General features: G+C 45.9%; 3 protein-coding genes and 1 long non-coding RNA gene across 4 annotated transcripts; 2 read left to right on the top strand and 2 right to left on the bottom strand.

The window, feature by feature from the left end:
* Positions 1-1,074: 1,074 nt before the first annotated feature.
* On the bottom strand, positions 1,075-51,300 carry TEX10 (testis expressed 10). Its single transcript, XM_066584855.1, has 14 exons — positions 51,003-51,300; positions 43,523-44,235; positions 37,559-37,805; positions 29,143-29,252; positions 28,137-28,375; positions 26,182-26,320; positions 23,990-24,165; positions 18,921-19,098; positions 13,510-13,598; positions 11,865-11,998; positions 9,810-9,890; positions 7,695-7,873; positions 6,317-6,527; positions 1,075-2,510 (listed from the first exon to the last, which is right to left on the bottom strand). Exons 1-14 carry the CDS (start codon positions 51,180-51,182, stop codon positions 2,421-2,423), a joined length of 2,766 nt encoding a protein of 921 aa, XP_066440952.1. The 5' UTR covers positions 51,183-51,300; the 3' UTR covers positions 1,075-2,420.
* A 5-nt stretch (positions 51,301-51,305) lies between these two features.
* LOC136586689 (uncharacterized) lies at positions 51,306-60,819 on the top strand. Its single transcript, XR_010787323.1, has 3 exons — positions 51,306-51,386; positions 54,903-54,959; positions 58,686-60,819. It is a non-coding gene; the product is annotated as an uncharacterized lncRNA (long non-coding RNA).
* Positions 60,820-72,215: 11,396 nt separating this feature from the next.
* DAP (death associated protein) lies at positions 72,216-85,560 on the top strand. Its single transcript, XM_066585683.1, has 4 exons — positions 72,216-72,403; positions 79,116-79,221; positions 82,953-82,995; positions 85,187-85,560. The coding sequence occupies exons 1-4, from the start codon at positions 72,355-72,357 to the stop codon at positions 85,304-85,306; spliced, it is 318 nt and encodes a 105-aa protein (XP_066441780.1). The 5' UTR covers positions 72,216-72,354; the 3' UTR covers positions 85,307-85,560.
* Positions 85,561-96,981: 11,421 nt separating this feature from the next.
* On the bottom strand, positions 96,982-244,394 carry ANKRD33B (ankyrin repeat domain 33B). The gene is made up of 4 exons (XM_066584599.1): positions 243,825-244,394; positions 152,823-152,952; positions 108,133-108,273; positions 96,982-97,911 (listed from the first exon to the last, which is right to left on the bottom strand). Exons 1-4 carry the CDS (start codon positions 244,392-244,394, stop codon positions 97,067-97,069), a joined length of 1,686 nt encoding a protein of 561 aa, XP_066440696.1. The 3' UTR covers positions 96,982-97,066.
* Positions 244,395-288,358: the final 43,964 nt, after the last annotated feature.

The following is a 288,358-nucleotide window of genomic DNA, read 5'->3' as shown; positions in this document are numbered from 1 at the left end:
GGGGGGAGGGGGGGTCATTTTTACAGTCTTTACTATGCAGTAAAAATAAGGTCATCTTATTTCGGGGGTCAAACTATATAAAATTTGCCATCATTGCATGTTTTACTACCTCTAAAAAGTAAAGAAATCTTTTGATTTGGAGGCACGCTTTCTGCTGCCGCATTCTGAAACTCAGACCATTTCTTATATAAATAAGTCCTCCGTGCGATCCCCTACAGAGCCAGTGACTATGCGGAACACCTCTAACCTTCCTGGATCAGACCGCTCAGGACTGGTGAAATGACACTGATGGAATTCTGCAGCAGCAGGACGGCTGGAGGCAGAAGACACATTTTTGGTGTTTTGTTTTGGAAAATTGCAAACACACATTTGAAATTTTTTTTTTAATACACACTAAATCTCGCTGCCTCGCGCGCCACCTCCCTGCCTCGCGCGCCACCTCCCTGCCTCGCGCGCCACCTCCCTGCCTCGCGCGCCACCTCCCTGCCTCGCGCGCCACCTCCCTGCCTCGCGCGCCACCTCCCTGCCTCGCGCTCCATTACTACTCATGTTCAGAAATGAAGCAGCTAGTTTGTAATGAAGACGGATTTATTTCGACTTCCTGTGATCAACGGTAATGGGGAATTCTTTGAGAGAAAAGTGTAAAGGGAATCTGTCAACATCTCTGAGAGCAGCACAAGATAATGGCGGACGCGGGGACTACCAATATGTCTGCTGTGTGTAGCTGTGCAGCAGTTGGGGACAAAGTAGCAGAATACGTCTTGCTATTAATATTGATACAAATGAGTTGGCAGCGAGCCTCGCCCGCCCCGCCCTGCTGTCACCGGTTGGCAACCATCTCTGTGTACAGTCATAGGGAGTCAGTGACTGGAGGGTGCGGTGAGTGAACCCTGCAGCTCATAAATATCCAGGACTACTTCCTGTAGTGCTCAATGCTTGGCTGCTACTAATGAAATGCAAGTCCCCCCCCCCCCCCCCAACTACTGCACAGATCCATGAATACCTGATGCCGACATCAGAGGGGACTGTGAAAAGAGGGTGACATCAAGGCACGATTCACTGGTAAACAAGGTGTTCGAGTACAAAGCGGGTTTATTTACCTCAATTGCAGTTTTCAATAAAATATACTTAAATAACATTAAAATGCAAGTTTTATTTAAGCACTTGAGACAAGCTTTCTGTACATTAGAGGCCATTTTCACTGAAACCTTTGAATTTGTATCTACAGTAAGTTGTATTTTTGCCAAAAGGCAAAACATTTGGAGTTCAAAACGGACAAATCGGTCAAAACGATGAGAAAAAAACATTTCATTGTCCCGAAGGAAGAACACATTTACCGTGTAGTCTGTGACTAGAAGAAAAAAGTAATGCAGATTCAGCAAAGTAAAGGAGTGGCACGCTTCACGGGTCCCAACCTACAGAACCAACACCGTGCCGCAGTCTGCCAGCGCTCTTACAGACGCCGTTTGCACAACGGCTGTTGGTCCTGGGGGGTTGATGCTCATATATACCTACATATAGGCAACCTTAGAGAAGTGATATGTACAGCTAAATCACAATCAAGGTGCGAAAGATCAAGACTCAATTACAAAACTCTAAGTGTTTATATTAGAAGGTTCCGGCACTCCGTGTTGTTGGCTCTTTAGGGTAATTCAATGTGGAAGCTTTACATGAAAGCAAGCACAAGGACTGCTACCGTTGTCGGAGCGAAGACCTGTGCAACCACTTTTTATTCCACTAATAGATCTACAATAAAGGAAGAACCCCTTTGTGTCTGCGGCTCCTGTGCGTTTCCATAGACCGACTAGTAACAAGCCCTGTATAGACTAGTCCTGCATTCTGCTTTCCAATTGCTTACTGAATGTTGGTGAGAAGCAAAGGCCAAACACAAGGGAGGGATACGACCGCTGCATCACTCCGTACCCATGCAGGCATAAAGATACAAATCCTAAGAGACAGAAGGATAGATTTTTAATCAAGTCCACTTGCAAAGTTACTTGGTTTTTTATTCTATCCAGTAAATCCATAAGAGCGATAAACATTTGTCACAAAGACAAATCAAGGAGATCTTTACTGAAGAAGAAGTCTGCCAATCTAGATTTTGGCCTATTTCACAACTAAAGGATCGTTCTAAATATTAGATTTATGGGCATCAGACTCCTCATGATGCGGCAAGTGAGAATGTGGATGTAGCTGTAAGATGTTGTGACGGAAAGCAGAAGAGCGCGGCAAGAACAAAACAAAGGAGAACTCTATGAACAGACACAAGTCGGCAACAACAGGCGATCCTCGGCCAGCATTGGTCAAACGTGTTCAGTTCCGTAATTCACAGCATGTTTTATTTCAGACCGTTCATCACATTGTGAAGAAAGAATCCAGCTTCCAAAAATAATAGTAAGCCCCTCTAAGCGGGCTCCGGACTATTCTTGGATCTGTTTGGTAAGGTAAACGTTGAAGCAATACTGCAGGTCTATCAGCCACTGCTCTTGGATCTCACAGCTCTTCATATTCTGGGACAGAAAGGAAAGAAGAAAATTAATGTCTTTCTAAGTACAGAAAACAAGCATTTCCCAAAATATCTCTTCAAAGTGCTAACTACTACTTGTCCGTGAGTCCGTGTGTGACTGTGAGTTACATGCTCCGCCCCTAACCACGGCGGTGAGGTCATAAAGCATAAAACATGCAGAGCCCAACAGCCGTGTGCTGACAGCACCTGTGATGATGTCACAGTCTTGTAATCAGTTACTGGCTCTTAGCTCCGCCCCTGACCACGACTGTGATGTCATCGCAGGTCGTAAAGCATAAAACATGCAGAGCCCGACAACAGCTGTGTGCTGACAGCACCTGTGATGATGTCACAGTCTTGTAATAAGTTACTGGCTCTTAGCTCCGCCCCTGACCACGACTGTGATGTCATCGCAGGTCGTAAAGCATAAAACATGCAGAGCCCGACAACAGGCTGTGCTGATAGCACCTGTGATGATGTCAGTGTCTTGTAATCAGTTACTGGCTCTTAGCTCCGCCCCTGATCACATGACAATGATTTAATCACACGTGCTGCTTCACTTTAGTAACAAAAAAACGCAGAATCGGACAGCAGTCATGTGCTGACAGGACCTATGATGGTGTCATATAATAGGGTCTAATCTTATAACACTATATGCATAGATGTGCCAAAGTCTACTTTGAGGTTGAACCCGTTAACTTCCTGTGGCAGGAGGAGAGAACAATATCAGTGAAGCTACATTGTTCTTTTCTATAATATACATTCTACAAGGACAGCCGTCTGTATGTTCAGAGCTGTAGAGACCTGCCCCCATGTTCTGCGCACCACATGTATAAGTAGGGGAAGAGATTTACAAAGTTACGTAACATTTCATACAGATTTAACACATGAAATGTTCATAAGTAACATAGTATGTAAGGCCGAATGAAGACAATGTCCATCTAGTCCAGCCTGTCTATCCTCCTGTGTTGTAGATCCAAAGGAAGGCAAAAAACCCCATGAGGCAGGAGCCAAATAGCCCCATAGGGGGAAAAATTCCTTCCCGACTCCCTAATGGCAATCAGACTGTTCCCTGGATCAACCCCTAATAGTTCCTACCTGCCTGTATACCCGGATTAACAATTAACCTAAGATTTATATCCTGTAATATCCTTCCGCTCTAGAAAGACATGAAGTCTCCTTTTAAACTCCTCTATGGATCTTGCCATCACCACGTCCTCAGGCAGAGAGTTCCACAGTCTCACTGCTCTTACAGTAAAGAATCCCCTTCTGTGTTGGTGATGAAACCTGCTTTCTTCTAAACGTAGCGGATACCCTCTTGTTACAGTCGCAGTCCTGGGTATAAACAGATCATGGGAGAGATCCTTGTATCGTCCCCTCATGGATTTATACATAGTTATTTGATCGCCCCATAGCCACCATTTTCCAGGGTAAATAATCCCAGTTTTGGTGCCTCTCTGGGTATTCCAGTCCCGTCATTCCATTTATTAGTTTAGTTGTCGTCCTTTGAACCCCCTCCAGCACTGTAACATCCTTCCTGAGCACCGGTGACCAGAACTGTACGCAGTATTCCATGTGAGGCCTGACAAGTGCCTTATATAGTGGGAGGATAATGTTCTCACCCCTCGCCCCTATACCTCTCTTAATGCACCCCAAGACTTTATTAGCCTTTGCAGCTGCTGACTGGCATTGGTCACTCCAGTTTAGTCTACAGTCCACTAGTACCCCCAGGTCTTTTTCCATATCACTTTTCCCTAGCAGTACCCCATTTAGTGTATATTGGTGACATCCGTTTCTCCTGCCCATGTGCATAATCTTACATTTATCAACACTGAACTTCATTTGCCATTTCTCTCCCCAAGCCCCCGGCTTATCTAGGTCCGTTTGTAGCCACACATTGTCCTCCGTTGCATTGATTATATTGTATAATTTTGTATCATCTGCAAATATTGATATTTTACTGTGCAGTCCCTCTATGAGGTCGTTGATAAATATATTGAACAGAATGGGGCCTAATACTGAACCCTGTCCCCCCCCACTAGCAACGGTGGCCCATTTAAAGGGTATTCCAGGTCTTAAAAGCTGATGCCTTAGCAATAGCTATCAGTAAATAGGTTTGCTGCCCGGGACCCCAGCTGATCACTAGGCCAGCTGTTGTCTTGTATGGAGCAGGAAACAGACAGCTACATACATTGTCCAGTGGCCATGTATGGTATTGCAGTCATAGGCCCATGCAGGCCCCTGTCGATAGGTCAGCAATTTTTAAAAGACCGGGGCTCATTCACTCTAGTGTGTTTTTATCGTTCAGGCTTCAGGCTCTCGGTTCAGCTTTTGGAGCAGAGACACAGAATTCATAGGATCTGTTTTCTCCCCATTGATTTCAAAGGGGGTTTTAAAAAATGGAAAGCAAAAGGAAAAAAAGGTTTTCAGCTTTATTCTGTTCCTTTAGGCCACCTGCAGACAGGCGGGTCGGATCCGGCGGCGAGAATTCTCGCCGCGGGACCCGACCCGAGCGCCTGCAGGGACCAGCGCGTACTCACCCGCGCCCGCAGGCTCCGGCTGTTTGATGTGCCGGCTTGCCAGGCAGCCGGCGCATGCGCAGACCAGAGCCGGCGGCGGGCGAGTGACAATTCTGTGCAGGGCTCGCAAAGCCCCGCACAGAAAGAGAGTATGCCACGATTTGTTTGCCGCACGATATTTCGCGCGGCCGTCTGCATAGGATTGCGTTTGTTAATCCCGCCGCGGAATTTCCGCTCGTGTGCACGGGGCCTTAAGCAGAAAAAAAAAAAAAGGGCTGACAGGGCTTCAAACTGCACGATTTGTTCCATTCAAAAGACAGAAGCCAAATAAAAGGAAGCAAACTGAGGTTTCTTTTATTTTAAAACCGCATTGAAATCAATAGGATTAAAACTGAATCAAGTCAATTTTCCCCCCATTTCTGTGCTACAAAAACGAAAAAGATGGAAAGCGCTAGTATGAACGAGCCCTTATGCTGTGTCAACAATCCTGTAATATTACTTGTATTACTTTTTTTTTGTTTTACCACCGAAAATCAAATTTGAAGTGACCACTACTAGGGGTCTCCCTTCCAGCAGCTTTGCAATCCACTGCTTGTCGTTAGGCATTTGGCTTCTCCAGTAACAGGGATGTTCAGACACGGCCAGTTCCCACATGCTACAAAGAGGCAGCAATTCAGATATTGCATTGCAGCCGATTGTCGTAGGGCTACACAAGGCAGCATGGGAAGCAGCAGTCTTGGCCGGATGCCTAGACAACACCCTCCACCCGTATGTGATTGCATACAGCAGGGCAGCAGAACTGGAAAATCAACATGGAAAGCTGAGCTGAAACCGCATGCAAACAGCAACCACTGAGGATCCGAGGTCATGGGGAATGTTATGAGAACTGAGATGTGTGTCAACATTCAGAAAGAACCCTTTAGGCTAATGAATCATCCTCTAGCTAAACACATAAGTCAGCCTCTAATATTGTGTTGTATGGCCACGGTTGTAAAGTAATGAAAACCAATTGTATAACATTCTCAAATAAAACAGTGACCCCAAACGCTAGAAGGGAACAGGACAACTGGGAGAATCAGTGTACCTTTTTTTTTATCAGCTATTGTATTTGTCCCAGCATTCTGGGTAAGCTGATGCGATTCCCTGGGTCATGCATCGCTCGCTCGGGCCCTGAACTAGGCCTAATATAGCTTATACCTCCTGACTTGAGCTCCTAGTAATGGATGAACATATTTCTCACTAGCAATTAACACGGTAATCATCCCACTCAGTAAATCTTAAGTTCTCATACCATGACGTCTTGAAGGGTCTGCTGCACTAGAAAGGCATGGGTCATCATGTGACTTCTCAGCTGGGTGTTCTGGAGCAGCAGGCGGAGCAGCTGGGCGATGACTGGCAGCTCCTCCTGGCACGCTCGACTAACCTGAAGATTCTGCAACATCAGCTTCAGAACGCTTGGCAGCAAGGAGAGCAAGGAGATGCACTCTCCCCACAGAGAATCCCTGAAAGGGAAGCATGGAGGGAATTCAGGGACATTTACTGAAAAGACTTCCTAATAAGAACTGGGCAAAGATCAAACTTAAGTTTTAAATGTATCCGACAGTTTTAACCCCTTAAGGACCAGGCATTTTTTAGGGATTTTACCCACGTGGTGTTCTAACTGCCCTACTTTTTTTCCTTTAGCTACCAAAATAATTTTTGCTGAGATTTTTTTTCCGTGACATACAGGGCGATTTTTAAAATATCTTTCTCACTGACTTATTTTTCCGTTTTATTGGGGTAAAAAGCTAAAAAATGATTTATGCCTTTATAAAAATTAGTATATTTATGCTAAAATAAAAGTATGGGACGTGTTCCTCTATCTGTTTCGGACGCTTTGATATATATCATGTATGGTTTTGGACTACGTTTTTGAGTTTTCTTTCTTATGTATATATTGTTGCTTTAGTCTGTAATTTTGTTTTACTTATGTATGCAACCATGTTTTTTACTATCTATGTCCCCCATGACGTCATATAAGACCTCTGGGGGACATTCACGTTTGTTTTTATTTTCACTTAACACTTTTGCATTCTAGCTGGGGTATCCATAGGAGCCCCAGTTACAGGGGAAAACATCCCCTGTGGTGATAATAGTCACTGGCAGAGCTGGTCAGGGTCTAGTATGACCCTGTAGTTCTGCTGTAGCAGGGGCTCCCAGCAGTCACATGACCGCCGGCTCGTGTAGTGGAAGTTGCACTTTCACTTTTCAGTACACAGTGCTCACTGAGTAGACAGAAAGGGTTAAAAACCCCTCCTGCCTTCTCCTCCGGGTTATCAGCTGTTACAAACAGCTGATAACTCATCCTTCCTCTGATTGATTGCAGAGCAGGAGGCTTAAAGCCCTGCCATAATTTTACTATCGGTGGGGCTTTAATCCCAGGACCAAGCGCCGTATATTTCCTGCGCTTGGCCCATAATGAGTTAAAGGGGTTCTCCAATTTTTATAACTACTTGTTAAAGAGCTTGACAATAAGTTGTTCGCCAAGTGTCGCCTACTGGAACCCCCAGTGATCAGCTGTAATCTGTGGTAAGTGTTCCCTGCAGTGCCAGTAAGTACGCTAGTACACAGACTGCCGCTGGATCCGCAGAGGACAGAAGGGATGGGTTAGTAGTGTTTAATTCCTTTACCTTTTCTGTACATGTGCAACATCCTTCTCAATCGTCAGCAAGAAATGAAACACACTGTAACAGCTGGAAGCCAAGAAGACGTGAAAACTCTCCGTTGGGTGGCAGCTTTGATCAAGAAGATTATTTACAGCATGCAAAACCGATCCGATTGTACTGTCAGGAACTACCGCCAAGCCGCCCTACGGAAGAGTAGAAGCAATTAAGACAAACCTGGATATCATTCATACTAAGAAGTACAAAAATTATATAGAAACTATAACTATTTTTCTACTAGAAAAAAAAAAACTGAAGCGAGTTTCTGTGGCAAATAAGTAAATTCCTGTCAGCCCTGAAACAGTAATATTAAGGCAGTTGCGCCACTTTCGCAGTGGCTGCTCACACCATTTAGCGGCAGGCTTTGAAGCTGGGTTGTGGCCGCAGCTTTGTGTTGTCTTTGGGATCAGAGGCATCAGAGCTACGGGCAAACTGTGCGTTGGGGGCGCAGAGTATTACCCATGGCACGATGGAGTGATACCGGCTGCTTTTGGATCAGTTATGTTGTAGGGTGCATTAGATGAATTACGTCTCAAATACTTATTTTTAATATGACTCCATTCACTAATTTATGCATTTTAACCCCTTCCCGCTCCAGGACGTACATTTACGTCCTGGAGCGTCGGGGTATGTATGCAGAGAGGTCGCAGGTCGACCTCTCTGCATACAGCGCGGGCGCCAGCTGTTTACTACAGCTGACACCCACGGGCAATAACCGCAATCGGCAGTTCGCGGCTATTAACCCTTTAAATGCAGCTGTCAATCCTGACAGCGGCATTTAAACCCCCTGAACAATGTTCGGGGGTTCTGCACGGCCCCCCCACACGGTGAGATCGGGGGAGCCGTGCAGGTATCATGGCAGCCAGGAGCCTTTAGAAAAGGTCCCAGGGCTGCTTTAGCAGACTGCCTATCAAGCCACCCTCGTGGGGGGGCTTGATAGACTGCCTGTCAAATGTCAGTATGACGTAATGCTATAGCATTACGTCATACTGCAGGAGCGATCAAAGCATCGCTGGTTGTAGCTGGGGGACTTAAAAGTAAAGTAAAAAAAAAAAAAAAAATCAATAGAGTTTTTTTAATTGTGAAAAAAAAGTTATAAAAGTTTGAATCATATTGATTATTAAAAAAATCTAAATCATAAAATAAAAATACATATTTGGTATCGCCGCGTCCGTAAAAGTCCGATCTATCAAAGTAGCGCATTATTTTTCCCGCACATTGAACGTCGTCCGAAAAAAAAAAAATAAAGAACACCAGAAATGCAATTTTTCAGTCACCCCGTCTCCCAGAAGAAACGCAATAAAAAGGGATTAAAAAGTCGTATGTACTCCAAATTGGTAATATCAGAAATTACAGGACATCCCGCAAAAAATGAGCCCTCGCTCAACTACGTCAACGGAAAAATAAAAAAGTTATTGCGCGCAGAAGATGCAGCAGAAAAGAATTGAAAAAAATTAAATGTCTTTGGGGAGAAAAAAAAAAAAGTGTAGTATAGTAAAAAAAAAACCTATACAAGTTTGGTATCGTAGTAATCGCACTGACCCATAGAATAAAGTTATCAGGTCGCTTTTGTTTTAATTTGTGCGCCGTAAAAACAAGACGCACTGAAAGATGGCAGAATGTCGTTTTTTTCTTCATGTTACTCCACTTATAATTTTTTTTTACATTCTTCGGTACATTAAATAGCTCCATTAAAAACTACAACTCGTCCCGCAAAGAACAAGGCCTCATACAGCGACGTCGATGAAGTTATGATTTTTTTAAAGGGGAGAGGAAAAAACGAAAATGGGGGGGGGGGGGGGGGCAGCGTCATGAAGAGGTTAAAGAGGTGTTACAGTCCCAACAAGTGATTCCCTTATCCTCGGGATAGATAGCTTTTTGGTGGGGAGGGGGGAAACGCTGTGCTTTTTAGGGTTTTTTCTTCATCTTTTGTGTCTTTCAGTGATTTCATAAATATAGCTATTTTGTGTTCTATACATTTGGTGTTGCAGGATCTTTGCAGCCGAGGTTTCCATCACCCATCGGCTACTCTGGTATTGTCACTACATAAGGGAGATAATACAGGATTTCAGAAGAGCTTACCAAATGTTTAATGACCGCATTCTGCAAGATATCAAAACACTGGTGTCTTGGTCTCACCGAAGAGAAACTGTTACACACGACCTGTAAACATACAAAGGGTTACAAAACAAAATCAGCAGACCAAACTAATATGCAAATATGTGATGTTGAAGGTTGTTGTGTGACCAGCGGGCAGCATACATCACTGTTTGACTACAGAGTGGCATAGGTCAAGGTATAGGTTGGAAACATGTTAGAGCCCTAGCAGTACTGGCAAGCGGCAAACTTAAAAGGATTCTCCAGTAAAGTACTATTGATGACCTATTCTCAGTATAGGGCATCAATAGTTGATCGGCTGGGGTCAGTCATTCAGGACCCCCGATCGATCAAATGAGCGGGCACATGCTGTCGGCTCCGCAATAACACAAAGGTCGGAGGGGAAGCCTCCGTGCTGACCTGTGTGTTACTGTGGCACCGACAGCCCTACTTCAGGTCCAGGTCAAGAAGGATTTTTTGAGAATATGACCATTTGTGGGGAGGAGATTGCTTTATCTGCAGTGAATAGAAAACGATGGAGCATTGATTTTATCGCACAAGAGTCTCCTGTCCGCCATCAAATCTAGGGGGAATGCTACAGAGGGGGGTCCGGGCATATTACAGCGGGATGTCAGCTAAGAGCCATCGACTTGCACACCTGCTCCCACACCTTTGGGCTGCACTCTCACGTGTTCACAGAAGGCTGCGTCGGAAACCGCCACATTTTACTGCAATTTGCGCGGCATTTTCAAACACATTACAGCCTTTGACAGCTTTTTTTAACACACCCCATCATGGTGATGGGTGATGAGGTGCGCTACGTGCTATAACGCCTGAAAATAGTGCATACAGTCCAATTGAAATCAATGGAGGTCTTGTACCATGGCTAGCATGGCGTTCGGTGGGGTGAAATGAATTGAATCTCTCATGGAATTTTATTAGTTCCTGTTCAGTGTTGGTCCAGATGATTACAATGTCCTCAATGTAGAGGAAGTAGGCCCATCAGGAAGGGGACCAACGATTGACAGTTTGTTCAGTAGGTCCGCGGTGTTCTGGAAGTAGCTGGTTGTATTCCTCATCAGTGGTTTGAGGACACCTTCCACCCATCCTGAGTGTTTTTCAGTGAGGGTTCCCACACCTGAGATTATTGGCTTCCCTGGGTTGCCAGCTTTGTCTTCCGGTATCAAGTCCAAAAGTTTTGTGGAGCCCCCAGACCGGCTTCTGATGACCCTTCTTAATTCCCTCACATATTTCTGAGTCGGGTCTTGATCCAGTTTGGAGTAGTATCTGGTGTCCATCAGCTGTCTGTCTGCTTCTTTCGTGTAGTCTGACGTATTCATGAGGACTATAGCACCACCCTTATACGCAGGTTTAACCCTTTCTAATCCACTGTCTGACCTCTGAAGACATTATGATTTAAGGCTGTAAAGCTCCGATAATGGCAGAAAAAGAGTAAGCCCCCTAGGAAAACCAGGATACAAATTGGATTGGAAAGGGTTAATGGTGATCTCCTTGTTTTTGAGAGAATAGATGGCCCTTCTTTCCTGATTATTAAATGCTTCCTATTTCTGCTTGTCCAGTATATTAGACTGCACCACATGTCTAAAGGAGTCTAAATATTTGTCCCAAGTGGGGTTGTGGCCAGGAGGGGGCGTTCAACCAGACTTCTTCTTGGCCCCAAGTTTCTCCTGTGTTTGGGAGCTTGAAAGTCCTTTCTCCTCTTTGTCATGGAAGAACTCTTTCAGTCTGAAAGTCAGGATTAGATTGTATCGCCCACAATTACACCATTCCGTTGGTTCCAGGTGCAGCTTTTGGGTGGCCAAGATGACAGTCACGACCATTAGACTCCTTACACACCATGTATCGGTAGTCTTGGGACTACTAATGCACTATATCTGCTACGTTTATCAGCTAGAACTGGTAGAACAGAGGGATGGCAGAGAAGATCTAGAGGCAATATAATCCCCTCCAGTCCAGGGATAGAATTTTGTCTCGAATTAGAGGGTCACTTTAAGCAATTATATTTTTGCAATGAAATACCTGCATGATTGTCCAATGATGGGCAAAATACGGCTGATCAGTCAGGTAGAGAGTGATCGGGGAGACTCTGGTACTGCTCACCCTAGAAGCCATTTTATTACTTTGCATCCAGGAAAACTGTTCTGCAGAAAACCCTAAAAAACAAACAAAATAAGAGCGAATTTGTAATTACATAAAATATTAACGGATACAGTAGAATAAATTGTGAGGACTTCTGTTCTCTTACAGAGATGATATGGGCCGAACAGTAATGGGGTCCCTCAAACACACAAACACTTCTCTTGTTGATGTGCGGATCACAGATTTGCAAAAACGCCAAGAAAATGAAGAAATCAGTGCGAAAACAACATGACGGGAATCAAGCAGGACAAGCGCAGGATCTCCGTAGTCATCAGTGCTCATGTTATATACAGTACCTAGGATTAACCTACGGGTGGTCAGCACATAACAGAAAGTCTAGTAACAAACCAGGTAACTGTTAATCCACATGACCATTCACCAAAGAGCACAAAGAACGTGCGCTGAAACCCGATTACCCCTTCAAGTGACCCCAGAGCGGTAATACATGCACTCCTGTTAACGTGCGACGCCTCCTAACCCATCTGAGCACTTCATTGGGAAGAAGATAAAACATACATACATGGGCATCTCCGTCCGGGGTTCATGCTGCCCGCTTCACTCTAAAACTTGCAGCTTACAGACTAGCGGAACAGATTCCCAACATGTAACAACACTATAAACGTTTCCACATTGTGACTGAGTGCATAAAACATTCCATGCTAGTTTCACATATGAGTAGGCCCACACAGCAAAACAGGGTACAAGTATGGTGCTCATCAGCCTGCTTGGTGTCCGCCTCCTAATGGCAGCAACTATACCACACGGTCCAAGCTGAGACCCCCAACGATACGGGCGGGAAACCATGTCCAAGGTCCATTCTTACCCCATCTCTGTGATCCCCAAGCTCATCATCCACCGTTCGTTGCTACCAGCAAGTTGTTTTCAGCTCAAGGAATGTGAAAGTTGGATTCGATCTGAGGTCTGGGGTGATCCCCGCTGTGCATCCCCCAAGGCTTAATCACATGCGTAGCGCCGAGTACACGGTGAGACCGTCATTAGTGGTCACAGCAGGGGCTTCTGTACTAAGGGGGCAGGCTTATACTGAAAAGTCCAAATTGGCTCCTCAGCTATGGGCGCTCCGAGGGGTGGGAAGTGAGGGCACACAAGCACTGATGAGTAATGACAGGCATACCCGCCCCTTCAGACTGATCTCTGATTGGAGCGCATGGGAAGGGGATAAAAAGAACAAGTGCTAGAGGTTTGAACAGCAAGCATTGCTGAGGCTAAGGAGTCAGCATTCATAACGACCTGCAGGCTTTGGTAAGATTGGTATGTAAGCAGAGTTACTCTTTAATTCTACACTGGGTCACACGGGGAGGAGTGATGGCAAGTGACTGGCTGCCCCTAGGATGGGTTTGTTTTATCTTAAATGCACCTGTAGGGGCAGAAATAGGCAGCTGCCCTTGGCAGAAGTTGGCGAAATTCCTTGATGTGTCACCCGATAATCCAGCACTTCTCTTCTACACACAATGTCACATTAACAATATACCAAACAGCAACTAAACAACATTAAAATATACTTTACCCATCAGTATGGAGAACAAAAAACTGAAGTAGTCCACATCAATTAATGTAGTTTCAAGGGTGGAACACATCCAATTGCCGAATGAAGACCTGGAATAAAGGATTATGCTTTCAGAAAACGGTTTGTAAGACTCAAAAATTACAGCTGTGCTGGGGAAAAGATGTCTGGAAGGCTGGAGGAGGGTTTATAACAACTTTTGACACTTTCAACAGAGGGCTAAATGATTCACAAGGATTTATACGTGAATGGGAAGTATGAGAAATCTATGGCACAGATGGGACTGCTGGCCTGGTGACCCCCTAACATTAAGCCTGCCTGTCCACGGACGTTTTTGCATTGCTCTCCCTGCTGCGATAATCTGGCCGTGGGGAACGCAGTGCAGACTTTCCATAGTATTGCTATGGAAAGCGCAGTTCCCCTGTCAACAAGCGGACAATCATAGCGATTCTCCGCTTGTGGCCGGCAAATTGCAGCATGCTGCGAATTGCTGTGATTCTCCGCGGTCAGCCTGTCAGATAGGCTCACAGCGGAGATCTGTCCTCTGGCTCCTGTTTCCCGGCGGAGATCCACCGTGGGGATACCGCAATGCCCATGGACAGGCAGCCTAATACAGGGACCATAAAACATTCACTCCCTTATCAGTGACTTTTTAAATATGTTTGTATTTCTGTTGGAGTATTCTTTTAAGTGCAAATTACTCACATCCATGCCTGTGCCTTGTCATAAGTATGTGTATAATTATGAATGCCACTTCGAATCCATTTCATGCCTTGATGAAGGACTCAGAGGTCCGAAAGCTCGCTGTAACTTCATGTATTTATGTTAGCCATTAAAAGGTCCCGTATCTACAAGATTACCTGGCCTCTCTTACTGACAACAATCACACGGTCCTCTTTACAAGTCACTGGTCAGACCACACATGGAATATTGGGGACAGTTTTGGGCACCGGGACTCAAGAGGGACACATCAGGCGGGCAACCAAAGTAATAAATGGAAAGGGCGGACTACAATACCCAGAGAGGCATCAAAACTGGGGTTATTCAGTTTAGAAAAAAAAGACGTCTGAGGGCGATCTAATAACTATGTATAGATATATCAGGGGTCAGTAAAGACATCTCATCTATTATACCGAGGACTGTAACAAGGGGGCGCTCTAATATCCATGTATAGATATATCAGAGGTCAGTACAGAGATCTCTCCCATCATCTATTATACCCAGGACTGTAACAAGGGGGCGCTCTAATAACTATGTATAATATATCAGGGGTCAGTACAGAGATCTCTCCCATCATCTATTATACCCAGGACTGTAACAAGGGGGCGCTCTAATAACTATGTATAATATATCAGGGGTCAGTACAGAGATCTCTCCCATCATCTATTATACCCAGGACTGTAACAAGGGGGCGCTCTAATAACTATGTATAATATATCAGGGGACAGTACAGAGATCTCTCCTATCATCTATTATACCCAGGACTGTAACAAGGGGGCGCTCTAATAACTATGTATAGATATATCAGGGGTCAGTACAGAGATCTCTCCCATCATCTATTATACCCAGGACTGTAACAAGGGGGCGCTCTAATAACTATGTATAGATATATCAGGGGTCAGTACAGAGTTCTCTCCCATCATCTATTATACCCAGGACTGTAACAAGGGGGCGCTCTAATAACTATGTATAATATATCAGAGGTCAGTACAGAGCTCTCTCCCATCATCTATTATACCCAGGACTGTAACAAGGGGGCGCTCTAATAACTATGTATAATATATCAGGGGTCAGTACAGAGTTCTCTCCCATCATCTATTATACCCAGGACTGTAACAAGGGGGCGCTCTGATAACTATGTATAATATATCAGAGGTCAGTACAGAGATCTCTCTCATCATCTATTATACCCAGGACTGTAACACGGGGGCGCTCTAATAACTATGTATAGATATATCAGGGGCCAGTACAGAGTTCTCTCCCATCATCTATTATACCCAGGACTGTAACAAGGGGGCGCTCTAATAACTATTTATAATATATCAGGGGTCAGTAGAGACATCTCTCTCATCTATTATACCCAGGACTGTAACAAGGGGGCGCTCTTTACGTTTAGAGAAGTGTTTCGCAAACACCAGTCCTCGCGGACCCTCAACAGGTCATGTTTTCAGGATCTCCTATAGTAACAACACCTGTGGCAATGTCTGAGGCCCCGACAATAATTACATCACCTGTGCAATACTGAGGAAATCCTGAAAACATGACCTGTGGGTGAAGGGGGGGGGGTCCATGAGGACTGGAGTTTGAGAAACACTAGTCTAGAGGAAAGAAAGTTCCTACACCACATAGAAGGGGGTTGTTTATTGTAAAAGCAGTGAGACTATGAGAAGCTCTGCCTGAGGACGCGGTGATGGTGAATTCGATATAAGAGGGGCCTGGACACCTTTCCTGAGTGTTACATGTTATATCACTAATTACGGGGATTATCCCAATTCCCAGATTGGAGTCAGGAAGGAATTTTTTTCCCTTAAATTGGGAAGATCTACTTCTACCTCATTGGGGTTTTTTGCCTTCCTTTGGCTCAACACTAAAGGTAACCAGCTAAACTGGATGGACAGGTCTTTTTTTGGCCTAAATGTGATTGTTCCCAGCAAGAGAAGCCAAGTAATCCTGTAGATCTGAGACCTTCTAATGGCTGTCAGAACCAACACCTTGTTTTAGCCTTCCATACTACGTTGCCGTTCGGTGATGGGGCTCGCTGGCTGCTGCAGGGCTGGAGGAGCAGTCGTGGGGGCCATGAAGAGGGAACGCAGACCGCTACCCAATCAATGGGATTTGTGCGGTTCTTTTTAAGCGCGTAAAAAGGCTGCCAATAGGCAAAAAAAACTGAAGGCGACAGCTTATATTGGCCCCTGAATATGCTGCATATTGTACAGTAGTGTGGAGCAATCTTCAAAGGATTGTTCAGCTTGTACGTTTATACTTCAACCACACCTCCGGTCTCGGGGTGGGAGGGGATAGATTAGCCGTAAATAATCATCTCCATCTCCATTCTGCCAGTTCCAGGTGGCTAGGATGCAGAACTCTCCAATCACACTACCAATGCACTGTGTGTGATTAGGTGGTCTAGAGGAACGGAGACACCAACGACATCGACAGGTAACGTACCCCTCCACCCTCCAGTCCCAGGACAGAATTGTGTTCCAAAAGCAAATAACTATGTATAAACACATTAGGGGACAATACAGGGATCTCTCCCATGATCTGTTTATACCCAGGACTGCGACGGTAAGAAGAGGGCATCCGCTACATCTAGAGGAACAAAGGTTCTATCACCAACACAGAAGGGGGTTCTTTACTGTAAGAGCAGTGAGACTGTGGAACTCTCTGCCTGAGGATGTGGTGATGGCAAAATCCATAGAGGAGTTTAAGAGGGAACTAGATGTCTTTGTAGAGCGGAAGGATATTACAGGATATAGACATTAGGCGACCAGCGGGTTGTTGATACGGGTCTTTGAGTTGGTAAGAACTTTCAAAACGTTGATCCAGGGATTATTCTGACTGCCATTATGGAGTCTGGAATGAATGCTCCCCCCCCCCAAATGGGCTAAATTGGCTTCTGCCTCACTGGGTTTTTTTTTTGTCTTCCTCTGGAACAAAGCAGGGGTTGAAACAGCCTGAACTGGATGGACATTGTCTTCATTCTGCCTAAAGGCCCATTTACATCAGCTGATGATCGCTTAAAGATCGCTCAAATGACATTTTGAATGACAGCTGTGAGTTATCATTTTGCATGAACTTTTAAGTAGCTACTCAGCTACTTAAGAGCAATTATGTGTGCAAATGAAGTCTTTAGCTGAAAGCGGATAATAGCCCGAGGGCTCTTATCTGCATTCAGCTCCTTTGTTCTCAGTCAGGAAACAATGCTCTCAGCACTACCTGCGGAGAACTTAGCGTGCGGTCCTGATAAGACTGCACAACGATTTCTAGGTTGAAATCAATTTAACGATCAGTTAGCAGTTTGATGCAACGATTATCGCTCAAACGATCACTTTTTAGCGATTTATGAGCGATCATCACTGCGTGTAAATGGGCCTTAACTATGTCACTATGTGGATAAACCTATGGAGTTGTCTAAAACAACTAAATTGCCACAAACTGAATAATTACTATTAGTGTTATAGCTAATTACTATTAGTGTTATAGCTTATAGTTTATAGCTTTAATCAATCATACAATTTTTGTAGGAAAAATATATTAAATTTAAAAGAAAAAAATACAGCTTTTCAAAATCACTGTAAAAAGGCATTTGCAGAGCCGACACACATAAAGACTTCTGTCTGACAGTAAAGACGCTCAGGTAGTCTTTTAGATTGTTAGTTTTCATGGACTATTGAAAGGTGTTATCTGGGTTGTAGAAAGTGATGGCTTCTGCACAAGATAGGTGGTCCGCAGCTCAGAAGCCCTCCTCAATCAGCTGACTGAAGGGGCCGCACCGTGTACATCGAACACTCCAAAGCATCATCCTGAGTGTGCCAGGGGGTCATGCCAATGCTTGATGTGGTTCCCACGTTGGGTGATCACAAGCTAATTTGTCCCATTGACTGAGGCTAAAATGCTGATGCACATGCAGATCTTCAGTGGAGGTCCTAGACTCAGTTCAGGAGTTCCGCCGCAGATTAAGGGCTCATTCCCACCCACGGATTTAGTTTCGGTCTGGGAAATACACAGCGTTTCTCAGACAAATTCTCCATATTACCTATGTATTGTTATTTGCACGTGTTCATCATAGAATGGTGGAGTTGGAAGGGACCCCCGGGGTCATCTGGACCGACCCCCTGCTCAGTGCAGGATCACTAAATCATCCCAGACTGATGTCTGTCCAGCCTTTGTTTGAACACTTCCATTGAAGGAGAACTCAATGTGTTTCACGCATGCAAAAAACATGCAAGGCCCCTACATGGATGTATCATGCACATTTACTGCATATTTACTCGCTACCATTGACTTTAATGGCTTATTTTGGTTCGTAATGCAGACCAACATAGGAGACGCCGTGATTTTTTATTCACATGTATGTATACCGCATTACAAATCAATGGGGTTTTCGTACCCAGAAGTACGTGTGTGTAATACAGAGTGTACTGCAGAGCCGGCACCGGGCCGGACGCTTCGTAGCAGCTGTCCCCGGGAGAGAAGCTGAAGCCCACAAAATTAGATTGCATCGCGTTACCAATGAATGATGTCACTGGCCTGCCAAGAGGCTGCAGTCAGCTGATCGGATGGGGTCCCGAGCAGCAGACCCCTAGTGAAAGGTCACCAGTATCTTAGCAACTAAGCAGCATAATACGATGATCTGGGAAGTACAAAATAAAAACATCCAAATTAATATACATAATATTCAGATGACTCACCGAGCGTGGAATATACCGATGAGCTTGGAAATGAGGTTAGGTGGAAACCTTTCGGAGATACAGAATTGGCTCAAACGGGCCAGCAGATCACTGGACAGAAACGGGATGAAGTACAGCAGCTGCACCAACTTCAGCTGCAGATCCTCCGGCAGATGTACAAAAAAACCATCTTCAGAATCTAAACAGAAAAACACCACAAATGTATTAAACTCCACCAAAGACTACGGTTGGCCACATAATACAGCGACACACTGCGATTGTAGGGCAAAAAAGGAAACCCATCCGGTTCAGCCCAATATCCTGCAACGTCCGCAGAAGGAAAGTCCCCTATGAGGCAAAACTCCTCTAGACTCCACATACAGAAAACAGAATGAGTACATTACACTCAGGCAGAGCGCGCCATAGTGGCAGTGCTCTTACAGTAGAGAATCCCCCAATGCTGATGTGAAAACCTTCCTTTCCTCTAGACCAGTATTCCCCAACTCCAGTCCTCAGGGACCGCCAACAGGTCATGTTTTCAGGATTTCCTTAGTATTGCACAGGTGATGTAATTATTGTCAGTCCTCAGACATTGCCACAGGTGTTCTTACCATAGGATATCCTGAAAACATGAGCTGTTGGTGGTCCCTGAGGACTGGAGTTGGGGACCCCTGCTCTAGACGAACCTTTGCTTTAAGAAGCGTCTTCAGATATCTAGTACAGTATTCATACCCAACCAACAAACGTCTCCCCCCGAACCCCACCCGCGGTTTTCTTCAGGGTTGGCAGGACTATTCGATACATTGTATAAGACGGCTGGAAAGCATCCGATGCCCGACTAATGACGTCCAACCTTCCCATGTTAGATACAACGTATGCATTTGCTAGTTCGCTTGATGTGCGACTTCCCTGGCCCTGAGTATTAGACCCCCGACAGGTTTTTGTGGGAGGACTTGTATTCTTATATCATGTAAATGTACTAGATTGAAACATTAACAACTTCTGAGTGCAGTGAAATGAAAAAACACAAATGCACCATTTCTTGTGGGTCTTGTTCTTCTGACGTGGGCGGCGCAGTAAGTTATTCTGTGGGTCAGTGCGATTATGGTAATACCAAATTTACACCGTTTTTATTACGCTTTACTACTTTTAACATATAAATCCTAAAATACAAATGAGCTTTTTGTTCCCATATTCTGAACCCTGTAACTTATCAGGCCGCAGTCATCGCAGCGAGACGGACGTCACTATAGACGGTCATTCCCACTGAAATCAGTCGGAGCGCTGCCTCCAATCACACTAGACGTTCGCCCCGGACCGCAATGAGGGGCCGGATGTGTAATAGGAGGCAGACGGTTATTACACTTCCTCCCCTGACCACCTGAGGCAGGCTTCCATTGATCAACTACTGATCTCCTGAGGATAGGTCATTTAGTAGTTAAAGGAAACCAGTCCCCTCCACACAGGACCATAAACTACGTTATGGTGCAGCTAGGCGAGGTGGCAAGGAGTCGGGTGATGTATTTTTATACTCGCCCGCTCCCTAGTTCCTGTGCCGTCACCCACTGAGGGCTATGCGCTCTCCCATAGACTTGTTTGGGAGAGGCCTCACAAGACAGTCTGGAAAGAGTCAGTTTTTCGTTTGGCGCATGGACTTCCGTGGGTGACAGCACAGAAACCAGGAAGCGTCCGAGTACAACAATACATCACCCGGCTCCCCGTCACCTTCCCCACCACCACAAGTTAGTTTATGGTGTTAGCGCAGCAAAGCGAACCTGTCCTCCTACAAGGCTCTAGGACATACAGTTACGTCACGGGGGTTTGTACAGAGCCGCTCCACACAACGCGGGTGCTGGCAACAACCACAATCAGTGTGAACGCTGATTGCGGCTGTTAACCCTTCACATTCTCCGGGCCCAATGTCTGTGCAAACAGAGCCAGAAGCAGACAATGGTTTACTTAATTGAGAACAAAATGACATATCAGAAAGGCCAATGGAAGCCAAAATCATCAACCAGGATTCTAAATGACCATAAAAAAAAAATCAATTTGTCTTGCGAATACCAATCAAGCTGCATGGTGCGGGACGGTGAGAACAGGAACCACTAGCGGGCATCAGACCCTCCTGCCACCCCTGGGGGTCTGTGTATAACAGTTTGGTCAGAAACACATAGACCAACAGGTGGTCACTTTGTAGGGCTCTGGCAGTCGTCCTCCCGCAGAGGAGTAGATATCCGGTCCCGATGCTGGGATGGCGCTCTATCCACCTCTTCTCATTTAACCCCTTAAAGACGCAGCCCTTTTATCCTCCATTAAATTTCAGTTTTTTCTCCCCACTTATAAAAGAAATCATAAGCCTTATCTATCCATCAAAGTCGCTGTCTGAGGACTGGTTTTTGACGGACGAGTTGTATTCTTGGTATTATTTAACGTACCAAATAATGTACTGAAAAACATAGGAAAAAAAACAAAGTGGAGTGAAATGGAAGAAAAACCTGAAATACTGCCATCTTGGGAGAATGGGGGCAGGGATCTTGTTTCTACGGTGTACGCACTGCAGCAAAAATGACCTGATACACGTGTCGGTACGATTACTGCAATACCAATTTTATATCGTTTTTTTTTTTTTTTGCTTACTACTTTTAAAATATAAAATTTCTTTGGAAAATGAATTAAATTCTATCTGCCGCCATCTTCTGACCGACAGAAGTTTATTTTCCGTCGACATAGTTGTGGCTCATTTTCTGCGTGACGTCCTGTAGTTTCTATTGGTATTTTGGAGAACATTAAGACTTTTTGATTTATTTTTTATTACATTTTTTCTTGGAGACGGGGTGACCAAAAAGGCAGTTCTGGCGTTTAGATTTTTTTGACGACGTTACCAGTGCGGGGTACATAATGCGCTAATATGGTAGATTGGACATTTATAGATGCTGCAAAACCAAATGTTCTGGGTTCTTTTTATATTATAAACATGACAAAAGGGGTTTTTCACTAAAACTTTTAGTACCTTTTATTTAAATTAATAAGACTTTTTAAAATTACATTTTTACATTTTTTGTTTTAGTCTCCGTGGGCAACAAGAACTTGCAATAGTTTTGATCGCTCCTGCAGTATGATATAAAACCATAGCATTACATTATACCTCGATCTGACAGGCACTTAAGAGGTTAACAGCCGGCACCCACATTGCATGGAGGGAGATCGGCACTTGATCCATCTCCCTGCAAACCTCATACCTCCAGGACTTACCGTATATACCGGCGTATAAGGCGACGGGGCGTATAAGACGACCCCCCAACTGTCACCTTATACGCCGGTATTCAGTGGAGAAAAAAAAAAAATTTTTATTACTCACCTCCCACGGCGCTCTGTCGCGCTCTGGCAGGATGTCGCTCGCTCCGGCAGGCTGTCGCTCGCTCCTCGTCCCCGCCGCAGCATAGCTTTCTGAATGTGGGGCTTGAAATCCCCGCTTCCAGAAAGCTAATACACACGCCGGCAGCCATGACATCATTGAATGGCTGTGATTGGCTAAAGCACACGTGGCTTCAGCCAATCACACTATTCAATGACATCATTGAATGGGTGTGATTGCTAACACGTGCGCCTTCAGCCAATCACAGCCATTCAATGATGTCATTGAATAGTGTGATTGGCTGAAGCCACGTGTGCTTTAGCCAATCACAGCCATTCAATGCTGTCATGGCTGCCGGCGTGTGTATTAGCTTTCTGGAAGCGGGGATTTCAAGCCCCGCATTCAGAAAGCTATGCTGCGGCGGGGACGAGGAGCGAGCGACAGCCTGCCGGAGCGAGCGACATCCTGCCGGAGCGCGACAGGACGCCGTGGGAGGTGAGTAATAAAATTTTTTTTTTTTACACTTTTTTTTTTTGTATTACCGGCGCATAAGACGACCCCCGACTGCAGAGCAGATTTTTCGGGGTTCAAAAGTCGTCTTATACGCCGGTATATACGGTAATTGTGTACACCCTGGAGCGTTAAGGGGTTAAAGGCCTGTATCCTGGTATCTGTTCAGAATGTGCTGCAGGACACAGCAAACCTCCTTGCAACAACATGTAAGGATGTGCCAACCTGCAGGAGCGAGAGCACCCGTGCAACCCGACTGTGCTGCAGATATTGCGCCACACTACCAGGAAGTGCAGAACTAGAGAAGAGTCAGGCAAACAGAAGAGTCCTTGTAGACAAGACGATTATCGTCTAGACAGCAGATCGATGGCTCATTCCTACGAGAATCGTTCATTCCCATTCGCTGTATAAGCGTCTGTGAGGGACGACACGACTGATGCTTACACTAAGCGAGCCAACGATGGGGTTTATGTCTGCATAAACTGGACGGAGAGAGAATTATCGTTAGTCGTTGGTTCGCGATTCTTGTTCCCTTTCACTCGTTGGAATTTTTTTGGAACTATAAATCACGTTCCATTCAAAACCCCCTTAAGTTGAGTAATTGTCTGTGGCCACCACATGCAAAACCATTCCCTCTGTGGACCGTCCTGCTGTGACCCCTCCAGCGCACCTCTTGCCCCCAAAGCAGGAGAAATGGAGTCCCAACTGCTTATGATTCCGTAGGGCTCATTCACACGGGCGTACGATGCTGCGAGTCTCCCGCTGCGGTGGACACATTACAGCCCACAGGCTCTGCCGGCACAGACCGCGCATGGGCTGTGTGTGGCACTGTGCATGCCGGGAATGTCATTTTTTTTCTAAATTCCCTGCTCTGAACGCAATATTTGCGCATGGACAGCGTTTGATATGCAGAGAAAGCGAGCATGCTGCGATTTATTTCTTCTGTGCATCGACATGCAGTGTCTACACCAGGGTGTGAATGAAATGCCACTGCATTGCCTCCATTCACTGCGTTTTATGCACAGGATATCGGCGTGTGTAATATGTGGAGACAATACACTTGTGTGAATGAGCCCTCAGGCTGCGCTCTCAAACCAGACAGAGCATTTGGGATGTTAACTGGAAAATCAAACACACAGTTAGGAAACCCCCATCAACGCTGCAACATGCAAAATTATCTTTAAAAGTTAAATTTATGTTTTTTTAATAAAACCCATTAAATCACCGTATATTTGGCACGCGGCGGTCTGAAGGTTCTGAAGCAGTTCTTTGTTTGACCGAGATGCGGCAATATAAATAGTATCAATAATAAGGGCAGAAAGTTGATGGTTTCTTGCGCCGAGATGCAGGAGTTGCACTGGGAGACTTACGAGCCAGCGGGATAACACTTTGCTTCGACTTCTGGAAAAGGTGAAAAAAAAATATATAAAAACAAATATTCAATCAAATCTACAAACATACATACTTTAGAGGCAGTCGCACAGTAAAACAGCTTAAAACGGGTTATCTGGGCTTTTAAAGTTGCTTAGTACAGTCCATCAGCATCGTGTTTGTTGGTGGTGGAGGGGGGGGGGGGGTGTAATGCTGTAGCATTACATCATACCGCATTCTAACAGGCTATCTATTAAGCCATGCCTTGATAGGCAGCATTCAGTAAAGACAGCCCTGGGGCCTTTTAGAAGGCGGCCACCTGCCACGACACTCGCACGGCACCACAGAATATTGGTCGGGGGATTTAAATGCAGCTGTCGGAATTGGCAACAGCATTTAAAGGGTTAACAACTCCGATGAGCTGCGCACCCGCATTAGATCTCCCTCTATACACACCCCGAATTTGCAGAACATACACACGCTGGGCTCTGCAAACAGCTCCCGGAGGTCCTTTTACATGCAAATTAAGATAAAGTGTAAGGGCACCCACACACTGGCGTGTTTTTTGTTAACGCGATTGTCAATGGGACTTTCTAATGTTAAAAACTAGAGATGAGCGAACGTACTCGGTAAAGCACTACTCGTCCGAGTAATGTGCTTTATCCGAGTACCTCCCGGCTCGTCCTGAAAGATTCGGGGAGCGCCGCTGCTGATAGGTGAGTTGCGGCGGGGAGCAGGGGAGAGCGGGCGGGAGAGAAGGAGAGAGAGATCTCCCCTCCGTTCCTCCCGCTCTCCCCTGCAGCTCCCCGCTCCGCGGCGCTCCCCGAATCTTTCAGGACGAGCGGGGAGGTACTCGGATAAGGCACATTACTCGGACGAGTAGTGCTTTACCGAGTACGTTCGCTCATCTCTATTAAAAAGGCAAGTTGCGTTGCGTCTTTTACATTAGAAAGTCCCATTGACAATCGCGTTAACAAAAAACGCAAAGGCAAGTGTGTGGGAGCCCTTAATGGCCATTTAACACTTTATGCACATAGATTGCTAAAGGTCCATTCAGACAGGACGAATGGATGCCTGATACTCGTCCCCGCATGTCCTCGCTCCGCTGCAGTGCTGTCACACAGGAGCTAGTATCGCTGCCTCGCTCAGAGAGCGGCCAGCAGGGGGGTGGTGAGGCTGCAGGAGATTTCTCTCCTCGCTCTCCCCTCCAAAAGGGTTTGACCATCAATGCAACATATTACGGTTCATTATTGACAAAGCTGAGGCAAAATATTAAGGAAAACTGTAGAGGAAAGCTCTCCAAAGGTGTCATCCTGCTGCATGACAACGCCACATCATACACTACGGTGCCAGAATGGCAAAAATGACCCCCTTGGAATTTCCACTGATGCCCCATCCACCCCATTTGCCCAGCCTGGCTCCGTCTGACTACCATCTGTTCCCCAATCTAAAAAAAAACTCCTAAAGGGACAACGGTTTGGGAGTGTTTTGGAGGCAACTAGTGCTGCATATGATTGGTTTGACCAGCAGTCGGAAAAATTCTACTTGCAGGGCCTTATAAAGCTGCAGGAGAGACGTCACAAGTGCATCCTGGGGAATATGTAGAACAGTGGGGCAGGTTCAGCTTCCTAGCTCAATACTTATCACCCCCTCGTACGTCCATCAGACACTTATCGGCTCGGCAATGGATGGAAATAAACCTTTTTAAAAGAGAAGCACTTTTTTTTCTCAATGATGCCTAATGATACATAGTATCTGACTTCTAGGACTACGATGGAACTATTTAGCTTTAACTACGGACTTCTTTTACTGCAGACTCTGCTTTCAGGGGGCTTTATTTTCTTTTCAAACAGGTGAAATGTGTTTTTAATGCGTTTCACCTGTAAAAACTGCATCACAAAAATGTGTGTCTTGGATGCGTATTCTTCAAGCGTGCGGCATAAAGCCGTTATGTACTTGTCTGCTACAATGGCCAATTTAAACAAGTGGCAAACAAATGGGGGGGGAAAATTGAAAAAAACAATAGCAGCGGGCCAATCGCCTTACCTGCCCAGGTTGAGACACACGTCTTCTTCTTTCAAGTAAACCTTGTTGAAGAACGTTAGGAGCATGGAGCGCACCGACAGCTGGAGGTCTCTCTGCTGGTACGTCATGTACACCGCCTGGATCAACTTCTCCGTATCCACTACAATATACAAGTCAGAAGATGATTTTGTACATCGCTTCCATATTTTGAGATAGAACACTCATTTATCATCACACATAACACCACTGAAAACTGCAACACAAATCATGGTTGGAAACGGCCCATTTTGGAGGATGCAGCCATTTCTCCTGCCAAAGCTCTGGCTCGGCAGAGAACACCAGAATCCCCCCCCGCCCCCAAATGAATATGAGCTCGTCTTCATGACAACTTCTTACTGAGCATTTGTTCTTTTCACACGCAGAGATATTAGCCATGGGCACCAGCAATATAACCTTCCTGGTGGGCACCCGGGCACCGTCACCCCGCTGGTATTGCTATGAACAGAAGAATTCTTGCAGCCAATATCATTGGTAATAGTAAGCCAGACTAAGAAGTCCAAAAAAAAATTCCAAAATGGGGACATTTTGCTCTGATGTAAGCACTGCCAGTAAAGAAGGGGTCAATAAAATGAGTACATATATAGACCAGCTTCACACGGGCGACAAAGATCGGACAAGATTTGCAAGTTTCGAGGTGCATAAATACGAACCCCAATATTTTGAATGGAGTCATACACACGAGCGATGTGTTCCCTCATGGCACCGCGATGCAGGAAACAAATCACAGCATGTTCTATCTTCCTGCGCGCTCTTGCATCGCACCGCCATGGCGGAGGATCCCTGCACCCCTGCAGTGATGCAAGGCTGTTTAGCCATAAAACCACCTTACATCCCCGGGGTATTCACATGGTGGGGAGCGCGATATAGGGTCAGGATTTACGGCCTCGTGTGAAGTTAGCCTTACTACTGTGTTTCCCCATGAAAATAACACCCTGTCTTATCTTACTTTTTGCCCTAAAAGAAGCGCTAGGTCTTATTTTCGGGGATGTCTTATTATACTTACCTAGCAGGCGCCAGCCAAATCCCTCCTGCTGCTCTCCAGAGCTCCGTCGCGGCCGCCTACAGGAGATCACTTCCTGGTTACAGGATTCAGAAATCCCGCCTCCACGAAGCGATGGCTCAGATTGGTTCTTCGAGCGCTGCTCAGTAAATCAATGCAGCGCTCGATGAAGCAATGTGATGGCTGTGATCGGTTCATCGAGCGCTGCATTGATTGACTGGCTAAGCAGCGCTAGAAGAACCACCGCCATCGTGTTGTAGAGGCGGGAAGGCTTACTACCGGGCGTCAGTCACTCTTCTGCTGAGGTAGTGATGTTTTTTAATGGCAAGCAAAGTTCTATAAGCTCTGTTACTTTGACAGTATTACCTGCGGGGGTCCAACTGCTGGGACCCTTACAAATCACACAGGGAACTTGGAATCCTCATTCTCTTGAATGGAGTGGTGACCACTTTAGTACACAAGCCCTCCATTCACGGTCCATGGAGCTGGCACAGATAAGAGTACAGCGCTCAGCTCTCTCCCACAGTAAGTGGAGCAGTATGGTGCATCTGTGACCACAGGACCCCCGTGCTTAGTGGGGGTCCCAACAGTGACATCTTTAACAATCATACATTTGAGCCAAATGTTGCAATTTTTTATAAGGGACACCAATTGATGGCCCTTTTACACGGACCGACAGTCATTTAAACAACTGCATGAGTCCCAACGTCACTGATGAGGTCATCGGCGCTGAGTAGGGATCGTTTACACGGAACAGAAGCCAGCGATCCAGCACTAGATTTTTCGCAACGGCAAAGGATTTTTTCGCATTTACACCGAATGATTATCACTCAAATCAGTGTGAACGGGCCAGAAGCCGAGGCATTCTACAACATGGTCACAGAGGGAACGTTCCATTCAGTAACTCTTGTCTCACCTCTGTTCTTCTGAATGTACAGCAGTCTGTTGGTAACTTCTAGAAGCCTCTTTAACTGTTTACTGTTCAGCTTCCAGCCGCTCACCAACTTTTCAGTCACAAATAGTCTTATCATAGTCAGCCATCCCGAATCCTCATGAAGGGTTGTGGGGTTTGCCAGGGACACCATTATGTCACATAATGTTAGATTTAGTAAGAGATGATCCAGACCGTTATGGGGAAGAAATCCATCTTTGGTACTAAAAAAAATTAGACAAAATGTCTGATAGAAAAGATGATCTAAAATAATTACACCAAAAAAGTTCTAATGGAAGAACAGAGAATAACGAGCGCGGAGCAAGCAAAGCTGCTAATGCACAAATGAATAGCTGCGGGCCCTTTTACACGCCACAACTGTCCCAGCGACTTCTCACAGGAGCGACAGTCATTCAGCAGATGGAGGCGGAGCCTGCCAAGATCTCTTCATTCACTGCAGGCAATGGCTGTTTACAAAACAAGTTAACATCATAAAGGACTCTGACAACTCATGTGCCGGCTGCCAGGCAAGCCAGAGACAAGCAGCAGAATCGTGTGTAAACAAACAAAATCTCATAATACACTGCAATAACATGCCACCCTACGGCAGGGTTCACACGGGGCAGAATTCTTGCGGAATTTCCCTGCGGACTTTCTGCATGGCAATTCCGCCCGCGGCTTTTTAACCCAGGATATGCCAGCAAAGTGGGCGAGATTTTCAAAAAATCTCGTTAAATCGTTGTGGCCATGCCACACAAAAACTGACATGCGGCGTGGGATTCAAAGCCGCGGCACGTCAATTATTTCCTCGTTTCCACAGCGGCCTCTCTCCTCTCTACGGCCGCGGGTTTTGAAGCTGTGCTTATCCCACGTTTTTCAGTGCGGTCATTCCACTACATTTCCGTCCCGTGTGACCCCGGGCTTATACTGGAACTTCCATAAAATAGGTAAACATCACCGATGGCTTTAAAAATCTGTAGTTAATAATTACCCTTTCTTTACTTTTCTCCTGTGTTGTAAAGAATCGTGTATGTTGTATGGAAAATGCTTCATAAAGTGATGCTTGAAATCCTTAAGATAACATTTCCTCAGCCAACCATCCTGCAGACAAGAGACATGATTGTAAGAAACCAAGACATGATTCACAAGAGCGGCACAAGAATCCACGTGTGTCCGATGCAAGAGGTCCAGGCTCGGGTCTCCTCACATTTGGTTTTACAAGGGCGGAGTGTTTGAGTTACTGAACTTTTAATTAAACATGCTTCCCATGTGCAAAGCTAATAAACCAGCTAATCCTCCCATCTCCCCAGTGTGTCCAGCAGCACAGCTCCAGTCTGCTCTCCTACTGTTTACAGGCAGCAGCAGTCCGCCTATGGGATGCCACAGGCTGTGCTCCCGCTCATTGGCTGCAGCAGCCCGTCAATGGGATGCCACAGGCTGTGCTCCCGCTCATTGGCTGCAACAGCCCATCTATGGGATGCCACAGGCTGTGCTCTCCCCCATTGGCTGCAGCAGTCCGTCTGTGGGATGCCACAGGCTGTATTCTCCCTCATTGGCTGCAGCAGTCCGTCTGTGGGATGCCACAAGCTGTGCTCCCGCTCATTGGCTGCAGCAGCCCGTCTGTGGGATGCCACAAGCTGTGCTCCCGCTCATTGGCTGCAGCAGCCCGTCTGTGGGATGCCACAAGCTGTGCTCCCGCTCATTGGCTGCAGCAGCCCGTCAATGGGATGCCACAGGCTGTGCTCCCGCTCATTGGCTGCAACAGTCCATCTATGGGATGCCACAGGCTGTGCTCTCGCTCATTGGCTGCAGCAGTCCGTCTGTGGGATGCCACAGGCTGTGCTCTCCCTCATTGGCTGCAGCAGTCCGTCTATGGGATGCCACAGGCTGTGCTTTCCCTCATTGGCTGCAGCAGTCCGTCTATGGGATGCCACAGGCTGTGCTCTCCCTCATTGGCTGCAGCAGTCCGTCTATGGGATGCCACAGGCTGTGCTCCCGCTCATTGGCTGCAGCAGTCCGTCTATGGGATGCCACAGGCTGTGCTCTCCCTCATTGGCTGCAGCAGTCCGTCTGTGGGATGCCACAAGCTGTGCTCCCGCTCATTGGCTGCAGCAGCCCGTCTGTGGGATGCCACAAGCTGTGCTCCCGCTCATTGGCTGCAGCAGCCCGTCTGTGGGATGCCACAAGCTGTGCTCCCGCTCATTGGCTGCAGCAGCCCGTCAATGGGATGCCACAGGCTGTGCTCCCGCTCATTGGCTGCAACAGTCCATCTATGGGATGCCACAGGCTGTGCTCTCGCTCATTGGCTGCAGCAGTCCGTCTGTGGGATGCCACAGGCTGTGCTCTCCCTCATTGGCTGCAGCAGTCCGTCTATGGGATGCCACAGGCTGTGCTTTCCCTCATTGGCTGCAGCAGTCCGTCTATGGGATGCCACAGGCTGTGCTCTCCCTCATTGGCTGCAGCAGTCCGTCTATGGGATGCCACAGGCTGTGCTCCCGCTCATTGGCTGCAGCAGTCCGTCTATGGGATGCCACAGGCTGTGCTCTCCCTCATTGGCTGCAGCAGTCCGTCTATGGGATGCCACAGGCTGTGCTTTCCCTCATTGGCTGCAGCAGTCCGTCTATGGGATGCCACAGGCTGTGCTTTCCCTCATTGGCTGCAGCAGTCCGTCTATGGGATGCCACAGGCTGTGCTCTCCCTCATTGGCTGCAGCAGTCCGTCTATGGGATGCCACAGGCTGTGCTCTCCCTCATTGGCTGCAGCAGTCCGTCTATGGGATGCCACAGGCTGTGCTCTCCCTCATTGGCTGCAGCAGTCCGTCTATGGGATGCCACAGGCTGTGCTCCCGCTCATTGGCTGCAGCAGTCCGTCTATGGGATGCCACAGGCTGTGCTCTCCCTCATTGGCTGCAGCAGTCCGTCTATGGGATGCCACAGGCTGTGCTTTCCCTCATTGGCTGCAGCAGTCCGTCTATGGGATGCCACAGGCTGTGCTTTCCCTCATTGGCTGCAGCAGTCCGTCTATGGGATGCCACAGGCTGTGCTTTCCCTCATTGGCTGCAGCAGTCCGTCTATGGGATGCCACAGGCTGTGCTCTCCCTCATTGGCTGCAGCAGCCATAAACAACATTCAGAGAGGAGAGACATAGCTGCGGTGCTGTACATAGCGGGGAGCCAGAAAAAGTGAGAAGTAGACGCTTTATTATTTGTACACATGAACTTTTAATTAAACATGCTGGCCATGTGCAAAACTAATAAACTAGCTAATCCGCCCATCTCCCCAGTGTGTCCAGCAGCACAGCTTCCGTCTGCTCTCCTACTGTTGCAAAAAAGGTGGCAGCATATAATGATGCAAGATGAACTGCTTGTCTAAAGGAATATGCTTTATTGTTTCATAGTTTAAAATTTAGGCGACGTTTCGACCTACAAAAGGTATTTTTCAAGCCAAAAAAACTGATGAAACACGGTGTGGAATCCATGTTCCGTAGGATTCCACACAGTAGTATCAGCTGTATCCCACTGTGAATCCCTGATAAGGCTCATCGTCGTGCTGAAAGACAGCGATGAGCGATGGCATAACGAAAACTGCACGATGTCAGTGCAGTTACAAACAGCAATTATCGCTTAAAAGACGGCTTTTGAGCGAACTTTGAGCAATAATTGTTGTGTCTAAATGGCCCTTAAGGCAACGCAGGACAAGGACCCCAGCTGCATGGAGGTTGCCCTCTGATGGAGGATAGATTGCCCCCATAAAGCAAATATAACTATAGCGACTGAACTCACAGCGTTTTGGAAAAACCCAAGAAAATAGAGACTGTAAAACTGTGATAATGAATTTCTCTTCTCCATGGCTTGCAAGACTACATACCTGTCTTTGTCAGCACTTAAGGAACTGTGTCAGTAGCGGTCTCAGGAAGGAGGCCCAGCATGGGAGGCCACATTGTTACCCGGTAAGCTCTCTCAACGTTGTAGGCTCTAGAGAAAGTAGGCTTCGGAAACAGGTCACATAGCCATCGTTTGACAAAGTCCTCCAGCCTCTACCCCTCTGTCCGCCCAAGGAATCCAATGATGCAGAGTTGGTTCTCCAAGTCATCCACTTTCTGCCTCCAAGTCTCTGCTTTTTGGAGTAGATTGTGCAACGTGGCCATGAGTGGGGTAGACTGTCCTCCACATGCGTTACATGGCCTCTCAGGTATTGAAGATGCTGTCACAGGAGGCCAACATCCCCTTTACCTTCCTCTATTTTTTGCCTGTGAGTGCAGCAGTGAAGGGATGGATAGTACAGGGGAGCTGGTCAGACATTTGTCTCAGCATTAGATTTGGTTCAGAGAGGCCAAGGCCTCGAAGCTAGTATATGCACAGGGTAAGGCAGAGTAGTCAGAGGCACTCCAGGGTTCTTCTCTAGCAAATTCTTTAAGTCTATCAAAAGGAGGAAGACTGCCATGTAGGACCAATAGGGCTTGTATCAATCCAGCTCATGCCTTCAAAATCTGTTCAAATCTAAAAGGCAGTTATGCAGGCCCTCCAAGAGGCCTGAGGACAAACAATGAAAGTGCAGGGTGTGGCCCCTGGAGCCCAGTCAAGGAACAATGGCAACACAAGAGCTGTAAATGGAGTTTACAAGTGCAGCTAGCTCCGTCACAGCAGAATAGGAGTTATCCTTCAATCCAGGGGGCTCAATGGTGGTCAGAGATCAGTCTTGGACATCGGTCACCACAAAAGCTACCAGTGAGGTACAGGATAAAGTCAGGAGAACTATTTCTGGCAGTCTGGCGCAGGAGTTCTCACATCATGCAACCGTCCATGTTGGGCAGTATCCACATCATCGGGTTCATTGGGTCCAACCCCCTGCTCAATGCAGGTGTTCATGCTATACAAACAGCATAAACAGGCCATGGCGCAGAACAAACGTTTATTTGGCATTTGTAAGATCTGTAGGTTGGGGTCGGCAGGGTATACATTATAAGCTTGATTCAAACATTTAAACTTGATGAGATACTTTGTCCAATGCTTTACTAAAGCCAAAATATACTATATCCACCGCATTTCCCTGATCAAACCAGTCGGTGATTTTGTCATAGAAGGGAATTAGATTCATCTGGCATTACTTGTTTGTTACAAACCCATGCTGGCTCTGGTTAATTACTCCATTTTCATCCAAGCTCTTGCATACATGCTGTTTAATAATTTGTTCAAAGATCTTTCCCGGTATAGAAGTCAGGCTCACAGGCCTGTAGCTACCTGGATCCAACTTCTCCCCTTTATTAAAGATAGGGACAACATTTGCCTTTTTCCAATCTTCTGGGACTTCTCCTGTTCTCCAGGAATTTTCAAAGATTATGTCAAGTGGTTCAACAATTACCTCCACTGCTTCCTTTAGTATCCTAGGATGTAATTCATCTGGACCCGGAGACTTGAATTCATGTAAGTTAGCTAAGTGTTCCCTCACCATCTCTCTGCTTATAGATAGCCTGTATTCTTTTATCCCCCCAATAGCACAGGGAAGATCAGTTGATGTTCCATCTACTTTGAGAGAAAACAGATACAAAATAGGAATTTAAAAGTTCGGCCTTCTCAAAATCACTCTTAACCAATTCAGCATTTTCATCCTGTAAGCATCCAATAACATCTTTGACTTTTCTTTTGCTTTTGACACGCTCACAAAATTCTGTTTTATTGCTTTTGGCCTCTGTTGCAAGGCTTAATTCATTATTAGCTTTAGCTTTCCTGACACTTCCCCTACAGTTTCTGCAGACCACTTTATATTCTTCTTTAGATATTCCCCCTCCTTCCATTTGACACACATTTCTTCCTCTTTAACATGTGTGCAAGTTCTGTGTTCATCCATCCTGGTCTCTTTAAATGCTTCCCATTCTTCCTTCTTTTAGGGATGGTTAATGATTGTGCTTTGAGAATTTCATTTCACAATATTTCTCAACCTTCTTGGACATTTCTGTGCTTTCTCAACATCCAGCCATTGGATCCTTTTTACCCTCTTTCTGAGTTTTTTCAAATCTGCCTTTCTGAAATCCAACCTTAATGTCTGAGTTCTCTCAGGTCTTCCTCCTCTTTTTATCCAACATCCAAGGATATCATGATCGCTGCCTCCTAAGGTCCCAGCCAGCCTTACTTCCTCAACCATTGCCTCCCTGTTGGTAAGAATTTGGTCCAAGATAGCAGATCCCCTTGTTTTCTCTTCGACCTTTAGGAAGATAAAGTTGTCAGCAAGAGCGGATAAGAATTTGTTGGATCCATTACTTTTACCCGAGAGAGATTCCCAACAAATGTCTGGATAGGTAAAATCTCCCATGATTACTATGCATGCTTTTGAGAGGTTGGCCATCTGATGTAGAAAGAGTTCCTCCATATCTTCTGCTTGTCCAGGCGGCCTATAGTAAATGTCTACAATGGTGTCCTTTCTGTTGTTCTCTCCTTGTATTCTTACCCCAACAGTTTCTACAGAACTCCCAGCCCTGAAGCTTGAATCTCTGTGGAGATGATGATTTCCTAACATACAACACAACTGCTTCTCCCCTTTTATTAAGTCTGTTTCTTATAAATAAGTTGTATTCTTCAAGCCTTGTATTCCAATCATGTATATGCTTACCCGTTTTTGTAAGGTGCAAGCAGTCAGTCGTATAGGTAATTTACTCTATGGTCTGGAAATCCAAATCTTTGCTGACGGCACCATCGACGTAGCCAGTAGTTCACCATCTATCTTCCTATTCCATGGCCATCCACTGGGAGGATGGATGAGAAGACCACTGGTGCTCCTAGTTCCTTCACCTTCTTTCCGAGGTCTTCACAGTCTCTGCTGATAGTTGCAATGTCCTTTCTTGCAGTGTCATTTGTCCCTACATGTATTAGTAGGAATGGGTGGTGTTCTGTAGGACTGAAGAGTCTTGACAGCTTAAAAGACACATCTTTGATTTGTGCACCTGGAAGACAGCACACTTCTGGTGAGGTGTCACGTCTACAGACAGCGGCCTCTGTTCCTCTCAGTAGGGAATCCCCCACAACCACCACTCTCCTTTTCTTCTTCACAACAGCACCCTTTTCTCCATTCAAGAGGACTCTGTGTGCTTACTACACAGTTTTCTGTGGGTAGAGTCATTTCTTGCTGTACCTCTTTCTCATCTGCTCTGTTCTTTGTGGGTAGAGTCATTTCTTGCTGTACACCTCTTTCTGCTTCTGCTCAGGAATCAGTACCAGACCCCCCCTGGGTGAGAACCTGGTACTGGTTCCCGGCAGCATGGGTGCTGCTGGCTGACTCCTGATCCTCCGGCTTCTTTGGGTCACATGCTTCCATTCCTTGGCTTCTGAAGGAACACTGCACATTTCCTTTCCTCCAATGTTTTGAAGACTTTCTTCTACTCTGTCAAGGAAATCCTCACCTTCCTTAAAACATTTCAATGTAGCTATTCTCTCCTGAAGACGTTGCTCCAGTAGAGACACAATCTTGCATTTCTGGCCGGTGAAATTTGGCTTTTCCTCTGGTCGGTCTGTAAACATATAGCATACACTGCAGCTCACCATATGATTCCTCTCCTCTTCCATGTTGTCAAATGATGTCCACTTCCAAACTTCTAAAAGTCAAGAATTGTAGTGAAGATATATAACCTATAAGATAATAAGTGTACAACTTCTCTGAACTGGCGATGTCCTCCGAGCACCTACAGCCAGCAATCTTCCCTTGCTCTTCCCAGAATGCACAGGGAATATGCAAATTATCTTCTTGCAGCTGCAATCTCTGGTTTCGCAATGTCCTCCGAGCAGCTAGAACTGGCTAATCCCGACAATCTTCCCGCTTGCAGTGATCCTTTGCGCTTCCCAGAATGCACAAGGAATATGCAAATTATCTTGTTGCAGCTCCAATCTTCTCGATATTGAAGTTGGGAACTCGCTCGCAAGTGGGTTTAAATTTCAATAATGATTTGCTGTATATTAAAGTTAAGGAAAGGAGAAGAGAAAATTTTTTTTTCTCCTTTTTTGGGCGTCGCTATTAAGTTTGTGGAAATGTGCACATATGATTAAAATGTGTATTGATTGGTGTCTAATTGTTTTTAAGGGGAAGTAACATGTCAGTCTGCTAGCTGTGAACATAAAGCAGTCGCTTTCGAAACGTGTCTGGAAACTGACATGGCATCACGCAGTAACGATTGATTATTTTATGAATTTTTTGTAATTGAAGAAGAATAAAAGTGTTTAAGGAGCCGGCTTTTCTCCTTTTGCTATCCTCTAGATAGGTCATCAGTAGTTGATGGACAGGGGTCTGCTGCTCAGGATCCCCATCAGCTGATCATCCGGGTCCGCTGTCAGTGCAGCGGGCCATTGTAATCTGTGATCACCACAAGAAGTGGGAGTGCTAGCTTCATTCCTATTCAAATCAATGGGAATGCCATGCTTCTCTTACATGTCCTGCTTCTCTTATGATCCAGTCCTTCCTGCGGTGACCGCTGAGAATGATGTCCAGGCCTGCTGCACTGACAGTGGTCCTGGAGGATCAGCTGTTGGATGGGGCTCCCGATTGGCAGGCCCACATCCATCAACTATTGATTACCTATCCTATTATCCGTTCAAAAAGCACGGAATGCGCCTTTAAACATTCAACAATTCTCATCATATGCTAATTATCTAACCGCCAGCAATAAGTTGGTAAGAACCTGCATGCACTTGCAAAGTTAAGGTTTATATGGTGCCCTTTCAAAATAATGAATGACTATTTAATAAATGGACGCAAACAAAAAGTGTCCCGTTTCTGTGACCTCTCCATACTTAGATCACTATTATGCCTTAAAGAGGTTCGGTTATGAAGAAAAAAAATAAATTCTATACTCACCTATTCCTCCACAGGCAGACTCCTCACTGCATCTTCTGCTCGCTGAGCTCTTGCAGTGCCCCGGGTCACCTTACCTCCATCCGGGCCAGCTTGTTATGAAGCCTGCATTCCTTCCGGCAGGTCAGTGAAGGTCATGTCCCTGTAACCGAATGCTGATCTATTGCAGAGACAGCAGGCATGCGCAGTCTGTGCAATAACTCAGCACTCCCCCTGCTGGGCTGTGATGCAACCGGCAGGAAGGAGACTACCTGTGAACGTATGTAACCTCACAGGAAGCAGAAGAATCAGCCGGCTGGAGGCGAAATAACCCCCCGGGACATCAGAAGCCAGGACAAGATCAGTGAGGAGAAGATCTGGTAAGTAAACTGACAGGGTAGAAATAGGTAAGTATAGAGTTTCTTTTTTTTTTTTTAAGACAGAACTGCTTTAATATTACATGTGGAAAGGGGTTGTCCTAATTGGTCTTTGAAGCTGAGAATTATTTCCACCTCTTGTGTGGACACCAGAACCCACCAATATTCAATATAAAAGCGGTCATATAATGTGCGTAAATAAAAAAATTAAAATTACCAGTTTTTGCGGTTCATCTTCAAGTTCACTTAGCTTCCAAAGAAGAGAAATTATGGTCAGCACCTGCTGCAGAAGTTGGTGTGCTATGGGCTCTAGCAATCGTTCACAGTCATCCCCTATGGTCTCTTCAGGTGCCTCCTCAACCCAACATTCAATCAAGATTGGAATTACTGCTTCAATGAACGTTTTCAAATTATAGGATGAAGAAAAGCATTCCTCTGTGACGGCCGATACATCTGTCAACATCCTTTAAGAATTAAAAAGAAAAGAAGAAAATTTACCATAATTCTAGCCAAAAATATACTTTAAAAACAAAATATGGAATTACCTGCATTTCCTCAATCCCAAAACAGATTTTAAATTAAAAAATTTTAACATTTAAAAACTATAAGCCGTGCTCATTCATCATCTAGCCCAGCATGAGAAGGCTTGCTGGTTGGCTGCATCCTCCCAGTGTGATACCAGTATGATCGCTCACCCCCAGGGTCACACGGACAAGAATCTCACACGTTTTCCGTGATGCGAGACTCCCAAGACTCAAGCCAATACGATCTCCATTTTTCTGAAAGTGGTGCTATACATGAACACACGAGGAACGATGTTTACCCGCACAGCGATGCAGCAAGAGGAAGAAGAAAAAATAAAGTTTTTAAAAATTGCTGTATGTCCTATTTTTTTGTGGGATCTTAAATACATTTCATGGCTCTCACATGCTGTGCGATGTGAGGGTTTCCATTGAAATCACTGGGAAACACTTACGGCCCACTATAACGCCAGAGGATTGGAAGGTCACAGAAGGGATGCATCTACGGGAGACATGCAGGTTGACATGCGTGATATCGGGCTGAATTTCTCGATCCAGCGCTCCCCACGTGTAGCTAGCCTAAAACAAATCTGTGTGTGCGAAACAAGTGAAAGCCGACCAGCATATTATGTCTCAGCAGATCTACCGTGTAAACACATCTTTGTACTCCGGCCTGGAGGGTTTCATGGTTTTGGCTGTGACACATTACGTGTGAGCGATCACCAGACTGCCGACGGGCTCTCACTCACCGCCATCGTACAATTAGCCTGTTAGTGGCTGTGATACATTACCAGTGAGCACTCACCGGACTGTCTCTCACCACCATCGTACAATCAGCCTGTTATTGGCGATGACACGTTACCAGTGAGCGATCACCGGACTGCGGACGGGCTCTCACTCACCGCCATCATACAATCAGTCCGTTATTGGCTGTGATACATTACCAGTGAGCGCTCATTGGACTGTTGACGGGCTCTCACTCACCGCCATCATACAATCAGTCCGTTATTGGCTGTGATACATTACCAGTGAGCGCTCATTGGACTGTTGATGGGCTCTCACTCACCGCCATCATACAATCAGCTTGTTATTGGCTGCGATACATTACCAGTGAGCACTCATCGGACTGTTGACGGGCTCTCACCTCACCGCCATCGTACAATCAGCTTGAAGACAAATGACCAGATCACCCGAAGACACTTGTGTGCTTTTTAAACAATTAACTTTATTAATAACCTGAAGACAGGGGTGTGTGAGTGTTTATGTTATGTTAATAAAGTTAACTGGAAAAAAAACAAACAGAGGAGACAGGGAAAATCTATCAATCCACACACACACACCTTGGCTTGCGAGCTTCTTGACTTGCAAGGGGGGAGTCTAATGCTCACCTACTGCCGGTGTTCCAGTCCTAGCGATTGTCTGCAGCGCTACCGCATCCTCCTCCACGGCGACAGCATTACTTCCTGAAAGCGGGGCTTGAATACCCTGCCTCCAGTAAACTAATGCTCTGATTGGCTGAAGCGGTGCTGAATGAACTAATCAGAGCATTAGCCTGCTGGAGGCGGGGTATTTAAGCCCCGCTTTCAAGAAGAAATGCTCTGTCAGCATGGAGGACGACACGGCAGGCTGCAGCAGCGTCGCAGACATAGTAACATAGTATGTAAGGCCAAATGAAGACAATGTCCATCTAGTTCAGCCTGTTTATCCTCATATGTTGTTGAACTAGAGGAAGGCAAAAAACTCCAAGAGCAGAAGCCAATTAGCCCTTTTGGGGAAAAATTCCTTCCTGACTCCCTAATGGCAATCAGACTGTTCCCTGGATCAACCCCTAATAGTTCCTACCTGCCTGTATACCCGGATTAACAATTAACCTAAGATTTATATCCTTCCTCCCCAAAAAGACATCAAGTCCCCTTTTAAACTCCTCTATGGATTTTGCCATCACCCCATCCTCAGGCAGAGAGTTCCACAGTCTCACTGCTCTTACAGTAAAGAACCCCTTTCTATGTTGGTGATGAAACCTGCTTTCTTCTAGACGTAGAAGATGCCCATTTGTTAACGTTGCAGTCCTGGGTGTAAACAGATCATGGGAGAGATCCTTGTATTGTCCCCTCATGTATTTATACATACTTATTTGGTCGCCCCTTAGCCGTTTTTTTCCAGAGTGAATAATCCCAGTTTTGGTGCCTCTCTGGGTATTCCAGTCCAGTCATTCCATTTATTAGTTTAGTTGTCGTCCTTTGAACCCCCTCCAGCACTGTAACATCCTTCCTGAGCACCGGTGACCAGAACTGTACACAGTATTCCAGGTGAGGCCTGAGAAGTGCCTTATATAGTGGGAGGATAATGTTCTCTTCCTTCGCCCCTATACCTCTTTTAATGCACCCCAAGACTTTATTAGCCGTTGCAGCAGCTGACTGGCATTGATTGCTCCAGTTAAGTCTACCGTCCACTAGTACCCGCAGGTCTTTTTCCATATCACTTTTCCCTAGCAGTACCCCATTTAGTGTATATTGGTGACATCCGTTTCTCCTGCCCATGTGCAGAACCTTACATTTATCAACATTGAACTTCATTTGCCATTTTTCTACCCAAGCCCCCAGCTTATCCAGGTCCGTTTGTAGCCGCACATTGTCCTTCGTTGTATTAATTATATTGTATAATTTTGTATCATCTGCAAATACTGATATTTACTGTGCAGTCCCTCTATCCGGTCATTGATAAATATATTGAACAGAATGGGGCCTAGTACTGAACCCTGTGGCCCCCACTAGCGACTGTGGTCCAATCAGAGTATGATCCATTTATTACCCCCCTCTGCTTTCTATCTCTGAGCCAGTTCTTTACCCAGATACACACGTTTTCACCCAATCCGCGCTGTCTCATTTTATATATCAGCCTATTATGCGGCACGGTGTCAAATGCTTTAGAGAAGTCCAGATACATGAGATCAATAGACTCTCCCAGGTCCAGCCTAGAACTTACTTCATTGTAGAAGCTGATCAGATTGGTCTGACATGATCGACCCTTCATGAACCCATGCTGGTGAGGGGTTATACTGTTGTTCTCCTTGAGGTATTCTTCGATGGCGTCTATCAAACCATCGTAAGGACCCGAACGCCAGCGGTAGGTGAGCATTGATGTTTGTTTTTTTACATGTAGTGTAATTAGTTTCCCCATTGAAATGAATTGAAACGCCAGTAATCCAGAGCGCAGTCAATTCATTTCAATGGGGAAAAGTGATTTGACATATGAGTGTTTTGGGTTAAGAGCTCCGCCACGGAACGAATTACACTTGTATGCCAAGGCACCACTGTATATAAAAGGCTAAATCTGTTTGCGTCATATACAAATCCACAATCCTGGTCCAATTTGATTGAACTCTTGCTCATCAGCACCAGATGATGAATACTGGTATAGTTAAAAATTGAAAACTCACTGAATTCTCCTGTAATTTTTGTCAACAATAGCAACCAATCACAGCTCAGCTTTCATTTCTTGAAAGCTGCGCTGTGATTGGTTGCTATGGGCAACAGATTTTCTTTTGGACAGCTTTCATAAGAGTGTGGTGCGGGGCTCATTTTTGTGGCCCACCTTGTATATCCCAGGACTGTCAATTTTTATTAACCAATCGCTGTACTTATAGCGCTGTGCACTAGACGGGAATATCACCCAGTATATAATAAAAGCTCCTTACAGACGCTGCTGTATAATACGAGTTCTGAACCTGGATAATCCACATATTAGATGCCTGACATCCACTACTATGAACAGACTAGCCCATGGGCCATACCATTCTACTGTGCAGGTAGGGGCACCGATACAAGAAAGCTATGTGAGCCGCATCATTAAGACACGTATATTAGGAGAGAGTATGAATTTCTATTCTAAAATAAAAACAGTGAAGATTGGCCCAGCCCTTACCGCCACAGGACAGAAGTTCACGACCTGGCTGCGGGTAACTTTACATCCTGTGGATAGAGCGAGCTCCGAAGCCGCACCTGCACCATTCTGCAACGGTGGTCAGCTGTGGCCGATAGTCAACCTTCTGCTGCAACAGCGGGGATCGATAAGAACATTGTTCCCTGCTGTTAATTCCATACATGCTGCCATCTTCGTAGATTGCCACATTTAAAAGGGTTCACAGAGAGCGCGCTCCGTGACGTCATCAGCCCTCAGTGATGTTCTTGCTGAGGGCTGATGGGTTGCCATGGCAACCAGATGCAAGATACTGGTATCCCTCCTTGCCATTGTCTATGGAGTACTGCAATGCATGATCACAGAGATCATCGCTGTTATGGTTCAAGTCTCCTACAGGGACGGAAACAAAAGCTTTTGCAGATTTCCCCATGATTGTATAAGAAGAAAAGGAAAAAAAAAGAAACAACAAGAGTACAAATTAGAGATGCGCGAGCACACTCGGTTAAGGCAGTTACTCGAGCGAGCATCGCTCTTCTCGACTAACTGCATACTCGTCCAAGCAGATTCGGGAAGAGGGCGGGGGTGAGCGGGGGGAGAGAGAGAGATCCTCCCCAACCCCCCGAATCTGCTTGGACGAGTATGCAGTTAGTCGAGAAGAGCGATGCTCGCTCGAGTAACTGCCTTAACCGAGCGTGCTTGCTCATCTCTAGGGAAAAAAAATAAAAAAATAAAATCGCACTGTAACAACTTGTACAATAAATTGGAACTATTTATCCTGCATGGCAAAAGTGTAGATATAAATAAATGGAAAATAGGCAGCAAAATGCTTATTTTCTTCATTTTGCCTCACAAAAAAAAATGCAATAAAGACGATCAGTAAAGCCTCATGCACTCAAAATTGATACTAATAAAACTACATCTTGCCCTGCAAAAAACAAGCCCTCAGAGAGCTCTAACCATGGAATAATAAGGCCTCCTTCGCATGGGCAACAAATCGCATGTATGAGAAGCCCGTGCTTTCTATGGGTTTCTTCATACATGCGATATTGTGTAGCATGCTACAAAACAACACAAAAACCTCACGGTTCGGCGATATGCACGCGACTCATGAAGTTTTGTAGCCCATGTTTCCCTGTGGAGCCTTCCTCTCTGTTGCATCGCACGAAAACGCGGTTTTCATGCGGTGCAATGCATCTTTGACAATAACAAATCCTACTGTCAAAGCTATAATCTAAGCCCTAACTGCAGAAAAGAAAAAATACACATACATCACCTCTCCCGCGCTGTCAGCCCGGCCGCATCTTCTCCCCGGGTCCCTGGCACTGATCACATCTTCTCCTCTGGCCGGGGATTCAAAAATCCCCCCCTCCTGGAAGGACTGACTGTGATTGGCTAACGCTTAGCCAATCACAGCCATAACTCGATGAATGGCTGTAATTGGTACAATCACAGCCATTCATCTCCGCTGTTTTGGGCAGAAGGTTGACTATCGGCCACAGCTGACCACCGCTGCACAATGGTGCAGGCTTGGCTTCAGAGCTCGCTCTATCCACACAATGTAAAGTGTGGATTTTTACTGTGCAGAAGTAGAAAAACCTAAAGGCATTATTTTGGTATCGTAGCTATCGTACTGACCCTGTATAATTTACAAACACTAGTGTGAGACTGACCTAAGAGATAAAAGTGCTCGATTACACCACAAAGCCCAACAGAGGAGAGTGCGTAGAGTCACACGTTACCTTAAACAGAACGATGGCCTCCCGGTTGAGCGCGTTTCTCCGGAGTCATACAGGCGGACATACTGTTTACCGTTGGCATGTTGGGCCCACGAGACATCAACATTTCTGTTTAAACTAACAACCTTTTCTGTGTTCTGAAATCCTCCTTTATTGGGAAACCTCTGTGCAGCCCGCTTCACTAACGCTTGCAAGAACTTTTTTAATCTGCTCAGTACATTTATCCTCCACTTCTGGGACGTAACCTTCCGGTTGGGATTCACAGACAACGTCCACATAGATGGCTTCTCGCTGCTTTTTATTTCCTTAGAAGTCTTCTGATGAGATATAAGTTCCAAGAAGTTGTTGACCAGCATACTACTGCGATCGATCAGCAGGTCTGGGTAAGCTTCCAGAAGGATGTCCAAGATCTTTAGGGAGTCTTCCTGGATACCGATCATGATGTGTGTCATGGCGGTGGAGAGGTGGGCACTTACCAGAGGAAAGAAAGGGCTGATCTTTTCCTGGGAGACCATGGGGGCCAAATGCTGCAACACAGAAATAGCCGCAGATCTGACCATCAGATCCTTGTCCGTGAATACCGCGGCCACCTCGCTCATGATAACAGAAATGTGCGTATCGATTATTGAAGGATGGCTTGAAAGGATTTCTCGGAGACCAACAAGAGCATCATGTTTAACGCCGGCGTTGTAATGATGCATCTGAGACAAGATGTCCTAGAAGAATTAAGAGTTTTGTAAGGTTAGTTTGTACTATAATTTCTGACATCCGCTCTGCTCTCACTTGCGCACATTTAAAACGCCACTGCGCCCGCCTCTGCGCTACCATCCATACATAATCCATTAGAAAGCATCAAAGTAACTTGTATCATTTTCAAGTCATCACTACTGAGAAGGCTAGCGAGGGGAGTGTAAGCGCCCCTGGCCCACATTCACACTGGCAGGTTTCGTCGCACTCCTAGGCAGCTCTTCAGTTACAATCTGTCACTTTCCCGTCGCCATTCTGCTTTTCACACACAAGCATATATAGAAAAACTGATTGCAACATTTACTTTAACATGGATGTCAATGGGGATTGGAGGCAAACTGAAAGCAGCAGTGTGCTGCCGTCTTACATCTAGCAGCTCCCATAACAGAAGACACTACCGAGAACCCTCCCCGACCACCACTCCGACACCTCGTGACACAGCCTCACCTAACCACCACCACCCTGGCACCTCGCGACACAGCCTCACCAGACCCTGAGAACCTTCCCTGAACACCATCGTGACACTACTGAAATCCTTCCCTGACCACCACCCGGACACCTCGCGACAGAGCCCAACCTGACCCTACTGAGAACCTTCCCTGAACACCACCATGACACCTCCCTCCAAACACCACCCCGAACCCCCCCCACTAATGAAAACCTTCCCTGAACACCACCGTCATCCCCTCCCCCAACACTACTGAAAACCTTCCCTGACCACCACCCGGACACCTCGCGACAGAGCCCAACCTGACCCTACTGAGAACCTTCCCTGAACACCACCATGACACCTCCCTCCAAACCCCCCCCGAACCCCCCCCCCCACTAATGAAAACCTTCCCTGAACACCACCGTCATCCCCTCCCCCAACACTACTGAAAACCTTCCCTGACCACCACCCTGACACCTCGCGACAAAGCCCAACCTGACCTTACTGAGAACCTTCCCTGAACACCACCATGCCACCCCCACTACTGAAAACCTTCCCTGAACACCACCGTCAGCCCCCCCCCACACTACTGAAAACCTTCCCTGAACACCAGCGTCAGCCCCCCCCAACACTACTGAAAACCTTCCCTGACCACCACCCTAACACCTCGCGACAGAGCCCAACCTGACCCTACTGAGAACCTTCTCTGACCACCATGAGCCCCCCTCCAAACACCACCCCGAACCCCCCCACCAGTAATGAAAACCTTCCCTGAACCCCATCGTAATCCCCCCCCCCCCCCCACTACTGTGAAGCAGCCCTGAACACCACCACCCACACCACTGAAAACCCTCCCTGGACGCCACCTTGACCCACCCTTCCGCCCCCTACACCACTGAGCACCTTCCCTGAACTCCCCGCCCTCACACTACTAAGCACCTTCCCTGTATCCCCCCCCCCACACACACGCACTACTGAGCACCTACCCTGTATCCCCCCCCACACTACTGAGCACTTTCCCTGTACCCTCGACACACACACACACTACTGAGCACCTTCCCTGTATCCCCCCCCCCCCCACACTACTGAGCACCTACCCTTGTATACACACACACACACACACACTACTGAGCACTTCCCCCCCCCCACACACACACACTACTGAGCACATTCCCTGTACCCCCCCCACCTCCCACACACACTACTGAGCACATTCCCTGTACCCCCCCCCACACACACACACTACTGAGCACATTCCCTGTACCCCCCCACCACACACACACACTACTGAGCACATTCCCTGTACCCCCCCACACACACACACACACTACTGAGCACATTCCCTGTACCCCCCCACACACACACACTACTGAGCACATTCCCTGTACCCCACACACACACACACACTACTGAGCACATTCCCTGTACCCCACACACACACACACACACACTACTGAGCACATTCCCTGTACCCCCCCGACACACACTACTGAGCACATTCCCTGTACCCCCCCCCACACACTGAGCACATTCCCTGTACCCCCCCCCCACATACTGAGCACATTCCCTGTACCCCCCCCCACACATACTGAGCACATTCCCTGTACCCCCCCCCACAAACACACACACTACTGAGCACTTTCCCTGTATCTCCCCCCCCACACACACACTACTGAGCACCTTCCCTGTACCCCCCCCACACACACTACTGAGCACCTTCCCTGTACCCCCCCCACACACACTACTGAGCACCTTTCCTGTATCTCCCCCCACACACACATACTAGTGAGCACCTACCCTGTATCCACACACACACTACTGAGCACTTTCCCCTCCCCCCCACACACACTACTGAGCACATTCCCTGTAACCCCCCCCCCCCCAACACACACACACACACTACTGAGCACATTCCCAGTACCCCCCCCCACACACACTGAGCACATTCCCAGTACCCCCCCCCCCACACACACACACTGAGCACATTCCCTGTACCCCCCCAACACACACACATACTGAGCACATTCCCTGTACCCCCCCCCCCACACACACATACTGAGCACATTCCCTGTACCCCCCCCCCCCCACACACATACTGAGCACATTCCCTGTACCCCCCCCCCCCACACACACACACACATACTGTGATAGACATGATAATTAGTTAGTATAAAATGTCTATTGATTTGTATAAACCAAATGTATTAATGCTATTGTAATGACTTTTAACTTTGTGGAGGTTAATGGCCACACAATCTCATCATGGTATTTGTTGGACAATGGCATGGTGAAAGATGTGTGGTGTATTGTTAGCTGAGTACATAAAGTTGAACAAGCAGCCTCTAAGAGTTAAAGGTCATAGTGTTATCCGTATACCTGTATTCAATACTGAGTGTTTTCCTAGCCCTCTTCCACCCCCCACACTGAAGTTATTTAAATAATGAATTGTCACGTACGCAGAAATTCCTTCAGCTAGGACAAGGTCCAAGCTACATCGGACTTGAGGAAGGGTGGGCAGAGAGGCGGGAGATTCTATATGATCCGACAAATGAGAATCTTATATGTTACTGATGTAATCTGTTGCACGCCCATTAAAGGGCAGGTGTTATGTGTTATAATAAAAAGCCTGAGGCTCTACACATTGTAGAGACTCTCCCAGCTTAGACTGATACCTTACGTCTGATCTGGTCGATGATGTGTGCACACTATACAATTTGGAAGCTACATAATACCCCGAACCCTGCTGGAGAAAATATGATCTAGCACAATACTGAGCACTTTCCCTGTACCCCCCCCCCCCCACACTGCCGAGCACTTTCCCTGCACCCCCCCCACACACACACTGCCGAGCACTTTCCCTGCACCCCCCACACACACACACACTGCCGAGCACTTTCCCTGCACCCCCCCCACACACACACTGCCGAGCACTTTCCCTGCACCCCCCCCACACACACACACACTGCCGAGCACTTTCCCTGCACCCCCCCCACACACACACACACTGCCGAGCACTTTCCCTGCACCCCCCCCTACACACACACACACAGCCGAGCACTTTCCCTGCACACCCCCCCCACACACACACACTGCCGAGCACTTTCCCTGCACACCCCCCCCACACACACACACTGCCGAGCACTTTCCCTGCACACCCCCCCCACACACACACACTGCCGAGCACTTTCCCTGCACACCCCCCCCACACACACACACTGCCGAGCACTTTCCCTGCACACCCCCCCACACACACACACTGCCGAGCACTTTCCCTGCACACCCCCCCCACACACACACACTGCCGAGCACTTTCCCTGCACCCCCCCCCCACACACACTGCCGAGCACTTTCCCTGCACCCCCCCCCCCCACACACACTGCCGAGCACTTTCCCTGCACCCCCCCCCACACACACTGCCGAGCACTTTCCCTGCACCCCCCCCCCACACACACACACAGCCGAGCACTTTCCCTGCACCCCCCCCCACACACACACACAGCCGAGCACTTTCCCTGCACACCCCCACACACACACACAGCCGAGCACTTTCCCTGCACACCCCCACACACACACACACACACTGCCGAGCACTTTCCCTGCACCCCCCCCCCCACACACACACTGCCGAGCACTTTCCCTGCACCCCCCCCCCACACACACACACTGCCGAGCACTTTCCCTGCACCCCCCCCACACACACACTGCCGAGCACTTTCCCTGCACCCCCCCCACACACACACTGCCGAGCACTTTCCCTGCACCCCCCCCACACACACACTGCCGAGCACTTTCCCTGCACCCCCCCCACACACACACTGCCGAGCACTTTCCCTGCATCCCCCCACACACACACTGCCGAGCACTTTCCCTGCATCCCCCCACACACACTGCCGAGCACTTTCCCTGCATCCCCCCACACACACACTGCCGAGCACTTTCCCTGCATCCCCCCACACACACACTGCCGAGCACTTTCCCTGCATCCCCCCACACACACTGCCGAGCACTTTCCCTGCATCCCCCCCACACACACTGCCGAGCACTTTCCCTGCATCCCCCCCACACACACTGCCGAGCACTTTCCCTGCATCCCCCCACACACACTGCCGAGCACTTTCCCTGCATCCCCCCACACACACTGCCGAGCACTTTCCCTGCATCCCCCCCACACACACTGCCGAGCACTTTCCCTGCATCCCCCCCACACTGCCGAGCACCCCCCCTGCATCCCCCCACACTGCCGAGCACCCCCCCTGCACCCCCCCCACACTGCCGAGCACCCCCCCTGCATCCCCCCCCACACTGCCGAGCACCCTCCCTGAACCCCCCCCCACACTGCCGAGCACCCTCCCTGAACCCCCCCCCACACTGCCGAGCACCCTCCCTGAACCCCCCCCCACACTGCCGAGCACCCTCCCTGAACCCCCCCCCCACACTGCCGAGCACCCTCCCTGAACCCCCCAGTGCCGAGCACCCTCCCTGAACCCCCCCCCACTGCCAAGCACCCTCCCTGAACCCCCCCCCCACACTGCCGAGCACCCTCCCTGAACCCCCCCAGTGCCGAGCACCCTCCCTGAACCCCCCCCAGTGCCGAGCACCCTCCCTGAACCCCCCCCCCCCAGTGCCGAGCACCCTCCCTGAACCCCCCCCCCAGTGCCGAGCACCCTCCCTGAACCCCCCCCCACTGCCAAGCACCCTCCCTGAACCCCCCCCCCCACTGCCAAGCACCCTCCCTGAACCCCCCCCCCCACTGCCAAGCACCCTCCCTGAACCCCCCCCCCCACTGCCAAGCACCCTCCCTGAACCCCCCCCCCCCACTGCCGAGCACCCTCCCTGAACCCCCCCCCACTGCCGAGCACCCTCCCTGAACCCCCCCCACTGCCGAGCACCCTCCCTGAACCCCCCCCACTGCCGAGCACCCTCCCTGAACCCCCCCCACTGCCGAGCACCCTCCCTGAACCCCCCCCACTGCCGAGCACCCTCCCTGAACCCCCCCACTGCCGAGCACCCTCCCTGAACCCCCCCCCACTGCCGAGCACCCTCCCTGAACCCCCCCCACTGCCGAGCACCCTCCCTGAACCCCCCCCCCCCCACTGCCGAGCACCCTCCCTGAACCCCCCCCCCACTGCCGAGCACCCTCCCTGAACCCCCCCCCCCCACTGCCGAGCACCCTCCCTGAACACCCCCCCCCCCACTGCCGAGCACCCTCCCTGAACCCCCCCCCACTGCCGAGCACCTTCCCTGAACCCGCCCCACTACCGAGCACCCTCCCTGAACCCCCCCCACTACCGAGCACCCTCCCTGAACCCCCCCCACTACCGAGCACCCTCCCTCAACCCCCCCCCCACTACCGAGCACCCTCCCTGAACCCCCCCCCCACTACCGAGCACCCTCCCTGAACCCCCCCAACCCCACTACCGAGCACCCTCCCTGAACCCCCCCAACCCCACTACCGAGCACCCTCCCTGAACCCCCCCCCCCACTGCCGAACACCCTCCCTGAACCCCCACACACACTGCCGAGCACTTCCCCTGCATCCCCCCCACACACACTGCCGAGCACTTCCCCTGCATCCCCCCCACACACACTGCCGAGCACTTCCCCTGCATCCCCCCCACACACACTGCCGAGCACTTCCCCTGCATCCCCCCCACACACACTGCCGAGCACTTCCCCTGCATCCCCCCCACACACTGCCGAGCACTTCCCCTGCATCCCCCCCCCACACTGCCGAGCACCCTCCCTGGACCCCCCCCCCCACTCCCGAGCACCCTCCCTGAACCCCCCCAACCCCACTACCGAGCACCCTCCCTGAACCCCCCCCCACTGCCGAGCACCCTCCCTGAACCCCCCAACCCCACTGCCGAACACCCTCCCTGAACACCCCCCACTGCCGAACACCCTCCCTGAATCCCCCCCACTGCCGAGCACCCTCCCTGTACCCCCCCCCCACTGCCGAGCACCCTCCCTGTACCCCCCCCCACTGCCGAGCACCCTCCCTGTACCCCCCCACTGCCGAGCACCCTCCCTGTACCCCCTTCCCCACTACTGAGTACCCTCCCTGTACCCCCTACCCCACTACCGAGTACCCCCCCCTGTACCCCCTTCCCCACTACTGAGTACCCTCCCTGTACCCCCTACCCCACTACCGAGTACCCCCCCCCCCCTGTACCCCCTTTCCCACTATTGAGCACCTCCCCTGAACCCCCCGCGGCCGCTTCGCTCCCATTTGGCTTCTCGGCGCCCCCAAGGATGATGATCTACCGGTACGGCTGTTAGTCATGGTCTCTCCTGCCGGTCACCTACCGCCAAGGTCCGCTTCCTCTTACTGCTGGGCAGCGAGGGGTCTCCGCGCAGCTGCTCGCTCACACGCACGGCCCGCACGCTGCACCGGGGGTCGGTCACGTTGTCCGCTCGCGGTTTTTTCTTTCCAACCTTCAGTTTTACTTTCTGGAAATCTTCCTGCCGTTTTCGTTTATTCGCCATCTTAGAGCCGGAGGACACAGCGAGCGGAGCTACCGCATACCGGGCACGGCGCGCCAGTCACGGCTCCACGCAGCAGAGCCCGCTCGTCGCTGGTGAGCGAGGCACTTCCGGGTCACACACAGGCGCTTCCTGCTGGAGCTACGGGGAGCGCCGAGGGACACACTGCGACGAGCGGGTTACCCGTGGACATGACTGCAGCATGAGGTGTGGGGGGTTCAGGGGAGGTGCCCAGTAGTGGGGGGGTCAGGGGATGTGCATAGTAGGGGGGGGGGGTTCAGGAATGGTGCTCCGTACTGTGTGTGGGGGTGTTCAGGGAGTAGATGACCGTATACAGCTGCTGCCCACCAGACACTGCAGGTGGGGAATAGAAGACTGTATGCAGATGCACCACACCACAGGGGTGGGAGTAGACAACTATATACAGCTGCAGCCCACCAGACACTGCGGGGGTGAGGGATCGATGACTATATGCAGCTGCGGCCCACCAGACACTGCGGGGGTGAGGGATCGATGACTATATGCAGCTGCGGCCCACCAGACACTGCGGGGGTGAGGGATCGATGACTATATGCAGCTGCGGCCCACCAGACACTGCGGGGGCTGAAGTTGATGACTGTATACAGCTGCAGCCCACCAGACACTGCGGGGGTGAGGGATCGATGACTATATGCAGCTGCGGCCCACCAGACACTGCGGGGGTGAGGGATCGATGACTATATGCAGCTGCGGCCCACCAGACACTGCGGGGGCTGAAGTTGATGACTGTATACAGCTGCAGCCCACCAGACACTGCGGGGGTGGGAGTAGATGACTATATAGCTGCTGCCTACCAGACACCGTGGGGGCGGGACTAGACCATTATATAGCTTGGCCCACCAGAAACTGTGGGGGTGGTGAGTAGATGACTGTATACGGCTGTGGCCGACCAGAAACCGCACGGGCGGGAAATAGATGGCTGTATACAGCTGCGGCCCACCAGAAACCACGGGGGTGGTGAGTAGATAACTGTATACAGCTGCGGCCGACCAGACACTGCAGGCGGAGAATAGATGGCTGTATACAGCTGCTGCCCACCAGACACAGCAGGAGCTGGAGTAGATGACTGTATACAGCTGCTGCCCACCAGACACTGCGGGGGCAGGAGTAGATCACTGTATACAGCTACGGCCCACCAGACACTATGGGGGCTGGAGTAGATCACTGTATACAGCTACGGCCCACCAGACACTATGGGGGCTGGAGTAGATCACTGTATACAGCTACGGCCCACCAGACACAGCAGGAGCTGGAGTAGATGACTGTATACAGCTACAGCCCACCAGACACTATGGGGGCTGGAGTAGATCACTGTATACAGCTACGGCCCACCAGACACTATGGGGGCTGGAGTAGATCACTGTATACAGCTACAGCCCACCAGACACTATGGGGGCTGGAGTAGATCACTGTATACAGCTACGGCCCACCAGACACAGCAGGAGCTGGAGTAGATGACTGTATACAGCTGCAGCCCACCAGACACTATGGGGGCAGGAGTAGATGACTGTATACAGCTGCTGCCCACCAGACACTATGGGGGCAGGAGTAGATGACTGTATACAGCTACGGCCCACCAGACACTATGGGGGCAGGAGTAGATCACTGTATACAGCTGCTGCCCACCAGACACTATGGGGGCAGGAGTAGATCACTGTATACAGCTGCTGCCCACCAGACACTATGGGGGCAGGAGTAGATGACTGTATACAGCTACGGCCCACCAGACACTATGGGGGCAGGAGTACATGACTGTATACAGCTACGGCCCACCAGACACTATGGGGGCAGGAGTAGATGACTGTATGCAGCTGCTGCCCACCAGACACTGCGTAGGCGAGTAGATGACTGTATACAGCTGTAGCCCACCAGGCACAGTGGGGCGGGAGTAGATGACTGTATATAGCTGTAGCCCACCAGAAACCGCAGGGACTGGGAAACATTAAAAGAGACCCAGATGGATGAACACAGAACTTGCACACGTTAAAAATGAAGAAAAATATGTTTCTCAAATGGAAAGAGGGGGAATATCTACAGAAGAATATAATGCGGTCTGCAGAAACTGCAGGGCAAGTGTCAGAAAAGCTGAAGCTAATTATGAACTGAGGCTTGCAACAGAGGCCAGAAGCAATAAAAAAGGATTTTGGGGGTCAAAAGCAAAAGAAAAGTCAAAGATGCTATTGGATGCTTACAGGATGAAAATGGTGAATTGGTTAAGAATAAAGATGGGCGAGCGTACTCGCTAAGGCATATTACTCGAGCGAGTAGTGCCTTATGCGAGTACCTGCCCGCTTGTCTCTAAAGATTCGGGTGCCAGCGGGGGGTGGGGAGCAGTGGGGGAGATCTCTCACTCTCCCCCCCCCCCCCGCGCGCTCACTCCCGCAACACCGCTCCCCCCCGCCGGCACCCGAATCTTTAGAGACGAGCGGGCAGGTACTCGTATAAGGCACTACTCGCTCGAGTAGTTTGCCTTAGCTGGTACGCTCGCACATCTCTAGTTAAGAATGATGTTGAGAAGAACAAACTTTTTAACTCCTATTTTGTATCTGTTTTCTCTCAGAAAATAGATGTAACATCAACTGATCTTCCCTGTGCTATTGGGGGGATAAAAGAATGCAGGCTATCTATAAGCAGAGATATGGTGAGGGAAAGGATAGCTAACTTAAATGAATTCAAGTCTCAAGGTCCAGATGAATTACATCCTAGGATACTGAAGGAAGCAGCGGAGGTAATTACTGAACCAGTCGATGGATCTATGAAAATTCATGGAGAACAGAAGTCCCAGAAGATTAGAAAAAGACAAATGTTGTCTCTATCTTCAAAAAAATGGAAGCAGGTGGACCCAGAAAACTACAGGCCTGTGAGCCTGACCTCTATTGATCTTTGAGTAAATTATTAAGCAGCATGTATGCAAATACTTGGATGAGAAAAAACTAATGAACCAGAGCCAGCATGGGCTTGTAACAAATAAAGGGCCATTTAGACACAACGATTCTCGCTCCAAGCTGTCTTTTGAGCGATAACCATTGTGTCTAAATAAACAAACATTGTGCAGTTTTCGTGCACGAGTCGTTCATCGTTCAATTCTAGTTTTCTTGAATTGAGTGATGAGCTGTTATCAGCGGTGCCGGCTGTTATCCGTCTGTCATACAGCAGTTGCAATATATTGAATGGCATAAAAATTATTTTTGGATAACCTGTGATGTCGAGGATCTCCCCTCAAGTATACCTCACCATGGAGCCATACAAGCAGTGGGCTTTCGTTTGAACCAACACAGCAACTACACCAGCGAGTTAAAAGAGTTTGTTCTGTCGGCGGAATTTCTATTGTGTCAAAAAAATATTTAGCGTTTGATGGTATGCATTTTTTTGCAGGTATCGGGAGCCCCGATGGGCTCTCGATTTTCGCCCATGATAGCAAACCTGACCATGAGCTGGTGGGAGTCTAAATATATATTTAATGAGAATAATCCCATGTATGGCCACATGGTGTGGTACGGACGCTTTATTGATGACATCATCATCATATGCAAAGAAGAAAATAATGAGATGACAGATGTTGCGGTATTACTGGGGGAATTTTCTGGATTTATTAATATGAACATCTTTAAAGGCGTTTTGTCATTAAAAAATTATCTAAACTTACCTATCCCTTCCCTGTCTGTCTCCTTATCACATCTTCAGGAAGAAAAAAAGAAACACAGCAGCACTCCAAGGGTTCAGCCACACCGCTGGTGCAAGGTACAATGCAATAGCCCAGTTAGGGTCCCGACTCCCTGGGTCCACTGTTGATCAGCAATGTAGAGAGGAGGAACTAGGCAGCATTCATTGAAGTCTTCTTTATTAAATAGCCATGAGAAAGCAAGCAGCCACGTATCGACCCTGTGCTCGGGTCTTTATCAAGCTTGATAAAGACCCGAGCACAGGGTCGATACGTGGCTGCTTGCTTTCTCATGGCTATTTAATAAAGAAGACTTCAATGAATGCTGCCTAGTTCCTCCTCTCTACATTCCTTATCACATCTTCTCCTGGTTGAGCTTCTCCAGTGCCCCATGTCAGCTCACTGCAGGCTGGGCCCAGCTTGTTATGAGGGCTGCATATATCAAATTCCTTCCGGCTGGGTCAGTGAAGATCACATCTGTGCTGTAGCCTCACTGCCTAGGAAGGAATTGTAATCTATTTCAGAGATAGCTCTCCTGAACAATCTCTGAAGAAGATAGGCAGTCCCCCTGCTGACCTGTAAGCTGTGACATAAAGTTCATTGGTTGGCAGGCAGAAGACTGCCAGCCAAATGTATGTAACCTCACAGGAAGAAGAAGAATCAGGCAGCTGGAGGTGAAGTGACCCCCTGGACTGCAGGAGACAGGAGAAGATAAGGGAGGTGAAGATCTGGTAAGTAGACTTATGGGGGAGGAATAGATAAGTATAGAATTTTTCTTTTTTAGTGACAGAACCCCTTTAACTTAAAATTTATCTGTGCTTACGAAAAGAAGGAAACTTCTTTCTTGGATTTATGGTTGCATGGGAATGATGAGAAAGGAATTCTAGAATCAAGATTGTTTAGAAAAGACGCTGCAGGAAACACTATTCTTCATGCCGATAGTGCTCACCCAGGACACGTCATTAAAGTAATGCCGACAGGGGAACCTATTAGGGCTAAATGGGCATGTACTACACCACAGGACTACAATACAGCAAGAGAGGAAGTTAAACAAAGCTTGAGGGATAGAGGATATAGCGACACGTTATTAAAAGGTTCCATCAATAAACTAGTGAGAAAAGATCTAGTGGAAGGCAGAAAAGGGGACCAGAATAGTAAAAGAAGGACTCAGAAAACAAAGAGTTTAATATTCTCTACATCGTATAGTAATAATAATAATATAATAATAATCTTTATTTGTATAGCGCCAACATATTCCGCAGCGCTTACATAGACAGGGGAAATACAGAAAGACAAAAGTACAAACATTACAGAACCACGGTTACAATCGTAATCAGCTGATGGAAACAATAGGGGTGCGGGTCCTGCTCCAACGAGCTTACATACTACAAGTAATGGGGTGATACAGAAGGTAAAATGGCTGGAGGTGTGCACAGTATCGCGTGCTGGAGAGTGAGGGATGCTATATACAGACAACAGTCAGACATTTAGCTATGCGACGGCAGGATCAATATGACTACAGGAGCGGTTTATGATGGCTAGCAGGGATTGCAGTCAGTAGGTCAGGAAACATGTTATCAGGCGGTGTACAGAAGGGTTTGTTTAGGGAATGCGGTATGCATCCCTGAAGAGGTGCGTCTTTAGAGCACGCCTGAAGTTTTTCGAGTCCTGGATTGCCCGGATGTTCTTTGGTAGTGCGTTCCAGAGGACCAGTGCTGCTCTGGAGAAGTCTTGGAGGCGGGAGTGAGAAGTTCGAATTAGAGGGGTGTGCAGTCTAGTTTCGTTTGCCGAGCGGAGAGCCCGGGCTGGGTGATGGATTGAGATGAGGGAGGCGATATAGGGGGGCGCTGCGCTGTGGAGGGCTTTGTGGATGAAGGTAATAAGTTTAAATTGAATTCTGTATTTAACTGGCAGCCAGTGCAGTGACTGGCACAGGGCAGAGGCATCTGAGTAGCGGCTGGACAGTAATATGAGCCTGGCTGCCGCATTCAGGATGGATTGTAGAGGGTAGAGTCTGGTGCAGGGGAGGCCGACCAGCAAGGAGTTGCAATAGTCGAGCCGTGAGTGGATGAGGGCAACAACAAGCGTTTTCAGCGTGTCTATGGTGAGAAAGGAGCGGATTCTTGAGATGTTCTTTAGGTGCAGCCGACATGTTCGGGCCACTGACTGGATGTAGGGAGTAAATGAGAGATCTGAGTCGAATATGACCCCAAGGCAGCGGGCATGTTGTCTAGGAGTTATGGTGACGCCACACACTGAGATGGAGATGTCAGGAGGAGGTCGGTTGGTGGAAGGAGGAAACACCAGTAAGTCAGTTTTAGAGAGGTTTAGTTTTAGGTAGAGAGAGGACATAGTGTTAGAGACAGCAGACAGACAGTTGGTGATGTTTTGGAGGAAAGGTGCAGAGATGTCACGGGAAGAGGTGTATAACTGGGTGTCATCAGCATAGAGGTGGTAATGGAGGCCAAAGCTCCTGATGGTTTGTCCAACAGGGGCTGTGTAGATGTAGTAATGATTTTGATACGATCAAAAAACTATTTTATAAATTCGTCCTGGTATGGCGTCAGGATAAAGTAACGGCTAGTATTCTGGATAAGGCGGTCATGGTTCTAGCAAAAAGGAACAAGAATTTGGGGATATGTTATCCCCAAGCCCTTTCTCTAGGACAGTGGCTTAAGCACAAAGGATTTGTAAGCTGCGGTAACGCACGATGCAGCAGGTGTCATCTGGCAAAAAATGCAACAAGTTCACAGATAGCATGGGAAGGAAGGAATATACCATCAGGAGTTATATACATTGTGATGCCACAAATGTGGTGTATATCATCAGTTTCACTACCAGAAAATTAAGAACAAGGATAGCCGAGCATGTACGACACAAAAAACTCAAAGATGAATCACTCAGGTGCAACAAAACATTTTATTGAACAACACTCCAAAAACATAAATCATTTTGTTTATTATGGCGTTGAGGTTGTAAGTAATATTAGAAAACAACAAGTAGACCAGACAAGAATATAGAGAAGGATTCTGGATACTAAGGGCGCCTGCACACGAGCGGAAATTCCGCGGCGGGATTTCCGCCGCTGGAGGCCTGAATAGGATTGGGTTAACAAACGCAATCCTATGCAGACGGCCGCAGTTTGGCCGTGTGAAATCTCGCGCAGCAAACAAGCCGCGGCATGTCCTATTTCTGTGCTGGGCTCTGGCTCCGGTCTGCGCATGCATAGGCAAGCCGGCGCATCAAACAGCCGGAGCCGTGGGTGCAAGTGAGTATGCGCCGCTCTCTGCAGGCGCTCGGGTCGGGTCCCGCGGCGAGAATTCTCGCCGCCGGATCCGACCCGCCCGTCTGCAGGCGGCCTAACGCTGGAAGCTAGATCCCCTACGGGGATGAACATAAAGACAGACCTTCTGTATATTCATTAACAGACAACAGGCGGGGGGTCTGGTATGTTTTTTATATACACATATGATATAAGCACCAATGAGTGGAGGGTGATTACTGTTGTTTGGATACATGACAGGCAGACATATATGGCAGTAGTGCATAAGAGCAGTAGAAAAGGTTGAAATAACATGTAAGGGATTATATCCCAAGAGCATAGTAGATTTTATTGAGTATGTATAGAAAAATAATGTTAATGAAACGGGAAATATGTTGGAGGAAGGAATGAATCATTTAAATAAAGCGTTAAGATGTGGTTCTGCAGTCTCTATGGGAGCAGAGATGCAGTAGCCACGTACTAATCAGAGAAAGTGATAAGGGGTTAAAAATCAGGTGTTTTTTTAATGAAGTTTATTTTAAAGGAAGCTGGATGGAACGATAAGATGAGGTGAACAAGATTTTGAGATCATCGAAGCGCTTTCTCCTGATGAATGTGCAACAATGTATAAACAAAGCAGGAAAACGTATTCTTCACACAGCCCAGGATCCCGGGTCGTTTTTGCATACAAGTTATGGAGCAGAAGACACTGAGCAGAAGGATCTATGATTTTGTGGAGAAAACTCAGTTTGCCTTTTAACCTATTGAACTCAGTCTCTGGTCTTTCTGGAGTTTGCAGTCCGGCGCTCAGTAATTGGCATCCTTTCCTGTAGGAGTGATTCATACTGAAATATCATTACTGCTTGGGTCACATTATGAATTCTGAAACCCAGATAGATCAATAAGTTACAAGTCATTTTGAGTCTTTTTCTACAAAATGATAGATTTTAAATTTGAAAGAATAAACCATTTTGTAATAAGATAGAATCATTCACAAGTCTATCAATATCAAATATAAACAGGAGAACAAAAGTCTAACAATCTTTCCAGCAAAAGAAACAAAGGTGTAAAATGTGTAAACTAATGGCAATGTTATGGAAGGAGTATTTTTGACTAAATACCTTTAAATTCATAAGCGTAAACTTAGAGGTTGTCGGCATACACTCACGGCTTCGAAGGGTAGCTAGCACAGGCTCGCACTTGAAAACATTCCTAAAATATAATGATATGAACTTGCACACTGCACACACTTGTGTTTGGGACCTGTAGGATGGGTTGGTTTACGACACTTGACAGTATGGCTATAAAATGTCTTATTGGATAATTTAGTCGAAGTATCATGTAGTGTCATTAGGGTTGCCACCTTTGTCGCGAAACAATACCAGCCATGGTTAAAAGGGGGCGTGTAGGGGGTGGGACTTGGGGGCGTGTCTTATTGCAGCATTTTTTCCCTCCTTTATCTCCTGGATCCTGTCCGGCGTGTTCTCACGACTAGATGACGTTTAGTGTGATTCACACATCATCTACTCACGAGTACACGCTGCAGACACTTGCATCACATACAATATACACATATATAATTATATACATGAGATACCCAGGTTACCCCAGCATGGTCCATATCAGTATATACAGGAGTTATGCCTCTCCTGTATATAGTGATGCTGATGTAACCTGGATATGTCCTGTACATAAATAAATGTACAGCTGGTATAAAGTATACCAGCTAAACATACAAGATTACATGAACTACATGGTACATACCTCGTACTGCATGTACTGCTTCTCCGCTCTCCTCTTCGGGTCCCAGTACTGTCACTGCAGCGCCGGCCGGACATCCATCCTGACCCCCACACATCGCACACACACAACTCCACTACATCCATCCTGATCCCCAGACATCACACACACAGCTCCGCTACATCCATCCTGATCCCACACACATGATAGACACAGCTACACTACATCCATCCTCATCCCAAGACATCACACACACAGCTCTGCTACATCCATCCTGACCCCCACACATCACACACATAACTCCACTCACTCCATCCATCCAGAACCCCACAGCTCCAACAAACACACAGCTGCAGAGTCCTACATTTACTTAGCCCCCATGGTCATGTGATCCCTGACTCTTCCCACACAGGGTATCACATGACATCATCGGAGGCCCTGGAAGCTGCCGGCTCTGCAGGTCTGTGTTTCCTCTGATGTTAGGATTGCTGGAAGAGGGTTAACTGGCGCTAGGGGGCAGTGCAGGCTCTAAAAATACCAGCCTGTAATAGGGGCGGTAAAAAAAAATACCGGCACGGGCCTGACAGAAAAAATACCGGCCGGGTGGCAACCCTAAGTGTCATCCATGGTTTATAAGTCCACCGCAGACAAAGGCAAAGGAGAGGCTATAATGGAAGAGTGTTGAAGTCTACTTGCGCCCTTTGGGGCCGATGTACATTGATTTTTCCCCCAGATTGATATGCCACATACCCACTTGGATGGATGCTAAGTATAGCATTGTTTTGCTTTTCTGTATTTTGCTGATACACTATTTGTATCTTTTGAACTTACAAGTCTTGCAGGGTAATATATTTCTTGAAATCTTGGATGTTTTTGATATCTTGTATGTATATCTACTTATATCACTTTAAATAAACTTTAATTTAGTTAATATTTGGCATGTGTGTATGTGAACCCACTTATTCTCGTCGTGGAAGCTGCCATAAAATACCAAGAACATATTGTGAAAGCACATGTCATCGTTAATAAGCTGAACTGGATGGACATATGTCTTTTTTTCCTTACATACTATGTTAAACTACCAATAATAGACAAATTGCGGGAAAAAAAAGAAAGTGAAGAAACAGAAAGCAAGACAAAAAAGGGGGAAAACCATTCCTACCATACATAGTGTTACATCAGAGCTGTGAAGGCAAAGCAAGACAAGCAAAATTAGCATTGGTAACAGTCTGCATCCAGGGTGGAACGAATTGATTCAAACTGCTCGAGTTTGTCGATAGAGCACAATTTTTCACTGCTTATACGCTTTTTAACTTCTGAAAAATCAAGGTCTTGTGCTTTTCAGGAAAATTTTTTTTTTCACCGCCAAGAACCCCGGAACACAAAAGAAATAAGCAGGAGTGGGGGAAATGTCTGTGTAGATTTATGAAGAAGGAATTTGTAAGCAAAGTATAACCTGTCAAGGTTAATATAAGGTAGTATATACCCTTATCTATAGTTACTGGACTTTGGGACAAAGCCACCAAATGTGGTACATGTCCCCTGGCACCTGCACTGTCAGAAGTAGTTGGAAAAATATCCAGGGACAGCCTTAGCAATGCGGCCAGGCATTAAATACCCCCTGGTTAGAATTTTAGCATTTGTTTCCAACAGCAGAATATTCAGTAAGCCCCTGGTTCACGAACACCAATTTCATGACCTCTTGATGACTGATATCTATGCCAGGTCAGTCTCCTACCTGTGAACATACTGTGCAGTAAGCTATGATAACTGTGATCTTGAGTAAGCTCGGTCCTCAGCCCCCTCCTTTTCTTCATCTACACAACCCCCATTGGATAGACCATCATGAGTTTTGGCCTCCAATACCATCTCTACGCCAACGAAACACAACTATACACCTCTGCGTGACATCTCTGCACTTTTCCTCCATAACATCACCGACTCTGTCCGCTGTCTCTAACACTATGTCCTCTCTCTAACTAAAACTAAACCTCTCTTAAACTGACCTACTGGTGTTTCTGCCCTCTACTAACCAACCTCTTCCTGACATCTCTATCTCAGTTTGTGGCACCACCATAACTCCCAGACACCACGCCCGCTGCCTTGGTGTCATATTCAACGAAGATCTCTCCTTCACCCCCTATATCCAATCTCTTGCCCAAACATGTCAGCTGCACTTCAAGAACATCGCAAGAATCCGCTCTTTTCTCACCATGGACATGCTAAAAACACTCACTGTTGCCCTCATCCACTCTCGGTTCCACTATTGCAACTCGTTGCTGATCGGCCCCCCCTGCTGCAGACTCTACCCTTTTTAATCTATCCTGAATGCGGCAGCCAGGCTCATCTTCCTGTCCAGCCGCTACTCGGACGCCTCTGCCCTGTGCCGGTCACTGCACTGGCTGCCCGTTAAATACAGAATTCAATTTAAACTCACTACCCTCATCCACAAAGCCCTCCACAGTGCAGCACCACCCTATATCGCCTCCCTCATCTCAATCCACCCAGCCCGGGCTCTCCGCTCTGCTAACGAAACCAGACTGAGTGCCCCTTTAATTCGAACCTCTCATTCCCGCCTCCAAGATTTCTACAGAGCAGCACCAGACCTCTGGAACGCACTACCAAAGGCTACCCGAGCAATCCAGGACTCTCAGAACTTTAGGAGTGCTCTAAAAATGCCCCTGTTCAGGTGGCATATGACATCTCCTAAACCAAACCCCTTTGTATGCCACCTGATAACATGCTCCCTGACCTATTGACTGCAATCCCTGCTAGCCACCATCAACTCCCCCTGCAGTCATACCATTTCTGCTGTCACACGGCTTAATGTCTGGCCATTGTCTGTGTATAGCATCCTTCACTCTCCACCCCGCCATACCATGCACATCCCCACCCCTTTACCTTCTGTATCACTCCATTACTTGCAGTATGTAAGCTTGTTGGAGCAGGACCCTCACCCCTATTGTTTCCATCCACTGATTACTATGTAACCGTGGTTCTGTAATGTTTGTACTTTTGTCTTTCTGTATCCCCCCTGTCTATGTAAGCGCTGCGGAATATGTTGGCGCTATACAAATAAAGATTATTATTATAACTGTTATAATGAAGCAGGCTTAAGTGGAGTACAATGAAAAAGAACTACATTCCTTCATCTGTCATTGCGTCTTGTTTCTACGGCGCACAAACTGCAACAAAAATGACACGATAACTTTATTCTATAGGTCAGTACGATTACTACCATACCAAACTTGTATAGCTTCTTTTTGCTGTACTGCTTATATATTTTTTCAAAGACATTTGATTTTTGAATTAAAGCCGTCATCTTCTGCGCGTAATAACTTTTTTATTTTTCCATTGACGTAGTTGTACGAGGGCTTATTTTTTGCAGGATGTCCTGTAGTTTGCTTTGGTACGATTTAGGAATACATATGACTTTTTGATCGCTTTTTATAGCTTTTTTTCTTGGAGACAGGGTGACCAAAAAAGTGCATCTCTGGCGTTCATTTTTTTTCGGACAACATTCACCGTGAAGGGTAACTAATGCGCTACTTTGATAGATCAGACTTTTACGGACGCAGTGATACCAAATATGTAGTTTTGCTTTATGAGTTAATTTTTTTATTATACATATGGCAAAAGGGGTAGTGATTTAAACTTTTATTATGTTTTTTCTTTTAGCAATTAGCAAAACTTTATTGATCTTTTTTTACCTTTTTTTTTTAGACCCCCCCCCCCTCCCCTCCCCCAGGTAACTACAACTAGCGATGCTCAGATTGCTCTTACAATATGATGTAATGTCAGAGCATTAAATCATACTGCAATCTGACAGGCAGTCTATCAAGCCACCCCATACGGCTCCCCGCGATCTCATTTAAAGGGTTAATAGCACTGATCAGCCGCGTGGCTGATTGCAGCTATTGCCCGAGGGTGTCAGCTGTAATAAACAGCTGATGCCCGCGCTGTATGAGGGGAGGTCGCCCCGCGATCTCTCTTCATACATAGACCGCCGATACAGGCCGTCAAAAGGTGTATCGGCGGTCATTAAGGGGTTAATAATAGCAGTTCAGCCCTAGTGTACCTCTAAATGATACAGATATCCTCAAATACACGCTGTACACAGTGATAGTAATTACGATGCAGATACCTGTTTTAAGTCATCCGTGTTTGTTGTACAAGATGCCAGGGAATCCTGCCCCATTGGCTATAAAACTAGCCATTAACACGGAAGTGCTAAATGACTCCCCCACCAAAGTATTGTGACACCTAGACTGGTTCACACAGACAAGCAGTGCCAAGATTCTTATTAAGATACTCTTTCAATAAAGGTTATTGGGTCATCTGAAGGGCCCGGCCTGATACCAATATTTTCAGAATCGGACGGGGAGGCTGGACAAAACACATCTACACGTGTAGCGCTACAGACTCGGTAGCACCCCAAAATGGCATATATGTGTACCAAGGCATAATCACGCGTGATATCACTGAATAGATAAAATCATGACTAAGCATATGCCGGGCCTATATTCCCGATTGAAGGCCCTTCCACCAAGATGTGACTGAAAATGGGGAATTATGATTTTTGCACAAGGGATGCAGGACTCCACCCCAACCCTCCGGAATGACATCAGAGGGGGCGAGGGAAGGAGTGTTCTGAGGGACCCTTTATAAATCGGGGCTACACAAACCTCAGTTGTCAATCCACAGAGATATGCTGAGACATATGGACTTTCCCTTTGTTTCTGGAACTCCGCAAATCAGAACTTTGGACCGATATCCAAGTCTGGTAACCTTCATTTAATTCCTCCTGTTTATTTTAAAACACTGTCCTGCTGTGTGTTAATACAGGATTTTCTTATACTCCCATGTAACAACCTTTTTTGTATATCTTTTGTACATATCTATATTTGCAGTGCTAGACCTTCTTTAGAATAAATCTACAATTTATCAGTTAAGCCTTGTCTGTTTTAAAAATGACTCAAACTATGAAGATTGAGCTAATAATTCATAAGTCTGGGTTCCAGTTTACCTGTAACAAACTAGTAGTGGCAGCGTGTATTTGTGTGGGCATTGTAGAGCTCTGGAGTACGCTAGAAGGGTTAGGTGGTGATTTGTGCTTTTAGTCTGCATGTGGTAGGACCCTGGGAAAGCTGGATACAAATCAGCCTGTAGTCTACCGACTCCAAGCTTTCAAAACTGCTAGATTGTTTGATCTGCTGTGATGGTTGGCAGCGGCAAGTGCGCTCGGAACAGTTGATTTGTGAGTAATTGAGGACAGGGGGGAATTGATAGGTATCGTACCCTCTCCTCTGGTATATGACAGTATGAACTGTTCACGTGAGGCAATTAGGATGTTCTTAAACTTCTTCCATTTGTCGCTTGTATTGTTATTTTTGAGGACATTGTCCCACTTACCGTTGCCAAGAGTAATTTTGAGCTGATCAAATTTTCATGTTTCGATTTTTTTTTGTCACTCCCTGATAGGACAACTGGAAATTGATTATATTGTGGTCACTATTTTCCAAGTGTCCCTCAACCTGCTCCCCCATGATTCTGTCTGGTTTGTTGGTTAATAATAAATTCACGGAGCAGAGAAGTCTATATATATAAATCTTAAAGCCCTTCACGGTATAGACAACTAAATGTTGTGTTTTTTTCATTTTACTCCACTTAGAATTTTTTAAAAGTTTCTCAGTACATTCTATGGTACATTAAATAGTACCATTGAAAAATACAACTTGTCCCACAAAAAACAAGACCTGATACAGCGACGTCGATGGATAAATAAAGAAGTTACAATGTTTTAAAAGGGGGGAGAAAAAAACTAAACTGGAAAAAAAGGGGCTGCATTCTTAAGGGGTTAAATTATTAGCCAACAATAAAGTATGATAAGTCAGTAATTAGTAAATCTGTCTCTATAGATAGTACACAGCCTGTCTATCTTGGAAAATTCAACACCTAGATACTCTCAAGATAAGTAACTTTGGGGCCACTCCTGGTAGTAGGATTCAAGGAGGTTCACAAAATAAATCCCCTCGTATAATAATGCAATAGTGTCCCTTTATGGACACTCCACTGTAACAGAATATTAGGACTAGATGGTTTTTGAAGTGTATACCATCTGACCCAAAAGAGACAATTGGACCAAATGTTATTTAAAGATTCTCTAACTATCCCCATGTATGCTTCCCCTATCCTGAAAAAACTGTTCCATTGATTTTTTTTAGTTATATGTATATGTGTCAGTCTAAATCCTGTATGATTTAATATTTTTCAATAAAGTTTAATTTTAGTTGTCTATACTGTGAAGTTGGTTAATAACAAGTCTAGAATGGCCCTCCCTCTAGTTGGCTCCCATACAAGTTGGGTAAGGTAGTTAATTGTTCTCAATAACTTATCGCCCTTGTGAGATTCGAAGGTTTCGTCTTCCTATATTATATCCGGATAATTAAAGTCTCCCATAATAATTACTTCTTTGCAGTTTGACACTTTTTCTATTTGTTTTAGTAATAAGTTTTCAGTTTCTTCTGTTATTTTTGGCGGCCTATACAAAACCCCTATCAGTATTTTGTTATTTTTCCCTCCGTGTTTCTACCCACAGAGACTCCATGTGTTCATCTCCTACACCTATATCTTCCTGTAGCTTCGGCATTAAGTACGATTTAACATACAGACATACCCCTCCCCCTTTTCTGGTTCCCGCTGTCTTTTCTGAAGCAATTGTAACCTTGTAAATTCACTACCCAATTGCACTTATAATCAAGCCATGTTTACGTTATTCCCACTATATCGTAATTTTCTTCAGATATTCTCGCTTCAAGCTCACCCACTTTACTGATCAGACTTCTTGCATTTGTTGCTATACAATTTATATGCTTGTTGTTATTATTGATATTCATTATACTACTTATTGTCTCATTAGCTGTTGTTAGTATTAGTCAGTTCCAACTGTATTATACCCTCTCCCGCTCGACCCCCGTACCCATTACTTGGTCCCAGGTCACTGTCTACACTGTCTTTCCCCCTATTGCTCTTGTTGCCCTCTGTTAAGATTGTGCATCTGCAACCTGTGGTTCTACAGGTTTCCTTGTGCACACCTTCACAGGTAGGCGTCAATTGAGCTGGCTGGGTGTGGTATTCTCCAACAGACAATCCCCCTTGTCTGCGGCAGATAAATAGCAGCAAAGTCTTGGGAGAGATTGCTGGTCATTTTAGTGCTATATGTATTGCTGTTTATCCCACTGAGAGCTGGTGTTTGCGTGCTTGTCTGTAGTGTCCCTCTCTCCTTCCCTGGAGACGCTCTGGGCACATGCTGTCGTTCTGGGGTGCGTACACTGTGCAGTATTTATACGCGTCATGAAAAACCTGGAATACCTGAAATTTGCTGAAAGTCATGGATTACCTGGAAATGTCATGGAATTTTCTGATTTGTCATGGATTTTTTTCAGAGTAATATTAATAATTTCTGAGATTTTTGTGTGTTTTAGTTATGTTGGTCCAAAACAATTTCTTTATTCCATTATGATCCAGTATTGTGTTTAACACTATAAGCCAAAGGAATAAAGACATTGTTTGGGATAAGCAGAACTAAAAACACACAAGAATCTCAATATCTTGATCTACCCTATGTGATAAAAAAACCCGACTAGGAATAGAGTTCATCTGCACTTAGAAAACCATCTAGGAAGGCAGACGAAAGACTAGATGAAAGAAATCCTCTATAGTGGGATTCTGTCCTAATTCGAAACTGTAGCATTACTAAGGGAGGGTGGAAATAACTGAAAGCTGATCCTTGAGTGAACAGTCCTCCCAACATTGGGCTCATGGGCTATCTATTAATAAAGAGGTGTATGGGGAGAGGACCGGCCACAGGCATAAAGTCTGGTTAGCCAACTCTTGAATAATCATCCTCTACGATTATATTTTGAAGGTACATTAAGCTATCCTAGAGGGGGGCATCGTCTCAGTCTGCTTCTCAAATCTGAATTACCCCTGAGGGAGAATGCACCCCCACTCTACTACTATTGTTTATTAGCGGGGAGATTTAGATTTATGTGTATTCCTGTATGTGTGTTTATCCAAAGCCCTGAAGTTTTAAACATTCATTTATTAAAAGTTATATTTTAAGGCTTTCTATTCTGTGAAGGGCTTTCGAATGATATGTTTAAATGGCGCCAGGTCCTAGTTGTGTGAGGTGTACACGAGTGTGATGTGATGATTCCCATTGAAAACAAGGATCACTACTTCCCTGAAGCAACACAAAAATGCCTCGCCCCCAGCGAGCGTGAGATCATGTTGAGTTTTATGGCCCAATATCGTGCTCACCCGTGTAAAATTAGCTTAACAGCATTATTATTTAATTTTAAAGCTGCATTAATTCCAGGACTGCCAACTATCGACTCATCTCAAACCTCCCCTTCATCTCCAAACTCCTAGAATGCCTAGGTTTACTCTCGCCTTATAAGCTATCTCTCAGAAAACTCTCTTCTTGACCCTCTACAGTCTGGCTTCTGCCCCCTAAACTCATCAGAAACCGCCCTGACTAAAGTGTCAAACGACCTTCTGATGGCCAAATCGAGGGGTGACTACTCTCTACTGGTCCTCCTCAATCTCTTTGCAGCATTCGACACTGACAAACTTCTCAGTATGCTTTGCTCCATTGGACTAAAGGACACTGCCCTCTCCTGGTTCTCCTCCTACCTATCCGACTGCTCCTTCAGTGGCTGCTTTGCTGGCTCTACCTCCCCTCCTCTTCCCCTTGCTGTTGGGGTCCCTCAGGGCTCGGTCCTCAGCCCCCTCCTCTTCTCCATCTACACAACCCCCATTGGACAGACCATCAGGAGATTTGGTTTCCAGTACCATCTCTATGCTGATGATACCCAGCTATACACCTCTTCCCAGGACATCACAGAAACATTCCTCTAGAACACCACCGACTGTCTGTCTGCTGTCTCTAACACTATGTCCTCTCTCTACCTAAAACCAAACCTCTCAAAAACTGACCTTCTCCTGTTTACGCTCTCTACTAACCGACCCCATCCTGACATCACCACCATAATTCCCAGACAGCACGCACACTGCCCTGCGATAATATTCGACTCCAATCTCTCCTTCACCCCCTACATCCAATCTCTTGCCCGAACATGTCAGCTGCACCTCAAGGTCATCACTAGAATACGCCCTTTTCTCACCGTAGACACGCTAAAAATGCTCACTGTTGCCCTCATCACTCTCGGCTCGATTATTGCAACTTGCTGCTGATCGGCCTCCCCTGCTCCAAACTCTATTCCAATCCAACCTGAATGTGGCAGCCAGGCTCATCTTCCTGTCCAGCCGCTACTCAGACGCATCTGCCCTGTGCTGGTCACTGCACTGGCTGCCCGTTAAATACAGAATTCAATTTAAACTCACTACCCTCATCCACAAAGTCCTCCACAGCACTACACCACGCTACACAGCGCGCGCCTTCCGCTCTGCTAATGAAATTAGACTGAGTGCCCCTTTAATTTGAACCTCTCATTCCCGCCTCCAAGACTTCTCAAGAGCAGCACCAGTCCTCTGGAACGAGCTACCAAAAAATATCTTGGCAATCACTGACACACTAAACTTCAGGCATGCTCTAAAAATGCACCTCTTCAGGGAGGCATACCATATCCTCTAAACCAAAACCCCTCTGTACTCCACCTGATAACATGCTCCATGTCCCACAGACTGCAATTCCTGCTAGCCGTAATCAACCGGTACCTGCAGTCATCCCGATTCCGCCACTATATGGCCTGACCATTGTCTGTTGCGTATAACATCCCTCACTCTCCACATCGCCATACCGTGCACATCTCCAGCCCCTTTACCTTCTGTATCACCCCACTATTTGTAGTATGTAAGCTCATTGGAGCAGGACCCTAACCCCTACTGTTTCCATCAATTCACTAATTCATGTAACCGTGGTCTTGTTTTATTTCCCCTGTATTGTAAGCGCTGCGGAATATGTTGGCGCTATATAAATAAAGATTACCCCACCAAGCGGCAACAACCTCAACCCCAGGGTCCGTAGCGCTGATGGGGTCGGCATTACAGCAGCAGCAGTACCAGGACAGCCAATCACAACCCAGGAGCGTCACCTGCCCCTCCCCTCAAGCTGATAGCGGCCAACCCATGTCTTCACCTCCTAGTGGCGTCAAGGTACACCAGTACCAATGCGTTGTATCCGCCACCTCTCCTGGTGACTGGAGATACCGCCCTCAGTATAATGCATTGTATCCGCCACTTCTCCTCCTGGTGACTAGAGATACTGCCCTCAGTACAATGCGTTGTACCCGCCACCTCTCCTCCTGGTGATTGGAGATACTGCTCTCAGTATAATGCATTGTATCCGCCACCTCTCCTCCTGGTGATTGGAGATACTGTTCTCAGTATAATGCATTGTATCCGCCACCTCTCCTCCTGGTGATTGGAGATACTCCTCTTAGTATAATGCATTGTATCCAACACCTCTCTTCTTGGTGACTGGAGATACTTCCCTCAGTACAATGCGTTGTATCCCCCACCTCTCCTCCTAGTGATTGGAGATACTGCTCTCAGTATAATGCGTTGTATCCGCCACTTCTCCTTCTGGTGATTGTAGATACCGCCCTCAGTATAATGCGTTGTATCGGCAACCTCTCTTCCTGGTGACTAGAGATACCGCCCTCAGCATAATGCATCGTATCCGCCATGTCTCCTCCTGGTGACTGGAGATACCGCCCTCAGTATAATGTGTTGTATCGGCAACCTCTCTTCCTGGTGATTAGAGATACCGCTCTCAGTATAATGCGTTGTATCCCCCAACTCTCCTCCTGGTGACTGGAGATACCGCTCTCAGTATAATGCATTGTATCCACCACTTCTCCTTCTGGTGATTGTAGATACCGCCCTCAGTATAATGCGTTGTATCGGCAACCTCTCTTCCTGGTGACTAGAGATACCGCCCTCAGCATAATGCATCGTATCCGCCATGTCTCCTCCTGGTGACTGGAGATACCGCCCTCAGTATAATGTGTTGTATCGGCAACCTCTCTTCCTGGTGATTAGAGATACCACTCTCAGTATAATGCGTTGTATCCCCCACCTCTCCTCCTGGTGACTGGAGATACCGCTCTCAGTATAATGCATTGTATCCACCACTTCTCCTTCTGGTGATTGTAGATACCGCCCTCAGTATAATGCGTTGTATCGGCAACCTCTCTTCCTGGTGACTAGAGATACCGCCCTCAGCATAATGCATCGTATCCGCCATGTCTCCTCCTGGTGACTGGAGATACCGCCCTCAGTATAATGTGTTGTATCGGCAACCTCTCTTCCTGGTGATTAGAGATACCGCTCTCAGTATAATGCGTTGTATCCCCCAACTCTCCTCCTGGTGACTGGAGATACCGCTCTCAGTATAATGCATTGTATCCACCACTTCTCCTTCTGGTGATTGTAGATACCGCCCTCAGTATAATGCGTTGTATCGGCAACCTCTCTTCCTGGTGACTAGAGATACCGCCCTCAGTATAATGCATCGTATCTGCCATGTCTCCTCCTGGTGACTGGAGATACCGCCCTCAGTATAATGCGTTGTATCGGCAACCTCTCTTCCTGGTGACTGGAGATACCGCCCTCAGTATAATGCATCGTATCTGCCATGTCTCCTCCTGGTGACTGGAGATACCGCCCTCAGTATAATGCGTTGTATTGGCAACCTCTCTTCCTGGTGACTGGAGATACCGCCCTCAGTATAATGCATCGTATCTGCCATGTCTCCTCCTGGTGACTGGAGATACCGCCCTCAGTATAATGCGTTGTATCTGCCACCTCTCCTTCTGTACTGCACTACTATGTGCTCTAACTGGTGAACCACCGCTGACTGACTGCTCTCACTACTGACTCACTAATAACCACTGAAATCCTCTAGAACTGGGCAGGGCTATTTATGGACTCTGGGTCCTCCCATGAGCATAGAGCTCAGGGGCTAGTCATACCCACTGGTTGGGACTTGTTGGTCCTCTAATCACCAACTCCATTCTAGTACATATGAACTACAGTAGCGTTACCTGTGCATCACTACAACCGTTTATTACTTTATATATCTGCAGGGAGCTTCCTTCGTTAATCCCTTCCCACACGTTCACATCTTACAGTCCGGCAACCGGTCTGATAAACTGGAATTCTGTAACTGACTCTATATGGGTCTCTTAGAGCTCGGCGTGCAGGAAAAGTAGCCGCACGTGACGCACGCCACCTTCAGCGGCCGGCGCATGCGCAGGACGTACTGCTGTTGCTCAATAAAGTTTTTGTGGGGAAAAAAAGCCCAAAACAAATAGCGCAGCAGAGGAGCCACGTAGACAGGAGGGAGCCGCGGCGGGCGGGCGCCTCACAGAACGGGGCTGAGCGGGAAGATGAGAGCTGGGCGGGACTAGTGTCGGCGGAGAAAGCATCGCATCCGGACACAAGACATGTCCTCTCCTCCGAAGCTGGACACCAAGGCCGGACACCTGCCCGCCGGTAGGGCGCTGTCTGTGTGGCGATGGGTGTTCACAGGGGGGGATCCTCACCTGCCATATGGCGCAGCGGGTCCTGAGGCTTCCGCCTCTTAGTGGAGCTCGTGGACATCCAGCTGCCTGCAAGGAGGACCGTTAGGAGAGTGACACAACCTGCTAGAGGCTGGGACTGTAGGGGGGGACGCAGCCTGCCAGGGGCTGGGACTGTAGGGGGGGACGCAGCCTGCCAGGGGCCGGGACTGTAGGGGGGGACGCAGCCTGCCAGGGGCCGGGACTGTAGGGGGGGACGCAGCCTGCCAGGGGCCGGGACTGTAGGGGGGGACGCAGCCTGCCAGGGGCCGGGACTGTAGGGGGGGACGCAGCCTGCCGGGGGCCGGGACTGTAGGGGGGGACGCAGCCTGCCGGGGGCCGGGACTGTAGGGGGGGACGCAGCCTGCCGGAGGCCGGGACTGTAGGGGGGGACGCAGCCTGCCGGGGGCCGGGACTGTAGGGGGGGACGCAGCCTGCCGGGGGCCGGGACTGTAGGGGGGGACGCAGCCTGCCGGGGGCCGGGACTGTAGGGGGGGACGCAGCCTGCCGGGGGCCGGGACTGTAGGGCGGGACGCAGCCTGCCGGGGGCCGGGACTGTAGGGCGGGACGCAGCCTGCCGGGGGCCGGGACTGTAGGGCGGGACGCAGCCTGCCGGGGGCCGGGACTGTAGGGCGGGACGCAGCCTGCCGGGGGCCGGGACTGTAGGGGGGGACGCAGCCTGCCGGGGGCCGGGACTGTAGGGGGGGACGCAGCCTGCCAGGGGCCGGGACTGTAGGGGGGGACGCAGCCTGCCAGGGGCCGGGACTGTAGGGGGGGACGCAGCCTGCCAGGGGCCGGGACTGTAGGGGGGGACGCAGCCTGCCAGGGGCCGGGACTGTAGGGGGGGACGCAGCCTGCCAGGGGCCGGGACTGTAGGGGGACACACGCCGGGGCTGGGACTGTAGGGGATGACGCCGCCTGCCGGGACTGTAGGGGGGGACGCCGGCTGCCGGGGGCTGGGACTGTAGGGGGGACGCAGCCTGCCGGGGGCCGGGACTAGGGGGGGGGACGCCGGGACTGTAGGGGGGACGCAGCCTGCCAGGGGCTGGGACTGTAGGGGGGACGCCGGGACTGTAGGGGGGGGGTGCGCTGACTGTAGGGGGGGACGCCACCTGCTGGCGGCCGGGGGGGGGGGAGCCGCCTGCCGGGCGGTTGGGACTGTAGGGGGGGGGGGACGCCGCCTTCCGGGGGCTGGGACTGTAGGGGGGGGGGGGCGCAGCCTGCCGGGGGCCGGGACTGTAGGGGGGGGCGCCTGCCGGGACTGTAGGGGGGGGGACGCTGGCTGCCGGGGGCTGGGACTGTAGGGGGGACGGAGCCTGCCAGGGCCCGGGATTGTAGGGGAGGGGGGGGGGGGGGGACGCCTGCCGGGCGGCTGGGACTGTAGGGGGGGGGACGCCGCCTTCCGGGAGCTGGGACTGTAGGGGGGGGGACGCCGCCTTCCGGGGGCTGGGACTGTAGGGGGGGGGGGGGACGCCGCCTGCCGGCACTGTAGGGGGGGGGGACGCCGCCTGCCGGCACTGTAGGGGGGGGGACGCCGCCTGGCTGGAACTGTAAGGGGGGACGCAGCCTAGCGGGGGCTGGGACTGTAAGGGGGAACGTGGCGACATAGCCTGCCGGGGGCTGGGACTGTAGGCGGGGGGGGGGGGGGATGCAGCTTGCTGGGGGGGCTCGGACTGTAGAGGGGTGGAAAGCACAGCTTGCCGGGGCAGGGATGGTATGGGGGAGGGGGGGGCATACAGTCTGCTGGTGTTGGGGGGAAGGGTCTGCAGGGGGTGGTACGTGGCAGGGGATAGCCTGCTGGTGTAGAGGGGAGGGGGGAGCCTGTAGGGGTGGACACGTCTTGCTGGTGTAGGAGGGGCTTGGGACTGTAGAGGGGGACAAGGAGACGCAGCCTGGCTGGGGCTGTAAGGGGGGGACGCAGCCTGCTGCGGGCTAGAACAGTAAGGGGGGACAGGGAGACGCAGCCTGCCGGGGGCTGGGACTGTAAGGGGGGATGGGGAAACGCTGCCTGCCGGGGGCTGGGACTGTAAGGGGGAGACGCAGCCTGCCGGGGGCTGGGACTGTGGGCGGGGGGGGGGGGGTGAACCAGCTTGCCGAGGGCTGGGACTGTAGGTGGGGGGGACACAGCTTGCCTGGGACTGTAGGGGGGAGGGGGGGTGTAGCTTGGGGGGGGGAGCACAGCTTGCCGGGGCGGCGATGGTATGCATACAGTCTGCTGGTGTCGGGGGGTGAGGGGGGACAGTCTGCATGGGGTGGTATGTGGGAGGGGACAGCCTGCTGGTGTAGGGGGGGGGGGGACGCAGCCTGCTGGTGTAGGGGGGGGGGGGACGCAGCCTGCCAGGGGCCGGGACTGTAGGGGGGGGGGGACGCAGCCTGCCAGGGGCCGGGACTGTAGGGGGGGGGGAGACGCAGCCTGCCAGGGGCCGGGACTGTAGGGGGGGGGGGACGCAGCCTGCCAGGGGCCGGGACTGTAGGGGGGGGGGGACGCAGCCTGCCAGGGGCCGGGACTGTAGGGGGGGGGGACGCAGCCTGCCAGGGGCCGGGACTGTAGGGGGGGGGGGGGGACGCAGCCTGCCAGGGGCCGGGACTGTAGGGGGGGGGGGGGACGCAGCCTGCCAGGGGCCGGGACTGTGGGGGGGGGGGGGACGCAGCCTGCCAGGGGCCGGGACTGTGGGGGGGGGGGGGACGCAGCCTGCCAGGGGCCGGGACTGTAGGGGGGGGGGACGCAGCCTGCCAGGGGCCGGGACTGTAGGGGGGGGGGGACGCAGCCTGCCAGGGGCCGGGACTGTAGGGGGGGACGCAGCCTGCCAGGGGCCGGGACTGTAGGGGGGGACGCAGCCTGCCAGGGGCCGGGACTGTAGGGGGGGACGCAGCCTGCCAGGGGCCGGGACTGTAGGGGGGGACGCAGCCTGCCAGGGGCCGGGACTGTAGGGGGGGACGCAGCCTGCCAGGGGCCGGGACTGTAGGGGGGGACGCAGCCTGCCAGGGGCCGGGACTGTAGGGGGGGACGCAGCCTGCCAGGGGCCGGGACTGTAGGGGGGGACGCAGCCTGCCAGGGGCCGGGACTGTAGGGGGGGACGCAGCCTGCCAGGGGCCGGGACTGTAGGGGGGGACGCAGCCTGCCAGGGGCCGGGACTGTAGGGGGGGACGCAGCCTGCCAGGGGCCGGGACTGTAGGGGGGGACGCAGCCTGCCAGGGGCCGGGACTGTAGGGGGACACACGCCGGGGCTGGGACTGTAGGGGGGGACGCCGCCTGCCGGGACTGTAGGGCGGGACGCCGGCTGCCGGGGGCTGGGACTGTAGGGGGGACGCAGCCTGCCGGGGGCCGGGACTAGGGGGGGGGGATGCCGGGACTGTAGGGGGGACGCAGCCTGCCAGGGGCTGGGACTGTAGGGGGGACGCCGGGACTGTAGGGGGGGGGGTGCGCTGACTGTAGGGGGGGACGCCACCTGCTGGCGGCTGGGGGGGGGGGAGCCGCCTGCCGGGCGGTTGGGACTGTAGGGGGGGGGGGACGCCGCCTTCCGGGGGCTGGGACTGTAGGGGGGGGGGGCGCAGCCTGCCGGGGGCCGGGACTGTAGTGGGGGGGGGACGCTGGCTGCCGGGGGCTGGGACTGTAGGGGGGACGGAGCCTGCCAGGGCCCGGGACTGTAGGGGGGGGGGGACGCCGCCTGCTGGCGGCCAGGGTTGTGGGGGGGGGGGGCGCCGCCTGCCGGGCGGCTGGGACTGTAGGGGGGGGACGCCGCCTTCCGGGGGCTGGGACTGTAGGGGGGGGGACGCCGCCTTCCGGGGGCTGGGACTGTAGGGGGGGGGGGGGACGCCGCCTGCCGGCACTGTAGGGGGGGGGGACGCCGCCTGCCGGCACTGTAGGGGGGGGGGGGACGCCGCCTGGCTGGAACTGTAAGGGGGGACGCAGCCTGGCGGGGGCTGGGACTGTAAGGGGGAACGTGGCGACATAGCCTGCCGGGGGCTGGGACTGTAGGCGGGGGGGGGATGCAGCTTGCTGGGGGGGCTCGGACTGTAGAGGGGTGGAAAGCACAGCTTGCCGGGGCAGGGATGGTATGGGGGAGGGGGGGGCATACAGTCTGCTGGTGTTGGGGGGAAGGGTCTGCAGGGGGTGGTACGTGGCAGGGGATAGCCTGCTGGTGTAGAGGGGAGGGGGGAGCCTGTAGGGGTGGACACGTCTTGCTGGTGTAGGAGGAGCTTGGGACTGTAGAGGGGGACAAGGAGACGCAGCCTGGCTGGGGCTGTAAGGGGGGGACGCAGCCTGCTGCGGGCTAGAACAGTAAGGGGGGACAGGGAGACGCAGCCTGCCGGGGGCTGGGACTGTAAGGGGGGATGGGGAAACGCTGCCTGCCGGGGGCTGGGACTGTAAGGGGGAGACGCAGCCTGCCGGGGGCTGGGACTGTGGGCGGGGGGGGGGGGGGTGAACCAGCTTGCCGAGGGCTGGGACTGTAGGTGGGGGGGACACAGCTTGCCTGGGACTGTAGGGGGGGAGGGGGGGTGTAGCTTGGGGGGGGGAGCACAGCTTGCCGGGGCGGCGATGGTATGCATACAGTCTGCTGGTGTCGGGGGTTGAGGGGCGACAGTCTGCATGGGGTGGTATGTGGGAGGGGACAGCCTGCTGGTGTAGAGGGGAGGGGGCAGCCTGTAGGGGCGGACACGTCTTGCTGGTGCTGGAGGGGCTTGGGACTGTAGGGGGAGGAGGAACATAGCCTTACTGGTGTAGAGGGAACACAGACTGTAGGGGGAGGGGGGACGGCCGCTGGTGGGTCTTTGGGGAGGGGGGACGGCCGCTGGTGGGTCTTTGGGGAGGGGGGACGGCCGCTGGAGGGTCTTTGGGGAGGGGGGACGGCCGCTGGAGGGGCTGCGGCGGCGAGGGGGGACGGCCGCTGGAGGCGCTGCGGTGACGTGTCCATCCAGTGGAGGCGCTGCGGTGACGTGTCCATCCAGTGGAGGCGCTGCGGTGACGTGTCCATCCAGTGGAGGCGCTGCGGTGACGTGTCCCTCTGGCCGCACTCACTGCTTGCAATGGCATGTAGCTCTCATTCTGCTGCCCGAGTAAACAAGACCTGGCAACGGGTAGAGTGACGTCTAGAGGTTTTCCAGGACTGGGGTATCGATCTGCAGGGCAGGTCAATCAGTGACAGATCCGTGAGCCCCCACCCGCACCGCCCTCGGATGTTTACCTCCAGTTGCAAGAGCCCCTTTTCAGCCAAAGTGTAAACTTGCTTCCTGCGGTGGGAAGGGGTTCTCCCAAAATCCACAGTTCTCCCCTATTTACAGGATAGGGGATAACGTTATGATGGGTGTGGGTTTCCCTGCTGAGACCCCCAGTGTCCCTGACTCAGGGGTCCGTTGTTCCCCCTCGTCCTCACTGCAGCTGCCACAGTGTAGCAGGAGACTGAATGGCGCGGCGGCAGCGGGACGGACGGAGACTGACGACTACAAACACTTGGCAATGTTTTATCAGCCTATGGAAACAGAGCAGCAGCCGGCGCTCCATGCAGTCTGACATCACTGCAGGTGGAAGAAGGGGCAGCGGACCCCCGTTCTCAGCGCCGAGACCCCCACTGATCGTAATACTTCTCTCTGGATGGGGAAGATTAGATCTTGGGATAACCCAGTAACTTGTGTTTTATAAGTGTGTATTGATGTTGCCCACCATATGGTGTAGCCTGCGCCTTACTGCTGTCCTGCCGCACTTGTATTGACTAGTAGCTGTTAATAATTTTGCAGTTACACTTAAATAAAAAATACAATTTTTATTTTGTTTTTCGCTGCAGTTCAAGAACCGTAAGATTTATCATTTTCTTTTAACAGCTGTGTGAAGTGTTTTTCTTTTTCTGTTGGGTGACTTGTAGTTTTCTCTGCTACCATTTGGGGGCGCATGCAAGTTTTTGATCACTTTGATTTATGTTTTTTGGGAGACAAGTGAACAGAAGGCCATGCTACCTTCTTGTTTTTATATCTATTTCTGCCGTGTTCGTTTTATTCTTTGGCGCACTGGGATTACAGCCGCAGTGGTACTAAACTTCTTGGGAGGGGGGTTTTGCACCATGAAAAAATATATAAAAGTCTTGTGTTGCCGCGGCTCATGACCCATAACGGTCCTTTTCTGTGAATGGCGCTCTGGGATCTTTATTTTTATTTGTGCATAAAGCTTAGTGATTTGCTAGAAATGTGACTTTTTGATTGTTTTTGGGCTCCTGCCGACGAGCGATGCGGATTACAGCCGTGGATTTACACTGCGGGCGGGAGCACCGCGAATCAAAACAAAAAAGTGATATCAATGGAGCGCTCCCACGGCGAATCCGCAGTAAAATAGAACATGTGGCAATTCTTTTACGCTTGCAGAAGTCCGCGGAACGAATCTGCATTTGCGCGTTGGCGGGCAGGAAGCGATTAGCTTCAATAGAACGTTGCCACTGCGGAATTTGAGGGGAAACGAGATGGAAATCTGTCCGTGGGCATTCAAGAGCAGAATTGCGCAGCACATCTCCTGGCGAGGAGCTATTTCCCCCAGGCTGGCCAGATGGCGCCCCTGGTGGCTGATGGAGTGGTGATGTGTACAATGGGCCGTAATCTACAAGTCCTGCAGATCCTCTATGTTGTGCGGTTCTAAACCCTTTTATTCTGCTGTTTTTCAGTGAAGGCGGGAGGTATGAGAATTGTCCAGAAGCACCCACATACTCCCCACGGAGAGACGAAGGAGGAGAAGAAGCAAGAGGAAGAGAACTGGGAGAGCGGTATAGTGTAAGTACTGGCTGGTAAGGAGAGATGCGTGTAACACAGGATGCCATCCTGCTCAGACTATAGATGTACATTGTGGAATCCGCAGTCGGCGTCCGGACCAAATACAGTTCGTTACATCCTATAGAAAACCGCTGCACATTGGCAGAAACCAATTGTGGATTCCACAAGCGGAGGAAAAATCTCAGCATGTCCCATTTTTGTGCAGGCCCCGCACAGACTGCTTCCGTTGAAGCCAGTGGAATCCGTTTGACCCACAGCCCATCCGAAATTGACATTGCTGTTAGGTTGTGGGTACCTGCGTCATCGCCAAGCGATGGTGCTGGGAAAGAAATATGTGCTGCGCATGTCCGACGGCGAACTGCTGGGTCTATCCGCTGTACGAATAAAAGATGGGAAATGGCAGATACGTGCGAACGCACCTGCTGTCAGGACAGAGTTCTCCTGCAGCCTCCCGCATGCGGAATCCGTCTCTGCCGTGTGCAGGCGGCCTTATTGCTGTGCACAGAGTAATGTATAAAAGCCAGAATACCTCATTGCTGTGCCAGTGTGCCCTCGTATTGCCAGGACACATGCCTCCTCGTGATCCCTGGGATCAGCAGTGCCGGGCTTTGGGAGCATTCACACAGCGTTTGTGGACTACGGTTTAATTAGTACATCAGGAAAGCTCCCGCCGTACATGCTGAACATGTCCGCAGCCTTTTGTCATCCGATGGAGGCAGGTATGTCAGTATAAAAGGCCTACGGAGGGCCGCTGCGGGGAGCCCCCGTGATGTCACTGCCTATAGACCGTTGTCAGAGGAGCAGACAGCAGGTCAGTACTATGGTCTTGTACATGGCCGCCTGCCTGCACACCGCTGGCCCGGACTACTAGTCATTTTATAGACTTGCATTTATACAAATGGCTGCTGCAGTTACCATCGTATCCAAAGGGATTCCACTCAATCAAGGACCTCAATGGTTTGGAATTGCAGGGCTCTCCCATAGCATTTCTTGCAGCGCTCTACTCCAGTAGTTCTCCCCCTGATGGTGTGCAGCAGTTCTTTACTTTCACAAGATACTTCCATGTTCCCTACACAGAACTCTTACCGGAGGCGATCTCCTTTATATTAGAAAGCAATGTTTGAGTTTGAGGGCTCTTTTATTTTTCGGCAAGTTGGGGCTGTGCAATGGGCACACATTCTGCACCATCGAATGCAGGCCTATTTATGCGCTATTTTGAAAACCCGTTCCTGAGTCAGAATCTTGTTTTTGTGTTTTTTGTTTTTTTTTTTTCCTGCATGTCTTCCAACATCCTTGCTCTGACGTCTTCACGTCACAGTTTTTTTTTTTTTTTTTCCTTTAAAACTGTCTTTCTTGACCCTATCTTACTCAAAATCCAGACCGTTCCATTAATGCCAGAACACAGGAATAGTTTGGGGGGTTTTCAGAGTGCTCCCTATCATCCCCATTTGCTGAATGTCTGCTTTGGGCTATTTTAAATGGGTAAGAAGAAACTGCTCATAATAAGGTTTTCCAACTTCAAGCAAAACCTCTTTAGGATAATTTTAGGCAGAAATACTGTCTTTAGATGTTTTATGGGAATTCTTTATCAAGTGTTTACCCAATTTCTCAGGCTGACTGTATGGAAACCTCCACCTTCGGTTGATGATCCAACTTTTTAACTACAACTTTATTACAACATTTAGCTCTGTACAAGGCCTGATTAAAACTATTTTACAAAGACATCGGCTTATTTTACTGTAAACCACTGAAGATTGTGTTCATAGTCTTAGTTCCAGCTTACCAGGGACTTACAAGCTGGTGGGGGCAGCGGTATCGCGTGGGTATTGCAGAGCAGTCAGACCAGATCAGGTGGTGATTTGAGCTTTCACTTCGCATGTGTGCAGAGGCCCGGGAAAGCTGGGTTACAAATCAGCCTGTATTCTAACCACTCCAAGCCTGCAATCCAATAGAGTGATTGATCGAGACTGCCGTGACCGTTGGTAGCGGCGAGAGCGTTGGGATAAGTCGATCAATCGGCGATAGAGGTGGGATCGAATCGGGTCCTCCCTTCTCTCTTCATGATACATAGCATGCTATGGGCGATATTTGCTGTGGAGCCTGGAGGAAGATGCCCGCTCCAGATTCCGCAATGCAAAACCGCCCGTGTGCAGCCGGCCTTACGCACAAGCGTAAGTTTTTCTCATCTGGGGTAACCCCAAAATCCTTCAATAGTCTTCTCTAAATTGTGGTTCTGACTTTGTAATCTGCCTAATCGAATGTTGGTGGGGACTAGAGTGGTCCAACCGACATAGTGGAGTCCACAAAGTAATAAACATCAGCCCAACATCCTGAACAAATTCGCTTTACCTAGCATGTCACTTCAGGTTAGCCCATAATTCTGATTTTCAGTACCTCACAGTTACTCTGTTAGAACAGATCCCGCTTAACCTCCATGATGGACTCTTGAGTTTAAGGCAAAGTTAAGCATAATGAATTTTTAAGCTTTGCACCTTGGTCCTGATTGGCCTGAATGAATTCATTGAGACGGGCTGTTAAACTGCCTATTCTCGTCCATATCATTGGGGAACATAGCTTTGACCGTGGGTATAGCTTCTGCCACGAGGAGGCGGACACTAAGCAGAAAGTGTTAGCCCCTCCCACCAGCCATACCCCTCCTGCAGGCACCAAGCTTACCAGTTTTAGCTCATTTTCCTCACCGGTCCTCAAGCACCTTCTGGACTTGGGGAATAACAGGTGAGGCAGGACTCTCCCTATTACCCCACTGAGGCGGGTGAACAAACCGTTCTGTTGGCTGCCCGAACCTTCGAAGAAAAGGAGGCATGTACAAGCCAAAAATTAGATTTTACTTACCTATCCGGACGCTGCAGGTTCCCTTCCTTCACGGCCGCATCTTCTTTCAGCTCGGCAGCATGCACAGTGCACACTTTTTTTTTTTTTTTTTTAAAACTCCTGCTTTCCCATGGCAAGGGTGCAGTGACAGCGCTGCCTTTCCCTTCTCACTGAGGGTGGGGGGGTTAGGGGTTGGGACTGCGCCGCCTTGGCCTTCTCGCCGAGGGGGGTGTGTGGGACTGCGCCGCCTTGGCTTTCTCGCCGAGGGGGGTGTGTGGGACTGCGCCGCCTTGGCTTTCTCGCCGAGGGGAGTGGTGGCGGGTGGGACTGCGCCGCCTTGGCTTTCTCGTCGAGGGGCGTGGTGGCGGGTGGGACTGCGCCGCCTTGGCCCCTCTCGCCGAGGGTGGGGGTGGGTGGGACTGCGCCGCCTTGGCCCCTCTCGCCGGGGGTGGGGGTGGGTGGATATCTGTCAGGTGCGGGGGCAGTGATGGTAAAGTGTTTTCGCTGGGGTAGTGGCTCTTTGATTATCATACTTTATTCAGATTGTGTTTGTGGCACATAATATTTAGGGCTCATTCACATCAATGTTTGAGGCTTCGAACTGAATCCCCAATCGTTGAATGCCATTAAAAAGCAGGATGACCTAGCACCGCATGCTGTGCGTTTCGTCGTGTAAATGCCAGAAGCCGGCCAGAAACCTAACTGACCCCATTATAGTTAATGAGGCCCATTCAGCGCCGTTCAGTTCCGTCCTGACAGATCCGTTTTGGGCGCTGGGTGCCGTTTTCCTTCTCCATATCTGGGCAGGAAAACTGAACCCAAAAGCGTCAATATGATGAATGAGCCCCAAGTAGATGCTTGTCTCTAACTGTTCATATTTTTTTTCTGATTCTTTTTAGACCACCTAAACCACCACTGGTGATATCTGGCGCCATTACACGGGTAAGAAATGACATTTATCTGTATTTGAGACCTGTAAGTATTGTACACATAGGACTAGTCACCCACGGGGACTGAGCAGCTCGGTCTATAAAAAACCATGGTGCAGATTGTGATTTGGAGGATGGATGACCCCCTAGCAGCACTTACAGATCTGTGTCCGCTGCATATTAATATCGGCTATGGGGATTTAACATAGACATGTTACATGTGTACTAGATGTGGAATACATGGGCCACTTACACCCGTGTGAGTCAGCCCACAGTTAGCCACGTGATCCCTCCCTATTGCTCTATAGAGTCTGCTTATCCTGCTTCGTCTTCCCTCACATCCGCAGTAGAGGCTCCATTCCTGCACGAAGTATTACACCAAATAAAACAACATTCTGCACTACTTTGTCTAGGAAAACTTCACTGGCATTTGTGAAGCTGCATGGACCCCATTATAATCTCGGGGGGGGGGGGGGGGGGGTCTGTCTGGGCTTGCTGGATCCAATAGTTCAGGATGTAGCCAAACAATAGAAATACAAGTGATGGGATGAGAGGGGCCTCGTGTGGTTTTTATAATAAGTACCTCTTATTTTATTTTTTTCCTCCATCTAAGGCTCTATAGACAATCACCCAGCGCTGCAGCCGCACTATATATCCACTCGGCTCTGCTGAATGCACACTGGAGGCACACAGCTCTGCAGATAACTAGTGGCATGTCCTATCTTTAGGTGTTGCCTCGGTAAGCATTGCCCATTGTTTTCAGTGAGGCTGCTGGTAAACGCCTCGCTCGGAGCTCGCTGTGCACTAGTGCAATGCACAGTTTCCAATTGAAAACAATAGGAAAGACTTGCTGATCCTCCTCCATGGCTGAAGGCAACTTTACTGAAGGGATGGGAGGTGTTTGACAGGAAAGCTCCTCGCCTCCCCTGTGTGTACAAAGCACGCTGGAGAGCGCGATACGGGACGGGTTTCACGCCCGAATACCGCGCTCGTCCGTGTATAGGAAGCCTTAGTGTAGACTCCACATATAATCGGAAGCTTTCGGAGACATTTGTCAAGAACCATATTTATCCAGCACTATCAAAAGCCTTGTCAACACCTAAAGCCACAAGGACAGAGGTTGTATGACTATGGCCGTACAACCACTGAATCGATCATCCCGAATGCCTTCTGAATGGTACCAGCTTCAGTTCGCCTCCTAACAAAACCACCGATTGAGGGTCCTATTAACGCTGGCATCAAACTTAACCTGCCTTTTAAGACTTTGTATATCTGAAGGGCTGTCACAGTGCAGAGGGATCAGCCCTATTCTCATCTGCACAAGGAAAGACTAGAAGCAATGGGATGAAACTGAGAGGGAGGAGACACAGATTAGATATTAGACAGTGAGGGTGATCAATGAGTGGAACAGGCTGCCACGGGAGGTGGGGAGTTCTCCTTCAATGGAAGTGCTCAAACAAAGGCTGGACAAATATCTGTCTGGGATGATTTAGTGATCCTGCCCTGAGCAGCGGGTCGGACCCGATGACCCTGGAGGTCCCTTCCAACTCTACTATTCTATGATTCTATTAACTTGAGATCACGGTTATTGAGGGGCTTGAGTTTCTCGGATCCCACCTGTATGGGATCTTATCTTGGCTTTGGCTATATCTTGATATGCTGTGCATGTTGCGTTTGGCAGTGAACTGAAGTAGGTTCTCAGGACTAGTGACACCTTTTCCTTTTCTGTGTGTTCTTTAAAAAAAATGTAAAAGCTGATGTGGTCAGAGTGGAACAGACTAAGATTTGTGGCTGCAGGTAATTGTATATCTTGCGTAACACACAGTACATTCTGCATGACGGAAGGCGTTAATGCAGGAGCACCTGATACTCATGCAAGATGCCCAACATTGGTGTACAGGATTCGGAGAGGCGCATACCCTCACGGGGCAGCATTTTACTCATTTAATTATTTTGGGCCATGAATCGCTTTTAGGTTGACTGGGAACGTTATCAACTGTTATTACATGGGGTGGGTGTTGTCTACATTCTTGGATTGAACGCTAGTCAAGATTAAATGGGCTCACCTGACCTTTAATAGTTTACCTTGTACAGCCAGAGATATTTTCTATTTAATGAGGCACAAGACTCAGTCTGCTGTCTAGAAAAGTCACCATTTTCACCCAAGACTTTCATCGGTAACCTTGGTTTTCCTTTCTCCGCAGGGTGACAAGGACTTTCCTCCAGCAGCAGCCCAAGTAGCTCATCAGAAACCACATCCATCTGTTGAGAAGCTGCCTGCTGCACAGCATGTAAATCAGCACATTCATCAGCCCCGCAAGTGATTGGCCAGTTTAATAAGGGGGCGACATTTCCTTAAAAATATACTTGATTTTCATATAGTCTTTATAAGGTTCCAGATGTGGGACATGGATCAAAAAATGCTGATTAATATTCCCTCCACACTATGAGCGTAACACACCGGAGTAAAGCCACACAATGTCAAGATGTTTTATGTAAGAACCTGTTTTATATAATTCACAGAATGTGGCGTAACATTAAATTTCAGTCTGTACGAAGAATAAAAATGGAATCGGAACGTTTCTTTTTAGATTATACTGGGGCTCCAAAAGGAAAAAAAATCACATTGGAATATTGCATGCATCCTGGTCACACTATCACACTGACCCTGAGGCTGTCTTCACACCTCAGTCAAGAGAAAGTCACGTGAGATTTGTGCTTTGCGAGACACGCACATCTCGCACAAATATTAACGCCATACTTTTGAATGGGGTCATACACATGACCCCGTTAAATTAAAAAAAAGTTGTGGCACATCCTATCTTTTGGGGAACCCTCACATGGCCCACTGCTTTCAGTGGGGTCGGCGGCAGCATCGTACCACGTGCTAGGTGCATGCGGTGCAATGTAAGGTTTCTCCTGTTGAAAACAATGGGAGAAATTCCACAATTGAACAGGAAAACGCTCTGCACAAGAATAGACCATAAAGTCAGCCAGAAATCACAAGTACTACGAGACGTGAGCCATCTTCAGGCCAATGAAGATGGGATACAAAACAAGCAACGTGGAAGAAGACTGCCTAGAGATTGACTATGTGTTTAAAATATATAATTCACTGCACTTGTCGGACACTCCCTTGTTGAATTGCATAGAGCCTTGGGTTAGGGCAGCGCAATGAAGTCCTAAGCGCTCGTTCACGGCCTGAAGGTTGCAGGTTCAATCCCTGCATGTTTCAGGTAGCCGGCTTAAGGTTCACTCAGCCTTCCATCCTTCCGAGTTCGGTAAAATGAGCACCCAGCTTGGTGGAGGGTAATAAAGAAGTTGGTGCCATACAAATACCATTTTATTTATTTGTTATTCTAAGGGCCTATTTAGATGCATCGATTATCGCTCAAAATTCGCACATCTTCCATCTTATGAACAATAATCGTGTGCATTTACACGGCAAGATGATCGCTCAAAATGCTCGCCGTTTGACAGTTTTGAGCGTTCACATAGAATAAGCTGTTAATTAGCTACTTAACAGCCTATTAGTGTGAATATGAAACTCACGCTGTATACAGAAGACAAGCGGGACTGCTATCTTGTGAATACAGCTGTTCTCCTCTTGTAGTGCTCAGTTGTTATACAGCTGAGTGCTCAGAGTGGGGTATACAGACGACAAGTGGGGCCGCTTGTCTTCTGTATACAGCTGTTTTCTTCTTGGAGTGCACAGCTGTATACAGCTGAGAGCTCCGAGCTGGGGGGTATGCAGAAGACGAGCAGGACCACTTGTCAAAACACCACGTTAATCGTGGTAAGCAGCATCTGTGTGAGAGGGGCCTTACTCATCTTGGAGAGTAAGGTGGGATTACAGTATGGAGGTGGGTTCTCGTATCTTGAACGAACAACCTTTTGTGAGCTTTTGTGTTTTTGCTCCAGCCTTGCATATTTAAAGCATACCGAACATAATGTCTTTATAATATAAGCTGCAACACAAAATAGCTTGTACAATACCCAGAAGTCAAACCTCATACAGAATTATACCATTTTCAGTTTTAAACATAGTAAAGGTGTAACCGCTAGAGATGAGAGAGCATACTTGCTAAGGGCAATTGCTCGATCGAGCATTGCCCTTAGCGAGTACCTGCCCGCTCGGGAGCAAAGATTCGGCGGCGGGGGAGAGCGGGTATTGTCCTTAGCAAGTATGCGCGCTCCTCTCTAGTAACCACTCACTTCATTTCCTAGATTATTTGAATACTATCCCTGAACTGCATGTTGCCCCTTGGATCTATTTAATGGCAGCAGACTAGTCCAATGAGGTGATACATTCTTCCTTGAGCCGCTGCCAGGTAGTCTAAAGCCTCATTTACATGGGGTGAGATGGCAGGGCGATCCCCAGTTCCTGTCACCAAACCATGCCCCAGCCATCACTGAGGCGGAGCTGGTCTGGTGTTTGTGACAACACAGGACTACCAAGACTTTTAATAGACCATGACCTGATCGTCTCCACAGTGAGGGGTATAGCCACATAAGGCATAGAGGAGGACGCTGTAGGGGCAGGAGTACAAAATTCAACAATTACATTTTTCTGCATCATCAAATGTTACAACACGTACTTCATGATGTTAAACTGATTTTCCCAATAATTTTTTAACTTGTTGTTCAAACACCAAAGCGATGGTACCGTGATCATAACCAGAAAGATATGCATAGTTCGAGTCGGTATTTGATGATTCTTCTTTCTGGATGGAGACTCACGGGCAGCGGCTGGCATGGACCTAGTTAGGCTTTTCCTCCCAATTTGACGGGAGTGGCAGTCTTCACCTGGATCTGGTGTGGTCAATTAAATCTGCGCTCCAAACTTTCTTCCTGATATGCCCAATTGCAGAAAATATTCCTTTTTATGAGTTAACGCCTTGTATAAAGCTCTCATATGGGAAGTGAGGTCCTCGTGCTGGGACTGAAGAACGTATAGACCTGCTATGCGGGCCCTACCAATCAAACTTCATAGTGGCGCAACTCAGTCCTACGATTAGGCATTGGTCTGACTGAGTAGAGAGCTAATAAAAATGTGTACCTCTTATTTTCCGACTTCTGGTACAAATATACAAATTAGTTCAGCAATTTCTTAACTGTAGTTTTGACATGTTTTTTTATTTTACAAGCCACGCCTCGAGTTAACGTGAGAGGAGGTCTATACAAACCAACATAAGCTCCCAAATGCCTGCCTGCAGTCGCTGAAACAGTCTGGCCTTCAAGTAACAGCGAGGAGGTACTTGGACCAATTGGCCTGTGTTGTAACGGGTGCAGCGGTGTTGAACCCTGGGGCAATCCAAGCAGAAGACACTATATCAAACATTAACGCCTAGGATTGGTGGGTTGGCCAATGGCTCAGGTTTGACATCATGGAGTGGAGCATGGGGGGGAGGCACAGGAGATGAGTCTTCTGCTCCTCTCTTTTGCCACTCTTCCTTTTCTCTCTTTGAGTCCTGTTTCTGCAATTTAAGCAACCAGATTAATGTGTTCTCTCAGTCAAGGGAAGTCGGGCTGCTTCTTTGGTTGCTGCGTCTACTCCGATTCTCTACAGCAGTGTTTCCCAAATTCCAGTCCTCATGGACCCCCACAGGTAACATTTTCAGGATCTCCTATAGTAAGAACCCCTGTGGCAATGTCTGAGGCCCCGACTATAATTACATCACCTGTGCAATACTGAGGAAATCCCGAAACGATGGCCTCGCACAACAAAGACGCTACTTTTACGTTTTGGATTGATGTATCTGGTGATCCAACAAAATTTCCACTGCGCCACAAGGGTGCAAAATCAAATGCGATTCCAAAAGCGCAACTCGAGTCGGTACAGACATTCTTACCTTCAGTCAATCTACACATTGCGGCGGTAGCCCTCAACGCCCACCTGCTGAGCAGACATCCCAGGATTGAGTGTTTTTTCTTTTGTCCTACAATTACTAATATTGCTTATAACTGCACAACCTGTTCTGCTTGTCCATCTTCATGATTTCTGGAACAATTACAAAAAATGCTAAATCTGCGTTAGCAGGTGGCTTATCTTTAACATGCTCAAATCCAACAGTTTAAACAACGTTTTCAAGACCCCTAGTTTCAGTTTTGTTAATTCCAGACAATCATGCACTTGACATTCAATGTCGTGGTCTGCCCCTAGCTCCCCCTTTCCAAATTCAGCAGAAGGAGTTAGGCTTTATTTAGAACTATCTTGATTGTCATGGGAGGGGGCTAACAGGGGGGTCTCATTTACCTAATGCATCTGGCAGCTGAAGGAATTCTAATTTGTGCTCAATGCAGGAATTTCATGCCTGAATGAGGGACCATGACCGTAAAAGGCCCACAACACCCCTGGTACCTGCGCAAAACTTGTTGCAGATAAGGGAAAGAATTTACAAACTATAACCATTAGAACTGAACAAATGGTGGTTAAATAATGGTTCAATAGGTATTACTGTATCTTGATGCCACTGGAAGCTAGGGGTTTGACAGGGTTTACGTACAGTGATGCCCCTGTCACACTCCTAGCTCCGGATTGGTTGCATTCTGCAAGGTCCTGAAAGCTGCACGTCAACATACAATAATAGGCATACAGGCGACCCAATACTGTCCTGGCCCACGCAGCAGCTCTGAGTGGTGTGTGCGGCCCACCACCAGTGCTCACATGTGGGGATGGCCAGGTGCCTCCGCTGCCTTCTGCCACACAACTTGAGGAGCCGCACGGACGTAGGGGCGCATACATCTGGTGACCGCTGGCTGTCTATGCTGCCTTGCGTGAAGAGGCACAACTCCGACAGCGCCCCACTTAGGACAGCAAGTGGGATGGTACAGCCACCGGGGATGAAGCTGCAGCAGTGGGGAGCCGGTAGTGCATAGCCACAGTCGGCTGCCAGCGCGGATGACGAGCTGCTGCCGCAAAGCGCCGACCAGACACAGCTGCATCGGGAACCACACTGAACTGCCGGGGAGCTTGCCAGACTGACAGCAGCACGAGGACCTTTCATCATGGCTGTGGCGATAGGCACAAATTCAGAATGATACTGCACTGCCAGAACCTGCAGGGGAGCTGTTGCTGTGGCCAATCAGGTACAGGGGTCGTCACCTACCCGCATTGGAAATGTGATACCCTTTAAGTATATTTTTCTTCTTATTTTGATTCAGTTTGCAATGCACACAGGTTCTTCTAGTACACAACCATCTCACCCCAGCATCATACTCCAATACTCTTCTTCCCTCCCTTTCCTTACATCATCTAGCTCCACTCCTTGGAGTCTGGGTATCTGTTAGAGCCTATCTTTTAGATGTGGTTAGCAAATTACGACCTGGATCTGATATGTCGGGCTCATCAGGTAGTGGAGAACACTCCAGCTCTGAACACTAAGTGCTTCAACTGTACACATCAAAGATAAGGAAATCTCATATATAACACAGACAGGGGTCCTCCAATCCTACACATTTCAATTCACATATTCCCAACTTACTGTACATAAACATCCTTTAAATTCGACTTCCTTGTAACCTTCAGCATTTACATGTTGTGACACTTTAATACACTCATCTATTTTTTTTCACGATCTAATATCCAGCCTTCACTTTCTAAAACCACTTTTATAATGTGTAAATCGCTCCTAAGCTAGCAGCCCCTTCCTTGTCTTTGAGGAGAAGTAAAGGCCCGTTTACACACACAGATATCTTTCAAAAGATTGAAAGATCAGCGTTTTGCATACATTACTAATAGGCACTAATTGCTATTAATACTTTATTAGCTTCATTTGCATGCAAATGAGCTTCTGGGAGCTGTTAAGGCCCTTTTAGACACAACGATTATCGCTCAAAGACGTCTTTTGAGCAATAATTGTTGTGTCTAACTGCACTGAAGTGCCGTTTTTGTTAAGCTGTCACTATTTGCTGATCTTTCAGCATGTTGAAAGATCAGTTATCAGGAATTCACAGCGGGATACAGCTGATACTATTGTTTCAGCTGTATCCCGCTCCCTGATGACAGGCGGGGTATGAAGAACAGAGCGGTCCAGCTTTGTTCTCCATACCTGACACGGAGCGCTCGGCTGTATAACAGACAGGCGCTGCGAGAGGGGAGCAGCTGGATGCAGAAGACAAGCGGGGGCACCCTGCTTGTCTTCTGAATCCCCCACTCGGAGCGCAAGGTGATTGCTCAACGTTTGAGCAATCACCTTGCGCTGTAAAAAGCACACAACGATTATAATATAATCGTTGTGTCTAAACCAGGCTTAAGAAGAAAATAATCATCATTAGGGTTGTAGGCTAAAAACAGCCAGAAGGAAACAAGAAATCATTAAAGGGGTTGTCCCGCGCCGAAACGTTTTTTTTTTTTTTTTCAATAGCCCCCCCGTTCGGCGCGAGACAAACCCGATGCAGGGGTAAAAAAAAAAAACGGATAGTACTTACCCGAATCCTCGCGCTGCGGCGACTTCTTACTTACCTTGCGAAGATGGCCGCCGGGATCTTCACCCACGGTGGACCGCAGGTCTTCTCCCATGGTGCACCGTGGACTCTGTGCGTTCCATTGCCGATTCCAGCCTCCTGATTGGCTGGAATCGGCACACGTGACGGGGCTGAGCTACGAGGAGCAGCTCTCCGGCACGAGCGGCCCCATTCAGAAGGGAGAAGACCGGACTGCGCAAGCGCGTCTAATCGGGAGATTAGACGCTGAAATTAGACGGCACCATGGAAACGATGACGCTAGCAACGGAGCAGGTAAGTGAATAACTTCTGTATGGCTCATATTTAATGCACGATGTATATTACAAAGTGCATTAATATGGCCATACAGAAGTGTATAACCCCACTTGCTTTCGCGGGACAACCCCTTTAACTACTTCAACTCAAGACTAGAGTGAGGAAAGATAGCCTAAAAGACTGGTGAATTGGTGCAACCCTTTAGATGAGTGTTCACATGCTCAAGAGATAAAAGAGGTAAAAATAGTCTTTTTTTTTTTTTCAATAAAATGAAAAAAGGTAAAATGTGTAGCTTTATCTGAATGGAAGAATGAATCGTTGGTAAAGGTAGAAACCAAAAAAGTGGCAACAGAATTCAAAATATATTTGTTATCAGAAATATACCAAATTACAGAATACACACTAACCACATTAAATAATGTAAGGTTCATGTATTCCTGTCTGGGGATCATTATCCACACGGACATCCAAGGCGGAACTAGGAAGGACAAAATGGGCCGATGATTGGTGGCTCCACTGGGGTTAGATGGGGGCGAAAAAGCCGTCCTGAAACACCAATGTCCATCGCCCAGTGTGACTCTTCTAGTGGGAATTACTTGTTGGAAATAACCAGGATACTAAATCGATTGCGTAGAATCCATTGGGGAAAGCAAATCTGGGGGTCGCTGCATTAAAATTCAAGAAAAGGCAAACAAAATGCTAAAGTTGCCAAGACAACAAAATTCATGATTTTTTTTTATCCTATAACCTTCTCCGGGTCGAGATTATACTGTGTGCAAAATATCATGTCCATCGGTCGTACCGTTTGTGCGTGAGGCTCCAAGTAACAGACCTGGCATCACACACAACACTGCAGCCCATTCATCTTCGCTAATATAGACAAAATCATTTCCCCATTTTATTTTACCTTTCTTGAGAATTGCTGTAAAGAGTAAGAAAGCTTCTGGCCATATAAATAGAATATTACTTTCTATGTAGCTCCAGAATGCCAATGAAAATTCCCTAAAGGGTGTTGAACCACAAGCATAGATACTGACCGCATGTTGTAACTGAGGGAACTGGAAAACATAACTAGAAGGAACATCCTAAAGCCCATAACTATAAAAAAGACCCCAGAATGCACCTGTTACAAAAAGATTACCCCTCTCTTCTCCCATAGTGAAAAATCCCTCCAACGGAAAAAAAACTTTTGGCAAGTATATATAGTAAATCTAGTTGCAAAATTTGCTTACATTGTGCTTAAACAACAGGGTACTAGAGCCTCCATGCCCACCCATATCACATCTTGTATCCAATCTAGAGGTGGTACAACAGGGTACTAGAGCCTCCATGCCCGCCTGTATCACATCTTGTATCCAATCTAGAGGTGGTACAACAGGATACTAGAGCCTCCATGCCTGCCTGTATCACATCTTGTATTTAAGCTAGAGGTGGTACAATGGGGTACTAGAGACTCCATGCCCACCCATATCACATCTTGTATCCAATCTAGAGGCGGTACAACAGGGTACCAGAGCCTTCATGCCCGCCTGTATCACATCTTGTATCCAAGCTAGAGACAGTACAACAGGGTACTAGAGCCTCCATGCCCTCCTGTATGACATCTCGTATCCAAGCTAGAGGTGGTACAACAGGGTACTAGAGCCTCCATGTTTGCCTGTATCACATCTTGTATCCAAGCTAGAGACAGTATAACAGGGTACTAGAGCCTCATTGCTCTCCTGTAAGACATCTCGTATCCAAGCTAGAGGTGGTACAACAGGGTACTTGAGCTTCCATATCCGCCTGTATCACATCTTGTATCCAAGCTAGAAGTGGTACAACGTGATACGGGTGGGCATGGAGGCTCTAGTACCCTGTTGTACCACTTCTAGCTTGGATACAAGATGTGATACAGGCGGATATGGAAGCTCTAGTACCCTGTTGTACCACCTCTAGCTTGGATACGAGATGTCTTACAGGAGAGCATGGAGGCTCTAGTACCCTGTTATACTGTCTCTAGCTTGGATACAAGATGTGATACAGGCAAACATGGAGGCTCTAGTACCCTGTTGTACCACCTCTAGCTTGGATACGAGATGTCATACAGGAGGGCATGGAGGCTCTAGTACCCTGTTCTACTGTCTCTAGCTTGGATACAAGATGTGATACAGGCGGGCATGAAGGCTCTGGTACCCTGTTGTACCGCCTCTAGCTTGGATACAAGATGTGATACGGGTGGGCATGGAGGCTCTAGTACCCTATCTTGTATCCAAGCTAGAGGCGGTACAACAGGGTACTAGATCCTCCATGCCCAACTGTATCGCATCTTGTATCCAAGCTAGAGGCGGTACAACAGGGTACTACAGCCTCTTTACCTGCCTGTATCACATCTTGTATTTAAGCTAGAGACGTTACAACAGGGTACTAGAGCCTCCATGCCCATCCCTATCACATCTTGTATCCAAGCTAGAGGTGGTACAACAGGGTACTATAGCCTCCATGCCCATCCATATCACATCTTGTATCTAAGCTAGAGGTGGTACAACAGGGCACTATAGCCTCTATGCCCATCCATATCAAATCTTGTATCCAAGCTAGAGGTGGTACATTCGGATACTAGAACCTTCATGCTTGGATTTAAAAAAAAAAGAATAAGAAAGAAAGACTAAAAAGTAATTGAAATCGTATGTATACCCAAAAATAGGATAGGGACAACTGGAGCTCATCCCTCAAAAAAAACCAAACAAAAACAAGGTCTCAGAGATCCAGTGAGGGAAAAATAAAAAAATTGCGGCGACTCAAAAGCAAATCTATAAAAAAAAATGTAAAAAAATGTTTTTAGTGTATAAAAAAATTGTTAAAAAAAAATACTGTATAAACTTAGTATTGCTGGAAATGAGCTGGGCCAGAGAATAATACTAATTCATTCTGAATCTGAATGGTGTAAAGAAACAAAAATCCCAATTCTCCTTAAAAAAAAATGTAATAAAAGTTCTAGAATACGTTATACGTACCTAAAAATGATGCCATTAAAAATACAACTTGTCACGCAAAAACAAACCCCTCAAAACAACATATCATCGAAAAAAAAAGGGATGACCCTAAGAATGCAACAAAAAGAAAAAGACTTGAAAATTGGTTGGTTATTAGTGCCTAAAACAGGCCCATCATGAAGGAGTTAATGAACGGCCATTCACCACTTGTCAGTGAGGTTATAGACGGAGGGTTGTTTAATGAACTTCATGTAATTCTGCCCACTTCAGTAACTCCATTAGTTTCTGTGTGACTCCCAGCAGATGGAGGAATATTCTTCCCCCTCCCGGAGGCGGCAGCACTGGATGCAGACAACACACCGTACACTACCTGAACCAGGTGGGTCTGCTGTCTCTGTCAAGGTGCAACTCCTAGTGGGCTAAAGGACCTCTGACAATGCTGCGCACCTGTGACCAGACATGTGACCAGCCTATTTTGTGGGAGGAGCCATTCGGGAGTTTACTACAAAAAAATAATTTTTATGAAACTTGTTGGTTTCCTGGACGGCTTACTGGCGGCTGCAGACACGCTGGTTATTGGAAGAGAAGTAACCCGAGATGAGCCACAGCTGCTATGTTCTCTATGTGCACTGCGTCGGTATGTTGGCCTCCCCTCCCCTCCCCTCCTCTCCTTTCCAACAGCCACACACCCAGACAGCACCAATCACTCAGTGTGCATTTTGTATATGGTGGGGCCTCTGGGCCACCGCAGCGCAGGAGGCCCGGTCACGATTGCGACCCCTGACGGTTTGCCAATGGACATAAAGACAAATATTCAGGTATAAGAAAAAGTCAGAAGACTATGCAGAGGCTGCAGGAAAGACTTTGGCTCCACCTCCTACATTCTCGGACGCAGGTATTTCCAATATTAGTTTGTTCCCTGTCTTTATCAGACCAGAGCTACGCCACAAACAGACCAGACCGACTTGACATCACTACTTGCTATAAACCCTGGAGTAACCTAGAACTTATGGCAATGTTAAAGACAAGCCAGGTGTCTGAGGTCAGTCTGGGGCTTTTTTCAGATATATGAAAAGACTTCAGCAAGTTTATAGGGCGACCTGGTTAGCTAGCGGTATAACTGTGCATGGGGAAACTTAGAGACACAACCCTCCAAGATAACGCAGGAGACAACAGTGACAGGCGAGCAAAAGGTGAGGCCCGTAAGACACAAGCTTCAAAACAGCAGTGGATGGAACAATGTGGCATATTGTCAGAACTTGGTAGCCAGCTCTCTGGCAAATAAGGAGAGAAACCAAGAATCTGATGAAACGCTACAAGCTGACTTCATAATTAGACAGCACTTGGTTCAGGGGTTTAGGCCTTATTCATGCAGGCTACAAAATCATCGCTGGATTGAAAGAGGGATGGACGGATGCAAAGAGGGCTGGATGGATGGATGCAAAGAGGGATGGATGGATGGATGCAAAGAGGGATGGATGGATGGAGAGATGGATGCAAAGAGGGATGGATGGATGGATGCAAAGAGGGATGGATGGATGGATGCAAAGAGGGATGGATGGATGGATGGATGCAAAGAGGGATGGATGGATGGATGGATGGATGCAAAGAGGAATGGATGGATGGATGCAAAGAGGGATAGATGGATGGATGTAAAGAGGGATGGATGGATAGATGGATGGATGCAAAGAGGGATGGATGGATGCAAAGAGGGATGGATGCAAAGAGGGATGGATGGATGCAAAGAGAGATGTAAAAGCCACTGAAAATTGCCAGGTATTAGGACTCACGCACATGGGCTTATGTGTCCCATGTATTACGCACATAATTTTCACGCACATAATATGCAGTACTAAAAATTGATGTCTATTGGCCCACTCACACTTTTTTTTTTCAAGTGCGTATTACACACATGAAAAAGCGCAGCATGTCATATTTTGGTGCGTATTATGCATCAATATAGGCTGTAGAGATTTAACATATGCAGCAAAGATGCATGTACATACATATATACTGTATATGTTACACACGCAATACATGGGACCCATACGCCCGTGTAAGTCCTTAGAGATGTTGTTGTATGTTATGATCGTGGGGACCCTCACCAGCCTTGTGATCTGGGAATATCTCTCAAACTCTGCTGTTGTGAGAAAGAAATATGAGGAAATAAACAATCACGCATTTTACCATTGTAGTATTTTATTATTCCTTATAATAAAAAGTTATAGTAAAATAAATCCCCGGTTTTATCGCGCCCGCGGCACCGCCATTTTTTATGTATATATTTACCAAATATTGCTCTAGGTGTTCACCATTGGATTGCATTCATTAAGGTTCCTTCAGTTTATTAAAATGTTTTACAAGTTTGCTTTGATGAAAATACAAATATTAAGTTAAACTTTTCTTTTTTAGATTTTTCTTTTTCTCCTCGGCTTCTTGAAGTTTTCGGAGAGCCTCTTCTTCTGCTTTCTTCTTTTCCTCTTTTAACTCCTTGTAACGCCATCTTGGAATCTGTAAGTAAGTATTGTCTCTCATGCTGCTGCGCTTCCTTACCTTATCAGGATAGAATGTTGGCGCGGGGGCCTTGCTGATGCGAACCTTTGGGATTATTAGTCCGGGCCTCACACTGCTTCTTCTTAGTAAGTTTAATGGTAAAAGACTGGTTCTTCTAGCAGCTTTCACATCAGTCATTTGTGATAAATGTGGTTGAAGACTAGCTCTTCTCTCCTTTTTCTTGGAAACTACAGTAACGCATGAGTTATTAAAAAGTTTTTCATGGGTCTTTGTGTGGTTTTTGTCGACAGCTTTCAATTCATTTGCTCTCTGTTTTCTTAGGATCTCCTGCACAGAGTATCTACGTTTCCCAACACATGGGGGGCTTTCTGGACACACTGTTCTGCAACTAACTGCAACGAACAGACTGTTCATGCTTGTTGTGATTTTGACCATGTGATCAAGCACACCATCCTCCTCAGGATCATTATAATAGTTAAAATCAAATGCTGATTTCATACATTCGGACATTTTCTGTACACATGTTTTTGGTTCTGCAGCCTTGGCAAGAAGTTCTTTCATTTTAGGCCATTCCATTTGGAACTGATGACTAAATTGCTCCGGAGACGGCTTATCTAATAGTTTCTGCATAAGATAGGTTACATCATATCTCCCTGTAAATCTTGCCCATTCCCTAGAGGTGAACTGACGACTTGGATCCACTGCTTGAATATCGGCACCTAGAAAACAAATGTATCCATAAAAAATAAGGTTAATAAGATAATGCCAGACATAGGATGCCTTACAATTAAAATATCAAATATGTTGTTCATAGAATCATAGAATGGTAGAGTTAGAAGGAACCCCCAGGGTCATCCGGTTCAGTCCTTTGCTTTAGGGCTCTTTCACACGAACGCCGGAGCTGTAAAATCGCGTGAAAGGACTTTTTTGCGCCAGCGTAATTAACGTTTTCTCGCCCATTCACAAGACCGAGAGTGTGGTTTTTAGCAAAACAATATGTCGCACCATGGAAGACTGTCGCTCGGCTTTATTCTTCTGAATGACTTCTAATGCCTACATAGAGGCACCTGTAAGCTTTTCGCAGTGTTGGCCACTGCAAAAATGCCACCCCGTCCCTTTTTTTCCCTGCCGATGTATATTGGCCAAAACATAGTTCCAGGACTATCTTTTTGCCCAACATATATGTATCAGTGCATATTTTGGTCGCGTATGTTCCATTTTTCACATTTCCCCATTTTTTTACGCACCGTATATTCAACCCTGTGAATGGATGCATTGGAAACCAATGCTTCATGTGGTCGTATATATACAGCCAGGTGTAAAAATGCGGCGTATATGTGCTTGTCTGAAAGAAGCCTAATGCAGGATTCACTAAATCTTCCCAGACAGATGTCTGTCCAGCCTCTGAAGACTTCCATTGAAGTAGAACTCACTACCTCCCATGGCAACCTGTTCCACTCATTGATCCCCCTCACTGTCTAATCTGTGTCTCCTCCCTTTCAGTTTCATCCCATTGCTTCTAGTCTTTCCTTGTGCAGATGAGAATAGGGCTGATCCCTCTGCACTGTGACAGCCCTTCAGATATTTGTAGACAGCTATCAAGTCTCCTCTCAGCCTTCTCTTCTGCAGGCTAAACATTCCCAGATCCTTTAACCGTTCCTCATAGGACATGATTTGCAGACCGCTCACCATCTTGGTAACTCTTCTCTGAACTTGCTCCAGTTTGTCTATGTCTTTTTTAAAGTGTGGTGCCCAGAACTGGACACAGTATTGCAGATGACGTCTGACTAAGGAAGAGTAGATGGCGGATAACGACCTCACGTGATCTAGACTCTATGCTTCTCCTAATACATTTTAGAATTGTGTTTGCCTTTTTTTTGCTGCTAAATCACATTGTTGAATCATGCTCAGTAATAGTGCCCCCTATATCGGCCATAGTAGTAATAGTGACCCGCACAGTGTCTTCAGCAGTAATAGTATCCCATACATTGGCCTTAGTAGTTATAGTGTCCTCTATATTAGACCCAGTAGTAAGAGTGACCCCCACAGTGGCCTCAATAGTAATAGTGCCCCCACATTGGCCTCAGTAGTATTAGTGACCCACACAATAGCCTAAATAGTAATAATTTCCCCTATATCGGCCCTAGTAGTAATAGTGAACCCCCACAGTGGCCTCAATAGTAATAGTGACCCCCACAGTGGCCTAAGTAGTAATAGTGTCCCACACAAAGTGGCCTCAGTAGTAACAGTGTCCCCTATATTGCCGCAGTAGTAATAGTGACCCCCCACAATGGCCTCAGTAGCAATAAGACCATGCCAGGGGGCCTGGTACAGAGCCCAGCTGTAAGCCATTGCTTCCTCTCCCATCAGCATGTGAGGCCATGCCAGGAGGCCTGGTGCAGAACACAGCTGGCAGTCACTCCTTTCTGTCCCATCCCTTCCTCTCCTATAAACATGTAAGGCCATGCCAGGGGGTCTGGTACAGAACCCAGCTGCAAATATTCCTTCCTCTCCCATTAGCATGTAAGACCATGCCAGCAGGTCTCATACAGAACCCAGCCGGAAGCCATTTCTTCCTCTCCCATCAGCATTTCAGGCCATGCTAGGGGCCTGGTACACAACTCAACTGCAGCTACCCCTTCCTCTCCCATCAGCAAGTAAGGCCATGCCAGGGGGCCTTGTACAGAACCTATCTGCAGCTATTCCTTCATTTTCCCAGCAGCATGTAAGACCACGCCAGGGGGCCTGTTAGAGAACCCACCTAGAAGCCATTCCTTCCCTCCCGTTAGCATGTAGGACCATGCCAGGGGGCCTCGTACAGAACCCAGCTGCAGCTATTCCTTCTTTTCCCATCAGCATATAAGACTATTCCAGGGGGCCTGGTACATAACCCAGCTGACAGCCATTCTCTCCTCCCCTATCAGCATGTAGGGCCATGCCAGGGGGCCTTGTACAGAATCCAGCTGGCAGCCATTCCTTCCTTTCCCATCAGCATATAAGACTATTCCAGGGGGCCTGATGCAGAACCCAGCTGGCAGTCATTCCTTCCTCTCCCATCAGCATGTAAGGCCATGCCATGCCAGAACAGAGATTGGAGCCACAGGAAGATCATTTGCATATTCCCTGTGCATTCTGGGAAGATCAAAGAATCACTGTAAGTGGGAAGATTCTCGGGATTAGCCAGGTCTAACTGCTCGCAGGACATCGCTAACGGTGCGTGAACTTGTACATTTACTATCTTCATCATCAATAGTAACTTTACTACAATTTTTTGACTTTTGGAAGGGGACATCATCTGACAACGTGGAAAAGGAGAGCAGCCATATGGTGAGCTGCAACGTATGCTATATGTTTACAGACCGACCAGAGGAAAAGCCAAACTTCCCTGGCCAGAAATGTCAGCTTGTGTCTCTACTGGAGGAAAAGGTACATAGTCTTCAGGAGAGAATAGCCACATTGTAACTCATTAAGTAAGTTAAGGTTTTCTTGACAGAGCAGAAGAAAGTCTTCAAAATGTTGAAGGAAAAGAAATGTGTACCTGCAGAAGCCGAGGAATGGAAGCCTGTGACCCAAAGAAGCCGGAGGATCAAGAGTCAGCCAGCACCCATACTGCTCAGGAACCAGTACCAGGCTCTCACGCAGGAGAACATGAAGAGGTGCAGCAAGAAATGACTCTACCCACAAAGAACTGTGTAGTAAGTACCCAGAATCCTCCTGGATGGAGAAAAAAGTGCTGTTGTGAAGAAGAAAAGCAGAGTGCTGGTTGTGGGGGATTCCCTATTGAGAGGAACAGAGGCCGCTGTCTGTCTGCAGACCTCACCAGAGGTGTGCTGTCTTCCACGTGCACAAATCAAAGATGTGTCTGATAGGCTGTCAAGACTCTTCAGTCCTACAGAACACCACCCATTCCTACTAAGACATGTAAGGACAAATGACACTGCAAAAAGGACCTTGCAACTATCTGCAGGGACTATATATTTGGTGGGCGCCTTGCTTCACTCATTAGTAAAGCTTTAAACTAGAACAATATGGGAAGGGAAGTGAAAGGCCATGTGAAAATATACAGCTAATTAATACATTTGAGAACCTCGTTATTAGAAGTGGAAAGAAAAAACAAAGACAAAAAATTCAGAAGGTAAGTAGAGGAGCAAGAGACCCCGATCACAAACTAACATGTTTCTACACAAATGCACAGAGCTGGGAAACAAACAAGGAGAATTGGAGCTCCTAACACAGGAAGAGAAATATGATGTCATAAAACTTGGTGGAATGATACACATGATTGGAATACAAGGCTTGAAGGATACAACTTATTTATGAGAAAACAGACCTAATAAAAGGGGAGGAGGTGTTGTGTTGTAAATTAGGAGAACATTCACCTCCACAGAGATTCAAGTTTCAGACCTGGGAGTTCTGTAGAAAATGTTTGGGTAAGAATACAAGGAGTGAACAACAGAAAGGACACCATTGTGGGCATTTACTATAGGCCAACTGGACAAGCAGAAGATATGGATGAACTCTTTCTACATCAGATGGCCAAGCTCTCAAAGAAGTACAACATAGTGATCATGGGAGATTTTACCGATCCAGACATTTGTTGGGAATCTCAGGCAAAAGTAATGGATCCAACAAGTTCTTATCCGCTCTTTCTGACAACTTTATCTTCCAAAAAGTAGAAGAGAAAACAAGGGGATCTGTTATCTTGGACCTAATTCTTACCAACAGGGAGGATATGGTTGAGGAAGTAAGGCTGGCTGGGACCTTAGGAGGCAGTGATCATGATATCCTTGAATTGTGGATAAAAAGGGGAGGAAGACCTGAGAAAACTCAGACCTCAAGGTTGGATTTCAGAAAGGCATATTTTATTGAAAGAAGGTAGGAAGAATCCAATGGCTGGATGTTCTTAAGGACAGAAATGTCCAAGAAGGTTGGGAAATATTGTGAAATGAGATTCTCAAAGCACAATCGTTACCAATCGCTAGAAGAAGGAAGAATGGGAAGCATTTAAAGAGACCAGGATGGAGGAACACAGAACTTGCACACATGTTAAATAGAAAGAAAAATATGTTTCTCAAATGGAAAGAGGGGGAAATATCTAAAGAAGAATATAATGCGGTCTGCAGAAACTGTAGGGCAAGTGTCAGAAAAGCTAATAATGAATTGAGGCCAAAGCAATAAAAAAGGATTTTGGGGGTATGTCAAAAGCAAAACAAAAGTCAAAGATGCTATTGGATGCTCACAAGATGAAAATGGTGAATTGGTTAAGATTAATGTTGAGAAGGCCGAACTTTTAAATTCCTATTTTGTATCCATTTTCTCTCAGAAAGTAGATGGAACATCAACTGATCTTTCCTGTGCTATTGGGGGAATAAAAGAATGCAGGATATCTATAAACAGAGAGATGGTGAGGGAACACTTAGCTAACTTAACCCCTTAGTAAATACCCTATCGTGTTTTTATGTCCAGCCGTTGCAGGACGTGTATAGAGAGATCGAGCTGCTATCTCATTCCATATAGCTATTTCTTTCAGCTGACACCGGCGAGCAGCAGCCCCAACAAGCCACTTGGCCGATAGGGGCTGTTAACCCATTAAATGCCGCTATTAAATCTGACAGTGGCATTTAAATCCCTTGAATGTCATTTGGGGGTCCCGAACCCTGCCCCCCCTCCCGCGATGAGATTAGGAGAGCCGTGTGGGTGTCATGGCAGCCTGGGTCTTTCTGAAAGGCCTCAGAGCTGTCATGGCAGAATGCCTATCATGCCATCCCCGTGGGGTGGCTTGATAGACTGCCTGTCAGATCGCAGTATGATGGAATGCTATAGCAAAAGTCCGATCTATCAAAGTAATGCATTATTTACCACTCATGGTAAACGTCGTCCGAAAAAAAAATAAAGAACGCCATAAATGCGTAATTTGGTCACCCTGTTGCCAAGAGATAATCTACTAAAAAGCGATCAAAAGTCATATGTATTGGTACCAAAAATGATACTAATGGAAACTACAGGATGTACCGCACAAAATGACCCCTCGCACAACCATGTCGATGGAAAAATAAAAAAGTTATTATGCACAGAAGATGGAGATAGAAAATAATTTTAAAAAATTAAATATCTTTAAAAAAATATATAATTGGTACAGCAAAAAAAACCAAAAACATACAACTTTGGTATCATAGTATTCGTACTGACCCATAGACTAAAGCTATGATGTCATTTTTGTTGCAGTTTGTTGCCCTAGAAACAAGACGCACCGAAAGATGGTGGAATGCCGTTTTTTTTCCATTTCTCTCCACTTAAAAATTGTTTTACGTTTTTCAGTATATTATGTAGTACATTAAATAGCAGCATTAAAAAATACAACTAGTCCCGCAAAAAAAACAAGCCCTCATACAGCTCCGTCAATGGATAAATAAAGGAGTAACGATTTTTTAAAAGGGAGGAGAAAAAAACGAAAATGGAAAAAAGCAAAAAGGCTTGGTCACTAAGGGGTTAAATGAACTCAAGGTCCAGATGAATTATATCCTAGGATACTAAAGGAAGAAGCGGAGGTAATTGCTGAACCATTCGCCATAATCTTTGAAAATTCCTGGAGAACAGGAGAGGTCCCAGAAGATTGGAAAAGGGCAAATGTTATCCCTATCATCAAAAAAGGGAAGAAGGTGGACCCAGGAAACTACATGCCTGTGAGCCTGACTTCTATACCAGTAAAGAAATGTGAACAAATTATTAAACAGCATGTATGCAAGTACTTGCATAAAAATGGAGTGATTAACCAGAACCAGCATGGGTTTGTAACAAACAAGTCATGCCATCTAATTTCCTTCTATGACAGACTCACCAACTGGGTTGATCAGGGAAATGCGGTGGATATAGTATATCTTGACTTTAGTAAAGCATTTGACAAAGTATCTCCTACCATACTTATTGAAAAAAATGACCAAATATGGGATTGACAGGGCAACTGTTAGGTGGATTCACAACTGGCTGAGTAATCGAACTCAAAGAGTGGTCATAAATGGCTGCACATCCAAATAGAAGAATGTATCAAGTGGGAACCACAAGGCTCTGTCCTGGGCCCAGTGTTGTTCAACATTTTTATAACTGATCTGGAGGAGGGAATTGATGGGAGACTGATCAAATTTGCTGATGACATAAAGCTAGGAGGGATAGCCAACACTAGGGAAAAGAGAGAGGATTCAAAAAGATTTAGAAAAGCTTGAACAGTGGGCAGCGACTAACAGAATGGTATTTAACAAGGAGAAATGGAAGAGCCTACATCTGGGCAAGAAAAATGAAAAAAAAAAGCATATACAGAATGGGAGGAATTGAGCTAAGCAGCAGCACATGTGAAAAAGACTTGGGTATACTAATAGATCACAGACTGAACATGAGTCAACAATGTGATACAGCAGCCAAAAAGGCAAACACAATTCTGGGATGTATTAAGAGAAGCATAGAGTCTAGATCACGTGAGGTCATTATCCCCTCTACTCTTCCTTAGTCAGACCTCATCTGCAATACTGTGTCCAGTTCTGGGCACCCCACTTTAAAAAAGACCTTTACAAACTGGAGCAAGTTCAGAGAAGAGTTACCAGGATGGTGAGCGGTCTGCAAATCATGTCCTATGAGGAACGGTTAAAGGATCTGGGAATGTTTAGCTTACAGAAAAGAAGGCTGAGAGGAGACTTAATAGCGGTCTACAAATATCCGAAGGGCTGTCACAATGCAGAGGGATCAGCCCTATTCTCATCTGCACAAGGAAAGACTAGAAGCAATGGGATGAAACTGAAAGGGAGGAGACACAGATTAGATATTAGACAGTGAGGGGGATCAATGAGTGAAACAGGTTGCCGCGGGAGGTGGGGAGTTCTCCTTCAATGAAAGTCTTCAAACAAAGGCTGGACAAATATCTGTCTGGGATGATTTAGTGAATCTTGCACCCTGGAGGTCCCTTCCAACCATTCTACGATTCTCTATGATTCTATGTGGCCTGATACAGAACCCAGCTGCAGCTATTTTTTCCTCTCCCAAGAGCATGTAAGGCTATGCCAAGGGGCCTCGTACAGGACCCAACTGGAAGCCATTCCTTCTTCTCCCATCAGCATGTAAGGCTATGCCAGGGGGCCTGGTACAGAGCCCAGCTGGCAGCCATTTTTTACTTTCCCATCAGCATGTAAAGCCATGCCAGGGGGCCTGGTACAGAACCCAGCTGGCAGCCATTCTTTCCCTCCCGTCAGCATGTAAGACCATGCCAGGGGCCTGGTACAGAACCCAGCTGGCAGCTATTGCTTTTTCTCCAATCAGTATGTAAGGCCATGCCAGGGGACCTTGTACAGAACCCAGTTGGCAGCAGTTTCTTCTAAAGAATCCCCACTACTAGCTGCTCCCTCTTCTCACATTGTTGATATACTTTGCTCACATGCTGCATAGAATCACTTTCTCCAGTGCCCCAAAACCTTTAGCGCATTTGGTGATGTCACTGTCATGTGATCTCCCAACAAACTATCATAAAATAGCACACATTTACATTGCAAAAGATATCAAAAGCAGTAACACTGAATGACCACTAGAGGTCAGCCTTTGTCCACAGTTTAACACATACCATATCTGGAAATAAGGAAACAAAAAAACAAATATGGTGCGTTTCTGTACTACCATTCCCCTTACAATAAGAAGAAAGGTCAGGGGGTCCTCCTATGACCCAAGAGCTGAACTGTGAAAACTCCGATACAGTGTCCGAAGGGAGCTAAATTACATGAACGGTGTACATATCTGGGTTTTCAATATTATCTATTAGTTCCAAGATATATATATATATATATATATATATATATATATACTTTTTTAAAATTGATATATATTTTTTTAAACATGTTCCCCATGCTAACAATTTATGATGTCCCATATGCAGGCTGACAGATATGCAGAGAGCTGGGAGAGGTGAATATAAGATTGTTTATTATATTCCAGCATGAGGAATACGTTTAGTTTTTTTTATTCATCTGTTACAACCCCTTTAACTCTACGGAACCACGATAGTAGGAATTTAAACCACTGTCACGGGAGGTGGTCCGACAGGTTCAGGCTGGGGCAGCAGCTGACAGATGGAGGCCAGACTCTTTTTATAAAAAGGAACTTCATTAAACTGTAACTGGATTAACAATATTTTCGCTCCATACGAAGCTTCTTTGTACTTTAACTCCGCTTGTTAACTTTAACCTGAAGTCACACTTACAACATGGTGCATATTCAAAATGACAAGGCTCTCAAACCTCACTAGCATCAATGCATCTCAGTCGTCGACCTTCAGAAGAGTATAGGTGATGTGAAATTAAGGTCTCTCTGTAGGAGCTCAGAGAGAACAAGTCCTACTCAATCAGCAGTTAAGTCATGTTTCCACTAACCATATTTTTTAAAAAAATTGGTGATAATTTTTTACTATTTTTAAAAAATTTGGAAACATTGCCATTTTCACATTGACAACTAAAGCTAACAATAGACTTCAGCAGTTATCTCGTTCTCATCATGGGCAGATTACAGTAAAGGGTAATATCGCTGTTATCTGATTGGCACAGTTTGATGTCACAGATCTCCTTCTCCCCTGACTAAGTGATACGTTCTATCTAAAGCAGTCAAAACTTCCTGTATCCACTTATGCCAGTTTTAGTACATATATTCTGCAATGTTCCTAGAATGTGCCACCACTTGTTAATCAGCGAGGCTCCAACTTTCCCAAGTTGGCTGAGTCCTGGGATTCTACTGGATTATTGAGGTCTTTCTGTCAGAACTGGGAACACCAGCAGATCCACTACATCTCCGTGGCTCTGTTTATAGAGACTGTAATGGGTAGCTGGGTGGGCTCAGGAAGAGTTGGATTGTAGTGGCCCAGAGTTAATGGGGTCCCCTCCAGAATGTTCTATGTTTGTCTCATGTCAATGTCTTGTCAGTGTATTCTTTGTGAAATGCATCAAGTTATGTGTATTGGATGGTTGCAGAACTGAAAGGGTTAATGTCTGGTATGTTCTGTCCTGTCTGGAAAATGTATCGTTTTGTGTGTATCGTTTGTCACCACGTGATAATGCTTGATATATGTGCTTTGCAAGAAGGCAATGTTTAGTGAGTTAGAAGAGTCAGTGAGAGTCTGAGACACTACAGCCAGGCTGTTCAGTCGGTCCGTGCGTGGAGTATGGAGGAGGTCGAGCAATTGCCTGGGTCCGTTCAACCCAGAGAACCTCCAAACCACTGCTGAGTACTGAGAGAAAGAAACCGCTTATTGGCAAGAAGAGAAGAAAGTAAAAGCGAGTGTTGTTGCCGGAGGAGAAAGTGATTGCCAGGAGTGAAAGGACCTACAGTAGAGATGAGCGAGTAGTGCCTTAGTCGAGTATCTACCCGCTCGTGTCTAAAGATTCGGGTGCCAGCGGCAAGCCGGAGCGGCGGGGGAGAGCGGGGAGGAACGAAGGGGAGATCCCTCTCTCCCCCCCGCTCTCCCCTGCTCACCGCCGCAACTCACCTGTCGCCCGCGCCGGAAACTGAATCTTTACAGTCGAGCGGGCAGATACTCGACTAAGGCACTACCCGCTCGAGCAGTTGACCTTAGCGAGTATGCTCGCTCATCTCTAACCTACAGATAACATGGCCTGTGGATTGTTCCAGTACCCCTAAAGAAATCTGGTCACTAAGTGAAGTAGGGCCTGACTGCTGGGCAGGATCGCTAGGCACTGACGCTGGCCATGAGCATTGATCTGCAAGAGCAGCGCTGAAGGAGCAGCTGACCAAGGTTAGATGCTGCAGGGGACTATCAGCTTATTAGACTTTTTCATGTTTTCCAGCAATTTTGTCAACTTGATTTTTAAAGTGAACTTATGCTCATTATCTGCATTCATCTTACAATAAAGCGCAGTCATTACTCACCACAATAGAATAAATACAGAACCACTTACCCGCTAACATTAATGCTCGAACACATTCTGTTCTGCCTTGAATTGACGCTTTCATTAATGCTGTGAATCCATGAACATTTCTCTTCTCGAGGTCCAGGTCAGGATAGTAATTCAGCAAATAGTTTGTGATGGTTATATGTCCTGAAAGATTAAATATGGCATTCAAGCAATATACAAGGAGTAATCTATATAACTATAATATAAAATGATACAATGTTCTGCATTTGTTGCATGATGGTACATAGCTGAAGCCATGTACTTATAACCATCTGTCAATGTTATGTGGCAGAGATGTGAAGGAGATAGAAGGGGGTGTAGCATATTGAGTAATTGGTAAAGCAGCATCTACTGTAACAAATAGTAGTTCTAGCCTTAATGCTTTTTTGAGGACTTTAATATTGATGGCCTGTCCTTAAAAGGGGTTGTCCAGTTGTAAACTATTTGTGGCTTATCCTCAAGGATCACTTGGGATAAGTGATTCATTGGGTCGACGCACTCATGCACTCGGCTGATTTCTGCAGGAAGCAGAAAGCTCCGTTCTCATATCAGTGGCTAGGCTTAGTATTGCAGACCAAGTTCCCATTAAAATGAATGGAAACTTGGCCTGCAATACTAACCATGGCCACTGCAACAAGAACGGAGCTGTCTGCTTCCTGTTGAAATCAGCTCACAAGCCTACCGGCTTGGTAAACAGCTGATTCACAGAGATTCCAAGCAATGAAACCCCTTTCCTCATCTACTGTTGATGACTTATCCTGTAGGTAGGCCACCAATAGTTTACAACTGAACAACCCCCAGTCTCAATTCTGTACATTTTCTAGCGGCTGTTCCTAGTACTGCAGCTCTGTCTCATTGAAGCGAACTTCGCTCTAAGACCCTCTAGTTCTCAGCCAACCCCTGCAGCTTGTCTTGGCAGCACAGTAGGGCATCACAACACACTTTCTGGACAAGTATATATGACACAGTCTTAAGTTAAATGCTCAAGCAATGGCAGCCTTATATTGGGGGAAAAAAGGTGGTTTGCAATGCTTCTCTGTTCTCACATACACAGTCATTCGGCCATGAACGAGTCTCACATTGCTCAAGTCTACCTGCTGCTGGAAGTAGCCAGATGATGTACATGCAAAGAGTTGGCTGCATAGATGAACATTTCAACCAAGTCTGTGTCTGATAGGAGACTTGAAAATGCGAAACGTTGCTAGTAGATGAATTCCATGCAACCTTTCAGAAGGTCAACCTTGGCATCGAATGCAAGTGTCCTCTTCGATATTAAACAAGATGGAACGCATAGAATTTTTTCTGAGTTGCATTATTACAATTGATGAGACATGGACACGGAGCTACAAGCCTGAGTTGAAATTGGACAAGCAACCTGAATTTTCTGTTTGATGGGGGCTAAAACCCGCCGGTTTGCAGAAAAAGTATGAACGCTGCTTTTGCTAACACTCATGACCTCTGTTTTCGTGTTATATACCACATTTTCTTTGTCCTTCCTTCAATGTAATAATGCCCCCTGTGCTCCTCCTAAAAAAATAGTTCCCTCTTTTGCCCTTGGACATTAATAATGCCCCCTGTGTGCCTTTTTAAAGGTAATATTTTTGAATGCCCCCTTAGGGTATATTCCCACGTACCGTATTTGGAGCGGACTTTCTGCAGAGGAAAAACCACACCGAAACTCCGCAATAAAACCCACACCATTGATGCGGATTTTGATGCAAATCCACAACAGCCTTCGTCTGGTGAAACTCTAGCCTGGGCTACACCTTTTGGAGAGTGCAATAGTTCGACAACCTCTGGTCTCAAGACCTTTCTGACCATATTCTGGACTGTGTGTTGAGGTACATAGTCATGTTTCTTTTGTTGCATCTGCTCTTCTGTGTTTCCACCAGGAGTCTAAGCCCAGCAATCAGTAAGCCTACATATCCACCTACTCACCACAGAGTTAGAATGCAATGACCTAGCACTTCAGGCAGTGTTTTATTAGATATCTTCCTAAGAATAACTGGCTGGCAGAGATTTACCTTCATCTCTGGAGGACCTAATCTCCCTGGCCTCCAGAATTGTTATACCTTATAGAGACCATCTTTGTGAAGTTTCCATTGATAGAAAGAAAATCCATCTGGCCAATCTGGTGGTCAAGCACAAGATACCTACGCTATCCCTGAAGAGACCTATGTATGTTACTTCTGTGAATGGAGAGCTCCTGTCTGATGTTAGCAGGTTTGGGATTTTTTTGATGGTTCTGCTCAGTTCCATAAACTCAGTGTTATTGAGACTACCTTGGCTCCATCTGTACTCACCAGTCATCGTCTGGCACACTGGGCAAATCTGTCATTGGAGCAGCCATTGTTAAACCCATTGTTTATGTTCGGTTGCTCCGGTCCTGAAACCACAAGTTCCTCCAGAGCTTCCAGGCCTACCTCTACACTATGTGATATGTTCAGTAAAAAGGAGATCTTTATGGTACCTACAGTCTTATCAGGATACTGGAGGGAAACAATTGGAAAACACCATAATCGAGATGGACATTATGAGCCCCTACTTATGCCATTCAGTCTCTGTAGCACCCTTGCTGTGTTTCAAGAATTTGTAAATGATGTCTTTCGTGGCCTACTGTATACCTCCAGTATTATGTATCTTGATGGTACATTGATGTTCTACTGCTATATCACCTCTCATCGCAAGCATGTGAAGATTGTCCTGCAGTGACTTTATCAAAACCATCTGTATGCCAAGCTGGAGAAATGCCTCTTTGAACAGACTAGTCTGTTCTTCTTGGGTTATGTCATCTCTGCCCAGAGTCTCACCATGGATTAAGAGAAATTATCTGCTGTCCTCAATTGGCCGAAGCCTCTTAGTCTGAAGGCCATTCAGTGGTTTTGGGATTTGCAAACTATTATCATCGGCTTATTCCACACTTCTCCATCTTGACTACTTCACTATCTGTCATGACTTGTTGAGGTGCCAACCCCAGGAACTGGCCATCTGGGGCAGAATTGGCCTTTATCCAATTTAAATGTCTATTTGCTAGTGACTCCAAAACACACTCAAGCGCCCGCAGCACCACAGCAAACCCTTATCCAAGGGGAGGCTCTCCCTGCACAGTCACTATTCAGAGGATGGATCCAAATTTTCAACTTAGTTCCCAAAGTCCTATCCAGAAATGGCAGCAGAAACATTCAGGTGCAATAAAACAGGTATTTTCTTTCTTTATTCCATCCTTAGTAAGCACGCAACGTTTCGGCCGTTACAAACAGACTTTGCTTGACAAAGGCTATTTGTAATGGCCGAAACGTTGCGTGCTTACTAAGGATGGAATAAAGAAAGAAAATACCTGTTTTATTTGCTAGTGACCCTATTCGCCACTACCTGGACCCCTAAAAACAACTCCCCTGTACCAAAAGAATGCAAAAGGAAAAACCATTACCTGCAGTTTCTTCTTCACTCCACTACTTGGACCTCATTGTTGGTTTGTGCCATCAGCCCTGAGCATTGCCACATCTCTGTATAAGCTCCTGTTCTTACTATCAGGTATCATGCCTCTGCCCTATTCAGCCTCAGCAGCCACACTATCGGGACTATCTGTGCGAGTCATGGCTTTGGGCCTCACAAATACCATATTCACTTGGAGGGGTCAAGGGTGAAAACTAGCGTTCTCCAAACGCTGCCTCCTCAGTTAATCCAAAGCCATACCAGTATTTGGCAAGATGGATCTACATCTGCTACCTGACAAGGTTGGTTTCACATCTGTGTTGGAAGCTCCAGCCAGAGGTTCCATCACCGATCCAGCTCAAAATGCAGAAGAAAAAGCACTGCATGCGTCACTTTTCCTTCCTTCTAAAAGCTGGGCAAAAATCGGACATTCAGAGCCGTCCGGCCTGCAGAAAGGAGCTCCAGAAGGAGCAGGAGAGTGGAACCCTGAGCGCAGATGTGACACCACCCTTATACATAAATTACAAGCCAGAATAAAAACCTAAAAGTTAACATAAAGAATAATCATAATCTTATGTATAAAACGCAAAATCTGTTTTTCATATCCAAATCCAAAGTTCTGGTCCGATTTGAGTGAAATTTAGCATGAGCGTTCTTCAGCACCAGGCACCGAATACTGGCAGAATTAAAAATCGAAAACTCCCTGGCTTCCCCTGTAATTTTTGTTGCCAATAGCAACCAATCACAGTGCAGCTTTCATTTCTTATACTGCTGAAGTACAATGAAAGCTGAGCTGTGATTGGTTGCTATGGGCTACGCAGCTTTTCTTTTGAAGAGCTTTTATAACAGTGTGGTGCTGGGGGCATTTTTGCGGCCGACTTTGTATATTCCAAGACTGCTATACGTAAAATCTTATATATAAAGCACAAAATCTGTTTATCAGTTTGTGTCATATACAAATTCACAGTTCTGGTCCAATTCGAGTGAAATTTTGCACGAGCGAGGCAAGAAAACTCGAGACTCCCCGTAGACGAGAACAAAAAACATGTTTTAAGGCCCTAAAATGCGCCATTTTCGAGAAAAAATTATTTTAACATCAGAAGCAGAACTGATCGCAAGAATTCTCCCCAATTCCACTTCACCCAGCTGGCACTTTCCCTCCCACATCCCCTTCACCTCACTCCTTATATGTCAGACCATTAACCATAGGCGTACCGTCAGGGGTCGCAATGGTGGCCGCATCGCAGTGATCACGCGGCCAGTATGACCAACCAACACAGTGCAGAGGAGGAGGGAGGCAGCCACACGGCCCAGCAGGGACTGGAGCACAATGATGATGTCATCATCGTGCTGCCCCTGCCTCCTACTGTACAGCAGCTGCATCTGTTTGTCCTGCTGCTGTGCTCACATGGAGAAGTAGTCCATTCCCTGGGTTATGTGTGTGTATCTGTATGTGTATATATATGTATGTATGTGTGTGTATGTATGTGTATATGTCTATCTATGGCCGTCTGCGTTCAAAAACGTCGCTCAAAATTGCGGTAAAATGCCACGATTTCAAGCTGCGTTTTCTGAACACGTGTTGAAGTGGCCTTAAGGTGTGTTCATGTTTTTGTTGTACTTTTAAACCACAAATAAGAAAAACACAATTAAAAAACTGCATGCGGTATTCAAAGACCACATACATTATTGACCCTTTCCAATCCACTGTCTAACGTCTGAAGACATTCTGATTGTCTGATTGTACAGCTCGGATGTCGAAAGATGTCCAGCAGGGTATTCTTACTGTATATTACTTGCCGCTCTGTTGTCGGGGGCCTCTCCAGCATGTCCCATACCGCAGTACTGGCTCTAGCCAACAGACGGCACCATTGTACCTTTTCCTTCCCTCCTTGTGTTCTTTCCTTTTATTTCAGTTTTGTCCTGGGACTCTGGGCAGTGAGCCTGGGCGGCATTCTCTGGAGCAGTGGTCACTATGACAGACTTGAAATTCTGCACGTTCAACGTGAAGGGGTTGAATGCCCCTCAAAAGAAAAGGCAAGTTCTCTATCCTCTACATTAAAAAGGGATCATGGTGGCCATGCTACAGGAGACACATTTTAAGGAGGGAGGCATCCCGTCTTGCAGTTCTTGTCATTACCCGCTCTGGTTCCACAGGCCTGGCTTGTCGAGGAGAGCGGGAGGTGTGTCTATCACCCTACACAGAACCTTGCAGCATTGGGTAATTTCCTCCTCTGTGGACCCAGACGATAGATTTCTTTTTCTTAAATTAGAAGTGAAGGGTCATACATTAACCAAGAGCCCCAGACCAGATGGGTTCACGGCTAGGTTTTACAAGCTATTCAAGAAGGAGTTATCCCCTCTGATGTTGGAGGCATTTAACGCAATTAGTCAGGGCCAACCCTTTCCCTCACAGGCGTTACAGGCCCATGTCATGGTGATTCCCAAGCCGGGCAAGGACCCCTCGGTCTCCGGGAATTGTAGACCTCTCTCACCCATCAATTTAGATATTAAAATGTTTGCTAAGCTTATAGCCAATAGATTCCAAAATATTATTCCACGCCTGATTCATAGGGAACAGGTGGACTTCATCCCTGGCAGAGGGGCGAGGGACAACACTATCAAGACGCTGTCCATTATTGACAGGGTTAAGCACTCAGGGACTCCCCTGTGTCTGCTGGCGATCAACGCTGAAAAAGCATTTGATCGAGTGAGCTGGCCCTTCCTCTCTGCCACACTAGACAGCATAGGTTTGGGAACACGTATGAAGCAACGGATACCAGCACTGTACCACGATCAGGCAGCCAGAGTTCAGGTCAACGGGGAACTCTCTGAGGCCTTTCGGGTACGAAATGGAACGAGACAGGGGCGTCCGCTTTCTCCATTTCTAGGCAAGTTCTCTATCATCTACATTAAAAAGGGATCATGGTGGCCATGCTACAGGAGACACATTTTAAGGAGGGAGGCATCCCGTCTTGCAGTTCTTGTCATTACCCGCTCTGGTTCCACAGGCCTGGCTTGTCGAGGAGAGCGGGAGGTGTGTCTATCACCCTACACAGAACCTTGCAGCATTGGGTAATTTCCTCCTCTGTGGACCCAGACGATAGATTTCTTTTTCTTAAATTAGAAGTGAAGGGTCATACATTAACCAAGAGCCCCAGACCAGATGGGTTCACGGCTAGGTTTTACAAGCTATTCAAGAAGGAGTTATCCCCTCTGATGTTGGAGGCATTTAACGCAATTAGTCAGGGCCAACCCTTTCCCTCACAGGCGTTACAGGCCCATGTCATGGTGATTCCCAAGCCGGGCAAGGACCCCTCGGTCTCCGGGAATTGTAGACCTCTCTCACCCATCAATTTAGATATTAAAATGTTTGCTAAGCTTATAGCCAATAGATTCCAAAATATTATTCCACGCCTGATTCATAGGGAACAGGTGGACTTCATCCCTGGCAGAGGGGCGAGGGACAACACTATCAAGACGCTGTCCATTATTGACAGGGTTAAGCACTCAGGGACTCCCCTGTGTCTGCTGGCGATCAACGCTGAAAAAGCATTTGATCGAGTGAGCTGGCCCTTCCTCTCTGCCACACTAGACAGCATAGGTTTGGGAACACGTATGAAGCAACGGATACCAGCACTGTACCACGATCAGGCAGCCAGAGTTCAGGTCAACGGGGAACTCTCTGAGGCCTTTCGGGTACGAAATGGAACGAGACAGGGGCGTCCGCTTTCTCCATTTCTAGGCAAGTTCTCTATCATCTACATTAAAAAGGGATCATGGTGGCCATGCTACAGGAGACACATTTTAAGAAGGGAGGCATCCCGTCTTGCAGTTCTTGTCATTACCCGCTCTGGTTCCACAGGCCTGGCTTGTTGAGGAGAGCGGGAGGTGTGTCTATCACCCTACACAGAACCTTGCAGCATTGGGTAATTTCCTCCTCTGTGGACCCAGACGATAGATTTCTTTTTCTTAAATTAGAAGTGAAGGGTCATACATTAACCAAGAGCCCCAGACCAGATGGGTTCACGGCTAGGTTTTACAAGCTATTCAAGAAGGAGTTATCCCCTCTGATGTTGGAGGCATTTAACGCAATTAGTCAGGGCCAACCCTTTCCCTCACAGGCGTTACAGGCCCATGTCATGGTGATTCCCAAGCCGGGCAAGGACCCCTCGGTCTCCGGGAATTGTAGACCTCTCTCACCCATCAATTTAGATATTAAAATGTTTGCTAAGCTTATAGCCAATAGATTCCAAAATATTATTCCACGCCTGATTCATAGGGAACAGGTGGACTTCATCCCTGGCAGAGGGGCGAGGGACAACACTATCAAGACGCTGTCCATTATTGACAGGGTTAAGCACTCAGGGACTCCCCTGTGTCTGCTGGCGATCAACGCTGAAAAAGCATTTGATCGAGTGAGCTGGCCCTTCCTCTCTGCCACACTAGACAGCATAGGTTTGGGAACACGTATGAAGCAACGGATACCAGCACTGTACCACGATCAGGCAGCCAGAGTTCAGGTCAACGGGGAACTCTCTGAGGCCTTTCGGGTACGAAATGGAACGAGACAGGGGCGTCCGCTTTCTCCATTTCTAGGCAAGTTCTCTATCATCTACATAAAAAAGGGATCATGGTGGCCATGCTACAGGAGACACATTTTAAAGCGGGAGGCATCCCGACTTGCAGTTCTCGTCATTATCCGCTCTGGTTCCACGGGCCTGACTTGTCGAGGAGAGCGGGAGGTGTGTCTATCGCCCTACACTTGCAGCATCGGGTAATTTCCTCCTCTGTGGACCCAGACGGTAGATTTCTTTTTTCTTAAATTAGAAGTGAAGGGTCATACATTAACCTTTGCTAATGTGTATCTCCTCAATCAGAATCAGATCTCATATGCCTCCTGAATCCTGAGAGAGCTGGCGGAGCTTGCGGACAGCTCGAGAATCATCAGGAATGTGGATATTAATCTGGCCCTGAACCCTCTCCTGGATACATCTTCGGGTAAGTCCTCTGTCTCCCGAGCAGCACTACGGTCTCTCAAAAAAACTTTAGATTCCCTGCGTCTGGTAGATCTGTGGCGAAGACTTCACCCGGGGGTCAGGGCGTATTCTTTCAACTCTGCAGCACATAACTCCTATAGTAGATGGATCTCCTAATGGTCTCCCAGGGTCTCCTGGACTGCTATCAAGACGCCATCCCTTATTGACAGGGTTAAGTACTCGGGGACTCTCCTGCGTTTGCTGGCGATCAACGCCGAAAAAGCATTTGATCCAGTGAGCTGGCCCTTCCTCTCTGCCATACTAGACAGCATAGGTTTGGGAACATGGATGAAGCAACGGATACCAGCACTGTACTACGATCCAGCAGCCAGAGTTTGGATCAACGGGGAACTTTCTGAGACCTTTCGGGTACGAAATGGAACGAGACAGGGGTGTCTGCTTTCTCCATTTCTATATGTTCTGGTTATGAAGGCTCTGGCCAATGCTATTCGCAGTAACGGTTCTATTAAAGGAGTTCAAATAGAGAATCAGGAGCACAAAATGTCTCTCTTTGCAGACGACCTGCTTCTCTATCTGTCTAACGCTCGAACTGGTTTGCCTGTCCCCCTCGAGGAGTTTGAGAGATTCAGCAGGGTCAGCATCTATAAGGTCAATGCTCAAAAGTCCGAGGTTTTAAATATCGCTCTCCCGCAGGCTGAAGTGTCACACCTGGAAAGGTTATTTCCCTTTCGTTGGCGCTCCATGAGTATAAAGTATCTAGGCATACAGCTCTCAGCAGATGTCTCTCAGACGTTCAGACTCAATTTTTTCCCCTTTGCGGTGGGACTTGAGGGTGACCTGAGAAAATCTGTTCCTATTTTGGAGTGGAAGGGTCAATGTGGTCAAAATGGGCTCACTGCCTAAATTCCTCTACCGATACCAAACTATGCTTATTAGGCTTCCAAGACCCTACTTGAAAAGACTGAGATCCCTAGTTTGGGCGTTCGTGTGGAAAGGGTGCAGACCACGTATGTGTTTCTCGCTCTTCACGAGGAAAAGGGACAGCAGCGGGCTGGGTCTCCCTGACTTTTCTGTTTACTACAGGGCTAGTGTCTCCAACTGTGTACTCTGATCTATTAAAACATAAATCATTAAATCTTTGGGTGGAGGCAGAGCTTGAGGGGGTTCAGGGTGCCTTCTGGATCCCTCCTAAGCAGATTAAAGCTCTACCTATTGAGTCCCCATTTTGAGTCCAACTTATTAAAAACTGGGTAAGCTTTGCGGCTCCCCGGGGCTTGGTGAGGGTTCCAGGAGGGGGATTATTCCAAGGCTGTGGCGTTACACCACTGCCCGACCAGGAAAATGTAAGTGGAGGAGCTCCACACACTTATGCATTTTGAGGAGTCGGGGGCGGAGGAACCGGAGGCCTGGGAAAACACTATTGTACTTGGCAGGCCTGGGCTGCTTTCAGGTCCTCTGACGGGCTTGGAAGGTGGTTGGAGTCGGGCACCCCCTGAGGTGAAGGAGCGGAGAGGTGGAGAACGATGTGGAAGATGAGTAAGCTCGGACCCGGGCCTCTGCTCCTGAGTTTTTGATGCGTTTTTTAATTGTGTGTTAAGTGTGCAATTTTATACAGGGAGATGTATAGCTTATACCAGCGATAGCTAGATAGATAGATAGATAGATAGATAGATAGATAGATAGATAGATAGATAGGGTATTAGTGTAATATGTCTCCACTGAAACTATGGGTGGAGACATAGTATGTTAGAGTAACCGCCTTTGAAACGCCCCAAAGCTCCTGATAGACTCCCGTCCCCGTCTGTCAGCATAGAGGAGCTTTTGGTATGTGTTAGTGACCTCAGAGGTGAGGTTTGCCCTGGTTGGAGGAGCTGGCCAAGCAGGATGAGGAGCGGCCACAGCTGGTATGCAGGAGGCGATTCCACAAGCTGGCCTGGCTGAAGCAGGAGTGGGCGCTGAGCTGACCGGAAGCAGGTGCGGGCGCTGAGCTGGCCGGCCAAAAGCATGTGCGGGCACTGAGGTGGCAGGCCAGAAGCAGGAGTTGCCGCTGTGGGACTTGCGGGGCCATTTTCAGGAGGTCCCCTGGCAGAATCTGGACCGCTTGGAGCGGCAGTGGCGGTGCCGCCTTTTCAGGAGGTGGCCTGCCAGCAGCTGGAGCGGTTGGCTCGACAGTGTCACCGCCGTTTGCAGGAGCTGGGTAGGCTACAGCACGAGCAGAAGCAGCCACAGCGGCATAGCGGCAGGACCAGCACTGCTTACAGGAGATGGCTGGCCTGGAGTGACTGCTGCGGGACAGCTGCAGCTGCTTGCAGTACTACCATGTTACCCCCAAAATAAGACACTGTCTTATATTATTTTTTGTCCTAAAAGAGGCATAGTGTCTTATTTTCATGGAGGGGGGGGGGGGGGGGAGATTTATACTTACCTGGTGTGCAACGTCTGGGTCCCTGGCGCTGCTGATCCTTGGCGGCGATGTGGCAGGCTGAAGTGTCCTTAATGTTCACACAGAACTCTCCTTCTGGTGATGGGGCTTTGAATACCCCACCTCCAGCAAGCAAGTGCTGTGATTGGCTCACGAGCGCTGTTGCTCAGCCAATCAGAGCCAGCGCTCGATGAGCCAATCACAGCCATTCAGTGATGTCATCCACTGAATGGCTGTGAATGATCGAGCGCTGGCTCTGATTGGCTGGCGTTCAATCCAATCACAGCACTCGCTTGCTGGAGGCGGGGTATTTACAGTTCTTTGTCAGTGCAGAGGACACGGCAGCCCTCGGGACCAGCACAAGAGACTCAGACGCCACCGACTAGGTGAGTGTTGATGTTTTTTAAATTTTTTTTCAATTTATTCGGGCTTATTCTCAGGGGAGGGCTTATATTTCAAGAAAATAGCGGTAGACCTTGTTATCAGGGTAGGGCTTATTTTCGGGGAAAATAATATGTTTTTCATTGCCGGCGGGGTGGATGTTGCTGGAGGACGTGCCAGGAGCAGGAGCTCAGTAGCTACAAAGGGCACGTCTCCAGCAGCCAATGAGCAGCTATGGGTGTTGCCTTTTACTAGGTGCTGCCAACCCATGTCTCCACCCATTCTTCTCGTGGAGACATATTACACTAATATTGATAGATAATAGATAGATAGATAGACAGACCATAGGCGTACCGTGAGGGGTCGCAATGGCGACTCGGCCCCCCCCCCCCCCCCCCGGTAGTAGACATTGTGTGCTGCCAACACTATGTCTACTATGAAGACATAGTACTGCAAGGGGCTGCAGCTGTACCGCTGTGGCAGCTCCTGTTCTTGCTCCAGGCTGGCCAGCTCTTGTAAGCGATTCTTGCTCTGCCGTTATGCCGCTGCGGCCGCTTCTGCTCATGCTGCAGCCTACCCAGCTCCTGCAAGCTGCTGGCAGGGCATCTCCTGAAAAGGCGGCACTACCACTGCCGCTCCAAGCGTTCCAGCTCCTGCCAGGGGACCTTCTGAAAATGGCTCCGCAAGTCCTGCAGCATCCGCTCCTGCTTCTGGCCGGCCAGCTCAGTGCCCGCTCCTGTTTCAAGACAGCTCAGCACCCGCTTCTGCCCAGCCAGCTCGTAGAAGCACCTCCCGCAGTTCGGCTGCGGCCGCTCCTCATCCTGCTCAGCCAGTTCCTCCAACCAGGGCAAACCTCCCCCCCAAGGCCACGAACACATACCACTGCAAAGCTCCTCTCTGCTGACAGACTGGGATGGGAGCCTATCAGGAGCTTTGGGTCGTTTCAAAGGCGGTTACTCTAACGTACTATGTCTCCACCCATAGTTGCGGTGAAGACATATTGCTCTAATACTCTCTATAATCTATCTATCTATCTATCGCTGGTATAAGTTATACATCTCCCTGTATATTATTAACACACAAGTAAAAAAACACATCAAAAACTCATGTGGTTTTTAACAGTGTATGCAGTTTCATATAATAATGTATGTGGTCTTTGAATACCACATGTAGTTTTTTCAAATGTGTTTTTCTTATTTGTGGACAAATAACAAAAACATGAACACACCTTGAGGTCACTCCCACACATGCGTTCAGAAAACGCAGCTTGAAATCGTGTCATTTTACCGCAATTTTGAGCGACATTTTTGAACACATGCTACAGTGCTTTTTAATTCACCCCATCATAGTGATGGGTGAGGAGGTGCGTTAAAAAACACGAAAACACAAAAATAGAATAGACAGCTCTTGAAAATAGCGACGTTAGAAACACCGCGTTCGAGCGCAGATTTGAGCTACCCCATTAAAATTAATGGGAGCGTTGTACCGCGGATCGTACGGCGCTCGAGACGCCACGCTAATAGGTGTAAAAAGCGATGTGTGTGTGTGAGACTGGCCTACAGGGCTACAACGAAATTTTCATGTAATGCAGAAAATGAGTCATGTTTGTATAGATTACGCCAAGGGGCGAGATCATGTACGGAAATTTGTTTTGCAGCTGTATGCAGCACTATCTAGGTATGGGTACGGGGGATGGAGGCCCAGGGGAGTGAGGGGGTCCGAGCTGAACTTTTGCACCAGGGCCCCTGAGTCTTTAGGTACGCCCCTGCCATTAACGTTTTTTCCTTCAAGTCTTCCGTAGACTACTTCGATAGCCGTGCGTGAATGCTACGGGGATGTCTATGAGGGAATTAAAACTACATACTGAGAGTGAATATGCACATGGCATTTTACAGATTTTACTGTAAACGAATGATTTGGGATCACTGCAAAATGGCGCAGTAACATCAGTTATTATGTAGAAGAAGGAAGTTACTTTGAAAACCCAATTTTAACCCCTTAGTGATGGCGCTATCGTAAAACTACGTCCTGTTGTTGCAGGACGTCTATGGAGGGAGGCAGCGCCGCTATCTCCCTCCATACAGCGCGGGCGTCAGCTGTTTATTACAGCTGCCACCCGCGGGCAATAGCCGCGCTCGGCCGTTCGCGGCTATTAACCCTTTAAATGCCGCTGTCAATTCTGACCGGCGTTTAAATCCCCTGAACGCTGTTTGGGGGTCCCGCACGGCCCCCCCGCGGTGAGATCCGGGGAGCCGTGCAGGTGTCATGGCAGCCGGGGGCCTAATGAATGGCCCCAGGGCTTCCTTAGCAGACTGCCTATCAAGCCATCCACACATGGTGGCTTGATAGACTGCCTGTAAAAAAGCAGTATGACGTAATGCTATAGCATTACGTCATACTGCAGGAGCGATCAAAGCATCGCATGTTAAAGTCCCCCCAGGGGGACTTCAAAGTAAAGTAAGAAAAAAGATCAATAAAGTTTTTTAAATTGTAAAAAAAAAAAAAGTTATAAAAGTTTAAATCACCCCCCTTTTGCCATATCAATTATTAAAAAATATAAATCATAAAATAAAATATGTATTTGGTATCGCTGCGTCCGTAAAAGTCCGATCTATCAAAGTAGTGCATTATTTTTCCTGCACGGTGAACGTCGTCCGAAAAAAAAAAAAGAATGCCAGAAATACACTTTTTTAGTGCAATAAAAAGCGATCAAAAAGTTGTATGTATTCCAAATTGATACTATCGGAAACTATAGGACATCCCGCAAAAATTGAGCCCTTGCACAACTACGTCGACAGAAAAATAAAAAAGTTATTGCGTGCACAAAATGACCACAGAAAATAATTGAAAAAAATTAAATATCTTAAAAAAAAAATACAAGCACTACAGCAAAAAAAAAAACTACATAAGTTTGGTATCGTAGTAATCATACTGACCCATAGAATAAAAATATCAGGTCATTTTTGTTGCAGTTTGTGTGCCGTAGAAACAGGAGGCACCGAAAGATGGTGGAATGTCGTTATTTTTTTCCATTTCTCTCCGCTAAGAATTTTTTAAAAAGTTTTTCAGTAAATTATATGGTACAATAAATAGTGTCATTGAAAAATACAACTCGTCCCGCAAAAAACAAGCCCTCATACAGCGACGTCGATGGATAAATAAAGGAGCTACGATTTTTTAAAAGGGAGTAGGAAAAAACAAAAATGGAAAAAAGCAAAAAAGCTCCGTCACTAAGGGGTTAAATAACCAATCCCTGCACTTATAGCGCCATGCAACGCACAGATATATCACCTAGTAATATGTATTTAAATGTATCAATAATAGAATGCTGATGAGAAAGGAAAATCAATTTAAAGACAACTTGAAAACATTCATTATCGATATCATGATGATCTGACTAGTAAGCCATATATCAGGCAGGCGGATGTGGATCCACTTTGCCACACACCAGTTTGGCTGTGAGCTACCTGAGGTGTCAGCACCTGGGGAACCCCAGTTATCATGCTTAATCCCTCTAAGCGGGATACCGCCTTTGCTGCAGGGTCCGCAAGCCATTACACACACATATAGTCCCAGTTATGTGGATGCTGCATTAGGGCTCCTTCACACCGGTGATCGCGATATCGCTGCAACAAAATCACGCCAAAATCGGTGTCTGAGCGTTAGCGATGCTTTTTCTTGGAAAAAACATTGTGCATCACTGCCGCTTGGGATTTTTTCGTGCAATGGACAATAGGAGTTTCTAATGTTAAAATATGCATCGCACGAACATCACAAGTTCGTGCCTTGCGATGTGATAGAACTAGAGATGAGCGAACGCGTTCGTCCGAGCTTGATATTCGTGCGAATATTAGGGTGTTCGGGATGTTCGTTATTCGTAACGAACACCATGCGGTGTTCTGGTTACTTTCACTTCCTTCCCTGAGACGTTAGCGCGCTTTTCTGGCCAATTGAAAGACAGGGAAGGCATTACAACTTCCCCCTGCAACGTTTAAGCCCTATACCACCCCCCTGCTGTGAGTGGCTGGCGAGATCAGGTGTTCGCCTAATATAAAAGTCGGCCCCTCCCGCGGCTCGCCTCAGATGCCTGGTGAGTTAGATGAGGGACAGTGCTGTTTATACCGGAGCTGCTGTAGGGAAAGAATTGGTAGTTAGTGTAGGCTTCAAGACCCCCCAAAGGTCCTTATTAGGGCCACTGATAGCTGTGTGTTGGCTGCTGTTAGCAGTGGGATTTTTTTTTTTCTCAAAATCGCCTCTGCAGACCGTTGCACCTGGCATTAGGGACAGAAGTGCTGCATAGGCAGGGAGAGTGTTAGGAGTGAGTGTAGCCTTCAAGAACCTCAACGGTCCTTTCTAGGGCCATATTTATCCGTGTGCAGTACTGTCCAGGCTGCTGTTAGCTGTGCTGCATTTTTTTTGGGCTTCTCAAAATCGCCTCTGCAGAGCATTCCACCCTCCATTGATACTGCAGGGAAAGAATTGTATAGGCAGGGCCACAACACAGTTATTATTCATAGAATATACGCAGTGCTGCCTTTTGGTGGGAAAAAACTGAAAACAAATCTATTTGTCCAGCCTCTGTCCGTCCTTACGGGCGGTGGAGACGTGTGAGCTGCGTGAAGAACAGTGCTAAATCATACGCACCCAGCTACGCTTTACTGCTGGCTTCGCCATTTGCTTTCCTTAATTGGGAAAAAAAATACCTGCTCTGCCAGAGTTATAATAACTCTGCTACCCTCACGTTCTGTGACACATAAGCAGGGACACAGCACAGTTATTACACTTCTCATGTTCATAGAATATACGCAGTGCTGCCTTTTGGTGGGAAAAAACTGAAAACAAATCTATTTGTCCAGCCTCTGTCCGTCCTTACGGGCGGTGGAGACGTGTGAGCTGCGTGAAGAACAGTGCTAAATCATACGCACCCAGCTACGCTTTACTGCTGGCTTCGCCATTTGCTTTCCTTAATTGGGAAAAAAAATACCTGCTCTGCCAGAGTTATAATAACTCTGCTACCCTCACGTTCTGTGACACATAAGCAGGGACACAGCACAGTTATTAAACTTAGATAATTCATTCACTAGAGGCAGTGGGGCCTTTCGTTTTCCAAAAAGGGCAAAAATTATATTTGGCCTGCAGTCTTGCGCCAATTTATTTCCTGCCTGTGAAATCAAATCACTGGTAATACAGCATGCTGAGGGGTAGGGGTAGGCCTAGAGGACGTGGACGCGGCCGAGGACGCGGAGGGCCAAGTCAGGGTGTGGGCACAGGCCAAGCTCCTGATCCAGGTGTGTCGCAGCCGACTACTGCGCGATTAGGAGAGAGGCACGTTTCTGGCGTCCCCACATTCATCGCCCAATTAATGGGTCCACGCGGGAGACGGTTATTAGAAAATGAGCAGTGTGAGCAGGTCCTGTCCTGGATGGCAGAAAGTGCTTCGAGCAACCTATCGTCTACCCGCAGTTCTGCGCCGTCCACTGCTGCCAATCCGAATCCTCTGTCTGCTGCTCCTCCTTCCTCCCAGCCTCCTCACTCCACTACAATAACACCTGCTCAGGAGCGGGAGCACTCCCAGGAACTGTTCTCGGGCCCCTGCTTAGATTGGGCAGCAGCGGTTCCTCTCCCACCAGAGGAGTTTATCGTCACTGATGCCCAACCATTCGAAAGTTCCCGGGGTCCGGGGGAAGAGGCTGGGGACTTCCGCCAACTGTCTCAACAACTTTCTGTGGGTGAGGAGGACGATGACGATCAGACACAGTTGTCTTGCAGTGAGGTAGTAGTAAGGGCAGTAAGTCCCAGGGAGCAGCGCACAGAGGATTCGGAGGAAGAGCAGCAGGACGATGAGGTGACTGACCCCACCTGGTGTGCAACGCTTACTCAGGAGGACAGGTCTTCAGAGGGGGAGTCAAGGGCATCAGCAGGGCAGGTTGCAAGAGGCAGTGCAGTGGCCAGGGGTAGAGGCAGGGCCAGACCGAATAATCCACCAAGTGTTTCCCAAAGCGCCCCCTCGCGCCATGCCACCCTGCGGAGGCCGAGGTGCTCTAAGGTCTGGCAGTTTTTCACAGAGACGCCTGACGACTGACGAACAGTGGTGTGCAACCTTTGTCGCGCAAAGCTCAGCCGGGGAGCCAACACCAACAGCCTCACCACCACCACCATGCGCAGACATATGATGGCCAAGCACCCCGCAAGGTGGGACAAAGGCCGTTCACCGCCTCCGGTTTGCACCCCTGCCTCTCCCCCTGTGCCCCAACCTGCCACTGAGATGCAACCCCCCTCTCAGGACACAGGCACTACCGCCTCATGGCCTGCACCCACACCCTCATCTCCGCTGTCCTCGGCCCCATCCAGCAGTGTAGTTCAGCGCACCGTTCAGCCGTCGCTTGCGCAAGTGTTCGAGCGCAAGCGCAAGTACGCCGCCACGCACCCGCACGCTCAAACGTTAACCGTCCGCATCGCAAAATTCATCAGCCTTGAGATGCTGCCGTATAGGGTTGTGGAAACGGAGTCCTTCAAAAGTATCATGGAGGCGGCGGCCCCGCGCTACTCAGTTCCCAGTCGCCACTACTTTTCCCGATGTGCCGTCCCAGCCCTGCACGACCACGTCTCCCGCAACATTGTACGCGCCCTCACCAACGCGGTTACTGCCACGGTCCACTTAACTACGGACACGTGGACAAGCACAGGCGGGCAGGGCCACTACATCTCCCTGACGGCACATTGGGTGAATTTAGTGGAGGCTGGGACAGAGTCAGAGCCTGGGACCGCTCACGTCCTACCCACCCCCAGAATTGCGGGCCCCAGCTCGGTGCTGGTATCTGCGGAGGTGTATGCTTCCTCCACTAAAGCACCCTCCTCCTCCTCCTCCTCCTCTGTCTCACAATCAAGATGTGTTAGCAGCAGCATGTCGCCAGCAGTCGGTGTCGCGCGGTGTGGCAGCACAGCGGTGGGCAAGCGTCAGCAGGCCGTGCTGAAACTACTCAGCTTAGGCGATAAGAGGCACACGGCCCACGAACTGCTGCAGGGTCTGACACAGCAGACCGACCGCTGGCTTGCGCCGCTGAGCCTCCAACCGGGCATGGTCGTGTGTGACAACGGCCGTAACCTGGTGGCGGCTCTGCAGCTCGGCAGCCTCACGCACGTGCCATGCCTGGCCCACGTCTTTAATTTGGTGGTTCAGCGCTTTCTGAAAAGCTACCCACGCTTGTCAGACCTGCTCGTAAAGGCGCGCCGGCTCTGCGCACATTTCCGCAAGTCCCACACGGACGCTGCCACCCTGCGCACCCTGCAACATCACTTTAAGCTGCCAGTGCACCGACTGCTGTGCGACGTGCCCACACGGTGGAACTCTACGCTCCACATGTTGGCCAGGCTCTATGAACAACGGAGAGCTATAGTCGAATACCAACTCCAACATGGGCGGCGCAGTGGGAGTCAGCCTCCTCAATTCCTTTCAGAAGAGTGGGCCTGGTTGGCAGACATTTGCCATGTCCTTGGTAATTTTGAGGAGTCTACCCAGGTGGTGAGCGGCGATGCTACAATCATTAGCGTCACCATTCCTCTGCTATGCATCTTGAGAAATTCCCTGCAAACCATAAAGGCAGCTGCTTTGCGCTCGGAAACGGGGGCGGGGGAAGACAGTATGCCGCTGGATAGTCAGGGCACCCTCCTGTCTATTTCTCAGCGCGTACAGGAGGAGGAGGAGGAGCATGAGGAGGATGAGGAGGAGGGGGAAGAGACAGCTTGGGCCGCTGCTGACGGTACACCGGCTGATTGCCTGTCATCCTTTCAGCGTGTATGGCCTGAGGAGGAGGAGGAGGAGGAGGAGGATCCTGAAAGTGATCTTCCTAGTGAGGACAGCCATGTGTTGCGTACTGGTACCCTGGCACACATGGCTGACTTCATGTTAGGATGCCTTTCTCGTGACCCTCGCGTTGCACGCATTCTGGCCACGACGGATTACTGGGTGTACACACTGCTCGATCCACGGTATAAGGAGAACCTGCCCACTCTGATTCCCGAAGAGGAAAGGGGTTCGAGAGTGTTGCTATACCACAGGACCCTTGCGGACAAGCTGATGGTAAAATTCCCAGCCGACAGCGCTAGTGGCAGAAGGCGCAGTACCGAGGGCAAGGTAGCAGGGGATGTGCGTAGATCGAGCAGCATGTACATCCCAGGCAGTGCAACAGTCTTTAAGGGCCTGGCCAGCTTTATGGCTCCCCACCAAGACTGTGTCACCGCTCCCCAGTCACGGCTGAGTCGGCGGGAGCACTGTAAAAGGATGGTGAGGGAGTACGTAGCGGATCGCACGACCATCCTTGGTGACGCCTCTGCCCCCTACAACTACTGGGTGTCGAAGCTGGACACGTGGCCTGAACTCGCGCTGTATGCCCTGGAGGTGCTTGCTTGTCCTGCGGCTAGCGTCTTGTCGGAAAGGGTGTTTAGTGCGGCTGGGGGAATCATCACAGATAAGCGTAGCCGCTTGTCAACCGACAGTGCCGACAGGCTAACACTCATCAAGATGAACAAAGGCTGGATTTCCCCAGACTTCTGTTCTCCACCAGCGGACAGCAGCAATACGTAAGCAATACGTAGGCTGCACCCGCGGATGGAAGCTACGTTCTCTCTCACCATCCAAAACGGGGACATTTCTGCTTCATCAATCTGTGTCTAATATTCCTCCTCCTCCTCCTCCTGCTCCTCCTCCTGAAACCTCACGTAATCACGCTGAACGGGCAATTTTTCTTAGGGCCACAAGGCTCAGTCAAATAATTTTTCAGAACAATTTTTAAAAGTTTCAATGCGCTTAAAAGCATTGGAACTTTAACTTGAACCAATTTTTCGTTACACTGGGCTGCCTCCAGGCCTAGTTACCACTTCAGCCACATTAACCAAAGCGATTAATGTGTTTCACCTGCCCTCTTGGCTGGCCATGGCCAATTTTTGGGATGTACATTAGTACTGTTGATACAGCAATTTTTGTGGGCCCTCGCCTACAGTGTAATCAAATTAATTTTTAGCCCACCTGCATTACAGCTGACGTAACCTCAGCTGTGTTGGGCAATGCAATGGGATATTTTTGTGTACCGCCGGTGGGTTCCAGGGAGCCACCCATGCTGTAGGTGCACACGGAGTTTTTAATACATCTGTACACTTCTAAAGAACCCCAGTCTGACTGGGGCATGCAGTGTGGGCCGAAGCCCACCTGTATTACGCACAACATTACTACCTCAGCTGTGTTGGGCAATGCAATGGGATATTTCTATGTACCGCCGGTGGCTTCCTGGCACCCACCCAGGCAGTGGGTCCACAGGGAGTTTAACCTACATGTGTCCACTTGTAAAGAACCCCAGTCTGACTGGGGCATGCAGTGTGGGCCGAAGCCCACCTGCATTAAGCACGACATTACTACCTCAGCTGTGTTGGGCAATGCAATGGGATATTTTTGTGTACCGCCGGTGGGTTCCAGGGAGCCACCCATGCTGTAGGTGCACACGGAGTTTTTAATACATCTGTACACTTCTAAAGAACCCCAGTCTGACTGGGGCATGCAGTGTGGGCCGAAGCCCACCTGTATTACGCACAACATTACTACCTCAGCTGTGTTGGGCAATGCAATGGGATATTTCTGTGTACCGCCGGTGGCTTCCTGGCACCCACCCATGCTGTGGGTCCACAGGGAATTATAAATGCATCTGTTTCCACTTATAAAGAAACCCAGTCTGACTGGGGCATGCAGTGTGGGCCGAAACCCACCTGCATTAACCCTTTCCAGTCCACTGTGTGACCTGTGAAGACATTAGGGTTTAAGGCTGTACAGCTCCGTTGTTGGTAGACGTCCGTCGGGGTTCTCTTACTGTATATTGCCAGCCTCTCTGCTGTCGGAGCCTATCCTACGTGTCAGCTCATGCAGTACTGGCTTTAGCCAGCATATAGCGCCGTTGTATAACGGCAGAAAAAGAGTAAGCCCCCTAGGAAAACCATATACAAATTGGATTGGAAAGGGTTAAGCACAACATTACTACCTCAGCTGTGTTGGGCAATGCAATGGGATATTTCTATGTACCGCCGGTGGCTTCCTGGCACCCACCCATGCTGTCGGTGCACACGGAGTTTTTACTACATCTGTACACTTATAAAGAACCCCAGTCAGACTGGGGCATGCAGTGTGGGCCGAAGCCCACCTGCATTAAGCACGACATTACTACCTCAGCTGTGTTGGGCAATGCAATGGGATATTTCTGTGTACCACCGGTGGGTTCCAGGGAGCCACCCATGCTGTGGGTCGACAGGGACTTCACAATAGGGAGTTGTACCTGCCTGTGTCTATGAATTAAAAAGCCCGGTCTGACTGGGGCATGCAGACACCTTGACAGAATGAATAGTGTGTGGCACATAGGTTCCCCATTGCTATGCCCACGTGTGCAGCTCCTGATGGCGGTGGCACAGGATTCTATTTCTCATTGCTTCTGTACAGCATTGTGGGCTATCGCTCCGCCACTTTTAAAGAGGGTCGCTGCCTAGCCGTGCCAACCTCTGCAGTGTGTGCCTGCGGTCCCTCGTCATGGCAGACGCAATTCTAAATAGACATGAGCGTGGTGTGGCATGAGGGCAGCTGAAGGCTGCCCAGGGACACTTTGGTGTGCGCTGTGGGGGGGAGGGGGGGCGGTTGGTCAGCATGTAACCCAGGAGAAGTGTCAGTGGAGTGTCATGCAGGCAGTGATTATGCTTTGTTGGAGGTAGTGTGGTGCTTAGCAAAGGTATGCCATGCTAATGAGCGCTTTTCAGAAGTAAAAGTTGTTGGGAGGGGGGGGGGGCACTCTTGCCGCTATTGTGGCTTAATAGTGGGACCTGTGAACTTAGGATGCAGCCCAACATGTAGCCCCTCGCCTGCCCTATCCGTTTCTGTGTCATTCCCATCACTTTCCTGAATTGCCCAGATTTTCACACATGAAAACCTTAGCGAGCATCGGCGAAATACAAAAATGTTCTGGTCGCCCATTGACTTCAATGGGGTTCGTTGTTCGAAACGAACCCTCGAGCATCACGGGAAGTTCGTTACGAATAACGAACACCCGAACATTTTGGTGTTCGCTCATCTCTAGATAGAACGGAAGCTCCATAGGTAAACATGGGTGATAAAAAATAGCAACATGCAGAAATATAGGGAAGTCAGCAATTTTAAACCTCGCCACATCGCATGAGAGAGAAAAATTGCAGATGTGAATGAAACCATTGGAAGGCATGGGTTTCATAATTCTGAGCTTTCATGCACTCTCGCATTGCACAATTTTTATCGCAAGCGTAAAGGCAGCCTTAGGCAGAGGTGCAGTAACTGATTATGTGAACGGATGCTTATCCAGAAACGAAACAAAGGTCGGGTCTGGCGGTACTGTAGCCATATCAAGGTCCAAGCAGAAGGTTAGGGCAGGCAGCAAGCAATAAAGTCCAGGTCAGGGAGTACAGACCTCAGAGTTGTCAGACGTCAAGCAGGAGTCAGAACCAGAATACACAGGCTCTGTCACAATGAGACCAATTGCTCAGGCATCCTAGGGTGTGGGCAGTGGCGGTCTACCGCTACAATATTCTCCCTTCCCCCCAAGGCCTCCTCCTTTTTGAGGAATAAAATGGACAATGCATCTGCTTTGGTATTTTTTTCAGCAGGAAGAAAATGCAGAATGAACTTAAACTATGCAAAGAACAGAATCCAGCGAGCTTGATGAGGGTTGAGACATTAAGAAGTCTGAATATAGGTTACATTTTTATGATCAGTGTAAATATGAAGGGAGCTTTCCAATACATGCCTCCATTCTTCTAGCCACGGGGATGGCTTGAGAGGCAGTCTTTCAGAAGGCCCCCGGCAGCCCTCACACCTGCACGGCTGCCCCGATCTCAGAATTGACAGCGACATTTAAAGGGTTAATAGCCGTGATCGGCCGAACGGCGGATTGCGGTTATTGCCCGCGGGTGTCAGCTGTAGTAAACAGCTGACACCCGTGCTGTATGCAGAGAAGTCGCCCCGCGACCTCTCTGCATACATACCCCAAAGCTCCAGGACATAAATGTACGTCCTGGAGCGGGAAGGGGTTAATGCTCTTTTGGTACAGTAGAGCTCCTGCTCCCAGAGAGAAAGGGTTTACTTCTAGATAAAAAGATTTGAAGGTGTCTGGGTGGTGAAGAATGGGGGTACTGGCAAACAGACATTTAAGTTGGATAAAGGCCTCTCCTGCTTCAGGTGACCATTTCTTTGGGTTGGCACCCTGACGGGTCATGGCAGACAATGTGTAGAAGTGGGGAATAAACAGACGATAATAGTTCGCAAATCCCAGAAACTGCTAAATGGCCTTCAGACTAAGCGGCTTTGGCCACTTGAGGACAGCAGATAATTTCTCTTGATCCATGGTGAGACCCTGGGCAGAGATGACATAACCCAAGAAGGGCAGAGTAATCTGTTCAATGAGGCATTTCTCCAGCTTGGCATATAGATGGTTTTGATGAAGTCACTACAGGACAATCTTCACATGCTTGCGGTCAAAGGTGATTTTGCAGTAGAATATCAGTGTACCATCAAGATACATAATGACCGAAGTGTACAGGAGGTCATGGAAGACATCAGAAACGTTGCACAGACCAAATGGCATAACTAGGTACTCAAAATGTGATTGTTCCCAGCAAGAGAAACCACGTAATCTTGTAGATATGATACCTTTTAATGATACCTTTTAATGGCTTACAAAAATACATGATGTAATAATAGCGAGCTTCCGAACCAACGCAGGGTTCTTCTTCAGGCTTATGGATTGGATCTGAAGAGGCATGGATATTTATACACACTTATAACATACATACTTATGACAAGGCACAGATATGGATGTGATTGGTTCACACTTAAAAGGAATTCTGCAACAGCAAACAAACTTTTTTTGTCTAGGCACTGATAGCGGAGTGAAAGTTTTAAGGTCCCTAAATTACTGTTGGGGGGGGGGGGGTCATCAGGCTAGAAATGCTACAAGAGGTACACAAACATTTTTAACTAAACATTGATAAGGTAGTGAACGTTTATGGTCCCTGAATTACTGTTGATGGGGGTCTTATCTGTGCAAAAAATATCTCACACTTCCCATTCACGTATAAATCCTGGGGAACCATTTAACCCAGTATTCAGCGTGTCAAAGGTTGTTATCAATTTATATTCCCAAATTCTTCTGTGGTTTTGTGACTTGAAACCACCACTTGAAACTAGGTACTCATAATGTCTAGTTATTAAATACAGTTTTCCACTCATCTTCCTCCCATATTCGGAGAATATTGTAGGTACCACAAAGACAGTAGCACTCTAGATAGAAAATAGATACCTGTTCTTTACTGTGACTGCGCTGAGACCTCTCTAATGAATACATGGATGAAGGAAGTTGTCTTTCTCTTTATGGAGAAAAACCCGACACCAGCTGGTGAGGAATACTTTCAGGTAAAACCCTTTTTCAGATTCTCCTTGATATACTCAGACATGATTTGAGTCTCGGGCAAGGACAATGGGTATATGTGACCTCTAGGAGGAGATGTGCCTGGAAGGAGGACAATTGGGCAGTCATATGGTCTGTGTGCTGGTAGGGTAATAGGGTGATAGGGAAATTTGCGGTTTCAGGACTGGAGCACCAGAATGTGGATAATGGATGTGACAAAAAGTGCTCTAATGAGAAATTTGCCCAGTGTACCAGTTGATGACAAGTAAATGCAGATGGAACCAAGGAAGTCCCAACAACACTGAGTTTATGGACCTAAACAGAATGAGCAGGGAAATCTCTCAATGCAGATTTGCAGATCAATAGGGATGGTGACAGACCTGATGATATCAAACAGGAGCTCTCCATCCACAGAAGTGACAGAGATGATTATTTTTCAGGGGTGCATAGGCATCCTGTGCTTGACAACCAGATCCTGGAGGATGAAGTTCCTGGCTGAGCTGGAATCCAGGTATGCCTCCGCACAAAAGTGCGTGTCATCACAGGTTAGAGATGCAGGATGCAGACATTTTGTAGAGGGCTCAGTATCACCTAGTCCAGCTTCTCCTACTGGTCTTAAGAGGCAGAGACTCCCTGACTTCACCAGAACACAGGAAGTTTCCATTGCCACTGCAATAAAAACAATTTAGCTTTCGTCTTCTCAGGCATTCTTCAGATGACAGCCTGTTTCTCTTTACCTCCATAGGTTCTTTAACAAAAGGAGCAGGAGGAGGCTAAGATGACCTGGAGAAACTAGGAGCAAGACGGATTTTCTTTCTTTTACAGGTAATTTAATGGAAATGCTCTCTAAAACATATCACAATTCTGGAGGTCAGGGAGATGAGGTCTTCTAGAGATAAAGGCAGATATGTGCCAGCCCACTCAAGAATCAAATTGGTTCTTCTGAATGAATACACAGGAATCCAATGCTTCGCATGGTCGCGATTTTTGTGTGACTTTTTTACACGGCAAAATATCTGAGTAAATACGGTCGTATGAATAAGACGTAAAAAACTACTTAGTTAGCGTCTTGTGCAGACTGTGTGTTTTCCAGAGAGTCGAAGCAGATTGCTATAGGATCCAGATTACTCTTCTCGTATGGCTGGATTCAGCATGGTGTTTGCAGAACTAGCAGGATCCAAAGCCTGCCACACACCGGTTTGGCTGTGGGCTGAGGCGGCAGCACTTGGTAAAACCTGGTTTTCACACTCCAAGTGGGATATTGGCTTTGCTGCAGGGTCCCCAAGCCAACAGACAAATAGTCCCAATTATAATAATAATCTTTATTTATATAGTGCCAACATATTTCGCAGCGCTTACAAGAACAGAAACAAAACCACGATTATATATAGTAATCAGTTGAAGGAGACAGTAGGGGGGAAGGGCTCCAACAAGCTTACACACTACAAATAATGGGGTGATAGAGAAGGTAAAGGGGCCAGAGATATGCACGGTATGGCGAGGTTCCACAGAGATTCAAGCTTCGGAGCATCGTAATTCTGTAGAAACTGTTTGGGTAAGAATACAAGGAGAGAACAACAGAAAGGACCCCCATTGTAGGCATTTACTATAGACCGCCTGGACAAGCAGAAGATATGGATGAACTCTTTCTACATCAGATGGCCAAGCTCTCAAAGAAGCCCAACATAGTGACCATGGGAGATTTTACCGATCCAGACATTTGTTGGGAATCTCTCTCAGGTATAAGTAATGGATCCAACAAATTCTTCTCCGCTCTTGCTGACAACTTAACCTTCCCAAAGGTAGAAGAGAAAACAAGGGGGCTGATATCTTGGACCTAATTCTTACCAACAGGGAGGGAATGGTTTAGGAAGTAAGGGTGGCTGGGACCTTAGGAGGCAGTGATCATGCTATCCTTGAATTTTGGATAAATAGAGGAGGAAGACCAGAGAAATCTCAGCCCTCAAGGTTGGATTTCAGAAAGGCAGATTTGAATGAACTCAGAAAGAAGGTAGGAAGAATCCAATGACTGGATGTTCTTAAGGACATAAATGTCCAAGAAGGTTGGGAAATATTGCGAAATGAGATTCACAAAGCACAATCGGTAACAATCCCTAAAAGAAGTTAGAATGGTAAGGATTTAAAGAGACCAGGATGGATGAACACAGAACTTCCACACATGCTAAAAAGAAAGAAAAATATATTTATCAAATGGAAAGAGGGGGGAATATCTAAAGAAGAATGTAATGTGGTCTGCAGAAACTGTAGGGCAAGTGTCATAAAAGCTAAAGCTGATAATGAATTGAGGCTTGCAACAGAGGCCAAAGCATGTTAAAAGCAAAAGAAAAGTCAAAGAAGCTATTCGATGCTTACAAGATGAAAATGGTGAATTGGATAAAAATGATGTTGAGAAGGCCGAAATTTTAAATTCCTAATTTAAATTTTGTATCTGTTTTCTCTCAAAAAGTAGATGGAACATCAGTTGATCTTCCCTGTGCTATTGGGGGAATAAAATAATGCAGGTTATCTATTAGCGGAGAGATGGTGAGGGAACACTTAGCTAACTTAAATAAATTGAAGTCTCAAGGTCCAGATGAATTACATCCTAGGATACTAAAGGAAGCAGCGGAGGTAATTGCTGAACCACTTGCCATAATCTTTGAAAAATCCTGGAGAACAGGAGAAGTCCCAGAAGATTGGAAAAGTTGCCCCTATCTTCAAAAAAGGGAAGAAGGTGGATCCTGAAAACTGCAGGTCTGTGAGCCTGATTTCTATACCGGGAAAGATCTTTAAACAAATTAAACAGCATGTACTTGGATACAAATGAAGTAAATAAACAGAGTTCGTAACAAGCAAGTCATGCCAGATGAATGTAACTTTCTTGTATGACAGAATCACTGACTGGGTTATCAGGGAAATGTGGTAGATATAGTATATCTTAACTTGAGTAAAGCATTTGACAAATTATCTCATACCATACTGATTGAAAAAATGACAAAATATGGGATTGACAAGGCAACTCTTAGGTGGATTCACAACTAGCTGAGTGATCGTACTCAAAGAGTGGTCATAAATGGCTGGACATCCAAGTGGAAGAATGTATCAAGTGGGGTACCACAAGGCTCTGTCCTAGGCCCAGTGTTGTTCAACATTTTTATAAATGATCTGGAGGAGGGAATTGATAGGAAAATCTTAAATTTGCCGATGACACAAAGCTAGGAGGGATTGCTAACACTAGAAAAGAGAGAGTATTCAGAAAGATCTAGAAAAGCTTGAATAGTGGGCGGCGACTACAAAGTCCTACATCTGGGCAAGAAAAATAAAAAAGGACATACAGAATGGGAGGAATTGGGCTAAGCAGCAGCACATGTGAAAAAGACTTGGGTATACTAATAGATCATGAGTGGAACAGGTTACCACGGGAGGTGGTGAGTTCTCCTTCAAACAAAGGCTGTAACAATATCTGTCTGGAATGATTTAGTGAATCCTGCACTGAGCAGGGGGTTGGACCAGATGACCCTGGAGGTCTCTTCCAACTCTACCATTCTATGATCTATGATTCTATGAGGTGGAGAGTGTGGGGTTCTATACTCATAGACAATGGTCAGGCCTTATAGTGGCTGGATCGGTATGACTGCAGGGAGCGGTTGATTATGGCTAGTAGGGATTGCAGGCAATAGGACAGGGAGCATGTTATCAGGTGGAGCAAAGAGGGTTTGGTTTAGGGGATATGGTATGCCTCGCTGAAGAGGTACATTTTTAGAGCGCACCTGAAATTTGTGTGTCGGGGATTATCCAGATAGTTTGGGGTAGCGCATTCCAGAGGACTGGTGCTGCCGTGGAGAGGTCTTGGAGGCAGTTATGAGAGGTTCAGGTTGAAGTGGCACTTAATCTGATTTTGTTAGTGGAGCGGAGGGCACGGACTGGTTGGTGGATTGAGATGAGGAAAGCAATGTAGGGTGGCGCGGTGCTATGGAGAGCTTTATGGTTGGAGGTAGTGAGTTTGAATTGAATTCTATATTTGACGATCAGCCAGTGCAGTGACTAGCACAGGACAGATGGGTTCGAGTAGCGGCTGGACAGAAAGATGAGCCTGGCGACACAAACTTAGGAGGGATAGCTAACATTAGGAAAGAGAGAGAGTATTGAAAAAGATCTAGAAAGCTTGAACAATGGGCGGCGACTACAGAATGGTATTTAACAGGGAGAAATGCAAAGTCCTACATCTAGGCAAGAAAAATGAAATAAACACATACAGAATGGGAAGAATTGAGCTAAGCAGCAGCACATGTGAAAAAACTTGGGTATACTAATAGATCATAGACTGAACATGAGTCAACAATGTGATGCAGCAGCCAAAAAGGCAAACACAATTCTGGGATGTTTTAAGAGAAGCATAGAGTCTAGATCACTTGAGGTAATGATTCCTCTCTACTCTTCCTTAGTCAAACCTCATCTGGAATACTGCATCCAATTCTGGGCACCCCACTTTAAAAAAAGACATAGACAAACTGGAGCAAGTTCAGAGAGGAGTTACCAAGATGGTGAGCAGTCTACAAATCATGTCCTATGAAGAACGGTTAAAGGATCTGGGAATGTTTAGCTTGCAAAAAAGAAGGCTGAGAGGAGACTTAATAGCTGTTTACAAATATCTGAAGGGCTGTCACAGTGAAGAGGGATCAGCCCTATTCTCATTTGCACTAGGAAAGACTAGAAGCAATGGGATGAAACTGAAAGGGAGGAGACACAAATTGGATATTAGAAAAAACTTTCTGACAGTGAGGGTGATCAATGAGTGGAACAGGTTACCACGAGAGGTGGTGAGTTCTCCTTCAATGGAAGTGTTTAAACAAAGGCTGGACAAATATCTGTCTGGGATGATTTAGTGAATCCTGCACTGAGCAGGGGATTGGACCCGGTGACCCCGGAGGTCCCTTCCAACTCTACCATTCTATAATTCTATGTTGCTGTCTTCAGTGATAATACTTCCAGTGATGCTGAAAGTAGTTATGAAGAAGAAAATGTTGATAATTTGCTACCTGTTACTGGTAGCTGGTAACATAGTTACATAGTATGTTTAGCTGAAGACAGACAATGTCCATCTAGTTCGGCCCATTTCCATCCCCCCTTGTTGATCCAGAGGAAGGCAAAAAACCCCAATGAGGCAGAAGCCAATTAGCTCCCTCGGGGGAAAAAATTCCTTCCCGACTCCATAATGGCAGACAGAATAATCCATGGATCCCTGGGTAATCTAGGAATATCGTGATGGTGATGATGGATTCACCCCTCCACAAAGTGTTCGCCCAAAAACAGACATGGAATATTTCCAGCTGTTTATCACCGTTGAACTTTTTCGTGAAATTGTGGTTGGAACAAATCGTTGTTGGGCCTACAAATTCTTTGCCTGTGCGAGTCACAAAATTGCTACATATTTTCGCACATTCCCTATTATGGCAAGACCATCACAGAAAAACTTATTCAGCCTGATTTCAATGATCAGCTAAAGGAAGTGCTCCAGGGATAGTGTGATGGAAAATTCATTTGACAGTTTAGATGTCAAGTGCAATGGTGAGAAAAATGATATGTAACTCACCCTGGCATGCCTGGACCTCCTGGAAGGGACGGTCCGGCATGCTTCAATCCTGGTAGGCAATAAAAATGAACAAAATTCCAATAGGTTCATCAACCGTGGTCCACCAGACATCCAATCATATGGAGAGCGCCAATGTGCATTCTGATTATATGTCAAATAACATGCAGAAAAGTGAAAAATGGTCAGACCACAAATAGACCCCAGCGCTCCAGGGGATAGACCGATCAGAAAGAATAAAAGTGAAGTACTTACTTCACAGGGGTGTCTCAGGAGAGAACACCACTAGATCCATGAAGGCAGTCAAATCCCTTTGGAAGAAACAAATCCCAGGAAGGAATCCAGCGAGGAATCCAATAAGGCAGCAGGTGGAGGTGAGTACGAAATATTATTTATTATAAAGGAGGACATAGACAGCTACGGCCATAAAACATGGAGTGTGGCCATAAAACACATGGCCTGATTTGGCATTTACATCTCGAATTGTGGTTCATTTGGCACAAACAAATGGTACAGGCTATCACATTATCACGGAAAGGTTCTACAGAAGCCCTCAACTTGCTCGGGAATTGCATGACATAAAAATGCATATTACCAGAACAGTTATGGCTTCCAGGAACGATTTTCCTAGTGAACTCAAAGAGAAAAAAAATCTTCAGGGATTTTAATTACTTCCTTATGAATGCGACAAGAAAATGATGCGCCTCTCATTCCAAGACAAGAGGACTGTGACAATGTTGAGTACATTCCATGGCCCACAAACAGTCCATTACTCGTTATTGGAAGAAACAGCCAGTGCAAAGTGAAAAACCTACCATTATTTTGGACTACACAAAGTTTATGGGGGGAGCAGACGGAGCTCATCAGTACTGTGGATGTTACGGTTTTACCAGAAGATCCTAGTGGAAACAAATATTTTTCTGTCTAATGGAAGTTTCAGTTGTGAACAGCCACATCCTGTACTCCATAGCTAAAAAAGAGAGGGGCCAAAAAATGCTAACCCACCTTTCATAAAGGAAAAATCTCATCACTCAGCTTGTGGGCAATGTGAGGAACACAAAAACAACAGAGAGGGGAAGACAATCAACTCTGGATCAACTGAAAGACCAAATGGGAAGATCCACGAAGGCTTGCATGGTTTGCAGCAGAAGAAAGGAGAGAAATCAATTTCTACTGTGAGACATGCAGTAGGAAGTCTGAACTTCATCCTGGAGATGCTTCACTCCAAAATGGTACAAATACAAACTACAGCACCACACTCTCATACATTATGAGCCACAATAAATGGACACACTTTATTTTTCAAAAAGTTGGAAGTAAAATCAACATTTGAGTTCATTTTTATGTGTTTCTGTTGAATTATTCCAAGGAATCCACAATGCTCTTTCCCACCCAAAATAAATAAGAGCTGGAGCGGATGCGGGTGGCGTGGAAATTGGATTGCAAAGGCCTAAACAGATGAATTGCTAACGAGATTAACAATGCTAAAATATGCAATATTAAGAGATCGTATATTTTAAAAATCATGATATTGATTTATAGCGCCCGCCGTTAACCCGTTTAGGACCAGCCACTGTAAATTTACGGCGGCTGGTCCTGGGCTTAGAGCACCGCCGATAGTAAAATTACAGCGGCGCTTTAAGTCTCCTGTCTCTGCAATCAATCAGAGGCAGGAACGGTTTATCAGCTGTTAGTGACAGCTGATAACCCGGAGCAGAAAGCAGGAGGGGTTTTTAACCCTTTCTGCCTTCTGCTTCCCCGATACACAGTGCTTAATAAGCACTGTGTGGGGAAAGTGAAAGTAACATGCACTTTCACTACAGGAGCCCGGGGGGGGGGGGGGGGGGTTTGAGACCGCCCAGGATTCACTGCTACTGCAGAGCTGGAGGGTCAGACTAGACCCTGGCAGCTCTGCAAGTGACTACTGTCACTACAGGGGTTGCTTTCCCCTGTAACTAGGGCTCCTATGGATGCGGCTCCTATTGATGCCTCAATTACAGTGGGAAAGTGTCAAATAAAGAAAAAAAAATGTGAATGTCCCCCAGAAGTCTTACATGACATCATGGGGACACAGATAGTAAAAAACACAATTACATACATCAGTAAAATACTATTACAGAATAAAACAATAATATATACAAAAGAAAGAAAATAACACAAAGCAGACGCCAACACAAAATGGCGCCGTATGCCCCCTGTAAACCAAAACCATACATACTATATATCAAAACGTCTGAAAAAAATAGAGGAACCCGTTCCCATATTTTATTTTAGTGGAAATGTAAAAACAAAATAAAAAAAACAACTATAAATGTTAAAAAAATCATTTTTTTTAGCTTTTTACCCCCAATAAAACAGAAAAAAAGGCAGTGAAAAAGATATAAAAAAATAGCCCTATATGTCACGGAAAAAAAAAACGCAACAAAAATAATTTTGGTAGCTAAAGAAAAAAAATAAAGCAGTAAAACCGCCACATGGGTAAAATCCCTAAAAAGTGTCTGATCCTTAAGGTACAAAACAACCTGGTCCTTAAGGGGTTAAAGAAAAAAGAAAACCAATGCCAAAATCACTAATTTTGATCACTTTACCTCACAAAAAATGAAATAAAAAGCAAGCAAAAAGTTATATGAATCCTAAAATGGTACAAACAATAACATCAACTTATCCTGTAAAAATAAGCCCTCAGACAGCTCCGTAGATAGAAAAATAAAAAAGTTATGACTCTCTAAACACAGCGATGCAAATCTATGAAAAATTATTTTATTATCCCAAAGTTGTAAAAACTAAAAAATAACAATCTAAATTGTTATAGCTGAAATCGTAACAACCCACGCAATAGGAATAACATGTCATTTATACCGCACGGTCAACGGCATGCAGAGAAAAAAAATAAAACGTAAAGAGTTGCCGTTTTTATGTACACCTCAAGTTCAAAAACACAAAAATCAAAAAGCCACATGCATCCTACAATGATCATCTTGTCCCACAAAGATCAAGCCCGCATACAGTTCCATAGATTCTAGACACAAATTCTGGTTCTCTGAATAAGTCAAAGAAATATAAGCCCAATGGAAGGGAATCCCCAAAATCCACAAAGTGCTCCTTGATTTCTGAGGTCTGAGTCACGTTAGACACTGCGGCCACATGTTGGATATTTCCGAAAACTACAGACCCAGGGTAATAGATACTGACTTTTGTTTATCTGCTAACCTCTGTTGTGTTACAGAAAAAAAAATGATTAAAACTGAAAAATGCAAGAAAAACTAAAATTTCCAGTCTATCTTCCACTTTGCGTTCGCTCCTGTGAAACTCTTAAGGAGTTAATAATTTGTGAATGCTGTTAAAAACTATTTATGGGGGCTTCTAATACTTAGGCCTCCCCATGGCATTTCAGAACTGAATTGGTCCCCTGAAAAATAGATTTGGGAAATTTTCATTAAAATTAGAAAAATTGCTCTCTACTTACACGCTTTACAACGTCCAAAGTAAATAAAAGGACTTTTTCAAAATGGTATCAACATACGGAGCGCGTTGTAAACGTTACTTAGCGGCTATTCTGTGTGGTAGGATTATCTGTCTTAGGCCGCTATCAGCCCGCTCTCACACAGCCCACTTTTTACCGTGCCTAGCGTGGCGTTTCACTAATCATGGTACAACACCTACATGGATTTCAGTGGGGCTCCACAGACTTGCGCCCGAATGACGCAATTTTCAAGCTCTGTCCTCTCTTTTTTTCGTGCGTTTTAGCGCTTTTTAATGCGCCCCATCGGCCATCACAATGATGGGCTGCGTTAATAAACACTGTCAAACACTGTCCAGCGATTTTAAACACAGCGTTTTGCGAATGCATGTGTGAGAGCGGCCTCACACAGCCAAGAATATGAACCCCCTTCTTTTGCATGGAGTCATATATACGAGCAATGTTTTTGCTGTATGTCCTATCTCTTCACATTCCTTGGAACACATTGCCCATTGATTTCAATGGGAACTTTAACCCCTTAAGGACATGGCCTATTTTGGGCTTAAGAACACAATGATTTTTGATTTCCCCTTTTCAAAAGCCATAATTTTTTTATTTTTCTATCGACACGGCCGTATGACTGCTTGTTTTTTTGCGTGGCGAACTATAGTTTTTATTGGTACCAGCTGGAAAAACCAGGGTAGGGTTTATTTTAGGGGTAGGTCCTATTTTAGGGGTATCTAATATCTCTCTCATATCTATCTATCCATCTTTCTCGCTCATATCTATCCCTCTATATATCCCATATCTATCTCTCTATCTTATATATGTATATATCTCTGTATATCAATCTATCTCTCTCATATCTATCCATCCATCCATCTATCTCTCATATCTATCTATATATACACTATATGGATAAAAGTATTTGGACGCTGCATGTTTTTCAGAAGAAGTGCTTTATTCTTCTATGTAGTAACATGTCGGTCCTCCTTCTGCTTGTATTCCAGCGGTAACACGTCGAGGCGGACTCTCCACAAGTTCTCTGTAGGAGGCAGGAATAGCTCGCTGTTCCTCATGCAAGGCTGTGAGAAGAGATTGTTGTGAGAATGGGCATGAGTGGCGGGGTCGTACCCGTCGCTCCAGTTCATCCCTCAAGCGCTCGATCAGATGAATGAATACTTATTACAAAATGAGCAGCTTTTTATTTTACCCATGCCTTTCCCAGCATACCATTCAGCAAACTCAGAATTTGCATATTTGCTGATTTTCTGCAGTGTCCAAATACTTTTGTCCATATAGCGTATCTCTCTATCTATCTCATATCTATCTGTAGCTCTCTCGTATGTCTCAGTTCGCAGTACCAGGGATGAAGCAAGTAAAATTGTGAGGAGGAATGCCAGAGGTCGGTAACAGTATGCCTCAGTTAGGTTGCAGAGCAGCAGGCAGGTAGTGGAGCTTGACTTTGGCTGTGAGGCACAATAATATCGCAATGGTGCAGTGGAAGGGCCAGGCTTATATTGGAAGACTAATCAGGAGCAGGACAGAGCAAAGACAGAGAACTGGATCAAGCATACGGGAACCAGGCTAAGGTTTAGCAAGGGAGCTATTCAGAAGGCTGGATGGCTCAGCAGGGAAAGCTGCCGACTGGAGTACAGGAGGTCCTTGGTTCAGTCCCTGACAGTAGCCCCCTCTTTCTAAAATGGCCTGCAGACAACCCAGGATATGGCTTACCTGTATACCTCCTGTGGAAATCCCCTGTGAGTCTTGGAGCATGCACATTGTGGTCCAGCTCCCATTAATTTTCCTGCGGACCATACCCCTTCCACTGCACAAGATATTGTAATCTCCCTCTGTGCCTTCTCAAATCAACTACTACGAACTCCTCCTCACCATGGACTGTCACCGGTGGAGGAGGTGGTTGTTTTTTTCCAGAGAGTGAGTTATCACAAAAAAGATTCAGCAGCACCATGTGAAATACAAGGTGCATCTACAGTCCGCTAGGGAGTGTCAGATGGAAGTCGACCTGACCAACTTTCGTGGTAACCCGGAAAGGCCCGATAAACCTTTGGCCCAATTTAGGAGGGGGAAAATGCATATTCAGTTTCTATTGGATAACCAAACTGATCACTGACCTGGTCTTCGGGAATGAAGGCCAGATGTAGATCGGAGTTGGTAAAAAAGGGACTCTGAGATGAGGAACTATCCTTTGAGTTATTATAGGCAAATTCTGCTGTTGCCAAGTAGTCCACCCAATCATCCTAAAGGTAGGAAATTAAACAGCGGAGGTATTGTTCAAGAGTCTGGTTGGTCCTTTCAATCTGGCCATTGGACTGGGGATGAAAGATGGAAGACAAATTGACTGTAATAACTAAGGCAGTACAGAAAGTTCTTCCAGAATTTTGAGGTAAACTGCACCCCTCTGTCAGAAACTACATTATCCGGAATACCATGTAGTCTAAATATCTCCTTGATCATCAACTCCACAGATTTTTCAGCAGTAGGAATCTCTTGGATGGAAATAAAATGGGCCATTTGTGTGAGTCGGTCCACCACACCAGGATGGTAGTCATTTCTTTCGAAGGGAGAAGACCCACAATAAAATCCATAGATATTGATCCCCAAGGCCTAGATGGGACTGGAAGAGTCCTAATGGAGGAGATTTTGGTGTCTTGTTTTGTGCAAACGCTACACAGGAGGCAATATATCTTTTCACATCGTTCTTAGAATTAGGCCACCAGAATGAACAAAGCACTAGTTCCAGAGTCTTCATGACTCCAAGATGACTTGCAAGTTTAAAGTCATGGACAAGTTTAAGAATTTCAAGTCCACTAGAATCAGGTACATACAGTCTGTTTCCTTGCACCCAAAACCCCTCCTTAAAAGAAAGATCCACCTCCTTAGAAAGAGGTTTGAAAAAAGTGTCATTTGGTATCCATCTTTGCATCTGGAAGAAAATTCTCTCAACTCAAGTATCCCCAGGAAATTTGGGGGGGGGGGGACAAGATGGTGCAGTCAATTTTAGACCCTTCCTCAGGCTCAGCATGGATCCTGGATAAGGCATCGGCCCTGTCATTTCTTGAACCAGGCCGATAAGAGATGGTAAGATTAATTCTGGGAAAGAATAAGGCCCAACACGCTTGCCTTGCTGACAGTCTCTTAGCTACATGAATAAATTCTAGATTCATGTGTTCAGTGAGGAAAATTACAGGGTCATTGGCCCCTTCCAAAAGATATTTCCATTTGGAGAGGGCAACTTTAAGGGCCAACAGTTCTTTATTTACAATGTCATCGTTTCTTTCAGCTGGTGACATGATATGCAACAAAAATGCATGAGTGCAGTAGTATCTTGTCTTTGACTCGTTGAGACAGGATGACTCCCACAGCAGAATCGGAAGCATCCACTTCCACAACAAAGGGTAATTCTGGATTTGGATAAACCAGTACTAGTGCAGAAGTGAACAGAGCTTTTAATTTTTCATAGGCGCCCTGTTCTTCTGGAGACCATGAATATGTTTTTGATTTCTTTGTGAGTGAAGTGATTGGTAAGATGATTTTTGAGAAGTCTTTAATGAATCTCCGGTAGAAATTTACAAATCCTATAAAGCATTGCATGTCTTTTAGGCTTCTTGGAATGGGCCAATCAACCACGGCTAGGGTCCATACTGAGACTGGCTGGTTAGAGGATATACCCAAGGAACTGGATCCTGGTTTGTTTAAACTCACACTTTTCTGGTTTGATATAAAGATTCTTTTGGAGAAGTTCCAAGACTAGCCGGACATGCCTTCGATGTTCCTCCAAGCTGTCAGAAAATATAAGAATGTCATCGAGGTAAGCAACAAGAAATTGATCAAAAAAATCTCAAAACATGTCATTAATAAAATGCTGAAAGTTGGCAGGAGCATTACAAAGACAAAAAGACATAACGAGGTATTCAAAATGTCCATATCTCGTCCTAAAGGCAGTCTTCCATTCATCCCCTGGGCTGAACCATATAAGATTATAGGCCCCTCTCAAATCTAGTTTGGTAAAGATCTTGGCAGAACAGAGTCCCTCCAGCAATTACGAAAATAAGGAGAGAGGGTAGCGTTTTTTTGACAGTCACTTTATTTCGTTCCCTATAATCAATGCATGGCCACAAGGTTGAGTCTTTCTTTTCTACAAAAAGCAAGGGTGCCCCTGTTGGGGACGAAGAAGGTTAAATGAAACCCATCTTTAAAATTTTGTCCAGGTATTCTCTATGTACTTTTAATTCTGGTTTAGAAGGGCTATAAATCCGCCTGAAAGGAATGTCTGTTCCAGGGAGCAATGCTATGGGACAATCATTTGGCCAATGAGGGCGAAGTTGATCAAATTTTTTCTTGCTGCAGACGTCATTGAATTGCTGGTATTGAGGTGGCAATATATCCGAATCCTGCTGACAATTCTTAGGGGTTAGAGTATGTTCAAGGGCAGGTAGTGGTATCTAGCATTTTTCTTTCCACTCAGAGTGGAATGTAATGGTTCTTAAGTCCCAATTGATGGAAGGATTGTGGATAGAAAACCAAGGGATTCCTAGGATAACTGGAAACTTGGGAGAAGAGATAAGGGGGAAACTAATAGTTTCATGGTGATCAAGTTCAATAATGATTTTAGGTTTGATTGTCTCATAAACTACAGGCCCTGAAGGCAACGGTGAACCATCCATGGTTTCCATATCGATGGGTATGGGTTTGGTCCTGCTTGCAATGTTATTATCAAGAGCGTATTAAAAGTCCATGAAAGTCCCTCCAGCTCCTGAATCTAACATTCAAGTTGAGCATTGTAATTTCTGGTCCCCGACTAGGATCTGTATCGGAATGACGGAATCGAAATATGGGGGGCATATTTTATCTTTCTCTTTAGTGAGCAACGGGATAGCTTGTGACTCTGGACCTAGAATGTCAGATTTGCCTACTGTCTTGTCACTGGTAACTGCAATAGTTTTTTGGAACTTGTTGGGGGAATTAATGGCATAATGTCCCGAATCCCTGCAATAGAGACAGCGATTCTCTGTATGGTTCTTTTCCTTCTCTGCTAAGGAAAGAGGTTTGTGGATGACATCGATCTGCATTGATTCAGGGGCAGCCTTAGTCCTTTGATAGGCGTTTAATGGTGGTTGCTGAAAGAAAAAGCAGGGTAGTTCCCAAAAGCCCATAGCTTCTCCTTCTGACGTTTAGTCTTTGATCCACACAGATACACAGAACTGAAAAAAGTTCTCCAAGTTGCAGGGGTCTTGACTCTGGCAAGCTCACCCTTTACTGGTTTGGATAGTCCTTGCTGGAATTGACTCTTCTGGGTGGTCTGGTTCCATAGGGTATCTGTCACCTAGTGATGAAATTCTGCAGTATATTCGGCAACAGGCTGTCGCCCTTGTCGTAGGTTATGTAACCTACCCTCTGCTGTGGCACAGTGATCGGATCATTATACCTTTACAGCTGTAGTAAAGGTATCAAGGCTGTCGAGGAGGTTATTGGCGAGGCCCATGCAAGGGGAGGTTCATGATAAATAATACCTTCTTCCTGTCACTGGTAAATGAGGTGGGTTGCATCTGAAAGAAGATTCATCACTGATTCAGGAATTCTCGGTATTGGTGATGATCTCCACCAAATTTTGCTGGCAGTGGCATGCAGACATTGGAAGCCGAATTGGACACCTCCAGGAGTTGCCTCTATAATGCATCTATTTCTCTTTGCATTCCAGCAATCCCTTCCTAGTAGGAGGCCCAAAACTCTTGGAGCTCTGTAACCTGTTTCCTCACGGTGGCCACAACAGACTCCATTTTGAGATAGAATATTTTGTAACCAGTATGGTTCTTGGTTGGAGCCTCCAGTGTTGTAGCCCATGCAGATCGAGAGCGTAGTCAGAGGAGAGCCAGGAGTGGCGCTGGACTATGCCTGTGAGGCACAATAAACTTGCAATGGTGCAGTGGAAGGGCCAAGCTTATGTAGGAAGTCTTATCAGAAGCAGGGTGGAGCCAAGACAGGGAACTGGATCAGGCATATTAGAACTAAGCTAAGGTCCAGCAAGGGAGCTGTACAAAAGGCTGAATGGCTCAGCAGGGAGAGCTGCTGACTGGAATACAGGAGGTCCTGCGTTTGAATCCTGACACTCTCTCATATCTATCTATCATATATCTCTCTCAGATCCATCTATCTACCTCATATCTAACTGTTTATCTCTCTCAGATCCATCTATCTCATATCTTTGAATCTATGTATCTATCTCTCCATATCATTTATACCTACCTCTATCTCAAATTTATCTACTTGTCTATGCACCTATCTATCTCTCTCTTTTATATCTATAAATCTATACCTTTATCTATATCTTTCTCTTATTTATCTCTCTATATCATATATCTCTCTCTATCTCACATCTATCTATCTCTAATATAATCTGTCATATATCTCTATCTATCTTATATCACTCTATCCATCTCATATCTATCTATCTCATATCTATCTATCTATCTATCTATCTATCTATCTATCTATCTATCTATCTATCTATCTATCTATCATCAATGGGATGAGATAATTTAAAAGTAAAAGTGCCTACCAATTTACAACCTATGAATCTGCTTCATTTTCAAGACACTTGATGCAAGTCATCGCTCTAAGATGGCAGGTACCATACTCCCATAACAAAAGCCAAAGCACCTGTATTACCAATACCATCAGGGTCGGGGTACTGGTGTATCTTGTCTCCACCAACTCTAGGGGTAGAGACAAGGGGTTGGGCTGAGTCACTGACAGGGAAGGTGCTAGTGACGCCCCCAGGAGTGGATTGGCTGCTCCCCGCAGCATGTCTTATGATGGCTCCAGCTGTGTTACTCGTTACTGCCAAATATCAACTCTCCCCTAGCTGTCAGCAGGTCAGGTCCCTGGTGGCTTAGTGGTGTAGCACGTGTTGCCCCCCTTCCCCGCCCAGGCAGCAGGTTAGTGGAATTTGCCTTGTGTTGCCCCCGCAGGCATCGGATGAGCGCTGTTGCTCACCTCAGAGTGTGATAGCGAGGGACGATGAGATCCAGCGGCGTCTTAAGCGGCGCTGCAGGTGGAGCGGAGCACAGCTGCGGGGAGACAGACAGTGCAGGAGCCGCAATGGCACAAGGGGCAGCGGTGGGGTAAGTAAAAACAGCAGCTGTGAGGGGAAATGAGGGGAGGCCTTCTGGGAAAGTTACTGGAGGTGCCAGGGGGAAACTTACAGGAGGCTGCAGGTCCTCCTGCGCTGCTGCTCCAGAAGGCATATCTGTTCCTGTCCTCCTCCTGAGCTGAGGAAGCCGGAGCCACTCTCTCCATGGCTGGATGGAGGGCTGCGGCGCCGCTGACAGCTGGGGTGGGGGTGCTATTCGGCAGTAATGTCTAACATACCCGAGACATAAGCAGCCAATCCACTGCTGGGGGCGTCACCAGCACCTTCCCTATCAGTGACTCAGCCCAACCCTTTGTCTCCATCCCTAGTGCTTCTGGAGACAAGATACACCAGTACCTGCCATCAGAGTGCCTCTGAGAAATGGCTACTTTTGATGTCAATATAAATACATGTACAAGCTCCCTCTTGACAGCAGCCATTGCAGAGAACTTTCCTGCTCTGTTGGGTATCTAGAAGATCTACCGTATTTCAGTAGACTCCTGGAAAATCACACATTCATAGTGACAGAGACAGGTATGCCTATGTATTGACAGTGTAAAGTGAAGGTACTGTGATGGCTCAGGAGGACAGACTAGGATGCTTTTCAAACACTCGTTATATTGGAAAATTCTTATGCGCTGCATCCAAGTTCCGTAAACAGTGAATATCTTTGGTGATATGCAATAATTCACCATTGCCCACAATTTGACTCAGTTCTGCGCCTGAACCTGGTCACTATGCTTTAGCTGCTGGGCCTTCCCTTCAGACAGCTGTGTGCTAGTCTTCACTGGGTTGTACGCCACAAACAGACTCATGAGGTCCACTCCTCATTTGGTGCATAATGGTGTATATACGGTATATCTGGGCTTTCTTTCGCTCTGCCCACATGCAAAATGCTGCGTCATCAATATTTGTGGACTAAACTACACACAATTTGGTCACCGCAGCATACATCGCAGGCACTGTTACACACCATAACACAATAAAGAAATGTAACACAAGATTTGCATATTTTGGGACAATTGGGAGGCTTCCTGAGTGTGTGCTGGGCATGGCAACCGTGACCTAGAATAGCTCTTCAACTGCTCCCTGACATTGTAAAGAAAAAAACTAACTTGGCAGAAAAACAACTGCTACCTGCCAATAAAAATAAAACACATATAAGGCAAGTAACACAACACAACTGTAATCCACTTGCCGCAGGCTTTCTTCAGCGGCACGCCACTACTCTCCTGCCGCCTTACACTTCCCTGCGGTTTAATAAGTGCCATCCTCAGCATACTTATATTCTAATTATGAAATAGAATACCCTTGATCAAACCAGCATCCATGGGAGACTAGATGTCATATTCACTACAGGGTTAATGGTCACCAGCACAGTTACTGGCACACTCACCAATGCCGATAAAGTGTAATTGTTGACTGCTCTCTTCAAAATATAGGCTCATACCTGTCCATGGCTTGTGTTTGGCATAGCAACCTAGCACCATTAAAGTAAATAGGGCAGAGCCACAATGGCACACATAACTTGTGAACAAATGTTAAATTGCTTGTGGCCAAACCCTTTAAGATTGCAACAGAGTTTACTAAAGTAATCTCATGAATCATCCGGTGCTGCTGGCTGCCAACCGATTTCCAAAAGCATGGGACGTCTGGTCTACTCTCGAATAATAAGCTATCACTCAGATAACTCTACTCACAGTCTTGTTTTTGTTCTCTACATTCTAAAGAAACTGCTCTTACCAAAGAGTCTCCTAAAGGCTACATCAAATGACGACTATTCTCTACTGATTCCTCTGGATCTCTCTACAGTGTTCCACACTGTAGATCACCAACTTCTCCTCAGTATGCTCCCCTCTATTTGCCTTAAGGACACCGCTCTCCTGGTTTTTCATCTACCTCTCTGAATGCTCCCTCAGTTTCGTATTTGCAGCTCTACGTCTCCTATTCTCCTTCTGTTAGTGTTCCTTAGTCCTCTCCTCTTTTCCATCTACACAGCTCCTACTGAACAAACTCTCAGCAGATTTGACTTTTGGTTCTACCCTTACTCTGACAAAACCAGCTATGCACTTCTCCTCGTGACATCACACCTCCGGTGCTACAAAGGGCCAGTGATCGTTGGTCCGCTTTCTTTAACACCATGCCATCTCTATATCTAAAACTGAATCTCTCAAAAAGTGAAATTCATTTGTTTCTGTAATCTACTAACTAACCTAAACATGATATTCCCATCTCGGTCTCTGGTACAACCATAAGTCCTCGGCATCATGCCTGCTGTCATATTTTTGACTCCGATTTTTCCTTCACTCTACATATTCTATCACTTGCTTACTCATGGTACCTGCAGCTCAAAAACTTCTGAGTCTGTCCTTTCCTCATTGTGAAGACATCGAAATCTCCTATTGTTGCCCTTATCCATTCTCAGCTTTATTACTGCAACTCCTTACTGATCGCTCTTCCCTTCACTAAATTCTCCCCTCTTCAACCCATCCTGAATGCAGCAGCCAGGATTATGTTTTTCTCCAGCCATTACAACGATGCATCTACCCTATGCCACTCACTGCACTGGCTGCCTATCAAGTATAAAATATAATTTACTCATAGCTCTCATCCATAAAGCTCTCCACAGTGCTGCACCTCTCTCTAGTTTCTCCCTCATCTCTGTCTACCACCCTACCCGTGACCTTAGACCCCTTTTAATCCAAACCTCCCACTACCGCCTCCAAGATGTTTTCTGAGCTGCAACAGTTCTTTAGAATGCACTACCCCAGGCAATCAGGTTAATTTACAGTGCCCACACCTTTAAGTGTGCCCTGAAAATACATCTTCTTAGAGAGGCCTACCATATTTCCTAATCTAAACTCTTCTCCATCTAACCTGCTTCTACACTCCCCCTTGGAAACCTGACCCCCTTCTTGCCACTGTATCACAAACTCACCCTACTGCACCTCTTGCTTGTGTATATACAAATACACTCACACAGCTTTTTGGATGTAATGATAGCACCCTCTATATATTTTTTCTTCTTTCCCTGGATTGTACAGGGGGCGGAGCTAAATTGCAGCACTTAACTCCGCTCCTGCCTCCTCCCATTGCAAATAGTGGTGAGGGGCAAAGAGGGGGGGGGGGGCGGGAGCTCAGTGCACTGCAATGATGCATCACCACCGTGTTACATAAGCAGCTAGAGACTTTACCATCTCTGCTGCAGGGAAAACACTGCCATTACATTCTGTATTCACCTAAATAAGCTACAGACCATAAGCGTGGTTTCACATGGCTGAGATTCTTGCGTGAGATTTGTGCGTTGCGAGACGCTCAAATCTTGCACGAATTTGAGCCCCATTCTATAGAATAGGGTCATACACAAGAGCAATTGGGGTCATACGCAAGAGCAATTGGGGTCATACACAAGAGCAATTTTTTTCCCTTGCCCATTGTGTGCAATGGGGCTGGACGGCAGCATCACACCGCGTGCTAGATGCACGTGAGTGTGATGCAATGTTTCCCATTGAAAACAATGGGAAAGACTCTGCGATCCTGGTAGAGTTCTTGTAATATTGCCAAACAGATAAATTGCTGAGAAAGGGACTAGTTTGAGAACACAGAAATCCAAGTAAATTGGAGCAGTCAGAATTGAGATTACACGACTACTTGAGGAGAAAGAGGCCAGGAGTTTCAGATAATACCAATTGATTTATATATACTGAGGTAATAGTTACATAATGAAAAAATAAATCCCCGAAGAGCCCCGTTAAGGTTCAAAATGAGTAATAAACTAACAATAATCACCTGCTTGTGCCGCTGTTATGAGAGCAGTATTTCCTTCATTGTCTTGCCAGTTCACATCAACATAAGGACATTGTGATAGAGCTATTACAATATCCACATAACCTTGATAACATGCAACAAGAAGTCCAGTCTGTAAAAATAGAGTAAGAATGATGTTAGACTTCAATTCACTTAATTTAATGTAAAGAAATTAATTATGATCATAATGCTTTGTAAAAAGAGTCCAAACATAATAATCAGCTACATAACATGGTACCAGCTTTCCTCAATGTCAGGTGCTTTCTTCTAAGGGTAGCTTCACATGAGTGTATTTTGCTGTGTGCTGCCGCAGCTAGTACTCGTTAACAGTCCCTGTCAATGCCATTTTAATTACTGGTAATTAGATATTTTGCTCAGATCTTTCTCAAACATGTCAGTGAACTTCTACAAATCCATGGTGAAAATCTGCAACAAAGTTGACATGATGCAAATTTAATCATATGCTCATCAGCTCAATTTCCATATGAAAACATTCTGCTGCACATGGATAAGATTAGTTTCATCCACATGCCCAATACTGTAATCCGCTGTGTATCTTCAAGTCCACTGAATTTCTAGTATGGGTGGATGTACCCTGTGGGCTCTTTCACCTGGGCGCTGCGATTTTCAGACGACCGTGTCACAGCCACAGCGCAACCAAAAATTGCATGAACGAGAGGCAGTTATGACCAAGGGATGGCTGTGTAGTCATACATGTATGTCTTATGTAGATGTTCTGTGCAAACTGTCTTGTCATTCTGTTATGTATATTGCACAGCTGCAGAAAATGAGAGGTCAATGTCTGCAAAGCGTGAGCTGACTGTCTGTAAATGTATCCATTTTTGTCCTGTCACGTAGTATGAGAGAGGGTATAAATATGAGTGAATGAGAGCGGGAAAGGAGTCCATCTTCTGGAGCTGAGAGCAAAGTACAGAGGCACATGAAGGCACCTTCAGCCCTCACGTGTTGAAGATGGAAGAAGAGAAGAGATTCCACTAAGTGTGTGTTCCCAGGTTGAAGACAGAGTGAGCCCCAAAAGAGAGTGAGTGAGCAACAAGTGAGCATTTTCATTCCAAGGCCTAGTGCAGAGGTACTCATCTATTCTTATTGTCTTTCACACCTGAGCATCCTGAAGTTTGGGACTTCCAGGTGCAGGTACTCTAATATCATTGTTCACATTACAGCGTCCTGGAGTCTGGGTCCTGCTGAGTGCAGGCTGACATCTTTAATTCATCACACAGGCATCCTGAAGTCTGGGTCTGCCGTGTGGAAGTACTCTAGCTCATCTATTGTCTGCAATTTCTCAATCTGTAATTTGTGCCTTGTGTATTGCTGAAGCTTCATCTAAAGTAAAGTTGTTCCAGGCTCTGAACGTTCTCGGGGACCTGAGGTACTATATCACTGTCTGTGGCTCATTTATTTCCCTGCCGATGTGCATGTCGTGGCGTACCGGAACAGTGGTGTCACTCGTGACAACCGCAATCCCTGTTCCACCATCTATCGGGCATCCCTATCCTAGAGGTATCCGGAAGAGGCCCAGTGCTGCCCTGGCCTTGGCTGCGTATGTCCCTCCGTGAGGGAGCGTGGTAAGTGCAGCCCATTTATGCACCCATTCAGACAGCCTAGTGCGGCGTGTATACGCCGCACCCGGAATACCATCAGGCGGAGGGAGAGACTTTAGCTCTACTAAACTGCATCCCCCTCTCCACCCCTTCACTGGCTGTCAGCAATGGGAGGGGTGGGATGGGGCGGGGGCTAGTTTTCTAAACTCCCACCACCTCTTCGTCCCTTGCCAGTTGTCTGCAATGGGAGCGGGTGGGACACAACGGGGGTGTTAGTGTGCTAATCTGCAGCCTCGTTCCGCCCCCTCCCTTTGCCAACAGCCAGCAAGGGGCTGAGAGGGGGAGGGAGTTTAGCAGATACGCTGCTAAACTCCCTCCCACCTCCCTTTTCCAGCAGCTCCCATAGACTCCCGTAGAAGTCTTTGGGGCAGGCCGTGTTCCGGACAGAAAAAATAGGTCCAGAACTATCTTTCCAGGCCAGCGTAAAAAAGGCCGACTGGAATGTGCACCGTATGCTTTATCTTTGCCGGCTGGCTGTTTTTATGCATCAGGAATACGCCTACGTGAACATATTTATTGGAAACCAATGCATCAGATGGGTAGCGTATATCATCCGACCATAAAAAGGCGGCGGATATACGCCCGTGTGAATGAAGCCTGAGGGTGAGTTTAGACAGGCTGTACTCAGCGCATTTTTTGTAGAGAAAAATCTACAGTGAATTCACAGATAATATGCGGCGGAAAAATCCTCACTTGATGCCGATGATGTCAGGTGAAATATGCATTTACATCCACAACAAACAACTGTCATGCTGTGAATTTAAAATCCGCAATATATGTACGTAAATCCTGAGTGGAATTTTTCCACACGGTGAATGAGGTTTGAACTGTAAATAGAAAATCTGCAGCCTTTATGCCCCGTGTTGCCAGGAAAATACTGAAGGTACGATTATTTAGATTTTATTCAGCAAATTCAAATTACCTCACGCACACTGTCAGTATCTCACGCAGATTGTCAGTATGTAACGCACACTGTCAGTATCTCAGGCACGCTGTCAGTATCTCACACAGGCTATCAGTATCTCACGCACGCTGTCAATATCTTACGTACGCTGTCAGTATCTCAGGCACGCTATCAGTATCTCACGCACGCTGTTAGTATCTCTGGCACACTGTCAGTATCTCACGCACGCTGTCAATATCTTACGTACGCTGTCAGTATCTCATGCACGTTGTCAGCATGTCACGCACACTGTCAGCATGTCACGCACGCTGTCAGTATCTCACGCACGCTGTCAGTATCTCACGCACGCTGTCAGTATCTCATGCATGCTGTCAGTATCTCATGCACGCTGTCAGTTTCTAACACACACTGTCAGTATTTCACGCACGCTGTCAGTATCTTACGCACACTGACAGTATGTAACGCACACTGTCAGTATGTAACGCACGCTGTCAGTATCTCACGCACACTGTCAGTATCTCACGCACACTGTCAGTATCTCACGCACACTGTCAGTATCTCACGCACACTGTCAGTATCTCACGCACACTGTCAGTATCTCACGCACGCTATCAGTATCTTACGTACGCTGTCAGTATCTCACGCATGCTGTCAGTATGTCACGCACACTGTCAGTATCTCACGCACGCTGTCAGTATCTCACGCACGCTATCAGTATGTAACGCACGCTGTAAGTATTTCATGCAGGCTGTCAGTATCTCATGCAGGCTGTCAGTATCTCAGGCATGCTGTCAGTATCTCAGGCATGCTGTCAGTATCTCAGGCATGCTGTCAGTATCTCAGGCATGCTGTCAGTATCTCAGGCACACTGTCAGTATCTCAGGCACACTGTCAGTATGTCACGCACACTGTCAGTATGTCACGCACACAGTCAGTATCTCTTGCACGCTATCAGTATGTAACGCACGCTGTAAGTATTTCACGCAGGCTGTCAGTATCTCTGGCACACTGTCAGTATTTCAGGCAGGCTGTCAATATCCAACATACTCTGTCAGTATTTCACGCACGCTGTCAGTATCTCACACACACTGTCAGTATTTCAGGCAGGCTGTTAGTATCTTATGCACGCTGTCAGTATCTCACGCACGCTGTCACTATGTAACGCACACTGTCAGTATCTCATGCACACTGTCAGTATCTCACGCACACTATCAGTATCTTACGTACGCTGTCAGTATCTCACGCACACTGTCAGTATGTCAAGCACACTGTCAGTATGTCAAGCACACTGTCAGTATCTCACGCACGCTATCAGTATCTCACGCATGCTGTCAGTATGTAACGCACGCTGTAAGTATTTCACGCACACTGTCAGTATGTAACGCACACTGTCAGTATCTCAGGCACGCTGTAAGTATCTAACATACTGTCAGTATCTCACTCACACTGTTAGTATGTAAAGCACACTGTCAGTATCACACGCACACTGTCAGTATCTCACGCACGCTGTCAGTATGTAATGCACACTGTCAGTATGTAACGTACGCTGTCAGTATGTAACGTACGCTGTCAGTATGTAACGTATGCTGTCAGTATGTAACGTATGCTGTCAGTATCTCACGCACGCTGTCAGTATCTCACGCACGCTGTCAGTATCTCACGCACGCTGTCAGTATCTCACGCACGCTGTCAGTATCTCACGCACGCTGTCAGTATCTCACGCACACTGTCAGTATCTCACGCACACTGTCAGTATCTCACGCACGCTGTCAGTATGTAACGCACACTGTCAGTATGTAACGCACACTGTTAGTATGTAACGCACACTGTCAGTTTCTCGTCCGTATCATTGGGGGACCCAGCCAGACCATGGGATATAGCCACTGCCACTTGGAGGCGACACTAAGCAAAAGTGTTAGCTCCTCCCACCAGGCTATATCACCCCTGCAGGCACTCAGCTAATTAGTTTTTAGCTTAGTGTCTAGCAAGGAGGCAGACATGTCAGGTCCAGGAGGACTTTATGGCGGGCATACGGGGAGTCGGGACTTTTCACTGGCTTTCCTGTACTCCCGGGGAGGGCGCAGGCAGATGGTGTCTCCACCACTCTGCGGCGCCCTACCCAGCGAAGAAAAGGTGGCACGACCCTGCCTATGTGCATTGGCGTCGTTGGCCCGCCAGCAATAGGGTTCCCCCCTCTGGAGCAGCGCCCCTCTCTGACGGCGAGCGCAGGGGGGAACACTGCTGGAGCGCAGATGGAGAGAAGGGAGCGTATCCGGGAGAAGGGAACGGAACTTCAAGCCTCCCTCCAAGTCTGCGGTCGGCTGCCAGGAACCCCTTCAGAGGACCCCAACCACCTTGGAAGGTCCTGGGGAAAGGAGTTCAGGTGCATTTACTCCTTCTCTTTACCTATCTCCCCCTCTCTCCTCTGCCTAATTCAGTGCATATGGGATTATGCCCTTCCCCCCTCCCCCTCTCCCCTCTCTATCCAGAGACACTGCTGAAAAGGGGGAGCTGGGTGCTTACCGGCCAAGGCTGGGAGGGGGTGGATGCTCGACCACAGGAATGTATGGTTGCGGGTGACTGCTGCGGCCGCGGGCTGTGGGACAAGGAGCAGGCTGCAGAGTGAGCTGTGGCGCCCCGGGGGGGGCGGGGCGCCGGCCACGGGGACGCATTAGTGTGGTGCACCTAGCACTTCCTGTGATGCGTTTGGACTTCCGGGGCAGGCCACGCCCACCCCAGCCAGGCGGGACTTTCAGGGAGGCGGCCAGCAGAGAGGATGGCCGCTCCCAGTAGCTCTTACAAGGAACTACTTACTAGTGAGCAGCTCCACTTCTTGCAATTGGCACTTACTGCGGCAGGTGTTTCTCTCCAAACCGCAAGCACCTCCTGGCAGTGCGGTTTGTTCTACAATCAGCAAGCTCCAGTCAGCACCCATCGGTCAGCAGCACCCATCGGTCAGCAGCACCCATCGGTCAGCAGCACCCATCGGTCAGCAGCACCCATCGGTCAGCAGCACCAGTCGCCAGCAGCGACAGTCACCTGCAGCGACAGTCACCTGCAGCGACAGTCACCTGCAGCGACAGTCACCTGCAGCGACAGTCTCCAGCGGCGGCAGCTTCCAGCGTCTTTACCACAGAGAAGGCCGCCAGGTCCCAGAAGCTCCAGCTGGGCCAGGACAACCGCAGGACGGGGTAAGCCCTGCCAAGGCAGCTCTCCCCTGTTTGCTAACCCCTGCGGGTACTCGCTCTCAGCAGTACACGGAGACACCCTACCCCTATTCCCACCACTCCCTTGCGGTTATCTGTAGGTGTGGATTGCTTCATGTCTGACCCTAGACCAGAGGGTGCCAGTCAGGCTATGGGGAGGGCGAAATACTATGTGTGCACGTTATGCAACGCTAAGTTCCCAAGCGGTCAGGCGGAGCTCCGCTGTGTAGCCTGTAACCCAGTGCGATCAGCTCCAGGGACCCCGGTGCCCCCCGCCGCCCCTGTAGAGCAGGTAACCGAGCCTGAATGGGCTAGATCACTGGCCGCTGCAGTGTCAGGACTAGCCAGATCGTCGGCCGCAATATTGCGCCGATTAGAATCCGATTCAGAGGTGTCTTCCCCGGAGCGTTTTCAGGGAGGGTCGCGCAAAAGGCGGAGATCCCGCAGCTCTGAAGGGGTTTCTCACAGGTCTTGTCGGTACAGAAGGTCATCCAGATCTTCTAGGTCTCAACAATCTAGAGAGTCTTTTCATGCTCCTCTTGGTTCCAGGGAAGCATCCCGGACGTATCATAGGTCCAGGGAAGCTTCTAAGCGGTCTCTGCATACAGGGAGGGCGGCTAGATCAGATCCCTTACTGGCCTCATGCTCCTCAACTCTTCAAGCTGCAGACCAAGATCAGCCTCCGCACGGTTTTTCGGGGGGTAGTAGCGGTCTGGAGGAGGAGGAAGCGTCTGCAGTGTCATCACTGTCAGACAAGAGATTGTTTTGCCCAAGACTCGCTCCAAGGCACCTACGGGCGCAAGGACGGGAGTATCAGTTTGAGGGTCTTTCCCCACCCGCTATTTACAGGGTGGGGGGCAGGCTCTTGGGGTTCCAGAATGTATGGTTAGCCCGCGTGACCGACGCCTGGGTACAGGAGGTCGTCTCACGAGGGTATGCCATCGAATTTGCAACATTGCCACGGGAGCATTTTATCAGATCCAGGATACCGAAGGACCCAGGAAAGGCAACACAGCTGCACCAGGCAATAAAACAACTGTTGGCGCAGGGAGTAGTGGTGCCGGTGCCGGGGTGTCAGCACGGAAGGGGTTTTTATTCGAATCTCTTCATAGTTCCCAAGAAGGATGGCAGAGTCAGACCGGTCCTCGACTTACGAAGGCTAAATCATTACATCAAAGCAAGACATTTCAGGATGGAGTCCCTCAAGTCGGTAATAGCGTCTATGGAACCGGGGGAGTTCCTGGCGTCCGTGGATATCAGGGACGCGTACCTGCATATTCCAATTCGCAACTCTCATCAGCAGTTTTTACGCTTCGAGGTCCAGGGGAGCCATTACCAATTTGTAGCGCTGCCATTCGGGCTCTCGACAGCCCCTAGAGTCTTTACAAAGGTGCTGGCAGCGGTAATGGCACTACTCCATACAAGGGGGGTGATAGCCATCCCTTACCTGGACGACATACTGGTGAAGGCTCCAGACCAGGAAGGCAATCTAGAGAGCCTGAGAATCACACTTCAGACTTTGGAGGAATTCGGTTGGGTCATAAACCACGAGAAATCATGTCTACTACCAACCCAACAGTTGGAATTTCTGGGGATGGTGTTCAACACCAAGAAGCACCAGATTCGCCTGCCGCAAGCGAAAGCAGTAACACTGGTCAACAAGGTGCGCCCGCTACTTCAGGGGAGGCAAACGACCATCAGGTATTGCATGAGAGTACTGGGCATGATGGTAGCCTCCTTCGAGGCCATACCATTCGCCCAGTTTCATTCCAGGGAGTTCCAGCATTTCATTCTGGCACACTGGAACAGGTCGCAGTGGACGTTAGACCAGCGAATCTCCATAACACCAAAGGTTCGCCTTGCCCTGAGATGGTGGACGAGTCTCCGGAGAATCCAAGGTGGTCGGTCACTGTTTCCAGGACAGTGGAGGATACTGACCACGGACGCCAGTTGTTACGGCTGGGGCGGAACTTTGGAGGGACACTCCACCCAGGGGAGGTGGTCACAGGACGAGGCAAGGCTACCGATAAACGTCCTGGAGCTGCGAGCCATACGGCGAGCACTGCAGTTTTTCCATCCACAGCTTAACAGAAAGGATGTGAAAGTCCAGACAGATAATGCCACGGCAGTGGCATACATCAACCGCCAGGGAGGCACAAGAAGTGCGAGAACAATGACAGAGGTATCCGGCATACTCAGCTGGGCGGAGAAACATCTACAGTCCATATCGGCAGTTCACATCCCGGGGGTAGAAAACTGGGTAGCGGATTTTCTCAGTCGAAAGACAGTGGACCCCGGCGAATGGCAGCTGCATCCGGAGGTCTTTCAAGCGATATGTCAGCGCTGGGGCACCCCGGACGTGGATATGATGGCTTCCAGACTAAATTACAGGGTTCTCCCTTTCGTGGCACGCTCAAGAGATCCTCAGGCGGTAGCAGTGGACGCCCTACTGGTCTCGTGGGCAGGGTTCAGACTACCATACGTGTTTCCTCCTCTTCCACTCATTCCGAGGATATTAAAGAAGATCAAGAGGGAAGGAGGACCAGCAATCCTGGTCGCTCCGGATTGGCCGAGGCGAGCATGGTATCCAGACATAATTGAAATGTTGGCCGACGCTCCGTGGCCACTCCCAGAACGGGAGGACCTACTATCACAAGGACCAAGCTTCCACCCGAATCCAAAGTCATTTCGTTTGACGGCCTGGCCGTTGAGACCACGATATTGAAAAAAAAAAAAGACGGGTATTTTCGGAAGCAATTATCCGAATTATGGTCCAAGCCAGGAAGCCGACATCCTCGAGAATTTATTATCGCATATGGAGACGCTTTTTTTTTTTTTTTTTTTTTTTTTTTTTTTTTAGCTGGTGTGAAGACCGCCATATACATCTCATGCGTTTTCTCACTAGCAAACATTCTGGATAGCGGCCCACTCTACAAGGGGCAGTGGAGGCTTCCTTGGCGGTTCAGCATGGAGCCTCAGCATTACAGGTATGTAGGGCAGCCACTTTGGCGTCCCTGCATACATTTGCAAAATTCTATACGGTCCATACATATGCGTCAGCGGATGCTGCTCTGGGTAGAAGGGTTCTACAGGCGGCAGCCCCCTGACTACTGGGACCTTTTTTTTCTGGGAATTCCCACCCTTTTATTTCCAGGACTGCTTTTGTACGTCCCATGGTCTGGCTGGGTCCCCCAATGATACGGACGAGAAACGAATATTTTTGGTATAACTTACCGTAAAATCTCTTTCTCGTCACGTTCATTGGGGGACACAGCACCCTGCCAAGGATTAATTTCTTTGTAGCAGGGCGGAGCCCTTTGGTCTCAGGTCACAGATGACGAGATATATATCCAGAAGACTGGTATGTCTTTCCTTGGTTTACGTTAAAGTGTAAATAATTTTTTGTGTACTCCCACTGGCTGTTCCTACTGCTTGCATACAAACTAATTAGCTGAGTGCCTGCAGGGGTGATATAGCCTGGTGGGAGGAGCTAACACTTTTGCTTAGTGTCGCCTCCTAGTGGCAGTGGCTATATCCCATGGTCTGGCTGTGTCCCCCAATGAACGTGACGAGAAAGAGATTTTACGGTAAGTTATACCAAAAATATTCGTATCTCACACACACTGTCAGTATGTAACGCACGCTGCTAGTATCTCACGCACACTGTCAGTATCTCAGGCACGCTGTAAGTATCTAACATACTGTCAGTATCTCACTCACACTGTTAGTATGTAAAGCACACTGTCAGTATGTCACGCACGCTGTCAGTATGTCACGCACGCTGTCAGTATGTCACGCACGCTGTCAGTATGTCACGCACGCTGTCAGTATGTCACGCACGCTGTCAGTATGTCACGCACGCAGTCAGTATCTCAGGCACGCTGTCAGTATGTCACGCACGTTGTCAGTATGTAACGCACGCTGTAAGTATTTCACGCAGGCTGTAAGTATCTCAGGCACGCTGTCAGTATCCAACATACTCTGTCAGTATCTCACGTACGCAGTCAGTATCTCACGCACGCAGTCAGTATCTCACGCACACTGTCAGTATCTCAGGCACGCTGTCAGTATCTAACATACTGTCAGTATCTCACTCACACTGTTAGTATCTTATGCACGCTATCAGTATCTCACGCACGCTGTCAGTATGTAAAGCACACTGTCAGTATCTCACGCACACTGTCAGTATCTCACGCACGCTGTCAGTATCTCACGCACGCTGTCAGTATCTCACGCACGCTGTCAGTATCTCACGCACGCTGTCAGTATCTCACGCACGCTGTCAGTATCTCACGCACGCTGTCAGTATCTCACGCAGGCTGTCAGTATCTCACGCAGGCTGTCAGTATCTCACGCAGGCTGTCAGTATCTCACGCAGGCTGTCAGTATCTCACGCAGGCTGTCAGTATCTCACGCAGGCTGTCAGTATCTCACGCAGGCTGTCAGTATCTCACGCAGGCTGTCAGTATCTCACGCAGGCTGTCAGTATCTCACGCAGGCTGTCAGTATCTCACGCAGGCTGTCAGTATCTCACGCAGGCTGTCAGTATCTCACGCAGGCTGTCAGTATCTCACGCAGGCTGTCAGTATCTCACGCAGGCTGTCAGTATCTCACGCACACTATCAGTATCTTACGTACACTGTCAGTATTTCACGCACACTGTCAGTATGTAACGCACACTGTCAGTATCTCAGGCACGCTGTAAGTATCTAACATACTGTCAGTATCTCACTCACACTGTTAGTATGTAAAGCACGCTGTCAGTATGTAACGCACGCTGTCAGTATGTAACGCACGCTGTCAGTATGTAACGCACGCTGTCAGTATGTAACGCACGCTGTCAGTATGTAACGCACGCTGTCAGTATGTAACGCACGCTGTCAGTATCTCACGCACGCTGTCAGTATCTCACGCACGCTGTCAGTATCTCACGCACGCTGTCAGTATCTCACGCACGCTGTCAGTATCTCACGCACGCTGTCAGTATCTCACGCACGCTGTCAGTATCTCACGCACGCTGTCAGTATCTCACGCACGCTGTCAGTATCTCACGCACGCTGTCAGTATCTCACGCACGCTGTCAGTATCTCACGCACGCTGTCAGTATCTCACGCACGCTGTCAGTATCTCACGCACGCTGTCAGTATCTCACGCACGTTGTCAGTATCTCACGCACGCTGTCAGTATTTCACGCAGGCTGTAAGTATCTCAGGCACGCTGTCAGTATCCAACATACTCTGTCAGTATCTCACGCACGCTGTCAGTATCTAACATACTGTCAGTATCTCACTCACACTGTTAGTATCTTATGCACGCTATCAGTATCTCACGCACGCTGTCAGTATGTAAAGCACACTGTCAGTATCTCACGCACACTGTTAGTATGTAAAGCACACTGTCAGTATCTCACGCACACTGTTAGTATGTAAAGCACACTGTCAGTATCTCACGCACGCTATCAGTATCTTACGCACGCTATCAGTATCTTACGCACGCTATCAGTATGTCACGCACGCTGTCAGTATGTCACGCACGCTGTCAGTATGTCACGCACGCTGTCAGTATGTCACGCACGCTGTCAGTATGTCACGCACGCTGTCAGTATGTCACGCACGCTGTCAGTATGTCACGCACGCTGTCAGTATGTCACGCACGCTGTCAGTATGTCACGCACGCTGTCAGTATGTCACGCACGCTGTCAGTATGTCACGCACGCTGTCAGTATGTCACGCACGCTGTCAGTATGTCACGCACGCTGTAAGTATTTCATGCAGGCTGTAAGTATCTCAGGCACGCTGTCAGTATCCAACATATCTGTCAGTATCTCACGCACGCTGTCAGTATCTCACGCACGCTATCAGTATGTAATGCACACTGTAAGTATTTCATGCAGGCTGTCAGTATCTCAGGCATGCTGTCAGTATCTCAGGCACACTGTCAGTATGTCGCGCACACTGTCAGTATCTCTTGCACGCTATCAGTATCTCACGCACGCTGTCAGTATCTCACGCACGCTGTCAGTATGTCACGCACGCTGTCAGTATGTCACGCACGCTGTCAGTATGTCACGCACGCTGTCAGTATGTCACGCACGCTGTAAGTATCTCAGGCACGCTGTCAGTATCCAACATATCTGTCAGTATCTCACGCACGCTGTCAGTATCTCACGCACGCTGTCAGTATCTCACGCACGCTGTCAGTATCTCACGCACGCTGTCAGTATCTCACGCACGCTGTCAGTATCTCACGCACGCTGTCAGTATCTCACGCACGCTGTCAGTATCTCACGCACGCTGTCAGTATCTCACGCACGCTGTCAGTATCTCACGCACGCTGTCAGTATGTAATGCACACTGTCAGTATTTCATGCATGCTGTCAGTATCTCAGGCATGCTGTCAGTATCTCAGGCATGCTGTCAGTATCTCAGGCATGCTGTCAGTATCTCAGGCACACTGTCAGTATGTCACGCACACTGTCAGTATCTCTTGCACGCTATCAGTATGTAACGCACGCTGTAAGTATTTCACGCAGGCTGTCAGTATCTCTGGCACACTGTCAGTATTTCAGGCAGGCTGTCAATATCCAACATACTCTGTCAGTATTTCACGCACACTGTCAGTATCTCACACACACTGTCAGTATTTCAGGCAGGCTGTCAGTATCTCACGCACGCTTTCAGTATCTCGCGCACGCCGTCGGTATCTCGCGCACGCCGTCGGTATCTCGCGCACGCCGTCGGTATCTCGCGCACGCCGTCGGTATCTCGCGCACGCCGTCGGTATCTCGCGCACGCCGTCGGTATCTCACGCAATGAAATTACGCTCATGTGAGCCTGCCCTAAAGAGAAGGCAAACACATACAGTCCGTACGTATGAAGGTATCCATCTTATTCCAAACAGCAGAGACAGAACATAATTTACCCCGGAGTAAAGGCTGATTTAGACACAACAATTTTCGCTCGAAAATCGTTTAAAGCCATCCTTATGAGTGATAATCGTTGTGTCTAACTGCACTGACATCCTGCAGTTTTCGTTAAGCCGTCGCTGATTGCTGATCTTTCAGCATGCTGTAAGATCAGTGATCAGTTATTAGGCATTCGCAGCGGGATACAGATGATACTATTGTTGACAGGAGGAGTATGAAGAACACAGCTGTCCAGCTGTGTTCTCCATACCCTGCTCGGAGCACAAAGTGATTGCTCAATGTTTGTGCGATCACCTTGCTCTTAAGGCACACAATGATTTTTGCTAAAAAGTCGCTCAAAAGATTTTTTGGAGTAATCATTGTAGTGTCTAAACCAGGCTTTACTTCCAGCGGGGGCTGGAGCAGGCCGCCCACCCATTGCTCCCAAGTCTGCATTGAAGGAGCCTATTCAGACCACTATTGGTCTCATCGGTGGGGAAACTGGGATCTTGTGAATCTTGGGCAGTACATGAAGTCCAGGAGTTACAGGGATCTCCGACACGATTAGATCGGCTTGACCGTCCATAAAGTTGGCATCAGCTATGCAGAAAATATGCTACAGGCTAATATTTTAAACTAAAACAAAAATCTGAATTAGGAGAGTAAAGTGTCAGATTACCAACGATATTTGCTAAGCAGCTGTTCTGTGACAGAAACGGCGTATGAAGTTTTTTGTAAGATGTTTTTATTCTTTTCTGTTTATAAAGCCATTTTTTCTTATACTGGACTTTTTACAGAGTTCAGCGCGGTTTTTGAAATGCCGCATTAAACGCTGCACAACGCTCCCATTGATTTTCATGAGGCTCTGCAGAGTAATGCTCGAACGCCACGATTTTCAAGTGCTGTCTGCTTTATTTTTGTGCGTTTAAGCGCTTTTTAGCACACCTCATCACCCATCACAATGATGGGATGCCTTTAAAAACGCTGCAGTGTGCATTCCAAAATGCTGCACCAAATTGTAGTAAAGCACTGCGGTTTCGAATGTGGCATTTTGTGAACTCATGTGTGAGAGCGGCAAAAATTGGACAAGAATAGGGCAAGCTGCAATTTTTTTTATATGGACCATTCATTCAAAAAACTAGAAGCACTAAATTTGTCCAAGTAAAAAAAAGCCCATGCGCGCCCATTAAATAAATAGGTGCTATTTACATCTGACTTTTAGGGTTTTTACCCGCTAGCGGTTTTTTTTTTAACGCTGAGATATCGCTGCGTTTTTTTCAATGGGACTTTCTAATGTTAAAATCGCATCGCACAAAAATCGCAAGTTTGTGCTTTTGCAATTTTTGTGCGATGCGATTTTAACATTATAAAGACCCATTTAAAATAAAGCAGCGATATCGCGGCGTTAAAAGACACGCTAGTGGGTAAAAACCCTTAGATTGATTTTTTAGTTTGAAAATCGGAAGAAAAAGCCTGTTTGAATGGCTAAAAATGGAAAATAAACTCCCCAGGATGGCAAAGGTTAACTGTTTTCAGCTATTTAATAGGATTAGTAGAAAAAAGAAATGCAAGACTCATTGATAATCCTTGCTATAAATGCGATGTGTGTAGAGCTTTTCTATTTATGGAAGCTTCTTAGCTTGCATGCATGAGCTTAGTGTCCATCATTGATTACACCTCTCACCGCTAAATCGGGAAAAGCATTACATTACTAAAAGCACTAAACTAAATAGAGTATAAAATAGAAATGTAAAGCAGAAAATGCAAACGTATGTAACACAGTAAGAAAAACTATGATAAAAGTCTGAGAGGAAACCTTTTTATGACATATTAATATCAACTATTGAAACCAACAATGAACCACATAACAGTGGAAGTATAACTTGAAGCTGCGGGGTTCCAGTGCAAAATCTGGAACTGAGCCGCCAATTATAAAGCTTCATTGATAGTATTGGTTTGCAATATGGGGAAGAGAGACTTTATGGGCCCCCAAGGGCTCCTGGGCCCAGGTGGGACCGCACCCTCTGCACCCCCTATACTTACGCCCCTGCCAGTGTAGCACTAAAAGCACAGGTTCACATACAGGACATAATACAAAATATTTTTCTCACACAATAATATTACCGTTTCCCCGAAGATAAGATTCTGTCTGATATTAATTTTTGCCCCAAAAGAGACACTAGGCCTTATTTTCGGGGAGGTCTCATTATACTTACCTAGCAGGGTCGGTCCAGGTCCCTCCTGCTTCTCTCCACAGCTCCGATGCGCTTCCCGCAGTCCTCGGCCACTCATACAACATCACCTCCTGGTTACGGTATTCATAAATCCCGCCTCCAGGAAGTGATGGCTGTGATTGTTTCTTCGACCGCTGCTCAGTTAATCAATGCAGTGCTGGATGAACCAATGCAATGCCTGTGATTGGTTTATCCAGCACTGTATTGATTGGCTCTTTGACCGTTGCTCAGCCAATCAACAGCCATTCCATTGTTTAGGCAGGATTTATGAATTGGGTGAGCCATGGCTAATCAGAGCAATCACATTGGTTCATCCAGCACTGCATTGATTGGCTGAGCAGTGGTCAAAGAACCAATCACAGCCATTGCTTCCTAGAGGTGGATTTACGAATGCTGTAACCAGGAGTGATGTTGTATGAGAGGCCGAGGACTGCAGGAACTGCGACTGGAGCAAGTTCAGAGAAGAGTTACCAAGATGGTGAGCGGTCTGCAAATCATGTCCTATGAGGAACGGTTAAAGGATCTGGGAATGTTTAGCTTGCAGAAGAGAAGGCTGAGAGGAGACTTAATAGCTGTCTACAAATATCTGAAGAGCTGTCACAGAGCAGAGGGATGAGCCCTATTCTCATCTGCACAAGGAAAGACTAGAAGCAATGGGATGAAACTAAAAGGGGGGAGACACAGATTAGATATTAGACCGTGAGGGGATCAATGAGTGGAACAGGTTACCACAGGAGGTGTTAAGTTCTCCTTCGATGGAAGTGTTCAAACAAAGGCTGCACAAATATTTGTCTGGGATGATTTAGTGAATCCTGCATTGAGCAGGGGGTTGGACCCGATGACCCTGAACCTCTAGAGAGCAGTGGGAGGGACCTGGACTGAGCCTACTAGGTAATGTATTTTTTTTTATGTAGTGTAAGAAGGACTTATTTTTGGAGTAGGGTGTACATTTCAAGCCCACCCGCCTGATAATTAGGCTAAAGCTTATTTTCGGGATAGGTCGTATTTTGGGGGAAATAGGGTACATAAAATATATTTAATTTAGAATATTGTTGCGAATGCTCTCATTGTGATGTCCCACTCATTCTGCACACAACATAGAAAGGCACATAAAATATGTGGCACATACGGTAGTTATGATCACCATGATTGTAACACTGACTGTTGGCTTTAGGTTCATCCTGGGCTCTACGGAGACCCCTACTTTTCACACACTTTTTGAGGGATCTGGTCTTTGCTGCAGAGAGCCTCCAGGAGTAGTGACAATGCAGTGGCCTGGACAGCCCAAAAGATAAGAGTGTGGTACCAAAGGAACAGGCGAGGTAGTCACCAGTGTAACAGTCCAAAATCAGGGCAAGCGGAGTTCGTGCAACACGTCAGGTTCAGACTGGCCCACAGTGGTTCCTGAGCAGGAGTGGGCCACACACCCACCTGCACTGCATACAAATAGGTAGCATACATCTCAGCCAAAGCTCTATAAAGAACTAGAACTCCCAGCATTTTCTGACAACTGCAGACCCTCAGGACACGCAAAGCACGCTGACAGGTGTGTAAAATTGCTGTCCACCTGCAAAACTGCACCGACATTAAGGGCGGCTTCAAACAAGCATATTTGCCCATGTATTTGTGGGTGCAAAGTTCACACGCGGAATATGCAGAGAATAGAACCCACTGATTTCAATAGGCTCATTCTCATCACACTTTTTTGCATGAGTATTTCGCATGCACAGAAAAAAACGTGGCGAGCTCTATTTTTGTGTACCAAAGGTCCCTGGAGAAGTCTTTGGGAGGTGCGCAAATGCGCACTCAATACCTGTGCATTTGTACTATACGCTGCTCAGTGACCCGGGAATGAGAATGCGGAACTTATTAGTCTAAAAAGATTTTTAAAAATAGGGTACGGGTGTCCTGCAGTCATGTGAACTGGCCCTGCGAGGGCAAAAAGTACAGTAAAATGCACAAAAGTGTATTGCTCATGGCGCAAATGCACTGCACCTCAGTGGTTGGACCCCCACCGATCAGCTAGTTATGCCCTTATCCATGGATTTGGGATAACTTGTTGGAACCAGAATGTGGATAGGCTAGGGAGTGGAAAACTGGGTGCAAGCTGGCCCTTTAAGCGGTTGGCCTAGGAGTCAGACAAAAGAATAGTACGGCATCTGCCACACGGAAGACCCACAGGATGCTGGTGACCATAGATGGGGCAGGAGGGGGATAGTGAGAGAAGGAGCCACTGGCTGAGGCTGACGTCCAACACAATATACATTGAATGGCCACTTTAATAGAGACACCTGACCTGTCACAATTTGATTTTCCCAGTATGAAAATGAGACATGTGACCACAGACTGTGGCATAAGACCAAGTGGGCGCATTTTCTGTGGATCAGTTTCAGTGGGAATCAGCATTAGATGGGAAAATGGAGTGATCTGAGTGTCTATGTATGAGGCTTAAGGTTATCAGTACCAAACTAGACGTGCAGAGTTGTTGAGCATATACAAAGAGTGGAATGATCAAGGAAAAATATCTAGCGGAAGTGGATCCTGTGGACATGAACAACTCGTCAATGAAAGGAGTCAGAGGAGGATGTAAAAAATGGTTCTGATGAACAGGTGGTACACAGTCAGGGCTCAGTCACACGGGCGCATCAGGGCGCGGATGCACCTGTGTTCATGCAGGATAAGACGGCCACACTGCAGGTGCGGACGACTCTCAGCAGCGGCGGAAGAAAGAACACATGACCGGCTCCATTGCCTGTCGTGTTCTTTCTTTTGACGGTGCGTAGAGTCGTCCGTACCTGCAGTGCGGCCGTCTTCTTCGTGCAGTAACACGGGCGCATCGGCGCTTGGATGCGCCCGTGTGACTGAGCCCTCAAACGAATTGCAGCCTAATACAGCATTGGTGCTCCAAGTAATGGTGGTTTCACATCTGCTTTGGGTTCCGTTGCAAATCCGGAACAAAATACCAGAAGTAAAAGCATTGCAAGAAAAAGCCGGGCAGCTGAGCGGAAAGCAAACAGACCCCATTATAGTCAATGGGGTCCAATCGGCTTTGATCAATTTCGTCATAAGGCAGAGCTGTTTGGCCAAGGGATTCCCCTTTCTTGCTTTCTGAATGGAGCAGAAAACTGGGTCCCTGAGTGCAGATGTGAAACCTCCCCTACATGTCTAAATGCACAACTTTTCGTTCCTTGGTAGGTGCAGACTATGGCAGCAGATGACTAATTTGAGTGCCATTTCTAACAGAGAGGCAAGACGCCAGTGGGCAAAAAAGCGCAAAAATGTGATCAGTAGATAAATATCGCCTGGACAGACGAATCCAGATTTCTGTTGCACCGTGCGGATGGGAGGGACAGAATTTGGAGCAAGCAGTGTTAGGTGGAAGCGTTAACGTGCTACTCCTAATGGCCCTTTTGCACAGGCCGACAGTCGTTTAAATAACTGCATGAGTGCCGACGTCACCGCTAAGGTTGTCAGCGCTCATGCAGAGCATTTAGACTAAAAGACTTTGCTGGGTTCTCGCTAGCTTCTGGCTCAGTTCTTCACCTTCTAAGTAAAGCACTGAGTGGGGAGCGTTTACACGGAATGAGAAGCCCACGATTTTTTCGTGTTTACACTGAACGATTATATCGTTCAAATTCGTTCGTTTGAACAAATTTTGAGGGATAATCGTTACGTGTAAACGGGCCATAATACTGTGAATCAGCATGCAGCTGCTGTAATATGCAGCTGTTAACTGCAACATTACGCCCCTCCAGCCGGACCTGGGGAGTGGGAGAACAGAAGTAGCGGCCCAGAGTTAATGGGGTCCCCTCCACAATGTTTTTTGTCTCTCTCATGTCACTGTCAGTGTCTTGTTTGTGGAGTGCATTTAGTTTATATGTATTGCTGTTTGCAGGTGTGAATGGGTTAATAAGTATCGTTTTGTGTGTATCGTTTGTGGTCACGTGATGGTGCTAGATATATATGTTTGCACAATGCAATGCAAAGAGGAGAAAGTGAGTGAGAGTTGGAGAGTAGTGCAGTGAGTAGGAGAGGGTGAGTGTAGAGTGGGCGGTCAAGAGAAGTAAGACACGGAGAGTTGGGAGTCATGGAGGAGGCCAAGAGGTGGTCTGCTGTTCCTGCTTGGGCCTATCCTTCCCAAGCAACTCCCCACCGAAACTAGACACTAGGAGTTTATGTGCCCGGCCCAGAGAAGCCGCACAAGAACCACATGTGTCTGGAGGGAGAACAGGAGCCGCCGGGGAGCGAGAGAGATAGTGAGTGACTGGCAGGAGAGAGAGAGTTACCGGGAGAGTCAATGCCTGTAAATAATTGCGACTGTAGAGATACCAATACTCTGTGAATCCTCCCTGTATCACCACTGTTAGAATTGTTGGACTGTTACCATTTATATATGTTTAAGTAAACGAGCAGAACCAAACGTTCCCGGTTCCTGTTCAGAAAAGTGTACTTAGTGCGTGGACTACTTTATTTCGCAGAATTCACATCTTCAAAAATCCACCGCAGAGGACAGAACGTTAGCGTCACGAGTGACAAATTGGACTACAGGTAACCATGTTTACCATTCCTGTGATCTCCCCCAGCAGTAATGAGGTTGGGTCCCGAGCTACCCTTAGGAAGGAGATGGTAGAGCCCCGTGACAAGGCTAACATCTTTACCCCACTGTCTCCTCGGCTGAGGGCCTGCTCCCCCTCGCTGTACAGACTGAGCCCCGGAGGCTTTACCAGCATTGAGGATTGCTCATGCAAGCCCACACTCCCATCTAGTAGGGAGCAGGTAGGTACATGGGAGTCCAAGGCGACATGTGTAAGAACATTATGCAGCGCTATAAGAGGAGGCTCTGACCGCTCCTCGGATTTTAGCAGTTAGCGCCTCACCGCTGGGAAGATTGGCCCTGCAGTGGGGCATGGTGAACAGGGCTAAGACCCACCCTCGTACCCCAATGTTCGGAAAGGCTCCTGCACCCTAGAAATAGAAAAAGAGCTGCGTCACAGCAGCAGTGTGTGCAGGGAGTGACTGCAGCACAAGTGAGAGCTCAGCAGCAGAACAACTTGTAGTACTGCCCTCCTTGTGTGCCACATAGTTATAGGTCAGGAATGATGCCCCTTAGTGCCGTATACACAATATGATGCCCCTTTACTGTTCTCACCACAGTATAATGCCCTCTTAGTGCCCTCTGACACTGATGCTGTTTCGTACTCCCATATACTATAATGTCCCACTGGGCACCTGCTTAAATTAACCAAACCTACCCTGTTCTCATAAAGGAAGTTCCTCTGCAGGTCTCCTCTGGCAGTTTATCACTGTGCTTGCTATGGCTCGGCTAGCGGGATGATGTCACTGCACCATGTATATAGTGAAAAAATCAGCCCAACATGTCGGGTGTAGCGAGACACTTTATTGAGGCTCGTCAGGGTAATGTTACTGCTTTCTGTTTTTTGGTTTATATAAAACCTATCACTGATGGGGATTGGAAGTCCTTAAAGGGGTTGTCCCGAGGCAGCAAGTGGGTCTATACACTTCTGTATGGCCATAATAATGCACTTTGTAATGTACATTGTGCATTAATTATGAGCCATACAGAAGTTATAAAAAGTTTTATACTTACCTGCTCCGTTGCTGGCGTCCTCGTCTCCATGGTGCCGACTAATTTTCGCCCTCCGATGGCCAAATTAGCCGCGCTTGCGCAGTCCGGGTCTTCTTCTTTTCTGAATGGGGCTCCGTGTAGCTCCGTGTAGCTCCGCCCCGTCACGTGCCGATTCCAGCCAATCAGGAGGCTGGAATCGGCAATGGACCGCACAGAAGCCCTGCGGTCCATGAAGACAGAGGATCCCGGCGGCCATCTTCAGCAGGTGAGTATGAAGACGCCGGACCGCCGGGATTCAGGTAAGCGCTGTGCGGGTGGTTTTTTTAACCCCTGCATCGGGGTTGTCTCGCGCCGAACGGGGGGGGGGGGTTTAAAAAAAAAAAAAAAACCGTTTCGGCGCGGGACAACCCCTTTAAGATCCTTAACATGGACATCAGGTCTCCAGTAGGGATGAACTACAGGAGGGACTTGATATTAATTCACTAAGATGTTCCATTCTTGTAATATATTTGGTATATTGTTATCTATGATGATTTGTATGACTTCTTATTTGTTTTATCATGTGCAGGGCAGTTATGGAGTTAACGTTTTACGTGCAGTTGTTGGTTCGGTATTTGTATTTTGGGTCAGAAGTGCAGTTGTTTAGCCGTGACTACAGAAGGGTTTACAGACAGGAGCTGGTAGTTGTGAGCATGTCTGCAGGATCTTTTTAATGCTTCTGAATTTAAATGTTATTTCCATGGTCACGTTGCTGGATTCGCCCTACTATCTCTGCTTCAGCCTACGGTCATATATCAAGCATCTCAAATCTGCTTTCTAAACAGAGAAGGAACAGAAGTATTACAGATAAGTGCTATATAAATCAAAATGTAAGTGAGTTTGTATCCTAGGTGTGCTGTCTTCTAAAGTGCGCTCTGTCTTAAGTGTGTGACTTGGGATTAGTGACTTTGGAAGAGCCACTTGTATTTAATTACTACTTATTTATTTGAATTTTTGCATATATTACCTCTATATAATCTATTTGTATCATCCCCATTTAGAATGCGCTCCATGACTGACAATGCCATCCAGTGTACATCTTGTGCCATGTATGCCGTCCAGTGTACATCTTGTGCCATGTATGCCGTCCAGTGTACATCTTGTGCCATGTATGCCGTCCAGTGTACATCTTGTGCCATGTATGCCGTCCAGTGTACATCTTGTGCCATGTATGCCGTCCAGTGTACATCTTGTGCCATGTATGCCGTCCGGTGTACATCTTGTGCCATGTATGGCGTCCGGTGTGCATCTTGTGCCATGTATGGCGTCCTTGACCAGCCAGGTGCATACTGCTGTATGAGATGTGAGCATGTTGTACATTTGGAAGCCCAGATCCTGGATCTAAATGAGCGGCTTACAACACTGAGATCCATTGACAACATGGGAAGTAATTTTCTGCTCACTGAGCACTCACTGGGGTAGATGTGGGGGTGGATGGTAGTATGGGGGTCCAGGATGAGCAGGCAGCTAGCTGGGTGACAGGAGGAGGGATAGAGAAAATTCATCAAGGGAGGCTAGTCCTGAACTGGCACACCCCAACAAGTCTACAAAGCTGACAGATGAGTGGGATGTCATTTACAGGGTTAGCACCGCTGCAGCACGACATGCCCTCTAACCGACAGGAGTATGTCTCCTCTAGTAAGATGGGGAATAGGAGAGCTGGGCAGGCTAGACAGATCCTGGTAGTAGGAGACTCAATTATTAGGGAGACAGACATGGCAATCTGCCATAAAGACTGGGACTGTCAAACAATGTGTTGTCTTACTGGCGCGCAAGTTCAACACATCGCAGATTGGGTTGCCAGATTACTGGTAAGGGCTGGTGAGGATCCTGCGGTCATGGTACACATTGGCACCAATGTTAGAGGTAGGTAGAAGATCCTTAGAAACAATTTTAGGGAACTGGGATGTAAGCTTAGGGCAAGAACCCCCAAAGTAGTATCTTCTGAAATACTACCTATACCTCATGCCACACCAGAAAGGCAGTGGGAGATTGGGGAGGTAAGCAAGTGGCTTCTGTGTTGGTGTAGGAAGGAGCGATTTGGGTTCCTGGAGTACTGGGCTGACTCTGGTACCGGCTACAGGCTGTACAGTAGTACATAGGGTGGGCTGTATCTCAATGGGGAGGGGGGAGCTGTGCTGGGGGAGAAGATGGCTAGAATGCTGGAGGAGGTTTTAAACTAGGGACTTGGAGGCAACCAGAGAGATAGAGGGGAAGACAGTGTGGACAGTGACCTGCAACTAAGTAATGGAAATGGGGTGGAGTAGTGGGAGGGGTTAGTTCAGTTAGAACTGGCAGAATAGTTAACAGGGATACAATTAGTATAAAAAATAACCAAAACCTTCTAAACTGTATGGTGACTAATGCCAGAAGTCTGACCAATAAGGTTGATGAACTGAAAGTAATAATGTCTGAAGAAAACTTCGACAGCGCAAATAATGAAGACGTGGTTGGATGAATGCTGTGACGGGGCGGTGATCTTACAGTCTGTTCAGAAGGGATTGTAAAAAACAGGAAAAGGGGAGGGGTTTGTCTTTATGTAAAATACTGTTTAAATCCCGCATTATGGGAAGATATATGGGAGGGAGATGAACATGTGGAGTCTCTATGGGTGGAGATACATGGAGGGAAGAACAATAATAAAATCCTCATAGGGGTTTTCTATAGGCCACCAAATATAACAGAAGCTACTGAAAATGTATTATTGAAGCAAAAAGATGAAGCAGCAAATCAGAATGAGGTAATTATTATGGGGGACTTTAACTATCTGGATATAAACTGGGAAGCCGAAACCTGCGGATCTCATGAAGGTAACAACTTCCTGTCAATTACTAAAGATAATTACCTTACCCAATGCATACAGGAACCAACTAGAGGAACGGCTATTGTGGACTTAATATTAACCAAAAGGCCTGATAGAATAACAGGGGGGAAACTGGGAAATAGTAACCATAATATAACTGATTTAAACTTCTCTTTTGAAAGAGGGTTTTATTGGAGAGCTACAAAAATACTAAACTTTGGGAAGGTCAAGTTGGATCAGCTTAGTGATGCCCTTAACCTTATTTGACTGGTACAATGTCCTCAAGAATAAGAGTACAGACAATAAATGGGAAATGTTTAAAAACATCTGAAATACTTACTGTGAGCGGTTCGTACCTTACAGGAATAAAATACTTAGTAATAGGAGAAAACCAATGTGGCTCAATAAAGATGTAAAGGGAGCAATAAACAGCAAAGAGAAAGGATTTAAACTATTAAAACAAGAAGGCAGTGAAGAAGCACTAAAAACCTATAAAGAAAAAAAAAATAATGCACAAAGTGGATAAAAGCAGCAAAGGTGGAAAACTTATTGCCAAAAAGGGGAAAACTAACCCTAATGTTTTCTTCAATTATGTAAGCAGTAAACAGATTAATACTGAAAGTATTGGCCCTTTAATAATAGTATAAAAATATTTTTTTTCGAGTGTATTCACAGAGAAAAATGAAATGTCAGGTGAAATGCAGAGTGATAATGTAAACTCTCCACTAACCAGTCTAACCCAGGAAGAAGTGCAGAGCAGTCTTAAAAATATTAAAATTGACAAATTGCCGGGTCACAGTCTAAGAGAATTAAGTAATGTGATGGGCGGACCCTTGTTTCTTATATTTAAGGACTCTATAGTGATGGAGTTTGTTCCACTGAATTGATGCATCACCAGTGTGGTGTCGATATTCAAAAAGGGGTCAAAAAGTGACCCTGGAAACTATAGGCTAGTAATTCTTACTTCTGTTGTGGGTAAAATGTTTGAAGGGTTTCTAAGAGATGCCATCCTGGAGGACCTCAAGGAGAATAGCTGTATAACTCCGTATCAGCATGGGTTTATGAGAGATTGCTCCTGTCAAACCAACCTGATCAGCTTCTACGAGGAGGTAAGTTATGGGTAAAAATGTGTGTAATTGGATAAGTTACTGGTTCATAATAGAAAGCAGAGGGTGGTTATTAATGGTACATGCTCTGATTGGGTCACAGTTACTAGTGGGGTACCATAGGGGGCACTAGTGGCCCCTATTCTTTTTAATATATTAATCAATGACCTGGTAGAAGGATTGTGCAGTAAAATAATATTTGCACATGATACAAAACTATATAAAGTAATTAATACAAGAGAGGACACAATGTGGTTACAAATGGATCTGGATAAGTTGGGGGCTTGGGCAGAAAACTGGCAAATAAGGTTTAACAATGATAAATGTAAGGTTCGGCACATGGGCAGGAAATACATGTCACCATTACAGACTAAATGGGAAACCACTGGGGAACACTGATATGGAAAAGGACTTGGCTATTTTATAACTGTAAACCTAACTGGAGCAACCAGTGTCAGGCAGCTGCTGCCAAGGCGAATAGGATCATGAAGTGCATGAAAAGAGCTCTAAGGGCACATGACAAGAACATTGTTCTTCCTCTTTACAAGTTACTGGTCAGACCACTCATGGAATATTGTAAACAGTTTTGGGCACTGGTACTCAAAATGGACGTATCAGAGATTTAGCGGGTACCAAGGTGGGCAACTAAAGTAATAAATAGAATGGGTGGACTACAAAATCTAGAGAGGTCATCAAAATTGGGGTTATTTCGTTTAGAAAAAAGATGGCTGAGGGGCGACCTAATAACTATGTTTAAATATATCAGGGGTCAGTACAGAGATCTCTCCCATCATGTATTTATACCCAGGACTGTAACAAGGAGGCGCTCTAATAACTATGTATAGATATATCAGGGGTCAGAGCAGAGATCTCTCCTATCATATGTTATACCCAGGAGTGTAACAAGGAGGCGCTCTAATAACTATGTATAGATATATCAGGGGTCAGTACAGAGATCTCCCATCATCTATTATACCCAGGACTGTAACAAGGGGACGCTCTAATAACTATGTATAGATATATCAGGGGTCAGAACAGAGATCTCTCTAATGATCTGTTTGTACCCAGGACTGTAACAAAGGGGTGCTCTAATAACTATGTATAGATATATCAGGGGTCAGAACAGAGATTTCTCTAATGATCTGTTTTTACCCAGGACTGTGACAAAGGGACGCTCTAATAACTATGTATAGCAATTCTGGACAACTTGGGCCCAATGGCGTGGTGCAATATCCTGCTGGAGTATGCAATCATTGTGGGGGTACGTGAAGTTCACCAGGAGCTGTAAATGGCCATCAAGCAGAGGTGAACATAGCAGGACTGGTCAATGACATGTTTAGGTGAACCAGTGGACCCATGAGAACACACCTCACACCAGTATGGAACCACCACCAGCCTGCACAGTGCCTTGTTAACATGAGGAGTCCATATCTTCATGGGATCTGCTCTGCAGCACACATATACCCTACCATCAGCCTGAAATAATTGGTACCATGACTCACCGGACCATGCCACATGTTACCAATTCTAAGTTTTGCTAGATATGAAGGGTTTCAGATTCTGTATCTTTTGCGATTATGTATGCATATGGCCTTTCCTGGCACCATTGTGCACTGATCATGAACTCCTTGCAGCTAAGATCAAAATCAAATTCTGTAGCATTAAGAAAGGTGCTCCATTGAGAAAATTCGACACCTTTAAAATTCCCAAATCATACACTATTGAGGTAGAAAACAAATTCAAAATGCTTGACACATCAAAAAAAGCATTTAGAGGAACCTATGGCATGATATACAGTCCACAGTTATGGAAAGAGCCAGGAAGCATCTCACCTATAAGAAGCAGGAAAAACAACGCTATTGGTTGTCTGAACAAACCCTCAGAATATCTGATAAAAGAAGAGCAGCAAAAGCGGCCAGCAACAAAGACGAACTTAGGCAACTAAATGCCGATTTTCAGCAAGCTACAAAGAAAGATTAGGAAATGGACTGGAATGAGTTTTGCAAACAACTTGAAGCAGAAGCCATGAAAGGCCCTATGTGAGGCCAATTCTCACAGGTCAAGACGACTCGAAAACCTTTCTTGGCATGCAACAGCACAATCAAAGGCAAAAATGGGAAGAAACAATCACCAATAGAGTATCAAGAATAGGTGAAGGGAATACTCAGAGGAACTATATGCCTGCAACCTCATACCTGGACCATTGCATGAGGTGGACTTGGAGCCTCCATTATGGAGTCAGAAGTGGTTATGGCAATGAAACAACTAGCCAAAAATAAAGGACCAGGCATAGATAACATATCGGCAGAGCTAGTGCTGCCAGTACCAGTGAAAACCATCACAGTGCTGTGCCAGGCAATATGGGTATCTACACAATGGTCACAGGACTGGAAATGATCTGTCTTCATCCCTCTACCAAAGAAAGGCGACTCCCAGAATTGCTCCAACTACTGAACAATAGCCCTCATTCTGCCTTGCAAGCAAGATCCTTCTCAAAATTTTACAGGAAAGACTGAGATCAGTAGTTGTAGCAGCGCTCCCTGATGCACAGGCAGGATTCCACCGAAGACGCGGCACCCGCGACCATATTGCAAACCTGCGATAGACCATGGAAAAAGCTTCAAAATACCAAAAGAATATCCACATGTGCTTCATCGACTACATCATGGGCCCCTACCTGAATTTAAAGAAGACTAAAATTATGACAACTGCAAAAAATGGCCAAATTCAGATCACAATCGACAACGAGGTCATAGAATACGTGTGAGACTTCATCTTCCCTGGTTCAAAAAGTGACCAGGGTGCAGAATCTATACTAGAGAAAAAACATAGGATAGCATTGGGGTGAAGCACGATGCTAAACATGGACAAAATCTGGAAAAGTAGGGACATCGGTATAGCAACTAAATGCAGGATAGTGCAAACCACCATTCTCCCCAGAGCCATGTATGGATGTGAAAGCTGGACTGCAAAAAAAGCTGATAGAAGGAGGATTGATGTGTTTGAGCTGTGGTGCTGGCGAAAGCTGCTGCGTATGCTCTGGACGTCGAGAGTAACAAACAGAGAAGTCCTGAATCGTATAAGACCCGATATATCACTGGAGAGGGAGATGACCAAACTCAGACTTACGGATTTTGGCCAAGTAATGCGAGCAGAGTCACTAGAAAAATCTATAATGCTTGGACAGATCAGTGGCAAAAGAAGACCCAAAGAACATGATGGCTGATACTGTCAAAGCTGATACTTGCATGGATATCACACAACTGAAAGAAGCAGTGCAAAACTGAAAAACATGGAGGGAGCTTGCCTTTAGGGTCACTGAGGGTCGTGAATGACTAAACAGCTTACATCAACAACAATGCATATGGTTTCCAGGAGTGAGTTTCACTTTTATCCTCTACAAAGTAATACATTATTCTCATGGGAAAGAAACCAAAGATCTAGAAGCAAGAAGCTCACTATCTCCCAGGAGGTAAAATTATTTCTAAACTGTTGACTAGAAACATGAAACCTCATCCACTTTGCTGTCTAATCCCAGGATTAGGAGCCGCAGGCAGAATTGCCGTTCGGACTTTCTGCACGGAAATTCCGCAGCAATTCCGCCCCGGGTGAACCCAACCTAAATGTGTAAATTTAATGTTGGTCAACCTTACTTTATTCCCTCACAAAGCACAGCCTAGTTTTAGGGGCGTGTGTCAGCTAGATAGAATAGAGATGGCCCGTGATAGACAGTTGGATGCTACGCATGGGATTGGTTAGAGTTGGTTTGGTATAAAAAGAGGGAGTTAGTTCAAGAGAAGAGGAGAGATGGCAATGGAGTGCTAGGAGAAAGGAGCCCAAGCTGAGAGCCAGTGTGGTGGGAAGGACAGAAAGTATGAGTACCTAAAAGTTCTGTAATTCTAAGAGGAGGAGAAAAGCAATATAGACAGACTTCAGCAGGAATCTAGCTTAAACTAAAGCACCAAGGAAATACTAATACAAGAGAGAAATAGAAGAGAATCAGCTCAAGATTGAAGTAATTGTAATGTTCCTTCAGGAAAGAAACTCAGACTTCAAGAAAATAGCTACAAACAGAGAAAGAAGCAGGAGGGCTTGAATACTGTCTAAAAGCCCATGTGTTGTCCAGATAGCAAGACTGCGCCTCATGCCTGTGTACTCCCTAATAGTACTGCCACTACATCTAACTAAAGTCAAGTAAATTGTGAACTGCACTTTAAAGAAACATAACGGGAAATTGTACCGTGCAAAGTAATTCTAATCTGCACTTAAAAAGTAAAGTTTGTCCTCAGAAATTACACTCAATGAAAGCTAAACATAGTAACATAGTATGTTAGGCTGAATGAAGACAATGTCCATCTAGTTCACCCTTTTTTAACTTGCCCCTTGTTGGTCCAGAGGAAGGCCAAGAAAAAAAACTCAGCGAGCCAATTAGCTGCTATGGAGGAAAAAAATTCCTTCCTGACTCCATAATGACAGCCAGAGTAATCCCTGGATCAACATTTGAGATCAACAACCTGCTGGTCACCTAATGTCTACATCCTGTAATATCCTAGCATTCTACAAAGACATCTAGCCCCTCTTAAACTCTATGGATTTTGCCATCACCACGTCTTCCGGCAGAGAGTTCCACAGTCTCACTGCTCTTACAGTAAAGAACCCCCTTCGGTGTTTGTGATAAAACCTGCTTTCTTCTAGACGTAGTGGATGCCCTCTTGTTACCGTCGCAGTCCTGGGTATACACAAATCATGGGAGAGATCCTTGTATTGTCCCCTCATGTATTTATTCATAGTTATTTGGTCGCCCCTTAGCCGTCTTTTTTCCAGGGTAAATAATCCCAATTTTGATGCCTCTCTGGGTATTCCAGTCCCTTCATTCTGTTTATTAATTTAGTTGCCCTTCTTTAAACCCCCTCAAGCACTGCAACATCCTTCCTGAGCACTGGTGACCAGAACTGTGCACAGTATTCCATGTGGGGCCTGACTAGTGCCTTATATAGGGGGAGGATAATGTTCTCGTCCCTATGCCTCTTTTAATGCACCCCAAGACTTTATTTGCTTTTGCAGCTGCTGACTGGCATGGATTGCTCCAGTTAAATCTACAGTTCACTAGTTCCCCCAGGTCTTTTTCCATATCACTTTTCCCTAGCAGTACCCCATTTAGTGAATATTGGTGACAGCCGTTTCTCCTGCCCATGTGTATAACCTTACATTTATCAATTTGAACTTCATTTGCTGTTTTTCTCCCCAAGCCCCCGGCTTATCACAGTCCATTTGTAGCCGCACATTGTCCTCTGTTGTTTTAATTACCTTGTATAATTTTATATCTGCAAATATTGACATTTTGCTGTGCAGCCCCTCTATCAGGTAATTGATAAATATATTTAACAGAATGGGGTCTAATACTGAACCCTGTGGCCCCCTACTAGCAATGGTGGCCCAATCCGAGTACGAACCATTTATTACCACCCTCTGCTTTCTATCTCTGAGCCAGTTCTTTACCCAGATACACACGTTTTCCCCCACTCTGAGCTGTCTCATTTTATATATCAGCCTATTATGCGGAATGGTGTCAAATGCTTTAGAGAAATCCAGATATACACGATCAGTAGACTCTCCCAGGTCCAGCCAGAACTTACTTCATCATAGAAGCTGATCAAATTGGTCTGACATGATGGACCCTTCATGAACCTGTGAAGATGAGGAGTTATGCAGTTGTTTTCCTTGAGGTATTCTAGGATGGCGTCTCTAAGAAACCCCTTGAATATTTTTCCAGTTATTGAAGTGAGACTTACCGGCCTGTAGTTAACAGGCTCTCTTTTAGACCCCTTTGTGTATATTGGAACCACATTGGCAATGCGCCAATCCAGTGGTACAATCCCGGTCTCGATAGTGTCCATAAATATATGAAATAGGGGTCTAGCTATCATGTCACTTAGTTCCCTTGGTTATATTTCATCTGGGCCCATCGATTTATCGATTTTGATCCTCTTTAACCAGTTCTGCCTTTCCTCCTGTGTTAGGCATGCAATATTTAGCAGGGGGGGGGGGGATCATTTTATTCCTCTGCATCTCATGTGGCATTTCATTTTTATTAGTGAATGCACTCGAAAAAAAAAATTGTAATAGGATTTGCCTTCCCTATATCATCTTCTATAGTTTTTCCTGCATTATTTGTTAGAGGGCCAGTGCTTTCAGTGCAAATCCTTTTACTGTTTATATAACTGAAGAATAGTTTAGGGTTATTTTTGCTCTCTTTGGCGATCAGTCTTTCTGCCTCATTCTTAGCAATTTTGATCTTTTCTTTACATGATTTGTTTTTTTCCCTATATGATTTTAGCGCTTCTTCGCTGCCTTCTTGTTTTAGTAGTTTAAACGTTCTTTTTTTCTTTTATTGCCCCCTTACAGTCTTGTTGAGCCACATTTCCTTCTACTTGTAGTTCTTTTATTTTTAAAGGGTATGAACAGCTCACATGAAGTAAGTAGAATGTTTTTAAACTTCTCCCATTTGTTGTCTGTACTTATATTTATGAGGATGTTGTCTCAATTAATGTTACTGATAGTTGTTCTAAGCTGATCAAATTTTGCTTGACTAAAGTTTAGTTTTTTTGTTGCTCCCTGGTAATGCTTCTTGTTAATTGACAGCTGGAAATTAATTATATTGTGGTCACTGTTCCCCAAGTGTGCCTTCACTTGCACCCCTGTGATTCTGTCCAGTTTGTTAGTTAATAGTAAGTCCAGAGTGGCCCTCCCTCTAGTTGGCTCCTGCACAAGTTGGGTAAGGTAGTTGTCTTTAATTGTTCTCAAGAACTTATCACCCTTGTGAAATTTGCAGGTTTTGTCTTCCCATATTATATCCAGAATATTAAAGTCCCCCATGATAATTACCTCATTGCGGTTTGACACCTTCTATTTGCCTTAATAATAAGTTTTCAGCCTCTTCTCATGCTTTTGGTGGCCTATAGAATACCCCTATCAGTATTTTGTTATTTTTTTCTCCCTGTATTTCTACCCACAGAGATTCCACGAGTTCAACTCCTGCACCTATTGCTTCCCATACCCTCAGTATTAAGTACGATTTAACATACAGACATACCCCTCCTCCTTTCTGGCTTCCACGGTCGTCTCTTCTGAAGAGATTATAGCCCTGTAAATTCACCGCCCAATCGCACTTATCATCAAGCCATGTTACCGTTATTCCTACTATTTTGTAATTTTCATCAGTCATTCTCGCTTCAAGCTCACCCACTTTACCAATCATACTTCTTGCATTTGTTGCCATACAATTTATGCACTGCATAAAATATCTGTCAGCATTAACTGACTCGTGTTCTATATTTTAAGTCTGTAGGTTGGTAATTTGTGCTGCACATTTTCAGTGCAGATTTTTTTTTCTTCAAATGGCAGAGTGAAATCCACATCAAAATCACCAACAAAATCTACATGTTACATGTGGATGTCGCTGCATATTTTGGTGTGGGTGTAAACAGATATATGCTAAAATAAGAAACAGATTTTCAATCAAATTTAACCAATAGATACTTTATGTGTGGATATTACCTAATGGTTAGATTAGCAAGAAGATGCATCAACTGCATCTGGTTGGCTCACAATACATGGTTGGCCATGCAAACAAGCTGTCTCTTGGAATTCACATTTTCCAGCACATAATGGGTAATTGCTGATCCAGCCAGGACATCACCGTCCTGTTCAGAAACAACACCATGGAAGTTATCCAGGGCATTTCACTGGAAGAGCAACCCGGTAATTTTGCAATATTTGTAATCGGGACAATAATATCTCAAAGGAGTGAACACCTTGGTTTCTGATTAGTGTTAAGTTGTATAAAAGATGTTGAAAGTGGCCACCACTGACCTCCAAGCACTTCTGAACCCACAGCAAGGACTTTTTTTATTGTAAGGCTGCCTTCTAGAGATGACCGAGCACGCTCGTTTAAGGCTGCTACTCGATCGCCGCCCCCCTGCATGCTGCTCGAGCGAGTACACAGTTGCTCGATAAGACTGCTATTAGATCGAGTAGCAGCCTTAAATGAGGGTGCTTGCTCATCTCTACTGCCTTCACACTGGCATGAAAATTGTGCGACATTTGTGAGTCATGAGATGCACAAATCTTGCACAGACCTGACACCTATTCTTTTGAACCGGTTCATTCACATTAGTGATGTTTTCCTGCATGGTACCGCATTGTGATGCTATGCAGAAAAAAAAAATTGTCCTAACAGCATGTCCTAACTTTCTGCAATATTGCCCATTGTCTTCAATGGCGCTGGCGGCAGTAGCGTCGGCCTATTGAAAACAACAGCAGATCTCCGCAATCCTCTGATCCCTTCAGCCCCACAGGGATGCAAGGCTGTTTCCATATAAAAAGCTATCACATCCACGAGTTTCACGTGGCGAGGGTGATATTGGGCCGTGATTCACAACCCAGTGTGAAGGAACGCTTAGACACTTGTGTTGCTAGTCTCACCTTGCCCAGAAATGCAACCGAGGCAGAAACAGCAAATGTGTCATTGATAAACATGGACATTATAAGCTGAAATAAGGGCTGTACTTCAAGTGAAACAGCCTGTATAAGGATAGTTCAGAACCAGCATGTTAATGTTCCACAACTCGCTCTGTCCCAGAACCAACAGTTGTCCGTTGTGCCCCCTTTCTCTAACGTCGAAATGGTTGCTAACAGGGTTACTCGACAAAACGTAGTGGCTAGGTTACTTTACAACTTCAAACTGAAGAGTAACTAAAGGCTGCAGCCTAGAAATGATACCATATAAACCAAATACCAGCAGCCAGATAAATATTGTACCAACCGAGACATCTTTATCAACAACCATCTATTCTATTAGTCAACAAATTTTAACTTTTTTCTCTTTCTGGTTTGCAAATAGTTTAATCTACCTAATTTTGGGGTGCTGAATTCAGTGGAAGAATCAGATTCTATCTATCACGTCACGTTTCAGAAATACACAGCTATCTCACTAACGTTTTTCTGGTAATGTATTTGTGAACGTGAGACCAACAAAAGCACTAAGATGTACAAACTGATTTGTTTGGCAAAATGGGATGATGGAGCTTTACTCTTTCGGCACTGAAGGCACACAAATTTTCCTGGAAGAAATCAAGGTGCGAATATAAAAAAATGAGTTTTTAGAGGCATTCTACACCCCATGTTCTTGTAGCTGTCTAACAGATCACTCTCTATAGATACATAGTTATTGCCTTTTCTGTTGCCCAAAAAGCCATGCACAGTCGCTTTGAAAGAGGACCGAGCAGCTAATTCGAGATTTATGAGTTTAGTATCAAAGTTTGGACCTTTCAGTAACTTTCTGATTTGTGGCCCAACAAATATGCTTTAGGGTTACTCAATTTGGGAAACCTTTTTCAAATGATTAAATGCCTGACCTTCTTTATCAAGAGATTTTGGGAAATGTTTCATCAGGCCCAACTGGATATGAAGCAGAGGCAAAATGACTTTACTCGGCTCAACCAGTGGAGTATTCTTCATGCCTCCAGTATCAAAGCCATGCTTTCATATATTTCTCTCATGCCACTGCATAGGCCAAAGGCAGTGACGGGAGTTTGTTGCCATTATGCAATAGCATTGCTTTTAAACTGGTTGTACTGGAATCAATAAATAGTCTCCACTCCTGTGGGTGATTGTGAATACCCAGCTCCATCATCAAACCATCCACATGTGTACACACACACACACACACATACATACATACACACACATAAACCCACACACACATACATACATACACACACACACACATACACATACACATACACATACATACACACACACACACACATAAACCCACACTGAATTATGCATTTCAAAATATTCAGATAAACAGCTGCTTCTTGATCTAAAAGTTGTAATCTTTGTCCCTTCAGCTAGAAGGTTCCATTGTTTGTCTTGAACCCAATAGTTCAGCTCCCTGTTTAGAAAGTTGTAAATCCCGGACCAAATCGTTGAGTTCCTTCTGTTCTATGAGGTAAGGAATCTGTCATGAGATTCAGAGTTGGACTCTTCTACAGGTCAGCATCTTCTAATTAGCTTTCCTCTGATAGGTCCGATGCAATGGTTTGCAGGTTACGGGCAGGAATAGGCAAGCCTTCCCCGTGAGGCACAGGTCTCTGCACTGAAGACACATCTGGATATCTTATTTTATATCTGGTTTTACTGGAATGTCCTGCAATATTTCTAAGACAAAAACAACAATCGGCACAATTCGTTGGCTCACACCAAACCATTGGAATAGCAAATGGCATGGTTCGGCGCTTTGCTTTCATCCATTCTGTAGAGTAGTTGTGCAGGTTATAGAAGCAATATGAGGAGCAAAGTTTTTATCCTTTTTAAATACAGTTTCTAAGCCTCCTTAACCCCTTCATGACATGGCCTATTTTGGCGTTGAGGACCAAGCGATTTTTTGGTATTTTTCCATCTCCATTTTTCAAAAGCCATAACTTTTTTATTTTTCCGTGGACGCGGCCGTATAAGGGCTTGTTTTTTGCGTGGCGAACTGTAGTTTTTATCGATGCCAATTTTGGGTACACAGACTATATTGTAAATTTTTTTTTTTTTTAATGATAGCAGAGAGAGAAAACGCATCAATTCTGCCATAGATTTTTTTTTTACACCGTTAATCATGCAGCATAAATGAGACTTTCCATTTTTTCTGCAGACCGGTACGGTTACAACGATACCAAAATTCTAACATTTTTTTTAGGTTTTCCCACTTTTCTGCAATAAAAACCCTTTTTTTTGGAAATCTTTTTTCTATTCTAAATTGCTGCATTCAAAGTCACGTAACTTTTTTATTTTTTGATGTACAGAGCTCTATGAGGGCTTATTTTTTGCGAGACGAGCTGTAGATTTTATTGGTACCATTTTGGCGTACATACGACTTTTTTGATCACTTTTATTGCGTTTTTAGTGAGGCAAAATGCTAAAAATGAGCATTTTGCCTCAGTTTTTTAGCTTTTTTTTTAGCGTTTTTTTCGGTGCACAGTCAAAAGCATGTGCAACTTATTGTACGCATCGTTACGGATGCGACAATACCAAATATGTGGGGTTTTATTTTTTTTTTACCTTTTTTTATGCTAATCTGAGAAAAAGCATAAAAAATGGTTTTTTTACTCTTTTTTTTACATTTTTTTAATTAATTTTTTAAATCTTTCTTTTTTTTACACTGTTTGTGTCCCTCTGAGGGACTTTAACCACTGCCCTGATGATCGCTGTCATAAGGCATGGCAGAGCTACTGCTCTCCCATGCCTTATCGCTCATACAGCGATCTCAGGCATAGGCAATACAGGACGCCAGTGTCTGGCGTCCTGTTGCCATGGTGACAGGCCGGGCTCTCGCGATGACATCGCGAGTTCCGGCCGGAGACACAGAGGGAGCCGCGCTCCCGCTGTGAACTCTTCCCTGCCGCGATCTACTTAGATCGCGGCAGGGAAGGGGTTAAAAGTGGCGGGCGCATCTCCGATGTCCCCCCGCTGCTGCAGCGAGACGCCGGCTGTGACTGACAGCCGGCTCCCGCTGCGGGATAGCGCTGGATCACATATGATCCAGCGCTATCTCCAGGACGTAAGTTTACGCCCTGTTGCGGGAAGTACCCCGCTCCCAGGACGTAAACTTACGCCCTGCAGCGGGAAGGGGTTAACTAAATTAGAGATTAGCTTTCTTATAGTTTTGGAGTAAATTTTCCACACACATAAAGCTGGGTTTACATGGGTCGAATGTCAGGCAAACGATGCCCATCAGTCATATAAGTAAACGATGGGTAAACGATAGGCAAACGATGCCCGACACTCGTCCCTGTGTTTACTATAAGTGCAATAAACTTAAAATTTATAATGGAACCTATAAAAGTCAATAAAGGCCAATTCCATCTTGTGTGGGTAGGGACTTAAAAGAAAAATGCAGGTGGACCGGAAAAAATGGGTGTTGAATAAGACAAACACCTCACATAACAAGGGACTTAGAAGAATTCTGTCCCAATTATTCTAAAAGTGGTGCGCATGCCTATGAACTTGAAAATGACAGAGTTGCAGAGTGGACATGTACTGATCCCCACATTTAGAAAGTAGGTATCTCCTACTGTAGATGCAATAAACCTAAAGTATATAATAAAGCCTATAAGAGTCAATAAAGGGTAAATAAGAACTTGTGTAAGTAGGTGCTAAAAAAACAAACACTAAAAAAGGGGACTTAGAAAGAATTTTCTAAAATTAGTGTGCATACCTAGAGACGTAAAAATGGCAGAGTTACAGAGTGAACATGTACTACACCCTTACATTGTGCAGTGTGCAAAATAAATAATGTTATAACATCGTTCTCTGGGGCAGTACGATTTCGGCGATACCAAGTTTATACAGTTCTTTTTTCATGTTCTGCTATTTTTGTACACAAACACTTTTTTTTTTTTTTAAAGGTTTGTTTTTGTGTCTCTGAGGGCTTATTTACATGAGTGTACATCGGCCAGCATTTTCACAGCTAGCCGATATTTGCTACCATGTGATCCAGGGCTCGGCGTACATGACTTTGAGCGAGGGAGGTCATGCTGCTAAACTTCCTCCTATCACCCTTCTCCGACAGCTGTCATTAGTTCCCAGAGGATATACGGCCCTGTGCACTGATGCATTGTAAACCAATGCATCAGAGGGGCAGCATATATTGGCCGAGCGTGAAAACCTGGACGATCTACGCCCATGTGAATAAGCTCTGAAATCCAGGAGGCAGAGCATTTTTATTTTTCTATCGACAGAGCTCTATGGGGCTTTGTTTTTGTGGGATGAATCCTAGTCTTCACTTATCCAATTTTTGGGATCAAATAACATTTTTATTGCTTTTTATTTCATTTTTTTTCTAGAGGCAAGATTAACAAAATCTGCAATTTTGGCATGTTTTTACATCAATGCCAAATTCATATTCACACTTTAAAAAAATGCATTCAAAGACCCCTAACATCTTTTCTTTTTTTTTCAACGGTGCTATGTAAGTGTTTGGTTTTTTTGAGGGATAAGTTGTACTTCTTAATAGTACCATTTGTTGATTCATGCAACGTTTTGATCAATTTGTTATTCCATTTTTTTGTAAGACGAGATAGGCAAAACTATTTATTTTTGTCATGTTTTCTGTATTTTTTGACGTGCACTCTGCAGTTTAAATATTGCACTAACTTTTTTGTCTGGGGCATCACGAACGCAGTGATACCGCATGTGTTTTTTTACATGGGAAAGTTGGCATTTTTTTTTTAGTAATTTTTTATACTTTTTTATTTTTGTCCCATTAGGGGACTTTAGTTATCAGCGTATTTTATCATTCTTCTAATATACTACTGTACTTCAGTATAGTAGTGCATTAGAAAGCCTATGAAATTCAGTTGAAGACTGAACCTCATGGGCCACCGGAGCTGGCAGACCCAGAGGCCATGTTCAAGTCTCTGGGTGCTATAGCAACCCATTGGGACACTGTGATCACAATGCAGAGGTCTGTTGGGTGGCAGACAAAGCCCTCTCCCTCTGTCAGCCCTTCACAGCTAAGTGATCGTACTCAAAGAGTGGTCATAAATGGCTGCACACCCAAGTTTAAGAATGTCTCAAGTGGGGTACCATAAAGCTCTGTCCTCGACCCAGTGGTGTTCAACAATTTTATAAATGCTCTGAGGGAAAATAATCAAATTTGCCGACAACACAAAACTAGGAAGGATAGCTAACACTAGAGAAGAGAGAGAAAATTCAAATAGATCTAGAAAAGCTTGAACAGTCAGCAGTGACTAACAGAATGGCATTTAATAAGAAGAAATACAAAGTCCTACATCTGGGCAAGAAAAATTAAAAAGCACATAAAAAATGTGAAGAATTGGGCTAAGTAGTGGCACATGTGAAAAAGACTTACTAATAGATCATAGACTGAACATGAGTCAACAGTGTGATGCAGCAACAAAAAAAACAAACACAATTCTGGGATGTATTAGGAGAAGCATAGAGTCTTGATCATGTGAGGTAATTATCCCCCATCTACTTTTCCTTAGTCAGACCTCATCTAGAATACTGTGTCCAGTTCTGGGCACCCCAATTTAAAAAACATTAATAAACTGGAACAAGTTCAGAGAAGAGTTACCAAGATGGTGAGCGGTCTGCAAATCATGTCCTATGGGGAATGGTTAAAAGATTTGGGAATGTTTAGCTTACAGGAAAGAAGGCTGAGAGGAGACTTAATAGCTGTCTACAAATATCTGAAGGGCTGTCACGGTGCAAATGGATCAGCCCTATTATCATTTGCGCAAAGAAAAACTAGAAGCAATGGGATGAAACTGAAAGGGAGGAGACAGATTAGATATTAGACAGTGAGAGGGATCAATGAGTGGAACAAGTTCTTGGGAACAATTAAAGTTAACTACCTTAACCAACTTGTATGGAGCCAACTAGAGGGAGAATCATCCTGGACTTATTATTAACTGACAAACTGGACAGAATCATGGGGGTGCAGGTTGAGGGACACCTGGGCAATAGTAACCACAATATAGTTAATTTCCAGCTGTCATTCAATAGGATGCCTGATCAAGGAGCGACAAAAAAACTAATCTTTAGTAAAGCAGAACTACTTTTGGGAACATTCATTGGAACAGCGTCCTTAAAAATAATAGTACAGGTGACAAATGGGAGAAGTTTAAAAATATCCTAATTACCTCATGTAAGCAGTTCATACCCTATAAAAATAAAAGTAATGCAAGTAGAAGGAAACCTATGTCGCTCAACAAGACTGTAAGGGGTGCAATAAGCAAAAAAAAAGAAAGCGTTTGATCTGGGTCTTGGAGTCAGGTAGGAATTTTCAAACGTTGATCAAGGGATTATTCTGACTGCCATTACGGAGTTGGGAAGGAATTTTAATTGTCTTCTGCCTCAATCGGGTTTTTTGCCTTCCTCTGGATCAACAAGGGAGGGTGGAAACAGGCTGAACTAGATGGACATTGTCTCCCTTCACCCTAACATACTATGTTTTGTTGCCACGGGAGGTGGTAAGTTCTCTTACAAAGGAAGTCTTCAGAAACTGAACAGACACTTGTCTGGGATGATTTAGTAATCCTGCACTGAGCAGGGGGTTGGACTTGATCACCCTGGAGGTCCCTTCCAAATCTACCATTCTATGAATCTATGACAACAGAGAAACAGAAGACACAGTTTGCATTAATTCTTTTTTTTTTTTTTAGCAATAAATGAATTTGAGACAAAGAGATTTTGACAGAATATAATCAGTGTGATTTAGGGCTAATGCCCCACGGATGGAAATCCGAGGCGTTATCCCTCAGCTATTAGGTTCTATTGAACCTAATAGCCTTGTGCCTTTCAATGTTCACGCTGCGAAATTCTACCACGGAATTCCGCAGTGTGAAAGAAATCGCGGGATGTTCTAATTGCAGCGGAAAAACACGCGGCCGGCTTTTATTGTAGTCAATGGAAGCTGTCCGTCACACGATACTTCCGCTGTGAGCACAGCGAAAGTATCGCGTGATTACGGATCATTGCCTACTGCCGGCGCATCATGCACTGCACTGGACTCGCGGGGTGGATCCCGAGAGGGGAGTATGGGGTCTTTGGAGGGTGCCATGTTGTACTCTGCTGCGATATTTCGCTGGCGGAGTCTGTCACGGCCGTGGGCATGAGGCCTTAGTCATCAAACCTGTTGGTTGTCACAACCAAAATGTGTCCTAAATGTGGACACACACTAGTCTCAATCAAGAGTATAAGCTCTTTTTAATCAGTTCCTGAATATAATAGTGCTACACACTGTGCCCCCTGAATATAATAGTGCTACACACTGTGGCCTCTGAATATAATAGTGCCACACACTGTGCCCCCTGAATATAATAGTGCCACACACTGTTCCCTCTGAATATAATAGTGCCACACACTGTTCCCTCTGAATATAATAGTGCCACACACTGTGTCCTCTGAATATAATAGTGCCACACACTGTGCCCCCTGAATATAATAGTTCCACACACTGTTCCCTCTGAATATAATAGTGCCACACACTGTGCCCCCTGAATATAATAGTGCCACACACTGTGCCCCTTGAATATAATAGTGCCACACACTGTTCCCTCTGAATATAATAGTGCCACACACTGTTCCCTCTGAATATAATAGTGCCACACACTGTGTCCTCTGAATATAATATTGTTGCACACAGTGCCCTCTGAATGTAATAGTGCCACACACTGTGCCCTCTGAATATAATAGTGTTGCACACGGCGCATCCCGAAAATAACAATGCTACAAATGGTGCTCTTTGGAATATAATAGTGCTACAGACAGTGTCCCTGAAAGTGAGAAAACGTCAAGGCCAGTAAACTAAGCCGAAGTACAGCAAGGTAATGTTACAGTACTAGTAGTGTGCACAGGTACGCACGGCGCGAGACTCCCTGACCCTCACCCATGCCAATGCCCTTTCCTGGAGGTAGCCCCAAAGGTGGACAGGTCCAGGCCGCCAACACTGACCCTACGCTGCCTAGTGGCAGGACAGGAAGGAACCACTGTACCTATGCAGATGACAACTTACTAGTACCGACAGGCTAGGCCGATAGGAAAAACCAACATGACAGGAGAACCACAGAACACAGGCAGAGCTGGGTCGAGATAAGGTAAGTTTCACTGGAGCAGGACCGAGGTCAGACACACAGGGAACGGAACCAACAACTGACAACTGCTATCAGCAGCTGCCAGACTATATTTAGGCCTGCTGACTGGAGCTCCCAGCCGGCCACTGTAACTCACAGAGGTAGAGCATACGCGCCCCTCATAGCAAGTACGCGCGCGCTCCACGCACCGCACCCGCACACCAGAGCACGGCGCCACCGCTTGCCGACCCAAACGTGGGCGCAACACCATCCTAGAATGCCACGGCGAACCACGCCACTGCCACCCATGGTTTCTGACCGCCCTCATGGTAACAGGTAAATGGTGGAGGAAGGGGTAAGAAAGACTGTCATTTAAGCTAACCTGATGCTAGTGTAAGCAAAGAGGAGCCATTAGAGGCAGGGAGGAAGGGACTAGTGCGTGTAAAGGTAGAATTGTGTTCGTGAAGTACCTGATTGGTAGGCAAGCACTGTCAGTGCCAGCGATGTCTATGGTGGGCAGAGAGACACAGTCATGCCCCTAGTGAGCAGAAAGATACAGAGGCAAAACCACGGATATAAAGGCACCAAATGGGTGCAGAGATGCCATCAGCTGCAGCAAAGCAATGTCAGGACAATCAGGGAGGCGACATATCACAATCAGAGGCATCATCAAGGTGTTTGGTGAGCAGTAAGTACCATGGCGGGGCAGTGAGGCACACTTAGGGCCAATGAAAAACCTGGGTAGTAGGGAGGTGCCTCGCAGGTGGGGGGGGGGGCATCTAGCAGCGCAGCAAGTCTTTGCACTGGGGGGAGAGGCACCGTCAGGGAAATAAAGGCGCAGTAAAGCATCCGGTGGGCAGAGTGGTTCCTGGCAGTCAAGGAGTAATGACCAGGAAGGTGTCTGCTGGTTGAAGAGGTATTGTCTAGGGCAGTGAGGAATTGTCAGGGTTTAGGACCTTTCACACAAGGCAATTAATCAATAGAATGAGTGAACATTCAAATGGCATCCATTTATATGTGCTGATAATTACATTTTTTCACCATTTTTTGGTATGGCTTGTTTAGTCCATCATTGTTCTGTCAGTGAAGTCTGCAAATAACTGGGAAGGGTTTGCAAATGACTGAATGATCCATTTACATGGAATTACTGGAAAACGAGGATTTTTATGTCTGCATAAAATGAATGACGAAAATAAGTGAACAAATTATCGTTCACAGTTCAATCATTGGCCAGCTTTACACTGAATGATTATCATTCATTTTTCTGCAATTCAATGATTACTTGAATGCTAATCATTCAGTGTATAAGGGCTCTTAGCAAAGTGTATGGAGGAAAAAAGCATGGGCTAACGGCTGCTTCTATCGTGCATTTAAGGCCTTCCTCACACAGATGTTTTTGTACAGCGTTTCGCGCTGCCTTTTCAGCGCTGTGCTAAACGCTGTACAACACTTCCATTCATTTCGATAAAACTGTTCACACAACCATCAAAACGCAGCGCCTTCAATCCTGCGCTTTGACAGCGTGCATGTTCTATTTTCAGCCGTTTTCAGCTGTGCGTCACACATTGAAATAAATGGGCAGCGCTGTCGGAAATATGGCACAACTTGGTACCACGGTTTTGGCAGCGCTAAATGCAAACGCTAGCTGCACTTCCAAAAAAGAAAATCAATACTCACCTTGCAGGCGCTGTCGGGTCCTCACCATTACTCTCCAGAGCTCCGTGCAGGCTGCCGGGCACATGTCATGGCCGACAAAGCATCTATTGCTAGTGACGGGGATTAAAATCCTTGCCTCCAGCAATAGATAGCTCTGATTGGCTGAGGCCGCTGAGTGTCAGCTGGGTCTGCCAATCAGAGCTGGCGCTCAATGCACCAATCACAGCCATTCAATGGTATTTTGGCAGTCTATGGATAGCAGCCAAATACAACATAGGATTCAGTGCTGTCACCCAATGAATTAATATAAGGGACAGTGCTGTATACACTTTGACATCCTATGTATAATAAAATGGCATTATGAGTGTGCGTTCATTGGATATCTGTGGGAGATCATTTTTATTATAAATAGATCTCTTAGATGACCCAGATTATCTCTGCCCCTATAAACTGTGCTGACATAAATCAATGATTATATGATACCCTGGTGATAAGAATTTCAATCTCCTACTTGATATAGAGAGTTCTATGTGTCCAGTGCTCAATCTAATTAAATGAAGACCCGTGGGTTCCTTGTCTTTCCTCTGTAAAGCCCTGGAAGAAGAAAATAGATTTCCAGTATATAAAGAGATATATCAGAATATTTTTTTTTCTTTTTGGTAAGGCCTGAGATAGTGCCTATATAATCTCAATATTTCATCACAGCTTGTCACGGGAAGTTATGTTAAAGACTAATATTGGAGTCCCACTGGGCTATAGTCACATACACTGATCTGTATGTAAATTGAGACTTTTTATAAGATATAAGTGTCGTTCTACAATTTTAATTCAAAATACTTAATAAAAGTTAGATTTTAGTCCTTTTCAGTGGTTTCTTGAATAATTAAGGACTTAATCTGCCATGGTGACAGTAACGTAAATATGACAACTTAAATAAAATTTATTTTCTCTTACTTAGTAACATAGTATGTTAGACTGAATGGACACAATGTCCATCTATTTCATCCTGTTTCCATCTGCCCTTGTTGATCCAGAGTAAGGCAAAAAAAAACACAAATTACCTGAAAGCGTTGCAAAATAAGTTGGCGCTATACAAATAACAAATCCCCCCTCCCTCTCTTACATCATTTGTTATTTTCTGTATGTTTTTAGCGCTTTTTCACTGCCTTCTTGTTTTAATAGTTTATACACTTTCTTTTTTTCACTTCTAGCTCCCCTTACAGTCTTGTTGAGCCAGATTGGTTTTCTTCTACTTGTAATTCTTTTATCTTAAAAGGGTATGAACTGCTCACATGAGGTAATAAGGATGTTTTTATACTTTCTCCATTTGTTGCCTGTACTATTATTTTTGAGAACGTTATCCCAATTAATGTTGCAGATAGTAGTTCTGAGCTGATCAAATTTTGTTTTACTAAAGTTAATTTTTTTTGTCACTCCCTGATGAGGCTTCTTATTGAATGACAGCTGGAAATTAATTATATTGCGGTCACTATTTCCCAAATGTCCCTCCACCTGCACCCCTATGATTTTGTCCAGTTTGTTAGTTAACAATAAGTCCTCCCTCTAGTTGGCTTCTGCACAAGTTGGGTTAGGTAGTTATCTTTAATTGTTTTCAAGAACTGATCACCCTTGTGAGATGCACAAATTTTATCTTCCCATATTATATCTGGATAATTGAAGTCCCCCACAATAATTACTTTACTACGGTTTGACACTTCTTTTTGTCTTAATAAGTTTTCTGTTTCTTCCGTTGCTTTTGGCAGCCTATAGAAAACCCCTTGTTGCAGCCGTTCCGAGGTTCCCACCTTGCTTTCAGGCCAGACCAGGGTTTAGCTCATTCCTATCTCTCCTGGAGCTGAGAGGTGTGGAGGTTGCAAGATTAATGTCAGTCAGCACCTGGTGCTAAGTAGCTCTGCTCCTATGTAAGCAGTGCTAACAGTCACTCCTGTGCTGGTCAATCACTTCACTCCTATGTTGGACAGCGACGGAGCAACACAGAGTGGTGGAAGCTCTTCAGTATAAGCTAAGTTCTTTGCTGTTTGGTTTGGTTTTGTTTCTCCTTTTGTTTTGTGCTAGGGCTCCCAGTGAGGGACTGGTCAGTGGCCCAGGCTCGAGTGCAGGCTCGCACTTATCAGCGCGGTCGGTCTGCCGAGCAGGCAGGGCCCCCTCCTGGGTTAGGGGACGATAGGGAGAGCATTCCCCTTTAGTTTTTGTTTCCTTTTGCACAGTTGTGCCTTTGATTTATGTTATTGAGGTTGCATGTTCTTAGGACGCAACAGATTGACCAGCCCTTACCTACTCAGAGAGATCCTGTGCTGTTACTATGAATCCCCTTGAGGTTTTGTTGCACCAGCTTGGCACACTGGCTGCTGAGCTCGCTGAATTAAAACAGCGACAAACTGCGCTGTAGGTTCCCAGCAAGAAACCAAAAATTGAGCTACCTGACCGTTTTTCTGGTGATAGGCAGAAATTCGGATCCTTCTGGGATGCCTGTAAGCTCTATTTTAGACTGCGTCTAGTGTCTTCAGGGGACAACGCCCAGAAGGGGGGCATTGTCATGTCCAGACTGCAGGGGGCGCCACAGGCATGGGCTTTTTCATTACCCCAAATGTCTGAGGCCTTGGACTCGGTGGATGACTTTTTTGCTGCATTGGGTCTTATCTATGACGACCCAGACAAGATATCGGTGGCTGAAGGGAATATCAAACGTTTACGACAGGGAGACTCCTCTATCGAAGATTATTGTGCTGGGTTTCGACGTTGGGCAGCAGAAACCCAGTGTAATGACCCTGCTTTAAAGAGCCAGTTCCATTGGGGTCTATCTAATAAAATCAAGAATGTACTGGTAGGCTATCCAGTACCCCGCAGTCTAGATGAGGCCATGTCTCTGGCTATCAAAGCTGGGAGACGGATCAGGGAGAGGCATCAGGAACTCTCCATAGATTCTGGCTTCTTATCTGCGGATGTGGAGGAGCCAATGCAGTTGGGGTCTCTGGCTGCAAGGGTTAGGAGTGGGAACAAAGTATAGTGTAAAGGTCGATGCTTTTCCTGTAACTGCATTGGTCGTATGGCTCAGTGTTGTTCCCGTCATAATTGCCAGCCAGGACTTGATGGCCTGGAGATTACTGAGGGGACCCCTCTAGGCCATCAAATTGCCTGGATATCACCCTCCAGACTGGTGCTCCCTGCTGAGATCCTGTCTGATAGTGTGGGCAACCCCATAAGAGTCCTTCTGGATTGTGGAGCTAGTATTAATTTAATACATCGGGAGACGGTCAGACGTTTAGGCTTAGAGATGAAGGCTCTGGAGTCTCCCATCCCAGTATCTGCCATTGATGCTGCTCCACTATCGCAGAGAAGTCTGAGGTTTTGTGTGCCTAACGTCCGTTTAAAAATTGGGCTGTTCCACATGGAGATTATAACATTATATGTCATAGAATCCCTCCCTTCGCAAGTAGTCTTGGGGCTGCCTTGGCTACGTCTACACAACCCGGTAGTAGACTGGGAGAAGGGGGACATTGTTAAATGGAGCCCTAGGTGTTTGTCTGGTTGCATTTCTGCCGATCTAGCTTCTATTCAGGTAGAAGAGCTGCCGGAAGTCATCGCTGACCTCTCTGATGTGTATTCCCCAGAGGGGGCAGACAGATTGCCACCGCTCCAACAGGGGGATTGTGCAATTAAACTCCTCCCTGACTTTGAGTTCCCCAGGAGCCGCATATCCCCTCTTGAGAGACTGACGCTCAAAGATTATACCCAAGAGGGTTTTAAGGTGGATCCTGAGAGGGTTCAGAAATTGAAGAAGTGTGTTGCTACGGCTCCGGCACTAGGGCAGCCAGATTCTTCTGGGCCTATTATTGCCGAGGTCCAGAGAGAGTTACAGTGAGCAGTTCAGCGGAGAAAGCGAGTTGCTAACAGTCACCGCTCAGAGGGGGCGGAATTCCGTGTTGGAGACTTGGTTTGGTTGTCTACCAGAGTTATAAAACCAAGCAACCATCCGCTAAACTTGGCTCGCGATTTATAGGTCCATTTAAAATAACTGAGAAGAGTAATGCGGTTGCTTTTCGGTTAGAAATTCCCAGTGCGATGAAAATAAACAATGTTTTCCACAAATCTCTGCTCAAAAGATTCATCGATCCTGGGAATGACCCTCCACCCCCGGCTCCTGTGCTAGCGGATGGGGAGGAGCAGTTGGTAATAAGTCACATTTTGGACTCCCGCCAAGTCAAAAAATTTCACAGATCAAACCCTGGTCGTCCTGATCTTAAGGGTCCTGGGGCCCCTCCTAGAAGGGGAGGTATTGTTGCAGCCGTTCTGAGGTTCCCACCTTGCTTTCAGGCCAGACCAGGGTTTAGCAGCATTCCTACCTCTCCTGGAGCTGAGAGTTGTGGAGGTTGCAAGATTAATGTCAGTCAGTACCTGGTGCTAAGTAGCTCTGCTCCTATGTAAGCAGTGCTAACAGTCACTCCTGTGCTGGTCAATCACTTCAGTCCTATGTTGGACAGCGACGCAGCAACACAGAGTGGTGGAAGCTCTTCAGTATAAGCTAAGTTCTTTGCTGTTTGGTTTTGTTTTGTTTCTCCTTTTGTTTTGTGCTAGGGCTCCCAGTGAGGGACTGGTCAGTGGCCCAGGCTCGAGTGCAGGCTCGCACTTATCAGCGCGGTCGGTCTGCCGAGTAGGCAGGGCCCCCTTTCGGGTTAGGGGACGATAGGGAGAGCATTCCCCTTTAGTTTTTGTTTCCTTTTGCACAGTTGTGCCTTTGATTTATGTTATTGAGGTTGCACGCTCTTAGGACGCAACACCCCTATCAGGATTTTGTTATTTTTTCCTCCCTGTATTTCTACCCACAGAGATTCCACGTGTTCATTTTCTACACCAATATCTTCTCTATGCCTCGGTATTAAGTAGGATTACATACACAAAATACAGACACACCCCTCCTCCTTTCTGGTTCCCATGGTCTTTTCTGAAGAGATTATAACCCTGTAAATTCACCATCCAATCGCACTTATCATCAAACCATGTTTCAGTTATTCCTCTACTATGTCCTAATTTTCTTCAGACATTCTCGCTACAAGCTCACCCACTTTACTGATAGTTAAACATTCCCAGATCCTTTTTTTTGCAAGCTAAACATTCCCAGATCCTTTAACCGCTCCTCATTTGCAGACCGCTCACCATCTTGGTAACTCTTCTCGGAACTTGCTCCGGTTTGTCTGTCTTTTTTCAAGTGGGGTGGTAGTTGTCAGTTCACAAACAAGAATGCTACCATCCATCATCACTGTATAGACTACACAGTGACTACATGGCTTATCAGAGGCAGCCAGTGGCAGAATAAACTGTCAGGACAGTGTCCGGGATATGGGGGTCCCTGAGATATCCCGCAACCCCTGTCCCTGCCTACTTGCCCCCCTGGGCTAACCCCCAGGGCGACAACTGGGCGACGGTCCCTACCCTCACTAGGGAAGCGGGACACGGGAGACAAACAGACACTGAGACAAGCAACGGTAGAATGGTCAGACAATCCGGGTAGGCAACAAGAGGGTACGCAGTACGGAGGGGTCAGGCAAAACGTAGTCAAGTCCAAAAGCAGGTGTCAGAAAAGCCGAGGTCACAAGAGCAGTCAGGATAAACGCGGGTGCAGCTGGAGAACCAAACTAACACTGGCGAGGCCTGAGAGGAAAACACACCTATTTAAATGCTGTCAGCGCTCCCGCCCCAGAAGCTGATTGGGGCGGGGAGCCTGACAGCAGCAGGGCTAATCAGGGCGGTGCTGGGGACACGCCCCCAGTCTAGCTGCACAGACAGTTACTAGGGAAGCCAGCCTGGTAGTCAGGACACTAGAAGCACCAGCTGCCTCCCTAGCAACCCGGCGGCGACCAGTCTTACAGCGGCCCGGGGAGATCACAAGAACCGGGGTACCTCTGCGCCGCGCTCCTGTACCCCGGGTGGCCGGACCGGTGGTGCGGGCACGGCGGCCCCGAGAGTTGCCGGTTCTGACAGTACCCCCCCTTCTACGGGGGTACACCGGACCCCCATGGCCAGGTGCGGGCTTAAGCGGGAAAGCCCTGTGGAATGCCTGGACTAGGCGTGGCGCATGAACGTCCCTGGCAGGGACCCACGTCCTATCCTCAGGGCCAAATCCTCTCCAGTGGACCAGGTACTGCAGCCCACCTCTAACCCGTCGGGCATCCACAAGCCTTTCTACTTCATACTCCAGTTCCCCCTGTACCAGAGAGGGAGGAGGCGGGTTCTGGGTGGGGAGAACTGGAGTCACATACTTCTTAAGCAAGTTCTTGTGAAAAACCTTGTGGACCTTCCAGGGGTCAGGAAGTGCCAACTTATATGACACCGGGTTGATAACCTGAGAAACCGTAAATGGGCCAATGAACCGAGGAGCAAGTTTCAGGGAGGGAACCTTAAGTCTCAGATTCTTAGATGATAATAAAACCTGCTCCCCGACCACAAAAGGTGCAGAGATAGTACGTCTTTTATTTGCGTATTTACGCAGTTTCTCTTGGGAACCCTGAAGGTTCTTACGAACCTGGGCCCAAACTGTGCACAGTTCTTCGGCGGATATGTCGGCGGCCGGATTGTTCGAGACCAAAGGAGTAGAAAGCGAGAACCGGGGATGGAACCCATAGTTACAAAAAAAAGGTGACAGTTGGGTCGACGAGTTACCATGGTTGTTAATAGCAAATTCGGCGAGAGGTAAGTAGTTGGCCCACTGATGCTGGTTATCAGAGACAAACAGTCGCAGATACTGGATAAGTTCTTGGTTCATCCGTTCCGTTTGTCCGTTACTCTCGGGATGGAAAGCGGAGGAAAAGGACAAATTAACGTTTAGATTTTTACAGAAGGCTCGCCAGAAGCGAGCGACGAACTGAACCCCTCTATCAGACACAATATCCTCGGGGATCCCATGTAACCGAACAATCTCCTTGATGAACATCTCAGACAAAAGTTTGGCGTTAGGCAACTTGCCAAGTGGAACAAAATGAGACATTTTGGAGAAACGGTCAACTATTACCCAAATGACCGTATTCCCCAGCGAGGATGGCAGATCAGTAATAAAATCCATGGACAAATGGGACCATGGCCTGGACGGAATGGGCAAGGGCAGAAGAGGCCCCTCAGGACGTCTCCTGAGGTTCTTCCCCCTTGCGCAAACCGGGCACGCGGACACAAATACCCGTACATCCTTGGCCATGTGCGGCCACCAATAGAGTCTGGCCGCTAACTCCAGAGTACCCCTGATACCGGGGTGTCCAGCTAGGACTGAAGCATGTGTCTCCTCTAACACTTTCAATCTCAGTGACAACGGGACAAATAATTTGCCTTCCGGAAGGGCTTCAGGAGCAGATTGTTGAGCGGCGTGAATGAGAGGTGAAAGGTCGGAGGAGACAGCAGCGAGGACCACCCCAGGGGAGAGAATGCTCTCAGGCTCCGGCTCGGAAGGTTCCGGAGAACCAAAACTCCTAGACAGGGCATCAGCCTTGACATTCTTAGAACCGGGTCTATAGGTAACAACAAAATTGAACCGAGAGAAAAACAAGGCCCAGCGGGCTTGCCGAGCATTTAACCTCTTAGCGGAATCTAGATAAGTGAGGTTTTTATGGTCAGTGAGTACCGTAATCTGGTGATGGGCTCCTTCCAAAAAATGCCTCCACTCTTCGAAAGCCCACTTAATCGCCAGCAATTCCCGGTTGCCTATATCATAGTTCCGTTCGGTGGACGAAAACTTCCTAGAAAAATAGGCACACGGTCTAAGGTTGGTGAGAGTGGAGGGACCTTGGGACAGTACCGCTCCCACACCAAACTCAGAGGCATCTACCTCCACCACAAAAGGACTGGACAGATCCGGTTGTACTAGGACAGGTGCAGACGAGAACGCCGCCTTTAGGGTATTGAAGGCCCTCAGAGCCTCAGAAGACCAGGTCCTCACATCTGCCCCCTTTCTGGTGAGGTCCGTTAGAGGTTTAGCCACCACGGAGAAGTCTTTAATGAATTTGCGATAGTAGTTGGCGAAGCCGAGGAAGCGTTGAAGGGCTTTCAACGACCCTGGCTGAGCCCACTCCGTGATGGCCTTCACCTTTTCAGGATCCATCTGGAAGTCGCATGGCGTGATGATATACCCCAAAAATGATATCTTTTGTACCCCGAAAACACATTTCTCGAGTTTAGCAAACAGCTTGTTATGTCTGAGTCGAGCTAGCACAGTCTGAACGTGAGTATGGTGACTCGGCAAGTCGGAGGAAAAAATCAAAATGTCGTCTAGATATACAACCACGAACACCCCCATGATATCCTGAAACACTGAGTTCATGTACCCCTGAAAAATGGCGGGGGCGTTACACAATCCAAAAGGCATAACTAGGTATTCAAAATGCCCGAGGGGCGTATTGAAGGCGGTTTTCCACTCATCCCCCTCCCGAATGCGGATGAGGTTGTATGCTCCCCTGAGATCAAGTTTAGAAAACCATCGGGCACCAGCGACCTGGTTGAGGAGGTCAGGAATGAGTGGAAGAGCATACTGGTTTCGGACTGTGATTTTATTTAGCTCTCTATAGTCAATACAGGGCCGGAGACCCCCATCCTTCTTCTCAACGAAGAAAAACCCGGCACCCACCGGGGATTCTGAGGGCCGGATGTGCCCCTTGGCCAGGCTGTCCTGGATGTAGTCCCTCATGGATTCTCTCTCTGGAACCGTAACGTTATAAATGCGGCCCTTAGGAAGTTTGGCCCCAGGAATCAAGTCTATTTTACAGTCCCATTCCCTATGAGGGGGCAGAGCTTCAGATAATTGTTTGGAGAACACGTCAGAAAACTCGGAGAGGTATTCTGGTAGGGGGCTCCCCTCGCAGGTGGAGATTCCCACCTTCACCGCACAAAGGTGGTTGGCACAGCGGGGACCCCACTTTACCAGTTCCAACGTGTCCCAATTTACTACCGGGTTGTGCTCCCGGAGCCAGGGGAGGCCTAGGACGACGTCCACAGACAAATCTCTCATCACTAGAAAGGTGCAGGTTTCCACGTGTAAGGCTCCTATAGTAAACCTTACTTCAGGGGTTACCAGATTAACCACCCCTGCTTGCAAAGGAGTGGAGTCCACTCCTGAAACCAGAATCGGAGTTTCTAAACGTAACAAAACCCCGGACAGTTGAGCAACGAAATTAAAGTTAACGAAATTAGCCGCAGCCCCCGAATCAACAAAGGCTTGCCCAGTACGGTGGAAAGCATGAAATTCTAGGGTGCAAGGCACTAACATTTTGGACAACACAGGGAGTACCTTGGCTCCTAGACAGTCCCCCCGATAACTGCCTAGGAGCGGGAGTTCTTCCTGCCGTGGCTTCTTAGCGCAGGTAGCAATGCGGTGACCCGGCTCCCCACAGTAGAAGCAGAGGTTCTTCTTCAGGCGGTGTTCCCGTCGTTGCTCGGGGTTCACGGCTCCCAGCTCCATGGCCTCGGTGGTGGGAGGGTAAAAGGTCGGGTCAGTCGAAGAAGTAGACGTGGGGAGTGGGGTGGTCCGAGCGGCGTGTCTGGCCCTCAAACGTCGGTCGGCTCGAATAGCCAGCGACATGGCTTGCTCCAGGGTTTTAGGCTCTGGGTGGGCCACAAGTAGGTCCTTGAGACCCTCAGACAGACCGGTCAAAAATAAGTCTTTTAGGGCGGCATCGTTCCACCGGGATTCCGTACAATGTTGACGGAATTGGGAACAGTAGTCCTCCGCCATCTTACAACTCTGGCGCAGGGCCAGAAGTTTGGAGACTGCGTAGCCCGCCCGGTCGGGTTCGTCATAAATTTGACCCAGGGCGAAAAAAAAGGCGTCAAGGGATAGTCGGGCTGGAGAGCCAGCTGGTAGCGAGAAAGCCCAATTCTGGGGCTCTCCCCTCAGGCGGGTAATTACGATTCCCACTTTCTGGTATTCAGTACCAGAGGAGTGGGGGCGGAGATCAAAGTAGAGCTTGCAGCTCTCTCTAAATGCAAAAAACTGATCTCTCTCTCCGGAGAAGCAATCCGGAAGCGTGGCTCGAGGTTCTGACATCGTTCCTGGAGCGGACGAGGGCTGCATGGGACCTGCAGCTGCCACTTGTTCCCGTGGCTGCAAGCGGGCTGTTAGGTCCTGGGCAAGGGTCGTAAGGACCTGGACCTGGTTCGCTACAGCCGCCACGGCCTCCATCGAGGGGCTCAAAGTTGCCGGGCGGATGCAAGGGTCTGACCTTAGTTCGGCCAGTGTTACTGTCAGGACAGTGTCCGGGATATGGGGGTCCCTGAGATATCCCGCAACCCCTGTCCCTGCCTACTTGCCCCCCTGGGCTAACCCCCAGGGCGACAACTGGGCGACGGTCCCTACCCTCACTAGGGAAGCGGGACACGGGAGACAAACAGACACTGAGACAAGCAACGGTAGAATGGTCAGACAATCCGGGTAGGCAACAAGAGGGTACGCAGTACGGAGGGGTCAGGCAAACGTAGTCAAGTCCAAAAGCAGGTGTCAGAAAAGCCGAGGTCACAAGAGCAGTCAGGATAAACGCGGGTGCAGCTGGAGAACCAAACTAACACTGGCGAGGCCTGAGAGGAAAACACACCTATTTAAATGCTGTCAGCGCTCCCGCCCCAGAAGCTGATTGGGGCGGGGAGCCTGACAGCAGCAGGGCTAATCAGGGCGGTGCTGGGGACACGCCCCCAGTCTAGCTGCACAGACAGTTACTAGGGAAGCCAGCCTGGTAGTCAGGACACTAGAAGCACCAGCTGCCTCCCTAGCAACCCGGCGGCGACCAGTCTTACAGCGGCCCGGGGAGATCACAAGAACCGGGGTACCTCTGCGCCGCGCTCCTGTACCCCGGGTGGCCGGACCGGTGGTGCGGGCACGGCGGCCCCGAGAGTTGCCGGTTCTGACATAAACAATTACATTGTGACTCACATGTCACGTCATCTCTAATAAGCTTTGTAGTTTTCGTCTCCACGCAGTTCAGACAGACATAACAACTTGTCTTTACAGATGTTGCTTCACAGGTGTCTTTGGCTGTTTGCATTTTCATATCCATAATCTCTATACTCAGATAAACCTTTAAGAGTGCTACACATTGTTTCCCATAAATACCGTATAACAGTGCAACGCAGAGCGTCCCAAGTAATAAATAACAAGCTGCACTGTTCCCCTGTAGTGAAAAATGATCCACACTGTCACCTTGTAGTAAATTAGGACCCATACTGGGTATTATTGTCACCATCGGAAGTTAGAGGTGGTGACAATGTACGAGCTGTCAAATAATGTAGTAACGCCCCCAGCTTCTGATTGGCTGGGGGCATGTGTAATCCCCCCAGATGGACAGGGGCAAGGCAAAAAGTGGCGGCGCAGCTGCAGGTGTTGGAGGGACCAGCGGCGCGGCCACAGGTACAGCCATCGGAGGAGGACAGCGGCCACTGCCATTGTGAGACGCCAGCAAGACAGCAGCCATAATGGCAACACTGGGAGCGGCGGCACAGGCACCAGAGGAGAGTGCCAGCCTGTAAAATCCCCCAAGTGCTGTTGGGAAAAGGCAGGAGGACCGCTCAAACAGCGTGAGTGGCAGAGGCGGTGGCAAACAGCAGGAGCGGCACCGCCGAAAGAGGCAGTGGCTCAGGCAGAGGGACAGCAGACCCCATGAATGAGTGACCAGAGCAACAGGGAGCACAGCTGCTGGGCTGCAGGTGAACACAGGTGGGTGGGGCGGGGCCACAGTAGCACACTACTAACAGCAGCACAGCAGCATCATACTTGTTCAGTTGGATCGCTATGCCGCAGGAGCAGGAAAGGGGACTAACGCCAAGCCAAGCATCTGAGGAGGAGTAAGTGAAACGAAGCAGGAGGGGAAATCATGGGCTGCCATTCTCTAGCGCAGCCAATCAACATGGGGGCGTTTTATGTGGGCGTGTACAAGATACAATAATACCCCCATAACGTCCCCTTCTATAAATAATAAGTCGTACTGTGCTCCTGTAGTAATACACTTATTGTCATAATAAAGCACCTAGAAGGGGTTGTCAGAATAGTATTACACTTTCTCTGTGTGATTGTAATGTTGATATAAGTAAGTGATTACAATATCAGAGCAAAAAGACCATTTATTGCTGAAATCTAACCCCTTGAAGGCAGGCTCTATTACTCTGTTATACCGCCTCTAGCTTGGATACAAGAAGTCATACAGGCAGGCATGGAGGCTGTAGTACCCTGTTGTACCACCTCTAGCTTGGATACAAGATGTGATACCAATGGGAATAGAGGCTCTCGTACCCTGTTGTACCACCTCTAGCTTGGATACGAGATGTCATACAGACATGCATGGAGGCTCTAGTACCCTGTTGTACTGCCTCTAGCTTGGATACAAGATGTCATACAGGCAGACATGGAGGCTCTAGAACCCCATTGTACCATCTCTAGCTTGGATACAAGATGTGATATGGGTGGGCATGCAGGCTCTAGTACCCTGTTGTACTACCTCTAGCTTGGATACAAGATGTGATACCAGTGGGAATAGAGACTCTAGTACCGTGTTGAAATGCATCTAGCTTGGATACAAGATGCCATACAGGCAGGCATGGAGGCTCTAGTACCCTGTTGTACCACCTCTAGCTTGGATACAAGATGGATACGGGTGGGCATGGAAGCTCCAGTTCCCTGTTGTACCACCTCTAGCTTGGATACAAGATGGATATGGGTGGGCATAGAGGCTCCAGTACCCTGTTTTACCACCTCCAGCTTGGATACAAGATGTGATACAGGCAGGCATGGAGGTTCTAGTACCCTGTTGTATCATCTCTAGCCTGGATACAAGATGTGATATGGGTGGGCATGGAGGCTCTCGTACCCTGTTGTACTGCCTCTAGCAGGAATAGAGATGGGCAACAGTATCAAATGCCTTTATACAGGACAAGCTGATATACCCAGCCTTGCCTAAGTTAATTTGAAACAGGTGTTTACGTGTTGTTTACACAGAAAATTTTATGAAGTCAAGGTTACTTTAGTGTAACCGAGGAATAAAATATGTATACACATAGAGGAGCATTAGATTCTTCTCAGGCTGCATGTACCAATGTCCCTCTGCAGAATGTGACACCCCACCCACTCTCCTCCTTTAGAACCTAAAGAATGCTCGCGCCAAATTTCACGCTTTTACGACACCGAGAAGTTATATTACATAGGGGTGCACTTACTTTTGCACTTAGCATTGAATAATTGAGTTGTGTCTGCTTTACTTGTGTCTGCCAATTGGGGCTGTTAACTCTATAACTCTTTAAATTTACCATATGACGTTTGGGGTCCCGTATGCCCTGCACCCTCCGTGATGAGATTGCAGGGAGCCTTGTGGGTGTCATGGCAGCCGGGGGCCTTCTGAAAGGCCCCAGGACTGTATTGGCAGTATTCCTATCAAGCCCTCCACATGGGGTTGCTTGATGGACTGCCTGGCAGATTGCAGTATGATGTAATGCTTTAGCAAAAGAAAAAAAATCCTTCTGCCATATTTAAAATAAAAGAATATAAATAATAAACAAAAATACATAATTGGTATAGCGGCGTCTGTAAAAGTCCGATCTATCAAACAAATGCATTATTTACCCCACACAGTGAATGTTGTCAGAAAAAAAAAAGGAACGCCAGAGATCCACTTTTTTGGTCACCCTGGCTCTAAGAAAAATTGCAATAAAAAGCGGTCAAAAGGCCATATGAATTCAGAAATATTTCCAACGCAGTTTACTGGGCGTCCCGCAAAAAATTGAGCCCTCGCAGAACTAATTCAACAGAAAAATTAAAAAGCTATTGCGCGCAGAAGATGGTGCAGAAAATATTTTTTAAAAAATGTCTGAAAAATAATATAAGTAATACAGCGAAAAAAAAACCTATATAAGTTTGGTATTGTAGTAATCGCACTGACCCACAGAATAATGTTATGTCACTTTTGTTGCAGTTTGTGTGACATAGAAATAAGATGAACCGAAAGATGGCGGAAGTTCGTTTTTTTTTTTTTCATATTACTCCAAGTCTTTTAACCCTTTCCAATCCACTGTCTGACGTCTGAAGACATTCTGATTGAAGGCTGTACAGCTCCGATGTCAGAAGACGTCCGGTAGGGTATTCTTACTGTATATTACTAGCCGCTCTGTTGTCGGGGGCCTCTCTAGCATGTCCCATACCACAGTACTGGCTCTAGCCAGCAGATGGCGCTATTGTATAATGGCAGAAAGAGAAAGGCCCCTAGGAAATCCTGAATCCAAAATTGGATTGCAAAGGGTTAATAGTTTTTCAGTACATTATATGGTACATTAAAAAGCACCATTGAAAAATACAACTCGTCCCGCAAAAAACAACCCTCATACAGCGACGTCGATGGATAAACAAAGGGGTTAAGCATTTTTTAAATGGGGGAGGAAAAAACAAGAAACAGGAAACAAAGGGCTGCTTTATTATGGGGTTAAAATCAATAAAAGATCCAGACTAAGGCCGCCTGCACACGGCAGAGTTGGATTATGCTTGTGGCAGCCTGCAGCAGAATCCGGCTCTGGCAGCAGCATCCGCTCGTAGCTGTCACTTGTTCTCTTCATCTGTACTGCGGATGGCCCGCACGGCTCACCGTTGGACATGCACAGTACAGTTTTTTCTTCAAAGGTTAACGTTTACCGCGCCGTTGCTAGGCGATCACACGGAACCTCCGACCACTCTGCAATGTTAATTGCAGACGGGCTACAGGTTGAATGGCTTCCATTAACTTCAATGTAACAACTCCCCAATATGTAAATACAACATGGCCTCCATAAGACATATGAAGATGGATATTTAGTCATTGATAAGCCGAAGTGCAAAACATAATGTGAAGCATCACAATATACTGACAAAATGCTGTAAATACATAATAATGCAAGACCTGGCAATAAATAGAGGTGCAAGTAAAATGTTCAAGACTACGCAAATCGGAAGATGACAGAACACCCATATACATTAATACTATCAGAAAAAGAACGCAAGTAAGCTCATATGGGTGAGGAATACACTGAGCATGTGACTGAAAAAACGATTGCCAAGCTCATTCCGTCAAAGAGGTGGGGCTACAGTAGCCAATGTGATCAGCGGATGGAAGCTCATGATGATGCATGAGTGTTGCATGTCGCAGGTCATGTGACAGGGGTCAGAACAGCATTGCCACCCAAATTTCAACTTATTTCCTATGAATGATGGACTGAAATCTTGTCATTGGAGATGGGGGTCAAGTCATGTAAAGTTATAAACATGGGAAGGGAAAATACATGTCAGCATCTAAATGGTCAACCACTGGGTAAAACTGACAAGGGAAAGGACTTTAAGATTTTAGTTTACAGTAAACGTAGCTGGAACAACCAATGTCAGATATTTGCTTGACCAAGTTTAATAGCGTGCAACTAAAGCAATAAATGGAACGGGTGAACTACAAAACCCAGAGAAGTCATCAACAGTTGGATTATCTAGTTTAGACAAAGCATGGCTGTGGGAATCGCCTAATATGTTTGAATGTATCAGTGGTAATACAAAGATCTTCACCAAAAAAGCCCAGGAAGTGCTAATGGTGAACTCACCAAGTGTTCAAAAGGGGCTGGATGCCTTTCTGGAGCGATACAATATTACATGTTATATCACTGATCACTCGGAAGCGTCGGTGATCCGGGGATTATTCCAATTGCCAGATTGGAGTTGGGAAGTCATTTTTTCCCGCCCTTAAGGCTGCCTGTCCACGGCGTTGCGATATCCTGCGGGGGAACCACCGCCCAAGAGCAGGAACCAGCAGACAGATCTCTGCGGTAAGCCTATCTGACAGATAGGCTTACCACGGAGAATCACGGTGATTTGCCAGCCGTGAGCGTAGAATCCCTATGATTGTCCACTTGTGGACAGGGGGCTGCACTTTTCATAGCACTGCTATGGAAAGTGTTCACTTTGTTCCCTGCGGCCAGATTATCTTCGCGGGAAACGCAATGAAAATACGCCCGTGGACAGGCAGCCTAAATGAGGAAAATCGGCTTCTGCCTTATTGGGGTATTTTGATTTGCTCTGGATCAACATTGCAGGATAACAAAAGGAGCTGAATACACTTATATCTTCTTTCATCTTTTCAAACTATGGTATTATGTAAAAGAAAGCTTGTAAACTAATAAAGCAAGAAAGTGGTGGTGAGGTGGTAAAAAGATAATTCATTTAAAGAATAAATTATGTAGAGACCTGAATAAGGATGTATAAGTAAATATATATATATATATATAAAGGTGAAAGTCCTGACTGACTGACTCGCCAACGTCCCGATGTTGTACAAACATGAAATTTGTCCGGAGCATTCTTTAGGTCCTAAATAGGAAACGTAAAGGGGTCACAACAACTCAAAAATGTAAGGCTAAGTGCAAAAGTATTGGCGCCCCTGTGTAATGTACCAAATCTAAGTCTCTAACTTACTGATGTTGTACAAGCATGAAATTTGGGATGATCATTGTTTAGGTCCTAAATAGGAAATGTAAAGGGGTTACAACTCAAAAATTCAATGCTAAGTGCAAAAGTATTGGTGCCCCTGTGTAATGTACCAAATCGGATTCTCTATTTTCCCGATGTCATACAAGCATGAAATTTGGCAGGAGCATTCTTTAGGCCCTAAATAGGAAAAGTAAAGGGGTCACAACTTAATTATTCAATGTTAGGTGCAAAAGTATTGGCACCCCTATGTAATGTAACTTCCTGGTCTCGCACAAACATGAAATTTGGCCCGACTAGTCTTTAGGTCCTAAATAAGAAAAGTAAAGCAGTCACAACTCGATTATTCAATGCTAATTGCAAAAGTAACAGCCCCCCTATGTAATGTAACTTCTCTGTGTCGTACAAGCGTGAAATTTGGCGCGAGCATTCTTAAGGTCCTAAATGAGAGGAGTGGGAGTGGTGTCACATTCTGCAGAGGGACATCGGTACATGCAGCCTGAGGAGAATCTAACGCTCCTCTATGTGTATACATATTTTATTCCTCGATTACTCTAGAGTAACCTTGACTTCATAAAATTTTCAGTGCAAACAACAGGTAAACACCTGTATCAAATTAACTCAGGCGAGGCCGGGTATATCAGCTTGTCCTGTATAAAGGCATTTGATACTGTTGCTTCAAAGGTTGGTACATAAAATAATAATACTGAAGCAGTAGGAAAATGTGTGTAATTGGGTAATAATTCAAGAATATAAATTGGGTGGTTATTAATGCAGCATGCTCAGATAGGATTGTATTTCCTATCTGGGTACCACAGGGATCAGTACATTATTTCAATATGTATATTAATGACCTTGTTGATGGCTTACAGAGCAAGAATTCAATATTTGCAGAGGATACTAAGCTCTATATAGTAATCAACCAAAAAGAGGATATTACAATGAGATTTAGCCTCTGTTCACATCTGTGCTAGGGATTTCCATTCTGCAGCTCCATCATTGGAGCTCAACAATGAAGATCATGGAAGCACAACAGTAACACAAAAAGCATCCAATGAACCACATTAACTATAATGGGGTCTGCCGGTTTCCATCAACCTGCCCATCATTTATCTGACAAAATAGCACAGTATTGTTACATTTGTGCAGGGTCCAAGTATGGCACTCTCCACAGATATCATCAACACATCAGACCAAGACGCAATAAATGGACCAAAATAGTCATACATGGATGGGAACACAAACCCTAACCAACTTTGATGTGGCAGACCCTGCCTAAAAGTATGGCAATCACACTAAAAGCGGCAGTCCCATGACAGACACCCAGGGGGCTTGGTTTGTCCCTACATGGAGGACAGGGAAGATGTTTAACCCTTTCCAATCTAATTTGTATCCTGGTTTTCCTAGGGGGCTTACTCTTTTTCTGCCATTATACAACGGCACTATATGCTGGCTAAAGCCAGTACTGCATGAGGTGACACGTTGGTTAGGCTCCAACAGCAGAGAGGCTGGCAATATACAGTAAGAGAACCCCGACGGACGTCTTCCAACATCGGAGCTGTACAGCCTTAAATCATAATGTCTTCAGAGGTCGGACAGTGGATTGGAAAGGGTGCAGATCAAAAGAGCAATGTATATAACACAGTATAAGGTAGAAGTGAATAAGCCCAACACTGAATAAATAGCCACAGGTACTTTGTTGACAGGAGTCTGCTGTCTCACCAAACACTTCAAGCAGGGCAATAACTGGAACCCATGTAGAGGCTGCCAAGAAATAAATACACTTTCATTATGGTTGATTGGCCATCTAGGGGAAAACACCTTCCTACCTGTTAGGCCTCGTTCATATTAGCGTGTGTTCGCACGTACATAGGTGCGCACAAAACCGTGCATCTACGTACATGCAAAAACACGTGAATGAAGCTCCATGCACCACCATTGCTTTCAGTGGGGCCGCCACTGCTGCTGGCAGCCCCATTGAAAGCAATGGGCTGCCAGCAACCCCTGCAGTGATTTTTGGTGAAGGGCTTTAAGTATAAGCCCTTCGCCGAAAATCATCCCTAGCGTGTGTAAAAAAATAAAAAATATATATATTCTCAGCAGTGGCAGCCCCATTGAAATGAATGGGAGAACATTGTGATCCTTTGCCACAGCTGTGACAGCTGTGGCAGGGGATTCTTTATTCCCCGCAGGGAGTGCCATCACATTGTTGACTCATGTTTTAGTCTGTAATCTATTAGTATACCCTAGTCTTTTTAACATATGCTGCTAATTCGCTCAATTCCTCGCATTCTATATGTGATGTTTTCATTTTTCTTGTCCAGATGTAGTATTTTGCATTGGTCCTTGTTAAGTACAATTCTGTTAGTCACCGTCAACTGTTGAAGTTTGTCTAGATCTTTTTGAATCCTCTCTCTTCTCCAGTGTTAGCCATCCCTCCTAAATTTGTGTTGCCAGCAAACATGATCAGTTTAAATTCAATTCCGTCATCTCGATCATTTATTAAAATGTTGAACACAGAGTCTTGTGGTCCCACTTGACACATTCTTCCACTTGGATGTGTAGCCATTTATGACCACTCTTTATGACCATTTATGACCACCAATCATTCAGCCAATTGAGAATTCACCTAACAGTTGCCTTGTCAATCCCATAGTTAGCCTTCCTGTGGGAAAGGTTTTGTCCCTGTTCATTTGAGACTGCAGGTGCTGTCTGAAGTACATAGTACTATATTAGCTGGCCATCCAGGGATTGATAATATCCAAAAATTACTCACAAGAATTTTTTGGTGGCTGTCATTACAACAAGATTTATTTACTTTTGTCTCCTCTTGTGAGGTGTGTGCCACGAAAAAAAAATCGCCTCATAATCCCCCTGCCAGGAGGTTTAATGCTTTTCACAATACTTATGAAACCTTGGTCTCATTTGTTTATGGACTTTATTACGGATTTGCCTCCTTCTGAGGGTAACACTGTCATCTGGGTTGTGGTTGATCGTTTTAGCAAAAGGCATCATTTTGTGGCTCTTCTTGGTCTCCCTAATGCTAAAAGCTTGTCTAGATTGTTCATTACTCACATTGTGAGATTACCAGCAAATATTGTCTCCGTTCGTGAGATCCAATTTGTTTCCAGATTCTGGTGTTTTGTTTGCTCTCAGTTGGGAATTCAGCTCTCTTTTTCCTTGGCATATCATCCAGAGACTTATGGCTAGACAGAGAGATGTAACCAGAGTCTGGAACAATACTTGCGGCATGTCTCAAAAAATCTGAAGGATTGGTTGGGGTTTTTGTCTTTAGCTGAATTTGCACTGAACAATAGATCGTTGGAATCTACGGGGATGTTGCCTTTCTTTTGTGATTTTGGGTTCCATCCATGTTTTGATCCCCTTTCTAAATATTTTTCGGAGGTGCCAGAGGAGAATGAGTTCTCTTCTGACATCAAGGTGGTGTGGAAAAATATTCAGAAGCATCTCCGGAGGCAGATAACAGGCGTTCTGAGGGGAATTTCTGAATGTCTCGATGGGAGACTTAGTTTTTTGTCAACTAAGAACATAAAACTCAAACAACAGTCTATCAATTTAGGTCCATGATTTTTTGGTACTTTCAAAATCATTGAAAAAAAAATAATCCTGTGTTGTTTCATAAGGAGATCCCCAGCTCTATGAGAATTACTAATGTGTTTCAGAAATCTGTGTTTGAAAAAGTTTGTTGATACGGGAAATGGTTCATCTCCTCCTGTCCCAGTTCTGGTTGATGAAGATATTGAATTTGAGATAAGTCACATAGTGGACTCTCACTGGGTTTGGAAATATCTTCAGTATTTAGTGCATTGGTGTGGTTATGGTCCTGAAGTGAGGACATGGGTACTGGCTGCAGATGTCCTCGCATATCGTCTTATAAAACATTTTTATAGACTGAATCTGAATCAACCTTGTCCTAAGGGTCCTGGGGCCTCTTCTAAAAAGGGAGGCACTGTTGTGGTGTTTCTGGCATCGCTTCTTTTCTAAGTAATCTGGTACCTGTTTTGTATGTGTTTCTCTATTTCCTGGCTATGGTGGGAGTGGTATTACGTAAAACGTGCATGGCCTCACCTAATACCTGGGTAATTTGTCAGGACTATTTAACCTGGTCTTGTGCACGGCTTCAGTGTTTAAGTTCAGTCTTCCTCGGCTTTGGTGAAAGTCAGAGCTTGGAGCTGGATGTCCTGTTTGCCTGAGTCTGCTCAAAGTGAAGTACAGCAGTTATTATCTTTTCCATATTGTTTGCTGTGGCTTTTCCCTATTCCAAGTAGGGTCAGCTAGTGCCTAGATACATGGTCATGTTCACCCTTCTCAGGGCGGGTTACCTGCATATAGGAAGGTCCATTCCCTGGGTTAGGTTATTTAGGTGTAGTGTTTGTTGCCTTTGTCTGTATTGTTTACCACTGTTTGGTGTATATTTGCGTGAGTATTTCAGATTACAGATCCAGAGCATCCTGTTTGGATGCGATAAATAAGTAATAGAAAAAGTATTAATAAAGTTTATTAAAAATGTACAAGTTAAAACAAAATTTAAGAGTTTTACTTTTATATTGTAAAAGTGAATAAAACACACACACAATGTTACTGCAATTGTCATGCCCCTTATATGTACCTCTATCCTCTCATTGTGAAACCCCCCCCCCACTAAAACCAAGACTAACATTACCAGTAATCAAAGTGCTGATCACCACTTTTACGTGAGTCCAAGAGTGAGTGTGTTACATGCTCTGCCCCTGATCACATGACAGTGACGTCATAGCTGGTCCAAAAGCATAAAACATGCAGAGCCTGACAGCAGCTGTGTGCTCAAAGGACCTGTGATGATGTCACTATCATGTGATCAGTCACCTGGGCTCTGACCTCCACCCCTGATCACATGACGAACATGTTATTACACATGCTTCACTTTGTTGAAAACCTGCAGAGCTGGACAGAAGCTGTGTCTTTTTAACTATCCAGACATTTGTTAGGAATCTCTCTCAGGTAAAAGTAATGGATCCAACAAATTCTTATCCGCTCTTGCTGACAACTTTATCTTCCAAAAGGTAGAAGAGAAAACACGGGGATCTGCTATCTTGGACCTAATTCTTACCAACATGGAGGGAATGGTTGAGGAAGTAAGGGTGGCTGGGACCTCAGGAGGCAGTGATCATGCTAACCTTGAATTTTGGATAAAAAGGGGAGGAAGACCTGAGAAAACTCAGACCTCAAGGTTCAGAAAGGCAGATTTTAATGAACTCAGAAAGAGGATAGGAATATTTCAAGGTCTGAATGTTTTTTAGGACAGAAATGTCAAAGAAGGTTGGGAAATATTGTGAAATGAGATTCTCAAAGCACAATTGGTAAAAATTCCTAAAAGAAGGAAGAATGGGAAGGATTTAAAGAGACCAGGATGGATGAACACAGAACTTGCACACATGTAAAAATGAAGAAAAATATGTTTATCAAATGGAAAGAGGAGGGAATATTTAAAGAAGAATATAATGTGGTCTGCAGAAACTGTAGGGCAAGTGTCAGAAAAGCTAAAGCTAATAATGAATTGAGGCTTGCAACAGAGGCCAGAAGCAATAAAAAAGGATTTGGGGGTATGTCAAAAGCAAAAATAAAGTCAAAGCTGCTATTGGATGCTTACAGGCTGAAAATGGTGAAATGATTAAAAATTATGTCAAGAAGGCTGAACTTTTCAATCCCTATTTTGTGTCTCTTTTCTCCTCAGAAAGTAGATGTAACATCAACTGATCTTCCCTGTGCTATTGGGGGGATAAAAGAATGCAAACTATTTATAAGCAGAGAAATGTTGAGGGAACACATAGCTAACTTAAATGAATTCAAGTCTCAAGGTCCAGATGAATTACATCCTAGGATACTAAAGCAACAGCAGAGGTAATTGCTGAACCACTCGCCATAATCTTTGAAAATTCTTAGAGAACAGGAGAAGTCCCAGAAGATAGGGACAACATTTGCTCTTTTCCAATCTTCAAAAAAGGGAAGAAGGTGGATCCAGGAAACTACAGGCCTGTAAGCCTGACTTCTATATCGGGAAAGATCTTTGAAGAAATTATTAAATAGCATGTATGCAAGTACTTGGATAAAAATGGAGTAAATAACCAAAGCCAGCATGGGTTTGTAACAAACAAGTCATGTCAGACAAATCTGATTTCCTTCTATGACAGAATCACTGACTGGGTTGATCAGGGAAATGCGGTGGATATGGGATACCTTGACTTTAGTAAAGCATTTGACAAAGTATCTCATACCATACTTATTGAAAAAATGACCAAATATGGGATTGACAAGGCAACTGTTAGGTAGATGCGCAACTGGCTGAGTGATCATACTCAAAGAGTGGTCATAAATGGCTGCACATCCAAGTGGAAGAATGTATCAAGTGGGGTACCACAAGGCTCTGTCCTAGGCCCAGGGTTGTCTAACATTTTTATAAATGATCTGGAGGAGGGAATTGATAGGAAACTGATCAAATTTGCCAACGACACAAAGCTAGGAGGGATAGCTAACACTAGAGAAGTGAGAGAGAGAGTATTCAAAAGGATCTAGAAATGCTTGAACGGTGGGCGGCGACTAACAGAATGGTATTTAGCAAGGAGAAATGCAAAGTCCTACATCTGGGCAAGAAAAATGAAAAAAGCACATACAGAATGGGAGGAATTGGGCTAAGCAGCAGAACATGTGAAAAAACTTGGGTATACTAATAGATCATGACTGAACATGAGTCAACATGCGATGCAGCAGCCAAAAAGGCAAACACAATTCTGGGATGTTTTAAGAGAAGCATAGTGTCTAGATCACGTGAGGTAATCATCCGCCTCTACTCTTCCTTAGTCAAACCTCATCTGGAATACTGTGTCCAGTTCTGGGCACAACACTTCAAAAAAGACATCGACAAACTGAAGCAACTTTAGAGAAGAGTTACCAAGATGGTGAGTGGTCTGGAAATCTTGTCCTATGAGGAACGGTTAAAGGATCTGGGAATGTTTCGCTTGCAAAAGAGAAGGCTGAGAGGAGACTTGATAGCTGTCTACAAATATCTGAAGGGCTGTCACGGAGCAGAGGGATCAGCTCTATTCTCATCTATACAAGGAAAGACTAGAAGCAATGGAATGAAACTGAAAGGCAGAAGACACAAATTGGATATTAGAAAAAACTTTCTGACAATAAGTGAAACAGGTTACCACAGGACGTGGTGAATTCTCCTTCAGTGGAAGTGCTCAAACAAAGGCTGTATAAATATATGTCTGAGATGACTTAGTGAATCCTGCACTGAGCAGGGGGTTGGACCTGATGACCCTGGAGGTCCCTTCCAACTCTACCATTCTGTGATTCTAGGACCTTTGATGATGTCACTGTAATTCGATCAGTCACTTAGCTTTGCTCCCTGATCACATGATGGTGACATAATCACAGATCCTAAACCATTAGAGGCCAATGAACAATGTTTGTAGCAGAGCCGCGTGTGCTGTGTGGGACACATGCATGTAGTAAAGTCGTGTGTGCTGTGTGTCACGCGCATGTATCCGAGCTGTATTTGATGTGTGTCACACACATGTCGCAGAGCCATGTTTACTGTGTGTCACCCGCATGTAGCAGAGCCGTGTGTGCTGTGTGTGATGCGCATGTAGCAGAGCCATGTGTGCTGTGTCACAATGAGTTAATTATTATTGGGGACATTAACTATCCAGATATAAACTGGAAAGTCAAAACCTGCAGATTTCATAAAGGTAACAAGTTTCTGTCAATTACTAAAGATAATTATTACCTTACCCAACTTGTACAGCAACTGACTAGAGGGATAACAATTGCGGATTTAATATTAACCAACAGACCTGACAGAATAACAGGGGTGCAGGTCGGTGGGCACCTGGGAAATAGTGACCGTAATATAATACATTTCAACTTGTCTTTCAAAAGGGAGTTTTATCAGGGAGCTACAAAAATACTAAACTTAGTGATGCCATTAACCTTATTGACTGGGATAATGTCCTCAGAAATAAGAGTCCACACAATAAATGGGAAATGTTTAAAACCATCTCAAATGCTCACTGTGTGTTGTTCATACTTTACAGGAATAAAAGGGTTAGAAACAGGAAAAAAAACTATGTGGCTCAATAAAGATGTAAAGGAGGCAATAAACAGCAAAAAGAAAGTGTTTAACCCCTTAATGAGACGGCCTATTTTGGCGTTGAGGACCAAGCGATTTTTTGGTATTTTTCCATCTCCATTTTTCAAAAGCCATAACTTTTTTATTTTTCTGTGGACGTGGCCATATAAGGGCTTGTTTTTTGCCTGGCGATCTGTAGTTTTTATTGGTGCCACTTTTGGGTACATAGACAATATCGTAAAATTATTATTATTTTTTTTTAATGATAACAGGGAGAGAAAACGCATCAATTCTGCCATAGATTTCTTTTTCTTTTTTTACAGCGTTAATCATGCAGCATAAATGACACACTAAATTTTTTCTGCGGGTCGGTACGGTAACTACGATACCAAAATTGTTATATTTTTTTTAGGTTTTTACACTTTTTTGCAATAAAACCCCCCTTTTTTGGAAATCTTTTTTTTTTCTCTATAGCTGCATTCAAAGTCCTGTAACTTTTTTATTTTTCTATGTACAGAGCTCTATAAGGGCTTATTTTTTGTGAGACGAGCTGTAGTTTTTATTGGTACCATTTTGGGAATGTACGGCTTTTTTGATCACTTTTATTGCATTTTTTGTGAGGCATTAGCATTTTGCCTCTGTTTAGCAATTAGCATTTTGCCTCTGTTTTTTAGCGTTTTTTTTACGCTTTTTGTCGAACAAAATAAAAAGCGTGTTCAACTTTTTGTACACGTCGTTACGGACGCGTCAATACCCAATATGTGGGGTTTTCATTTTTTTCCCTTTTTTTATGCTAATATTAGAAACAGCATAAAAAAAGTTTTTTTTAATAGTTTTTTTTAAATTTTTTATTTTTTACGTTTTTCTTTTCTTTTTTTTACACTATTCGAGTCCCTCTGAGGGACTTGCAGCACTGTGATCGCTGTCATAAGGCATGGCAGAGCTACTGCTCTGCCATGCCTTATCGCTTGTACAGCAATTATAGGCACAGGCAATACAGGACGCCAGTGTCTGGCGTCCTGTTGCCATGGTGGCAGGCCGGGCTCTTGCGATGACATCGCGATAGCCGGCCGGAGACACAGAGGGAGCGCGATCCCTCTGTGAACTCTTTCCCTGCCGCGATCTACTTAGATCGCGGCAGGGAAGGGGTTAACAGTGGGGGGCGCATCTCCGATGCCCCCCCGCTGTTGCAGCGGGACGCTGGCTGTGACTGACAGCCGGCTCCCGCTGCGGGATAGCGCGGGATCTTATGTGATCCCGCGCTATCCCCAGGACGTACCGGTACGTCCTGTTGCGGGAAGTACCAGGCTCACAGGACGTACTGGTATGTCCTGGAGCGGGAAGGGGTTAAACTACTAAAATAGGAAGGTAGTGAAGAAGCACTAAAAACATATAAGGAAAAAAAGAATTATGTAAAAAGCAGATAAAAGCAGCAAAAGTGGAGACAGAGAGACTTATTGCCAAAGAGAATAAATGAAACCCTTAATTGTTCTTCAACTATATTAACCCCTTAGTGACAGCCCTATCGTAACACTACGTCCTGCTGTTGCAGGACGTGTATGGAGGGAGGTAGCGGCGCTATCTCCCTCCATGCAGCGCGGGCATCAGCTGTTTATTACAGCTGACACCCACGGGCAACAGCTGCGCTCGGCCGTTCGGCAGACCGCGGCTATTAACCCTTTAAATGCCGCTGTCAATTCTGACAGCGGCATTTAAATCCCCTGACACTGTTTGGGGGTCCCGCAAGGACCCCCCCCCCCGCGGTGAGATCGTGGGATCCGTTCAGGTGTCATGGCAGCCGGGGGCCTAATGAATGGCCCCAGGGCTGCCTTAGCAGACTGCCTATCAAGCCATCCACACAGGGTGGCTTGAAAGACTGCCTGTAAAAAAGCAGTATGACGTAATGCTATAGCATTACGTCATACTGCAGGAGCGATCAAAGCATCGCATGTTAAAGTCCCCCAGGGGGACTTCAAAGTAATGTAAAAAAAATAATCAATAAAGTTTTTTTAATTGTTAAAAAAAAAAGTTATAAAAGTTTAAATCACCCCCCTTTTGCCATATCCATTATTAAAAAATCTAAATCATAAAATAAAAATATGTATTTGATATCGCCGCGTCCATAAAAGTCAGATCTATCAAAGTAGTGCATTATTTTTCCCACACGGTGAACGTCGTCTGAAAAAAAAAATAAAGAATGACAGAAATACACTTTTTTAGTTACCCTGTCTCCCAGAAAAAACGCAATAAAAAGCGATCAAAAAGTCGTATGTATTCCAAATTGATACTATCGGAAACTACAGGACATCCCACAAAAAATGAGCCCTTGCTCTACTACGTCGACGGAAAAGTAAAAAGTTATTGGGCGCACAAAATGACGGCAGAAAATAATTGAAAAAAATTAAATATCTTAAAAAAAAAAATTTAAGTACTACAGCAAAAAAATACTATGCAAGTTTGGTATCGTAGCAATCGTACTGACCCATAGAATAAAAATATCAGGTCGTTTTTGTTGCAATTTGTGTGCTGTAGAAACAGGACGCACCGAAAGATGGTGGAATGTCGTTTTTTTTCCATTTCTCTCCGCTAAGAATTTTTAAAAAGTTTTTCAGTAAATTATATGGTACAATAAATAGTGCCATTGAAAAATACAACTCATCCCGCAAAAAACAAGCCCACATACAGCGACGTCAATGGATAAATTAAGGAGCTACGATTTTTTAAAAGGGAGTAGGAAAAAACAAAAATGGAAAAAAGCAAAAAAGCTCCGTCACTAAGGGGTTAATAGTGAAAAGATCAATAGGAAAATGTGGACCCTTTCAAAAATAATGTAGGAAAAATTGTAGAGGGCGTTGAGAAGAAAGCAAATCTGTAAAGTAATTTTTCTCTTTAGTGTATTCAGAGAGGAAAAGGATATGTTAGATGAGATGCAGAATGATAATGTAAACACTCGACTAAATGTCACCAGTCTAATCCAGGAAGAAGTGCAGACCCAGCTCAAAAAAATTAAAATAGACAAACCACGGGGTCCTGATGGCATATACCCTTGGGTTCTAAGGGAATTAAATAATGTGACAGACAGACAGTTATTTCTTATGTTTAAGACGTAGAGATGAGTGAACGTACTCGGTAAGGGCGATTTCGCAATCGAGCACCGCGATTTTCGAGTACTTCACTACTCGGGTGAAAAGTACTCGGGTGCGCCGGGGGCGAGCGGGGGGTTGCAGAGGGGAGTGGGAGGGAGAGGGAGAGAGAGAGGGCTCCCCCCTGTTCCCCGCTGCTACCCCCCGCTCCGCCGCACCCCCCCTGCCCCCCGGCGCACCTGAGTACTGAAGTACTCGAAAATCGCGGTGCTCGATTGCGAAATCGCCCTTACCGAGTACGTTCGCTCATCTCTATTTAAGAGCTCTAAAGTTACAGGGTCTGTTTCACTGGATTTGCGCGTAGCCAATGTGGTGCCAATATTCAAAAAAGTCAAAAAGTGCACTTGAAAACTACAGGCCGGTAAGTCTTACCTCTATTGTGGGTAAAATGTTTGAAGGGTTTCTAAGAGATGCTATCCTATACAAATTTTTTCCCTCGGTTCCTCTGAAGTAACGACCACTCATAACATTTTCTGTGCGAACAACAGATAAACACCTGTACCAAAATAAGCTCATGCGAAGTTAGGTATATCAGCTAATATACCATATAATGTACTGAAAAACTTTTAAAAAATTTTAAGTGGAGTGAAATGGGAAAAAAATTTAATTCTGCCATCTTTGGGAAACTCTTGTTTTTACAGTGTACACACTGCAGCAAAAGCACCATGATAACTTTATTCTGAGGGTCAGTATGATTACTACGATACCAAATTCATATAGCTTTTTTTTCACTGTACTACCTTTAAAAAATAAAATAATTTTCTTTCGCCATCTTCTACCTTTCTTATTTTTCCATTGATATAGTTGTGTGAGGGCTTGTTTTTTATGGAACATCCTGTAGTTTCTATTAGTACCATTTTGGAATACATATAGTTTTCTAATAGCTTATTTATTAACTTTTTCTTGGAGATTAGAGCGACCAAAATAGCGCAATTCTGACGTGGTGTATTTTTTTTCTGACGAGTTTAACCATGCAGGGTAAATAATGTGTTACTTTAATAGATCAGACTGTTATGGATGCAGCGATATCAAAAGTGTTTTTTTTTTAATTTAGATTTTTTTATTATAAATATGGGAAAAGTGTTTTTTAAAAACTATTATTACCTTTTATTTTGTTAAAAATTAATACAACTTTTTAAAACGGATTTTTACATTTATTTTTCAGAAGGTCCCCGGCTGCCATGGGAACTGAACAGCACCCTGCAATCTCATCGTGAGGGGTCATTGGGACCCCCGAACACCGATCAGGGCATTTAAAAGGTTAACAGCTGCTAATTACAGCTGTTGCTGGCAGGTGTCAGCTGTAAGGCACACTGTATGCAGCAGGATTGACCCCCGATTCCTCTTCATATAAACCCTCTAACCTCCATGATGTAACTGGAGCATTGAGGGGTTAGGAAGCCCTTGGCGCTTTTCTTCTGTAGGAGATGGCGTGTTGTTGAGGAATTGGGTGTCGTCAGTTTTTGGAAATTATATTAGGGCTTGTAGTAATATTGTAATTCTGTTGCAATTGCAGAAGTGTCGGTGACACATCTATCTGAAGAGGTCTTTATCTCTTGAGCCTTCTGTCTATGTTTACGATGAATCTTTGGCCTTAGAGCCTTTGTCGCCATGTGTTTAAGTTTTACATTTAGAGAGAAAAAAGGCCTTTGCAGATCTTTTGCGCAATTATGTAGCCTATTTAGGTCAGCTACCACTGTGTCATTCATCGATGGCAGGTTATGAAGGTTTTCAGGACTGGAGATTTGAGCTAGAAGAGAATTGATTTCAAGTTGTTTTTCCTGAAAAATATGTCAAATCTATTATTGCTTCAGAAATTGGCCCAATCACCATTTCTGACCGTTCCCAGTCACAAGAACTTTCTCCAAAGTCTCCCTGCCAAAAATTCTGTGTGAATCGAATAAAAGCATTTATTAGGGGGAATTGATTACCATAGGTTCCAAAGTGCCCCATTACTTCCAATGGAAATCTGCGCCGTCGTCTACACGGCAACAATTTTTTCTGCACGTGGATTTCAAAAAAAGAAGTAACATGTCTACATGGAATCATCATCAGGAATGCTGCACACAAATTTCCCATTCAAAAGCACTAAATCGACATGCAGATCTGTGGGTATAGCTGTGGCAGAAATCCACAGCATAGTTCAGCCTGAGCCTTAGGGCACATTCCCACAGATGTAATTTCACCACGTAATACGCAGTGAATGGAGTCAATGAAAGTACGTTGATTTTCATTGATCCATCCACACTTACAAAATATTATTTGCGTGTAATAAAGATTAGGGATAAGCGAGTATACTCACTAAGGCACTACTCGCTCGAGTAATGTGCTTTAGACGAGTATCTCCCTGCTCGTCCCTGAAGATTCGGGAGCCGCCGCAGCTGACAGGTGGGTTGCGGCGGGGGAGAGCGGGCGGCAGAGCGGGAGAGAGAGATCTCCCCTCCGTTCCTCCCTGCTCTCCCCCGCCACTCCCCGCTCCGCGGCAGCCCCCGAATCTTTAAGGACGAGCAGGGAGATACTCGTCTAAAGCACATTACTCGAACGAGTAGTGCTTTAGCGAGTATACTCGCTCATCCCTAATAAAGATGCAAAAAAGAACGCAGCATGTTCTACTTTACTGCGTATTACACCCGTACTGCCCTATTGCTCTCTATAAGTTGCATATTAAACACTGTACATACATTGCGTATGGGTGATGTTGAATACGCACCTCCACTATGAGACAGAGTGGGGAATTAAAAAAAAAAAAGAAACAAGTCACCCTGCACATGACAGCGTGCGTGGGATACGAGCGGGAGATACGCCGCTGTGCGCAGTGCACAATCGCTGCCATAGCTGTGACTAAGAGCAATACCAAGCACAACACGATGAGCGTGCTATGAATTTGAAAATTGCCTCCATGCTCTGCTTTTCATAGAGAATTCCTGCAGCACGTGTGGATCCAGTCTGCATGTATTCTACTGTAAATTGCAGAATCTGCGCTGGACGGCCCCAGCAAACTCCCCTTTTACGTCTGATACATGCGGGCTGTGCCTATACTGTCTGCTGCCTGAGGCAAGGAGTGAAATGGTGCCCCCAACAAAAAAACACATTATAGATATATTATTTATGGCACCTAAAGTACTGGTATCTTTATATTATAATTAGGATGTTACAACAACACAAGTGTGTCTACCTGAAACATTTATCAGCTTTTGAATTGATGGCAGTCCAAGGTCTGATATGTCACACTGCTTATGATATATGCTAGTGAATGTGGCAGTGGGCACATCCCTGACAGTCTAGGCCAGTGATGGCGAACCTTTAAGAGACCGAGTGCCCAAACTGCAACCTTAAACCCACTTATTTATTGTAAAGGGCCAACATGTCAGGAGGCGGGGCTTATCATGATGTATGATTTTACTTAAGTCGTTATAAAAAGGACAGGGCTGTTTCAAAATAGACAGGGTGCAGATCTTGACTGCTTTTTGGATGCGGAAATGCTGCAGAGTTTGCCACAGAAATTTCCGCTGGGGACATTTTGCAGCATTTTCTGCCATGTGTAAACATACCCCAGCGGCAACAGTGACCCCCCACAGCAGCCCCAGGAATAATAGTGACCCCCCACAGCGGCCCCAGCGGTAATAGTGACATCCCACAGTGGCCCCAGCAGTAACAGTGACCCCCCCCCCCCACAGCAGTCCCCAATAGTAATAGTGACATCTCACAGTGGCCCCAGCAGTAATAATGACATCTCACAGTGCCCCCCAGTAGTAATAGTGACATCCCACAGTGGCCCCAGTAGTAATAGTGACACCCCACAGTGGCTCCCCAGTGGTAAGAGTGACATCCCACAGAGGCCCTCAGTGGTAATAGTGGCATCCCACAGCAGCCCCAGTAGTAAAAGTGACATCCCACAGCGGCCCCACTAGTAATAGTGACATCCCACAGTGGCCCCAGTAGTAATAGTGACACCCCACAGCGGCCCCCCAGTGGTAATAGTGACATCCCGCAGAGGCCCTCAGTGGTAATAGTGGCATCCCACAGCAGCCCCAGTAGTAAAAGTGACATCCCACAGCGGCCCCACTAGTAATAGTGACATCCCACAGTGGCCCCAGTAGTAATAGTGACATCGCACAGTGGCCCCCAGTAGTAATAGCCCTCCAGAGCCCCATATACTTACCTCCTTCCTCCACGTTGAAGCGCCGCTGCTCCTCTGCTCGGCACTGCTAGCAGCATTGATCCCAGGTACACACTGTGACATTAGTGTGTGCTGCCGGACATCTCCTTCCCTGCTCTCGCGGAACCTAAGAGGAGACATCAGGGGAGGGGTGGGGGAGGATCCCGGCTGCACACTTAAGTCACAGTGTGCGCCAGGATCAGTGCCGCTAGCAGCGTCACTGAGTGAATACTGGCAGGGGAGCTGCGGCCCCTAACGGATTTACTAACGTGGTGAGTGTCCGACGGCGGCGTGTGCCAGCAGGGAAAGCTCTGCGTGCCTCCTCTGGCACACGTGCCATAGGTTCGCCACCACTGGTCTAGGCTAAATCAGCATATCATGAGAGTTCTATGGTAAAATATCTAAATCTGTCTAAGCTGTGTTCTCTCTAGTGAAAGAAATTTGAAACAAGTATCCCCATACATACCGTAGATATTTACAGCAATAACTGGAATACAAAGAGAGGAAAAGGAGGAAGTGAATGTGTAGATGCAACTGTACAAGAATGCTACTAAAGTTTCCCCTCAATATCACCAATAATTCCTAATTAACATCCAATATACAAGCTCAAGGCATTCAGGTAAGAACACCAACAAATTAAGGTCCATTCACATACGCGAGTTCCGGACGAGCTTGTAACTTAGCAAACTCAGACTGAACTTGGGCCCATTAAAATTAACAGGTCTTTTCAGAAAAAACTATTTTTTTCACAAACAGATTGTCAATGTACAAAAAAGAAATGGCAGCTTGTCCTAGTCTTGTCCACTCTCCTGCACATTGGACAGCACGCGGGCGAGGTGCCCTTGTGCAGTCCGATGTGAGTTTCACCCACAGAAACTTGCACTTGGTCATCTGAATCTGGCCGTAGAGGGATTGTCCAAGTTGTAACATCTTGGGACCACCACTTCCCCATGCTCTGACAGCTCTCACTGCTCTCGTTGTGTCCCATGCCGATGCCCAGTCCTCTGCTCTAGTTTGTGTTTACAGCTGCAATCCCATTTGATTGCTGGGCTCTGTTATTGGCTGTAGCCCCTGTGACTTCCTCTAAACTGGGCGGGGCTGCAGCTGTAAAACTGAACACAGCTGAGGACTGAGCACTGACGCGGGACACAGCGGGAAGAAGTGAATACATCACTGCTTGTTATGTTAGTTCTGTAATAACTCAGACAACCACTTAACGTCACCATTCAGGAAGAGAGAAAAATGTTGCAAAGAAGTGCATGCAGGATGTTTGTGAAAGGAAGGTTCATGGACATAGACATGTATGTGTGACCACATAGGTGGGCCTACACTGTCATCATACAGTAAACAGAAATCATCCCACCCAATGATGAACATATAAATAATCTTGCTCTATCCAAACACATAATGTGCCCTCAAAGGTGCCCCTCTTATGAGGCAGGTTGAGTACTTTGCCTCAGGCAGCAGACTTTAGGTCCGGCATGGGGTGGCATTTTGTCACTTTAACTGCACTGCTCATCCCTGAAAAGAATCACTTGGGTACATAAGCGGTGACTCGTTGCTGCTCTGTTCTATGGCTGTTCTTATGTCAGTGTGAAGTATCATTGTCCTGAACTTCCGAGCATATAGAAGCTGCTGGAGGAGCCACAGCACAGAACAACAGTCACTCCATTGCTCCCCTCTATGATCCCTACAACCTGTCGGCTCCTGACAAAGAGCAGGTGTGAGGCTGCAGGAAACAGTGTGCATGGTATATACAGGGGGGAGAAGTGCAGAACACATCTCCAGAGCACTGACCTATTCTGAAGGTATTTATTACACAAGTCCTTGTAAGAGCACACATGTGTGTATGTATGTATGTGACTGCGTGTGTTTGTGTATACACACCTGTTACATCAGTGCGATAGCTTTATATAGATAGTATATATGTGTATAAATGTATGCAGACATGTCTGCATACAGAAACACACACAGTCAGGGCGCACACACACTTGCGTTTTTTTAACGCTGCGATATCGCTGCGTTTTTTTCACACGATTGTCAATGGACTTTCTAATGTTAAAAACGCATCACAGGTTGGTGCTCTGCAATTTTTGTGTGATGCGTTATTAACATTAGAAAGTCCCATTGACAATCGCATGAAAAAACATGCAAGAAAACACAAGTGTGCGGGAGCCCTTAGTCATATATATACCAGGATCAGACAACCCTGTTTGCATGTCAATTTAGGCCATTTTCACACCGCTGAGAAAATTGTACAAGAATTGTGCCTTGCGAGACGCACAAATTTCGCACATATATGAACCCCATTCTATTGAAAGGGATCATACACACGAGCGATTTTTTTTTTTCCCAGATCGCGATGCGTAAAAAAAATCGCAGCATGTTCTATCTTTGTTTTCCCTCGGAACGCCTCGCATCGCCCATTGCTTTTAATGGGGCCGACGTGGCATTGCTCGGCATGCGAAGTGCACGCAAGTGTGATGCAATGCAATGCGAGGTCTACCCATTAAAAACAATGGTAAACACTCCGCGTTCCTCTGAGGATTGTTACTTAGCTAAGGTGCTGCAAGTGATCCAAATTTAGTACATAGTAATTAGATTGCCCCTTGGCTATCTTTTATCAAGCCGAATAACCCCAAGTTTGATAACTGTCTTTGTACTCTAAACCACTCCTTCCCCTAATTACCCTGGAGGACCTCCTGCGCCCCTTCTAGTTGTCCTTCTTGTACACATGTGTCGTCTGACTGCGGTCTGAGTGTGTACTATAGTGAGTGAATTAACATCTCAGTAGGGATCGCATCAACCGAACCTGTAAGGCTCCTTCATATCACCTTTAGGGTTTCCATTTTTCTGTTCTGTGGTGGGAACAAGATGGAAAGCCCTTTCCCATCACAAGAAAGAAATCAATGGCGCCAAATGGACCTAATTTATTGGGGTCTGTCCAGCTGCTAGTATCATCCCATGGCGACAAACTTCGGGGGAATAAGACAGCCCCACTACCCCTGGGGAGGGGGAAGTGGGAAATGCCTGAATTGCACTTGAGCAGATAGTTTTTATTTCACAGTCTTATGTAACACAGATGACCTCCTCCTCATCAAACACTAATCTATATATATAAAGCTGAAAGCCCTCACTGACTCACTGACTGACTGACTGACTGACTGACTGACTGACTGACTCACTGACTGACTGACTCACTGACTCACTGACTCACTGACTCACTGACTCACTGACTCACTGACTCACTGACTGACTCGCCAAAAGTTCTCCAACTTCCCGATGTCGTAGAAACATGAAATTTGGCACATGCATAGATTATCTCCAAAATAGCAAAAGTAATTGGGTCCCAACTCGATTATTCAATTCTAGCGCAAAAGAATTGGCGTCGAAATTTTACGTACATAATCAAACATCTCACTTTCCAATGTCATAGAAACTTGAAATTTGGCACGAGCATTGATTATGTCATAAATAGGAAAAGCTAATGGGTCCCAACTCGATTATTCAATTCTATGCGCAAAAGAATTAGCGTCCAACTTTTACGTACGGAATCTAATTATCTCACTTTCCGGTGTCATAGAAACAGGAAATTTGGCACGAGCATTGATTATGTCATAAATAGGAAAAGCTAATGGGTCCCAACTCGATTATTCAATTCTAAGCGCAAGAGAATTGGCGTCGAAATTTTACTTACGGAATCTAATTTTCTCACTTTCCGGTGTCATAGAAACGTGAAATTTGGCACAAGCATTGATTATGTCATAAAGAGGAAACGCTAATGGGTCCCAACTCGATTATTCAATTCTAGCGCAAAAGAATTGGCGTCGAAATTTTACGTCTGGAATGTAATTTTTTCACTTTCCGGTGTCATAGAAACGGGAAATTTGGCACGAGCATTGATTATGTCATACATAGGAAAAGCTAATGGGTCCCAACTCCATTATTCAATTCTATGCGCAAAAGAATTAGCGTCCAAATTTTACGTACAGAATCTAATTTTCTCACTTCCCGATGTCATAGAAACAGGAAATTTGGCACGAGCATTGATTATGTCATAAATAGGAAAAGCTAACGGGTCCCAACTCGATTATTTAATTCTATGCGCAAAAGAATTAGCGTCCAAATTTTACGTGCGGAATGTAATTTTTTCACTTTCTGGTGTCATAGAAACGGGAGATTTGGCACGAGTATTGATTATGTCATAAATAGGAAAAGCTAATGGGTCCCAACTCCATTATTCAATTCTATGCGCAAAAGAATTAGCGTCCAAATTTTACGTACAGAATGTATTTTTCTCACTTTTCGGTGTCATAGAAACAGGAAATTTGGCACGAGCATTGATTATGTTATAAGTAGGAAAAGCTAATGGGTCCCAACTCCATTATTCAATTCTATGCGCAAAAGAATTAGCGTCCAAATTTTACATACGGAATCTAATTCACTTCCCGGTGTCATAGAAACTCGAAATTTGGCACGGGCATTGATTATGTCATAAATAGGAAAAGCTAATGGGTCCCAACTCGATTATTCAATTCTATGCGCAAAAGAATTAGCGTCCAAATTTTACGTACGGAATCCAATTTTCTAACATAGAAACTTAAAATTTGGCACGGGCATTGATTATGTCATAAATAGGAAAAGCTAATGGGTCCCAACTCGATTATTCAATTCTATGCGCAAAAGAATTAGCATCAAAATTTTACGTACGGAATGTATTTTTCTCACTTTCCAGTGTCATAGAAACGTGAAATTTGGCAGGAGCATTGATTATGTCATAAATAGGAAAAGCTAATGGGTCCCAACTCGATTATTTAATTCTATGCGCAAAAGAATTAGCATCCAAATTTTACATACGGAATCCAATTTTCTCACATAGAAACTTAAAATTTGGCACGGGCATTGAATATGTCCCAAATAGGAAAAACTAATGGGTCCCAACTCGATTATTCAATTCTATGCGCAAAAGAATTAGCGTCAAAATTTTACGTACATAATGTATTTTTCTCACATAGAAACGTGAAATTTGGCACGAGCATTGATTATGTCATAAATAGGAAACGCTAATGGGTCCCAACTCCATTATTCAATTCTATGCGCAAAAGAATTAGCGTCCAAATTTTCTGTACGGAATCCAATTTTCTCACATAGAAACTTAAAATTTGGCACGGGCATTGATTATGTCATAAATGGGAAAAGCTAATGGGTCCTAACTCGATTATTCAATTCTATGCGCAAAAGAATTAGCGTCAAAATTTTACGCACGGAATATATTTTTCTCACTTTCCAGTGTCATAGAAATGTGAACTTTGGCACGAGCATTGATTATGTCATAAATAGGAAAAGCTAATGTGTCCCACCTCGATTGTTCAATTCTAAGCGCAAAAGAATTAGCGTCCACATTTTACGTATGGAATCTAATTCTCTCACTTCCTGATGTCATTTTATATAAAGGAAACGTCGCAAGGTTACCTCCCGTGGTGTTTCCTGGGTAACACAGAGAACTACGCAAAATGGTGAACATATATTTTTCCGGTATCTCTAAAGTAACCACGACCTCAAAAGATTTCCGTGTGAACACCAGATAAACACCAGTAACAAATTAACTAGGGCGAAGCCGGGTATATCAGCTAGTCTATTATACAGACGACCCCCTCCTCCTCAAATACTAATCTATTACACAGACCTCCTGCTTCTCAGATAATAATATCTTACACAGACAACCTCCTCCTCTGCTCCAACTACCACACAGCTTCCCACCAGTACTAAGCCAATATGTACCATACAGAAATGAGCCCAGCACCCACTCTTAAAAAAGTTGTCCGAAAGGAAATCTGTGTTGCCCAAAGCAACCAATCACAGCACAGCTTTCATTTTACTTCAGCAGTATAACAAGTAAAAGCTGAGCTGTGATTGGTTGCTATTGGCAAAACAATTACGCCAGTATTACACAGAACTCCTGCTCCTCAGATAATATCTTACAGAGAAAACTTCCTCCTCCTCAAATTCTAATATTACACAGATGACCTCATCATATAACAATATATTACACAGACGACCTTCTCCTCATATACCAATATATTACACAGATGACCTACTCCTCATATACCAATATATTACACAGAAGACCTTCTCCTCATATACAATATATTACACAGACAACCTCCTCCTGATGCAGTACGATATTACACAGATGACCTCCTCCTCATATACTAATATGTTACACAGATACCAAAATATTATACAGATTACACAGATGACCTTCTCCTCATATACCAATATATTACACAGATGACCTACTCCTCATATACCAATATATTACACAGACGTCCTCCTTATATACTAATATATTACACAGACGACCTCCTCCTCATATACCAATATATTACACAGACGACCACCTCCTCATACAGTAAGACATTATACAGACGACCTCCTCCTCCTATATTAACATATTACGCAGACAACCTCCTCCTGATATATTAACATATTACGCAGACAACCTCCTCCTCATGCAGGAAGATATTAAACAGACAACCTCCTCCTCATATACTAATATATTACACAGACTACCTCCTCCTCATGCAGTAGGATATTGCACAGTAGACCTCCTCCTCATATACTAATTTATTAGACAGATAACCTTCTCCTCATGCAGTAAGATATTACACAGACGACCTCCTCCTAATATACTAATATATTACAAAGATGACCTCCTCCCCATTCAGTAAGATATTATACAGACAACCTCCTCCTCATATATTAACATATTACGCAGACAACCTGCTCCTCATGCAGTAAGATATTTCACAGACGACCTTCTCCTCATATACCAATATATTACACAGACGACCTCCTCCTCATGCAGTAAGATATTACACAGACATCCTCCTCATATACTAATATATTACACAGACGACCTCCTCCTCATATACTAATACTAGCTGATATACCCGGCTTCGCCCGAGTTAATTTGGTACTGGTGTTTATCTGGTGTTCACACGGAAAATCTTATGAAGTCGTGGTTACTTTAGAGATACTGAGGAAAAACATATGTTCACCATTTTGCATAGTTCTCTGCGTTACCCAGGAAACACCACGTGGAGGTAACCATGCGACGTTTCCTTCATATAAAATGACATCAGGAAGTGAATTAGATTACGTACATAAAATTTGGACACTAATTCTTTTGCGCTTAGAATTGAATAATCGAGTTGGGACCTATTAACTTTTCATATTTATGACACAATCAATGCTTGTGCCAAATTTCATGTTTCTATGACATTGGGAAGTGAGAGATTTGGATTATGTACGTAAAATTTGGACGCTAATTCTTTTGCGCATAGAATTGAATAATGGAGTTGGGACCCATTCGCTTTTCCTATTTATGACATAATCAATGCTCATGCCAAATTTCCTGTTTCTATGACACCGTAAAGTGAAAAAAGTACATTCCGCACGTAAAATTTGGACGCTAATTCTTTTGCGCATAGAATTGAATAATCGAGTTGGGACCCATTAGCTTTTCCTTTTTATGACATAATCAATGCTCCTGCCAAATTTCCCGTTTCTATGACACCGGAAAGTGAGAAAATTAGATTCCGTACGTAAAATTTGGACGCTAATTCTTTTGCGCATAGAATTGAATAATGGAGTTGGGACCCATTCGCTTTTCCTATTTATGACATAATCAATGCTCGTGCCAAATTTCACGTTTCTATGACACCGGAAAGTGAGAAAATTACATTCCGCACGTAAAATTTGGATGCTAATTCTTTTGCGCATAGAATTGACTAATCGAGTTGGGACCCATTAGCTTTTCCTTTTTATGACATAATCAATGCTCCTGCCAAATTTCACGTTTCTATGACATTGGGAAGTGAGAGATTTAGATTATGTACGTAAAATTTTGACGCCAATTCTTTTGCGCTAGAATTGAATAATCGAGTTGGGACCCAATTTCTTTTCCTATTTTGGAGATAATCTATGCTTGCGCCAAATTTCATGTTTCTACGACATCGGGAAGTTGGAGAACTTTTGGCAAGTCAGTCAGTCAGTCAGTGAGTCAGTCAGTGAGTCAGTGAGTCAGTGAGGGCTTTCAGCTTTATATATATAGATATATTACACAGACGACCTCCTCCTCATGCAGTAAGATATTACACAGACGACCTCCTCATATACCAATATATTACACAGACGACCTCCTCCTCATATACCAATATATTACACAGACGACCTCCTCCTCATATACCAATATATTACACAGATGACCTCCTTCTCACGCAGTAATATATTACACAGACGACCTCCTCCTCATATACCAATATATTACACAGACGACCTCCTCCTCATATACCAATATGTTACACAGACAACCTCCTCCTCATGCAGTAAGATATTACACAGACGACCTCCTCCTCATATACTAATATATTTCACAGACGACCTTCTCCTCATATACCAATATATTACACAGACGACCTCCTCCTCATGCAGTAAGATATTACACAGACATCCTCCTTATATACTAATATATTACACAGACGACCTCCTCCTCATATACCAATATATTACACAGACAAGCTCCTCCTCATATACCAATATATTACACAGACAACCTCCTACTCATGCAGTAAGATATTATACAGACAACCTCCTCCTCATATATTAACATATTACGCAGACAACCTCCTCCTCATGCAGTAAGATATTACACAGACGACCTCCTCCTCATATACTAATATATTACACAGACGACTTCCTCTTCATGCAGTAAGATATTACACAGACGACCTTCTCCTCATATACCAATATATTACACAGACGACCTCCTCCTCATGTAGTAAGATATTACACAGACATCCTCCTCATATACTAATATATTACACAGACGACCTCCTCCTCATATACTAATATATTACACAGACGACCTCCTCCTCATGCAGTAAGATATTACACAGACGACCTCCTCATATACCAATATATTACACAGACGACCTCCTCCTCCTATACCAATATATTACACAGACGACCTCCTCCTCATGCAGTAAGATATTACACAGATGACCTCCTCATATACCAATATATTACACAGACGACCTCCTCCTCATATACCAATATATTACACAGACGACCTCCTCCTCATATACCAATATATTAGACAGATGACCTTCTCCTCATGCAGTAAGATATTACACAGACAACCTCCTCCTCATATAATAATATATTACACAGACGACCTCCTCCTCATATACTAATATATTACACAGACGACCTCCTCCCCATGCAGTAAGATATTATACAGACAACCTCCTCCTCATATATTAACATATTACGCAGACAACCTCCTCCTCATGCAGTAAGATATTACACAGACGACCTCCTCCTCACATACTAATATATTACACAGACGACCTCCTCCTCATGCAGTAAGATATTACACGGACGACCTCCTCCTCATATACTAATATATTACACAGACGACCTCCTCCTCATGCAGTAAGATATTACACAGACATCCTCCTCATATACTAATATATTACACAGACGACCTCCTCCTCATGCAGTAAGATATTACACAGACGACCTCCTCCTCATATACTAATATATTACACAGACGACCTCCTCCTCATGCAGTAAGATATTACACAGATGACCTCCTCCTCATATACCAATATATTACACAGACGACATCCTCCTCATATACTAATATATTTCACAGACGACCTTTTCCTCATACAGTAAGATATTAGACACACAGCCTCCTCCTCCTATACTAATATATTACACAGACGACCTCCTCCTCATACAGTAAGATATTACACAGATGACCTCCTCCTCATATACTAATAAATTACACAGACGACCTCCTCATCATACAGTAAGATATTACACGGACGACCTCCTCCTCATATACTAATATATTACACAGACGACCTCCTCCTCATATACTAAAATATTTCATAGATGACCTTCTCCTCATGCAGTAAGATATTATACAGACGACCTCCTCCTCATATACTAATATATTACACAGACGACCTCCTCCTCATGCAGTAAGATATTACACAGACAACCTCCTCCTCATATACTAATATATTTCACAGACGACCTCCTCCTCATCCAGTAAGATATTGCACAGATGACCTCTTTCTCATGCAGTAAGATATTACACTGAGGACCTCCTCCTCATGCAGTAAGATATTACACAGACAACCTCTTCCTCATATACAAATATATTACCCAGGCGACCACCTCTTCATGAAGTAAGATATTACACAGACGACCTCCTCCTCATGTACTAATATATTACACAGACGACCTCCTCCTCATACACCAATATATTACACAGATGATGACCTACCCCTTATAAATCGATATATATCACAGACGAACTCCTCCTCATGCAATAAGATATTACACAGACGACAGCCTCCTCATATACAAATATATTACACAGACAACCTCCACCTCATGCAGTAAGATATTACACAGACAACCTCCTCCTCATATAGTAAGATATTACACAGACGACCTCCTCCTCGTGCAGTAAGATATTACACTGACAACCTCCTCCTTATATACTAATATATTACACAGACGACCTCCTCCTCATATACTAAATTACACAGGTGACCTCCTCCTCATATACTAATATATTACACAGACGACCTCCTCCTCATATACCAATATATTACACAAATGATGACCTCCTCCTTGTATACTAATATATTACCCAGATGACCTCCTCATCATATACCAATATATTACACAGACGACCTGTAGTAATATATTACACAGATGACCTCCTCCTCATGTACCAATATATTACACAGACGACCTCCTCCTCATGTACCAATATATTACACAGACGACCTCCTCCTCATATACCAATATATTACCCAGATGACCTCCTCCTGATGCAGTAAGATATTACACAGACGACCTCCTCCTCATATACTAATATATTACACAGATACCAATATATTACACAGATTACACAGACGACATCCTCCTCATATACCAATATATTACACAGATGCCTCCTCTTCATATACCAATATATTACACAGACAACCTCCTCCTCATATACTAATATATTACACAGATACCTCCTCTTCATATACCAATATATTAAACAGATGACCTACTCCTCATATACCAATATATTACACACGACCTCCTCCTGATATACTAATATATTACACAGACGACCTCCTCCTCATATACTAAATTACACAGATGACCTCCTCCTCATATACTAATATATTACACAGACGACCTCCTCCTCATATACTAATATATTACACAGACCACAGACGACCTCCCTCTCATGCAGTAAGATATTACACAGATGACTTCCTCCTTATATACTAATATATTACACAGACGACCTCCTTCTCATGCAGTAAGACATTACACAGACGACCTCCTCCTCATGCAATAAGATATTATACAGACGACTTTCTCCTCATATACTAATATGTTACACAGACAACCTCCTCCTCATGCAGTAAGATATTACACAGACGACCTCCTCCTCTTATAGTAAGATATTACACAGACGACCTTCGCCTTATGCAGTAAGATATTACACAGATGACCTCCTCCTCATACAGTAAGATATTACACGGACGACCTCCTCCTCATATACTAATATATTACACAGACAACCTCCTCCTCATATACCAATATATTACACAGACTTCCTCCTCATGCAGTAATATATTACACAGGAGACCTCCTCCTCATGCAGTAAGATATTACACAGACGACCTCCTCCACATAAACTAATATATTACACGGACAACCTTCTCATACAGTAAGATATTAGACACACGACCTCCTCCTCATATACTAATATATTACTCAGACGACCTCCTTCTCATGCAGTAAGATATTACACGGATGACCTCTTCCTCATATACTAATAAATTACACAGACGACCTCCTCCTCATACAGTAATATATTACACGGACGACCTCCTCCTCATATACTAATATATTACACAGACGACCTCCTCCTCATGCAGTAAGATATTACACAGACGACCACCTCCTCATATACTAATATATTACACAGACGACCTCCTCCTCATATACCAATATATTACACAGGAGACCTCCTCCTCATATACTAATATATTACACAGACGACCACCTCCTCATATACTAATATATTACACAGACGACCTCCTCCTCATATACTAAATTACACAGATGACCTCCTCCTCATATACTAATATATTACACAGACGACCTCCTCCTCATATACTAATATATTACACAGACCACAGACGACCTCCCTCTCATGCAGTAAGATATTACACAGATGACTTCCTCCTTATATACTAATATATTACACAGACGACCTCCTTCTCATGCAGTAAGACATTACACAGACGACCTCCTCCTCATGCAATAAGATATTATACAGACGACTTTCTCCTCATATACTAATATGTTACACAGACAACCTCCTCCTCATGCAGTAAGATATTACACAGACGACCTCCTCCTCTTATAGTAAGATATTACACAGACGACCTTCGCCTCATGCAGTAAGATATTACACAGATGACCTCCTCCTCATACAGTAAGATATTACACGGACGACCTCCTCCTCATATACTAATATATTACACAGACAACCTCCTCCTCATATACCAATATATTACACAGACTTCCTCCTCATGCAGTAATATATTACACAGGAGACCTCCTCCTCATGCAGTAAGATATTACACAGACGACCTCCTCCACATAAACTAATATATTACACGGACGACCTTCTCATACAGTAAGATATTAGACACACGACCTCCTCCTCATATACTAATATATTACTCAGACGACCTCCTTCTCATGCAGTAAGATATTACACGGATGACCTCTTCCTCATATACTAATAAATTACACAGACGACCTCCTCCTCATACAGTAATATATTACACGGACGACCTCCTCCTCATATACTAATATATTACACAGACGACCTCCTCCTCATGCAGTAAGATATTACACAGACGACCACCTCCTCATATACTAATATATTACACAGACGACCTCCTCCTCATATACCAATATATTACACAGGAGACCTCCTCCTCATATACTAATATATTACACAGATGACCTCCTCCTCATATACCAATATATTACACAGACTACCTCCTCCTCATGCAGTAATATATTACACAGACGACCTCCTCCACAGAAACTAATATATTATACAAACGACCTCCTCCTCATATACTAATATATTACACAGCTGACCTCTTCTTGCTCATATACCATTATATTAAATCAGTACACACATATATACACGCACACACACATATTTAAATTCTTTTAGTGTCTAAAAATAAAATAAATGAACAACTCCGGGTAATCAGCTAGTTTATTTATATAAATAATATATCAATAAATAATCTCGCCATTTGCAGTCACCCCAAAAATGTGCCATTTTGCTAATAGGAGCTATCAACGAATATAGCAGACTCCTAGTTATGGGTCCACTGTATTCATGAGGGGAGCGAGCGTTCCTCTCATCTCTCTCATCAGTGACTGGCAGCTGACGTGATCTGCATGTCGATTTAGGGAGAGGTGTTGGGAGTTCTGTGCTCCTATTAGCCAATCGGCACAATAGCTTTTTGCACTGTTTGGACTTATAGAGAAGCAAACCGGTCCTTGTAATCTGTTGCTCTTACATAGGACAGCATACCTAAATGACAAATCCCCTTTGGGCTCAAAATAAGGTATAAGCTGAAACACGTGTCATAGTTGGCCACTATCCTGGCGCTCTTGTGCTCTGGGTATGTACTGTTATATGATTTTATATGGGATCTGTCATCCCAATGGACCATTTTTATCCATTATAGCACTTTATCTACTTGAGCTTGGACACTATTTCCCCATAGTCACTGCTTTGGTTACCCTGTGATGCTAGTACTTTTCTTGTGGAACTCATTACTGTTACCATTTTTAGTATTTTTATATGAGTAAGGTCGCCTGCACACGGGCGGAAATCCCGTGACGGGATTTCCCGCGGGATTTCCGCCACTGAAAGCCTGCATAGGAGTGCATTACAATACGCACTCCTATGCAGATGAAATCTCGCGCGGCAAACAAGCCCCGCACAGAAACGTCACTCACCTGGCCGCCGGCTCCGGTCTGCGCATGCGCTGGCTGCCCGGGGGCCGGCACATAAAAGAGCTGGGGTGAATACGCGCTCGTCCCTGCAGGCGCTCGTGTCGGGTCCCGCGGCGAGAATTCTCGCCGCGGGATCCGACCCGCTCGTCTGCAGGCGACCTAAGTAAAATTAATACTTTTTAGGCCAGCTGCACATGACCAGGTCAAATTCCACATGCATGAGCCTGCAGCAGAATCCGACACTGTGCCCAGCCGGTATCCACGTGTACGTGACATTCTTTTTCTGTACTGTGGATGGTGCGCACGGTGAGCTGCTGGACATGTGCAATACAGTTAGTTTTCTTTTTTTTAAATCCCTGCTTTTCCCGCGTCGACATGAGTACCTGCAACCTTTCTGCAATGTCATTCTGGAAGGGCCACGGGCCGCACTGAAATAGAGCATGCTGCGATTTTTCCTCCGCGAGCTGAAAATCACAATTGATTACCGCTCGTGTACAGAAAAAACGCTTTTCAATAGCATGCTATGAGCGGTATTTGCTGCGGAATCCGGAGGTAAACACCCACTCTGGATTCCGCAATGCAAATCTGGCCGTGTGCAGCCGGCCTTAATAAGAATTCTTGCTCTTAGCATGCTTTGTTGCTTGGTCATTCTGATTACAGCATTATACATATACGAATGTTTTATATATATATATATATATATATATATATACACACACATATATATACACACACATATATATATATATATATATATATATATATATATATAATATGCATGCGCACACATATACTTGATGCAGAGGAGCATATACATTTGCACATCTACACACGTATTTACTCCTTATACTTGATCTCTGACATGCTGAGAGTCTCTGCAGGAAACAGCAGTTCTGAGGACAGTAGGGAGCTTACTTTTCAGCAGGGATATACTGCGGATAGGCATAGGACAAAACTGCTGCCCATTCTGACCTGCACTAGAATGTCTAACTGACAAAAACGGTGCAAACCCTGCAAATGAAAATAAGCCCCCTCCTCCCCGACACAACTGCTGCACAATGGACTTGCTTCAACAGCCGAAGGAGCTGCACACACAAAGGCTTACAGGAGCCGACGAAGGATATTTGCAATGAAAAGTCAGGGAGCAAGAGGGTGGTTTACACCCAGAACACCCCTGTTACAAATGCAGGGCAGCTCTGTTACGAAACCATACAGCTGCCCTGCAGTTCTGCGCTTCCAACCTGGAAAAACGAGCATATCTGCAGCTGATCTGCCAGGCCGGGCTCACATGACCGTATAGGAATTGTGTATTATGTGGGCTCTGTAAACCCGTGTGATATGCTGTAGCTCACAGGCAATCAATTATATTGCCTTACGAAGTTCCGCTCACATTAGATTGTTAGAATTGCATGTTCTATTTTACCGCGTACATACGCAAAATAGAGCCCATTGTTCTGTATTCTCATATATATACATGCAGCCCATATGCAATTAACGACAGCGCAGGGATTATAAACAAACAAAGAAAAACTGTTGTACTGCTCGTGACCGCCTGTGTGAGTACGAGGCCATGGGCAGTACAATCTTGGTGTCGTACATGGCTATACGTAGGATCATGGCAGGGTTCACAGCTGCAAAACACTGTAGGAGCCCCGTGGCCTTTTAGGCTTAGGGCTCAGTGACAGAGAGCAGACAGACCTTGCCCCCTGCATCACATTCTCTCCCACTGCTGACTGTCAGGAGCTCCCAGAGCTTAAAGGGAACCTGTCATCGGCTATGAGCAACATAAACTAAATGATGGTGCTCTTAGTGCAGGTTGCCAGGAGTGCAGGCAGGTATTTTTTATACTTACCTGCCTCCTGATGCCCACGTTGTCAGCCCCACAAGTCTACTGATAATCAAAGCTAATGGTTTTAGAAAAACTATATTAGTACAAGTCAAAACATTGATTGTAAGACACTGTAATTTTTTCTAATCTGAAAAGCAATGAAAAGTCTCTCTATATTCGGCATAGGGAAAGATCTGTCAGTGAAGGTAAGACGGGCAAGGAGAAGCTGGATGGAAGCCACCCAGCAGATACCATGAGCCAAGCACTTCTACTGCTTCAGCATGGCTCAGTCTACACAGGGCACCTGTCACTATATCATGCTCAGCCAGTTAGGATAGTGTGAACCTTCAAACAGATATCCTTTAAAAAAAATTATACATGAAATTGGACTTACTCTGTTGTTTTTGTCTGTCTCCCCAACTTCCTCATTAGTCAAGCCTTGACGCATAAGAGCTTTTAAAATAATCACATTATTGCTGCTGCATGCTTTAAACAGACTCAGCGGTTCAAGACTTGCCAGGCTCTCCAAACTGTTAAAACTAAGACTGTCAAGGTCTCCATTTTCAAACTCCTCTTCTTCTTCATTTTCTTCACTGTTCTGCCAATAACCACCAGTCTCACGATCTGGTGGATAAAAGGAGTCATCTGAAGCAATGCTTCGAACATCAGAAAACTCATCATACTCTTCACATTCTTCACCAGCAATTAATTTGGAATTGCATGTGGTTATACAATTCTCCAAAGTGGGAATAGCTGCAAGAAGCTGTGGTAGAGGGTCCCCCGTACCCCGCCATGCAAGGCTATCTTGTTCTTCATTAATATTGTCATCCTTTTCCTCCAGTTCCTGTTTTTCCTTTGCTAGGTCAGTTGAATTGTTCTCTTCTACAATTGTAGGCACCCCTGACTTTCGCTTTGCAGTCTTTGCTTCTCCCTCTATGTTCTGTGTTCCAGATAAAAGAACCATTTATCTTAATAAGATGAAAGAATCACTAGCGGTTAATTAAAGAACAATTCAAATTTTAAAAACATTAAAGAGATGCTACGTTTTAAGTTTTAACCATCTTCATTGTATGAACTATTTTCTGTTTAAATTGCTTTACTATTACGCATTCTTGATCACTTCAATAAGCTTTCATTTAAAAAAAGAATAGTTTTGCAAACTCCAAGAAACACGAAAGGTCAAAGTACTGTATGTTAAGAAAAAGTAACTGTAAATGTTGTGTACTAAAATGACCTTAAAAATAATGAAAAAAACAAATTAGACATAAAAAATCACTAGTTGTCGTGGATAAAGCTTTGTCTGAATTACAGTAATACGTAACATAATGTATATCCATTGTTTTGTACAGTATAGCTATACTAAACACAAATACAGATAAAAGGCAAAGACAGAAGAATCATTGCCTGGATCTTATACTCACATTTAGGAATGAAAGATGATCCACTTCAGTATAACAACCTCGTATTAAAGCATGCAGAAGCTGCATAAAATAACTCCAACTAGACGTACATTTCTTTCAGGTAAAGATGTGAATACTTTTTATGCAGCAAAGGCATAACATGTAACAGGTCCTTAGCAGCTGCCTTGAATGGGGAAAAAGACATTTGGAGAAGTCCATCTCCTTAATCCGATCATCATTTCTGAGAAGATTGAGAATCCAGCTTAGCATGTTGACATCAGAGCACATTTAAATAGAGATTTAAATTGGAGATGTGCATCTGTTGATGTTAGGTCCTGCAAAACAGAAAGATAGGCATGCAAAACTAACAGGTGAGAATCTTTATTGTTTCAAATTCTGATAACTCTAATTATGCTTCGTTTCACGCATCTCAGCAGCTTTTTGTAGCGATTCATCATGCGTATCTTTAGCCAAAGATAGAAATGGATTCAAAAGATACTGGAAAATATAAAAGAAGGACCTAGTAATATAGCATGTTAGGTTAAAAAAAGACTTATGTCCGTCCAGTTCAGCTTATTATCCCCGATGTTGATCCAGAGGAAGACAAAAAATCCAAATGAAGTAGAAGCTAATTCTCCTTATTTAAGGGGAAAAATACCTTCTCAACTCCAAGTCTGGCAATTGTAATCAATCCCTGAGTCCACAAGCCTTCTGAAGTATTTAGTGATTATAACATGCATTATTGTAACACTCAAGAAAGGCGTCCAGGCCCCTTTTGAACTCTTTTACCAAATTTGCCATCCCTGTGTCCTCAGGCAAAGACTTCCATAGTCTCACTGCTCTTACAGTGGAGAGCCCCCCATCCATGTTGGTGCAGAAACCTTCTTTCCTCTAGATGCAGATGGGGGGCCCCCTTATTATAGTCACAGTCCTGGGTATAATAGATGATAGGAGAGATATCAGTACTAACTCCCTCATATATCTGTACATATTTATTAGCACACCCCCTTGTTACAGTTCTGGGTATAAATAGATGATGGGAAAGATCTCGGTACTGATCCCTGATACACAGTTATTAGAGCGCCTTCTTGTTACAGTGCTGGGTATAAATAGGTGATGGGAGAGATCTCTATACTGACCCCTGATATATTATACATAGTTATTAGAGCGCCCCCTTGTTACAGTCCTTGGTATAAATAGATTATTGGAAAGATCTCGGTACTGACCACTGATATATGTAAACATAGTTATTAGAGCGCCCCCTTGTTACAGTCCTGGGTATAATAGGTGATGGAAGAGATCTCTGTACTGACCCCTGATATATCTATACATAGTTATTAGAGCACCCCCTTGTTACAGTCCTGGGTATGATAGATGATGGGAGAGATCTCTGTACTGACCCCTGATATATCTATACATAGTTATTAGAGCACCCCCTTGTTACAGTCCTGGGTATGATAGATGATGGGAGAGATCTCTGTACTGACCCCTGATATATCTATACATAGTTATTAGAGCGCCCCCTTGTTACAGTCCTGGGTATAATAGGTGATGGAAGAGATCTCTGTACTGACCCTGATATATCTATACATAGTTATTAGAGCACCCCCTTGTTACAGTCCTGGGTATAAATATATGATGTGAGAGATCTCTGTACTGACCCCTGATACATAGTTATTAGAGCGCCCCCTTGTTACAGTCCTGGGTATAAATAGATGATAGGAGAGATCTCTGTACTGACCCCTGATATATCTATACATAGTTATTAGAGCACCCCCTTGTTACAGTCCTGGGTATAATAGATGATGGGAGAGATCCCTGTACTGACCCCTGATATATTTATACATAGTTATTAGAACACCTCCTTGTTACAGTCCTGGGTATAAATAGATGATGGGAGAGATCTCTGTACTGCTCCCTGATATATCTATACATGGTTATTAGAACACCCCCTTGTTACAGTCCTGGGTATAAATAGATGATGGGAGAGATCTCTGTATTGTCCCCTGATATATCTATACATGGATATTAGAGCGCCCCCTTGTTACAGTCCTGGGTATAAATAGATCACGATGGAGATCTCTGTACTGTCCCCTGATATATTTATACGTAGCTATTAGGTCGCCCCTCAGCTGTTTTTTTTTCTAAACTAAATAATTCCAATTTTGATGCCTCTCTGGGTATTGTAGTCCGCCCATTCCATTTATTACTTTAGTTATCCACCTTTGTACCCACTCAAGCTCTGATATGTCCTTCTTGAGTACTGGTGCCCAAAACCTCTTTACAATATTCCATGTGTGGTCTGACCAGTGACTTGTAAAGAGGAGGAACAATGTTCTCATTATGTGCCCCTATTTTGATACACCCCATGATCCTATTTGCCTTGGCAGCAGCTGTCTGACACTGCTTGCTCTTCTTAAGTTTACAGTTGTAAAATCCCCAAGTCCTTCTCCATGTCGGTGTTCCCCAGTGGTTTCCCATTTAGTGTGTAATGGTGACATTTATTTCCCTGCCTGTGTGCAGAATGTTACATTTATCAGTGTTAAACCTCATTTGCCAAACTATATATCATAATGTCTGAAACATACTTAATTTTAGTGTAAATATACTAATTTAAAAAAAAACTACTATAAATTGTAAAATACAATTTTTTTAGCTTTTTACCCCCAATAAAATTAAAATACAGAAAAAAGTCAGTGAAAGGAGATCTAAAAAAATAGTCCTATAGGTCATGAAAAAAATGCAGCAAAAATAATTTTGGCAGCTGAAAAACAGATGGGGCAATAAAACCGCCACATGGGTAAAATCCCTAAAAAGTCACACTCTCGTCCTTTAGAGGTTAATAAATGTATTAAAAAGAATAGGGCTCAGTACTGACCAGTGTGTTACCCCACTAGTTATGGTGACCCAATCACAGTATGTACCATTAATAACCACCCTCTGCTTTCTATCATGAAGCCAGTTACTTAAGGCCCTTTACACACAAAGACAACAGAGGTCTGAAAAAAAAATTGTTTTTCCAGCTGCTTGGGATATTTTAAGAAAATTTTATGTTTTCTAGGGTGCTGAATCCAAAAATGACTTCTATTTCCCCCCATTACATACAGGGTTTTTTTGCAATATCTGAGGGGTTTACATTATAAATGCATATGAGCGTTGAAGAAAAAAAATCACAATTTTATTACAATGAACTAAACATGTTATTTATTAAAAAATACATTCATGATACATTTATCATTCCGTGTTCACTCTTTTTGCCTGTGAAACCTTTTCTTCTTCTTTTTGATGCTCCTTTGATCACGCTTTCGCTTTCCATTTTTCGTTTCCCGATTGAGCATCCAACAGTAGTCAGCTAGAATGAAGACGTCCCGATATCACCGACATCCCGGTGAAATCTTTCACCCTGCTCTTCACTAAAGGCTCCCAAGTTTTTGGGAAAGTAGTCAACATGGGAGTTTAAGAAATGAACTGTTAAGCTCATCTTGCATCCTTGAGCTTTAAACGCAGCCAACATACGTTGTACAATTGTTTTGTGGAGAGGGTCTTTAGTATTCCCCAAAAACATGTGCACTACATCCTTGGAAGAGTCCCACGCTTCTTTTCCTTTTTTCACCCATTGTTTCTGAAAAGAGTTGATCAGATAAGAGTTTTCGTATTTTGTGGCCACTAAAAAGTCCCTCTTTCAACTTGGCTTCAGATAGTTTGGGGAACTTGGAACACAGATATATGAAACATTCCCCATCTTTTTGCAGTGATTTAACAATAAGCTCTAATTTCATGTGAAGAGGCGGTAATAAAAACTTTTCAGGTGGAACCAAGATAGTTTTATTGTTCAAAGTATTTTTATTAAGAGTTTAAGGTTCATTGACAATATAACAAAAACCTTCCACGGTATTGTACATGAATGAAATTACGTAAAAATAATATTGCATAACAAGAAAAGAAGAGAGAAAAAGAAAAGAGAAAAAGAAAAGAGAAAAAAAGGGGGGCGGGAGAGAAAAGAAGAGAAGAGAAAGAGAAAAAAGAATGAAAAGATTGAACTGGATACCTTTTTCAGCTTTGCATAGGATAAACTGTCAGAAGAGTCTATCTAAAGAACCAGAGGCTTCTTTAAACTAATTTAGTCAAAACAGGAACCCACTAGTATGGTAAGATATCAGAGAAAAAAAAAGAGAAAGAGGAAGAAAGATATGATAGATAGAGAACAGGGGGACATAAAGGAATGATAGGGGAAGGGAGTGGGGAGTGTCTACAGTGGCACTTAAGACAACATTCATATGAGGGCATTATGGATAAAGAGAGTAATGAGTCATACCGAAACAACGCCTGACTGGAGCCAAAGCTTCAGATTTCTCGAGTCGCGGAAGAGTAGCCAAGCTAACCAGAACGAGTAGAATTTCTCTAGTTTGTTCTCATCATTAGCAGCTATTTATTCCATTTGAACTATAAGGTCCATAGTTTCCAGCCATAAGATCTTCCTGGGGGGTGAGGGGGACATCCATAGTTTTGGAATTATTTGGTGCATGACAGTAAGGAAGAATTTGAGTGGACTTTTTTTGTTTTTTGCCAATGCGTCCAGGGAGCATGGATAACAGGGCTGCCTCCGGTGTCAAGACCACCGAGTCTCTGAAGATTGTGTTGTACAGATTAGTTATTTCGCACCAGAGAGGGGAAATCAAAGGACAATCCCACCAAATATGAAGGAGACTTCCTCTTCCCTGAGGGCAACACCAGCAGGTGTCCGGGGTCGGGGGGAACATCTTTGCTAGTATTGTGGGAGTTCTGTACCATTGAGATAGTATCTTGTAATTGGTTTTTTGGAATTTAGAGGATATTGTGAGGGAGTGAGTTAGCGTAAAGGATTTGGTCCATTCCTCTTTTGAGAAGGACTTCCCAATAACCCTCTCTCATCTCTCCACATATCTCACCGTCTCATCCTGGGTCTCTGCTAGCAGTAAGGAGTGATACATAACTGAGACCCCTGATGCAATGGGTGTAGAGGACAAACAATAATGCTCGAACTGGGAGAGAGGATGTAGGAATAGATTCAAGGGACCCTGGGACTGGATGAAATGTCTGATCTGTAGGTAATGGAACCACACTCCAGGACCGGCACCCATGTCCCCCAGGATATCACTCATAGGACGAACTCCCGTAGTGGAAATAACGTCCCTCATCTGTATAGGAAAGCAAGCCCCTCCTAATAGGGAGATGGGTCCCTCAAGAAGCAGGGGGAGATCCGGATTTCCCATCAAAGGAGTAAGGGGACCCAGTCTAGAAACTAATCCAAAAAGGAGCGGTAAAGTCATTCCAGATGGCCAGAAGCTGAATCAGAAAAGGAAACATCGGGGGTATTTTGCGGGATACAGCAGGTAAAAGCCCCAAGGTAGTTTTAATAACAATTTTTCATTGGGGTTAAGGCACTTCGCAGTGGCCAGTCAGTTTTTGTCTAATAGAGGTCTCTGGCGTGACTGTCTCACAAGCATAGGAAGCAGGGATATTTTGTATAACCAGGTTGCTGGCCCCACAACATGGTTAGTATTTTGAAGTCTCCACAAATCATCCAGCGATATTCTTGATAGTTGATTTTTTTAAGAATCACAGCCAAATTGTTATAGTTTTTTTTTCAAATTCACCGAGTGCCCTTTAGGAAATGATGCAAATGTATTCCCATTATGCAGCAAGACTGCTTTGGGGCTTGTTTTAGACATATCAATGAATAGGCGCCACTCAGATGGATCATATTCTATTTCAAAGTACTTCATGAGCCCTTGAACATCATTACAAAAAACAAAATTTCCCGCTTTGGAGAAAAACTGAGCGAATTCTTTTTCTCGGTTTGTATAATAATATAATGCTGTTCCAGCAAGTTGTTATTGTTTAGTCTTGACTAGAGATGAGTGAGCACGCTCAGATAAAGCAATTACTCGAGCGAGCATCGCTGTTCTCCAGTAACTGCTTACTGGTCAGAGCAGGCTCGAGGGGGAGGCGGGGGTGAGTGGGCAGCGGTGGGAGGTAGCGAGGGGAAGCCTTTCACATCTACCGAACAGAAATAGCAGTCAGTAGTGTGATTTTGCTGTTTATAGATTAAAAATCTATAAAACAGTAAAAAAAAATGCTATGCAGTTTTTTGGTTGCAGACCTGTGTAATCTTTCAAATGGGCAAAAGATTGAAAGATTTAGTGATGTAGTTGCATAAAGTGTTAATGGATTTAATATCCAGTAACCCTTTAATCATCTTCATTTGCATGTAAAAGGCCCTTCTTTTTCCTCCAGGAGTTGTTTGGTGAGCTGGGCAAGTGTTTAAACATCTGCCTGCAGATTCCATTCTTCTCCTCACCTCAGAGTACACAGTGTACTGATTATGTATAGAAAGCAAAACCCAAAGAGTACACTGCTTCTCCTGCAGTCTTTTGAAAGATGAGCGAAATGCATTCAAATGAAACGTGTCTGCTCAGTATTTCAGCAGCTAAACAATGGATTTTATGTGGAGCTAGAATCCATCATTCAAGCGATCTCTCTCACCCCCCCCCACCCGCTCAAAAGGGAAGACCCAGTGTAATCCTCCGAATTAACAAAATAACCTTTATTCCCAAATGAAACAGTACAATGCGTTTCGCCGCAAAAAACGCGACTTCCTCAAGTACAATGAACATGCACATTTTACAGCTATTTATATAAAATGTATACACTCACTTATCGGTCGGCATCCATTCACTTGCATGGTCACGGCCGATTAGTGCAGCCACCTTCACTTCCGAAATTCGGAAGAGAACGGGTGACGTCATCACGCCCGCCGGAACACAACGCCCATAACATATGGAACGCACAAGTCTCCAGACATACGTCACCACGTCCCCGCTCTATTATGCAGAACAATAATTCTCTATTTCATTTCAAATGAAAATTAATCTTATAATACAACTGTCTTATAATACTGATACATTATAATATGTAATGAATCCACACAAACTTATTGTTAATATGCACTTCAAACATGAACCGGCAATGCCCGAATGATAAACATATAAATATATATTACAGTCTTAATAATGAATAATTGGATAAGTACCATATAAAAACAATTTAAAAAATTATCATAAAATGTAATAAATATATAACTATATTTTTATACTTTTATATATATTTATATGCACATTTTATATCAAAAATATATGCAATATTTAATAATTATAAAATACATGAATAAATAAACACATAACCATCTAAAAAGACTAAATAAGGGCAAATCGCATATACAAAATTTTGCTGAGGTTAAGGCGGGCGGAAATTCTGCGGCAGGATTTCCTGCAGAATTTCCGCCCGTTGAAGCTGCCATAGGATTGCATTAAAAAACGCCATCCTAGGCAGACGACCGCGATTTGTCCGCGTGAAATCACACGTGAAAAACAAAGCACGGCATGCTCTATTTCTGTGTGGGTCTCGCAGAGGCCCGCACAGAAATGTCACTCCTGGCAGGCCAGCTCCTCTGTGCAAACGCTGGCTGTCTGGCAGCTGGCACATCAGAGAGCCGGAGCCGCAGGAGTAGGTGAATCCAGTACTGGTCCCTGGAGCGGTGCGGGTCGGGTCGCGCTATGAGATTTCTCGCAGGGGATCCGACCTGGCCGTGTGCAGGCGGCCTTAATCTAGAACTTCTAAAGTTCCTCATTTAACCCGTGTGGCACCAATGTATTTAATTTAAAGATCTGAAACATCTCTTTAACTCGCAGGTCATTGATAGATCTAGTGGGTATATTTTCCAGCGGAGTAACCTTTAAAACCCCTTGAGTGGCGGGTTTCCTACCACCCTGTCGTGCCCACCAGGGCAGGTTTTTTTAAATGGTCTAATCATTGAATTTTAACTAATTTTGCAGTTGCATCTCAAGAGCCATAACTTTTTCATTTTTCCATTGACATGGCCATATGAGGGCTTGTTTTTTGCGGGACAAGTTGTGATTTTTTAAACAGGGGGGAGGAAAAAAAGAAATGGGGAAAAAAGAAAAAAAGGGGCCATGTCATTAAGGGGTTAAATAATGCATTAACTTCCTTCTCTGGGTCATTACGACGCATGGATACCACATGTGTGATTGTATTTTTGATTTTTTTACAAAGTAAAGGGAGACAAGTGTTTTTATTATTTTTTTTATAATTTTTTTCCTTTATTTTTTTTTAAATTTTTTTTGTCCCTTTAGGGGACTTCCACAGGGACCCATCTGGACCCCTGATCACATTCCGGGGGTCCGATGGTGACAGCCCTTTACATGCTGCAGTGACAGGCCTTTATATGCTGCAGTCACATAGACTGCAGCATGTAAAGGGTTAACACAGCAGAGATCGGAGGTTTTCTCTGATATCTGCTGTAAGAGCTGGTACCTAGCTGTCCTCTGACAGCCAAGCACCAAGCTCTCCCTGCCACAGAGACCATCTGACAAGCCGATGGTCTCTATGGCAACCTGTAAATAAAGCAGGGGATTTTCGGCATATCGGCAATATCTTCTGCTGGTTTTTCAAAGCCCTTGCTTTGTTCTCTGTGGGTCTGTGGAGGCAGAGCACACTGTCACAGCTTGTGGCATTGTACTCTGCAGCTCCCATAGTGATACATAGCCCGGAAATCTTCCGGGCTATGTCGCTATGAACAGTGGAGCTCGTCCCGAAAAATTTCCCGGCGTGCCACTCAAGGGGTTAAAGAAGGGTTGCAATCATGGTAGATACTGAAGTGCCATAAAACACTATGTTTAAGAAACCCTTTTTTATGTTGCTTTTTGGTCTTGATGCTCGGGTTCTAAGGGCATTGCTGGTCCTACCTATATATCTTTTCTTACAAGGACACTCCAAAAGGTAAATGACAAATGTTGTCTTACATGTCAAAAAATGTTTAATTATTACTGACTGTTTCATCTACTTTAACTTCTTTTCTTTCATTTACACTATATCTTACATCTTTTTACCTGCATTTATATGAACCCGTCTTTTTACTTCGTAATTCTTTATCTTCAGATGGCTGACATTTCTTTTCACAATATCGCGTTGTACTGTTTCATTTGGGAATAAAGACCATTTTGTTAATTCGGAGGATTACGCTGGGTTTTTCCTTTTCAGCGGCGAGCCTCTCTTTTTTGCCTATTAAGTTTGTTTTCATACATTATTAGTGAGTTCCACACACATCCTGTCTAGAAGGCATACAGCCTATAGTGACACATTTCTACACAAATGAGATGGCATGATGATCCCCAGTTCATTAGAACTAACCAGGGGTCACCAGGCCATGTTTAACCATTTTTGGGATAGTTGTGCTCCTGTGTTCTTGTAACAACACAGGGGTGCCAAGAGAAAATGGGAAATTCGATTTGCTCCAGATTCCAGTGAAGAATTCAGTAACTTTCACTCCCCCAGGAAGACGCAGACGAAGCGCGCTCTACAAAAAGTAAGATTTCTAACAAAGTGTCTGTTTTTCCCTGAAGCTGTGATTGACCATCTCTGCTGGAGGATGGAGGGCACCTACCATGCTTTGATCCATGCAAAGAGTCCAGCAGATCGATATGCGTTTGGGTAAGTTTGGAATCTGTATGTGACTGCTGTCCAGACAGTTCATGGAGGTGAGTGCTATGAACTTGCATGATTTCATTGCCCTGAGATGAGATTGTGAATGAATGCTACAGTAGCAAATGGAGTGAATCTGAAGAAAAAAAGTTTTGCTGTGTGATCAAAATTATTTGATGTAGGAGGATAATTGTGTGGGATGATATAAGGATGCGTCAAGGGAGCTTTAAAATGCTAAAAGAAAATATCTACAAAAGTATCTGCAGATATTCTATTTTCCAGGATATCTTGATCTCAGAGGTAATAGAAGTATATGGCAAATTTAATGGAAGCCATTGCAGTGCGTATGGAAGCTGTGACCCACTTACACTGACCATTAGAAGGTCTGTGGGTGGGGCCTCTAAATTCTGGATTATCAGACATGTCTGGAAGGACATATAAAATTAATTTTATAGATTTATAAGACTAGAGATCTCTGTATTGCAGCAGCCAGAGCAGTTATTTCTCGCCACTGGCGAACTACACAAGTCCCTTCAATGAAGGAGTGGCAACAAAAAAAATGTTGTATCTCAATCATATTGAGGAGCTATGCACGGAACAATCTCGAGAACCCGAAAAGCAAAGGGAAAAATACAGAGAAACATGACGGCCCTGGATTATGTTTGAGTACTCTACAGAGTTTACCAGTCTGTTTCATTAGACCTACCCATTGAAGGAGACACAGGTCCGTCAGAGTAAGGGACCGACAGGAAGATGCTCAAAGTGCCCCTTTTTACCCCCCCTTCTTTTTTTTGGTCTTTGTGTATGTGTGTTTTGTGTGTTATTATTGAAGCGCCTTGCTTTTCTGTCATACTTGTTTTAATCTTCTCAGACTTTTTCTATACCTTTTCTTTTTTTTTTTTTTTTCTTCTTTCCAATGAAAGGGATTTCCATTTTCTAAATGGTAACATTCATTATGATACGGACCAACCCCTATTTTCAGTCAGTTTCGCATTGATATAGTAAAAGAATAGATGATCGGGGGGAGGCGGTGGTCCGGGATATCATTTTTTGGCTAGACGTACTGATTGTTCTATTTGTTACTTACTGAGTGAGGAGTGCATATAGATGCATCCTCCTCTCACCATGCAGGTAGCTGACTACCAAATGGAGGAGCCAATAACACCTGTGCAGGACACCGATGAGACAACCACTCACACTGCCTCCTGATAATCGGGGGTGGATGCTTGGTGTACACTCCCACACATAGTGGATACAGGGTGCCAGACCATTCTGATACATGTAGTTCACCATGCAGACCAGCAACCTATTAATGACACCATGATAATTCGGCGGGTTGCCCTGCATATCCATCAGTGAACCACATTGGTACTGCCACCCTGGGCTCGCCCTGGAGTCTTAATGCCACACTGCATGTGAATGATAGATAATAAATGCAAGGCATTGGTTGGATGTTGGCCAAGATACATGAGCCCACCAACCACTTCACGGTTCCTTGCGTTGTAGTGGGTCCCTACTCTAATATAAACGCATCACAGAAGGGGAAATGCAAAATTAAAAACAATTACAGAAAATGGCCGTTACTTACTGAGTGAGGAGTGCATGGAGCTCGTGAGGAGCGGCGCGGCTCGTCGGAACTGGTGCCACCGGGTGCTGGCAGTAAGAACAGCCGGCACCCGACGTTCATGGGACCTGTGCAGTATGATGTAATGATATGGAATTACATCATACTGTGCAGGGACAGGACAGGCTTCTATCAATCCTGTCCAGTCAGATCGCGGGACACTGTGTGGTTGCTAGGCAGCCGGGGGCCTTCTGAAAGGCCCCAGGGCTGTCTATGCAGAGCGCCTATCAAGTGCTATAGCATTACATCATACTGTGCAGGACAGATTGTTCGTAACTTGCAACGTTCGCAAGTCGGGGACTATCTGTACATTCCAAAATTTTCTTCCATCACTTTAATTTTGCAGAAATTCCTCCGTGACCTTGGGGTTACCAACCTCACTTCTGCTTCCTCTTATCTATGCCTGTGCATATTTTAAGTGTCAGTCTTCACTGCAGCTTCAACATTCTATTCATGAATTCAGAAGTTCAGGATAAGCAGTGTTAGAGATTTGTCTAGAAAACATAGAGCTGTGGTGCATTTATTTGTAGCAAGAAGAGCAAAAAGTGAGTTTTTTATTGGTGTGATATTGTTTTTAACCCCTTAGTGACCAAGCCTGTTTGCGCCTTAATGACCAGGCCAAATTTTGCAAATCTGACATGTGTCACTTTAACATGGAAAAACACCAGAAAGGTTTTGCATATCCAAACGATTCTGACATTGTTTTTTCGCCACATGTTGTACTTCATTTAGGCGGGAAAAAAAGACCGATAGAATTTGTTTTTATTTATTAATTAAAAGCGCCAAAATTGGGAAAATTTTGAAAAAATCGTCATTTTTTCACATTTCCAACTGCAATATCTCAAATCTGTGCAAACATAATATAGAAATTTTTGGTAAGATATATATTTCCATCCGTTTACTTTATTTTGGGCGCACATTGGAAAAACTTTCTTTTTTTTTTTAACCATTTAGGAGACATACAAATTTAACATTACTTTTCAGCATTTTGAGGAACACTTTGTTTTCCTACACCAAGCCAAGATTGGAAAGGCTCATAGGAGTCAAAATGATAGATAACCCCACAAGTGACCCCATTTTAAAAACTACACCCCTTAACGTATTCACTGAGGGGTGTCATTAGTATTTTAACCCCACAGTTTTTTTTCAGGAGTCAATGCAATTTAGAAAAGAAAAACAAAAATTTCATATTTTTGCAAATATGTCATTTTAAAGACAGGACATTTTTCTATAATACACATGAAAATGAGGATTTGCACCCCAGAATGGATACCCCCGTTTGTCCCGTGCTCAGAAACATACCCATTGTGGCCCTAGTATTACGTCTGGATGCACAATGGGGCCCAAAATGAAAGGAGCAACCGGTGGCTTTCGGAACAGAAATTTTGCTTGAAGGAGATTTAGGCCCTATTGCACACTTGTAGAGCCATGGAATGACCAAAACGATGGAGAATCCCCACAAGTGACCCCATTTTGAAAAGTAGACCCCTTAACGAATTCATCTAGGGGTACAGTGACTTTTTTGACTTCACAGTTTTTGAATAAATCTAAGTCAAGCAGAAGGGGAAAAAATTACGATTTTCTTTTTTTTGGTAATTCTGTCATTTTAAAAGCAGTTTTTTTTGTGCAGCACATAAAGGAATGAAGACTTTCACCCCAAAATGAATACCCCTGTTTGTCCCATGCTCAGAAACATATCCATTGTGGCCCTAGTATTACGTCTGTATGCACAATGGGGCCCAAAATGAAAGGAGCAACCAGTGGCTTTCGGAACAGAAATTTTGCTTGAAGGAGATTTAGGCCCTATTGCACACTTGTAGAGCCACTGAGTGACCAAAACGATGGAGAACCCCCACAAGTGATGCCATTTTGAAAAGTAGACCCCTTAATGAATTTATATGGAGGTACAATGACTTTCTTGATTTCATAGTTTTTGAATGAATCTAAGTCAAGCAGAAGGAAAAAAATTACTATTTTCATTTTTTTGGTAATTCTGTCATTTTAAAAGCAGTTTTTTTGTACAACACATATATGAATGAAGACTTTCACCCCAAAATGGATACCTCTGTTTGTCCTGTGCTCAGAAACATACTCATTGTGGCCCTATTATTACGTCTGTATGCACAATGGGGCCCAAAATGAAAGGAGCAACCGGTGGCTTTTGGAACAGAAATTTTGCTTGAAGGAGATTTAGTCCCCATTGCCCACTTGTAAAGCCCTTGAGTGACCAAAACGATGGAGAACCCCCACAAGTGACCCCATTTTGAAAAGTAGACCCCTTAACGAATTTATCTAGGGGTACGATGACTTTTTTGACTTCACAGTTTTTGAATGAATCTAAGCCAAGCAGAAGGAAAAAATTATGATTTTCATTTTTTTGGCAATTGTGTCAATTTAAAAACAGTTTTTTTTGTACGGTATACATAGGAATGAAGATGTTCACCCCAAAATGGATACCCCCGTTTGTCCCGTGTTTAGAAACATACCCATTATGGCCCTAATCTACTTAAAGGAAACATTGCTAGGCCTATAATGGAAGGCGCACCCGTTGGATTTCAGGGTACAACGGAATAAATTCCAGGCCCCATTGCCCACTTGTAGAGCCATTGAGCGGCCAAAACGATAGAGAACCCCCACAAATGACCCCATTTTGAAAACTAGACCCCTTAACGAATTCATCTAGGGGTGTACTGCGTATTTTGACCCCACAGTGTTTGAATGAATCTAAGCAAAGCAGAAGGAAAAAATTACGATTTTTTGGGCAATTTTGTCAATTTAAAAACATTTTTTTTTGTACAGTGTACATAGGAATGAAGATGTTCACCCCAAAATGGATACCCCCGTTTGTCCCGTGTTCAGAAACATACGCATTGTGGCCCTAATCTACTTACAGGACACATGGCAAGGCCCATAATGGAGGGAATGCCCGTTGGATTTCAGGGTACAACTGAATAAATTCCAGGCCTCATTGCCCACTTATACGGAAAAAAAATTGACTTCCTAAAAATACCCCCCCCCCCCGCCATCCCCATTTTTGGCATTCCCTAAATATTAGATAAAAGTAATAATATAAACTGCGTTTTATGTCCAAAGACAGGGGTAATTACGGAGGCTGGTTGGGGTGGGCACATGGGGCAAGAAAACCAGCAAGTGACCTCAGCGGCGGGGATGGGGTGTAAAAAGTGGCACTCTGTGAGGCTTTGTAATCTTGCTGGGGTGCGGCGGTCTCACACAGAAGGCACTCAACAAGCTGCTCCTGGAACTGCATGAAGGCGAGCGTTCCCGGGGCTTCTTGTAAATTACAGATTACAGTGATCTGGATTATGATTTCTCCAGCAGGCTTTGGGGTATTTTGCCGCTTCCGAATTATGTCGTGTGCACACATCATCGTGGAGCAAATTAGACACAAGCTATCAGCCTCATATCCAAAATGGCTCTCTGCCCAGAAACAGCCAGACAGGGCCTTTTATTGTACAGACACACAATGGGCGTGCAACAGGTTACATCAGTAACATATAGGATTCTCATTTGTCGGATCATATAGAATCCCCCCTCCTTCCTGCCCACCTTCTCTCAAGTCCAATGTATAAGCAAGTCTTTGTCTCACAAACATGTGCTCGAACCTGAAAGTGAAAGTAGATATCTCTTTGTTGAAGAAGATCCTGTGTGGGGGATGGGGAGGACTGGGAGAACACTCAAGCAATAACATATAACACTGTGATTTAACTCTTTCCTTATGCAGCAGAGTTTCACATTAGGCTGAAGTCACAAAACACACATAATACGTCTAGTGCAAATCGATAGACATTTTATACTAATTAATTATCATGTCTATCACAATCCCCCCTTAAAATGTCTATCCTCTAACTCTCTATCTAATTTTCACAGTTCTCTGCGCATGAGCCTATAACTGGAGTGCGTTGAAGGTTCGTTTTAGAGTCTTCAAGGGGGTGTAGGACTTGTCCACTCCTTCTGGGGATGCATCCAGCAAACTCATGGTGGGAGCGGCTTTTCCAGCATCAGTTTCACAGGTCTCTCTGACACAGGGGATAACACAGCAGACTAGAACAGAAAAGGTAACCATCAGTTCACATACAACAGCGACGCCCGTCTGTGCCAGGATCCTTTACCACCCGCTCATCCATGGCGAGTGCTGGTCCCAAAAGTTAGCTCTTTTTAGTCAGTGCGGTCAGCTTCTTAATGGCAACTGCGTTTTTACCCGCGGGTCACGTGTCGTCTAGGATGTAGGTACAACAAGTCTCCCCTATCATCTTACAGACACTCCCCTTTTTAGCTAAAGTCATATCTAAGGTCATTCTATTTTGAAAAAGTCATAGTCGACTATAAGGCGTCTCTAGTATAATTTATAAACCACTGCTAATTATAATAAACATAATTAATCCAGTCAACGTTTATTTACCATAATGATCAGGAAAATGGACTCGGATCTAGTTTTAACTTGGTCTCTAATTTTTAAAACACATCAGGTACCCCCCTTGGCTATCCTATGACGTTAATGTATACGTGTAGATCAAAACTACCACCAGGGGTCTCTCTTCTCGCTCTAGCATAATGTTACAATACTAGTAGCGTGCACAGGTACGCACGGCGTGGGACTCCCTAATCTTCACCCACACCAATGTCCCTCCTGGAGATAGTCCTAATGGTGAACACGTCCAAGTCGCCTCACCCTTGCGTCAGGGTTTTCCCACTGCCCATAAGTCCCTACTCCTAGGAGGGGGGGGATCCCTACCTCACCTCAGAGGGAGGCCATGGATTCCCTGGGCTCATTTCCGGGCATCCATACCCTCTATCTGTACAAGTTAACACCCCACAGGGTGTGCCCTCGCCGGAACCTAAGGTCTTCTGCACTATCCCTTGGCAAATGGGAATTCCACTGACAATCCATCTTAGGAGATCGGGGCAGGCGCAGTACTAGTACATTTCTCCTTTTCTTTGGTAGCGTATGTGTTTGGCATTATCGGAACTGGCTCTTCATCTTTTTTAAACAAGGGAAATATTGGTGAGTTCCCCAAAAATCTCCCTCTACCCTGCCTAATTGCCTGGCAGGTGTAGTTTCCAGGGTAGTCAGTAATACTCTCTCCGGTGCAAAACACTTAAGTAGTTATAGAGTATTCCTTCTTCCATTTCTCACGGACAGTGTAATTAGCGGAAATGTTCGTGAAGAGACTAATAAACCACTCTTCAGCATCTACAGGGAGATTTAGGGGGACCATCCCCGAGTGTGGTAGGGCACTACCGCACACGCAACAGTTAGACTTGTTGCTCCTGTTAGCATTGTACCTCATCAACTCCAACCAGAGATTCTGGTCAGAGTAGCCAGTCGCTACTGTCAAGGTGTCCTCAAAAGGTAGGGTCGGCTATGATCATCATGTTCGTCAAGGTCTTTATCTTACGGCGGAGGGGGTTAATTATGGGCACGGGACTAAGTGAAGGCTTCCATTCGGCTGCATCTACCATATCCCTTATTTTAACCCCTTAGTGACCAAGCCTGTTTGCGCCTTAATGACCAGGCCAAATTTTGCAAATCTGACATGTGTCACTTTAACATGGAAAAACACCAGAAAGGTTTTGCATATCCAAGCGATTCTGACATTGTTTTTTCGCCACATGTTGTGCTTCATTTAGGCGGAAAAAATAGACCGATAGAAATTGTGTTTATTTATTAAAAGCGCCAAAATTGGGAAAATTTTGAAAAAATCGTCATTTTTTCACATTTCCAACTGCAATATCTTAAATATGTGCAAACATAATATAGAAATTTTTGCTAAGATTTATATTTCCACCCGTTTACTTTATTTTGGGCGCACATTGGAAAAACTTTCGTTTTTTTTTTAACTATTTAGGAGACGTACAAATTTAACATTACTTTTTAGCATTTTGAGGAACACTTTGTTTTCCTATACCAAGCCGAGATTGGAAAGGCTCATGAGTGTCAGAATAATAGATACCCCCCCCAAAATAACCTCATTTTAAAAACTACACCCCTTAATGTATTCACTGAGGGGTGTCATGAGTATTTTGACCCAACAGTTTTTTTTCAGGAATTAATTCAATTTAGAGGAGAAAAAGTAAAATTTCATATTTTTGCAAATCTGTCATTTTAAAGACCTATTTTTTTCCTATAGTTTACATGAAAATCAGGATTTACACCCCAAAATGGATACCCCTATTTCTCCCGTGTCCAGAAATATACCCATTGTGGCCCTATTGTTATATCTGAGTCCACAACGGGGCCCAAAATGAAAGGAGTAGTCAGTGTCTTTCAAAACAGAAATTTTGCTTGAAGTCCTTTTAGGCCCCATAGCACACATGTAGAGTTCTTGAGCGCCCAAAACCATAGAAAACCCCCACAAATGACCCCATTTTGAAAACTAGACCCCTTAAGGAATTTATCTAGGGGTGTACTGCATATTTTGACCCCACAGTTTTTGAATGAATTCAAACCAAGCAAAAGGAAAAAATTGTGATTTTCGTTTTTTCGGCAATTCTGTCATTTTAAAAACAGCTTTTTTTGTACAGCACACATATGAAGGAAGACTTGCACCCAAAAATGGATACCCCTGTTTGTCCCGTGTTCAGAGACATACCCATTGTGGCCCTAATCTTATGTCTGGATACACAACGGAGCCCAAAATGAAAGGAGCGACCGGTGGCTTTCGGAACACAAATTTTGCTTGAAGTCCTTTTAGGCCCCATTGCCCACTTGTAGAGTTCTTGAGCGCCCAAAACCATAGAGAACCCCCACAAATGACCCCATTTTGAAAACTAGACTCCTTAACGAATTTATCTAGGGGTGTACTGCGCATTTTGACCCCATAGTTTTTGAATAAATTCAAGCAAAGCAAAAGGAAAAAATTTGGATTTTTGTTTTTTTGGCAATTCTGTCATTTTAAAAACAGCTTTTTTTGTACAGCACACATATGAAGGAAGACTTACACCCCAAAATGGATACCCCTGTTTGTGCTGTTTTCAGAAATATACCCATTGTGGCCCTAATCTTATGTCCGCATGCACAACGGGGCCCAAAATAAAAGGAGTAATCGGTGGCTTTCAGAACATAGATTTTGCTTGAAGTCCTTTTAGGCCCCATTGCCCACTTGTAGAGTTCTTGAGCGCCCAAAACCATATAGAACCCCCACAAATGACCCCATTTTGAAAACTAGACCCCTTAACGAATTTATCTAGGGATGTACTGCATATTTTGACCCCACAGTTTTTGAATAAATTTAAGCAAAGCAAAAGGAAAAAAATAGGATTTTCATTTTTTGGGCTATTGTGTCAATTTAAAAACAGTTTTTTTTTGTACAGCACACATATAAATGAAGGCTTTCACCCCAAAATGGATACCCCTGTTTGTCCCGTGTTCAGAAACATACCCATTGTGGCCCTAATAGACTTACAGGACCCATGGCTAGGCCTACAATGAAAGGAATACCCGTTGGATTTCAGGGTACCACTGAATAAATTTCAGGCCCCATTGCCCACTTATAGAGCCATTGAGCGGCCAAAACTATAAAGAACCCCCTCAAATGACCCCATTTTGAAAACAAGACCCCTTAACGAATTCATCTAGGGGTGTACTGCATATTTTGACCCCACAGTATTTGAATGAATCTAAGCAAAGCAGAAGGAAAAAGTTACGATTTTCAATTTTTTTGGCAATTTTTTCAATTTAAAAACAGTTTTTTTGTACAGTGCACATAGGAATGAAGACGTTCACCCCAAAATGGATACCCCCGTTTGTCCCGAGTTCAGAAACATACCCATTGTGGCCCTAATCTACTTACAGGACGCATGGCAAGGCCTATAAAGGACGGAACACCTGTTGGATTTTAGGGCACAACTGAATAAATTCCAGGCCCCATTGCTTATTTGTACAGAATAAAGATTGACTCCCTAAAAATTCCCCCCCTCCCCCTCCGCACCCTTTTTGGCGTTCGCAAATCTTAGATAAAAGTAAAAATGTGAACTGTGTAGTATTACGAAGACAGGGGTAATTACGGAGGCTGGTTGGAATGGGCCCATGGGGCAATAAAACCGGGTATCCCCCCCCCCCTCCTCTCATGCTTTTTGGGGGTATTTCATGACCTCAGTGGCTGGTATGGGGTGTAAAAAGTGGCGTTCCGTGAGTCTCCGTAAGCTTGATGAGGTGCGGCGGTCTCACACAGAAGGCGCTCAACAAGGTGCTCCTGGAACTGCAGGAAAGCGAGCGTTCCCGGGGCTTCTTGTAAAATACGTATCACAGGTAGCGGTCTGAATAACGCCGGGCTCACGCGGGTGCAGGCGGAATCCGCTTGCGGAGGCCCACAGCGGATCCCATCTGTGAGCCCGGCTGTGACCCTGCGTACGGCTGCGTAATGTACTGCGCATAACTGCGTACTCACACAGGCGGTCATGCACAGTACACCTTTGTTTGTATTTCCCGCACCATCGCTTAGCGATGACGCGGATACCCGCAGCCCGTATACAATGTAGTTGCGTATGGACTGCGGGTATATCCGCGACCATGGAGCACAATGGGCTCTATGTTGCCGATATCCGCAGTAAAATAGAACCTGCTGCGTTCTCTTTTCTGCGAGTGGATTACGCAATTCTGACCCGCTAATGTGAGCGGAATTGTGTAATCCAATGCGATTGATCTGCGTATTACCGCGGATCAGACGCATGCGGAATCCGTAATTCCTATCTGGTCATGTGAGACCGGCCAAAGGTAGATCGCTACCTTTTTATCACGTGACCGGGGACCGCTCAACGAGGCCACCCATCGCTGCTCCAGGCTCTCGGCGACCGTTGGTCGCTGGGAGCAAGGAGATTTTAAATTTCCTGGGCTCCCTGACTCCTGCGCATGTGTCCGGCTTTTTGCCGGCAATCGCATGTGCAGAATCCTGGAAGGTCCACGGAGGAAGATCGCGTCGGGATTCAAATACGCAGGCCTCCGGTAAAAAGATTCATCTCCTCTCACCGATCGCATCAGTGAGGGGAGATGAAACTTCAAATTTTTTTTTTTACTGTTACGTGATCGCCATTATTGGATAATGGCGAACACGTGACCAGGAACCGCTCACCGCGGACCCCCATTAAATCTCCATGCTCTTGGCTACGTTTTGTAGCCAGGAGCAGGGAGAATTTAAATTATCCTGGCAATCCACAGCTTTTGCGCATGCGCCCGCCATTTTGGCGACGGGCGCGTGTGCAGAAGCTGTGGTAAGGTCCGCGGATAAATCTGGGGGCCTTAGGTACGTACTTTCATCCTCCCTCACGGATATGATCCATGAGGGGAGATGAAACGTACGCTTTTTAAACTTTTAAAAACTTTTTTTTACTTTTTTTTTTTTTAACTTTTTTACACTTTTTTCTCACTTTACATGATCACTGTCATCCATTGGATGACAGTGATCATGTCCCCGGTATAATCTCTCTGCTCCTAGCTACACATGGCAGCCAGAAGCAGAGGGATTTTAAATTTCCCGGGGCTCGAGCCCGTCTGTTCACGCGCCCGATGTCAATCATCGGGCGCGCATGCGCAGACGGGGATTCGGGTCCCGGGACATCGGGACACCGCTGAGGACTGGGGGTGAGTATTTTCACCTCCCCTCATGGATCCGATCCATGAGGGGAGGTGAAACTGACTTTTTTAAAACTTTTTTTTAACTTTTTCGCGATCGCCGCTAACCATTGGATAACGGCGATCGCGGTACCGGGGACCGCTCACCGCAGTCCCCGCTGACATCGCCTGCCTCCCGGCTACCTACAGGAGCCGGGAGCCAGGAGATTTTAAATCTCCCGCGCCGCCGGGCCTTCTGCGCATGCGGCTGACGTAATGCCGCCTGGCGCGCATGCGCAGAAGACCGGCTTCGGGCCCCGGAGCGGCAGGAGAGCGGGGAGCAGCGTGCCAGACCTCGGTGAGTAATTTCAGCTGCTCCGATGGATCCGATCCATCAGAGCAGCTGAATCTTTAACTTTTATGTACTTTTATTTACTTTTTTTGCGATCGGCGCTATCCATTGCATAGCGCCGATCGCAATGCCGGGGGGGGCTCCGAACAGCCCGGGATGACAGCTCCATGCTGTCAGCTACCTGCGGACACCGACAGCATGGAGCTGTCACGTCCGCAGCCCGAGGGGCACTATTCTCTGCAGGAAGCATGTTTTTACGTCCTCAGAGAATAGAGCCCACTTCGGGAGGACGTAAAAACACTATGGGCTGGTCGTTAAGGGGTTAAACTTCCCTAAGGGATCTGTCCTCCCGTACCGGTATGTCCCCAGACTATAAGTCTCCCCGTCCCCCGGGCTTGGATCTCCCATGGTTAATGTAAAAACCGCATTAAAACCAAGCAACATACTAAGTTCAGCCTTTCAATACCTGCTGTGCTTATTATTCTCAAGGAGGGTTATACGACTAATTAGGGATTTCCCGCTCTTATCTTTCTTATTTAAGGCACTTCGCGGTTTATAGGACCAGTCTATTCCTGTGTTACATCCCACTAATCCCCAATAACGGCAGTCTTCTCCCCAGACGTTATCAGTGGCGCAAACATATTGTATTCCCCGGGTATATGAGTCATATAACCAGCTGGACTGAGCTAAATCTGGCCTGCGGTGGGATCTTGCGCCTAGACACGGGACCACAGTACAATAGTCGAAGGAATATGCGGCTACTTGAGCATTGGACGAGTTATACTAGAAGGTAACCATACCCTCACTAAGGATTCCAGTTGCCACCCTCCTCTCTCACTAGCCTTAACCAGAGTAACGTCTTTGGCACAACTAAGACTGGTCTCCCGGATCTGAAGCTTTCTTACAGTATGAAGCATGGATCCATGTAAGTCTTTCGGCTAGTTTCACAGCTGTGGCAGTAGTCAGAAGCACCTGGTAGGGGCCATCAAATCGGGGCTCAAGAGGGTGCTTCCTGAGGAACTTCTTGACGCACACCCAATCCCCAGGCTGCAAGATATGTGTCCCAGTGTCTGCCTCTGAGTCTGGAAGAGAACACCTGTGCATAGGCTTTGGTTAGTTCTTTAACAACGAAAATCACATACTCAGTCAACACATCAGATTGTAATTGTAACCACTGAGGATAGTAAAGACCTAGCCTTGGGGCTAGCCCAAACAATCTCGTAGGGAGATAATGTATAATCCCCCCTGGGTTCATATCTAACACTGTATAAGGCTATTGGATGACAGTCTTTCCAAAGTGGCGTCATTTTTAAGTATCTTACTTTTTAGCGTGCCACTACGTCTCTCCACCTTTCCACTACACTAAAGGTGGTACAGTATGTAAAAGGCCTGGGATACACCCAGAGCAGACATGACATGTTACATTCACCTGCGAAGTTTATACCTCTGTCTGACTCTGAATCACTTCTGGTACCCCATATTCACAGTTTACCTCGTTCATGAGCTTCTTTGCGGTTACCTACTTGTTTGCCTTGGTAACAGGGTCAGCCTCCAACCTGCAAAGACATCAACAACAACAAGCACGTATTCATACTTCCCAACAAGTGGGAGCTGAACGTAGTCAATTTGCAATCCCTGAAATGGGTAGAGTGGTCCCGGCAAGTGTGATGTGGCAAATTTACTTCTGCCCTGACTCACCTATGGCATAGATCATGCTAAACCGGACAAATGATGCAGCAGCTACAGAGAACCCAGAAGTCGCCCAACCTCTTTCAAGCGTCGTCGTCAGTGCTGCTTTACTAGGTGGGTCTTTGCGTCCATCAGCTGGGCCATCATGGGATACAGGAACTGTGGTGGGCAAGTGCTGTTGACCGTTCACCACACGCTGTCCTGTTTCTGCTGCTCCCATATTAGTCCATTTATTCTTTTCTTCCTTGCTGGCTCTTAACTGTAAAAGTCTTTAGCATATCAAAGTCCAAATTTTTGTCAATGTCCAAAGTTTTTACCACTGACTCATGCCGTCAGTATCTTTTCTTCTTTCTTCCACGGCTTGAGGGCCGCTGCCTTTGCTGCGCTGTCAGCGAGGGTGTCGTCTCTCGCCTCTCCAGTGTAGGACTCGGTGCGAACTCTCAACTTTGTCAGGTAGAAGCAGGGCCTCCATGCGACTCTGTACCGCTGCACCATTCTCAATTGGTTGTCCTGCTAAGGTAAAAAAACTGTCTGGCCTTCCATATTGGGCCGTAATCATGAGCTATGCCAAATGCATACCAGGAGTCAGTGTAAAGGGTTGCCATCTTACCTCTCGCCACTCTACTCGCCTCAGTGAGGGCCTTCAATTCCGCTTCTTGTACTGAGACATGCGGAGGCAGAACTCCTGCTTCTAGGACATCTTGTTGTGTGACCACTGCATATCCGATGTGGAGTCATCAGTCCTCACCCTGGTACCATCTGCAAAAAGCTCAACATATGCATTATCAACAGAGGTTCTGGTTACTGTTTGCATATCTGCAGTTCCTTACTGTATTAGTACTAAATAATCGTGCTGATGTTCTATTTCACATGGCTCGGAATCTTGTTATCTTATTCCATTTATTTATTTTTTTCAAACCCAATAGCTGATCTACAACACCTAGATCATCTATGGCCCAGATCACCTATGCCTCCCCCCTTTTGAACCGGAATACTCAATGGAAAAAGAGTCAAACTAGTAAACCAAGAGGCACAAAAACAAGCACTTTGTAGGTCAAGGTGACATTGTATGCAGCGAAGTCTGAGCGAAAATCTCCTTACAAAAAAAATGTTTTGTTTTTTTTTTTCCTTTCAGGTCGCAGTTAGTATTTTTTAACACAAGGGGGCGCCACACAATTCAAATTTTACGTCACCCAGTGTAATAGTATTTCAGGGTATGGCCAGCGTTTAGCTTTTACTCTCCTGTCGGAATATAATTATAGCTTCAGTGTAGACTGACACTAGAATATACAAAAGGCTTAAAGAAAAACTAAAGAATACGGATGAATTAACATCCTACTCTAGGCAATTCAGTCCCTCTTTCTTCACATAAAAAGTAAAATTACTTCACCAAATTGCATGAAAAAGTTTGCTGGGTGACTATAGGGAAATTATTCCATCTGTAGGAGCCTTCCATAACATCATCTGTCTGAGTATCCATTGGAGAAGCGGGCAGTGGAAAACAGAGCCCCTGGGAACATGAGAGAGCGTCCCCTGTCATGTATTCCTGGTCTCTGCCCCCCATGCATCAACTCCAATCTTCCATGCACTATAAACCAGCTTAGTCATCTACTATGTCCCAAGCTGCATCTTCACAAAGGTTTGTTTCCCTGAACTTATCACACATCCAAAGTGGCCACATCTTGGAGCGTAACAAAGTCTGGTCAAACAAAACCTTACTTCAGACAATCATGATGTTAGCACTGGATACAGTGGCATTGGGAAATATAGGCCTCCCAAATGCAGCAAAATGGCCGCCAGAGGCAGAAAGGGGCGGGGCTGCAGATCTCCCAGGCGAGGCAAAATGGCTGCCGGAGGACCGGGCGGGGCCAGGGGCAGCAGCACTCCCAGGTGAGGCAAGATGGCCGCTGGAGGAGGAAGGGGCGGGGCCAGGTCCTGTCCCGGATGGGGAGGGACCGGAAGTAACATCACACACCCTGAAAGTGAGCACATGGGGGGAAGTAACTTCAGGGTGGGGGCAGGCCTCACTACATTTACTGCAGAGTCACACTATGTTGGATTGTAAACATTGCAAGCACGGCCGCCATTACAGGGAGGGGCTGTAGTCAACACAAAGACATTACACTGTTCATTAGCAATACACATACCCCACTACATGCTTTCCCCTCTTGAATCTCTTAACTACGTTATACCTCCTCCTAGCAATCTAAAAACACCTTTCTTTCTGCTAGGCTTCCTGCTCATCTTCTGAAAACTTTCTACAACTTATCCTACCTGTCCATGACCTAACATTTCTTTCTGCAACTTTTCCTGGTCCTTTCCCATTGTTCAGTAAACTCTGCTCCCTTCAGCAACCAGATCACAAGCTCTATGACCTTTGCCCTTGCTCACTCTGCTCAACTCTATTCTATTCGAAGTTTCTATTCATTCTATTCGAAGACACAGTAGTGTTTCTCTTGTAAAATCTGCTTTCTTCAAATCCTTCCCATATAACCTCTCTTTCCCACTCACAATTATAATGCACATTAATTCTACAAAACACAGGGAACGACAAAGTAAACAGAAAGGGTTAATTGGAAAAAGCTTTCATGTCTATCACAACAGGTAGCGATCTAAATAACGCCGGGCTCACGAAGCTGTAGGTGGAATCCGCTTGCGGAGGCCTGCAGCGGATTCCAGCTGTAAGCCCGGCTGTGACCCTGCGTACGGCCACGTAATGTACTGCGCATAACTGCCTACTCACACAGGCGGTCATGTGCAGTACACCGGGTTTTTTTTTGTTTATATTTCCGGCGCCGGCGCTTAGAGATGACCCGGATACCCGCAGCCCGTACACAATGTGTTTGCATATGGGCTGCGAGTATATCCGCGGTTATAGAGCACAATGGGCTCTAGGTCGCGGATATCCACGGTAAAATATAACATGCTGTGTTCTGTTTTCTGCAAGTGGATTCCGTAATTCCGACTCGCTAATTGGGGGGAATTGTGTAATCCAATGCATGTGATTGATCCATGGATTACCGCTGATCAAGCACATGCAGAACACATATTTCCTCTCCGGACATGCGTGACCAGCCTAATGTTAAACCGCTAATTTATCACGTGACCCGGGACCGCTCAACGAGGCCTCCGGTCACTGCTCCAAGCACTCGCTGGGAGCAAGGATATTAAAAAATTTCCTGGGCTCCTGCGAATGTGTCCGGCATTTTGCCGGCGGGCGCATGCGCAGCAGCCGGAAGCGTCCATGGAGGATAATCGCATCTGGATTCAAATGCGGAAGCCTCCGAGAAGATGTTTCATCTCCTCTCACCGATTGCATCGGTGAGGGGAGATGAAACTTCCACTTTTTTAAGAACTTTTACGTGATCGTCATTATGCATTGGATAACGGCGATCACGTGACCAGTAACCGCATACCGCGGCCCCCCATGATATCTCCTGCCTCCCAGCTACCTACAGGAGCTGGGAGCCAGGAGATTTTAAACTTCTCGGGCCGCCGGGCCTTCTGCGCATGCGGCTGATGTAATGCCGCCTGGCGCGCATGTGCAGAACGCCGGCTTCGGGGCTTGGAGGACCAGGAGAGTGGGGAGCAGTGCGGCTGACCCGGGTGAGTAATTTCAGTTGCCCTGATGGATCTGATCCATCAGGGCAGCTGAATCTTTAACTTTTTTTGAACTTTTTTTAAACATTTTTATGCGATCGGCGCTATCGATTGGATAGCGCCGATCGCATTGCCGGGGAGGGGGGGGTCCCCGCAGCCCGGGATTACAGCTCCATGCTGTCGGCTACCTGCAGGCACCGACAGCATGGAGCTGTCCCGTCCAGAGCCCGAGGGGCTTTAATCTCTGCAGGACACATGTTTTTACGTCCTCAGAGAATAAAGCCCACTTCGAGAGGACGTAAAAACTCTATGGGCTGGTCGTTAAGGGGTTAATAAACATTGCAGTACATATTCAAACTTCAGAACTAGCTGTTTAATCAATTGATACCAGTAATATAATGTTACTCAATGGTAGGGGCACAATTAAGAACTGATAAGCCATATAGCTTATTGGTGAGGTATGAAAATTTTTTACTTATTTATTTGTCAGGTCTGCACAGGACGCGCTGGATGTGTAACCTGAAAACACCACGGTACTGCACACCAAATAGGACTAAAATAATAAAGACAATCGCATAAAGGAAACAAACTCTCTCTAATAAACTAAGACAGGGAAGGGACCTGCTGAACCCACAGATTAACCGTCCTGACAAGGACGAACCTGACCTCATACATTGGCCTCTAGTTAACCCTATGAGGGATAGGGGAATAACACAGAAAACAACAAAGAAATAAATATAAACTGCTGTACTCTTCTCTGTGTAGTCACACGTAACAGGGGAACCAGCTCCAAGCTTTTGGCTTCCACCACAGCTAGCGGATGACTGAAAATAAACCGCACCCCAACCAAGCCCCAGGTCTGGCTAAATAGCCCTGACAAAATGCCCACAGTTGAGATCAAGCATGACTTATCTAATACCACTCCCACCAGAGCTGGAAGACAGAAACACACAAAACCTGCACCAGACTATTTAGCAATGAAGCAATTCCAGAACCACTGAGACACACATTTATATGTATAATTACTTAATTTGTCAATTCTTTAGCTGTAGGTTCGGTGTTGGTATTTTTATTTATTTTTTCTACAAGTCACACCTCTAATGGAAAAGAGGTCTATGCAAACCAATATAAACTCCAAGACACTTACCTCTGGTAGCTGCATGCAGTCATCTGCAGTCACTGAAAAAGATAGACTGGCTTGCAGCAAGGAGGTACATTGACCAGTTAGTCTGGATTATAACAGGCACATACCATGCAGCCCAGTACAAACCGGGTCACAGCAATGTTGAACCCTGGGGCAAATCAAACAGAAGACCCTATACCACACATTATCTTCTTAGATCGATAGAACAGCTCATGGCTTAGGTGTGACATCATGGTGTAGAGCATGTGGGGAAAGCACAGGAATTTATCCTTCCACAGATTCTGTCAGTGTGTGTTCCATTCTTCTTTCTTCTACCAGTCATAGTTTCCCTCAGAGACCTGTTCCTGCAATTTAATCAACAGAAACATATCCACACCCTATCCAGGTGTAACCAAGTTAGCAGCTGTACCTTAGTTAAGCAGAGTCCATCTACTGCATCTGTTCTCCAGTTCTTTAGAGCCTCAAGAGTTACATTCTTAGGCCTTAGTCAGACGGGCGTTTTTAGCCGCGATTTGCGCATGCGCATGCGTCTGGCGATTTTATAAAACCATTGCTTTGCAATGGTATCGGACACATGAGCGCTTTTTATGCGCTCGTCCGATAAATTATAGAACAGAAATCGCAGATCGCACCTATCTGCGATCTGCGATTCCTGTTCTCTTCTCTATATGCGCTCAATGGGGCCGGCGGCAGCAGCACCGACCCCATTGAGAACATACAGAAGACAAATCATTCTTCTCTGCCACAGCTGTAACAGCTGTGACAGAGAAGAACGATGTTTGCCCATTGAATTCAATGGAGCCGGCACTATTTGCAATGGGGAGAGGTGGGACGGGGCGGGGCTAATTAATCGGAACTTGGCCCCGCCCACGTCCCGCCTCCTTTCATTGCAAATAGTGCAGAGGGGCGGAAAGGGGGCGGGAACTCAGTTCCTGCTCCTGGCTCTTCCATCCTTCCCCCCTGCACATGAGGACGACGTATATCGGCTCGGCGTGAAAACCGAGCCGATATACGTTCGTGGGAATGCAGCCTTAGTGTGAGCTTGGTGGACTTTAATGCCAACTATCTGTGTGGAAAACCTTGTACAACAAAGATACTGCTTCTGCATTTTAGATTGGTTTACCCAATGATTCAACAAAAACAACAAAAATTTCCACTGTGCCAAAGGGATGTGAAATTGAAAGTAATTCTAAAAGTGTACCTTAAGTCGTTGCTTACCTTTAAGCCAGTCCACCCATTGCAGTGAATGCCATCATCTCCAACCTCCTTGGATATGTCTCAGGAAAGGAGTAGTTTTTCCTCCCGATTCAATATTAGTCATCAATGCACAACCTGTTCTGCTTGTCCATTGTACATTTCCATGATATTCTGGAAAAATCTACTAAAAACTCAAACCCTGCATTAGCAACTGCATTAGGTTTGACATTAACATGCTCAGATGCAGTTTTTGTTCTGTGGGATCTAATGATTTAAAATACAGAGTATTTTCAGGCTGGTTAGTGGTTACTGTTCCCATTTCCTCCCCACCTCTTTGAAACCACTGAAAAATAATATAGTAGGATTCAACATAGTTACTTTTTTTCTATGGCCTTGACCTGTAGTAAGGCAAGAGTTGTTACTTCAATAGCTGCCTCTCGTGTGGGACTCAGGTTGTATTTAGGTGTGCGAGGAAGCACAGCCCCCTAGACAGATGGGGACCAGAAGCTTCCCAATTCCTGTCTTGATGGTTGCATTTTATGGGACCTGAGTACCAAACCTCTTCCAAATCCCTGGAAGTATATCTACCCTAATAGGGCAGATCTCTGCCACCAAAAATCTGCCCACATTGGAAATGTGATACCCTTTGAGCAAATACATTTACCCTTTAAGCAAATTTTGTTTAATAGCCTTTAAGCAAATTAGTTATTAACTTGATTCTGTTTGCGATGCACTCATCAGATTTGTCAAGCCCATAAAAAATTTTTTTCAATCAACCCAGCTTTCCTGCGGCAATTTCACCCAGCTTTCCACACAGCACAGGATTTTGTTCTCAGCATTCTGTTACTCATAACCTTGATTCTCACAACCTCCTTTCCTAACTGAGGAGGGTCAAACCCATTGTATACTCTCCTTTCTTACATTATATAGCTCCACCTCTTTTGGCCTGGCTGATTGTTTGAGCTTATTTTTCACATTTTAAATCTAATAGTCTTGGAAACGCATCTCATATATAACACAGAAGCCCTCACAAACACAAAACCAATAGATCCACAGTACTTATGGTCAGATTACATTCTAAGGGTGACTACCCACTGGAGTTTTTTTTCCCTGCGAAATTCGCAGCATTTTTTTTCTGCAGGGGTCTATGGGACTTGTAATGTTAAAATCGCGATTGCGCAAAATCGCAATTTACCGCGATTCTCGGAATTTAGCCCCGCCCCCGACCCACCTCTCCCCATTGCAAATAGTGCAGAGGGGCGGAGAGGAGGCAGAGAGGGGGCTGGAGCTCAGTTCCTGCTCCTGGCTCTTCCATCCTCCCCCCCTGCACACGAGGACAACATATATCGGCTCGGCGTGAAAACCGAGCCGATATACGTTCGTCTGAATGCAGTTCAAATCACACATTTTCAATTCAGATTGCACAGACCACCTTTAAATCACTTTAGATAACCATCCTTTTCAACTCAACTTTCTTATAATCTTTTACACAGACTTTTGTGACACTTTTAGCTAACTAATCCACTTTTATATTTATTGGGCACAATTCTATGCAGCATTAAGCTTTTTCTCATATCCACTGCAATATCTCCCGCTAAGCTGACATTGTATTAAATTATATCCTTTACATTGCAATGACAATCTTATTATTACATTAGTGTCTAAGCATTAGTCAGTCTGTTATTCACAGTTTCACAGCTAAAACACTGCAAAGTTCTAATACCACAATTAACTCAAAATCTGTAATACGTACTCAACTTGCTGCACAGGTCTATTCAATTTAAGCAAGCAGCATATAGTTGCCCAGTGAGGCACTACAAGGTCTTCCCCCCCTCCCTTTTCTGTGTGTTTAAGAAAACAAGTAGTTCTTATGAAGCTCTCACTGAAACTGATAGTCCCCACCTTTGGAATAATTCTGATAAGATAATCGTCCCTTGTGAAGCAACTGGCTTGTATATATCTACCATAATAGCCTTTTCAGCACTGCTAAATCTGTATATTGCAAGAGGTTTCAGAGAGGAGACAGGAAATAAATGTTCACTTTTAACAACTTCAAATATGAGTAATTATAGGAATATATTTCTGAGTGTCTAAGTAGCAAAATTAATAGAATATGATAATGCTCCCTCCCCTCCTAGCAGATTATACAAAGAGCTATTAAAAGTTTTTTACACAGCACGATTACTTAGAATGCTCAACAAGTATACAGACACAGGTAGGAAAACTCTACACGCCGCTGACTTTTACTTGCACAATTGTTCAGGCAATCTTCTGGATTCATTCCAGCTTTTTTTTAACACTGACCTTATTTTAACTGCCTTTCCACTTTTCTCCCCTCTTGCTGAGGGGAAGAGCGTCCCGTGAGAGGGGGCTCAACAAGACCTTCTGGTATGCCTGTCTACTCCTCAGTTGTAACAAATTATCCTGCTACTCCTGCACTTTCTCCCTCCTTTGCCTGAGGATTGGAAGTTCACCACCCCTCTGGGCTTAGGTTTCAGCTTATGTTCTACTCCTTTAGTCACATGCAACAATTGAGTAGGAGCTTGCATACGCCATTCTGGCCATACTTTGATAAGCATCTCCCTCAATGGCTTTCCAAGCCCATCTACAAAAGCTGAAGCAAGCCGATGCTGTTCTGAAAGATTATGTTGGTTATACCCCATCGGTAGTCTGGCAAAGAATTTCTCTACTGTCTCGTCCTTTTCCTCTATTATTTTGTAAGTCTGTACATATACACTGATAGGGAGACTGAACAGTCCATAAGTGTTGCTTGCATATCCAAAATGGTGAATTGCTAAAAGGTACTGTCAGTATATAGTCAGAAGGGGTTTACAGGATTCTCTCTTTCACAGTTGTCATTAACTTCATATGTTATAACTAGAGATGAGCGAACGTACTCGTCCGAGCTTGATACTCTTTCGAGTATTAGCGTGTTCGAGATGCTCGTTACTCGTGACGAGTACCACGCGATGTTCGAGTTACTTTCACTTTCATCTCTGACACGTTAGCGCGCTTTTCTGGCCAATAGAAAGACAGGGAAGGCATTACAACTTCCCCCTGCGACGTTCAAGCCCTATACCACCCCCCTGCAGTGAGTGGCTGGCGAGATCAGGTGTCACCCGAGTATAAAAATCGGCCCCTCCCGCGGCTCGCCACAGATTTGTTCTGACATAGAGGAGGGAAAGTGCTGTTGGTGCCGGAGCTGCTATAGGGAGAGTGTTAGGAGTATTTTAGGCTTCAAGAACCCCAACGGTCCTTCTTAGGGCCACATCTAACCGTGTGCAGTACTGTGGAGGCTGCTTTTTGCAGTGTTGCACTTTTTTTTTTTTTGTATATCGGCCGTGCAGAGCATTGCGCCCTGCAGTAATTATACATACTCCAGGGCCAGTAGTGGTGGTGAGGCAGGGACAGAAGACATATATTGTGAGGCAGGGACAGAAGACATATATTTATTGAATATAGGCAGTGGGCCTTTGCAAAAACATTTGGGGAAAAAAACCTATTTGGGCTGCCTGTGACTGTCCTCAGTGTTCTGGGTCTGTGCTGGGTGTAGTTGTCCTCCTAATTCATACGCAGCCAGCTAAGTGTTACAGCAGGCTTGCGCAAAATTATTTCCTGGTTCTGTGTTGGCTGTTACATCACCGCTGTATTCCAGTCCACAGTGCAACAGTCTGCAGTTATTTTACATACTCCAGGGCCAGTAGTGGTGACGCAGGGACAGAAGACATATATTTATTGAATATAGGCAGTGGGCCTTTGCAAAAACATTTGGGGAAAAAAATCTATTTGGGCTGCCTGTGACTGTCCTCAGTGTTCTGGGTCTGTGCTGGGTGTAGTTGTCCTCCTAATTCATACGCAGCCAGCTAAGTGTTACAGCAGGCTTGCGCAAAATTATTTCCTGGTGTTCCGTAAGCGAAGTCAGCCTCCAACCACAGGCCAATAAGCGGCACATTTAATTACAGCGTTCTGTTTCTGCACTACTGGTAATACACCATGCTGAGGGGTAGGGGTAGGCCTAGAGGACGTGGACGCGGGCGAGGACGCGGAGGCCCAAGTCAGGGTGTGGGCACAGGCCGAGCCAGTGCGGTGGCCAGGGGTAGAGGCAGGGCCAGACCGAATAATCCACCAACTGTTTCCAAAAGCGCCCCCTTGCGCCATGCCACCCTGCAGAGGTCAAGGTGCTCTACGGTGTGGCAGTTTTTCACAGAGACGCCTGACGACCGACAAACAGTGGTGTGCAACCTTTGTCGCGCCAAGATCAGCTGGGGAGCCACCACCACCAGCATGTGCAGGCATATGATGGCCAAGCACCCCACAAGGTGGGACGAAGGCCGTTCACCGCCTCCGGTTTGCACCACTGCCTCTCCCCCTGTGCCCCAACCTGCCACTGAGATCCAACCCCCCTCTGAGGACACAGGCACTACCGTCTCCTGGCCTGCACCCACACCCTCACCTCCGCTGTCCTCGGCCCCATCCAACAATGTCTCTCAGCGCAGCGTCCAGACATCGCTAGCGCCACTGTTTGAGCGCAAGCGGAAGTACGACACCACGCACCCGCACGCTCAAGCGTTAAACGTGCACATTGCCAAATTGATCAGCCTGGAGATGCTGCCGTATAGGCTTGTGGAAACGGAGGCTTTCAAAAGCATGATGGCGGCGGCGGCGGCCCCGCGCTACTCGGTTCCCAGTTGCCACTACTTTTCCCGATGTGCCGTCCCAGCCCTGCACGACCACGTCTCCCGCAACATTGTACGCGCCCTCACCAACGCGGTTACTGCCAAGGTCCACTTAACAACAGACACGTGGGCAAGCACAGGCGGGCAGGGCCACTATATCTCCCTGACGGCACATTGGGTGAATTTAGTGGAGGCTGGGACAGAGTCAGAGCCTGGGACCGCTCACGTCCTACCCACCCCCAGAGTTGCGGGCCCCAGCTCGGTGGTGGTATCTGCGGCGGTGTATGCTTCCTCCACTAAACCACCCTCCTCCTCCTCCTACGCAACCTCTGTCTCGCAATCAAGATGTGTCAGCAGCAGCAGGTCGCCAGCAGTCGGTGTCGCGCGGCACGGCAGCACAGCGGTGGGCAAGCGTCAGCAGGCCGTGCTGAAACTACTCAGCTTAGGAGAGAAGAGGCACACGGCCCACGAACTGCTGCTGGGTCTGACAGAGCAGACCGACCGCTGGCTTGCGCCGCTGAGCCTCCAACCGGGCATGGTCGTGTGTGACAACGGCCGTAACCTGGTGGAGGCTCTGCAGCTCGGCAGCCTCACGCACGTGCCATGCCTGGCCCATGTCTTTAATTTGGTGGTTCAGCGCTTTCTGAAAAGCTACCCACACTTGTCATACCTGCTCGGAAAGGTGCGCCGGGTCAGCACACATTTCCGCAACTCCAAGACGGACGCTGCTACCCTGCGGACCCTGCAACATCGGTTTAATCTGCCAGTGCACCGATTGCTGTGCGACGTGCCCACATGGTGGAACTCTACGCTCCACATGTTGGCCAGGCTCTATGAGCAGCGTAGAGCTCTTGTGGAATACCAACTCCAACATGGGCAGTGTAGTGGGAGTCAGCCTCCTCAATTCTTTACAGAAGAGTGGGCCTGGTTGGCAGACATCTGCCAGGTCCTTGGAAACTTTGAGGAGTCTACCCAGATGCTGAGCAGGGATGCTGCAATCATTAGCGTCACCATTCCTCTGCTATGCCTCTTGAGAAGTTCCCTGCAAAGCATAAAGGCAGACGCTTTGCACTCGGAAACGGAGGCGTGGGAAGACAGTATGTCGCTGGATAGTCAGAGCACCCTCATGTCTATATCTCAGCGCGTTGAGGAGGAGGAGGAGGGGGAGGAGCATGAGGAGGAGGGGGAAGAGACAGCTTGGCCCACTGCTGAGGGTACACATGCTGCTTGCCTGTCATCCTTTCAGCGTGTATGGCCAGAGGAGGAGGAGGAGGAGGAGGATCCTGAAAGTGATCTTCCTAGTGAGGACAGCCATGTGTTGCGTACAGGTACCCTGGCACACATGGCTGACTTCATGTTAGGATGCCTTTCTCGTGACCCTCGCGTTACACGCATTCTGGCCACTACGGATTACTGGGTGTACACACTGCTCGACCCACGGTATACGGAGAACCTTTCCACTCTCATTCCCGAAGAGGAAAGGGGTTCCAGAATGATGCTATACCACAGGGCGCTGGTGGACAAACTGATGGTAAACTTCCCATCCGACAGCGCTAGTGGCAGAAGGCGCAGTTCTGAGGGCCAGGTAGCAGGGGAGGCGCAAAGATCAGGCAGCATGTACAGCGCAGGCAGGGGAACATTCTCCAAGGCCTTTGCCAGCTTTATGGCTCCCCAGCAAGACTGTGTCACTGGTCCCCAGTCAAGGCTGAGTTGGCGGGAGCACTGTAAAAGGATGGTGAGGGAGTACGTAGCCGATCGCACGACCGTCCTCGGTGACGCCTCTGCCCCCTACAACTACTGGGTGTCGAAGCTGGACACGTGGCCTGAACTCGCGCTGTATGCCCTCGAGGTGCTTGCTTGTCCTGCGGCTAGCGTCTTGTCAGAGAGGGTGTTTAGTGCGGCTGGGGGAATCATCACGGATAAGCGTACCCACCTGTCAACCGACAGTGCCGACAGGCTTACACTCATCAAGATGAACAAAGCCTGGATTTCCCCAGACTTCTCTTCTTCACCAGCGGACAGCAGCGATACCTAAGTAATACGTAGGCTGCACCCGCGGATGGAAGCATCGTTCTGTATCACCATCAAAAACGGGGACATTTTTGCTTTATCAATCTGTGTATAATATTCCTCCTTCTACTCCTGCTCCTCCTCCTGAAACCTCACATAATCACGCCGAACGGGCAATTTTTCTTAGGCCCACAAGGCTCAGTCATATAATTTTTGTAAACAATTTTTATACGTTTCAATGCTCATTAAAGCGTTGAAACTTTCACCTGAACCAATTTTTATTTTAACTGGGCTGCCTCCAGGCCTAGTTACCAATTAAGCCACATTAACCAAAGCGATTAATGGGTTTCACCTGCCCTCTTGGTTGGGCATGGGCAATTTTTCTGAGGTACATTAGTACTGTTGGTACACCAATTTTTGGGGGCCCTCGCCTACAGTGTAATCCAATTAATTTTTAGCCCACCTGCATTACAGCTGACATTACATCAGCTATGATGGGCAATGCAATGGGATATATTTATGTACCGCCGGTGGGTTCTAGGGAGCCACCCATGCCGTGGGTCCACACGGAGTTGTAACTGCATGTGTCCACTTCTAAAGAACCCCAGTCTGACTGGGGCATGCAGTGTGGGCCAAAGCCCACTTGCATTAAACATGACATTACCTCAGCTGTGATCGGCACTGCAATGGGATACATTAATGTACAGCCGGTGGGTTCCAGGGAGCCACCCATGCTGTGGGTGCACACGGAATTCCCATTGCGGAGTTGTACCTGACTGTGACTATTTATAAAAAACCGCAGTCTGACTGGGGCATGCAGACACCTTGACAGAATGAATAGTGTGTGGCACATAGGTTCCCCATTGCTATGCCCACGTGTGCAGCTCCTGATGGCGGTGGCACAGGATTATATTTCTCATTGCTTCTGTACAGCATTGTGGGCTATCGCACCGCCCCTTTTAAAGAGGGTCGCTGCCTAGCCGTGCCAACCCTCTGCAGTGTGTGCCTGCGGTTCCTCCTCATGGCAGACGCACTTATAAATAGACATGAGTGTGGCGTGGCATGAGTGCAGCTGAAGGCTGCGCAGGGACAATTTGGTGTGCGCTGTGGACACTGGGTCGTGCAGGGGGGGGGGGTTGGGCAGCATGTAACCCAGGAGAAGTGGCAGCGGAGTGTCATGCAGGCAGTGATTGTGCTTTGTTGGAGGTGGTGTGGTGCTTAGCTAAGGTATGCATTGCTAATGAGGGCTTTTCAGAAGTAAAAGTTGTTGGGGGGGGCCCAGTCTTGCCGCTATTGTGGCTTAATAGTGGGACCTGTGAACTTGAGATGCAGCCCAACATGTAGCCCCTCGCCTGCCCTATCCGTTGCTGTGTCGTTCCCATCACTTTCTTGAATTGCCCCGATTTTCACAAATGGAAACCTTAGCGAGCATCGGCGATATACAAAATGCTCGGGTCGCTCATTGACTTCAATGGGGTTCGTTACTCGAAACGAACCCCTCGAGCATCGGGAAAATTTCATCCCGAGTAACGAGCACCCGAGCATTTTGGTGCTCGCTCATCTCTAGTTATAACCTTGCCCTCATATCCTTTAAAACCACATCTTGTCACCTCCTCTGATATCTTTTTCAACTTGTTACCCATTTCAGTAAACCCATTATCACGCAACTATCGCCTATGTTTTCTCCATTTTCCCACATCGAAAAGACCATCTGGCTGCAAAATGGATACAAAATGCAAAATGGACACTAGATACAATATTTACTGCCCTAACACAATATATGTAACCTGGAGTGGGGCCATTAAATTATACAGCTCATCCCAAAAAAACAAACCCTTATATGGCTGTGTCAACTACTGTGTTTCCCGAAAATAAGACACTGTCTTATATAAATTTTTGCCCCGAAAGAGGCACGGTGTCTTATTTTCGGGAGGAAGGGACACCTTATACTCACCTGGTCCACGGCGTCTGAAGCCTCGTGGTGGCACTGCGGCAAACTGCAGTGTCCTCCTCGTCTGCCATCTCAGCTTCTTCTGGTGACGGGGCTTTGAATACCCCGCCTCCAGGAAAGAGAGCGCTGTGATTGGCTTATCGAGCGCTAGCAGGCATCCGGGTGCTGCAGACCAGGTGAGTATTACTTTTTTTTAAATGCAGGTTAGCTAGGTCTTTTATTTCAGGGGAGGCCTTATATTATAAGCCTCCCCGAAAACTGAGGTAGGTCTTATTATCCGGGTAGGACCTGTTTTCAGGGAAACACGGTAGTTATGGATGCAACAATGAGAATTGCTTGGTCCTTAAAGCAAATAGGTTAGTCACTAAGGGGCTAATACTCAGTGGTCATTTTAAAAACCACAGGAATTCAAACTCATAAGAACTTCACACCCATCCGCCTGATCTGTGATTTCCTAAATCATTACCTCTTCCCCTTTCATCCTACTCACAAAACGTAGTTCTATGAGGGCTCCGTTTCCTGCTCCGCTTGGTGAACAGGAAAATGGCACCCCCTGGTCAAAAGGATCCATCTTATAATGAAACCGAATGGACCCTGTTGACTATAATGGGGTCCATTTGGTTTCCAGCTAGGCTATTTATTCAGTTAAAAAAAATGTAAATCTAATAGAAGCTAATTGAAAGTTTTCCATTTTTGAAAACTCTTTGAAATCACTGGCGAAAAAACAAACGTTTATTTTAGTTTTAATTCCATTTATCTGCTCTAAAAACAAAACAGAGAGACGTAAAGTCCTAACAGTGCACTAACACGTGTCAACGAGCTCTTGATTTCTTGTACAAGATATTTGCCAAAAAATATTTTCCATTAATAAAAGAAGGTTTTAGCTCCGTCTCATGTCCCTCAACCTCAATTACCTCTATATATTAGACTTTTTTGGTCTGGGCTAGAATAACAATACTAAAGAGGCAATTGGTGGCATCGTTGGGTGAAGCCACTCATATAACAGCACTCTCTTTATTACCTACGTGGGGACTACCCTTCCACCAATTTATCTAAGTGGAAAAGAGTTGTGTATGGGATCAGTGCCCCCCATACCATCTATCTCCCTCCAAAAGTTCTGCCTATCTTTTTTTCTGCATGGAGAAAGCTGAAAAGCATATATAGCATTATGCAGAAGTTGGAGCTGGGGTTCCCTCCACTGTTCATTAGGTTTTCTGAACTATACCATCTCCCACCTCGTGGGTTCTCTATAGTTTTCTCCTAGTGTTTGAAAATTATAGCAGGGGGTGAATAATTGACAAAGGCATCCTGAAGTCTTCATAAAGAGTTGGATGTGCAAGAAAGATATGAATCAAACACATTGTAAACAGTTTTCCTGGAGATATACTGTAATTTGTCACTTTGCACCACCAGTGCCCACCTCAATCACCTACTGCTGGGTCTACAGTCTGATGACGCTGTCATCTATGCTCTGCATGCCACTATCACTCCTCTGCTCACTCCCAGTTCTCTGCCCATAGGGCTCTCGCCTCTTCTCTTAAGGGGCCTTAAGCTGTGTCCCTTCAATTTTGTCAATGCACTGCCTATATTAGGCATTAGCATCCAATGGTGGATGCCTAAGCAATTGTTCTCCTTAGCCATCCTGAAAATGTCCCTGTTTGAGTGCATCCCTGGTTCCGACCCTTGTTTGCTTATTTTGTTTGTTATGTCAATTTTTTAATAAAGTTTTACATTAACAAGGTTACAGTAATATAACAATCAACCATCAATTTTAGTCCACATTTTGAAATTTGAGTTACCGTCTGAAAGTACAAAATTATATGAACAAGAAAAAAAGAGGATAACTTGAGTGCCATAGTACATAAATATCAAATAACCCTCGAGATGTGGAGTTATATTGAAATGGGACGTTTCTGTGACAGCCAGGTCTGACCCAATGGGTATACAATGGTTGTATTACAGTTATAGTTCTAGTCTAAGTTGGACTTTGAATTAAATTCTGAAGTAAAACTTGGAGTAAAGTCTGGTACAAAACCTTCTATAGGTGTTTATTTATATGTGAAAATGTTGTAACCAAGGGTCCCACCAGGAGTGAAATGCGGAAAGTCTACCATATTTGGTTAAAATAGATGTTCATAGAGGCAATGCTTGGAAACCATTTTTTAAAAAGGTTTTAATAGGCAGAGAAGCGGCAGATTTTCAAGTCCTTGCAATCACCAATAAGGCTTAAGTAAAAATATGGCAGGGAAGCCTTCTAGTGTTTGAGGGGAGGTCTTCTATCCTTATGCCTGTAAGGACAGGGCTGGATTAGGTAATATATTAATGACAAAGATTTGTGTAAAGAGATTGAATATATTTCTTCGCCAAGGAGTAATGATTGCATAGTCCCAAAAGATGTGAAGAATAAGAAAATAAAATAAATCTTGTTATTTGTATAGCGCCAACTTATTCCACAGCGCTTTCAGGTAATTTTTTTATTTATTACCCCCACCAAGCTGGGTGCTCATTTTACTGACCTTGGAAGGATGGAAGGTTGAGTTGACCTTGAGCCGGCTACCTGAACCATTCGGGGTTTGAACTTGCAACCTTCAGGTCGGGAGTGAGAGCTTACACTCTGCGCCACACGAGGCTCTATATAATGCCAGTGTGCCCACAATTCCTTCAGCAGAGACTGGAAGTGCCAGGAAATAAGTGAGCTAACTTGGAGGGGTAATAATACCACCATAGAAACAATTTGTGATGTTTTTTTTTTATATTAGCACACAACAAGGCCTTTAGAGCCAATTTCTAGGCGGTGAGCCACTGTGTCATAAAATAGGTTGTCCCCAATTAATTATGTGCATTTTCTTGGAGATCTCTGCTTGCCGATTAACACATACATATAATTGCTTATTAGTACCCAGTGCTTACTAAGGCATATCATTCAGGAACTCAAATATTTGACTGGGAACTTGTAGGGAAGTTTGAGAATGGAAGTCTAAGTAATGTTTAATTCTGAAGTATATATAAAGTCCTGTTGGTCTATATGAAATTGTTCTATTAAATCTTTAAATTCACTAATTTTCCCTTGTTGGAATAAGTCTGAGATAAAATCCATTCCTTTTTTAGTTCAGGATTTTATATTTATATCGAAATGTGATTGTTTCCAGCAAGAGAAACCAAGTAATCTTGTAGATATGATATCTTTTAATGGCTAATAAAAATGCATGATGTTATAATGAGGTTTCAAACCTCTGAGGGTTCTTCCATATGGATAATGAAATAAGATACGAAAAGGCATGCATATATGTACACACATATGTATGACAAAGCACAGACATGCATCTGATTTAATTTGCACTTAAAAGAATACCACAACAGGATGAGTAGAAAAATAAATAAAAACTTAAATAGTCCACTGATAAAGATGTGGGTTTTATGGTCTCTGAATTAGTGTTAGGGGGTCACCAGGCCAGAGTGTTATCTGTGCTGTAGATTTCTCTTTCCAGTCACGCATAAATCCTCTTGAAAAATTTAGCCATCTGGTAAAAGTGTTAAAAGTTGTTATAAATTTGTACTCCAAAATTCTTCTATGATGTTGAGATTTGAAGTTGCCTTTTGATATAGTAACTTTCATATGTTCTATGTTGTGTCCGTGACTAGAACAAAGCTCAGCGGCGGGTAATTCTGTCTTTCTTTCTTCAATTGTGTGGCAATGAGACCTCATCCTCCCTTTCAGTTTTTGTCCTGTTTCTCTAATATAAAGATCCCCAACAGGACATTTACTGCACCGGATCAGGTACACAACATCAGACGTGGAACATGTTAATGTCCCCGGCATCTTATAATCCTGCTGTGTGTTGGGGATTTGTATCCTGTCCGTTGTCAGTACATGTGAGCAGCTCTTACAGCTCCTTACCTTACTGGTATAAGTTCCTTTTTGCAAGTCAGAGGACAATGCACTCCTAATTATAGAGTTCCTCTGATTTGGAGGTTGCCTGTAACACAGAAGGGGAGGTTCCAGGAATATGGTTTTCAGACGGTCATCCTTGTGTAGGCTATGGCGGAGTTTCTTTGCGGTTTTCCTTAGTACCTCTAGCTGTGAATTCTAAGTCACTATTAGAGGTACACAATCCTTTTCTTCCTAGATAGGCAATATTCTCATGTGCCCATTGGTATGGGAATTCGGTCCGGATATTTTTTTGTAGGTCATTTGGAATAAATGGGCCTGGTACTTGGGATTTATTGGGGTTGATTTTGTAGTATGAGCTTTTCCCAGATTCTTGTAGAACTCTACAGACTGCTCTCAAGGTTTCCAAGTGGTTAGTTATAGTAATAATAATATCATCAGAAAAACGGCTGGTTTTATGTTAGTGCAATCCGATGTGAATACCTTGGATGGAAGAGTGGGATCTAATCAACTCTGCCAGACATTCCATTGTCATTACAAATAATAATGGAGAAAGGGGACATCCCTGTCTGATACCATATGTTATTCTAAAGGAGGTAGATAGAGTTCTGCTTGCCAGAACCTGAGCTGAAGGTGAAGAATACAAGGCTTGTATAGCCTTTAAAATTGTTCCTTCCAATCAAAATTTCTCCAAAACAGAAAAAGCGAAGCCTCAGTGTATTCTGTTGAATGCCTTCTCTGCGTCTAAAGTGAGGAACAGAGAAGGCATCTGGTTCTGTTCTACAACAGACATAAAGTCAAATGTTCTTCTTGTACCATCTGATGCTTGCCTATCTATGGTAAAACTGACCCGATCTGAGTCAATTATATTTGGTAGTATTGTTACTAATTGGAGGGCTAGAATCTTTACGAATTGTTTCGTGTCACAGTTTAAAAGAGAGATTGGTCTGAAGTTGGCTGCATTATTAGGGGTTTTCCAAGGCTTGGGGATCGTCACTATTGTGTCCTTCAACATTTCTAGCAGTAGGATACCTCTGTCAGCTGCCTCTTGCATTACTTCCGTCAGGATAGGTGATAAAATGGGTTCAAATGTCTGCTAATACTCATTAGTGGCTCACTGCGCTTGGATGTTTTTTGGAACTTTGTTGATAGTAATGGGATTGTTAAGTCGAGGACGATTAGAGCTAGAGATTTTCGGAAGGTGGACACAATTAAAAATGTTGTGAATTGCTACCAAAGTAGGTTGGTGAATGGTTGGGTCCTTTTGTAGGTCATATAGGTCAGCTTAAAAGGCGCAAACGGCATGTGCAATATCTCGGTGGTGAGTTACTTTATGTTTCTGGTCGGCCGACCACATATGTGGGATACTGGAATTTATGCGAGCTTGTTTAACTCTTTGGGCTATATCTTTGCTAGCTTTGTTGTGAGACGTGTAGTAGGTCATGCATAGACGAGATACGTTCTTATCATACTCGGCCATGAGATGGGATCGAAGCTGCAGGTGTAAGGTAGATGTTCGAAGCTGCAGGCGTAGGGTGGATAAAGAGTCATGCAGAGGGCAGGTTATGTTCTTTTGTAAACGTGCCTCTATATTTTTTATTTATTGGAGCAGGATAGCTTTTTCCTTCTGTCTTTGTTTTTTATACTAAGAGCCTTGCTGGATCAAAATGCCTCTTATGTATGCCTTGTGGGCATTCCAGAGTGAGAATGTTGTTCCTCCAAGGTCTTGCTACGCTTAGGTAGGTCAACAAGATAAGGGTTAAGTAAATTGGAGCATGGTCTGACCACCTTATACTACCTATTTCGGGTTGCTGTACATTTTGCAGAGATAACTTATCTAAAAAAATCAAATCTTGCTTTTTTGCGTGCGTGAAAGAAAGCACACAAAAAACACAAAAAGGACAAAAATATGCATTTAATATGAGCAGTTTTGGTTCATGAGTATGTTGCATATTTAACAGACTGAAATTACTTCTGCATGTGTGAGTGAGCCCTTAGGGACCTATCATACAGGACAGAATATTCCACAGCACTGTTAGTAATATTCCGTCCCATATGAAGGGTCCGATAGAGATATTTATGCAATGTCTGGGAATAATTTGATCACTTTAGCCCTCAGTTTTGAACTCCCTGAAAATTTTGTTCCAATTGTAATGTCCCGCAGTGACCAAGGCACGAGGCACAAGCTGAGGAGATGGCGGGGTAGAGATGGCACTTGTCACAGTGGCTCTACCAAATCCCTCCCCAGAGGTACCGCGTAACCTCAGCCAAGGCACCGCTAGGCCTCT

The sequence above is a fragment of the Eleutherodactylus coqui genome, chromosome 12, assembly GCF_035609145.1.
Source record: "Eleutherodactylus coqui strain aEleCoq1 chromosome 12, aEleCoq1.hap1, whole genome shotgun sequence".
Lineage (NCBI taxonomy): Eukaryota > Metazoa > Chordata > Amphibia > Anura > Eleutherodactylidae > Eleutherodactylus > Eleutherodactylus coqui.
Note: the sequence above shows the minus strand (reverse complement) of the source record. Positions and strands in the feature narration are given on the sequence as shown.

Bases quoted from the DNA above. Each gene is read 5' to 3' on its own strand.
- ANKRD33B (XM_066584599.1), bottom strand. From the start codon at position 244,394: ATGGTTCTTTTATCTGGAACACAGAACATAGAGGGAGAAGCAAAGACT. The intron at 152,953-243,824 runs GTAAGTCCAATT...CTATTTTTACAG, and splicing joins AGACAGACAAAAACAACAGA to ACTGGACTTCTTGTTGCATG. The intron at 108,274-152,822 runs GTGATTATTGTT...TTAATCTTTCAG, and splicing joins CATAACAGCGGCACAAGCAG to GACATATAACCATCACAAAC.
- DAP (XM_066585683.1), top strand. From the start codon at position 72,355: ATGTCCTCTCCTCCGAAGCTGGACACCAAGGCCGGACACCTGCCCGCC. The intron at 72,404-79,115 runs GTAGGGCGCTGT...GCTGTTTTTCAG, and splicing joins GGCCGGACACCTGCCCGCCG to TGAAGGCGGGAGGTATGAGA. The intron at 79,222-82,952 runs GTAAGTACTGGC...GATTCTTTTTAG, and splicing joins AACTGGGAGAGCGGTATAGT to ACCACCTAAACCACCACTGG.
- TEX10 (XM_066584855.1), bottom strand. From the start codon at position 51,182: ATGGCGAATAAACGAAAACGGCAGGAAGATTTCCAGAAAGTAAAACTG. The intron at 26,321-28,136 runs GTGAGACAAGAG...TGTATATTGTAG, and splicing joins GTACATTCAGAAGAACAGAG to TGGATACGGAGAAGTTGATC. The intron at 7,874-9,809 runs GTAAGCTCTTCT...ACTCTTCCGTAG, and splicing joins ATGCGGTCATTAAACATTTG to GGCGGCTTGGCGGTAGTTCC.